The sequence below is a fragment of the Lycorma delicatula genome, chromosome 10 (assembly GCF_047948215.1).
Source record: "Lycorma delicatula isolate Av1 chromosome 10, ASM4794821v1, whole genome shotgun sequence".
Lineage (NCBI taxonomy): Eukaryota > Metazoa > Arthropoda > Insecta > Hemiptera > Fulgoridae > Lycorma > Lycorma delicatula.
The window spans coordinates 111383024-111626816 of NC_134464.1; the positions used below are offsets into that span (position 1 = coordinate 111383024).

The following is a 243793-nucleotide window of genomic DNA, read 5'->3' on the forward strand; positions in this document are numbered from 1 at the left end:
TTCTTTACACATTCTCGGTCGTCCCGTACTCTTCCTTTAGATAGACATACGGTTGTTCCAAGCTTATTATCCAGTCGATAAATATTATTGACATTCGGTGGATCACTGTACGCACGATAAACTGTTACTACGAATTCACATTTACAGAACGCTTTCTGTTCAGTTGTTGTCATCCTTACTAGTAACGCTGTCAAGCAGAATGACAGGGAATCAATCGACGGTCATATGCGTAACAATCTACACCTCATCCAAGAGTTATAACAAATTAAATCCCCGATATTATTTTTCGTACACTCTGTATTACTTAATGTTATTATCATACTCTAAGCATTTTCAAGAAATTCCAGTAAACTTAGTGTTAAAAATAATTCATTACAATAAAAAAAAATAATTAAAAAAATGTACAAAAACGTACAAGAATATAAATAATATTAATATTTTTTCTATTTTTTTACAAGTACAAGGAAGTATTGTAATCGTGAAAATTTTCGGTTTTCAAATTTTAACGAAAATATCCATTTTGACCATTCTAGAATCCATTTTGACTAGTTTCGACGTGACGTCTGTACGTATGTATCTCGCATAACTCAAAAAAACGATTAGCAGTATGATGTTGACATTTTAGATTTAGGACTTTTGTAACATCTAGTTGTGCACCTCGCCCTTTGATTGCAATCGACTGGGCCGAAAATGTCCAAAAAAGCCCAAAATCCAAAAAAATCTTCATTTTGGACTTTTTCTTTACAGTAATAAGTACTCGTTGAGAGTTTTTCAACGACATATTTTAACTGGTACTTATTTTCAAGTCAGTTTTATTATTTTTGAGTTTTTTTAAATTTAATCACTGAAATATCACTATAGGTAGATATATCAAACTGCAAATATTAAATGGTTCTACCGGTCCCCTAGGGCAGATATTTACTTCTAACAAACAAAAAAAAATAATAAGCTTGTTTTTGGAAAACATCTCAAATTGACCACTTTATTTTTTTATAAAATGTTATCAAATTATAATAATAATTAAAAACGTAACATGAGGAAACGTAAATATTAAACATCATTATTTAATGTGTGTGTGTGTGTGTGTGTGTGTGTGTGCGCGCGCGCGCGCGCGCGTTTGTGTGCAAAAGAAAAAAGAAAAATCTGTGGCGGTCTTTATTTATAAAACTACGATACAAAAATTGTAAAGGGTTGTCACATCTTAACTCAACTGGATGCTGAATTGATGTGTTTGCTAACACTAAACGGCTAGGTAGCATTAATAACAAATCTTCTACATCCAACCCTTTACTCACCTATCAGCTGTATTGTATTAAAGTAGTTGTTGTGAGAATAAGCTTTACACCTGCATTTTAAGGGAAAAAAGGCAGATATACTATTATTACTCGTATATAAGGATATTCACTTCTTTCAATTGGCTGCAGATGTGAAAGATTATTTGTTAAAAATTCTCATAATAAGAAAGGAGTCATTTAAACGTTGACATAAATTGAGTGTCAATGAACAAAAGTAAAAAAACCTTCAAAATATTTATAACCCTTTAAATATAGGTAAATATTCATTGATATTCCTCGGACCTACCACATACTTCATTATTTCTTAACTACCACATATTTTCTTACTAATGTATTGTTAATTTTTATAAAACGTCAAAAATACGGATTATAATTTTTGTGTAATGTAACTCAAAATCTTCTGGACTAATTTTCATAAATTAACAAATTATTCGAAAAAAATTCAATATAATTAATAATGGGAACATGTCGATTTGAACAAACAACTAAAATTGTGAACTATGAACCTTATTTAACCATATCCAAAATTCGAAAAACAATTTTTACAGACCGCCCAAAAAGGAATGTAAAGTATTAGGATGTATGTATGTTGCACCGTAGCAACGGCTGACCCGATTTAGATGTATGACCCCGTGTTGGAATTCTTACGTTACCGTGAGTGTGGTAGACTACACAAATATATTTAATTATGTTTAAATAAATTTAAAAAATTTAAAAAAAAAATTATACTAAGTATAAAATTGTCATTCGCACGCTCTTTAATTATTCTACTTTATCCAAAAAAAAAATTACTCTAACAAAAGGGTAATAATAAATAGTTTATATCCAACTTCTCAGCCCGCCCCTTCATATTTTATTTTTTATATTTTTTATGTGAAAATAAAGGGGAAAGTACGGAGATCATATCAAAAATGGGGTATCGAGTATTTTTGCAAGTCTTTACGTTTTAGGATCCAACTAGTTCATCTAGACCAAAAAACGTAAGTATCTGTGTCGCACTGATTTTGGTCTTACATCTTTGGATTGATCAAACCGATTTGCTTCAAATTTGACTCAAATATTTCTACACATGAGACATATAATTCTTTTCAAAAATGCTTAAGAGGGTGAGAGAATATCATAAAAATTTATAAATTTCCATTTTTTTCAGAGGCACTTTAGAAAAACTCTTATTAAAGTAAACTTGTATATGATGCACATAAACCGTCAAGTCATAATTAATTTTTTTTTTTATTAAATCAACCCCCACCTCTCAAAAATTGATATATATATTTTGTGTTTAATCTTTTTCTCTAGCTTATAACCTTTTTCTTTTTCCTGTTTTAGCCTCCGGTAACTACCGTTCAGATAATACTTCAGAGGATGATATGTATGATTGTAAATGAAGTGTAGTCTTGTACAGTCTCAGTTCGACCATTCCGGAGAAGTGCGGTTAATTGAAACCCAACTACCAAAGAACACCGGTATCCACGATCTAGTATTCAAATCCGTGTAAAAATAACTAACTTTTCTAAGACTTGAACGCTGGAACTCTAGACTTCCAAATCAGCTGATTTGGGAAGACGCGTTCACCACTAGACTAACCGGTGCGGTTTTTTGCTCTATCTCCCTTCGATTTTAAAAACTTTTTTGAAAGTTTACATTTCATATATAGAGGTATCAAGAAATGTCCACAGTTTTTTTTTTTAATTATAAATCCTGGACCTAAAATACAGAAAAGTGTTTTGAAAAATCTTATTTTCTTATTTTAGCCTTTATAGAAGGGAGAGTGTTAAATTTAAAGAAAAACTTTACCGGAACAAATTAGTTAAGTTTAACTTAAATGTGAATATTTTTAGAAAAATGATTCTTAAAATTTTTTCCCCAACTCTAAATAATATATTCCGGTTTTTTTCGCGTTAACCTTTTTAATTATTTTATTATTAAAAAATATTTTTTTTTATTTTCCTTCAATACATAAAGGGCTATTAAAATAAAAATAGCTTTGGCACTACATTATACTCTGGGCCCCCAAAATGAGATGCAATTTTTTTCAATACTTTCGTATAAGTTATATTTATTAAAAAAAATTAATTTTAGGAAAGGCTGAATTAAGATTATTTTATTATAAAAATAAAAGTTAGACCCTTAATATTTAAATTGCAATTTGCAATAAAGAAACTGCGGAAAATGTTTTATGTCTTGACTGGCGTAGCTGGAAAAGTCATGCACTTTTAAAAAATTTCCTCTTATTTTGGGTCTTGACCCCCCATAGGAGAAGACACCCGACTTAAGACGATCCCGGTCGCCACACCACCCCCTCCGTTCCTAGCTCTGATGGGCTTTACCCCTCTAAATTTGATAACACAACACATCATCACTTTGGCTTCTGTCAGGATGACACCGATGCAAATGCCTCCACAGACACTTCCATCAATTTATTTACACAAACTACTATCTCCTTTGTATGGCCTCTTCCAACCACGATTGCCTGCCGTAACTTACAATCCTCAACCATCAAATTAACCGAATCGCGGAAACGCGATCCCCGCGCCTTCCTCTGACATCGAAGGTTTCACAAAAAACTCTTCCTATATCTAACTTCAATTAGAGTAAGCACTCAGATCTTACTTGATTGAGTTTTTTAACATAAAAAATACTATCCTCATACAAGCAAAACAAGTGTTGATCACAATAACGAAATTTGTGTCCTAATTCAATTTACTGTAAGTCCTCTTGATTTGCTTAAAAATCAGAAAACAGATTCGCAGATTTAATAATCCCCTAATGAAAACACCCTTTCTCTTTCTGCTTTGGTTCGCTTTCGGGAGTTAGGTCAATGCCTGCACCCAACCACAAACGCAGCGCCATCACAAGGTTCTCCACACACATCCATTTCATCCTAACAACGAATATCTCAGTTAACCGGGGCTCGATGCCAAAACAACACCAACCTTGGCGTTTTAAGCAGCCTAGCCACCCGGGTTGCTATTTTATCTATAACAGCATCAGACCCTCTCAGCCATCCTGCACAGGCGTAAGAATCTAAGGAAGCCAGCAACTATGTTCCATTCCCTTTCGGTTTTCCAACTAACTTGCAGATCAAAACGAGAATTGATACTCGCAAGCTCTTTAGCTGCTTTGGTACGTCTCCTGCTTTGCACCTGGGGCAGACCTAAGACATTGCCCACATCATCAATGGGCCCTACACTCCGGACACAAGTCTGAATTAATCAAATAAAATCTGGTCAACCTATCTTGAAAAGCACCATCTTCAGGAAAGAAACTGTGTAATATTCCGATTGGGGGAAACCCACCGACTATCTGCACATTTCTCACATCAGGAAAAATACTATGTGTATAACGGCCATCGGGCGATTCAGTCCACCTGACCTACTATAAATGGAAATCCTGATCGTCTATTTTTTTATGCGCTCAGAGGTAAATTGGTCTATCTTCTTAGCAACGTACGTAATTCTGTTTATTTCTTCTTCATTTATTCCCAATATTTTCTCATTATAAATTCATAAGCTTTCTTTCTTTCTTCATTCCATTTTAAATTCGGATTTGATGTTTTCTCTTCAAACTGAAGGTTATTTATTCCTTTTATCATAAATCTATAATCACTCCTATTTTCTATATCTTCAATTTTGATATATTTCTTTCCCATATCTTCCTTAACTTCTTTAAACTATTTTTTTATCGTTTTCTGTTTTTAAAAATATTCTATTATCTTCTTCATTAAACTATAGGCCTTAAACCTTTTCTTCTTGAATGTTTTTGGTATTATTTCAATTTTCAATTTTTTTTATCTATAGTCAGTTAACTAATTTGATTTAATTTTTCATTTCTTTCTGTTCTGATAATCTTTTAACCTCAATAAATTTACCAAATCCTATATTTTCAATGTTATCTTTTTTACGTTACCAATCATAGTTCTTCTCTACAAGTTTTACTTTTTAGATATCCCTTCCGTTATAAATTTAAGTAAACCTACCCAGGTGTCTTAATACAATGTCTCCGACCTAGTCGATCGCTTTAATAGATTCTCTCCCCTATTTATTTTAAGTGCTTGATCAGTTTTTGTACTTCATTGCGAATCATGTATGAAATATTGTGATAAATAACAACATTCTTGAATAAATGCTTGAGTTATTATCTTTCATAAACATAGCTGAACACAATCTTACAACTATTAATAGTCACAGAGTGATTTACAGAACTATAAGGAAAAATATGTGCAATTAATTAAAATTATACAAGATAATGATTGCACCAGAATTTTATAATTATGAAACCATAGTTTTAAGAATTAAACCGATAGATATGATTCTTTTATAAAATACGAAAGCTGTAACAATTGTATAGCGTCAGAAAAAAATATATCCGGAGAATCGAATGATTCAGAAGAATTGAAATGTCTATTATGATCAGCGTAACCCTTACATAAATAAATAAATAATTTTAAAAAAATCATTTTAATTCAAATCGAAGTTCTTTATATGTTAACGTTTAACGCTAATTTATTATTATAATATCTGTTTCAATGAATGACATGGTAGAAGTCCTACGCAAGAACTACCGCATGAAAATAAACAAGAACAAAACGAAAGTAATGAAATGTAGTAGGAATAACAAAGATGGACCACTGAATGTAAAAATAGGAAAAGAAAAGATTATGTAGGTAGAATAATTGTGTTATTTGGGAAGTAGAATTACTAAAGATGGACAAAGCAGGAGCGATATAAAATGCCGACTAGCACGTGCGAAACGAGCCTTCAGTCAGAAATATAATTTTTTTACATCAAAAATTAATTTAAACGTCAGGAAAAGATTTTTGACAGTATATTTTTGGAGCGTAGCTTTATATGGAAATGAAACTTGGACGATCGGAGTATCTGAGAAGAAAAGATTAGAAGCTTTTGAAATCCGGTGCTATAGGAGAATGTTAAAAATCAAATGGGTGGATAAAGTGACAAATGAAGAAGTGTTGCAGCAAAGAGATGAAGAAAGAATCATTTGGAAAAATATAGTTAAAAGAACTTAGGTCACATATTAAGGTACCCTAGAATAGTCGCTTTAATATTGGAGGGATAGGTAGAAGGAAAAAATTGTATAGGCAGGCCACGTTTGGAATATGTAAAACAAATTCTTAGGGATGTAGGGTGTAGAGCGTATACCGAAATGAAACGACTAGTACTAGATAGTGAATCTTGGAGAGCTGTTTCAAACCAGTCAAATGACTGAAGACCAAAAAAAAAATCTGTTTCATGATCTTACCTGATTTCAGTTCATTATTACTCGTATATTATTCAAAAAAGTCTGATGTGGACACGCCTATTAAATTACATATACACATTTTATTTTAAATAAAAAGTACATAAAATTTTATTTCATTAATTACTTCTGATATTTTTTCAATTTTTTTTTTTTTTATTGTTATTATTGAATTATTATTTTAATTTGTTTTTACAATCAGAGGTTAATAAATCAATACATTTCATTTAAAAAAAAGGAGATGAAGTCAGATTCTCGCCGATGTGCCTTCCCCTTGTAAGATCCAAATATTTCATTAATTAAAATTTTATTTGGCTATAACTCTTTCTTTTGCCTGTTTAGCCTCCGGTAATTACCTTTCAGATAATACTTTAGAGGATGAATGAGGATGATATGTATGAGTGTAAATGAAGTTTAGTCTTGTACAGTCTCAGTTCGACCATTACTGAGACATGTGGTTAATTGAAACCCAACCACCAAAGAACACCGGTATCCACGATCTAGAATTCAAATCCGTGTAAAAATAACTGACTTTACTAGAACTTGAACGGTGGAACTCTCGGCTTCCAAATCAGCTGATTTGGGAAGACGCGTTCATCACTAGACCAACCCGGTGGGCTATAACTCTGGAACCAATGCAAATAAATACCATTTATGATGTATCATTGAAAAGCTCTCATTGAGGGCTTATTACTGCAGTTAAGAAAAAGTCTAAAATCCAATTTTTTTTTATTTTGAGTTCTTTTGGACACTTTTGGTTCAGTCGATTGCAATCAAAAGGGGAGGTGCACAATTAGATATTACAGCAGTTCTAAATCCAAAATTTCAACATCCTACGGCTAATCGTTTTTGAGTTATGCGATATACGTACATACGTACAGACGTCACGCCGAAACTAGTCAAAATGAATTCAGGAATGGTCAAAATGGATATTTCCGTTGAAATCTCAAAACCGAAGTTTTTCGCGGTCACAATACTTCCTTTACTTCATACAAGAAAGTAAAAATCAAAACAAACTTTATAAATGACTCAAAAGTGAATCTTTACTATAGTAAGAAGGAAGATAAAAGATCAGGTAAATACTGAAAAAAAGAATCTTTAAATTCGAGTGTGTGGAAAATCAAAGACAGCATTAACAAAAAACCATTAAGCCTTCGTCATGTTAATTATTTCTGTATGAATACCCAACAAATGAGAAAATGTTTGTATTTCGTTCTGTTTTTCGGCTTCAATTAACGGCACTGTCAAATTATTAGAAACTGGACAAGATTAATTGGTGAATTATAATTTGGTTCACTTCCTTTTCCTAGGATAATACAATTTCAAAATTATTTTTAAATCTTACTTTCCTTCAAAATTACAAATTATTTTTAAAAAAAGAACAAAACTGAAAAAAGAGAATATATTGAGATGTTAAAATTCCTAAATTATTTATTACTAAGGTTTTAGATAATAATACAACGTGTTATAAAAATTTGACGATAAATCGTCTACCCTACGTAATTTACAATAATATTAATCAGCAGTTGTCAATACTTATCTAATTGACATAACCACTCCCTGCAATATACACCTTGTAAATTGTTGCTAACTCGTACTCCTTTTTTTCGTTTCGCACAAGTATGCATGCTTACCTACGCGCGTGCTCGTACACACAAATTTTACGATTTACGTAAAAATATGAATTAAAAAAAAAGATTTTAATCAACTTCTAAAATCGGACTAAAATTAAAAAAAGAGTATATATATATATATATATATATAAACTTGCATTTTAACTAACAATGGTTCAACCGTATCCTCAAATCTTGCAACCATAAAATAAATTCATTTTCCGACGTCATACAATGGTGAAATTTTTCACAGCGACGAAAGTCAGGTGACAATATAATATTCCATAGTTAATTTCATATATATATATATGAATATGACTATATATAATACAAGGAGACTATATATAATTTACTGCTTTTTATTTAAACATCTGTTAAGTGAAAAACCAATAACGGTAAAAACTCTGATATTTGGCGTTATTACTGTTGAAATTTAAAAAATGGAATAACTAATTTTCTACTTCCTTGTACCAAGTAAAGAAGTATTGTGATCGTGAAAAATTTCGGTTTTCAGATTTTAACGGAAATGTCCATTTTTATCATCCCTGAATTCATTTTGACTAGTTTCGGCGTGACGTCTGTACGTATGTACGTATATCGCATAACTCAAAAACGATTAGCCGTAGGATGTTGAAATTATGGATTTAGTACTGTTGTAACACCTAGTTATGCACCTCTTCTTTTGATTGCAATCGACTGAACCAAAAGCGTCCAAAAAAGCCCAAAATCAAAAAAAATTAAATTTTGGACTCTTTCTTAACTGCAGTAATAAGCCCTCATTGAGAGCTTTTCAACGATGTATCATAAGTGGTACTTATTTTCATCAATTCCAGAGTTATACCCAAATAAAATTTTAATTAATCAAATTTTTGATTTTACAAGGAGAAGACATACATCACTTCGAATCCGACTACATTTCCTTCTTTTTTTTAACATTTTTTTTTTTTTTTACTGAAATATATTGATTTATTAATAATTATTAACCTCTGATTGTAAAAAGGTTTTATAATAAATAATAATTCTATAATAACAATTTTAAAAAAATATATGGGAAAAAATCAGACGTTATTAATGAAATAAAATTTTATGTACTTTTCATTTTAAAAAAAAATGTGTATATGTAATTTAATAGGCGTACAAGAGGGTCATGTAGTGTCCACATCAGTTTTTTTGTACATTTTACTGTCTTTTTTCAACTGTTTTTAATTAAAATATTGGTTGGCCTATAAGAAAAACCGCTCATGGGAAAAACCGACAGTGAATTGAATACACATTTAAATCATTAAAAAAATCTTATTTATCTACGAAGGGAATGAAAATTTTTGGCTAATTTTTTCTCAAAAATACTAAAGGGCTATCAAAAACGTTAATTTTTTTACATTTTAAATGCAACTTCGAAATGGATTTAAATTTATTTTTTATTTCTTTTAATTAAATATTTTTTTGTTATCACAGATCATTGGAATGGGATAGGTAAAATATTTTTACAGCGGTTTGGAGGCCTATTGATGTAGAAAATATAGTTCCAAAAAATTCCCATTAATTCTTTTTTTGAATCAAGAAGTGGCTTAAAATAAAGAAAAATACATAAAATAATTTTTGAGGGGAAGAATATTAAAAAAAAATGTTTTTTGGTAATTTGTAATCTTGATAAAAAAAACTTCAACTTTTGAAGAAATCTTTTTTTGCAAAAGTGCCCCAGTAAAGATTTGAAATTTTATTCTGGTCAAAACACTTCCACCCGTTTTTCCAATTTTTGCAAAAATTTAATTCGTTCTTTTCCCCGAAGGTACTACCCGTCTACCGAATTTGAAAATAAAATCGTAAACGGGGTCCAGAGTTATTGATATAAGACCAAATATAGGCACCGTACGTATGTACATTCAAACGTACAAACGTCATCTGACAAAAACAGACTTTTTGGACTTGGGAACAGCGTAGTAAAAATATTTTTCGCACATTGTTTACAATCTATTTAAATTTATTTTTTTTAATTTCTCATAAGGACACAAAACATTAAAAAACCTATTTTTTTAGACTTTTTTTTGCCGATTTATATACTTTCCCGTTATAGCTATTACTGGGAAAATAAAAAAATCCGTTTTTAACACATATACAGCAAACGAAAAATGTATATCTTTTTGATGAAATAATAAAAGAAATACAGATAAACAACGTAAAGAGATTATTCTTCGAAGTATTTAAATATAAAGTCAACAGATTTTTTTTTACATAAATGTTAAAATTATCATTAAATTTACTGTTTTATTTATTAAACACACTTTTTTTTCTAGAGCCAAACAAATGGAATTTGGCAGTATTTTTACTGCTAGGTGCTACTTCTGATCGTAGATTTCAGCAAATCGTAAAATAAAAAACGCTTACTCAATCCATTAAATTTCGATCTTTTTTTAGAGGTCTACATTAAATTTAAAATACAGTAGATAACCCGTACTTATTCATAGATTTCTAAAAAAATAAAATTTAAAGACGAATTTAAAATGTATCATTTTTTTTCTTTTTACAGCGAGTGTTTTAAGTTGATTTTATTTATATAAATATTCTTTAAAAAACTATACCCCATTTAATATGTAAAAAAATTATTTGTAAAATCATACTCGAAAATAGGTCAACAGAATATAGAATCTATATTACGGCAGGAAAATAAGATCATGTTATTAACACAAATTACATTTAGCCAAATTAGTGTATCCTCTAGCAAAATTAACGACTAAAAAATTATTTACCGACTAATGTGTCTGATTTTTAATACAGTGATTTGCGTAATAATCAAGCGCTCTGCATGAGCGCTTGAAAAGTTGCTGTCCACTGGAATTATGGAAGTTTAATGACGAAACTTTCTTAATTATTACTTTGTGTTTTTATTTCATTATTTTATAGAAACGGATATTATAAAAACTGGAATAGTTTATAAAAGGTATTGAAAATGACCTCCTCCAAAAACATTGCACACGTTTCAGTTAGTTTTCAAACACTTTGACCAGTTGATGTTCTGGAATGTCTCTTACATATACTGTTATTGCGGTTTTTAGTTCGTCAATCGTGCGTGGTTTGTTGCGATACATCGCTTGTTTCGCTGCCAACCGTAGAAGGTAATCTGAAGGAGTCAGATCGGGTGATCGTGCAGACCACAAACCCCTCGAAATGAATCGTTCACCAAAGACATTTCGTAAAAACGTCACTGACCTGTTAGCTGTGTACGTCGTGGTGCCATCTTGTTGGAACCGACCGTGATTGACTTCCACTTCTGTTAATTTACTAATGCAGTTTGTTAAAACAGCACAATAAAGAATCCTATTAACTGTACTTTAAAAAAATATTGGACTCACAATGCGCGTTCTACTCACACCGACCAAGACTCCAATTTTCGCTTCGTATAAAGATTGTTCGTGAAAATCACGAGGATTAGTTGTCGACCGCGGTCGTGTATTTTGTGAATTAATATACCCTCCCAGATGAAAGCACGCTTCATCTGTAAAAAACGTAATTTCGAGGATATCTACGGAATTTCGGTCGATAAAACGTTTAAACCGTTGACAATAACTTAGTCTTTTGTCCCGATCTGTAGGTTTCAGTTCTTAAACACACATTACCTTTTGTAGGGGAAAATTTTCAGTTGTTTTCTTACAGCTTTATGTGCGGTAGTAAGTCCGATATTTTGCTGCTCAGCATAACTTACGCATCGACCCTGATGGACCTTCAGCCACAGCATCCAAAATATCAAACAGCTTATGTTCGTTTAGTTTATGTGGTTTTCTACTTCGATCAGCGTCTTAAATAGAGCCTGTTGCCCGAAATTCTTCGATAAGTGTTCGAACTGCATTGCGATGAGGAACAGAAAGAGTATTTGGAAACTTTTCAGAAAACGTGGGTTTCGCTAAATCAGTATACTTGTCATTTCACGAAAGATTGTTCAACGAGAAAAATTCATTCCTCTATTGAAAGAGCCATTACCTTTCTCGCAACTATTAATTCCGATAAACGAAACGAAGCACGTTCATTCACAACTCAAAAAAAGACGTCTTGGTTTATTACTGAGCAACGCTCAACGAACCCACTAAGCAACAAACCTAACGCCGAAAGAACAGAATGCACCGCATAATTCTATAGCATACTCACAGCTACTGTACTGTACTATACGTAGGAAGGCGTTTTCTCCTTAAGATGCTATTCTACTGTTAAAATTTTCATGGACATATAAAGGAAAAGGTTTGAATCATTTTATAAAGATTTTATTGTTTTTTACGGAACTTACAAGATAAAATAGCAAATAGTAATTGAGATTTTACGCAATGAACAATCCGAGACCAATAATATTGAAGAATGCTTTCAATATGACAACTGTGAACTCTGTGTTATCAATTTTTAACGGAATAAGAAATTATGTACGTCTGGGTAGAAGATAAATTGAATGATAATGAAGATCGATAGTGCAGGTCGATCAAACATATCACACGATCCATTTTTTATAATAAAATTTAGCTAATGGAAAAACTTCATTTATTATAAATAATTTATATGGAACACCCAGTTTAATCTTCTGGTAATTATTTGTTTGATCCCTATGAAATTCGAAGATATAAGGTAACTAATACGGTTTTCTTAATTCAAGGGTTATAGGTAGCTACATTCCTTGTTTTTGCAACGAGTTTAAGTGAAGTTTGTTACATCCATGAATCGGGAGGTCAATATGCGTTGTTAATTAAAACCTAACAACGAATGTTGGTCGAGGATAGTATCCTAAAGCCGTTAGTGTTGAAAATAATTATTAGCCTACACACCAGTAAGATTAACTCTAAACATGTACTCCTTCAACAAGTATTTTAACGTTTAGTAACACTTTAATACAGAGTGATATAGAAATGTATACCCATTTTGGAATGAACCGAACACTGTTACTATTACTCCAACCTGGAATTTGTTTGTCGTCACATGTGTGTAAACTAATGCCATTAATTTCAATTACCATGCCTGAGTGGTCAATGGAACATCGCGTGTTCATGTACGATGCGCATGCGAGAGGCGACGATTCGCCTCCAGGTTCGGAGATGTTCGTTGGCCCCCTCGATCCCCCGACCTGAGTATATGCGACTTCTTCCTGTAGGGATTGCTTTGTCTGGCATTTCTCCCACCGCTACCCCATTCGGTCGCCCTAAAGCATAAAACCGAATGTCCGTGCCATAAACGGCTACTGAGCCTCAAAACAATATCCTAATTAGCTCCTAGAACCTACTTAACTGCGTGAGCGGAATAAGCGCGGTGCCTTACACCACTCGCTTGCGTGTCCCACCACTAACTTGTCATATATTACTAAAACGAGTAGGCTCACCAATCCTATGGGGATACTCAAAGAAGCGGGTGTACGTCAAGATACCCCGTACAGTACAGCAACTGAAGACAGAAGGTATGCGTAGGGAGGTACACCAGATCACGCAGGAGACACTGGAACGGGTATGGTCAGTTTCATTTCTCTACTTGAAACATGAATCAGGGAAGATAGTCAACACCTTCCAGAGGTAATTTTTGCCACCTTACATAAATGGTTCTCCACATGTTTCAACCGACATCATAAAGTTTGGTGAAAAATTACCTGTTTCGTGTTCATTCAAAAACGGGTGGGTATCCATCTCTGTGTCACTCTATACTTTTTCATAACAGAAAGGTTAACATAATTTATCAAAACTCGACTGTAATTTGAGGATTTTTCGTAAAAATTTGTAATTTTTCTTTTATAATAATTTTATTGTTCTTGTACATGGAATATTCAATTTTTACTTTCGCTACTATAGATATATATGCTGTTATAAAGAAAGTATTTGGATCGGTCAAAAAAAAATCTAAAAAATTGGTCTTTTTCAAGCTTTGTGCTTGAAGGAGACTTTACAATTAACAAAAAAAAAAATAGATTTAAATAAATTGTAAATAATTTGCGAAAAAACTTTTCCAAAGCTCCCAAGTCCAAAAAATTTGTTTTTTCAGTCGGACTTTTGTGCGTACGTACGTATGTATGTACGTTGGTCTGTATTTCGTATTATAATTCTGAATATCGTCGATCGATTTTCTTCAAACTGGCTAGACAGGAACTACCTTCTAAGGGATAAGATTTATTAATTTTTAGAAAAAATCGTAAAAAGAGGGTGTTGTTTTGATTCAAATAAAATTTTAAATGTTTACTTGGCCACTTAAAAGTTTTCTTATAAGAGTTGAAGTTTTTATCAAGATCACAAATTACCAAAAACGTTTAATTAATATTCACTCATTCCCCAAAAAAGGATTACATATTTTTTGTTTTATTTAGATAAAATAAAATAGTTTCCTTCCTTCAGAAAAATAGTTTTTCGCATCTGTATTTTCTACATCACTACAAAAATCTTTTTCCCAACCCATACCAATTTTTTGTAGTAAAGAAAAATATTTTTTTACTTAAATAAAATTAATTTATTTTAAATTTAAATCCATCTCGCAAGTTATCTATTGCATTTAAAATGTAAAGATCTTAAATTTTTGATAGCCCTCATTTTTTAGTATTTCTTGAAAAAAATAAATAACTAAAATTATCAACCACTTCCTAAAAAATTACAATTTTTATTTATTTAAAACTAGTCATATCTTTGTATTTTTAAAAGTTTTAAAAAGATCTTTTTAAAATTATTGTCAACGTATAGGGATTATTTTATTAGGAATTAATTTTATTTAAAATTGTACTAATACCAAAACTATTTAAAAATCGAATGAAGGTATTTATAAAACAAAAAAAAAAAAAAAATATCAAGACATTATCAATTGATGATATGCAAAAATTTTATACATCGTTGGATTCAGAATAATTAGATGCAAGAGTTGAAATAGAAAAAAGGATTTGAGACAAAAATTAATTCAAAAAAATGCACAAAAAACTGATAAATATGAATTTTTTTCAATGATTTTTTTTTTTAAATAACGATTTTTTAAGAGACCAAACTTTTTTTTAGAATAAATAACAAACGACTTTTCAAAAACAGCTCAAATGTTTTTTTTTTTTAAATTAAATGCAAAAATACCGAAACACAATAATATTAAAATTATTTGGATCTGGAATTATTTCACTCACGGAACGATGCCAAGCTAAATCCTCAGAAGAACAAATAACATAAAATGGGGAAATCGTTACGAACTTAAAAAGCGGAATTTTATCTCAGTTACTTGAAAAATGTAACACCTCATAACATCGGAAAACTCGAATTGCACATGAACGAAGAGAAAATAAATAATTTTGAAGAAATGACATCTGGGAAAATTCTTGGATGAATTATAGCAAGACTTGATACAAGTAGATAGATGTTAAGCAAAGGTCACAAAAAACAGAAATATCAACAAAAATCATTCTTTATTCATTTGTTGTAATTTTAGTTATCGTATATGTTTGGAAAAGAACAAGAACACAAACCAATCCGCTGTTCAACTGTCACTGAGTTCTTCACAAGCGTAGAAATATAATCATTTTTTGTTGTATTTTTTTTTTCTTGTATTTATCATAAAATTAAAAATAAATATTTTTACATAAAAATTTGAAATAAAAAAGCATTCATAATTGTGATTACTGTTTTTCTACAAAAAGGAATTATTTTTTCAAAAGATACAAATAAAACTTAAAACGATTTTGATTTGATAAAACTGAATTGCATATCCGTCTATGCCGATCAAGTTATCCAATTCATAGTCTGCTTTCTTTGTATTACATTTTACTAACGTACATACTACTTACATGAAAATCTGATGTTCATTTTTTTTTATACTTTCAGTAATAATTCTGCTTGTTACATAAAGCTGGATCGCCAAGTTAAAATATGTAAATTAAAATCTAAAAACAGAATATTGGTGGGGATAATTTTTAATCTTTTACTTATAAAGAAGGGAAGGAGGAATCCGATAATTGATTCAATGATTTAAAAAAAAATACAATTTTTTTCATCGTGCTTTGAATACATTTTACACGAGTACAAACTCGTGTTAATATTCTTCAAAAAAAAAAAAAGATGTATTATTTTTGACATCGGTAACATATAAAAACCAAATTATTAATTTAATTTATCAAATCGAAACATGTACTTTCAAAATATACGATTAGCAAAAAACAAAATTAAGTTTTCATTATGATACGATATGTCGATTTATTTTTTATTTTTAAATAAGCATATGTCATATTGTCTACTTTTAAAGCTTACGGTATTTTTATACTAGTTTTTTTTTTTTATTTGATGTGAATGCAAAATTTTGCTTATTTTACATGTATTTGTATACAAACGCAATTAATATACAGTTCAATGAAAGAGCTATGCTAAACAGTTATTTGAAACAAAACAGATACGGAAAATTTTTATTGGAAAACAAACAAAAAACACAAGTAAACCAAATATAAAAAATTTTACTAAAATTAAAACAAAATGATTTTTTACACTCTTAAGGAATCATCTACCATGAGCAGACTGAGGAAACAGTACTTAAATGAAACAAAGAAATGAAAAACTAATAAATATAACTAACAAAATAATATACTTATAAGAAAACTATAAAACAAATATTTCTAAGAATTTATAGAATAAAATTTACTTTTTTCGTAAAAATTGAGTTCAACATTAGAATTTTTTTTGCAAAAATTCTTCCAATTTTATCTTCCACTAGTATCTGGCATTCAAAACCACCCTTTCGGTCATAAAAATTTTACAGATATTAATATAAATTTGGAGGAAACCTTTCCCATCCTAAACTTATTAAAAAAATATAATACGCCAGAAATGAGAAAAAGCTTCTCGCGAACCTTATTAGGCTCAAAAAACTCAACTGCCATATTAATTAGAAAAAAAAAGAACTAAACGATTATTGAATACAGTCAAAAAAAAGAAAAACCTCTTAAACCGTCTCAAAAAATATCAAATCTAAAATAATAAAACCGAGATATGTTTATTCATACTGTCATCTTAAATATCCATACACATGTATTTTAAATCAGCAATTGCGACTCCCTCCGGAAAAGGGGGCGCATTGCTCCCTCCAAAAAAGAGCCCCGTTGTGGTGTATTCCTGCTAGCCTATGAAGCGCTAACACCGAAAGGACTTCAGCGGACGGTCTGAAGGGGAATTACATCGGGGGCACAGGTTTTAAAAGCCTAGCCTCCCGCGGTCGGACCCAGAAATGGGTTTGAGAACGCTGGTCCAAACGGATATGGAATGCTAATCATAAATCCGTCCGTAAAATATAACAAAACTTGAAACTTATAACCGACACTAAAAATAAATCTTTGAAACACGCCTGATTATAGAATCATACAGCAGCAAGGGACACTGTCCAGGCTCTGCGATTCGAAAGAAAAATTTGTGAAACTGCCGCCACTTTTGCATTCCATTCCATTTCATGTATTTTAAAGACGAGGATGAAATGATATGTGAAAACAACAACGATCCTTGCCAGGAATTGAACTTGAAATCAGCTGACATCGAAGCCAATCATTGAACACTACAACAGCCAATGGTGAAAATATACCTATGTTTATAAATTAATATATTTATAGTTACTATATTTAATTATATTTATAAACTTAATACTATACAATACTGGATAGAGGTTATCAGGAGCAAATTTGTTAAATGATTATTTTTTTGGGGATAGACAAATTAAGCCACATAATCTCAGTGAATCCCGGTCAGAAATGATATCTTCACGCACGCTACAAATCATTCATCTCATCTTCTGAAGCAATACCTAACGGTGGTCCCGGAGGTTAACAAAAAAAAATCTCGGTGATAAAAAAATTGTAATATATAAATATTAGAAGAGAATTGGTGTCCGGCTTTCCCTGAAAGCTTAGATCCAAGTTGGCCTTTTTATAAAACTATCGGATAGTAACTACAGGGAGATTACAAGATCAAATTACAAGAATTAAAAACCCCAAAAATCATATCCTTAACACGAATTTAGCGGATGAATAATCAAAATCCACACACAAAAAAAATCAGGAAGAAGAAATTAAAAAAAGGATAAGAAAAATATAGTGAGAAAAAGAAAAAGATGATCTAACCACAGGGTAATTATGAAGCGAGACAAACAGATCCAATCGTTCAAATCCTAAGAGTTCTACAGTTAAAATCCTAGTAAAGACGTTACTTTTATACGGATTTGAATAGTAGACGGTGGATACCGGTGTTCTTTGGTGGTTGGGTGTCAATTAACCACACTTCTCAGGAATGGTCTACCTGAGACTATACTTCATTTACATTCATTACACATCATCCTCTGAATACCTTACGGTGGTTTCAGAGGCTAACAGAAAAAGAAACAGATCAAACCGAAGAAATACTTTTTTCAAGGATGACAACTTTTTCAAGGAGGCTCTCTTTTTCCAAGGATGACAACAGCATTATAAATATAAAGAAGAATATGTGTCACCAATTCCTTAGGGAGTTGTATTGCCATATTGTAAAAGGAATAAATAAAAGATTAAGTAGTAAGTAAATACGGAGGGTCAGATTGGATTTCGCGCTTGGAGATTTTGGTTGGACAATATATTTTCACTGAAATAATTGAGAAATACAAAGAGAAAAATCAAGATCAGTGTTTTTCGATTTGAAGAAAACATTCAAAATAATTATTTTATTTATTTCCTAATGCGCAAGTTGTAATCTGTTAAACTAGTGAACAATTAGCACAACCCCCTTGTGACCCGATGAGATGAGGATGACATGTACAACGTTTAATTGAGGTACAGTCTTGTACAGACTCGACCGACCGTTCCTGATGTGTGTGGTGGTTAATTGAATACCAACCACCAAAGTACACCGGTATCCACCGTCTACTATTCAAATCCATACAAAACCCACTATTTTTTACTAAGATTTGTACCTCAGACCTTCGAAAAGGCAGCTGTTAAATAGATGATTTTGCGACAAGTTTTACCATTAGACCAGCCTGATAGGCTGTTCAATAAAATAACATTCAAAAATTGTTTGAGTTTGTTAGAAAATTACGGTATAAGTAAATTATATGTTAGGATTTAAAAAAGATTAAACTGAACCAAAATGTAATATGAAAAACAAAATTGTTTCAGTATCAGAATTTTTTCAGTAAACTAATTAATTATAAATCAATAATAAATTACGTACGTTATTAGGAGGCATGGGTAAAGTCAATGTGTTGTTTTTAAATGAATTGTTTTATTAAAATAATTTTTTTCTTTACAACACAAAGCCAATTTTATAAATGATAACATTTTCTTTAATGTTTGTCTTAAGGCCGTGCGCTTATTACTTGGAAAAAATTCATATCAACATAAGAATTAAACAAAACAAAGAAAATTATGAAAGAAATAAAGTAAAATTGATAAAGGTAATTTCCAAACCTTTATAATTCTTTCTTTTTTTTTTTAATTATTCTACTGAGTTACGTAGTTTGAAAATTCTATGAATTAAACCAGTATAAAAATATAATTTTAGATGTATATTAATAAGTACTGAGTAATATGATACATAAAAAAAATGGCTTTAAATTGATGTATAACAATATTTTTACTAAAATGATTTGTAATATTTTACTCAGGTGTTTTCTTTTTTATATAAACTATACGCAAATATTGTACTGTAAAGTACTATTACAGAAAAAGTTTTTTTTTTTTTTTTAAATTTATTAATTGAATAAATAAATCGATTAAATAAATAAATAATAATAATAAAATTAAAAACTGACCCGTATCTGAAATCATCCTCAACCGTGAACGGATTTATGAATTGCCAACCGTGATCATCCTGGTCAGTCTGTACTTGATCGTAGCTAGGATACAACCCAGTCATCTTCATAAATAAATTTTATTTGATTCTTTAAAAAAAATTACTTATTTATTTAATAAATAAATATTTTATTAAAATGGCGCGGTAACCGACGTGGCGAGACACACTTTATAACAAATATTACACAAACACCACACACCTGTTGTCTCTGTCACAAATGAGTGACAGTATATCTCTAAAATGGGAAAAGAACAGTGACAGCGCCTCTTGGATATTGTATCATATCACCTGTACCATGTATGGCATATAATGATTATGTTAACTTATCAACACATTGCCGGTAAAGATAACAATTTTATATATATATATATACTGTATGAAATGACTCGATGCTTGCTAGCTGGGTTTTTTTTTTTTTTTTTTTATTAACAGTAATCAGTTATCAGCATATATGTTAACATATTCGATAATTTAATCTTTATATACAGGTATTGGTTTTTTACCAGTCTATAAAACAGGCTTACTCCCTCGCGTCATCACTCCGCGCCCTATTATTTTACAATTTTTATCCTTTTCAATATATACAGTAGTGCAACTTACACACACGTGCGTATATATATACGTTTATATAAACGTATATCCTAACTGAAAAACCTGGCAGTCCTACACGTGTCAGAATTATAATCTATTACCAGGATAAAACGTTAGGTCAAATTCCTAAAAAGTATCTCCCATTATTTTTGTTCAGATCGGTTTTTCCAAAATATCCCTATTTAGTAGATTATTTAAAAAAATAATACATTTTAACCCTTCTATAAATATATACTTTCGAAATCTGTGCAAAGAAAAAACCTTACTTATTTAATTATGAAGCCGAATTACAAAAAAAAAAATCAAAATTAAAAAATGAGTTTTTTGATAACAGTTTTATTAATTTTTTCTAGACTTATTATAAAATAATTAGTTACATTATTTCTTTATTTAATCAGAAAGACCGACAAAAGGACTGCTAGTATGAAAAAATGTAGTTCAAAATAAACGCTGAGCGCCTGCGACTTAATAAAAATAAAAAAAGGATGCACGGATAAGTTTTTTTATCTTTGATCGTCCAATTTTTTTAAATTTTATCATGAAAATACTTTGAATGTTAAAATGACGTCAGGTTGATTATAATTAATCTATAACAATACAACGTTACACAATACCCATGAGGAACAACGAGTAATATTTTCCAATTATCTAATTTAAACCACGCAATTTTTCATTTAAACAATTTTCCCCATATTTAATCTGGAAGTAACTTACTAAAGGACCATCCAAATAATAAATTGTCAAAAAAAATTAACCAAACGAAAATATCCATAAGTTAAGTCTGGAACGGATCTTTAACAGGTATGTTGAAGGAGCACAATGTTGGCATTAATCTTCCGTGCGAGAAGTTGATAGTATGAGGCCGAGCCGATCGAACTGTTTTCTAACACTATCCCCGGCCAACATTCGTTGTTAGGTTCTAATTAACAACACATCTTGGTCTCTTGATAAACGGATGTAATAAACTACAGATATACTCCTTACATGAACAAAACACGTAGTTGCCATCTGGCTCCCAATCAAGAAAAATCCACTAAATATCAGGAAAACTTCCGTAATATCGTACGAATCAACCGATCAAGTTAAAATTAAAACATTTGCTATTTAACCGACTCAATACGATAACCATTATGAAAAGTTTCTTAAAAAATGTTTGTTTCAAATTTCAACAATGTACGTCATTATGTACTTTTCTTTTCTTTTTAATATGAAATACAGGAGTACAAAAATTTATATAATATCCAAACATATCAACCGTTTAAGGTAGCTGGGTAAAAATTAAATAATTTATTATTATTTTTAAGAAGTTAAAAAAGATCTTAAAAGGCAGAAAACTCTTTGGTAGAAATCAATGAAATCATACCATTTTGATTTTACTTCATTACCACCATCAAAATACGGTATAATAATTGCCATGTTTTGAATTAGACATAATTTTCATATTGTGGTATTCTCTATCATATTTTATAAAAAATGTTAACTTTCATTCCTTATAAAATATTTAATTTTAAAAAATTTTCATAGCCCAATATTTGCTTAGAATTTAAAAAAACCAAAATGATTACGCTTATTAAATCAAAAAAATTCGTGTCATTTCGGTTATTTTTTTTCTAATTAAACATAGATTTTAATGAAACAGAAAATTCGATGACTAACTGATAGTCCTATTAAAATTGTGTTGGTAACTGTCCGGATGTCATAACTACAAGGGTCATTCAATAATTAAAGCACAAATTGCTCTGAACCAAAACTGGTTTATAATCAATGTGATTTTTTTTTACTTTTTAGCATAATCTCCACAACAATAATTCACTTTTCCCATCTCTGAATCAGCTTATTCATGCCTGCTGCAAATTAATCTTTGTTCTGATACCGGAACCAATTAGCACATTTTTTTGAGGTCGTCATTGCCATCAACTTTTTACCACGTATCGCCTCCTTGAGTGGATCAAACAAGTAGAAATCCCACCAGGACTACAACGGAATTCCCGATGCAATTTTTTTATGGTTTTTCGAGTTATCTGAGCAATGTGAGGTCGGGATTTATCGTGAAGCAAAATGATACCTTTGTGCCGAGATCCAGGGTGTTTTTTCAGTATTGTTGGCTGAATTGAGGTGCGCTTATGGCATTGGCATCGGTGGTATCTTGGCTGAAGCAAGATATCATTGCCGAGGTACTGAAGATGACCTACAGTAAAGCCCATAAGGGCCACGGAAGGGGGACAGCGTGGCGACCGATACCGTCACATTAAGGATGTCTTCCCCTTTGGGGTCAGCACTGCTGGCGTCATTTTGTAGATAAATATGTCACAGTAATATGCCCTATTTACTGTTCGTAGATCTTCTAGAAAATCTACAAAAAAAACACGGTCCTTTTGCATCCCAAAACAAGTTCATCGTGATTTTTTTCTGCTGATTGTCGAGTTCGGAATTTTTTCTTGATAGATGAATCAATCGTATACTTCCACCGCATGTTCTGTCTTTTTGATTCCGGCCCCTAATGGTGCATCCATATCTCATCACAGGTTAGAATACTGTGCAAAAAAAGCATCATCTTTCTACCGACACCGTTGTTTCAGCTCTGTACATATGCAAAGTCTCGTCTCCTTATGGAGATTTGTCGACTCTCTTGAAACCCATCTTAAGTTTGTTTTACGGTACTTGAGTTTGTTGGTGATAATATTGAGCTGCACCAACACTTACTTGTAATTTTTTTTTGAGTAGTAACCTCAATACTAATACGTCAGTCTTTTTAGAAACTTCAAATGGGCATCCAGAACGGTGCTCATCAGTCACTGAATTCCAAACGTCTTTAAACTTTTCTCCCGCTTGTAAAACTTTCAGAGGTTTATATAACTTTGTCATTATTGTTTGGTCATATGAGAGTAAACGTTAATCTGTTTTTCATCTTTGAATGAAAAACGAATCACTGAACGCCATTCAGTTAATTCGCACACTTCTACAGGATTCGCCATCCTAAAATGAGGTTTTGAGTTTATGAACAAAACAATTTTACTCAAAAAGTTCATCAAAAGTCATCACAGGGTTTTCAGTTTACTGTTCTGAAAGTATTGTAATCCTCTTAACAACTGTTTTTCCTCCACACGTATTTGTATCTTTAATTAAATTGAATGGTCCTTATAGATGTAAAATCAAATGAATCCAGAAGAAATATCAAGATTAAAGTTTACATTGCTATTTTTTTTTGGATAGTTCTGAATATTTTCATTAAATAAAATATTATGTCCCAGTTCTGATCCACAAAAATGTTATTACTAAAGTTGTTCAGAATTTAAAATCAGCAGGCACACGCTAATTATTGATAGTATACAACTGTATTCAATGTAAGTCCACTACTCCATTAAATATGACAATGATTCCAATCTATAATGATTACAAGCACATAAAAAGTTTCAAACTTACACTTATACAAGAAATAAGATCAATGAAACTCTGCATTCAAGAAAAAAACTTGGGCAGAACATTTATAAAACTGAGAAAACTTCTACAGTATTTTTTTTAATATTAATGATCAGCCTTCTCAAATCATAACAATTTCCTCAAGCTAAAACACTATTATATGACAAAGCACTTCATACCACTTTCATCAAAATTAGCCCGCTTGCAAGACAGTAATTTATATACCATCCAAAATATAAATAAAAAATTCCCATGCAGAAGTTCAAAAATATTATTTTCCTTCATCATAGTTCTGCAAAATACACCACAATTCAAAGTCTAATTAGATACTTCTACTCGTTATTTCACTCCTGGGTTAGTTCCTGGAATGCTCACTTTGGAAGTCTGGGTAGTAATAGGTTGGCTTTTTAACTTTTGAGGAATAGATAAAATTTTCTATCATATGTATTTAAGTTGGCCGAAGCAAAATCACCGATCAGGTATCTGATATTTCTGTTCTACATAAACATACTGATGAAAAATTGCAGTAGAATTGGTGTATGCTACCTGACTATAGCTTTAAAGCTAATCTCAGAATAAGACTTGTCTGTATCGTAGTTCTCATTTGGCTGAAAGTGACAGGCCTTAAAAACTATTAATGAAAGGTTTATCTTAATATGTTAAATTACTATTGGTTTTCTCGATTGGATGAACTGAAAATGTACATCAAATTTACTTCCAACAAGATGATACATACACCTGCACACTTTAATGCATTCATTAGCAAGACTTTGAATGAAAAATTTGGAGAAAGATTGATAGGCCGAGAAACCTTTACACTCTGCCCCCCAAGAAATCCAAATTAACCCCTTGTGATTTTTTCTTATGGAGATAAAAACACTGTTTACTCATAAAAATTATGTGAACTGAATTACTTAATGAAAATTATTGAGGAAGTAATAACAACCATAATCCTCAAAATAACTAATATCAACAACAACCCTGTTTTGTTACATCATATATGGGCAGAAACTGGATACTGATTGGACATTTGCTGTGTCCTAAGGGTTTTTTTATTTAATCCTGTCTTAAACTTCATCATTATTTTATAATGACTCTTTATTTCCCAAAGTTTATTGTTAAATAAGAAATAATTTCTTAAAATTCCCCATATTATCCCACCTGATTACGAGTCAACAACCTTTCTTAGCTGCCAGCCCACCGTTGAAATAGAATATGAATCAAACCAATACCAACAAACTTTTTACAATATCTACTTCCTTAAAAACACGGAAATAAAAATATATTGAAAATAAATGACTAAAATCCATTAAATATTAAAACCTGTCATAATGTAATAATAATAAAAATAATAATAATATTATATTTACTAAAGGCGTGGGCAAAAATTTAGGGCAGTCTTCTGTATTTACTTCTGGCTCGCCAGGTAATTTTTTTTTAATATTTGATTAATTTTACAAACACACACCCACACACACACACACACACACACACACACACACACACACACACACATACAATCCATTCATATGTGAACACAAACTGATGATATTTTATTGTTTGTTTTTTATAGTGATAATATATCATTCTTTTACGTACAATCAAACCAGAACTGACACACCTCAGCTAACCTGCAATAATTTTTATTATATATACAGTATAATATTAGCTGCGTGTTAATATATATCATAGCTACATATGTATGTGTATTTGTTTATATTTATGTGTATGCGAGTGTGTCTGTGCATATATGTGTGTGTTGAACCTAAAATTGATATCAATGTACGTTTATACTACCTCTATTTAACTGTATTTGAACATACACACAAACTGTGTTTTTGTTTGAATGTGTTAATAATAATAGAGGCACAGATATATATATATATACAAAAGATTACATTATATATTGTTTTTTATGTTACATTGGAATAAAATCCACTAATCCATTTTATCAGGACTAAATTTTCTTTAAATAACAGTAATAGTAATTTGGTTAATATTATTTTTATAACAGTGGGTAAAGATTAAACGATTACAATCAACAATAATAATAACAAAATAAATGATTTGTCAATAAACAAAAGTAAATCATCTCCAAATAAAACAAATCATTTTTTATCATTAATTTTCTTATTTATTTACTACAATAATTATTTTATTACACATAATTAGTGTATCAGTAATGTACTTTTGAAATAATTCATTTACATTATTTCCTAAAAGTCTATTTCCTTAATTATGGTTGAATAAATAAAATCTGTTAGTAGAACAATCTGTTTATTTTTTTGTAAGTTAATTACCCAACAGAACCAGAAAATTAAATTGTTTTATCATTTTTTCCTCCTCTTCAACTAGTTTTAAAATCAAGTCTGGTTCATGAATAAGCATTTTACCATAGACAATTATTCCATTAATCAGAAAAATCATACTATAGTATTAGTGTACTTGGGAGAAAAAAAGTAAAAAATACAAAGATTCTTCATCATAGTTACATGGTTCCACATAGCAGGATATAAGAAGGCCAATAGTGTCTGACATGTGAATATAAAGGCAAAATGCGCGAAATACCTTCCACCCTAGAATATTCTTCATACTTGAATTGTCCTATTTCCTACATACAAATTAGTACAGTTATGCTGAAAATTAAGAATTACTAAAATTGAATCTTACTAATGCAATATAATAATGGATGACGTAATTAAAATATTTTATTAAATAATACATAAATCTTATAGATATTTAGTAATATAGTGAAAAATACAACTAACAATAAGATAAAAAGAAAGACTGAAGGCATTTGAAAAGAAGCGATTTGAAAAGAAGAGGAGGAGATTGAAAATTAAATCCGTAGACAAGTGAAAAAACAAAGAAGAAATTAGAGAGTTAATGAGAATAGAAGGTGGTTAATCAGAACAAATCGAAATAAGAAAGGTCATATAAACAGAGGTTAAGGTTTAATTAAAACAATATTAGAAGGAAGCTATTGATAACTGAAAACCTCCTATTTGGCGCGCTACCATGAAAACTTCACGTAGGGGTAGAGGAGAGTAGAGATAAATATGATGCAAGGGACCTGTCTCAGGGCAAGTAATTATACGATGAGTAAATTAAATTTTAAAAAATCTTAAATTTGTACTAAGCTTACAATCACTTATATTAACTTACATAAAAAAAATATTAAAATAAATTAAGAATAAACACATCTGCAAATTTAAAAATCTAAAACAAATAATCTATATCAATGGTTTAGATAAAGAACCCAATCAAAGAAGAACGAGAAAAATTGAACTGGCTTACTAACTGATAAAAGATATTTACAACAACAAAAAAATTTTCAATAAAAGCCAAAATGAGACTTGTAAAATTGTAATGAAACCAGAAGTAACACAAATTCAGAAGTAATAAAGATCTTTACAAATAAAAAAAAACTGAGAAAATAACAGATTCTATCAGAAAAAAATAAGATCTAAATTCTTTGGCCACTGTATGAGAATGAATGATAACAGCCTTAACAAATCAAATTTTCAATCACATTTACAACAACAAGAAAAAATAAGAAATTAATGAACCTCAATGATTCAAAAAGAAATGAGAGAAATAAAAAAAAAGAAATAATATAAGATAAATAACATTCAGAAAACTGGGCAAGATTTCAAGGATTTCCAAGAAAAGAAGAAAAATAACCGACTATGTCTAGTAGGAGAGGGAATGAAAAATCAAAACGAAAGAATGAAGAATTATTGAAAGATTCAGTACATACTGTTCTTAAAAGATTTTGAAAATAAGTAATTTATTCAATGACAATAAGCTTGCTCTAAATACAACCTCTCAATGGGGTGCACTTTAGTGTAGCCTCACAACCAGGTGCTTTAACAACCTATAAACACCAGTAATGAATGATCTTATTTTTATTTTTTTCAGTTAAAATAGTCCTTCATATACAAACACATTATATGTCATAACACTGCAAAACTGACCAAGATATGCACATTGACTACAGTATGGAATTCTTTAAACCTTTACAAAAGCTGTAGGCAAGTCGTTTTTGTTTATATTAACAAAGTTTAATAAATACATGTAACACAATAAAAAATGATCAATATTAAAAACACAGAAATAATAGAAAAATACACAGTTAACAGTATGACGTGTAAGATTTAACTTTATGTTAAACCCTGCAATGATGCATTATTTTTTATATTCATTGAACTTGAAAAAATTATTATATTTAAGAATCATCCTCCTCAAAAATTTTTAAATAAGTTTAAAAATATGTAATAATATTTTACAGTGAAAATGAGATTTTATTCGATAAAGAGAAAATAGATTGATTCATATTCAAAAATATTTTAATTACGGGATCTTTCAAGACCTAGGACTTTGATTATAGCACAATAGTCATATTTACTTATCCAAAGTTGATGAGCATATTCTTAACGTACAACTCGCAGCAGACTCAATAAGTATACTAAATATAGAAATATAGTGTAATATTAATTTTTCATTTTAATTTTAATTACTAAAATCACCTCCTTCCACAAAGGGTGAGTGGTAAAATCTCAGACCTTCATCCAAATGATTCCAGTTCTGAATACCAGTCAAACTTAGCAAACATCATTGTATAAGATATGTCTGACAGGTATTTTGAGATGGTAATTAACTATTTTAGTTCAAACAAAATATAAGAGCAGTTGTAATTATGACCACACAAATACTATAGTATAAGATAGTATTTCTTGAACTGAAGAAAAATGTCATATCAACAAGATATTCTCTAGTTACAAATATTTAACAATTTAAAAAAAAAATTCATTTATTTTATTTTAATATTTTTTACTTTAAACATGCTACACATGTATTTTAATGAGGAAATTTTTATTTTTGTTAAATTTTATATAATTAAAAATCAAATAACATTCAACTAATAATTCTAATGGAAAAATGATACATGAAAAGATTTCTAGTGGAATAAAATTTAAGATCAGATTATTAAAATGCTAATCTCAACACCAAACGGACAGCCTTTATTTATTTACGACAGAAAATTTTAAGGGAAGTGTACAGTATGACCAACAATCTTTATTATAAAATCAAGACAGAAGAGAAAAAAAATTTTTAGAGCAAAATGAAATTAACAGGTAAGCTATCAAAACTGCATAGATGTAACATGGAATCTAGACATAATTATTAATAATACTAATAAAAATAATAATAAATGTGTGGCACATTTTTTAATAGAGATAAGATAAAGTTACAGAATTGATCAATAATTTACTGTACCTTCATATTAATAACAAATAACTATTTTAACAGTACTGTTAATAAACAAATAAGCTGCCTGCGCTGCTATTAAATAAACAAGAAAAACATGATATTTTTGTCAATAAATTTTATATAATTAAAAATAAATAACAAACTAATATAGTCAACTAATAATTCTAATTAAAATAAGACTATATTTTATCAAATCCAGTTTTTCTTCTAACATCTCCAGTAGAAGTATGGCTAAATAAATTTAACTTTCAGTTAGATTCTTCTACCTTGAACAATTCAATACATGGGTTCCTTTACAAATCCTGTACTTTTTCTTTGATGGGTCTTTAGCTGGATGAAGAACAATTTTTATTGCAGCATAATTTAAATTGATTAATGAAAAATTTTTTGATCATTATTTTCCTGAGGGATTATGGGTGTAATAGATGCCTGATGTCAAGTGAATACCTTTGTTTATCCTCTATGTGGGGTAATCTTTTATCATGATTCTTCTGGATTATAGATTATTTTTACTTCTTGCTGAGCTTTTTCTTTATCCTTGGTCCTTCTATTCTTTTAATTCTGCCAGTTGCTCAATCCATCTAGATCCGTGCTCAAAATCTAACAACCTGTAAAGTAAGGTCACCTGCGCTTTAGTGTACTTAAAGTTGAATAACTTAATGAAGAATACAATAGGTAGCCACCTCAACTATCACTTTTGCTAGCAAGCTCGGCATGGAATGCCAGTTATTCTTGATAATGGCTGTGCTTTTACCAGAAGTGATTTCTGCTGTATGTCAAGTTACTCACAACCATTACAGTTACAACATTTAACAAAAACATATACAAAATGTTTAATTTTGATGACAAACTGATCCAGTTTTACACTACAGCAGATGTTTTTTACTTACCTCAAACAATATTGAACTACACTTGTAGTTTTCAAGAATAATAATGTTGCTATTATTGCTTTGTGATTCCAGTTAAAACTACTGTTAGGAGTTTTTCAAGTTGAGAAGAACTATATTTTAAACATACTTTAAAAATGTATATTAAATTTTAATCTCAACAACTTCAGTCACAGTACCGCAAAAACTAAAAAAATCTGCTTTCTAAACCTAACCCAGAAGGTTATACTTTAGTGCACAGTAACACCAAAAAAAAATTACTTTCTAAGCCTCAGAAGGTTATGCGTTTCACAGTTTCTGTTTTTTGTTCTCTACTACAGTGTAAACAGTTGACCATTTTCATAAAATAAACATCAGAATATCCCATTTATTTCTGAGAGTGGCATGAGATACATGAAAATCTGAAAGAACCTAAAAATGACAAGTCTTTTAAAAATTCATCAAATGATAATAAAGAACTTGATAAGGCCAAAAGTTGTATTGAATGGTCTCTTGTAATTTTCTCAAAAAGTATTATCCTAGATAATGTTCTTTATAAATTATGTTATAATAACTCTTAATGCATTATATTACTGACATAATTCTTTATTCTTAGATGTTAATAAGTAACAGTATGAAACGGAAACGAAAAAATATAATTAAGTTCTTGTAATTCAGAAAAATATTTTAGATATATATATATATATATATATATATATAGTGAGGTTACAATTGTTGAAATTAATGTTTAGGAACAGGTAAAAAGTTTAAAAAAAAAGCTAAAACCAATATTGAATAAAAACTGTTCAATGGCAGACCATCAAAAGTAGACACAAGGAATGCCACGGAAAATGGCAATTATATCACTGTCTAAGAAATACTGTGAAACTTTACTCAATACTTTGAAACAAATCATTTACAATCTTAGATATTGGAAAGTGTACATGATTGGCAACTGTTTTGCACTAACAAATAGCTAATTTGACACAGAAGAGAATTGATATGCATTTAGAACTGTTTTTCCAATATTCAAACTTCTCGTGGGAATACATTTTTTTTCAGGAACATTTCATGAACAGTGTTGAGAGGAATTATGACCCTAAAGAATCAATTCATTGAATAATGGCACATCATCAGTTCTAGGGAAAAAAAATTCAAAAGTAAGCTCATAAAAAATAGGTTAAATGTGAATATATTCTTGGATGATGAAAGATTTTTATATTTATATATTTATATTTATATTTTTAACAGTAACTTACATTACTGAAACTTCAAGAACCAATTCATAAGAAAATACTACAAAAAAATCTGAATTAAAACTCAGTTATACCAAAATTAATTATAATAAATTCCCATAGAACAAAATAATATCTCATACCAGCAAAAAACGTATGATTTGATAAAGCAGTGTATTAATCTTATATTAATTTAATTAAGTAATAAATTAATTAAAAGCAGTATGTAAATAGTGTAAATTCAATGATTAAAATGTTATCTTTTTACATAAGCTAGAACTGTTATAAAAAAAAAAGTATTATGATACAATAAAAACCTCATGTAATAAAATGAAATATTAATACACTAACAATAATAATAACAATGCAATACTGCAAATCCCTCTAATTTTAGATAATATCTTTCATAAATACGTACATCTATAAAAAGATTTGTTGTAATGATTCAAAGAAAAGAAATACATACAATAATACCAAACAGCTGTTAAGGATAAAAATAAAGAACAAAAAAGGGAGCTTTAAAAATTGATATTATCTTGTATAAAATATGTAACATTAAAAATAAACAAGAAAGGCAAAGTCAAATTAATACCACATCATGCTCAGAATTTTTTTTCACTATATTATTACTTATTTTATCATCTCAAAGAATTATAACTATTATTATAAATTATAATACCTCCACCATGAAAAAAAAAATTTAGTTCTGGTGTGTATGCATTAGCTGGCAGAAAGAATGCTGACGTTTTCTGCATTATTTAAGAAACCTTCAAAGTAGATGGGTGGAGTTATCTTTTAGAGATAACAGTTCATGTGTATGCTGCTATTTTTTTTTATATCATTTATTTCGAAATTTTTTTCTTAAATAAATTCATCTGTAATTATTAAAATACCACTAGTTTTTATATACACTTAGTTAAAAACTGATATTTTTTTTTTGGCAAGTAGTTCTCAAAGTAATCAACCTTTGGAAAACCACCCTTTGCTTTATTCCTTCATTTAGTCAACTTAAGTTATTGTAATAAAAACATATTATTGCAATGATTTAACATATTTTGAAGGAATCATGATTGTTTTGTATTCATTTTATCATGCTTTAATCATTTATTTTTCTATTTGTTGTATTCTAATAGTTTTTTAGAAATGTTTTGAAAATATTTTATTATTTCTAAAATAAAATATTAAACAAATTATTTATCATTTAAAATAAAGAATTTCAAAGTTGTGTTAAAATACAAAAAAAAAGCAGATAGTTATATGAAAAGTTATGAAAGCAAAATAAAACTAGAATTTGCTATCACAAAATAATAAATTAAATCATAATGGTAAGAACAGTTTTACAGTCAAATAATAAGATAATAACTGAATTATGAAAACAGATTATTCAGAAATATACTTTTTTAAACCATTTAACTAAATATAAACATTCAATATATATATATATTTTTTTTTTAAAGTCAACCTTTTCAGTACTCATATCCCACTGTACTAATGTACTTAGATGGATCAAGTTAGACAGTTACATACACACATATATCATCATCATCATCATTTCAGCTTTTATCGATCCACTCTCATACCTCTTTAGCATGTTTTCAACTAATATAATCTTGAGCGATCTTCTGCCAATTCAATCCATTTACAGGTCTTCCTATCCCATCTGTTATCTCCAAGGATACATCATTCCATATTTCTTTATGTTACCTGCAGCTTCGGTAATGACATGTATATATAATAGCAGACCCGTCGTGGCTTTTTCTGTACTATATGATTACTTGTGTTTCCCATTGTGGTCAGGGGATGTTTAGCCAGTCAGGGCTTCTTCTCTGACCTTCTCCTCTAGGCAGGGTGTTCTACCCCCTGGACCTCCTACTTTTATTAAACTCATGCTTGTGAGGATAACAATAATAAATAAAAATTAAAGCCTGTTCAATTTACAAAAAAAACTATTAATATATTGTAATTACTTCACAGCAACAGTCTGGTCAGTATAGCCTTAACTCTGAGTGATCTAAGAATGCAAATTTCAAAATAGTCGGCCACCACCTTAAAAATATTAGTTATACCGGTTACCCATACAAAATATGGGTAAAAATTTATTTTGTATTTTATTTGTTATCAAGAAATTAAAAAAATAGATGGCTCTAAATAAAAATAAAAATCCATTTTAATCTTTAGATTTGGAATTTCAAAAAATTCTTTCTTAGTATACACTTATACATAAGAAGAAAATGTGATCAAATTTTCATTAATTTACCTTCGGTGGTTTTTACCAAGCACTGATGAATCAGTAAGGACACGTTCTTTTATATTTATACACACACACACACAGAATTTTTTTTTTGAAAATTCAAATAACTCATTAATTATATTAATGAGTTATTAATGTCACTGTCTTATTAGCACAGTGACATTTGGTCACAGTGCTAATAATCTTTAATATTAAATGAAATTTAAACCACTAATATGTATACAAAGTGTGTTTATTTAATGTAAACAAAAACAAATTCTTTTTTGATGACATGAAAAATTTGTAAAAACAAAATTTACTGTTAAAAATAGCTGTTAAAAAATTACGAAAATAAACTGGAAATTACACAATTGTAAATAAAAATTACTTGGATAATAATTCTTTTATTAATAGGAGAAACACAATAAATTATTTCAAAAGTTATTATTTCAAAACTGGCAATAAAATAACAGTTTATCAACAATGCACAATACTACATTAGTGTTTAAATCATTCTGTAAGGTACATTAAGTATATTGGGTACTGTGCTGTCATTAGCGAAGATTTTCTGTAAATGTTAGTTTGTACATGATCAGTTTGCCATGGAAGTAATTATTTACAACAGAAGAATATGCTAATGTGGTATTCATTTTGGGTGTGTATAATGACAGTGCTACAGCTGTTGCAGAAGAATATGAGATACAATTTACGAGTCGCAGGATTCCAGATCCCAAAACAACTGGCATGACTTTTATCAATCTTTGGAAAACAGGTTCACTACCTACTTATTCATACCAACTACAAACGATCTGCATTGATAAAATTATTATCTATGCAGTTCAGCGTAGTCCAGGCGTCAGTACATGTGACGTCTTTCTAAGCAGATCAAAATTTTGCATTTGATGGTTTGGAAGACAGTTAAACGAAACAAGTTTTATCCTTATCAAAAACACCAAGTTCAACATCTACACCCAGGAGATGGTTTGCTTTGCTTGGAGTTCTGTAACTGGTGGAATACAAATCGACAACTTTACAAGTAAGTTTTGTTTACAGACAAAGCAATTTTCACTTGAGATGCCATCAAGAACTTACGCAATGAGCAGAAGTAAATTCTCATGAAACGATGGAAGGCAACATCGATTTAGCATCAAAGTATAGTGCGTCTGTCATACCAACCAACTGTTTGGACCTGTTCGTATTATCTAGCCGCTTAAATCCTGATGTGTACTTGCAATTTCTTCAAGAAGAATTGCCACAGCTGCTTGAACATGTTCCTTTAGCGCAGAGATGCAAAGTATATTACCAGCACAATGGTGCACCTCCCCACTTCTCTTGTGGACTCATTTCCATTTGCTTAATTAATCATTTTCCTGAGAAATGATTAATTATCTCAGACTTCTGTCTTGGAAGTCCTGGCCACCAAGATCATCTGATCTAACACCTTTAGATTTTTGTATCTGGGGGGATAGATGAAAAATAATGCATAGAAAACAATGATACATTCTCAAGATAAATTAAGTGTCCGCATTATGGATGCAGCTGAGCAACTTAAGGGCAGCCCTGTAAAACTAAAGAGAGCAACAAAAGTAGTACAGAACCATGCCAAGAAATGTACTGAAAATGGCGGGCTCATTTTTTTAAACATTTATTATAAACTGGTATGAATAATGCACTTTCATCAAAATGAAATTTTTCACTAGCCATACCTTGCAAATGAAGCATTTTATGACATAAGTTTATATGAACTTTTTCAATTATTTTCACATGTAGAACAGGTTATGAAAGTCCAGGGAAAACTTTGTAATACAAATGTATATAAAACTTTGAAAGTAGTATGCTGCATTTTATTTAGCAATATTGTGAATCTATTCACAATAAAATTTGTGGTGTTATTAGACCAACACCTGTTTTAAATCTCAAACATTTCTTTGGTATATATAAATTTTAATTAATCCCCAAGTAGTCCAAAGGAGTGATATCTGGTTATCTAGGTAGCCATGCAGTTGGACCCCCTTATCCGATCCAACAGGGAAAGTGTTCTTCAACATCTCGATGAAAATGTGATGGAGTGACATCTTGCTGGAAACTGAAGCCTGTAGGAATCTGAGGTACAGCAAAATTCTCAACCGTATCTAGATATGTGTGTCCTGTTACAGTTGGGGCCATTAAAATAAACAAACTGACGATGCCACTTTTGTGCAGTCCTAACCAGACATGACTTTTGGTGTGTCCCTTTCATTTTCAGTTACTCTAAGTGTCTCAAATTCAACAATTGCGTCTGTTAACTTTCCTGCACATACAAAAGGTTGCCTCACCAGTAAATAACAACAAATCAAGACAATTAGGATTGTGTTTGATGTAGTGCTTTACCTCTGCAGTAAACTGATATCATAGGCAGTTATCATTTGATTTAATGTGATGAAGGAGTTGTAATTTTGTAAGTTCACAAATGAAGTTGCTTATAAACCACTTCATGAACAGTGGAACAAGGAAATTTCAATTTATAACTAGCCCGCCTAATTGACTTTCCAGGACTGACAGTGAATGTATCATGTACATTATCCACAGTATCATCACTAACTGTAACTTATGGATGATTTTCAGTTTGTGAAACCAAGCTTCCAGTTTTTCTCAAACACGTATCCCAGTGACAAACTGAGTCGGATGTAGGAGGATTGATATTCCATTCAGTTTGTACACGCTGTTAAACACACATAGCTGATTGAAACTTTAACCAAAGAGTGAACCTTCTGTTATGGAGTCCACATCTCAACCAACTGTACTAACTACAACTGCATTGTGAGTCAGCTTGCCTGTGCATGTGTATTCCACTAACCTTGAGAGTATACAGAACAATTCTTAGAGATATTTCCTGTCGACTGAGCCTATGTTTAAGAGATTACGACAACTGGCTTTATAAATATAGGCCATTACTTTTAGACACCTTTATCCCTTTTTTCCTGTTTAGCCTCCGGGAATTACCATTAGTTATTACTTCAGAGGATGAATGAGGATGATATATATGAGTGTAAATGAAGTATAGTCTTGTACAGTCTCAGGTCGACCATTTCTGAGATGTGTGGTTAATTGAAACCTAACCAGCGAAGAACACCGGCATCCACAATCTAGTATTCAAATCCGTATAAAAGTAACTGCCTTTACTAGGACTTGAATGCTGGAACTCTCGACTTCAAAATTAGCTGATTTGCGAAGACACGTTCACCACTAGACCAACCTGGTAGGTAGACATTTTTATCCCAGAAAATAAATAAAATTAATAATAAATAATTGTAATTTAATTAACATTTAATTGTAATAAAATTTACATACATCAGGCTGGTTTTTGTTGTTTGTTTTTTTTTAACTAGACAAACTATATGCATTTGAAAAAATTGGACTATTTGAAATAGAAAATAAGCAAATTCGTTCAATTTTGGAATATCACTTATTTTGAAATCCAATGACAAATTTAGTTTCTAATATGGATATTTTACAGAATATGCCACACACAGTTTTCAATTAGTTAAAGAATTGAGTAGATGTAAAAAATTGAGGTTTCAATGGTTTTGCATGTTATGTTACTTTAATGCTCTTAAGCAACTACATAAAATACACTAATCTCATTTGGAAATGGCATGACCATTTTAATTTTAACACACTTTCAGCACGATTTCAAGGGAAAATTATCTACTAACACAGTTATTTACCAATTTTTGGAAATATTTTAAATTCCACAGATAACAAAAAGATTCCATTATAATCTTTTGTGAACATATAAACAAAGCATTTGACTTAGTTCCATGTTTTTTTACTGGTTAAAAGCTTAGTAGCTATGACATCAGAAGAGCTGCTTATAAATAAATGGTTATGTTATATTTTTTCAACCGTAAATAAGTACTTGAAATTTCATCTTTTGATAGGAATGCACATATAAAGTTTAGGTCCTCATTTTAAAATATAAAATGTTGAGTCCCCAAAGAACTATTCTCGGCCCCTTGTTTTTTTTTTTTTTTTGTTTATTAATGTCTACCTCAAACTTTTGGGCCATTAATTGCAATCCTTTTCACAGATGACAATAACTGTACTTATATCTAAGATAATCATAATAAATTATAATCAAGATAATCAAAAAAAGGAATTTTTTTTTGGATGAAAAACACTTTTGTATTATCATCGCCCAGGTTAAAATAATAACAAGTAGCTTCTTCAAGGATACTAAAATATTATCAAAATATGGTTAAAACTATGATGAAAACCAAGATAATAATAGAAATAAAATTGAAACAGTAAAAGAAAAACAACAATTAGTATAATACATGAAATGTGAATAACAAAATAATTTCAAAATTTTGATTGGTTAAATCTTATTAAGTATATTAATTCTTTTTAAAAGTAATAATACCCGTTCTAGTACATTCTTTTCATTTCTTAGGATGCACCATATGTCTCGGCAATTTAAATTTGCAACATAAGGCCGCAAAGCATATGCAGTTCACAAGGATATGGTACACAGCCAAGCGGCAGTCGCATCAGACACATAGCGGTGCACTCTCTGCGACATCAGGTGTCTGTGAGTAGCTTTTGTATGTCCTAATTGCAATCGACACAAGACCACTTCCTCTCAGCGAATTTTCCTGCATGAAGAGTCTCATAGTAACACCGTGTCTTTTATGTGTCAGAGATTATTATCCGCTGTAGCAGTCCAGACATCTTGCCACCTTCTTCAATTTAATGGAGTTTGACTACATACATCTTTATTAGAGTAAACCAACCACACTATAGTATAAATTACAGTAAGTATAATATACTGTACTACATTGGGGTTTGGCTGCATGCATTTTTAGCAGCGGAATTTGCATGTTCACTACTTAGGATTCCCACATGGCTAAGGATCCAGTAGAAATTCATCTATGTGTTGTGACGATTTAATTCAGTGATTGAAGGAACTGAAAATTCTATCAGCTCAAAAAACTATTCATTGGTTGGGATGTAACCATCTAACTTTAAATATAGATAAAACTATTGCATTGTGCTTCTAAGGTAAACAAAGCATTGCTGATCCCATCGACAAAATTCCCATTAATGGTAATGATAGTACTTCTGTTGCCCACAAAGTGAAATTTCTGGACATTTTAGATGACAAGTTTTCGCAAAATGATCAAATTGATTTTATTTATAACAAAATAAATCTGTTTGTTTTGCTCTGAAGCACCTTACTAAAATGCTAAGCTTGTCATCGTTATTAATTACTTATTATGCCTATGTGTATTCTCTTATAAAGTATAATGTCATCTCTTGGAGATCCTAAAAAAGTTATAACTAATTTTTAAAATATAAAAATGGGCTGTCAGATCATTACCTGGTGCCCACAAGTATGGATCATGTAAACCTGCATTCAGAAAATTAAATATGTTATCTATCCTCATCTTTATATTTATGAGCATGAAATCTTTGTTAAAAAGAATAGTTACTTATTCTTAAAAAATAGCTATCCACCTTCACCAAACCAAACAATGAAACCATTTTCATATAACTCAATACAATACTTCGGTTTACAAGAGAAGGCGTTAGTACAGAAATCTGAATCAATTCAGAAATCCGAATCAATATAGTTTTACGTAATAGTAAAAAGAATATGTGTCACAGCATATTCTGGTTGAAAACGATGAATATACTTATCCTGTCACAAACAGGCTCTTCAATACCAAAAGTGTTAATACTGATCTAATAAAACAGGCAGATAATGGGATGTAAGAACAGGGCAACTCCAGAGGAGACCACAAAGTAACTAGCTAGTTTTATAACCCAACCAATAAAGGATGACTGTTACTTTCCAAGGTTCACAAACATGTATATAAGAATCTTCTTATCAATGAAAATGCAGTTATTAAAGATTTAGGATAAAACTAGACAAAAAAAAAACGGTATAAATAAGTAAGCAGTAAATTACATCCTCCTCATTTCAGAAATAAAAGAATCATTAACACAACTTGATTACCACACCAATTTTTCAAGCATTTTAAAAACTGAGAATGAGATCCCACATAATATCCCTTTATAAATCTTTATGAGATCCCTTTTTAAATCTCATGTATAGTAAATAGAATTATTAACAAGATATCTCTCTAAACATTGTCTTAATTTAAAATGTTATATAAACTACTACTGGAAGACAAACCAGAACTTCCAAGCCCTTACTATATACTAACAATCAATGAAAAAAATACTTCTACTATTATAATAGCAAAAATGTTGATTGTGATCTTTATTCTTTCTATGTGATATCAGCAAGTGAGTAAGTATGAATATATTAATGGGTAATTGTATATAATATAAAAATAATCTACAAAGAATTATATTATCCATGTCAGCCGTAGGAGTACCTTCAACATTTTTTTATTCACTAAAAATAAACATTTCTTAACCCATTCCTAGTCCAGAAATTAAAGATAAAGATGTAAAACCTGGTAAAAAACCTCTAGCAAAACCCTTTTCTAAAGGTACATAACAGTCATACATGTCTACCAATTTCAATCTCCTAACAGGTTGTGAGTTGTTGGTTAGATGAATGTTTATTGACTGAATAGAGATATCTTTTTCACATTAAATTTCTCACAGACAGTTGATGCAGCACAATGCAAGTAGTCATAGTAGATTTTAAATATCTGACCTTTAAAATGAGGCATTAAAAAAAACCTGTATTTTGTATTATGCACCTGGTTAGGTTATGAGATAGATTTCTAATATGAGTATTAATTAATCTACTTATTAATTTAGTAATACATTAATATGACAGATTGAGATGATTGAAGACATGATGAAGAAAAAATATTCAAACTCCCAATAAATACAAATGCATTAACAAAATAAGTACAGTAATCTCATCCCATTTAACAAGACGATTTAGAAAATCACTAGAAACACCAAAATCAATAAATAAATGAGATTCTAAAAAATTTAGTTTTTTGACAAGCATTCTACACACTTTTATAGGACCACAGTAGTTTTTTTAAAAATGAACTTTTTCTTCTTATAGCTCTTGTTTTTTTTTACAAAATATAATTTAATGACATACATCATTAAAACTCGCCAGTAATCAATAGTAAATATTTTTTAAGACTTGTTTTCATTCTTTCACTTATAGTTTGGGCCTACAATGTAAATAAATAGATGATACTATAATTTTTATATTCTGTGGATAAATATTATCTAATGTATTATAAACATGTAAATATATGACAAATTCGAATCATTGATCCTCTTGAATAAAAAATATCAAGGAAACTCTTACCTCCAATCCTTAATTTTGCAAAAAATATGGCATGTTTTCAGTTGTACCTCATTACCTCAGTATCACTGAACTGTTTATAACAATTTGCCCTAATAATAAAAACATCTATTGGTCTACTCAAGTTATTATTCAAGTGCATAGAAGAATTTCACAAACAGAACAGATTTTTTTGGTAAAAAATTTATTTTAATTTCATGATCCCGTTGAAATTTGAAAAAAGTTTATTATTTGCATTATTAATCTGTTATTCAATTTGTTTGATGTATTAAAATTGATAGAGAGACCTCTGAAATTGTAATTTTAAAAATAATGAATAAAACATTAATTTAAAAATACCTTTCTTTTTTTATTAAACGGATACACTGATTTGAATATTATATTATAAATGGAGTTAAATTAATTTGTACGACAGGGAATCTGTGCAACTCATCTTGTAGGGTTTTCTATGTTCATGTGTTAGCCACATTTTAAATAGAAATTAATAAGTCCTGCACTTTAATGGAGTTAATAATTTTATAATTTTTAAGAACTATAAATATCAGGTTTTAATAGTTAAATTTGTGTATTTATTATTTGTTAATAAAAAGCGAAAAGAGTTACAAGCTAAAAAGAGTAATTGTATTGCATGTTACAAACAATGTTTCGCAAAATTTGCAAGAGAAGTATCTCAGTGACAATCCAAGAGGGCATACCAAGTGCTCAGTATGTTCAGTGTTCTACTGTCAAAACTGTTTTTGTCAAATTTTTTTTCTGTAAATATAAATTTTAAAACGTCAACATTTTTGTTATTTTACATATTTTATTTTATTTTATTTTATTTGAGAATAAAATTTTATTTTTAAAATAAAATTTATTTTATTTTATTTTTATTTTATATTTTGTTATCTGAGAATATTTTATATTTTTACATATCTTAATTTTATTTTATATTTTTGATGTTCAGTAAATAGTTTTTTAATTTTATATAAAAAAATTATATTTTGATACCACTTTTTCTGTAAATAATAATTATTACTCAATAAAGCCTTCTGTGTTTTTATGTAAGTATTTCATTTATTTGGAAATGACTGATCAGTTATATGTTTCATCTAGAAAGAATCGGAGCAAACATAAATAAAAATCAATCCCGTTGCAACCAACCAGCAAGAATATCATAACAATAGTTAAATTGTGACAAATTTGGTAAGTTTAATTAACCAAAAAGATACAAACATTTTTGCAACTTATATACTACTTTATATGATACATTATATTCCTATTGTATGAAATTAAAATAACAAAAATAACTGCCACTTGGAAGGCATGAGATCACATTTGGGATCTCACAAAGGGCCATTACTTTCTTAAGACAGTAAAAATAACTATGTAGAATATTGTTAATATTTGATGAAAAGTGGCATTATTTGATATAATGGCAGTTGATAACAATTAGATTTTTTATGCATGTTGCTATCATTAGATGAGACTCCCTATAAGATATCATGGCAGTCAAGTTGTTAAGAATAAAAATATGAGTAATATATTAAGCAATTAAGAAATATGAAGTTATTAATCAATTGAAACATGGCTGAAATGTAACTCACAGTCGCTCGTAACTCACAAACAAAATGAGATAATCAAGTGAAACAAACGGCATAAAACTATATTTTATTTGTTAGAAAAACTTACATATTTTTCCACATAGTTACCATTTAGAGCTACATATTTCTCCCATCCGTGAATCAGTTTATTTATTTTATCAATGAAGAATGCAATTGCTGTCTTTTCTTGAACCATGATCTCACTGCATCCTTCAGCTAATCACCCATCCATGGTAAAATGAATACCTTTTATATCCCTCTTTAATTGCACAAAGAAGTGAAAATCACAGAGCACCAAATCTGGTGAGTGAAGAATATGGAATATTCTCAATTTTCAACTTCATATGAGCCTTGACGATTGCACACGATGTGTTTGACCGAGCATGTTGCAGAACTATTGGCTCTGTGGATTGTGAAACACAACACACACATCTCCAAAGATGTTTTAGCAAGTGTTTTAAAAGCACTTCTCAGTAACAGAAACTGGTCGACCACTGTTAGGTTCACCCTCAATAAAAACTTTACCAGCTTTTTATCACCCTCACAAAATTTTATCACCCACTTATTTACAATACTTGATCAACAGTTTGATCACTATAAATGGCTTTGAGAAGACAATGAATATCACTACAGTTCACTTTTCTGCTCTATAAAAAAAAATTTCTGCAAGTTGTTTTAGACACATTGACATAGTAAATGTATTAGACTCCATAGCAATGGTGACCGAGAGAAAATTAAAGGGCATGGATCAATGAGTTTGGGAATGTTAGTAATAGGGGAATGAAACTTTTGATATGAGAGCGGATCAAAAGACATGGTGGTACTGACAGAGCAGAGGTGTTGGCGAATATACTGCGCATTTGGTGTGACAGGTGGAAGACTGGAGGAAAGGCAGCTGAAGCAAGGAGGGTAATTCCGAACCTAGAGACGTCGTGCAATAGGCAGTATGACGAGGCTACCTTTTATAATGCACAAGTACTGTCCGGACACAGTTACTTTGAGGCCTACTTTCATCGTTTTGGCCGTCGGGTATCACTGGTGTGCATGTATTATTATGCAGAGGACTCAGTTGAGCATATGGTTCACTGTCCAAAGTGGATCAGCTAACGAACCGGAGCAGGTATTATTGGACTAGCACTGGAAGACCTTGTCGCCCACATGTTGAGCTCTGTTGATAACTGGAGTGCGGTGGAGGCATTTGCCTGTGAGGTGCTTTGGTCAAAGGACACAGTGTTTTTAGAGTAGGGGAAGGATGGACAGCCCCAGTCACGAGGGCTGGCATGCCGAAATATGCCGGTTCCAATGAATGGCTGGGGACTCCTGGGGAGTTAGGGTGGGTGTAAATTAAAAGAAAAAGTCCCAGCTGCCAGGAAGGGGGAACCAGTTGGGACCAGTTCCCCCTCCCCAGTGATTAGAGACAGGTGCTAAGAGTATAGACTGAGTCCTGGTTTCTGGGAGGTGCCCAGAAACAACATAGTCAGGCCTGGTTAACCCCTCTCAAGGATTAGAGGCAGGCAATAAAAGAACCAACCGGCAGGCTGACCTGTCATGACGAACATAATGCCGATAGACAGGGAAGCCAATTAGAGTTTTAAGGACACTCCCTGGGCTGAGGTTTACTTAATTGTATGTCCAGCCCAGGGGAGTAGGAGAAAAAGAGAAAGAGAAAAAAAGGTGTTGTTGCATTTTGATAGTTAAATAAATACACATTGTTTTTACTAAACAGTTGTAAAAACCCAGAACAGGTGATGTCATTTACAATTTAACTTAAAAAATAAAAAATTCACTTACCTCTTCACAAAACATGTCCATGTAGAATAATTTTCAAAAATTAGATTTTTTTTTAATAAACGCAAAGATTATTGTAAATCACTTCTTAACACATATGTAATTCATGTACACAATGTCTGAAACATTAATTATAATAAGAATAAAAATTAAAAATAAATTTAGAAACAAACATTTTCAAAAATCGACAAAATCAAGTGTTTGTTTATGTATGTTATAAAGTAGGTAGATTATTATTAATAAATAAAATAATATAAATTAATCTTATGGTATTTAATTAAGTAAATATAAGTGAAGTGTACAATAATATAAAGTTTACATCTCATTATGTACAAAAGGTTTAATAATTATAAGCCCGTGCTACATCTAATCACATTTAAATATATTTTTAATTGTTCTTTTAATTTACACGTTTCATACTAATATTCAGTCTTAAAATAAATCTCTTAGTGTAATGTTTATATATGGTTACAAAATTTTATATAGGTAAATATGTGTATAAAAACACAATGACAAACGAATTAATATAGGTCTACATTTTTAAAAAAATCAAACATCTTTCATGATACTCATTCAGATACTGATTAATCATTCTTTAAATACTGAACATATTATATTTATTTTAATTCACAAATTATTCATTCAAATTAAATGTAATATTATTAAAATATGATGAACAATTAAAAAAAATATATCACAGTAAAAATGTATAGATTTTTATAACTGAAAGTCCTAGGTTCAATTCTTGTTAAGGGTCTGGATTTTCATGTCAAATTTGATCTTAAATATACTTTTTGAATTCTCAACTAAAAGCCACATGGCAAAATAGTTTTTTTATAGACTAAAATAAAGTACACCTACTTCATTCCTTTTTTGTAATATTTCAGCACTCTGTAATAAATATTCACTCTGTTAACTAAAAGGACTAAATATAACTGGAGTATCATTACTCTCAGGGAAAGTAATTCAAATTAATTCTCCTTGTACCTCAGATGTTTTATTTGCAATAAATTTCCATTTAAATTAAAAATGTTGTGTAAAGTAAGAAATTACTGTTCTCCTTTGTGGTGAACAATACATTATATAGTTTGTCTCAACCCAATATGGAAAATTAAAACTTCTTGGAATACAAATTATGGAAGAAATTAAACAATAGTGCATTAGAACACAACAGACTTAAAAGTTCCATTACATATATAACTGCACTATGTTTTTCAATCCTGAATTTATTCATTAAACATCTGGTAACGATATCATAAATTCACTAAAAATTATTAATTTCATCGATAATTCTGGGAGATAATATCACAGCCTAAGCAATTACTATGTAATTGCTTTTCTAGAATCCAATTTTCAATAAACATTTTTGATTGCAAAAGCTTAACTTTTGTATATTTTTATTTAACCAGTATTCTAAACCTTCAGCTATTTTAGAAAATCTGTACAACATGAATTACCACCTTTCATCAATTAAATACGGTCATTTTAATTTTATGAGGAAGATTTACCACTATACTTATTTTTAAATTAACCATGTTAAGTTAATCTACCTAAAACCCTATTCAAACGAATAGCTCAATAGTACATTCACACTATATACAGATACACAGTACACTCACAGATACAGTACAGTAACAGATAAATTATAATAGGTAAATATTAGTAACCTTGATATTCAACTAATTAATAAAAAAACAACCAAACACGTTCTTGAATAAACAAAATGTACAAACATCACAATGGTACACCACCAAATGAAGGATACAGTTTAAATCCAACATGCTTTACAACCACAAACTAATTTCAGTTGTAATAAAGTGACTAATTTATTATAAATATTTTTTTTTAAAAACCACCAATAATAACATAGCTAATGCCAGAATGAATCACCAGTACCAGTGATTTAAGATGGTTAAGGAGTGACTGAAAGCATTATTCAGCCTGATGTTAACTACTTTGACATAAAGGTATGAATACTAGGCCCAGTCAGTGTACAAGCTTGGGATGTCATGAGCAGACTGCATATTACTACTCGGCCTGAAAACATCAACTCCATGTATCAAATCAAACTATTACTTATTATCATATTGTATGTGGTAATAACTATCACATTTACATTTACTAATTATAAACAGTAAGTAATTAATTCTTTTATAATCTTTATTTGTATTAAATTAATTTTTAATAATAAACAAAAGCTTACTTGAATTTTCTACATACGTCTAATTCACACTTCTAGCAAGTTCACAATCCTCGCTAAACGAATCACTATCACTGTCACTTTCATTTTCACTTTTACTATCAGTCTACATGTATAACATTCTGTCATTTCAACTATCAATGGTTCCAGTTTTTCAAACTCTTTTTCAATATTTTTTTAGTTTTTCACAATAGGGTTTCCAATTATCTTCATTCATGAAATTAATTTTCTCCGTAGTTAATTTTTCAACATTTTTGAAAGAAAATGTTATAATTCGCCACGTGTCTTTTTACAGCTGACCATACCATCTCGATCGAATTCAAATCAGGATGGTACGGTGGGAGTCTAAGAACACGATGCCCATGTTTTTTTCAAAAAGTACATCCAAGTGATATTTTTGTACTTTACTTTTATGTAACTTTACTTATTCATATAACTGTGGTTTCAGCTTTTTTTAACTATATAGATTATGAGTTTTCTCCAGCCAATCAATCATATCTTTTCTTCTGGAGTTCGAATTTGGCACTTTGTCAATACCTGCATTGTGATAAGGAGCATTATCAATAACTACTACTGACATTGGTAGAAAATTTGGAATCAATTTTTCACGCGCCCATTTCATGAAATTGTTTGTATTCATGTTGTTTATGGTAGCTGCCACTTTTCGAACTGGCTTTCAGGTTTCGAACATCGTTTATACTTTTTCAGTGTGCTGAATGAACACGATTTGGATGTTGCCTGAAGAATCATGTCTTTTTTCTGAGTTTTTGATCCCGTGTTCTTGATGTCCCACAAGCAGCAGCAGTTCTTTCTTTGCATTTTTGAATGCCAATTCTATGTTTGTCATCAGTTAATTTACCTATTTTTAGAGTTTCTTTTTTCATAAAATCATAAACATTATTGATAATTTCATGTGCTTAACATTATTGATAAAATTATGTGCTTGATTTTTTTTTTATTAACTACGGATATAAATTCTACCATAACAAACTGCACTAACAACACAAGAACAAAAAAAATAATAATAATATATGAAAAAAAATTTGCAAAAAGCAATGAGTAATTATAAAATAATATAACCGCACAAAAACACTATCTGAATACCTTCACTGAACACGACATAAACTGGACTAAAGTCTATTTCTTTATACACACATTGTGTACTACGAATGATGGATCTAAATATAATTGAGACAAAAAAACATCATTTCTAAGTGCATGTATAAATTTTTATAGGCCTGTACACAATACCAATCAGAGGATTAGTCATTGGTTAAAGAATTATTACTGTTTACAAGATTGAATTATTAAGCAATTTTATACATGTAATCAAGAAAAGTAGAAAGAATAGAACACACAACATAAATATATTGTCTGGGCACCTGTATTGTTTGTAAAATGAATTAAAAATAATAACTACGTGCAAGAATAATGTTAATATTACAGGCTATTATGTGAAAACAATTATTGCATTTTTTAACCATTGCATCAGATCCATTCAAGGAAACTGGAAATACACATGGTTTTAGACCCCAATCAAATAAACCAGTAAAATAAGCAGATACTGCCCATTATAACACCATACTGCCCAGTAATTAAAAGGAAATGCACAAAATTGTACAAGAAGACAAAAATCAGACCAAACAAAGTAAATACTCGTAAATAAAGATGGAGGAAATAACAAGTACTTTAAAATTAACGAACAATTTACACGATTTCAAAACTGAATCAAATCAGTAAAGCTACTAGAAACAAAAATAAAATAAATTATACGTAAAGCCTGTACAAAATCTTCCTAGGCTAGGACTATAAAAATGGAACAGTGCAATTTCTTGTCTCTTGAGCAAAGTTGAAACTCGTCAAGAGAAGCCTTGTAAACAACATAATCAAACCTCATTCAGATCGGATTAGCAGTTCATGTTGTACATCAGTTTTATGAAGGTATTTTTGTGCCTTTAGTTAAATTTTTAAAAACGGAACAAACATAATTTGTTTTTTAATTCAGAAAAAATGCTACAAAAACAATTGAAATGATAAAACAAGTACATGGCAATGAAGCTATGTTTCATTCAAGTAGTTAGTTTGTTTCATGATGGATGTCATCAGAAGATGACAAGAGAGGAAGAAGCCTGCAAAAAGTTATAGCGATGAAAAAGTCAAATGGGCACAAATTACTAAATGCTGTATGCAGTGCATGAATTTCTTTTGTCTACTAAGATGTCCTGAAACATTTATGGACCAAATTTGCCGCATGTGACCACAGTTTCAAAAGATTAAGGATTGGTTCCTGCTTCACAATAATGCACCAACTTACATGCTATCATCATATGGCAATTTTTGACCAGACAACAGATGACTGCTAGACCGCCCTCATACTCATACTACCCCATACTCATCAGATATAACCCCTATCGGTTATTTTCTACTTCCTAAAATCAGATGCCCAAGGAGTAATAGTACGAACCAGTGGATGCCATAGAAGAAAGTATAAGAAGCACCCTAAAGGCAATTCCTAAAGAAGATTTCTCTAGGCCTTTTATGACCTTTATAATCGATCTAAACGTTGTATCACACTGATAGGGACTATGTACGAGCTTAAATACAGATACACTTTATTTTTACCATTTTTTTTAATTTTTATAGCCTCAGTCCTGAAATGTTTTGTACAGACTGTACATAGATATAATGAATATCACTACATATATATATATATATATATATATATATATATATATATATATATATATATATATATAATGAAAATATAAAATCTTTCACTGACCAATAAAATATTACTCAGACGAGGTTTTTTGAATAATTTTTTTTTTTTAATTATATTCATATTCTATTATCAAATCATGACTGTTTATTATATTTATATTAATATTTTCCTTTAATAAAATAATAATGTATTATATTTTATCTGTAAAAAGAATTTCATAAAATACTGTTACACTCAATCAATTAAAATAACTTCAAAGGTTTAAATAATCAGTTTGCAATATATTCCAGTCATACAAATCAAAAATTTATCTATTAACAATTTTTGCGTTATTATAATTACTGATTTGCATAAAGTTTCTAAACTCATATTCAAGGTATAAAACTTACAAATACAAAGAATGTTTTGAGCATTATTGACATGCAAGTGTAGGCAGCTGTTTGAATAACATACTGAATACACACAACATACATACATGTGTGTATTTTATATATATATATATATAAATGTATATGTACATTTATATATAATATAATATTTATTTATATTACCAGAACAGAAATAATCAACTGATTTGACCATGACATCAGGTTTTGTGATGGTACTAATGCGTTACCTGATGTAGTAATTTAAAAATTATGATGAATTGATGGATTCAATTATACACATGTATATGTATTTTATAATAACAATATTGTGTTATTATAATGGCAATTTTGTTTTAATAAAAAAGTTTTGCGATCTTATTCTCAACCTACTAATACAGCTTATACAGAGTGATCAACTTAAAAGAGGCCCTGTCACTCAGTAGTTTATATTAGATGTATATTTTTGTTAAATTGCAAATATTAGTGTGAGATGGGTAAAATAACGTTGGAAGATGTTGGAATGATTGGAGCTGGAATATTTAACATTCCCTTCAATAGTGCCAGTTTGCAATACTAGCAAAAGTTCAAGGAGAAATTTGAGAAAGAAGCACCAGTGAAAAGTATTATTCAGAAGTTAGTTAAAAGATTTCATCAAACAGGTTCAGTATTAGATCAGAAACATGCCCAACACAGGTCAGTTTTAAAAACCCATAAATGTCAGTTTTAAAGATGCTAAGAATGTTATATCGTACAGGACATTAAAGCAGCAGTTACAAAATCTCCTCATAAATATTTACAGAAACTATGCTAAAAAAATAATATTTCATAAACACTGTAGCGAGTAGAATCCTGAAATGTTATCCATATGAAATGCAGGTTTTAACCTACATTAAAAGGGTTCAAGAACTTCATTAGACAACATTGGCATTTTAGATCAATGTTTTTAACAGATGAAACTTGGTTTCACCTTGGTGGAGTTGTTAATATTCAGAACTAGTGAACGTAACCCACCAGGTTGGTTTAGTGGTGAGTGCATCTTCCCACCACTGATTTGGAAGTCAAGAGTTCCAGTGTTCAAGTCCTAGTAAAAGTAGTTACTTTTATACGGATTTGAATACTACATAATGGACACTGGTGTTCTTTGGTGGTTGGATTTCAATTAACCAAACATCTCAGGAATGGTCGAACTGAGACTGTACAAGACTACACTTCATTTACATTCATACATATCATCCTCATAAGTAATACCTTAACGGTAATTGCCAGAAGCTAAACCAGCAGTCATGCATAAGCATGACTGCTGGTTACAACAGGAAAGTCCCACTTGCCATACAGCTCTCTATTGTGGAAATGCTACATTTTTCAGTGGAAGGATCATTTCTAAAGGATTGTGGCCACCAAGATCCTCTGATCTGACTAATATAGACTTCTTTCTATGGAATTATCAAAAGAGATTCTTTATAGGAGTAAACCACAAACCCTTAAGTAATTAAGACAAATATTACCAATGCCATCCAGAAAACAGACAGGGTACATAAGAAGAGTAGCCAGGAACACGGTCAAACATGTTGACAAGTGCATAGAAGTGGATGGGCATCATTTTCAATTCCTATAAATTATTATGTAAGTATGTGCCAATAAACTATTATTTATCAAATAAATTGTATGTGTACAACATAGTACAGGTACTGCTCTATATTATCTATTGTTGTTCTAACAATTACATGGATTGCTGGTTTGATTATCATAATATAAAAAAAAAATTCTTTAAAATGCCATATAAAATAAAAGGCCCTATAATATGGGAACAAAGAATTCCTACCCAAATATTAACTTTTTAAGGAAGGTGAATAGGCAGGCACACTTGTTATTTGTCAAAAATTTTATTACTCCAGTACAGAGTTAAAAATATAGATCTAAACATGGATACTGGCTCACAAGAATGAAAATATTCTGCAAAGAAAGTAAAGGAAAACATTAAAAAGATTTATCAGCTGGTGAAAAAGAATGAAAAATGATAGATTTAAATAAATGGTGAATCAGATTAGTTTTAGCCTCCAACTGATAGTAATTTGTTAAAAGAGGTACACTGCCATGGGTAGAAAATGGCAGATCAAAACTCAGGGAGGATGAGCACTGGTAGATCTGATGGACACCAATAAAGAAAGTTTAAAAGAGAATGTTGAGAAGTAAATTCATTAAAAAAAAGGAGATGAGAAGTACAGGATATAGATGTTTGGAGAAGGAATATTGATGAAGCAAAGGTCACTGCATAGTCATTGAGAAAAAAAATATAAGCATATATATAATAATTTTCTGAAATTAATCTTTTTAAGATTCATATTATTTCTCTGTACTATTAAATTATATTTAAATTCTATTAAATAAACCACCTAATACAGAATACTGAGATAAGATATATCTTACCTTAACTTTTCATGACAGTACTTTTGCGAGATCCCACATCCTCAGACATTAGAATGAAAGATGAGAATTTAAATAATTAATAATAATTATTTACAGTAATAATCAATTAATTAGTAATTGAAATAATTCCATTACTGCAATAATAGAATTATTTAAATCATGAGTGAGGATGCGGGATCCGCGAAAGTCTTTCTTGAAAAATTAATGTAAGATACGTCTTATCTCAATATTAAGTACTAGGTGGTTTATTTAATAGAATTTATACATATATTTATATGTATATATGTAAATTAGCAAGTAAGTAAGTAAATAAAAATTTACTTACTTAAATATTGCACATTAGTGTATGTTGATGCATTTTACTGTAGTGTTTCAAGAGACAAGACTCTAAAAATAGATTTTAAAACAATCTACGCAGGAAAATTTTTTTTTAAATTTTAGTTAAGAATTTCCATCTAATTATTAGCTGAATCTAGGAATTATTTATTACCTGAAGGAGAATTGGATAAATCTGTTAATTTATTTAAAGAAAAGTATTTTACTAATATCTTCAATGATTTAATTAGTGGTATAAACAAGAGTATCCACAAACAAAACAGTATAGAAGCTAAAGAGGATTGCAACCACTCAAAAATGAAGTGAGCAATTCTCTATTCTATAATGTTACAATGTTGAGCTTTTAAGTGTCTGTGTGTGTGTGTGTGAAAGAGAACTAGTGTTTGTTTACAAATGGTTGGATTAACACTCAAATATAAGAGAGTATACTCTAACTACTGTTTACAACTACCAAACTGCACTCTATTATTAAAAAGTATTATAACAATTTATACAAATTACTGTAAGTACTACCATACACAACAACAGGACTTGTAAAGTACTTGTAGTCTCTTTATCTCAACATTAATTTATTTATTTTAGGAAAGGGTATCCTCAAAGGTTCAAAGACCTTGAGTGAAGTTCACTAAATGAAACATGAGTAAGATTATATATGAAAGTAAACAAAAAACCTGAAATAGGAATAAGATCGGGAAAATGCATCTTCATCAAGTACAGAAACCAACCCTATAATATGCATAATCAAATTTATTGTCTTTATCAATAAAAAACGATCAGATGAACTTATAATGTGATAAATAACATCTTTTTCATTTTGTTTTTGAAAAATTGTGAAGCCGTCATTCACAATTCATCAACATGTTTTTGTAAAATTTATTTTTTTTAATTATTTCTGGTATGTTTTAAATGATAGAAAAGTTAAGTCAGTATTTTAAAAATTTGTTAGAAAAGTTAATTTAAATGATAACAAAAAACTGATAGATATAAAAAAGTGAAATCTCATACATTGTTTAAGTCTTACAGTTCTTTGCAAATCTCTTAAGCATGAAATCCTTAACAAGAGAAAAGTTAATTACCTTCTCCAGTTTTAAAGGTAAATACTTTTTTCTTTATGTATAAATATTTAAAATAATATCTGTGCTAAAGCCTGCTCCTTTTAATTACTGAAGTATTTTTTTGATGAGGTGGTGCATTCTTTGCACTTACAGCATCATTCTCAGCTTTTGGTCAACTCTGCCTGGTATCTCTTAGTGAATTTCTCTTTTAAAATCCCAGTGTTATTAAATAATTCGAGGAGAATGGTTCATTTTTTATAATCTATTTATTTTTTTCCTACAAGTAAATTAAATGTTTTTGACAAGAAGCAGCTCATCTTAATAACAGCCTAGCAAAGTGTGAATTAAGAAACAGCCAAATTTAGGCATTTTTCATGGCCAATGCGTAGTACCTGGAGGAGTGGGACATAAGAAATGATTAATCTGGGTGTAAAGAAAACATGTAAGAGAGAATTACAATAGTTCAGTACACCTAAACTATTACTAAACTTTTTTGGCAGCATTCCAATCCTTAAAAGCATTACTCTTATCATCCAGATAAATTAGGTTTTGTATTTTTGCTAATTATTTTTTACACCTATTCCAACTGTTATTTTTTTCTCTGTCAATCCCTGGGTAATATAAGGTAACTTCACCACTTTTCAATTATATTCTTCCCTCCCATCTAACTTTGCTTACCCCTAACTATTATATCCATTTTATTTATTTTTATCTTTCTTTTCAAGTTTTCCAACTTACCTGATGACAATAATGTTCTCACATTTCAAGTACCTGTTTTCACTGCTTTATCTTTTCTATGACACTCCTTCTGCTGCTTCTTCCAGAGATCCAAATGGGAAGTCACTTTACTTCTGGAATATATAACAAAAGAAGACACCAATGTACCTGACTGGGAAAATGTAATACAGCAGTATTCCACTGCCTTGCTGTATACTAATGCCATTGACTTCCTATAGAAGTTTCTTCCACCTTTGGGGGATGATTTCTCACCCATAGGGCAACAGAGTGCCCCAAACCCTTACCACTCATCCACCAAAGAGCAGCAGAGTGGTAGACCTCCTCCATCCTGGGAACTGTTCAGTCCCTTCATTCATTAGCCGCTTTTATATAAAAACCAACTTTAATATATACAATCATTACCTTTCTCTACCATGAGGAGGTGAATTTCACAATTTTCCCTTCATAAAATAAATCTAAGACCTAATTGGCATTTCTTAGATTGTCTAGTACTTTAGACAGGTATATAATATTGTATGTTAAAATTAGATTTGGCCAATGTATTGCACATACACTGTATTACAGAATGATTTAAACTAGCTTGTTTACATTCAACTTTACAAATGATGTTTGAAACACAAATAACCAGATTAAATAATAATAAACAGTATTTCAGTTTTGTATTTTACCTAGGTCTTTACTAAAAAAAATTATTGCAAAGACTATCATAACAGACTCTTCGTGACTATAGATAATATAATTATACAATCTTAAGTCTCTTGGACCAGTTTTACATATAAAAATAGTCTACTTTATTTTTATACATATTATAAAAATAGATAAACATAATGTATAACAATGTAAATAATATTTAATGTAATGCAATTTAACAGATTATATTTCTTGTTTATATTATGTCCTTATTCACACAGAAGAATTCTTTAGCAACAAAAGATAGAGAATATGACAAGCTACACGAGTTTCACATATAATACAGTTGAAAACGGCTTATTTCATCAAATTTGCACTCACTAGAGTATAGTCCAATTAGAAGAAAAACCAGCAAAACCCCAACAACCAAAAAAAAACCTGAAATTGTCGCAAATTGTTCATTACCCTCCTAGTAAAAAGTGGTGAAAAATTCCACCAATTTGTATGATGATTTTAGGTGGCGGGAGGGGGTAGGAAATCAGGTAAAACGATTTTTTTTTTATAATTAAAAAATTTGCATTCTACTACAATGCAAACATCACTCTTTACAAAATTAAAAAACATCAAATTCCGAACAAAAATGATCCTACATATTTTTTTGCTAAAGTCAATGATTGCAAAGATATGGAGGGATAAATTTCTTTGAATTTCCTCTGGCAAGAGGTAGGGGAAAGACCATGAGGGGAGCAAAATTAAATAGTCATGGGGAGTTTGTGGGATCAGCCACCTGCCACCTTTTTTGTTCATTGTTGGCTGGATTACTGATCTCCACGCCTTCCTGTGCCAAGATTGATGAGACAATAGAAGCATTTGCTGGAGTCCAAGATTTTTCCTTAGAGCAGCACATCCAATTGCATGAGGCAATACAACAGCAGAATGCAAAAGACTTGCAGGCTTTGCTACCTGGCTTTAGGAACAAAACCCATTTTCAAAACCAGCAGATTCTCTTCCACAACCACGGGTGTTATGACTGGTGAAAATGTTAATTGTGATAAGGTGTTGAGACTGGTGCAATAACACTAAAGCAGATTGAAGACAAAAAGTTTAATGACATTCGTTTACAAAATATGCTGCTAAGTCTCACACTACTGCTACAAGAGTAGTTACAATCCACAATGATACTATTTGTGTAAACCCAAACCAGCTTTTACACTGAATGGTATATATAATAAAAATGAAAGTAACTGTTAGAAATATTCAAATGCAAGCTCTGTGCTTATCCTCTCTCACTTTTTGATGAATCTGAATTGATGAGGAAGGGGAGCAAGTCTTCAGTGATTAAAGTGTTGGTATCTAAAGTAAATGATCCACCTGCCATTATACAAAATCCAGCCAGAGTTGCATACATTAATGATGCACGACACTTCCTCAATTGTATTATGTGGCAAATCTTCACAATCTTTTCACTAATAAACAGGCTAAACTGTTTCTTAATATGATACAGTCTCCAGGCAAGTGGGGATGCAGACATAATAGTTTCTACAGCTATTACAATCACAGAAAAGAATTGACGCAGTTGTAATTGGTGATGACAGTGATTTATTGGTTCTGTTGATCGCCCATGCTCCACCCAACAACCTATTGAAGATGATACCAGAAAAAGGCGACCAATAATATTTCAGATATTCAATGTAGAATTGGGGAAATAAAAAACGTTTTCCTTTCACCGGTTTATGCTTTCAGCAGTTGTGATACTGTTTTGTTACAGAAAAGGAAAAATTACTCCTTTTAAAAAAGTACAAGAAGATAAGGATTTGCCATAAACTTCAGATATTCAACGACCCTAATGCAACAATAGAGACTGTAGTTGATGCTGGGAAACATTTTTTCTTTCCTTTATTTGGATACAAAGATTCTGATAGTTTACACCAACAGTTGCATTACAAAACAATCACAAAGCGACCAGTACACTCTCCATTCAAGCTGGCAGTACTTCTATTTCCATTGCAGCACAACAACATGTACTGAGTTTCTAAAGTGCAGCAAATGTATGATGTGAAGAAAGAACCACTACAATGTTGGATGTTTGTGCCTGGTCCCAACATCCAAGGTTGTTGCTCCTGATGACTTGCTTCACCTCATTACATGTGCTTGCTCTGAAGGATGCATAAGAAACTGTGAGTCTTGAAGAAGTATTTTGCAGTGCTCAACTGTGTGCATAAACTGTGCAGGATATGGCTGCAACAACAGAGCTCTCACTGAATAAGCTTGTGATCTCAAAGAAGAATTTCCCTTTGAAGAGGAAGAGGAACCTAATAATGAGTATATTGATGATCCTGATGAGTTAACTGTTTAAATGATGGTTAATCCTGTTAACTGAATATAGATGCTGTGGTTTAATTACAATAGTGGTTGTGGTTTAAATTGTAAGTTTTTTTTATTTTATTGAATGTAATTTCATTTTTTACTTACTTCTTGTATTGAAACAATTAGGTGGGATACTTAAATAAATATAGATAATCTCTTTAAAAAACAAGTACCTTCTTATAAAGTGTAAGTAGTACCTGCTGAAAAATAGATATAGATATGCATTACCACCTAAACTGAGCTGATTTGAAGGTGCTTTGAGTATTTTTAACAAAAAGTGGAAATTCAATGAAATTTACCTACTCCATATTTCCACAATTGTTGACTTTAATAAAAAAATGTAAAGAACCGGTTTTCTTTGAAATCTAGCTTCTTCAATCTTTTACTGAATAATGTTTACAATACAGTGCATACGAAACTTAGAAAAAACAATAAAAAAATGCATTTTCCCAGCTTTCCACCTCCTCCTTCCAAAAACCGATCTCACAGTTTGGAGGAACTTTTTACTATTTCTAACAAGTAGGGTTATGAACAATTTGTGACAGGTTTCAGTTTTTTATTTTACATTGGGGTTACAGCCTTAACTATATAATACTAAGTGCTAGTTTTTGTATAGTATTTATCAAAATATTTTTGAACTCATCTAAAATTGAACCATTCTATAAAATATGGTTTCTTTGGGAAACATGACTTCTGATGAAAACACAGTAAATGACATTAACATTTGTGAATGCATTACATTAACTGAGAATTTAAGTTACAACATAGAAGCAAATAAATATGTTAATACATGATGTAAGGTTATCTACAAAAAAAAAGTGGTTACGTTTCAGTTTTATATGCATCCCTTCATAATAAATCAATGAAAATAGTGATACATTTTCAGGATATGTTATGATTAATAGAGATCTACCAAAGAATAGATAGTGAAGAAACAATATGTCATAGCTGCATGGGAATTACTACATGTGAAAAAAGGAAATCCATTTTAAAGATGGCACAATATTGTACAAACAATTTTATACAGAGTATTACATTATCATTATTTGCATTACTATGAACAACATTTTACTGTTGGAAGGTTTTATGACCTGTTTATTAATACAATGATTTGTACAAATTTATAGAGATAATCTTTATACGTTACTGTCAAGAGACAGCAATCTAGGAAAAAGTTGGAGATTATTTTCAGTCATAAAAAAATATTGTTTGTTTATACCACTGCTTTCAGATACTGTTATATTTATTTTTTTGTCTGAGCTTTAGAGAAAACAATTATACAAACAAATAAGTTCATAAATTAAGAAACCATTAAATATAATATGATTAAACCACAGAAACAACTGGAAATTTATATATTTTCCAATACAATACATATAAATACCTTGGAATTATCTTTGTTCCTCTTCTTTCATTAACTACTTATCTGCAGGTAGGTTTGCTCTAAATAATTTCTGATGTAGAAAGACAATACACCATTCTCAGTTAAAATATGAGTAAACAAAGCGACTTGTAAATCTGTTAAAATATTATTTTAGTAGTTCTGCACAGGGTGGAAGTTTGGGATTTGTATAGGTTAGAATTGTTAAGTCGAATCTCAAAGGATTTTTATAAAGAAATTTTTTATCACCTAGGAATACTCTTCAATTACATCCCACATTTAAAACAAAAATTAATTCTTTTTTGTCCAGACTTTCCAGGCACATTTCAAATATATTATAAAATAGTTGAAATTGAAAGATGCAAGATTATGGAAGATATTAAGAAATGATATAAAAGCAGAGAGGGGATATAAAGATTTAGAAACAATTAACAGAGTTAATCATGCAAAGTCATAATTTCACTCTATATACAGTAGGTTTGAGATAGATTTAGGAACGAATGGGGTTAAATTTAGGTTTCATAAGTTTTATATTTAAGGCCAGAAGATTATGCTAGATCTAAATTACAAGTTACATGGCAAAGAGAATGTCTGTACCTGCTCTTTCTGCAATGACTAGGAAGAGGAAGGTATCATTCACTGGTATCATTCTTTTCTGGATTATTAATTCACCATATAAGCCAAAAGCTTGTGCATGGTAATATGAAATAGAAATTTTGTAGCGTATGAAAAGTGCCATGCCTCAACAGGATTCAAACCCAGGACCTCCAGATGAAAGGTTAAGACGCTACTACTCACAGTGATTGGTGGAGTGTATGGGGAAGTGTACATTACTGTTGGAGACCAGAGGAAGGTGCTTTGGGAAAGTTATCTTAAAGAGTATGAAATAGTAAATACTTTAAATGGAGTCATTAATTGGCTCCAATTAAAGTGTTAGTTTAGTGGGTTGTATAATGGGAGCAATGAGATACAGGGATTTGTTATTGGGGTATTTAATTATTAAAAATGAATAATGGGAGTGGCAATTGTTATTATTTAAAATTTGATTCTTTTATTATCTCATTATGTGTTATGTCTGTCTTGTTAACTTGAAAGATGACCAGGTGGTCATGAATAAATTTGGACATTAAAATAAAATTATGTTGTAATTAAATATTACTTTAGTTGTTAAAGTAAGTTTTTTGTTTCATGCTATTATTAGTACAGGATCATCGAAAAAGTTTGTAGCAATTTAAAAAAGTTGTATCTCAAAAACTACTAGGGATAATCAAATGAGTACTTTTTTTTTAAACTCAAAAGGTCTTTTTACATACCTCAGAATGTTTCAATATGAGCTCTATTTGTCGCTCTGCAAACATCCAACCAATAATAAATTTCTGTCCAGGTCCACTGGATCACTGCAGGTGTAACTGTGGTAATAATAGCAATGGTGATCCGTTGTCTTAAATGTTGTATAACTCTGACTTTTTCACTGTAGATAATGTTTTTAACACTTCCCCAAAGAAAAAAGTCTAAGGAAGTCAAATCTGAGCTTCTCAAGAGTCCAAAGCACAGGACTGGCCCTACCAATCTAACAATTAGGGAATCTTTCATAGAGTGCACGTCGAATGCTTTGGCTAAAGTATGGGAGCAAACTATCTAGTTGAAACATTATAGCAACATTACTTTCTTGTTCAACGTGATTTTTTAGGGTCTCTTAAACAACTTTGGTATATATGCTCAACTGTTTTGTCAGTCATTTTGGGCCATCCGGGGACCTTTCACTTTCACATTGCCAGATTCCTTAAACTGCTCGTACCACTGTCTAATGCTGTTTGCATAAGGGAGATCATAGCCATAAGCACGCCAAAAAGTCTGTTATAACTGATTTATACTTCTTCATTAAACACAAAATGCATTATGCATTTTTTTCAGCAGTTTCTGGTGAACTGTCACCACTGTGGCACACCACCACAGTGGCACAGAGGTGTTGTATGTTGTGCCGTTGTGCACATCGGCTCAAAGTCACAGCCAATCATCTAAAAAAAAAACTTGACATCCCGATTATTTTGCAGTTCCAATTAATACTTTACCTCAATTACATAGGGATAAGATTTTTTTTTTTATAGCTGCAACCTTTTTTGACGACTCTGTATATTGTATTCTTTTTTTTTGTAGAAAATACCACTTTTGATTAATATTATTATAAGGTACAACAATTTTATAAACGAAATGAAAATAATTAAGAGAAGTATGAAAACAACTTATTTTCAATTACTATATTTCTTCTACATAACTGTAGAAGAATTTAAACAAATATTGTTTAATTATTTCTTTAGCTGATATTTTTCTTATTTTTTGTTTTAATTAAAGCCAAAGAAAGACATACAGATTAAATACACATTTTTAGTTATTCTGTTAGGGGGTATCTTCTATCTGATGTGACATCAATTTAACATGTTATTGACTTCAAGAAATTAATACCTTAACATAAAATTAAATTCTGTTTTGTTATTTTCAATCAACCTCAAAGAAGATAGAGGTTTTCAATTCTATCGGTGTGTATTTCTTATACATATTTTCTAAGACATCCATTACCAGATGCACAGATTCTGAGATTTTTTTTTATTTTGTAGATGAAATTACAATTCCTTTGGTGGCACTAAGAAAATTCCTTCTAGATAACTAAAGCAGAATTTTTTTTTTCAAGTGTCAAGTGTTTTTCTAGTGCCTTTATTAGTATTGGATTTTTGATGTACAGTCTGATGTCATTCTAATGTTCAAACTGCTATCATGTTAAACTTTTAAAAATTTGGATGAAAATTTAACATAAAACAATAAAATCTATTCCTGCATTTCAGAGAGGAGCCATAGCTCACACTTGATGTAGTCTCTTAACATTATTTCTCTAAATTCCTTTTTATTATTTTTATGAAACTGAAGATTTCTTGTGTTTTTCATTCTTACAAATATCTTTCCTTTCATATGGGCAGGATCTTAATAGATCTGCCTACTCTAACTGTAAACAATAATAATAAACAAAAATAAAAATAATGAGAAATGCTAAAAAATATATTATAAATAATAAATAATAGTACTTTTCCATTTCTTTCAGTGAATTCTGAGTTTTAATTTTCCACTAACTTTAATAAAAAGAAAATAATTAAGAAAAGTGTATAAATATTAAGAAAAGTATATAATTAAGAGAAATACTAACCTTAATGACAAGTTGTAAGTAGTTTGTTATTAAAAATTCTAGTGCCAACTTCAAAAAGTCAAAATTTAAAGAATTACAAAAGTATTTTTTTTTTATTTTCAGGGCATTTTTTTAGCCAGGTTTTTTCTAAATGATATTTTCCTACACTAAAGACCTTATACAAATTAAAAAAAAGGACCATATATGGAAACAAAGCAATGCAAGAATAGAAATAAAAATCAAAAAAAAAAATTAATTTATCAAATGCATATGATAGTATACATTAATAAAAATAACTATCACAGAAATAATAATACAATAATTACACAAAAAGTAATTGTAAGACACATAATATTAAATATAAAAATAGAATTAAGAAAATTCTTTGTCGTTTATAAGAAGTAATTACATATAAAATATTACTTTATAAATGCAATACTGAAAAACAAATTGAAGAATTAAAAGCAATTCAACAAATACAAAGAAAAAAATTAAAACACTTAGGTCAAAATAGGCCAATTGTTGATAACATTGCTAAACTATTAATATAATCATACCTCTGTAACTTACTGTGTAAATATACTGTATGTTAAAAATTTGTTATATTAAATAGTAAAGTTTTCCACTAATCAAACTATTTCTATTTCTTTTCATAAATTTGTTAATGGGCAACTGAAAGATTTATAGGCAAGCTTTATATTCCTTTTAAAGCAAGTTGGATATATTTTTAAAGCATTTATTTTTCATTAAGCTGTTAAGTGATCATAATATCCACATTAAAATTAACTAAGCAATTAAAACATAATTTCTTTTAACTGGGAAATTTTGTTCAAGTTAACAATTATGGTAACATTCAAAAAAAAAAAAAAAGAAAAGATTACCACTTATTAATCAATGTTACAGCTGCCATATAATATGTAGGGAGTAGAGATGTTCTACCCAGCAGGCTAACATATTGTTAATTAAAATTATAGTTGTACAAGAATCAGGAAGACATTTTTAATATATTTCCAGGTACTAAAATATCAAATAAAACCATCATATTCTATTTAGTTAACAGACGATGGAAAATATGTCAGACCATGTTATTAGGCCATTTAAAATTCTATCGATGGATTTCTTTTTATGGATACAGAATTTATTCATTAATGAGCTCTCCTAATTAAAATTCTCTAAACAGGCAAAGAAAGAAAGAAGTCATCAATTAATTCGTTTAAACGAGTATTACAATTCATTAATGAATAATAATGTAAAACCAGCCTTACATTAATTTACTCATTACATTAAAAATATTATAATCCATGTTAAGTTTATTTTACAAACAAAGCACATCCTGACTTAATGAATATATATATATATATATATATATATATCAAGATAAGACAATAAAAGCAGTGGATGTTTAAAATAGAGAAAACAAAATAGAAAATGTTAATACTTAGAATTTGCATAATCACAGACTTCTATAAATCAGGAGTTTCATAAAGCCAGAATTAGGCATCTTAGAAAAGAAACAAACCTCTTATTTTCAATAATTAGTACTGCATAAATTTTTAAAATTGTATAACACTGTATCAAGGTTACAAATTAAACAATAATAGTATTTTAAATCATAGACAAAGTTAAAAAAATTTCTATAATTAATCAGAATCAATTATATTTACAGATTGGTTTTTTAAACACAGTTCAATCTTGCCTCTCTTAAATGTAGTTAACCAAAACTAGGTTATCCAAAGATATCAATAACACGTTAAGTGCAATGTACATTTGTAAAGTAAACTTAGAACAACTTTTTGAAGAAAAACACAGTTTTATAGTTTACCATCTACATTTTAAATAACTAGAATGTATGGCAAGCTAATAACAAATTAATACATTATCTTAATTTTAAAACACATAATTTTTAAATAAGGAAGTATTTAAAAATATTTCCATTTTCTGAATCAAAAAAAAAAATAATGTATCACCAACATCTTACCTTCACCTTTTAAAAATAAATATAATACTTATTTTTTTTAAATTCAAGTACTTCATAACCTGTTTTTTTTTCTATTTTTATCATGATTCAAATGCTAGAAATATGATGATTGTAATTTCTAAAGTTCTAAGGTGAATTTCATGTTGTAATCTTGTAATTTTCATATTGTAATTTCACGTTCTTAAGTTCAAATCCTAGTAAAGGCAATTGCTTTTATATGGATTTGAATGCTAGACTGTAGATAACGAAGTTCTTTGGTGGTTGGGTTTGATTAACCACACATCTCAGGAGTAGTTGGCCTGAGTCTGTTCAAGACTGCACATTTACTAGTACATTTATAATTACACACCAGACTATGCACAGATGCCTTGGCATCTCTGCAAAGTTTTGTTGACATCATGTCACTGTTTTTTTAATCTGTAACCTGGATATATAAATATTAAACTTTCTTATAAATGTACTAATTTTTAAATCCCAAAAATATGAACACTATAAAGCAATTAGGAAGAAATTTAACCTTAATAATAATAATAAAATGTTTACAGTAGGTAAGAATTGAACATCACAAGTTAAAATGATGTAAAAACCCTCATTTAACACCATAATACAAGTATAAACAAAAAAAAATGAAAAAATTATTTTTGAATAGAACAAAATAATTCATTATTAACGTACATTTTTAGAAAGAGTATTCATAAAAATGTGCATATGTTTTTTTTATGTATGTGCAAATAAGGACAAATTACATTCTGAACAATCTTTTTTTCTAACTTCACAATAAATTCAATTATTAAATAAAAAATAAAAAACCAATAATTTTTTTTTTTTTTTTTTTTTTTTTTTTTTTTTTTTTTTTTTATTGTGCAACAGAACAGTTACAAAACCTTTGTATGCCACACAATATCACATAAAGTCACAAAAGAACACCCACATATAAATTAAAAATATAATATTCAAAACACAATAATAATAATAATAATTATGCAGTCAAATACAAAAAATAATTAGAACTTTAAAAACGGTAGCTACGGAGTGTTAATAAAACACATAGATAAAACATCCAAAAACAAAAAGACAATACATTCCAAATAAAACAAGTTATAAGCAATAATCCTTAAAAAAAACAACAATAATTTTAAAATCATGAAAGTGAGCATCACACCAAGGACAATGATCCATCGCCACGTAACCCTCTCAAATTTTTAACGAAGGCTGCCCCATCTTCCCAAAAGCTTAGCTTATCCTGGAACTCCACTGCAACACTGGTACACCGCTCAATCGGAGACACGGTGGAACCAACCGGCGTCACAAACTGCCTAAAAGACCTCACTGACCTGGCCTGGTTCCGCAAGACAACATGATAACGCGTCGGAAGTCTGTTGTGCAGAGCTTTATAAAAGAAAACCAAGTCAAAGTACGTTCTTCTATCAGATAACCTGGAAAGGCCTAATTGCCTCAACATATCCTCTCTATTAGCACCAACAAAACAATCTCCAAACTTAAAACGCATCCAGTTCAAGAACCTATCCTGAACACCCTCAACCAGATCAGAGGCAAAACGTCGTGTACTATTCCACACCACGGTCGAGTACTCCAAGCGACTCCTCACCAAAGACTTGTACAGCAGGTTACAAGTGGAAATATTGCTAAACCGTCCACAAATCCAAAGGACAAGACCAAGGTCCCGGCGTGCTTTACTGACAATCCGAGCAACGTATTCGTGAAAATACAACTTCGCATCAAATAAAACCCCGAGGTCCTCAACCAATATCTCAGCGACAATAACGTGCGTACCAATCCTATAGCTGAAAACAGAGCTCGACGTCTTACGAGACAAAGTCAAATGTTTGGTCTTCCGAAAATTCAAGGGCATACAATTGCGGTCAGCCCACTCAACAACCTTGTTAATATTCAATTGTAGCAACAGGTGATCCATACTATTTCTGATCGGACAATATATTTTGACGTCATCCGCAAACATCTGAAAATTGCACGTCAAAAGTTGCCCGATATCATTTATAAAAATAATAAAAAGAAGGGGGCCCAAAACCGAGCCTTGCGGCACTCCAGACTTAGCCAAGAAGGATTCCTCAGACATCTGTCCACCAAAACGAACCGAAAAACGCCTGTCACGAAGATAAGAGGATAGCCAATCATTAAAACGATCGCTGAAGCCGAAGCCCTTGGTCTTTGCTAACAACAAATGATGGGGTATCTTGTCAAAAGCTTTGGTAAAATCAAAATATATCACATCTACTTGACCCCTATGCTCAATTGCTTTAACTGAATCCTGCAAAAAGGCGGCCAAATTAGAAGCTGGTGAACGACCTTTAATAAATCCATGCTGAAATGACGACAACATCGGGAGAACATGGTCATAAACATGTCTAAATAGAATCCTCTCGAAGACTTTGGAAAAAGTACCGATGATAGAAATAGGCCTGAAATTATCCAGGGAAGGGACACCAGGCTTAGGTATAGGAGTAACAACTGCGTGTTTCCATAGGGACGGAAAAGAAGAAGACGACAAGCTCCAATTAAACAGGGAAGCAAGGATAGGAGAAACAATCTCATTCAAACCCTTGACAACAAACGCAGGAATCCGATCCAAGCCGACCGCCGATCTAGCGTTAAGAATTCCTATAGCACCGGATACGTCAGAAGATGAAACCATCGGAATGTCAAGAATCCGCTGGTTGTTGATACAGGCGCCACCAGACGTAGTCTGCGTAGGAAAGTCCTGGTATACTGATTGAAAAAATTCACCAAAATGCTGACAACTCAACCGAGGATCAGAAATAGTCCGCCCATCGACAGTAGGGGCCGGAGTCCTTACATAGTTAGACTTCTGTCGAGAAATATACTTCCAAAAATTCCTCGGATTAGAACAAAGGTCAGATTCACACTTCCGAGCCCAAACCACTCTGGCATCCGCTATCGCATACTTAACATCTCTACGCAGCCGAGAAAACAAGAAATAATCATCCGACAGACCAGAAGATTTAAACCTGCGATGAGCAGCCTTCTTCCTCTTGAGAAGATTAACAATGTTCCTATTGAACCAAGGAGGAAATTTGGTTGACTTAGGACGAAATGCAGGAACATGTTTATCAATCGCTGCAGTAATTATCTTCTGTAAACCCAGAACCGATTCCTCCAAATCGACGGTCAAGAGAACATTACACCAATCAGCAAACCTCACATCGTCATACAACGCACGATAGTCACCACGATCGTAGCGAAAAACCAGGCCCGTTTCCGCCACATCAACGGTTGCGACTTCAAGGAACCCAATTTCAAACGGAGGATGGAACTTATCAGGGCAAACAAGAGCCTCAGCAGCTCTAGTGAAAATCCTGCAGTTAGTCAAAATTAAATCCAAACCATTATTACAGAAGGAAGGATCCGTTGATTCATGTGTAAAAACGTCCAAGTTCATCATGTCAACAAAATCAAAAACCGATCGTGCTTTACATTTAGCATAAAACCCAATATTTGCAGGAAGACTTCTAGTAGACCAGCACACTCCAGATACATTAAAATCGCCTACAATACAAATATCAAAATTTAAAATATCTACGTGCCTATACAGAAAATCAAAATATTGGTCGTACATAATAATAATAATAATAATATATAACATATGTAATACGCGTGATAACTAATAAACATAAAACTAAAAAAATCAGGCTATCATATAATGACAGTATGACAGCAAAAAAACTTTTAAATGCACATTATATTATTTTACAACAATAATAGAAACAGATTTACTGAACAAGTAAAACATTATAATCAATGCAGTTTTAGAATGACTGGTCTTTTTGATGTGATGTGTTTTGTTAATCATGTTTTTAAAAAGATTAAAAAATAGAATATTCTTCTTACATATGAATATCTCATTTAATAATTACTTATATTTGGTAGAAATACTAGTTACCTTCATTCAGCTATCCTCATACCGACCTATTATTCTGAGACACTGAGAACAAGGTGTTTTATATGCAAAAGAAATTGAGGATTACAATTTCATTAATATGTAGGTGTTAGTGAGACATTTTAAATAATTACTACAAATTTAAATAATGAATAAGCAACTGTTACAATAGAGAACAAATAATTGATGCATCAGAATAGATAAAAACCAAACAAAAATTGAATGCAAGTTCAAGTATTATAACCATTATAAAGTAAAACCGTTAGTTTCAGGCTACCTTATAATAAATACTGTTTATTCAAGTGATAACATTAATTAATACTTAATGAATATTACAATCATACTTTTTCCACAACAAAACTCAGCACTGTTTTCACTCAACTACATCAAAAAATTATTGCATACAAAAAAAATTAGATAAGTAAACACATCAATCATTGAACAGAACGTAAGATAAATCAAAAGAAAAGCTTAATTTATGAAGGAAAAACACTGAATGATAAACTGCTAATGCTGTTGTATTACATTAAGATTTCTGAAAAAAATTACTGATAAAAAATTTACCATAATCAAAATAAGTGGTATCCTGTGTCTCAAAATATTTCCATTTTCTTATGATTACAAGAAAACATGTAACTGTTAAATATAATAATAAAAATGTTCATCGTTAACCAAATGACTCAATGATACACTTCAATCGACAACCAGGATTATTTCTATTTAATTTATTACAAACATTTTGGACATCATCAACAACTTTTGGAGGTCCACTTAAAAATACACGAACCGTACCTCTGGAACAAAAATTAAGTAATTGACAACAAAAAATAAATTATAATAGATTAATCAACAGAGTAATCATTTTTCTAATAATTTAAAAAAGTCCAGAAACTTAAGATTAAAGGCCGAGTTTGTTTATTTATAACAAAATTATACAGTTCTCTCTCTCTCTCTCTCCCATTCTCCCTCTCTCTCTCTCGCTCTCTCTCTCTCTCTCTCTCTCTCTCTCTCTCTCTCTCTCTCTCTCTCTCTCTCTCTCTCTCTCTCTCTTTCTCTCTTTCTCTCTTTCTCTCTCTCACTCACTCACTCACTCTTTTAGGCCTAATGTAAATATATTTTTGATACTACATTTCTTTAATTTTCTAACACTTTCTAAACTTTACTTTTCAAGTTATTTAGTATGTAATATCCCCCTAAAAAAAATGTTGAAATCATTGTTACACAACTTTATACACACTTGTATTTACTTTCATTACAAATAATAATAATTTCTTTACTTCTCATAGAAAAATACACATACAAACCAAAGAAAAAACATACAAATACAAAACAAATAGTTAAATATAAAAGCTTTCCTTCTTCTTCTTTTCCTTTCTCCATCCTAGAAAAAAAATCTACATTATGTTGGACAAAATGTAGATAGCAATTCAAGCAGACATTTGCCTGCCATAATTTGATAACAAGTAAATTTTAAAGCAATAATTTAATAATAAATAAATTTTGAAGCATCTAATTAATTATACTATCAAGCTCATCATTTTGTCAACTGCTTTATCACTCCTATGAATGATGTAGGTGTCTTTTATTTTTCAACCCCACGATTTATTTTTTCCTATTATCATTCATACAGTATCAGCAAGTGGTAAATAATTATTTTCTTAATAAATTATTTTTATTAGATCTTTTTAACTGTATTCACAATTATTTTTCAATTAAATGACAATCACTAATAAAGGTAGTACACCCAAATCACATAGAGAAATTTTAAAATATATAAAATGGATTAAAAATATCTTATAATTTTAGTTACAGGAAAAAATAAACAAAAATAAAGAAGCAGAATATTCAACCATGATATCCCTCACCATGATAGATAGGGCAGGAATAAATGAAGTAAGAATTTGGTTTCATTCTCATACATGGATTTACCTCATATGGTAACTATCGTATGTATGTAATTACCATGTACGTGTTACTATCATGAAAGTCAGTATGAAAAAATTAAAAAAAAAGATAGGATGATGTTGAAGGTGTTTCATTTGAAATGGATCTAAAAACTTGTTATACAAGATGGAGCTGAGAAGTTTCCAGCCTACAAATAGATGCTACACAGATGGCACCAGCAGGTCTAATTTCTTACTGACATTCTGTAGTACTATCCTTCACTAGCTTGTGTACCAAATTTCAGGTTAGTGGCTCTGTTAATCTAGGTCTGACAGTCTGAAAAAGACTCCTTTGTTATTTTCATTAAAATGACAAAGAGAAATTGGAAAAATCCTTCTATTTGAAAGGATTAATGCCATCTTAGATCAAACAAGAAATGGATTCAACACAAAAACACTCTCTCCATCATATTCAGTGATAAAAGGGGTGGGTTTCTGAATTCAAAAAAAATAGCAAAAACAGTGATGATAACCAAACTCCAGATGCCCCTTGAGGTACAACTTTCGAAATGATAGAGAAAATCCATGTAATCGTGCTGGGGGACCACAGATTAGAAATGCATAAGATAACTGAGACTGTTAAAATGACAGATGGATGTATAGGTAATATTTTACATAATTATCTGGGCATGGAGAAATTCTACATGAGGTGGGTGCCGCGTTTGCTAACACTCGAGCAAAATTTACAACAGAAATCTACTTCAACTGAGAATTTGGCACTGTACAAGCAGAACCCCAATGAATTTCTGTGTCAAACCATAACTGTGGATAAAACTTGTATCCAAAACTACACTCCTGAAAGTAACAACAATCAAAACAATGGACAAGACCAGGTGAACCAACCCCAAAGGAAATAAAACAACTTTGTTGGTCAATAAGGTTATGGTGACTGTTTTTTTTTATGGACACAAAAAGAATTTTCTTTATTGATTACCTTCAAAAGAGTAAAACAACCTATGGTAAGTACTACGCAAACCTTTAATAACATCTGAGCGACCAAGTAAAAAAAAAAATGATCACATCTAGAAAAAAAAAATCTTGTTTCACTGCGAAAATGCACCAGCAAATTTGTCAATCGTTGCAATAACTAAAATCAATGAACTGAAGTTCTAACTGCTTTACCAACCACCTTATTCACCAGATTTAGCACGCAACAACTATCACCTAACCTATTTCCTAACCTCAAAAAATGGCTTGGTAGACAATGATTTGATTGGAAATCATTGATGATGGAAATGGATATTTTGAGGAGCTTGACAAATTGCTTTATAAAGTTGGTATAACTGCGTTACAACAGTGTCATGAAAAGTGTATTGGTCTTTGTAGAGATTATATTTAAAACAAAAGCAAAAAAATCCAAAATACTGTTTTCTTTGTCCTGCCAAAAAATTTTCAGCCCCCTTATGTGATACAAAAAGAGTAACCATTATAATAGCACTCCAGTGGAAATAAAACCAAACAACAATTCTCTTAAGTAGTTTTTAAGAGAAAACCTGTTGTTCAAAAGATTCAAGAATGTTGTCGTTTGAGGTATTTGTTTTTACTTACGATTTGTGATACCTTAGAATGAATTGGAGGTAGTGTTTATAACTTTTACTGGTTTAACTAACTATCCTAGAATTTTTTTAATATTATTCCTTCTTTTTAATAATAATAAAATGTGGGAAGCTATAAGCTTAATTGTAATTTTCAACACTGTCACTGAAGGAATAGTTTAACTTTGAGCTTCATGAAGAAACGTCATCAACATTATTGCTAAATTTTTATCTTTCCTTACAGTTAATATTCACTTCATACATTTCATTAATAATGTATCTAATGGTATAACTTATAACTAGCCTAAAGCGCACAGTCAATAGTCTTTATCAGTTAATCACATCCGTTAACATACACATATAATTTTTTATTAATGTTTTAAATAAGCAGTCATGTAATATACATTTGGCAGCACTACTTAAAATCTTTAATTGGTAGGCATAAAGATTCTTTATTCTACTCCTAAAATAAACCTATGATTACTATGATAACATATGAAATTTACCTTTCATAATATTGCTTCCATTCTAATAATAAATCTGACCAATCTGGACGTCTACCATAATATATTTGAACATTTTCCATACTGCGAATTTTAATGAAATATGACTCCTAGATTACAAACAGATTTATTAATTTCAAAACAAGCAATTATTTTATGAAAAATACCACCAACCAAACTTAAATATAAACATTTAAACAATTACTAAGCGAAAAATTGTAATGTAATGACATCATCAAAAGATTATATTAATAAAACTCGATTGTAATATCCTACCAATTTATTTAAACAAATAATATGCTTAAGATTTGTCGACAATATATAAAATACAGAGACATTTGTGAAATGTAATAACCAAGTGGAGTCAGGTGGCCTGACACAACACATAAATCACAAATGAAAATGACAAAGTATTCTTAAGAGTAACAGGCATTATCATTCCAAGTCTACTGAGGAAAATAAGAAATAAAATGATTTCCTACTACCACCTCTATAGAACCAAATACAACGTTGATCATCAGAAATCCTAATCTCGCCAAAATAGATATTACATTCAACCCCAAAGTGGTATTTTTACAGTGTACACTAAAGAAAACAGCAAAATAATATTTGTAAGTAAATACTTAAGTGTGAATATTGCAAGGAATCAATATAATACAGTACAATGTTCTGGGCAGGAATTTGGAGTATCAGTAATCCTTTGGATTACTAACAAGAAATAATGCAAGGTATAAAATATAAAAAAATAATCTAAAAGAAGAAAAATGACAAATGTAAATAAAAAGAATACAATTCACTAGATGGCCTAATAAAACCTGGAATTCTGAAATCCTCAAAGAAAAGAAGAGTATGGTAAATCAATAGAGTATGAAATCATCAGAGTATGAATCATCAGAGTATGTAAATAAAGAGCACTGGTAAATCAATAAAAATTATCTTTGGAATATAAAAAAAATGGCCTGATTACTTATATTCTACTACAAAAAATTGATTAGGATGAAACAGAAAAGAAAAAGAAGGGGTATGTTAAAAAAAGATTGGGGAAAGTTGATTATCCCATAGAGTTGATCTAGTTGTTAAACTCATCATCGCAAATCAAATGATTTTGAAGTAAAGAGCTGTAACGTTCAAATCCTAGTAAAGGCAGTTTACTAGATTGTGGTATTCACTAGATTGTGAATACCAGTGTTCTTTAGTAGTTGGGTTTCAATTAACCACACATCTCAGGAATGGTCGACCTGAGAGTACAAGACTACACTTCATTTACATTCATACATATCATCCTCATTCATCCTCTGAAATAATAACTTACAATGGTTCCGGAGGCTAATCAGAAAAAAAAAGAGAGGGAATAGCTGATTAGAAATACTTATGAAGGATTCACAAGCATGTAAGAAAAACAAAATCTTATATATTAAAAAAATTGTGCAGAAAACTTATTTCCACTTCATGTGGGTGTTCTGCTGGGCAGATCAGGCTTTTTTTTTCTTCACGGAATGACCCACAGATATTAAGTGTCATCGGATCCAAATTTGAGAATCCTCTGAGAATTCCTCGTTAATTACTTAACTGAGGAACTTTCCAAGGATATTACTCACAGGAAAATCACTTTGATGATTTGTTAATCAAACCATATGTGATGACATAAGGACATTCTGAAAAAAAAACATCAGCCTGTTTTGTCCATTAGAACATTTGGACAGGCTGAAAATAGGTTTTGAGCAAGCATTTTATCTGTGGTAGGAAAAGTAAGGTTTAGGGTAAGGTGTGTTGTAAATAGGATAGGATTTTAGCACATTTTTTAAAAATGTATAACATTTTTTTGTACTAATAACGCTGTGAAGCAGCAAGAAATCACTGGACCACTTAATCCTAAACAAAAAAAGAAAAAATTACATAAATACAATGAAATTTTTTAAATCATTAAATTTTAAATCATACCTGTAAAATCTCAGGGTCATAATTTTTTGTAACAAATAAAATTAAATTAAAACGTTGCAACTGTTTTTGAAATGATAACTGAAACAAACAAAACATTAAATGATAATTTAAATAAACTAACAACACCAAAATGATACTTCATTAAGTATAAACCATCAATAAAATACATTAAAACATAATAATATTAACTGCAAAACACTTTTTTAAAACATATGAAAATATAATCATAAAACAAAAACGTCTACTTAAATTATATTAAAATATTTTTATTTATTTTACATAAAGATTGCATTGTCTCACAGTATACTGTAACCCCAATTATTCACAATAAAAGCAATAACAATAACAATACTGTAAGAATCTGGATATGAAAGATCTTTTATATCCAGGTAGTTAATACATTTGAAATCTAAACTAAAGAAAACTAAAAGGGGTACGTAATGATAAAATTCTAATGACTGAAGTAGTATTTTAATTAATTAGTTCCTGTAGTTTACTAAAATTAAAAAAATGTTGCCTGGATGTTAAGTTCATCCTGTTGGTATAGGCATGATTTATTGTTGCTTTTATTGTCAAGTACATTACGCCGGTGAAAATCCCACTCCAACTCCATCAAGGTAACATGGGCATTCAAATCCAATTAATAGAAACTGTTCCTTTAACTACATCTGAACCCAGGTCCTCTACAATTCATAACAACTGATGCAAATCAAACAATAAAAAAAATGGGTTGAATTACAACCTCCTCATTTTTTGAAGTCAGATTTATTTTATATCATTTTCTAGGACTATTTTCAGTACTTTACAATTTTACTGAATGTTAAAATAACTGTAAAAAAATGTATTCTGTGTTTTTGTTGGGTGAGGTATCCAGCTGAAAATTAAATTGCTAAAATTTATTAAAATACCTCAGAAACTCAAGTTCAACTTTAGGACTGCAACAGTTTAAGTAGACAGGATTGAATGGTAAACAAAATAATGTATTAAAATATCTTTACAGTTATAATGTATTTTATTCATGTCATGAAATAAAGTTTAAAAGCAACTAAAATCAAATACTGTAAGCAACCAAATTAATTATAAATTACACTTAAATCTTAGGGAATAAAGGGAACAAACAGTCTAAAGATAAATTTTTTATTCTAATGGATACATAATAGATTATTTTACTGAAATTAATCATTTTAAGATTCTTATTATTCCTCTGTACAATTAAATTATATTTAAATTCTATTTAATAAACCACCAAGAACAGAATATTGAGATTTTCATAAAAGTTCTTTTGTGAGATCCCTCATCCCCAGTTATGATTGAAGTAATTCCGTTATTGCAATTATTTCAATCATGACTGAGAATGCAAGATACTGAGGAAGTACTTTCATGAAAAATTAAGTTTATGATATGCATCTCAATATTCTGTACTAGGTGGTTTATTTAATAGAATTTATAACATAATAAATAATATAGATCACATAGGAAAGGGTAGGAATACTACATTGATAAAAAAGAAACTGCTCCAGCATTTGCCTGGCTGGATCAGGGGAAACTATGATAAAACCTTCAGAGCAGGATCACAAAATGGTCAATGATTATAAAGTAAAAGATAGGTGAGAATACAGCCCATATTAATTTTTTAAATGCAAACTCATGAGATAATATTAAGGTAACATTAAATACATGAAGATATTAAATGAAAAACTAACTACAATATAATTCATAATTCTGAAAACGTTATTAAAAATTATTTGAGGACATATTTATACACATATTGAACATCGACGCAGAAAATTCAGTTTCTTTTTTTTTTTTTTTTTTAATTAATATTCTTAAATATATCAACAGAATAGTATCATTTCTGTTAAAATAAATCTTTTAATTTTATTTAAAATAAATTAGATTTTTTAAAATGGTTTGGTAATTTATTAAAAAGACAATGGAGCCATAAGATCTTTTTTCATAAAAATGTGTTTTTTTTTTGTCGTTATACATTCGGCAGCTATTTCTAATTATGATTTATTTTCTAAATGTTGTCATGTAATGGATAACACGCAGGTGCATGATTTGAAGTCTAGTCTTGGGTGGTAGGTAGTCTGTTGTCAGGTAGATCAACAGAGGTTTCTAGTAACTGAAGGTCAGTAGGATGGAAGAACCACAGATATATGGTATTCACATAAAGACTTATTGGAGTAGGAACCTTTTTTTTTAGAAAGAAGCTATTGATAAGTGTCAAGTGGAAAATGTGAATCACCAGCTTCTTATACCATTTTAAGCTTATTTGCAAGTACATTATATTATTTTTATATTCTTTCATATAAAAGAAAAATTACATTTTTCTAAAAATTTACCTTCAGATGAAGTTTGATTAACAACTTTTGTATCCATTTCAATTGGTCAATTGTTCGAATGACCCAAACTAAATGTATTTTAAAAGGTTGACACATTGTTTTAACATCTTCATTACTGAAACAATAGATCAATAAAAATTATAAAAATCGTATGTCCTATTATTATCAAAAATAATAATGTTAAAAATTCACTAAGTAATACATACTATAAAATTTTACAAACATTAAAAACAAATCAAACAAAGAAAAGTAGGCATCAGGAAGGGTATCTGATTGCAAAAGTTCTTATAAATCCCAGTTGCCTAACTCAAAAAAAAAATATGGGAGAATATAGACATAAAAAAGAAAAATGTAAGAATAAGAGAGATACTTTAGATTAAAATATCACTGTGATGAGTAACATATTGAGTGAGTATGATTTATAAAAAAAATAGATTCTATTACAAGCGCTAAATTCATACTTTTACCAATTCAACTTTAATCAACAGTTAAGTTAATTCTTATCCTCATTCTTAAAAGAGCTGTGCATCAAAATAGTATTATAGAATTTGAGATCCAACAAAATATAACAGTTAAAAATCAAAACTATGATATATTATTATGAAAGTAACATTATTTCATTTAATGTTAACGGAAGTCATGTGGTGACTTCCCTGTACGCCTATTAAATTATATATACGCAGTTTTTGCTGCATTTCATTTAAGCTTATTTTATCTGAACATGAGATAAGATCCTCCAATCCTTTAATAAAGTGGACAGTTACACAATTTCTGAAATATTAGTTTTTATTAACATCATATATTTATAAAATTTCAACAATCTTACATGAAATGAAGACCCTTTATTACTTGTATTACTAGATCAGTATTACTTGTACCTTTGAGAGTTAACAAAAGTTTCACATTTCTGGTGTGTCATATAAATAAAAGATAACAATAATTAAACTATTCCGTTTAGTAAACTTCTGCATAACTGGTTACAAATGTTAATTTCGACCTTACAGAGTAAAATATTAATTTTTTATTTTTGGATTATTTGGTGAAAAATCAAAAATGAAAAAGAAAAAATTATACAGGAAAAAGAAAGATAACATGAAGAAATATATCTAACAAAACAACAAGATAAATAAAATAAGAAGAGGAAGAAAATGTTAAGAACACGGGAAGAATAAAAAAATTAAGAGAAGATAATAAATATAGAGGAAGAAAATGTTAAAACCAAAGAAAGAATAAAAACATTAAGAGAAGATGATAAATATAAAGAGAGAGAAAATTTGAAAACTTTAGAACGTGTACACAAATTAAGATCAGAAGAATTATATCAAACCAAAGAGTGATTAAATGATTGGCAACAAAAAGCAAACGAAATGATGATCAACTCCGACTTAGGAGAACATTGTTTGACAATATCAGAATAGTAATGAACTAAAAGATAAGAATTATTTGCAATTTATTAAAACATTAGGCATATATGCCTCAGTGTATATGTTATTCTTGCGAGGGTCTATTTTTCAGTCACTCTGTAGTTAACTTTAATGTACATAAAATTAAACAGAAATAGAACTAGAATTCCAAAAATAATACAATTCTAAATTATATTTCATTAATAATTTCTGATTTTTTCAAAATTTTTTTTATTGTAATTGAATTACTATTTACTGTAAACATTTTTTTTTACAATCACAGGTTAATATGTGTTATTAATAAATATGTTATATATTTTATAATAATATAAATATGTTATTATAATAAATATTTTATTAATAAATCAATATATTTCAATTAAAAATAAAAATAAAAAAAATTAAAAAAGGAGGTGAAATCTGATTCCACCAATGTGCCTTCCCTTGTAAGATCCAAATATTTCATTAATTAAACTTTTATTATGCCTCCACTGGGATGTTGGGCCTTAGTTTCAACAATATATATGTAAACCCATGTTTCATCACCTGTTATAACACATTTCAGTAGTTCTGAATCATTGTTGACTTCATTTAGCAGCTCTTGAGCAACTTCCATTCGTCGCTGTTTTTTTTCAAAATTCAACAATTTTGGAACAAATTTTGCTGTTACATGTTTCATACCCAAAATATCCAAAAACATTTCATGGCATGAGCCAATCGATATCCCAACATCACCAGCAAATTCTCTGATTGTGATTCGGCGATCACTCATAATCATTTCTTTCACTTTTTCCACGTTTTCATCGATTATTGATGTGCTGGGGCGTCCGGGATGCTTGTTAACTTCAAAATCTTCACAACCTTATTGGAAACGCTTATACCACTCATAAATCCTTGCTTTACTCATAGCAGACTCACCAAAAGAAATATTTAACATTTTTAAAACATTGTTACAAATTATTCCGTTCTTATAGCAAAATTTAATACAAATTTTCTGATTCATTATTTATACAAATAAAAAATCACCAATCATACCAAAACACATGTTATCCCTTTGACAGCTGACAACAGACTAAACATCCAATAAGGCTAAAAATTTACAGATACTTTTCAGACATGTTTACCAATACAACGAAAAATCCCAAGAATCAGACTAATATAACCCATGAAATTTCAAAATTCTTGTTATTTTTTTAACACACCCCGTACGTACATACAGACATCATGCTAAAACTACTCAAAATGGTTTCAGGGATGATCAAAATGGATATTTCCATTGAAATCTGAAAACCCAAATTTTTCGCAATCACAATACTTCCTTTACTTCGTACAAGGAAGTAAAAATGAGAAGGAGTGAGTTAGTTGATCTTGATAATGGGACAAGGAGTAGAAAATTTCATGAATTGTTTTCTTAGAGAAGTTGCCAATATATTACTCCACAAAAAAGCTATAAACCAACACAATTAAGCTGAATGAGAAAGGAGGAGAAATGAATGAAAGAACACAATGTAAACATCTGAATTTGTTTTTTTTATATACATACGCATTCGTATTAAGGAATAAATTCAAAGAAAATATTAATCTAAAAGCTTATTTACATAAATTTCTAAAAAAGTCATCAACAGTAGGTACTGAAAAATTAGTATATAAAAAAATTATGAACAAATATTAATTGATAAATATATTATCAAATATATATATTGAATATATATTTCATGAACACTCAAAAGCAAGTTCATTTTACTAATTCATTTACTAATGTTCATTTTTTATTTTCTTGTTGACTGTTCTGAACAAAGTTTCAGCAGTTCTGGCTCTTAGACTAACATGATTATATTTAACAATCAAACAGCCATTTCCTTTTACACTTAAGTTTTTTTATAAATAATCTATGAGTACTCAGTTTTTCTAATTTAAGGGACTGGAAAATTTAAAGAACTTACATAAGTTATTAACTTACATAATATGATGCAATATAGCTGCAAATGGTGTAATACCAATACCAGCTGCAATACAAATAGCAATTGCACTGTTTACTATATTCTGCATAGGACTGAAAAATGGACCATCAATCAACAACCTAAAAAATATAAAAACAAAATTCAGTAATACAAAACAAGAAAACCTTTAAATTATATATATAAATCAATTATATATATATATCAATCATATATATATATATATATATATATATATATACAGAAGTCATTAAATAATTATAGAGCCAAATAAATGTAAAAAATTATTTATTCAATGACAATGAAACTTCTTTTTGAAACTACTTTTCAACATATTCCCAGTTACACTTAGGCATGTATCCCTTCTTTCTGTGAGCTTTCTAATTCCAGGAGTAAAGAATTCTTCCCCTTGATGTGACATAAATGTTTCTAAGAACAAACAAAACAAAAATTTGGAGGTATGGGATTGGGATTGTCAGTTTAGTGTGACAACACCTGCCAACCCAAATTTCTTTCTGTTTTTTGTGTAGTACGGGAACAGGTATTATCATGTAAACAACAACTTTTAAGAGAGATTCAAGACATTTCCTCCTTGTGGGTTTCAATTTATTTCTAACACGTCATAACTCTATTTACTGTTGATTGTATGTTGTTCTCCCAAATAATTGTAATATATAAGGATTTTGTAGTCCCAAAACACTGTTAACATCACTTTACTGGCTGACATGTAGATATTGAATTTTTTCTTGCAGGTAAATTCAGATGTTTTCATTACACACTCCATAGTTCAGAATCCAGATCAAAATGGTGAATCCAACTTTTATCTCAAGTTTTTATGTGATTTAAAACACCATTACCTTTCACTAAAAATCAATGTTTAAGTTAAAAATATGAACTTTGTTTTTTGTGTCTTTGTGATCTGTGTTAATTGTTCTGGAACCCACCTTGGACATATTTTACTGTAATTAAGCTTATTGCAGATAATGAAATGGATTGTGCCAATACTTACATTACAAATTTCAGTGATTTCCTAAATTTTTATGTGCCTGTCCTTCCAAATAAGATCATTAATGTGATTTTATAAAGTGTCATCTGAATCTTCCACTATGATGAAAATTGGTGACACTTGTTTTACTTGATTTAAACTGTTCAATCCACTTGTCCTATTTATATGATTCTTCCATAAATACTGCATTACTGTGTATTGAAATTAATTGACAATTAATTAATTTATTAATTTTATGATTAAATTCATCAAACAGTAAAACAAAAAAGTGTACCCTTTTGTAGAAGGAAAATCATGACTCGCATTCTAAATACTTGGAAATATGTTTCAAGATCTTTTCAGAATAGTAACCTAGGTCCTGCATCAGAGTGAGGTAGATAGGTCGCTGTAGTTAATAGCAGAACACATATCATGTATGGTCATTATGTTCTACAATAAGACGGGCTATCCACATAGTGCACAGTTAGATTTGGTGTATTTTAATTCTTGCACACCCACCTATTCAGCTGAACTCATATTTGTTAGCACACCTCGGTATAACTTGATTACAGATTTAATTTTGCATTTGAACTCACCAACCGTCTCAAAGACCATTGATAGAACTACATAAAATAATTTTAATATATAGATTTACTTAAATGTTATAAAAACTTAATTATGTATATATAACTGAAATTTTACTATGAAAGCTGCTATTTAATGGCAGTTCACAATAAAATTAATTAATTTTATCAGAAATGACATTTTGTGGGTAGCATATACAATCTACTAGAATCATGATATAAACAATGGTCACAACAGTAAATTATTTTGAGAAGAACTGTTGAGTAAATAAATAGTTCAACCAAAGTTTGGAGTGCTGGTAATGTTGGATACTATGCATTTGCAGGTTACACAAAAATTCAACTATATCATTGCATGAGGCAGACTAAATATCACTGTGAGAAACTCATATTTTCAATTTTTGAAAACGTATTAAATTTTATTTACAAATGTGTAAATTTAAATGTGTAATTTAAATGTGTAAATTTTAGTAATATAAGAAAGCAATAAAGGCTCAAAAAATGAAAAAAAAAAGATTAAATCTGCCTCAGATCAAATTTTTTGTTAACATAAACCATTCAACATATGCTCAAATAGTACATTTTATCTGTATTGTGTTTGTTCATTTAGTATGTTTTCTTATGATGTATTGCAATTGTGGTTCATTTTCAAAATTATTAATTGTTAAAAAAGTATCATATTAATATTAAATAATACAAAATTACAAAAAAAAATGTATAATAAATGTTAAATAAACGTTGTACACTTATTTTTATTAAATTAGGTTTCATATGCACAGTAGGTACAGTTTATATTAATTTTTTTCAATAATTTTCAACTTAAGATTTTCATAGTAGATATATATTAAAATAAAGAAATATGTAACAAAATAAAAGACCAACTAGAAAATGAATTAGGAGAATACCAAGGAGGTATTCCTAATAAAGTATTCCTATGAAGCTCATTGAGAGCTTTTCAACTATGTATCATAAGTGATACTTATTTTCATCAGTTCCAGAGTTATAGCCAAATGAAATTTTAATTAATGAAATATTTGGATCTTACAAGGGGAAGGAACATCGGTTCGAATCCAACTTCACATTTTTTTTAATTTAAATATATTTATTTATTAATAATTATTAACCTGTGATTGTAAAAAACGTTTTACAGTAATAATTCAACAACAGCAATAAAAAAAAATATGAAAAAAAGAAACAGAAGTTATTAATAAAATAAAATTTTATGTTCTTTTCATTTTAATTCAAAAATTTTTACAAAGGTTAATAATTATTAATAAATCAATATATCTAAATTAGAAAAAAAAGAAAAGAAGTTAAAAAATATATATGTAAATGAACTCAGATTCAAACCAATGTGTCCATGGTTACGGATCCGACATATTCTCATTCACACCACATAACTACTTGAGTGACGTGAAACAAAATTAATATATAAACTAACATAAAATGCTGATATGGTCACCACAAACAAATGTGGTGTCCATCACAACGCAATTGTGTAACTGTCCACTTTATTAAATAACAGGAGGATCGTATCTCACTTTCAAATGAAATAAGTTTAAATGAGGTGCAGCAAAAATGTGTATATTAATTTAATAGGTGTACAAGGAAGTCGTGTGGTATCCACATCACATATTTTGTAAAGAAAATTGTTTGAACTATTATATATATATTTTCTATATAACTATTGATCTATATATATATATTTTCCGGTTTTTATTATCATACATTAGATAAATAATTTTACTTCCCTAACAATATTTTTATACTCTTTAATTATCGTTTTTAACTGAAAACTAAATAATTTGGGTTATCTGGGATTTTAATACCCCAAAATTAATTTTAATTAAAATGGTTATATAATAATTAGAAAAATTGAATACCTTAACGGTTTCCCCAAATGATCTTGAACATCAGTCACTCGTAATGATGAATTACAAATTGATCCTGCAACATGAATACAGAGTGGAATTAATAATAAAACTGTTTAAATTACAACGGACAAATAAAATATATATTGTTACATAAAATTCTGAAAAAAGCAAACAAAAATTTTTGAAATGAATTCTTAATTTTGAAATTCATTTCAATAATTTTACCATCTTAAATTACTAACTTATCAGTAACCAAGTTACTAATAGGTGGTTTGAAGGATCAGTGAACTGACTTTTTTTTTATATATTGAGTAGCACTTCTAGTTAGTGAATAATATAATATTATGAATAAAATAATTAATGAGAACCCTTATAATTTTTGCTTCATTTATTTTTGTTATTTTTTGCACTGGACTAATAATTTTTATGAAACTGAAGTCTGATAAGTTTTTTGCAGCGTATAAATTCTTCCTAGTTTTGGTTCATTTTTATTTTAGCAAAGAATATGCACCTAATTAAATTAAGAGTAAAGGAGAGCTACATATGAAACGTGTTTTTAATTTATAATTAAAATCACTCAAATACAAATTCGATTTATATTTATATTTATATTCAGTGTGGAGCATAAGATTTTAGGTTATCCAAAATCACTATATCATTTAGTTCAGGTTGAGTGAACAACCAAGGTATCTGATTATCTTATTCATAATGCAAATATTATTATGACCCTATGTTTCAGTAATCGATTCAGAACTACCAGATCAATATTCTAATGTATCTGGAAATAAAAAGAATTGGAATTCTTTTTTAGTGAAGAACAGGTAGCAGATCTAATGCAATAGTTTGGTTATAAAATTAACTTGTGTTCTTGGAGTAATCTATTATACTAAAAAAACAAAAAAGCTGACAACATACTTGTCAGACTTTCCCATCCCGTGGCTTTCTTCTGATGCACGACTTACACACACAACTTAATTTTAAATATTTATCATTTTACTTATATATAATATTTTTTGGTTTATATAATTCAATGATTCTAACTAAAGTGCACACACATACCATATTTCATTCATGCGGGTGTGGTGGTACTAGCAGCCAATTTAAATACTTTTTTATACTTTAAATATTATTAATTTATTTAATTCTACCGCTTACCTGTGACTTCACAACATAGCAGACGACTACAACAGCTGTACATCAGTGCTACACAAACACTCCTTTGTGTTGAGAGGGGGTACTATTGATGCAGAATACCCACTTAGCTACTAGTTTACTTAGATCCACTTTTTTTGGAGTGAAGGTACAATTTTGCAAATATTATTTTTTAATTGTTAATAAATGAGCCTACGAAAAATAAGACCTTAATTAGGCGAAATCTCAAGATACTGAGGGTGATGACCTTGTTCTAGAGCCTCACCCTCTTAACCTTATAAGTTAAAAATTGTATGGCAACAATTCCTCCCCATATACAAAAGTAATCTGACCACGTTTGGTCAAAATCGGTCCAGTAGTTCTGGAGATATAAGGCATGCAATACCAAACACAAACATGCGCACGCACGTACATGCAAACATCCAGAAAATTTCCAACCAACATCAAGATCCGGTGAAAACCGCATAAGCCCAAATTGGACCAACTACAATAGTTTTCCTTCTAAAGCTACGAGGGTTGTCTGAAAAGTTTTGAGTCTCAACATGAAAATGGTAGCACTCTTCAACAAAAGTTAGGGAATGTATTCGCGCATTCGTTGAGAGGTACTCACTAAAATTTCAGTCATTTTGGACGCTCAGTTGTTGTTTGATAATCGTTTGAAAGTCATTGAGTGTTTTTGTGAAAATGGAAAAAATTGAATATCATGCCGTGATTAAATACTTGCATTTGAAAAGCAATATGCCTACGCAAATTAAAACTGTCTTGGACACTGTTTATGAGGACTCTGTCCCATCATTTGCCACCATGAAAAGATGGGCAGTAATTTAAGCATGGTTGTACTAGCTTGGTTGATGATGAGCGTTCAGGACGGCCAAAAACTACAACCACCACCAACATCATCGAAAAAGTTCACCAAATGGTACTGGACGACCAACGAATTAAGGTTAGAGAGGCAGCAGAGGCTGTAGGCATATCGAAAGAACGTGTTTGTCATACATTAACTGAAAAATGGATATACGTAAGCTATCTGTGCGTTGGGTGCCGCGTTTCCTCACTTTGGATCAAAAATGCATTTGAATGAACATTTCTAAAGTCCTGCTCGAGCAGTTTAAGCAAAACAAGTCATATTTTTTGCGTCAATTCATAACTGTAGATGAAACATGGATCCACTACTACACTCCTGAGATGAAACAATAGTCAAAACAGCGAACTACAAAGGGTGAATCTGCTCCAAAAAAGCCAAAGACGATTCCATCAGCCAGGAAGGTGATGGCAATTGATTTTTGGGATAGTAACAGAATTCTGTTTATCGATTATCTTCAAAAAGGTAAAACAATAACGGGAGAGTATTACACATCATTACTTGACAAGCCGAAGGCAGAAATGGCAAAAAAAGATCACATTTGAAGAAGAAAAAAGTATTTGTAGCTTATGTATTTTGTACTCTAACATGGTATTTTTAACATTAGCACAATTTGTTTTAATGGGAATTTAAATTTTTTTAAATATCTGCTTTTTATATAGCCTGACTTACTAAGTGCATTCTTTTATATTTCAACAAACACTATTGCTGGATTAAAAAAAAATTCAATTTTTTATTATTCAAAATGCATCACAATTATTAAATTTTGTAATGTAATATCTGGATAATGAGATCTTAATGATCTTAATGGATAATGAGAGTTAACATATCTCTATAGGCATAAACAAAGGAGATTACTTGAGAAGTACCCAACATCTTTAAACTAACAGAATCATGTATGAAAGTAAATGAAACAATTGAAAAAATATTTCACATGCAATTGTAAATAATATTATAAGAAAAATGAGAATTATTTTAAAGAAATCAGTAGACATACATCAGTAGTATGGAAAAATAAGCAGTGGAATTCTTTGACCAGGAATAAAAATAATTTTAATGTAACAAATAAACTACAAAAATAATCAATTTTTGTCAACCTAAAAAAATGTTCTATCAGAAAAGAGTAATTAAAATGATTTTGAAAACAACTAGGAGTATTGACAATAAAATATTTAATAAGCTGTTTTAGTAAACAGAGATTACCTTTATTAACTAGAATAACAGAAAAATGTAAATTATCAGCTCATCTGATATCCAGGGTCAATGAAACAAATCTCAACTGGAAAAATATGCCATAACATGCATCTGGCACTTAATTAGAATTTACCTTCACCTAAAGGAATTCAGTGAAAGAGGGTGTTTTCGTGCAGTCAAGTATTTTTTTCTGTTACGATTTATCACTCATCATAAAATGAAATTTAAAAACAGAGATTACGTGGATAAAATTATAGATAAAATAAATGCCACAACCTTGTTAGGAATAGAACCCAAGACCAGCTTGTCTGTCTGCAAAATTAACCAATGCTAAGGATTCAATTTATGACTACAGCCCAGGAACCAGTTAGATCGTTGCAGCAGTAATCTGATGTATACAAAATTTAATAATTTTTCAAAATGTGAGGGTATTTCATTCAGTACAGATTTTCATAACTTAAGTTAATAAATTTATGAAAATTATATTTGAGACTTATATGTTTTCTCTTCAATTCAGCCAATAATTATTATTTTAAATAACATATATAAAAAAATACTCATAAAAAAACTGGAATAAAAATACTCAATAATCTATTAAAAATAAATAATACTTACTGGTCCAATCTCCTCTAATTTTTATTAGAAGGTTAATAATGCAATGTCCTTTAGTATCTTTACTGATCTAAAATGCAAAATCATAAATAGAATTAGAACAACTCTGAAAAAGTTACTCTATATATTAATATATTCTTTCACTAAATAATACTTCATACAACAAAAATCTACATAATATACTCTTAAAACACAATATATAGCAATGAATACTCCACATAACTGAAGAGGGAAAAAATAAACAAGAGTAAACAGTTCTTAACCATCCCGTATGGATGCACCCACCGGCTAGTTCCCAGTTAAAACATTATATCATCCCACTGTATGCATTCAGCTGTCATCTAAACATTGTAAAAAATCTACTTTACCTGTAAACTTATTCCGAAAAATCTGTAAAATTTCAGTTATTTTAATTTTTATTCTTGCCAGTACTGTTAAAATAGTACTATTAAAATAAAGTTTATAAAATGTTAATTTTAATATATATTTTCACCTTTGTAAAATATCAGAGAATTCCACATTAATAATTTTTTTACCATTTCAAACAAAAAAATGTTTATAGAAATAGAAATAGTTGTGTGTGTGTGTGTGTGTGTGTTTGTGTGTATGTGTACACACATGCACACACAATTACAGCAGAAACAATGACCAATTTTAAATTGTGCATTATTGTAGGTCACGGCTTACTAGAGTTGGTGTAGTGCAGTTTAAAGCATTTTCTGTCCACCACATTACAGTGTATTGAGCACTGATCAAATGAACACCAACAGGACAAGGAACAGGGTGGGGGGCGACCAGAATGTCACTAGGCGGGTGTCTTCCTCTATGGGGTTGGGATGATCAAATGAACATCACTCTTTTCAATTGAGATCTTTTTCAAGTGAACTGATAGTGTCATAAGAAATCAGCATTTATTTCAGCAACATTTCAAAATCAGCCGGAATGGATAAATTCCATTGTGCAAGGTAAATCAACAAATTCAGACAAGGTAAATCAGATAGTTCAGAATAAAGCATCTGCTTCATACAAGAATCCACCTGGTTAGCCATGTACAGTTCACACCCTAGACAACATTAAAACAGTAACAGCTACTTTTGAGCTAAGTCCAATGCTATCAGTTTTTTTGGATGTCACATCTGGATATTAAGTTCTATCCGTACAAGATGCAAGTGGCACAAGAATTATTGCCCAGAGATCTAGAGGCACATCAAAATTGTACACAGCTTCTGGAGATGATAAATGCTCAACCCAATTTTCTCAACAACTTGATGATGTCTAAAGTGACCCATTTTTATTTACCTGGCCATTCCCCCAAATTATTATATGTGATTATTTCTGTGGGGTTTCCTGAAGTCCAAAGTGTATGCTAATAGGCCAGCAAATATTCAGGAATTGAAAGAAAACATTCATACCAAAATTGAGGCCATAACAAGAAGTACTCTGAATAAGGTAATGGCAAGTGTGCATGCTTGTGCCAAAGATTGCATTACCAACAATGGTCACCTGAGGCATATAATTTACAAAAAGAGATGTGTGAAGGAATGGTGAAGTATTCTTTCAAACAGTTTATATAATTAATAGGTAATACCAGTACTTCATGCTTAAATATAATATTTAAAATGGGTCACTGTTTCTGTCACATCAATACATATATATACAAAACTCAGTTTACAAAGATAAATTTTACTTACATTTACAACAGTAAATGGATGCCATTCCAAAGGAGCTAATCTTGGACACTGCACTAATACATACTACAAAAAAAAAGAAAAAAACTCCAATAATAAATAATATATCATAAATATAAAACAAAGATCAATTTTAAAGTTTTTTTAACGTTTTTGTCCTAGTAAATATTTATTTACTTCTGCTAGGACAAAAAAAATGAATCACAATATAGACATAAAAAGGTTATGCTGTATAACCTTTTAGTAATGTAATATTATTATTTAAAAATAAAAAACGTTTCATCTGATAAAATAAAGAAGACTAAAGTAAAACCTTAATTAGAAAAGATTCTTCTTACTCAAGTGTCATCCTCCTTCTGAAGGCTTACAATCATTCATCAGATCACTAAACTCAAAGGCATCTGATCTAAATAATAACTGAGATTACATTTGAACAAATCCACCCATTTAATCTTTACAAGTATAATAATTACTTACGGCAACTGGTAATTCTCATCTTCCTTCTGCAACAAAATTGCTGATGATTCACTGGCTGAAAATTCAAAAAGGGTGAATGATCGAAATGAATGAAGGAAATAAAAATTCTTGGAAGGGCAAGACTGTAAGTAAAGACACAATTTAAAAGGAAGTTAGTGTATTTAGATGTCCAATGCTGTTTTAAGTGCTGCAGGTTTGGTCACAGGACTAAGTTCTAGAACATCCTACAGTTTGCACTCATTGTGATGATGAAGGACACATGCGTGAGGAGTGTCCAAAAAAGTCGGAAGGTCCGACTTGTGTTAATTGCAAATGTTTTCAGAAGGATCATAAGCACTCTGTGAACAGTAAAGACTGTAGGTGTTATCAGAGAGGTCTCAATATGTACTATAATTCTATTTCATTAAATAATTATATTTGGTCAGTTAAATGCACAGGGTCCTTACATTGCTCAGGCTGAGTTTGGAGAGATTACAAAGATGTTGGATGTTGTTTGGTTGCAGCATCCATATATTGTGTCTGGTAATCTACCAGGTTTTTCTTGTTGGAAGAGGTTCTATTGCAGTTCTGGAAGTAAGTCCGGTGTTTTGTACAGAAGGGAACTTGATTGTGTCTTTATTCGACAGCTCTTGAATAATCATCATGTCATTGTCTGTGTGGATATTCAGAACTTGCATCTGTATATTGCTAGTTCATATTGCCAGTATAGAGATCCTGCTGATCATCTTGAGGCCTGGGATAAAATCCTACGATTCTCTGGCACTGGTCCAATCCTTATAGGTGCGGATGTAAATGCTAAGTCATTCTTGTGGCATAACAGTTTCACCGATATTGGTGGCTTTTTAGCCCAGCATGATCTACAGGCAATGCACTTGGTGGGTTGCCCATCTACATAGATATGGTAGATGGGCGTTGATTGTTCGATGGAACCAACATTGATGTTACCATTCGTAGATTTATCCCTGCCAATGTTTGTAATTGGAAGGTAGCTGATGATTGCTCAAGTGATCATCGATTGATTGTCTACGAGATTGCTGGTGACTTGAGTGAACAGTACCAATGTAACGTTCCGGTTCAGCATGCTCGTTTCCTGCACAGGTATGCGAACTGGAAGAAATTAGTTGATTTACTATCAACCAGGCTCTGAGTTTTGGATTGGAGTATGGATGTCTTGGATTTGAAAGATTTGGCAGTTGGTTTGTTGGTGGCTTTTCTTTATATCGCCGAGTGTTCAATTCCCCAAAGTTCCGGTCAAGAGAGGATTGCATCATGGTGGAATAGGGAGCTATCTGACATGAAGAGGGTTGTTTGTCATTTGCAGAGAGCTTCTCAAAATGAGGGTACAACGGGCAGTCCTTGTTGCTGAATACAGAAATCTGAGTTCTCATTATTTTCATAACAACCAGACTGCAAAAAGGGACTCCTGGTGTTCCTTTATTCATGACCAGGGGAACACGGAACCCTGGAGCGTAGAATATAGTGTCTTGGGACACAAACAACAAAAGGACGTTCTGTCTACTCTCTCAACCAGGTTTGGTGTAATTTCAGATACTTCTGAGATTTTACAAAAATTACTAGATGATTTGCTGCCTGATGATAGTGAAGCTATGGTGGCCTTATGCTATTTATCAACTCCAAAAAGGAGAATGTACTGTAAATGTATTGCAAGTTATGCAAAGCCACTGTATACAGTACGTTCAGGTTCAAATGTACCTCGGGGTGTTTCTTGATGAGAAACTGCAAATTAAGAAGCACCTTCAATAAGTCATGGAAATGGCCTGCAATGCCTTCTTCGGTATTCGATGCATGTTCAATCCTGATTGGGATCTTAACTTTAAGACCTTGAGCATCCTGTATAAAGGCGAGCATCCTGCAAGGCTATTATGCTATATGTGGTGCCTGTTTGGGTGGTTTGGCTAAAGTATAAAAGTAATTGAGACATATTATTAAGGGCTCAACACCTTATACTGTTAACAGAAATGGGTAGTTACCGTAAATATGGGTAGTTACGTATTTCACAGGAGGCAGTCTCGATGATTGCAGACATGAAACTGATAGACTTGATTGCGTCTAAGAAGTAGCAGCAGTATATTGCTAAGAAGTCTGGTGAATTGACTTCGGATAAAGTTCAAGAAATTGAACAACATGGCAATACCTTGAGGCAGGCCAGATGGGATAAGACAGATGGTGGACGTTATAAGCATGATCTCTCTACAAATTTTGTTGGTTTGCAGGACACCTCTTAGGTGCACCCTCATAAATATAAGACACAATTTCTTTCCAGCCATGGTGCTTTTAGGGACAGACTGCAGAAATTTGGCCTTGTAGATTCTCGGATCGGCATTGGATCTCTGTGTAAACTGGAGAAGCCAGGCCAAATGGGCAATAATGGAGAGTTTTATAATGTACTTAGCAAAGGAAAGGATTGCTGAAGGGCTCTAGCGCTCTGCTTAGATTTTTCTTGTATTCTGTTTTTGTTGATGTTTTGTTTTATTAATTATGTTTTTGTCCATTGTTTTGTTTCAATGTTACTGTGTTGTTATAGTTCAGTGTAATATTTTTATGTTTCGTGTTGTGTGTTGAACTCACTTTTACCTTCTGCAGGTAGGTAGTTCAGTTCCTTTGTTTAGTTAGGTCCTTTCAGTCTTATTTAAGACTCAGTAAGATGTGTTTTGTTTTGAGTTCATTAAATAGCAGTACATCGATGGGAATCTCACTAGTGACATTTGCATCCTGGACAAAGCAGACTGGAATATGTCAAAAGCTGAGGTTTTGAAGATGACCTCCGGTAAAGCCTATAAGGGCTAGGTATGGAGGAGATGGCAGAAGGTGTCTTCCCCTACGGGGGGTCAGGATGATATGGCCAATATAACTTTAGATGGACCAATATCACAGCCAGCATTATAGCCAGATATTAACAGTAATGGTTTATGAAAAAAGTATATAGTACTATAAGAGTGCTTATATTACTATATACAAGAGTCATTCAGAAAGTTCTTGATCTGACACGGAGATGGCACAAGTACGACCAAATGACTTATTATTATCTTTGTCAAGTAAGATCCTTTAAATGTTGTGCTACAAAGTTTCAGACACATGAGTTTAATTGCTTATTTGTGGCAATCGAGTAAAGCAAACAATGGATAAAACTGAAATTTTAGTTGTAATAAAGTACTTCATTTTAAACGGGTTAATTCCAGCAAATATACAAAAAATTAGATTCCACTTGAAAGAATTCTTCTCCTTTCATATTGTTAGAAAAAGAGTAAACTGCTGAATTTAAAAGTGGTTGTACATACACTAAAGATGATGAGTGCTCAGGACACTCAAAAATCACTACAATCAACAAAATTGTCAGAAAACTCCACAATATCACATAAAATGATTGCTGACTTAAGATGTATACAAGCTTGTTGACATTACAAACATCTTGATGTTTTGGGTATGAAATATCCTTCAGCTCAGTGGGTGCCATGTTTGTTAACAACCCACAAAAAAAAAAACGCATTTGATTTGAACGCTTCTTAAGGGTGTTCAGACTTATTCAAAAACAATTTTGCTAAGTTTTTTAATATTTTATTACTGCAGATGAAATGAATTCACCTTTACAAGCCAAGTCCAAACAGTGGGTGGGATGCCAAAAGCAAAAATTATTCTATCTAGAAAAAAAAGTCATGGCTGCGGTTGTTTGGGATTCTCGTGGTGTGGTGTTTACGGACTACCTGGAAAAAGGCAGGATCATCACTGTAGAAGAATATTACCCTTCACCACTGGACCAGTTGAAGGGTGCTGCTGTTCAGGCTAAACATCCACAACTGGTCAAAAAGAAAGTGCTCTTTCACCATCATATGTGTCTCTGATATGATATGCCGTGATACAATGCACACATTTCTTGGGTTATTGCAAAACTTCAAACCTACATTCCAAAGTGTTTCCACATGCACCATATGCATGCCAGATTTGGATCCCAGTGATTACTTCCTCTTTCCATACCTGAACAGATCCCTCACTGGATGACGATTCACTTCAAATGATGAGATCAAAGTTGACATAACCACTTATTTATCACAGTTGAAAAATCGCATTATTCTAAGCTTGTTAAATAGTTAGAAGTCATTGGTCTAAATGTAATGAATTACATGGTGATAATTAAACATTTTTTTAAATTTCTGAAAAATAGTGTTTTAGCTTTAAAACTGAGAACTTTTTTAACAGCCCCAGTATACCTAGTTCTCACATTTTTGCTGAAGTTGGTTCTGTTTTGTGTGTATTATACATGTTTTTGTATCTATGGGTATTTGGATGTTTATCTAGTTTTCCCAGTGCAATATTTAAAGTAGTCACTAAAATATTTGACGGCAGCTAAATTTTTAACATTCTAAGGAAGGAAATTTTTAAAAATCACTTTTTGAAAAGATGTTTCGGAATAATAATTCCATGTACTTAGAAAGCGAGTCACTTTTCATTATTATTTTATTAATAACTTTAATAATTCTAAAATACTGTATAATTGAATATTTTCACATTAATTATAAATAAAATATAACATAAATTAAATATATTATTCTACTAACATCCATGGTGAAATGGTAAATGCCTTATGTCCAAAAGGATCCGAGTTCAAATCCTAGTCACAATGGACGCTTTTCACATGCTATAAAATTCTTTTCACATAAAAAAGCAGGTAGGTAGCTGTAATTCGCCATAATCTTGCAAGTTTATAGATGTTAGAGGAAAGTAAATCAATAAATAGCACTAAAAAATCTGATGTGGACATCACATAATTTCCTTGTAGGCCTATTAAATTACATATACACGTTTTTTTTTGTTTTTTTTTTTTTTTTAATGAAAAGTACATAAAATTTTATTTCAGTAATAACTTCTGATATTTCTTCATTTTTTTTTATTGTTATTATTCAATTATTATTTATTGTGAAGATTTTTTTACAATCAGAGGTTAATAATTATTAATAAATCAATATATTTAAATTTTTTAAAAAATTAGATGTAGTCTAATTCAAACCGATGTGTGCCTTCCCCTTTTAAGATCCAAATATGTCATTAAGATTTTATTTGACTATAATTTTGGAACCAATGAAAATAAGTACTACTTATGACATATTGTTGAAAAGCTCTCAATGAGGGCTTATTACTGCAGTTAGAAAACCCCCAAATTTTTTGGGGTTTTGGGCTTTTTTGGCGCTTTTGATTCAGTCGATTGCAACCAAAAGAGGAGGTGCACAACTAGATGTTAAAACAGTCCTAAATCCAAAATGTTAACATCCTAAGGCTAATCGTTTTTCAGTTATGTGAGATACATACGTATGTACATACAGCTGTTATACCAAAATTAATCAAAATAGATTCAGGGATGGTCAAAATGAATATTTCTGTTGAAATCTGAAAACCGAAATTTTTCATTATCACAATACTTCCTAAAAGTAAGTAGTAAAAAACATACTATTTATTTAGAAAAACATAACTAACTTTAAATACCTGGCTTGGTATGTTGATATTTAAACATGATGAAGAAGATGATATTCTACTAATAGGAGAAATAGACACCATTTCAATATTTGCAACATCTCCTGGTAACATTTTAGCAGACTTAATAATAAAAGTGTTATCGCAATTACGACTACGAATGCGTAATGCTAAATCAATTAGATATATTATTAATGTACCAGCTACCCACATCCAAGACTGTAAAAAAAAAATACATAAGTGCACACACATATTTTCATAATATTCTACTTATTTATTTTTTACTTCATCATTATAATTTATTAATGATTTTTTAATGTGGGTATTAAAGTTTATTAAACACCTATTTTAATAAAAGAAATATATACATATTTTCAACTAGATTTAAGAGATACAATACTGTTGTTTAAGCACATATGATGCAATAAGTTTGCCAACACCTACCACCTAAGTAAGTTTACCGCTCTACTGTTTCAACTTTTGGCAGCAAAGTTGTATATTTTTTTGTTCCAGAACACTGCAAGACTCATTTCTCATTCGTCATGCTTGTTAGAACAACCAATATTTGCCTTAGTATAACATATTGTTCTTTTGAAGGTAATTTTTTTTAACACTTCTTAGATCTGGTATACAAGGGCAGCTCAGAAAGTAACCTCTGTTTGACTGTAAATAAAAAACCTGCATACATAAAAACATTTTATTACATACAACTTAAAACCACAGCTTTTACCTATTTTTCAATATAGTCACCATTTAAATTCAAGAATTTGTCATAACGTTTCACTAATTTACAAATACTTTGTTTATAAAATTCAGCTGCCTGGGTACCTATCCAAACTTTCATGGCATTTTGAAGTTTGTCATTGTCATCAAAGTGCTGCAACGTAAGCCATTTCTTCATGTGAATGAATAGATGAAAATCACTTGACGCCAAGTCCAGTCTGTAAAGAGATGATCAAAAATGTCCCATTGGAACTGATTCAGAAGTTCTTGAGTTCTTCAAACATTGTGAGGAGGAGCATTGGCATTCAAAAAAGCAATACCAGATGACAACATATCGCAACATTTGTTCTGAATAGCTCGCCTAAGTTTCACTGTTGACTGCTGAAGTAATCGTCATACTATGTTCCATAAAATCAAACTCCCAAAAAAACTGTAGCCATAACCTTCTTCAGACAAAGTTTAGCAAGCTTTCTTTGGCTTGCATGGAGAACTGGTGTTTCGTTTCGGCATTCGCGTAAACCATTCAAGTTTCATCCCGTCACAATTCTCTTCAAAAAACTTTCTCCTTCCACATCATAGTGTGAAAGGAAGTCTAAGGTAGAGCCCATTTGTTTGCTTCAATGGATCTCTGTGAGCATTTTTCGAACCCACCGAGTACCAAACAGGTAGCCTAATTTATTGGCGACAATCTCATACAAAACCATACAAAAAATTTGCGAGAATTGTTAAAAAAATCTGAGAGATGATGAATCTTCAATTTTCATGTACTTTTTTGCCAATTTTACTGACAAGATCATCACTCACAACAAAAGGCTTATCATTCTTCTCTTCTTCAAAGATATTTGTCTTTCCATTTTTTAAAAATCAGAACCATTGTCGCATTACGTCACTCATAACGTATGGGCTATATATAATATACAACTGATGATGGATGTCTGCTGCTAAAACATTTTGTGCCCAAAGAAATCTTATGACAGCACGCACCTCACATTTCATGGGATTTTAACAATTTCATATCAAGCTTACTACAATAAGAGAGGAATTTCCTATGGCCTTCTTTACTGGGCTGAATATATTCAGTACATCAGCATGCCAAATCAACCAAAATGCAAATAATATCAAGTAAATATTCACTTTTTTCCTACAGAAACTGGCTGTATATTAAACTTAACTATTCTCAGAGAAAATAACTCTAGTTCTTCTTGTACTTCAAGTGCTTTGTGTCAGAATTATAAGAAATACTATGATAGCATAAAATAGAAAATTCATACAACCCCTTACATATAATCTTGTGTATCATCATTATATAAAAATGGTAATCTCTTTGCATAAGGAGAGTAAGTATCTCTCTTTTGTCATGGAAGCTGGTTAATTAATGGTCACTAATCAGAACGTAGTAGATGATTTTATTACTTCAACAGTGTTCTTTTCTCTTCAGGTGCTCTTCAACAGAGATTAGATAAAAGAGATATATTTTATCTCATTAATATTAATTAATCAGATAAAAAGAACACTCTTAGCAGGTAATGAATGCTTTCACAGGTAAAAAGGAAATATGACAGAATTTTGAAAATAAATAAGATAAGAACAGAAATAATGAATGAAATGTGACAGAAAGAAAGATAATTATTAAGGTATGGGAACATAAAGTACCAGAAGTTACAGAAATCTGTTATTCTGTAATTTAGAGTAAAATTATAAAGGATGGGCAAAACAGAAGAGAACTCAAAAGCAAATTGGCACAAGCAAGGGGAACAAACTTTTATGTAAAAAGACATATCAAATGTATATCTAAGAATTTAAAAGATATCTATAAAATTATTTATATGGAGTGTAGCAACTTATGCTAACAAAACAAGGACAACAAAAAAAAAGCTAAAAGAAAAAGATTAGAGAACGTTAAAATGCAGTATTAAAAAAGGATGTTGTAAAAAAAAAAACCAGTTGGTAGGTGACATATTACAACATCCAGTTTTAGAAAATTTGACAGATATAGAGGGATGTAAGGAAAAAACAACTGTAGAGGAACATGGAGTTTAAAAAAAGTTAACTAAAATCACAGAATGTAATAGTAATTGCATTGAATTTAAAAGATTAGCAAAGAACAAAAAGGAATTGGGAGCATCATCAAGCAAGTCAAGACTAACTTAAAAAAAAAAAAGATAGAAAGGAGCTGGTCTATACCTTACACTTCTTCAATGATATCTCTAAGTGCTGCCTAGGCTTTATATAAAAGTTTATAGTACTGGTACTGAACTGGTATTAAACCAGCATTTGGATGATACAAAAATAAACACATATAAAAACAAGTAAGTAGATAATAGTCAGAAAACTAAACAAAGGAACACTCAAGCCAATTTCTAATGTTGATGTTTTTAAACTATTACTAAAAATAACATGACAATTTTCAAAACAAAAAAAAACAATTTTCTATTAATAATAAAGATAAAATAAATCAATGTAAGTGAAAAAGTTTAAATTAATGGTGTTCGTATTTTATTACTCAATAATCCTTTTATACTTCAGACTGCTATTGTTACAGACTATCTATCAATATAATGATACACTTTTAAAACATATTTATTCCTCAATAGTAATTTATTTATTTTAACTACATTCCTTAGAAATTCTTAGAACTGCCAAAGGATAAAACATATTCAAGGTCATACTTCATTACTTTGAATATCGATTTTCTAATTAATTTGTAGTAAACCTTCTTTGAGTGCCAATATTATTACTTCTCTCGTGAATTTCATAGTAAGTACATTATAAAATTACTTCAATTTTTGTTAAAAAATACAAAATATATTTTATTTCATAACAAATTTAAAAAATTATTATTGTCCTTTACAACAAAAATTATAATAATGTTTATAATGTTATATAATAAAACATACCAATAAATATTAATAATAATTGTACAAAAACAAAAATAAATTACAACTTTCCATAAAAATGAATTGAATAACCCAAGAATTATAATCTATTCATTTCAATAAAATTCATTAAGTTCCATCAGACACTAATTGAATTGAACAACAAAAAATCTCAAACGGTTGGAAAATAAAAATTTACTGATTGGATTTTAATGTAGCACTACACAGCCAAGATAGCTCAATCTATAGTTAGAATTTCAGTTACTGAGTATTGTATAAACTTCCGTTATGATATTTTCCTCCTACATAGTTTAATATAATGACAATAGCTCACAAGCCAAGACACATCTCTAGTAAGGAAGTTTTTCTATACCCTGGAACCAGATATGTCTGTCAATCAGCAATTTGTGTAAATGATCACAAATATACTGTTACCCATTTTACAATTCCTTGTTTACACAAAAGTGCTCCTAGCACACATTTTTTTTTTGCTACACAAAAATTAATTTAAACATTAATTTTAAACATTTCCCACATCCCCGAAATTTAAAGTACCCAAGTTAGTTACAACCCAAATTAGATCAATTAAAAGAGTCCTTTCAACATTACAACTACTGAACACAATAAAATTAGTAAACAAGACAAAAAACAAAGCAAAGACATATCTTACCTGCGTTTTCATATTATCAAATAATGGATTACTTTGACAAATATTATCACTCAAAATATCATCATTATCACCATCATCATAATTATTTATATAATCATCATTATTATTTTCAATAAAATTGATTTTATTGTTCATATTTTCTTTTAAATTCATTTTAGTAACGTTTAGAATCTTCAATATTGACTGAGTATGATTTAATTTTATTTTACAGCCTGGTATATGATCATTTATGTTTACTTGTTTTTTTAAAACGCCTCTGAAAATAAAGTTATAAAATTTAATATTTATTTTTAACTGCTTATTGTTTAATCTCTAAATTATAAATATGAAGAGTAATTAAAATAAAATTTACTATAACAAAATAATATTCAAAAATGAATATTCATTCACATATAAAACACATTAATAGTTATGAAACTCATAATTATTATTATTATTATCTATTAATTATAATTTGTAATAAAAAACAAGTATGTTAATAATTTATCCATTAATAATTGTGTTCCAACAAAGATTCTATGGGAAGCTCTTCAAACTGTCAGTACTATAGATTGATTGTGTACAAAAATGAAATGTGTAATGTACATAAGGTTAACAGAAACGTATGTATTTCATAAGTAAAAAACTTATTGAGATGTATCAATATCAATCCAGATAAACTGTTTACAGAAGCCTAAAAAACTGTATAAATTCTGTTATTTGAATTTAATTTTGGTCATATAAAGAACTCCAAGATGGAAATACAGAGAAGAATTAAACGAGGTAGAAAAGTCATTGGAATGTTAAATCCTGTTTGTAGAATACAAACATCATTAATAGAACAAAGACTACTTTATAAGACCATCTAGGAAAATGCTAGTGTATAACTCACAAACATACAAGTGTTGGTAAACAAAAAATCATGGCATAAACTAATTAAAATTTTTGGAGGTTTTAAGGAAATTAAAAACAAAAAAGATAAGGAATGTAGAAATATGAAGACTTACGAATGTACAACATAATTATTAACTTTGGAGCATACTCAACTAAAAATTATTTAGTCATGTAAAGAGGGCAAATAATAAAAATTACCAAAGACTGTCATAGAGTGCAAGGTACAGAGTAAAGAAAAAACATAGCTGATAACATCATGGTGCAACAACATTAGACTAATATGAATAAACATGGGATAAAGCCAAAAAAATGTTCATGATAGAGATAAATGGTGAAATTTATTACCAATCAAAGTGAAAATTAGTAGATATTGTTAGTCCAATTTATTATTTATTATTTTTTTTTTTTTTGACAATAAGTATATTCAGTTGAAGACAGCCTCAGCAGCAATGAGAAAATTCTCTAATAATATTAATTAGATATCAGAAAATTAATTAATTTTGTAATATGATAAATAAATTAGTTAACAATAATCTAAGGACAGGAAGTACTTAGTTACAATCCATATTTCCTCTCTAACTACTACTTTTGTAATGCTACATACTGTGTCAAAAGTATGGAAACCCTTCAACAACTTTAAAATCGTTCCAGATAGAATACTGTAACTTTCAGAATAAGATTTTGGTCAATTACTTTACCTTTTGATGAGAAATAGAATTTCAAACCTTTCTTGGAGGGTGGTAAAACTCAAATATTTTAAATGGTAACACTCTTTGTTTGATGCATAAATTTAAAGGTTTAAGACAAGAAAATGGTATAAATAAAAAGTTGGTACCCAAAATGGTGGAGGGATAAAGTTTGGATTTTGAAAAAATTGCATTGATAATTTAAGAAACTGTTATTGCAAATAAATAAATTTGTAAAGATTTGATTAAATGGATATTATAAAAAAATATATATATTATTTATTAAGCATAACATTTGCTTATTTACTTTCATTTCCTTCTTAATAGATGTTCGAAATGTCCTCTTTCTGTTGTCTGACAGTGTGCCAGTCGGTTGTAAAACGATGATACTGCATTATTCAATGATTTCCTAGTGATATTTTGTGCTGATTCTCAAATTTTATTTTGTTTATCATCAATATCTTGGGGCTTATTATGATAAACAATACTTTTTAAGTGGCCCCATACAAAGTAATCTGTTTGTGACAAGTTGGATGATCTCACTGGCAATTCTATTTGACCCTTTTGGCCAATCCAAAGGAAAAATTCATTTAAAATTAAATGAACCTAAAGACTGAAATGAGGCAAGACACCATCTTCTTGAAACCAGTTGTTTTGGAAGTTGGGACCAACAACATTTTAAATGTTTGGAACAATATGGTAGAAAAGCAAAGCCTCATATTTCATTACATTTAAATTTTTATCAATAAATATAGGCCCTGTCAATCAACCACCAACAATACCTGCCCATACATTTACTTTGACTGGGTACTGTCGGTGTGCCTCATACCAGTGTGAATTAATATCAATCCAGTTTTGACAATTATGAGGATTTGCATTGCCATTTTAAAAAAATGTGACCTCATCACTAAAAACTACATTGTTTAATTAGTATTTACACAAATACTGATCATCATAATTTCACAGAACTCAAATCTTCAACTGTAGTCATCTCACTGATGACAAACTTCCCTGAAGAGGTCATCAGAATACTGGTATCATGATACGACAAATGCCTGAATCGTTTTGGCAATTATGTAAAAAAATAAATACTTTCAACTTTTAGTAATAAAATCTTTAATAAAATAAAATTTTAATTTATGTGTATAATTTTAAAACACATAAATTAAATGCAAAATTATTAAAACCAATGATTATGATTAGAGACTGGATTATATACAACATAAAAAGCTTGAAATATGAATGCAAATATGCATGAAAAATGCTTAAAATGTGCATGAAAAGTGTCAAAATATGCAACTTTAAATAATAAAAAAGATAATAATTTCTAGTTCCTTTATTTCAAAATCAGCATACTATTAGTAAGTAAGTATAACATCAATAAATTCGATAAATAACAATTGTTTTAACATTTTGTTACTTTTTTAATCGTAAACCATCAGGAACAGTTTCAAATGTTCAGTAATAAGATTTTGTCTTCGATCACTCAAAATATTTTTATAAGTGGAAAAGGATTGTCCACATCCACTTATCCACTTAGGTAACCGGGCAGTATTTGAATTTGGGTGCTATATTAGCACTTACTGTTTCTGGCAAAAGTTCATCCGTAACATTAATAAAACTATAGATTTGACACATAGGTTCAAAGCCTGGGTTATTGTTCAAAATTGTTTCAAATCTTTCTTAAAGTTTACATGGAAATATCTCTGGTAATGCAAAGTTCATTTGGCGGATTTTATTCATTAATTGAATAGATTCAATCAACACCAAACCTTGAGATTCAAGCTTTTTAATACTTGCAGGTACGTGGGGAAAAATAAATGCTAATCACAGCTATGTTTTTTTTATACTAGAATCATTAAATGCTTCCTTGGGCTGACAAACTGCCATAGCCTCTACACTATCAAAGTCGTTTACAACACCTATGATGGCCTCAAGATGATCATTGTAAAACAGTACAGCTTCAATCCACATTCCCTCAAGTTACCATTGGTTCAGGATATAAGATACCTTCGGCAGTTTTTCTTTATAGACCTTATTACGAGCAGGCGCCTTAAGAGAGATTCTATTTGTTGATGAAATCAATTTATTTACGTTCCCAAACGTGGACCGCATTTCTTCAGCGAGTCGATGTACTCCATGAGCAAAGCACATCACATGAATCAAGCTGGGATAAAATACTTGAAGGGCTTTGGCCGCCTTGATCATATAGGGAGCAGCATCTGAGAGAAATGTAAACATTCTATCATCTACAGAAGATTCAGGAAATATTTTTTTAATACCTTCATTCACAAATCTGGCGATCATAGAATGATTTCTTTTCAAGGTATTTGCCAGCTACCAAGGAAGAAGAAAGCTCTAGTTTTAATGCAGCGACAATTAAATTTGCAATATAACGGCCACAACTGTTGGTAGTTTCATCAGCTGAAATCCAACTAATGCTATCCTCAAGTTCATTGTGTATTTCTTCCAGAACATGTAGGTAAACTGTCGGTATGTAATTTTTATGCAATGTTAATTCATCTGGTATATTTTGATTCAAGCAATATTTCTGCAGAAAATCTTTGAAGGTAGGATTTGTAAGTTTGTGAAGAGGAATATTACTTGTAAGCAATGATTCACATAAATTCATGCTCAAATTGTTTTTTTTGTTTACCTTTGGAAGTGAGATCACTGCTACTTGCCGCTGTTTTAAGTTATTGTCATGGGCCTACCTTTTGCAATCCTGCAATGTGAAGACATGTCTTGACTTGCTGGTCTTTTTGAAACTTTTTTGTGCACAAAATATTTTTTTCGTAAACTCAACAATACACAACATTTTCGTTGCACATAAATGTTCCAGGATAGTCAGCTATCCATAAAGAGACACTTTTTTTCAGGAGACATGGTACTTTAAACATGGTACATTAAACTTTGCACAAATAAATGAAAAACTAAACTGATACAATGAGGGCATCAACAATAATACACGTAATTTAATTGCCTAGTGAGAGGAGTACTGCAGTAGGCGTCCACGATGCAGAACAGTATCATCCATCTTTGTCCCGCAGAAGTCTGTGTTTTACTTAGCCTCATAATAATATTATCCTACCAAAATAATAGATGCGCAGCGGGTAAGTGTGCTTGCTGCAAGAACTGTGCGGCTAATAGGTTTAGCCGGCTACAACATAGGATTTCACCTATTAACTAGGTATTCTACCAAAAAATATAGTAAATATAGCGAAAATATGCATCATCATTGCATTTTAAGGAAAATATTCAATAACCAGTGAGATTGGGCTTAATATGCAAATATGCAACTGCACATAATCCGGTCTCTAATTATGATTTACAAGTCAAAATACATACAGGGAATTTTGAGTTATTTAACTCCCCTTCAAGGAAAAATATGCAATGAAAAAATAAGTCATAAATTATTATTTTTCAAATCTGCAAAATTGTCTGATTAAACTATTTACAATAGCTTTTGACGTAGCCTTTTGATTCATGTCACATAAGCTTTTGATTCACAATAGTGTTGACCAAGAAATTCACAATGGCCTGTTTAAAAAAGCCTTTAGCTATTTAAAAAAGATCATACTGATGACTAAAAACTATAATAATAAATCAAGATATGAATAACAGAATACATAGAAAATAATTGTTAATTTCTACAATAAAATATATGCTTTCAACAACACTTACTTTAATGGATGAATAAAAAACAGCACTAAAAATATGATGAATAAAAAATGTGATCCCCAAAACAGATCAAAATCAAATTGTCTAACATAGCTGGTAGATAGCAGCACCATTAATGTCAATAAAAACAACATCAGTACACCAGTAACTCCAACAACTGTACTAAAAACACCATCAATTTTTTTTTAAAAACATAAAATATTAATGTAAAAAACAAATATTACATTAAAACATAAAAAACTATGTAACTTAAGATAAATTTTGTACTGCTGTTATTCATTTCCTACACAAAACTTCTGCCAAAAAACTTCCCAAAAAAGGAGAAGCAAAATGGACAAAAGAAAGAAAAGAGAAATACCCAAAAAGAATAAAAAAAAATGTGGGAGAACATTAATAGTAAAAAAGAAGGTTAAACGAAAGTTTGTCTTTTAGCTGGCCAAAATAATAAAAATGTAAAAGAAACAGAAACACAAAATAGTCAGTTTTCCAATTAACTGGATTTCATGCCTCTGAAAGAAAATTTCTCTGATTTTCAGAGAAAATCTAGTTCTGATTAAAGTCCATCTAATTAATGGCAATAAAAGGAACAAGGCCCTTCTCAAATGTCTCATTCAATTCTATCCAAATTAATTAAAAGAAATTAGGATTCTGACATCCCCATAATTAATAAAATACAAGCACAATGCAATCTTGGCTATTAATGAAATTATTTTACTTTAGCTTCTCAACATTTATCATTATAAGTTTTAAAGTAAAAACAAAAAGAATAAAAATATGAATTCACATAAATGCATATTAATCAATAAAAGTAACTGCATAAAAAATAACAAAGTTATAAAACAATAACTTAACAAACAATTGTTATAACAAACAATAAAACTGAAAATTAATACATGAGTGTACAAAAAGTAATCATATCTAATATTCTGTAAAAAAATATATCATAAAATATCACATACATGAAATATATTAAAAGAAAGTAATAGGAATGAATAATGAATGGCATATACAAAGATTATGCATGACTGCTAAATTATTTTAAATTTATATGAAACTGCACATATATAAGGATATAAATGAATGAATCATGTAAATAATATTCTGATATTCTAAGTGATAAAGTATATTTAAGAGAAACTTTGTAACATGAGCAGATAAACTTCAAATAAGACAACTATTTCAAATTATAATTTTAATAATTATAAAGAAAGATGAACTTTACAAGGCAATGACATTCTATTTTCAGTTGTTATTGATTTAAAAATGGCATTTATCATAAATACATAATATATTAAACCTAATTCTAAGCAACTTTAACATTAAATATACATTTGTATTTTATGTTCAAATTATTTTTTACAAATTTAATATATATATATATATATATATATATATATATATATATATATATATATATATTCATAAAATAACAACATAACCACCAAAACACAGAAGGAAAAAACTAATAACAATAGTGAGTGATTTTGGTGGGAACCTGCATCATCAGTCAGCACATAATTCTATAATTACATCAAACAAATAACAAAAAATAAATACATAAATAAAAACTTAAAATTTAGAAAACGTTAACACACTAACGACCACAAAATTTTTAATAACAAAACAACTTCATTGCCATTACTGGAATGATGTAAATTTAAAACATCACACATCTATGTTAGTAATCATTGTTGCCAACTGCCATATTTTCACGTTTCACATCCCCCAGACACCAAAACCACAGTCAGCTTAAAATTTTAAATATATATGCATATACATTTTTCACTTTCTTGTGGACATGCCGTAATTTTGTGTCAATCACTTTCAAATTGTGCCTTAAAAATAACTCATCACAAAATCTTGGTCGAGTTCATTAAAGGTCAAAATCGAAACATGGGGATGGAAATGGGGGGGTTTTTTTCAAAAAAAAAAACAAAATATTGCTATAACTTTCTTATTAAGTAAAATATCAAATTCGTTTAAGTTCCTACTATTTTTTTTTTTTTTTTTTTTTTTTTTTGATAAGGGCATAAAACTTATGTAAGTAAAGTTTTTTGATATCACCAACCATTGGCCCAGGGGGTGGAAAAAATGGGGTTTTGAAAACAAAAGAATCATACCTCCCTTAATAGGCGGAGTATCGAATCAGTTTAAAGTGTTTGTTAATCCTCTAAACATTACCTATAACTTTCATCTGAAACAATTTTTGATATGACCAACCCTTATGGCAAGGGATGACCAAAACAAAAAAAAAGAAATATTGCTATAACTTTCTTATTAAGTAAAATATCAAATTCGTTTAAAGTTCCTACTATTCTTTGGATAAGGGCCTAAAAATTATATATGTAAATTTTTTTATATATCACCAACCATTAGGCCTAGCGGGGGGAAAAACTGAGGTTTTAAAGACAACAAAAAATCATATCTTCCTTAATAGGCACAGTATCAAATTGGTTTAAAGTGGTTGTTAATCCTACAAACATTACCTAAAAATTTTGTCTGGAACAATTTTTGATAACATACCCTTACGGCAAGGGATGACCAAAATGTTGCTGGAACTGTAAGAAAATGAGATTTGTCGTATGCTAAACATGTAAAACCTTTTTCACATGCAAACATTGTTGTATTGAGTACATTTGAAGTTTTTCTTAACTTTAAGGTGGAGATTATTTTATCCCCTACTTAGCACTGATGAAATTTACCTCCGCCTTCTGGCATGTCAAAAGGGATTTTTTTCAAATATATTCATTATTTACAGTTATTGCAAATTATCAAAATTTCTAAATTATTTTTATAATCAGTAATACTATGCCAAGTTGTCTTCGAAAGTATGACCTCTTATGCTGCATCCGTTTGGGCGCATAGGTTGGAAAAAAATCGAGGACGTATTCAAAATTTAAGGAATGCCCAGCACAGAGCCTTAATCGTATGCACTGGAGTGTTTAAAACAACCTCCTACGAGGCTACCACCATACTGGGAAAGGCTCTCCCAATCAATTTAGTGGTGAAAGTTCAGGCAGTCATGTGGAAAGAGTTAGGAAGGTTGAGGTATTTGGGACACGGTTTCAAGCCGGGCCAGTACTGGAGTGGAATAGTGATCACAATGCACCAGTTCTAAATTTTGAACAGTTGCCCATCTCCCAACTGCAGAGGAAGCTTTACAGCCTCGCGATGGAAGCACAACAGCAAGAATGGCATACCATGACTAAGGGTAGGTCCTATATACATTTATACAGGACTTGGGGGGCTGGTATGCCTCTACTTCATTTTTAAGGGCAATGGGAGCCCAAGTGCTCTCCAACCACATGAATATGAACCAATATTTGTTTCAGTTCCTCCTGGCAGCTGATGAGCTGTGCATCTGCAGCAAGGTCCAGTTGAACAAACACATGATATTCGACTGTCCAGCTCTTGGGGGGGCCAGAACTCAGGCCACCCTGGAACTTAGAGGTCAAGGGGAAAATTAGCTACTCATAAGGGGCGAGTCACTGCAAGACTGTGTGGAAGTTCCTTGATGTTATTGCTTTGTTCAACCGCAATCAGTAGTTTAAGGATATAAGACTCCTACTGCTTGCTGTAGGAAGCTACCTCGAGAAATGGCTGGCCATCAGTCAAATATAGCTCCAAGCGTTATAATATGGTGAACAGGTACTTGCTGGCATTCAGCAACCTAGGCAAGGCAGCAAATTGCTGCCCTTGACATAATAAATTTTTTATTTATTGACATCATATATTTTAGTACGTAAACGGGGTATGCCTACCATTTTAGTAATATATTACCAGTGAGCGGTGGCACATGCAAGCGAGTGGTGAAGGGCACCACGCTTATTCAGCTCACGCAGTTAGGTAAGCTCTAGGAGCTAATTAGGATAATGGTCGCTAAACCGTTTTTAGGCACAGTAGCCGTTTGTGGTGTGGACATCAGTCATATGCTTTAGGGCAACCGAATGGGGTGGTGGTGGGAGAAATGCCACACAAGTCAATACTATGCTTACATGCAACAAACGGTTGGCCACCTCTCTTTCTGTTTCTCTAAACATTGTAATGTTCCATAAACCTTTTTTTTAAAAGCTCTGTTAGTTTTACCAATATCAATTCTATTACATTTAATTTTATACATTTCTCTTAAGTCCTCTTCATCATCTTTATTCCTTAAATATTTTATAATAAGGTTATTTTCTTTATATGCTTTCCTACATTTATTTTTATCATATACATTAGCAGTTTTTTTTATTATTTTATTTTTATAATTTTGTGTTTTAAGAAACAACTATTACTAACCTTTCTGTTATTTTCTTGTTGTAATTTTGTAAAATTATCTTGGTACTTTATACTCTGTCTTTTATAGACTTTTTCTATAATCTTATCATCAAAACCATAAAATACTGCTATTTGTTTTATTTCATCTATTTCTTTTTTGAATTTATTTTCATTGTTTTTTGTATAATATACAGCTCTAAAAATCAGATTTTTATACAAATTAATTTTTTGTGACCACGGGTGATTAGAATTTACAAATACTGTAATGCTGTTTGTTGTGGGTTTTTTATATACTGATGTTTCTATAATAATTTTTATATTTATTTCAATATCTAAAAAATGTATTTTTCTGTTACTTTCATTTCGCAAATAAATTTTTAATTTCCATTGCAATTGTTAAATTCATTTAAAATGATCAAATGTTCATTATTTATAACTGTATTAGATATGACCAAAATATCATCTACATATCTTATCCAGAATAGTACTTAGTGTGTACCCAATATAACATGAACTAAAATACTTTCAAAATTTAATTAGTACAATTTTTTTTACTTTAAATTTAATATATTTTTTTTATTTAATTGCTTTATTTTAATTAAAATAAATTAATTTAAAAATTAATATAATTAATTTAATAAATTTTTTTTTTTAATTTTTTACTTTTATTTAATTTTTTTGTTGTTGAAAATTCAATTAATTTATTACTAACTACTGTTTAGTATAACTGTGCTAATAAAATTTAATATTAAATGAAATATAAACTACCAAAACATAGTAAATAAATACGTTGAACTTACCATATTAATTACAAAAGTTTTTGTGGGATCCCTCACCTTTAACTGTTATTAAATTCTGTAATTACTTAAAACATATTTGAAAATTTTCATATTTGTCCCTAATAAATTTCAAAATTTTCAAAAAAGAAAAGAAAAAGGTATGGGATGCTGCGAAAATTCTTGAAATTATTATGGTAACTCTATTATCTATTCACTGGGTTTTGGTGGCTTATATTTCATTTAATATACATTTGTAACAAATATAATTTTTCTTTATACTAACATAATCTAAAAATTAAATCAGAGATAAGGCACATAAAAACAATCATTAATAGAAAAAATATACACACTGAACAAATAATCTGTATACATATTATACAAAGCAAATAACTAATCTTAAAACTAAACAATGATTTATACAAATAAATTAAGATTAGGAAAAAAAACCACAAAAGTCATGTATGTAATAAAATAATACCAATTATAAGCATATAAATAAAATAAAACATAATTTATTTTTAATGGAAATAATATAAAAGTTTAACTATACCTGATGTTAATATAAGTAATGCTGGGCTCTGAAAAAAAAACAATTATATTAAAAACAAAACCAAATTTTTGTTGAAAATAATACTGCAGTTCAAAACAACTCCATAAACAAACAATTACAAAAGTAAAAGAAGGAAATAAAAAACATTGTAAAATTTTCCTTAATAGTTGACAGCGACACATTTCAAATATTTATATTAATAATCAACAACTGTATTATACATGAGTCCATAACATCACAGTTTTTACAATGAGAAAATGAATTTAATATTTATTTGCAGCCTGCATTCCCTGAAATTTACCAGTGCTGGTTATTGACCAGCCTGCCACACTCAATTTCATAAATCACATTCTATTCATATGTTTATTAGTGTTAACATGTGCTTTCTGTCAAACAATTAATTTATTCTACAAACACCTTGTTTTGAAGATTGGGAAAATTTTAACAAAATTATAATGACTCGCAATTGATATTTGCTCAGCTTTATAATACCAGACACAATCAGGTTCATACATAAGAGAATTAAACTCCAAGAAAAATTTATAAGGTTTTCAGCACTTGTTTGATCAAATACAGAGGGTAGTCAAAATTAAAGGTTACAGCTCAAAAACAAATCCTATGTTAATATTAATATTAATGAAGCCTAATTCTTTCAGATAACTATAAATCAAAATAATGTCTTCCAATTCTTAAATTGCTGCTTTGTAAATGTCATTTATTTTTTTTATGACAACATAGTAAATGTTTTCTTCTACTTAAAGGTTAAAATATGTTTATAATAATAGCAAAAAAACAGGCACCCTACTGCATATAATTTCTGAAAACAGTGAAGCTTTTATATATATACCTAAGTTGATAATGATCATTAACATGTGTGCAATGCTTCAAAAATTATATAAATTGCTATCTAGAATTAGACTAGAAATTTGACTAGAAAACATAACAGAATTCTCCAGTTTTATAAAACACTATTATTTGCTATTAGAGTTTCAATGAAAAATTTACAAATGTTTTTATTCAAAAATTTATTTCTTCGGCAATGATAAATAAATACATTATCATAGATAAATTGTTTAAACTTCTCTGCATTTAAATCAAAATTTCATAAAAAAAGGAAAATAAATTACAAACTTAATAATAAACTGATTATGAATAGTAGGAAATACATACATACATTGTGTATGATTGAGCATAACTGTAAAGATCAGACATAAATTAATTAAATAAACTTACCTCTCCTTTATAAGTAGCCCAGTTAATTAATGTGTAATGTTTATTATAATAATTTGAATAGTTCATGGCGTTTATTACATGTCCACCACTATGAACAACTGAAAAAAAGACATTAATTTTTCTCATTAGTCGTGCAACTGGTCATATGCACTGTTATTTTCATTTATTTTCTACACAAATACTTTAACCCCAACACTTCTCTTAAATATCAATTTTATAAGTTCTAATTTTGGTCTTCCTTTATAGTTTTTACACCCCATTGGGACAGCTTATCAAGAGCAATCCAGAATAATTAATCGATTAGTTATAATATAAAAATAAAAATCAACCTTACCAACAATTTATATATCTATAGCACTTTTGGCCATTTGACCACCCTCAGGAGAAAATGTTTTTTGTAATTTAAAATATAAAAATTAAAACATAAATTAAAGATATAAAATATTAAAAGCATAACAACTGGTTGTCATTGTATAAAAATAATTATTTTAGTTCAGTAAGAGTGTTTCAGTGGTTACGAATAATAATTGTAGGAGGGAGATAATCAAGTAAGGCAACTTGATTAATTATTTCTTTAAATAAAATTCTATCTTAATTTGATTTGTTCATTGATTAATCTATGGTTATTATAATATATATGAAATTGTTCAAGAATGCCGGTTTTATAAAAATCATTAGAGAAATCTAATATTTTAATAAAATTATGAGGGTTGTAACTATGTTTATTTTGTAAAATGTCTTTAGCATAATTGGATTTATCTAAGCAGCCTTTCTTTATAGTATTATTACGTTCTTTAGTTCTAATAGAAAAAGAGCAGTTGGTGATACCAGTATATTCTGGTTGGCAGTCTTCACACTTAAAAGTATACACTCCTTGTCTATCTAAGAATAGTGAAAGAAACAAGCACAGAGATTGATGATTTCAAAGAAAAGGTACCTATAAAGGTTTAGCCACATCCTTAGAAACAAAGAAAAGAAAATGAGACGATTTCAAGATAGTGAAAGCTGGAATGAGATAGAGAACAAATCTGAAGTGCAACAGCTGATAGGTACAAGAGTATGGCAGTAAATATGCGAGAGATGGCCTATAAAGCCCAAAAAACATAGTTAATTCACAAAAAAAAATTGTGTTTTTCTTATGGTGTGCTCACACAACTGCCTTTAAATATTTTACATTCTCTTAAATCTTAGAATATTTTTTTAAGATTATGCTTGTCTACCAGACTTTCTTTTTAATAACTTTTAATATGGAAAGATGTTCACATTATGTAGTACTTTATTTTTAATATTGATAAAGTAAGTCCAAATAGACTGTATTCATATATTTTTATAACTGCATTATATAAAAGGAAAATTTAAAGAAAAAACTTTAAAACAAATACAAAACTTTAACAACAAACAAAAGTATATAACCAATGACAGAGACATATCTACAAAGAATAGAATATATGAAAAATAAATATTGCTAGGGTCCAAGTATAAAATAAAGAACTAAATAGAGCAAAGAATGATTTCCAAAAAGTTATAAATGCAAATAATATGTTAACAATTCCATGTTTTTAGCCTAGTCCGAAACACAGAATAAGATATTTTATTAAGACAAGGAAAAATTTTATTGTTGAAATATTAAATACATCAAAATACTCAACAGTTTAAATTAAGAATAAAATAATAAAAAAAAGTATATGATACTTACATGAAGCTATTACAATAGTAATAGCAATAATTATATGAATTGATTTTAAACGTGTAAACCAACACGTCAAAAAAAATCTTGAAAATTTTCCTAAAATTCTGTGAAAAGCTGAATTTAATGTTCTGCATACAGGAAGCAATACTAATGCACAACTTAAATTTATAATCGCTGCTGAACTACGAGTTACACTCAGGCCATGCTAAAATAATTAATGACAAAGAAAAAAATTAAAACTTATAATTAATAGTTTATAACTAATGATGTACTAAAGTCTACTATGTGTAGGAACATAGATATAATAAAACATTATAGAGATAAACCAGATTTGGATACAGTAACAGAAAATAATTTTAATTATAGCTACCAAATAAATTTGGAATAAGTCTCAAGTGTAAATTTTTAATCTTATATATTGTTTTAATAAAAAAAATCTTGTTTGACAGAAACACTTAAAAACCCAGATGAAATTCCGCACAGTATGAAAAAGTATAGAATGTTACATTAAACATTTTATGGATTGTTACTTACTCTTAATAGTATTTACAAGGGATTATTGTTATATTTGCATTAAAAAATTTTTTTCAAGATTATTATGAGAAATTTAATCAGTAAACAATTTTAATTTTATCATCACACAGCTCTTTCCTTTTTTTATATTGCTTTATTTGACAATTTACAATACTTATAAAATTCCAGTATATTTTTCAGCTGTTTTCGCAGAAATTGCATTTTACATAAGTCTCCACTTGCTCCATTAATTAATTCTAATCAATCTATGATGTGGTATCTAAAGTGAGGGAATATTTAACATTACTTATTATTGACAAAAGCTATGAACTGACTAAATAATTATATTATACTTCTCAGTATTACAGGATGTAGAGCCTGTAATAAGGTATGAAGAAATCCATGTTATCATCTAACCTACAATATAAAAGGAAGTGGCCATGCTCTCTAGATAAATTATTTTTTCTCATTTTGTAATGAATATATATGCTAATTTTTGTACTGAAGAATATAATTTTTGCTCAAAAATGATTTCATGCCTAAAATTAACTTAACAGTAAATTACTCTAATGAACTACATATTAATCTTCTATCAAAAGAGTGTTCAATCACAGGCACTACTTCTAAATTCATATTCCTGAACACAATTACAAATATACTGCTTAATTCCAACCGCCAGAATCCATTTTTTAGCAGTAAATAAAACACTATATTATAATTAGAAATTGAGAATGTGAAGAAGAGAAAATTCTCCAGCACACCAATAATTTTATAATATATTTATTTTTTAATTCATTTGGCAAAATCCAAACAAGACTAGGATCTTTTTATGGTTTTCCTTCATACTATAAATTGGCTGACAATGAAAAAAATAAACCTAAATATATTTGTCACATGTATTTTGTACATTCCACATATATTACAAGTAAAATAAAATAGTTTTGTTAAGAAAAAAATTGAATTATGCACCATTATCCTATAAACGAAGAAAACTGAAATTTCATAAGACTGGCCTTTCTTTCTTCTCTTTTCTGTTTAACCTCCGGTAATTACCTTTCAGATAATACTTCAGAGGATGAATGAGGATGATATGTATGAGTGTAGTCTTGTAAAGTCTCAGTTCGACCATTCCTAAGATGTGTGGTTAATTGAAACCCAACCACCAAAGAACACAGATATCCATGATCTAGTAGTATTCAAATCCGTGTTAAAATAACTGACTTTACTAGGACTTGAACGCTGGAACTCGACTTCCAAATCAGCTGATTTGGGAAGACGCGTTCACCACTAGACCAGACCGGCGGGTCATAAGACTGGCCTGGACCAGTCCAGATTAACCAAGTCAGTTTGAATTAACCAAAACCTTCTCTAACATCCACAACACAACATTGAAAGAAAATAATCAGTAAAATAAAAATGAAAAGGGCAGAGTAGGCTTCTTCTAGTATAAAAAATTAAAGAATATCCAATATTAAAAATTAAAATTTATTAAATATTACCAAACAACTTATAAATATAAAATTTCATTACTTTTTTATTTCTGATTAATAATAACATCAGTTTATACAATATTAGTAATTTTGTAATAAACTTACCCCAAGTATTCTTCTTAAGTAATAATATCCTGGTTGGGTCATATAATGGTAATAATTTGTTACAAACACAAACAAATTTAAAATAATCCATCCTAGCTGCAAATAAAATAAATTAAAAAAAGATAATTTTATTCAATATTGACAACTTAAAAAAAAGAAAAACTATCTGTAATTTCACCACGTCATCAGAATGCTAGTATTTAATTAAAAACTTAATTAAATAAAATTATAAAATTGACATAAAAATCCCAATTCAATTACCTTTAAATTTTATTCAAATAAATAATCCAACAAATTAGAAGACCTTCCCCTCCTTCATAGGTCTAGAGATATTAACCAATAACTGTATTACCAAAATGAGCAGAAAATTATAATAGAACACTATTTAGATTCTAAGCACAATCAGATTCATGTTTGCACATTTTATAATTAAAACAAAAATTAAAAAAATAGTATAATAATAAAAATACATAATATGACTAATTTGGCTTGAGAAAAAATGGCAACATTCTCTGAAACTAAAGAAAAGAAAGAAATTTATCCAGAAATTCTTACTTTCTGGATTTTTTCTCAAATTTTAGATTTGTTGACATCTTGACTTAAAATATGTTGGAAATAATAAATGGGATGGATCAATGCCAAGTATGATTGGGTCATTATTAGAGTTGGCCAGTTAGATGAATATTTAAAGATGCTGCTTTGGTGCAAGATAAATATTTAAAAACATATAATGGCATATACTTTTTACAATTTGAATTTCCATACTGCCACTATAAGAAAAGATTAATGGTATTAGGTTAACATTATTGTCTCAGATTGGTCATAAGGATATCTAAATATAACTGAGAAACACACTATTGGCAAATATATTGTCTCAAAAATGAATTTTTGGTTTGAATAGTTATTTTTTATTAAACAAAACGGTTAGATACATGATGCTCGTGTTGTTTTTTAACAAACTTATAAATGTTAAAAATGACCACCATTACCATCAATACACCTATGATAATAGTTTAATACACACCAACATGCTAACTTTATTATGGCTAAAGATCTTGTGTTGACTGCATTTTCAGTTTACTGTATCAGCTGCTGCAGTGTCCTCAGTTAAACAGACTTTAAGACACCCAAATACAGAAGTCCATTTGTGTTGTCATGAGATCAAGCTGAAAGTCCAAAGCACTTCCTCTTCACCCTATCCATCGCTCACGAAAGTGTCAAAAAATTCCATCTTGTCACAATGATAGTGGGGTGGAGCCCCATTTTGTTGAAATTAGTATACTTCTTCAACAAAAAACAAAAACATTATGTAGAGCAGGAATAATATTGTTTAGTAGCATTTGTAACTGATGCCAGTGACAGTCCCCTCAAAGAAAAATAACCCACAATCCCTCTACAAAAAAAACCACACCATACTTTGTAAATTAACAGATTTCTGTTCAATTATGTATTTATTTGTGTTTCTCCAATCTGTTATACCTATTTAAATACCTATTTAAGCCTAAAAGTAGCTTCAACCAATCAAAGAATTAAATCTTCAAACCTTTCATTTTTTCACACTTGTCTCACACTTGTACCATTCACAAAGTTGAACTAGATCATCTTCATTTTAATGCATGTTTTGAGAAGTATGGTCACCACTTTTTGGCATTTCTCCCGCCACCACCCCATTTGGTCGCCCTAAAGCATAAGACCGAATGTATGTGCCACAAACGGCTACAGAATCTCAAAACGGTTTAGCAACCAGTGTCCTAAATAGCTCCTAGAGCTAACATAAAAACGTGAGTGAAAAAAGCATGGTACCATACACTACTCGCTTGCGTGTCCCATTGCCCACTTGTCATATATCACTAAAATGGGTAAGCGCACCCCGTCAACTACTAAAACATATAAGACTATCAATAATTAAATTTATCTCATCAAAAACAGCAATTTGCTGCCACGCCTAGGCCATTGAATGCCTGCAAGTATCTGTCCACCATTAAAACTCTTGGGAGCCTTAATCTGGCTGGTAGCCAGCCATATCTCTAGGTTAGCTTCCTACAGCAATGCGGTAGGAGTCTTTTCCCTTAGAAAAACTACTGATGTCGATTGAACGAAACAACCGTATCAAGGAACTCCCACACAGTCTGAAAATGCGGCTCTAGCCACATTGACTTGCCACTTGTGAGTGGCCAATTTTCCCCTTGACCTCTAAGTTTCCGGGAGGACTGAGTTCTGCCCCTGAGAGCTGGGCAATCGAACATCATGTTTTGATTCAACTGGACCTCCCCGCAGAAGCACAGCTAATCAACTGCCAGGTGGAACCAAAACAATTATTGGTTTAAATTTACAGGTTGGAGAGCACTCAGGCTCCCATTGCCCTTAAAAACGAAAGAGAGGCATACCATCCCTCCAAATCCTGTATAAATCTATACATCGAGCTTCCATTGCTGCCATGCTTCCATCGCAAGGCTGTAAAGCCTCTTTCGCAGGCAGGAGATGGGCAACTGTTAAAAATTTAGAACCAGTGCATTGAGATCACCGTTCCGCTCCAGTACAGGCCCATCTCAAAACCGCATCCCAAATACCTCGGCCTCCCTGCCTCTTCGCTATTTCCACATGGCCGCCAGAATTTTTACCACTCAATCGATTGGGAGAGCCTTTCCCAGTACAGTGGTAGCCTCGTAGAAGGTTGCTATAAAGTATCAGTGCATATAATTAAGGATCTGCGCTGGGCACTCCTTAGATTTTGAATAAGCACTCAATTTCTTTCCAACCTATGCGCCCAAACAAACGCCACATAAGAGGTCATACTTTCAAAGACACCTCGGTACACCATGTGCAAATGACGGCCTGACAGCCCATAATCCTTCTGAGCAATCCTAATAAGTGGAAATGGTCTCCACTTATTATCTCATAAGATTTTTTTTTAATATGTCTCATGAAAAAAAAAAGATTTCTTTGGGGACTGTGTAAAGGTTTGCATTACTAAAGCGGCAATTTCATTATCAGCATATATTTTTCTTCACCCAGACCATCCATTGTTTACATTATCAACTGTTCCATTAGCTTCAAACTTCCCACTAATTCCTGCAATTGCTACTCTCACTGGTTGTGATGTTCCAAATTCCACTGCCCAACATCGCTGGACCTGTATCAGTTTTCTAATAAAACTTCAAAATCCATTTACATTGGAAAGAAACAACTGAATTTCAGCCATGTTCATTAAAGAATAAGTAACATACAATCTAGCAATGAGTAGCAACAATGAAAAGAAGATAATTTGAACTAAGTACTAATATGATTTTGTCATTTCTATCCCCTGTTTGTCTTCTATCTATAACCATTCAAAACGTGTTTGCATTTATTTGAGACATTCTGTGTATAAAATAATGTAAAATACCTTAATTTTAAGGAAATGGTAATGTTTAGTAGTAATGACATGTTTTAAAACATATTTAATTTACAATACATATCTAACCTTACTGCAAAATGTAAACAGAATATAAGTTATAAAATCAAAATTTAAAAGTAGTAATTCTTTGCAGTGCACACAACAGCTGAATTCAAAAATAACTGTTTCATGGGTATAATATATTCACATCTTTATTTTACAAATGATTTGCTATATTAGGGTACTTAAATTATACGTAACAGTTTATACAAGTCACAAACAAAGATAACAGTAAACAAATAACAGCAAAGAATAGATAGGGCATATAAGTTTTAAACTCGATATAGATTTTGAAGATGTATCAGGCTACCGGAAAAGACAAAACAAAGAAGTGAAAAAAAAGCAATTTGAATCAACCATTGAATGACCACACCCTCCCTACAACAAAAACAATACTTCTGAGTATGTAAAACTGAAAAGTGATAAGATTTTAATTAAATTAAATGACTTCTATTGATTTCTAAATGAATATAACACGCAATAAAATTCTGTTAATCTAATGAAATCAATTAATCTTTAATTACTGTAATGTTAGCAAAATATTTTACTTTATTTTGATAAGGGTGTCATAAGAATGTCAAGCACCGATACTCATTTAATAAAAGCCATCAATTAGTCACTTAAGATTTTAATTATCGCAAAATATATCATCTTAATACCGTAATCAAATAATAACAAGAATACGAAATAACTAAGGTACTTAAATTAAAACTTTTATTTCATTAATATACACCAAAAACTTAAAACTGGGTAAGCAGCTTATCAAAACTTGCTTAGTGATATTTAACAAGTTCATCTAACAATGGTTAACGATAATATCAAAGGCTATTAACATAATAAATTTAAACTTACCAGTAAATTATTTCTATTTAAATAATAACAGCAGCAGTTACTGAACATGCGCCTAGCCTCCATGGAATAATAACGAGTGTAATAGCATAGTCGATAATCAACACTTGTAAACTATCGAAATGTCATCTCGATGATGCAATATTATTCTCAGAACTACGAATAGTGAGCATCTGGTGCAGAAAAAATCGTGATTGTTCGCCCCTCCACGTTTACTTATATATTATATAGGCAGAAAGTGTGTGGTGGGGGTAAATAACTACAGAATGATACTATGTTGCACTTCAACTTGTCAGGACGGTTGGCTAAATATACGTATTTTATTCAAATCAGCTATTGGATTTCTAAAACCAGTTGCTTGCTACCAGATACCAGTAATACTTTCCACTGTATCAGAGACAATAGATTAAAAATTTTAATAGGCTACACTCATAACAATAATTAATGTATTAAATCTGTTTGACTTTAATACAGCGTTTACAAAATAATAGCTTATGTAATAATAACGCAATTTAGTAAATATTTGAAGATTAATTAGAATAATTACTATTATGGAAAAAATTATTTTACATCTCATTAAGTGTTATGAAACTTTTTTCAGACTTATTTTCTCATTTCCTTTATAAAGAAAGTAGGATATTATAATTATAAAAAATGGCAAATGTTTTTAATGTTTCTTTAACTTCCTTGATACTGTGTCAACCACTTTTGTAAGAGTTTGTAGTGTATATAATAAAGTTTTGTATTATAACTTAAGTTGTGGCATATGACATTCAAAAAGTTTATTATTTAATACGCAATATGAATCCACATGAAATGATTATTCAACCAAGTGCAGAGAATTTAAGTTTTGAATTAATTTACAGTACTGCACAACAAATAAACTTGTAATGACATTAATATGAAGAAATGGTAACTCTGATTAATAAAAAAATGAGACTATGATGTAGTCTGCACCAATTACTTTTCAACTTGTATATAGAAGAAGCAATAGATAACATGAAGAAAAAACTTGAGAGAAAAATAACTAAACAAGGAGAAAAAATAAACATGTTAAGATTTGATGATGACACATAAATCCTTTAATAGAGACTAAAAAATATGTTAAAAGAAATTCTGAATGACATGGATTTACTGCTAAGAGAAAAATTCAGGTTAGAAAGTACATAAAACTAATAAAAAAAATATATAGTGAATTATAACAGAAAGGGGCATAATGAGGAATTAATTACACAACAAAACAAGTGAATATTAAAATAGTTTTTCTTATGTCAATGATGCATGTGAAATACTTAGATTGCAAATGACAATAGTTAAAATAATTTTCTCTCTGAGTACAAAACATTAGCAGAAAGTTTGCTCCTCATCATTTGTTGTGTCTAGTGGTACTAGTCATTGTATTGTACTAGTCTGTTGTGTTCGCACTTTATATTCAAATGCGCCATGTTATTACTAATCAGATGGTGTCATCTGGTTAGATAACACAACAAACCCCGTTTGCCCATCCTGCCGTAGCCAGTCGACAGTTTGGTTGACAAAGACAGGGGCAAACTTTCACCTCACTTAGTGTAATGGTTTTTATAACACAAATAATCCTTGTGGTGAACAGAGTGAAATGTACTTTTAGGTCTGATTATCTCTTACATTTTAGAGGACTTGACTTACTAATATACAACGGTATGCTCAGCTCAGTAAAGAATGCAATAGGAAACCACTTCATTCCTCACGTTCCATAGTAATCCTGGCATAGATATTTTTTATTCTTGGAACAGCTGCTGTGCCTTTTTCATGACTGACATATTTCTCATGTCATTCACAAGTTATGGCATTCAAAATTCAACTAGATAAAATAATATAGCAAAGATAAGAATTTACTGTAGAATCAATAATTAATTAAAAACTTACATTTATGACAACAAAACTGAAATAGGTGGGGAGAAGTTAATATAATATGGATTTTTAAAAATAGTAATTAAGACATTAAATAAATAAACTTTATAAAATTACAATTTTATATGTAGGCTTATAAAAAATGCTAAAAAGTAAAAGATACGTATTCAATTCTTCTTTAAATCGTTTTCTTTTTTTACATCTACAACAAAATAAAAATAATGTACTAACCCTTAATTTAGGCCAACTTCAAAAATATTTATGAAGAATTGATAAATTGTTACTTTTAATTTTTAACTCAGTTTTGTTAAGTTAATTTTATTTACACTTTTAAGTGTCTAAGCTTTATTTTAATTAAAAATACAGGTACCCTACAAAGGATGCTGCCTGTAAAAGTAATACTTTCAAAGAAACAGAGTTATAACCTATAATTTGATAAATATGAGAAAAAGTTTGCAAATAAACAAAAAATAATTAGACTACTATTAAGAGTGAGTTAAGACTGGAATTCAGGAATATTCTACCCTTAATTTTACAACCAATTTTCTTAAATTTTCATGAAAATACTTTTAATATCAGAATAGCATCTACCTTACAACGATCTCAACAAAAAAATAATTATGCCCAGATTTTGAAAAATTAAACATAAATAATGTAATTATGTATTTAAAAAATCCACTCAAATTATCTGGAAAAAATTACAGCTCATCAGAAGTATATCCACTAAAATATAGATAACCAAGTTTCAAAATTATTATATTTCATCCCAATGTACAGAAGGATGTACACCAAGCACACCTTTTTCACTTGTGCTAGCTGGGTGGCAGATCAAGGAACAATAGAGGCAGATCTCAGAGCACTGAGCCCCCACAATATGGTTGCAGTGATCCTCTGGGAGAGTGTGGTCTGATTCATTGGGGGCATCCTCAAGGACAAGAAGGGTGATGCAGATCATCCAGAACCAGATGGAAACTAGGTGGCGGCCTTCTCAGGCTAGAATAGGAGGAGGACTTGGCCGGAAGTAATGTGTAAAGCAGATCTGGATCAAGTTCTGAAAGAAAGGGGGATGGTTTTAGCCAGTAGTCTGCTAACAGCAGGAACTGCTGTTAGCATTCTGGGCATAAATTGCATTTCCATCTTCCTCCCCAAAACAAAAAAAATATTATTATTTTTGTATTCTAGAATTTTGAGTTTTCTTTTTGCATTTCATTTAATAATTTTCTTTTAATTGTTTTTTTTACATTATTAATAAATATATTTTTATACATCAAATGAACATAAACCTTATTTGTATGAAATTAACAACAAAATGGCTATACATTTTTACCAAAATCCTTAACACTCCAAAATAACAAAAAATGTATGTTAATTTAAAAGAATCATCATTATAATGCATAGGAAATATTATAAAGTTTCGTTTTTATTTTTATTTATTATAGATATTTATATAATTAACCTTGACAATAAGTCAATTAATTTTCAGGTGATTACTTTAACTTCATTACAATAGGCAAAGAAAAATATTACAATAAAGTATTGAAATTATTTTGACTGCAGTAAGAAAGGGATAACAAATAGGGTTTGTGTTGTGGAACAGAAGAAGACAACTGACGCCATCTCTGAATGGTACCAATAGCAACAGTATAGCATTAGTTTAATAGTGTTGTGACAACCTGCACGAATGCACATAATAAAATAAGAGCTTTTAGCTAAACAGTTTTAGGTGTGTAGGTCATTTGTACAGTCATTGATTATCATAGTACTTAAAATGAAAATATAATTCTGTTGTTTTATTTTTCATGACATTATATTAATTAATATTTCAGTATTAAAAAAAGTAATTTATCTTAAAATTTAAATTATTATCTGTGATTTTTTTTAATATATTTATATAAATAAGCTGAATAGTAATCTATTTAACTGTATTTTTTTTTAATAATTTTGTGAACGTGAAAATTAAACTCCAGCATAAAGTTATGAAATACATACTTAATTAGAAATTAATAGAAGTGAGTGTGAGTGAAATGTCATTTTTATATAATGCATAAATTTTTAAGGATTAAATTATAAAAAAACAAATTAAAGTAATCACAACTTAATGGTAAGTTTAATTTATGGTAGATATATATTAATTATAACATAAATATTTTCATTAATTTATAATATAACACAGAAAAATTTGTTAAGAGCGTCATTTTAATTTTATTTATAATGTTAATATTAATTGCTTGATTGAACATCATTCAAACATTACTTTCTACACATTTCTTAAAATCTCAATAAATACTTTTACATTGGAAGGGATGTAATGAATTCCTAGTTTGCTTTTTTTAAAATCTTCAAATTTTTTATTTCATTAGATTTTGTTTTTTATTTTTATCAACTGTACAGTTTTCCCATCATTTTTGTTTTAAAAAACAAGTTATTTGTTTTAAAAATAGTACATAAACAGTAATTATTAATCATAATTATTAAAAAAAAAAGTTGACAACAAAATAACTCAATAACTTTTATATAAAGATTAGATATAAACACTTAAAACTTCCATAATTTTAAGAGGAAAATAAAACAAAAATGAAATTTCATTTTCATCATTATGAAAAATTTAGTGCTAATACATAAAATTTACCAAAATTAATATGGCTTTTTGCATTGGATTCTTTTCGTGTTCAGCTTATTATAGAATTAAAAGAAAATTGAAGTAATCTAAAAATATAAGAAATGAAACAAAGGCAATCTTTTAAGTATTCAAAATTAATTATAGTTCCTTCATTATCTATTTATAAAGCACCAAAACAAAGAACATAATTTTTTATACATTCAAAAATAGGACTACATCTTAACACTTGAAATTATTAATTAAATAGCTATACAAAACCCACCATACAGGAGTATAAAATAAACAGCAAAATAAAATATTTTCAATTACATGTGTTTTTTTTTTTAGAACTAAAAAGATCACTAACAAAACTATCAGTTGACACCACTATGACAAAAATAACAGTGACATGAGATGGTCTTGTAAGCGAGTAACAAAATGACCTTGAAAGTCAATATAATGTAAGTGTAAAAAGCATTATTTTAAACAAAATTTAGTTTGGTATATCGTAAAATATCCACAACATGACAAAATGATATTTGCATTTTTATAAAATTATAAAATAAATCATAAATAAAATAATTTAAACATAAATAAAATACAGATTACAATTTCTGAAGAGAAATTTGTTATATCTCAGTTTACATTTCACAGCAGCATATCTGAAAACAACAAAACGCTAAACTTTATAGACATCATCACACCCAAAATAGACCTATTTAAAATACATATTGAATCCATCTTAACTAATACACTCATCCAAACACAATTAGACTTCTCTTGTTAGCTAACAATTATGTTAAAAAAATCACAAACATGAAAGATATATATTAGCTGGTCTACATTACATAAAATGTAGAACAAAAGATCTAGTGATGGAAAACACATGATACTAACCTAATCAAAAAAAAGAAGACATTAATACAAAGTTGACAACACTGTCAGAAAACAAAGCTGCACTTAAGATTATTGTATTACTTTCAAAATCACTACTTTCAAAAACACTAATCCACAGACCACAATAATACAGTATGTTCCTACGACACAGCAACCCAGAAATATACTGAATACACTGCAACAAGTGCATTAAATATTGTGTTGTGCAAATCAGGCATATATTTACCCAAACATATAAAAAATACAAACAATAACTATACACATAAGAATAAACTATTGAAAATTACTTCACAGATGTGATTTGAAGTCACAAATGAAAAATATTAAACATAACATACAACATGTAAGATAAGTCAAGAAATCATCACACTAAAATAATGTAAAATTTATAGATACCACATTTGATAAAACACCATACTAAATGAATAAACACAATACAGTTATAATGTATTATTTAACCACGCATTAAAGAGATCTGCAAATGACGTTTTTGAGATCAACAAAATCTATTGTGTTATCCATGATAACATTGATTCATAATTGTAAAAAGATCTTCAAAGCATACTTCCAGATATTGAGAAAATGAGTCTAGGCCTTTTATAAATTATAAAAATTATTAATTGCGTCTTTATTCATATAAAAAAACACATATAGCTGACTTATTTATAATTTTTACAAAATTCTGAGAGACTAATTCCTCTTATTTCTTTAAACTACCTAACATTCCTCAAATATTTCTTTATTTTTTATTTTTTGTTCTTTTTTAACATCGCAGTATATTTTTATGTATACAATAAAAATTGAAAACCTGGTGACTTGCAAAACAATTTTATGCTTAATTTGATTTAAATTATTTATGGTGAACTTACACATTTATAATTAAATAACAGAAGAAAAGTAATGTTTTTAAAACTTCAAAATAATGTTATTTACAATTCCAACTGAATGGATATTTATGCACATTTTAATTACTCATTAGATAAACCCCCATTTACCATTTTTATAATTTCTAATGTATTCCAAAAATCTAGTTTTAAAAGACCTATTAGTTTTACTATATATATTTATAATAAGATTAAGAAGTTACACAATAAACTCTTCAAAACCATAAATGCATAAAACCTTTTTTATTTGTTTTGAATGTATTAAATAAAAAACTATAAATATAAATGTTTTATTGACGGTTAAATGGATAAAATTAATTACTTAGTTATTAAATTTACTATACTGTAAACATACAATCATATCATTTGATATTCGATGATATCGATCTCTTGTGTAATTTACTTTTATTTTAATTATATTGTGTGCAATTAATTACTCCATTAACCATGTGTGTAAATGTACTAATTTTGTGTAATCACAGATAATTTGAATTTCTATGTATTGTAGTTTTATTGGTTGTGGGTTTCCTATAAATCCGTTATAAGTTAATTATTTTTGTTAACTTTGACACTAATATCTAGGAATTTATTTTTTTATTTATGTCAATTTCAAAAGTAAATTTCAAACTATTATAATTTTTTAAAAATAGATTTTTAGAACACATTAGAAATTATAATAATGGTAAATTGGATTTAATGTTGCTGACCATCTCATTAACAACAAATATTATGTATCTAATATTCGGACAAATTTGGAAATAGTGGAATTCAAGAAATTTAATTTAAATAATAACAGTAAAAGTTTGGACATTTTGGAAAGATTTTATATTTATAAATACAAAAGAATTTCCAACTTTATCACCTTTCAGACAGTATATGAAGATTACACTTACAAAAGCAGCAATAGATGACAGCACATTTTTAGATAAAAATAAGGGCCTTATGGGTTTTACAACCACCACTTGGAATACATGCAGCATTTCAATTAATTTACAGGTTGTTTTTTTAATAGCTTGTTTTTTTACCATAATCACTTTTTTTTATTTACTACCTATTTTTAAGTATTATTTTTTATTTATTAACAATTTATTTTTTAGTTATTTCATTATTTTATATATATATTTATTGTATAACCCATGAGACCCAAAAATAGATATAATCATAATGTATATAAATAATTTAATTCAAATTCATTCAGTAATGTAACACTGGCTGTCCAGGTTACATAGGGTAAATTTTCTATTTATTTTAATTGTGATGTCATAATTATATATGTAGTTAATTTATTTAATTGAATTCATATGTTTTTGAATATATGATTGTAATTTAATATTTTAATCTAGTAATTTTAATTTACTTTTTTAGAGTAATTTTATATAAATATATTTTATATACAACTAATGATGCGGGATCCCATGAAAGTGATTTTCAAATAAAAAATAAGGTAAGTATAATTTCATTTACTTTGTAATACTGTACTTTGGTTGTTCAAGTTGGTTTTTTATTATAAAAATACACTATATTTGTACAGAAGAATATGGGTCTTTTTAAGTACTGACTTGAGAAAAAAATATATATAAATACAAATTTTCAGTTCATTTTAATGTTTTGAATAATTATATGTTTTTATTTTGATCTCAATTCTTTGCTAAATGTAATTTTTTATTTAAATTCGTATAAATTGCATTGTACTGTATTTAAACTGTTTGCTCATCCTAGCGGCAATTAGTAGAACTAAAATTAAAACCTAACACCAATGAAATGCTTTAGCAAATCAATGGTATGATTGTGTGTTGACAATATAGTAAATTTAATAACTAAGTAACTAATTTTATCCATTTAACTGCCAATAAAACATTTATAATTTTTTTTTTCTCTAATACATTAAAAACAAATAAAAACCTTTTATGTATTTACTGATTTTCAAGTGTTTATTGTGTAACTTCTCGAATGATAGATATTTCTTTTTTTTGTAGGGACCGTACACGTTACCAACGTAATCATACTTACCTGGCGTGGGGGTTACCGTGATCATGAAGGCGGTTCCTCCAGGGTGAGACCTTTCCATTGCACTTCGGATTGGTTGACCCCTGCGAATATCCCAAATGTGGATATCTCGGGCGCGTAATTTTTGGGAGTCGGGACTGCGTTCGCGCTGTCCCGTATAATTAAAGATATAAGTTAGTTTCAAATGCTCTCTTAGGCTTACAAGTACTCGACTAACAAACTATCTGAACCCACGATTCTGCAGTAGGCTACGCGAGCACGAATCCTGGATTCAAATAGTTAATAAAATCGGTTTTGAATTTGATCATCGCATTCTCAGTTCTTAAAATAGCGTTTTAACATTTCAGTTATCCCCTGAGTTTATAAACAAGTTTTCCGCAAATTCTTATATCAGGTTTTGCCGTTTATGGTGCAATCCACCAATTGGGAAATTAAGTTTTAAATGACGAATCTTATGTAAAACGCAAGATGCAACAAAAAAAAATCATTCTTGAGTAACTTAATTTTTTAAACAGCGCTTAAATGAATAAACGGACATCGCGTACCCGTGAAAATTTTGAAGAATTTTCCCAGATCATGATATAAGGTAAAAGAAAAAGTAGTATTGATCGACACTTGGTTCTTGAGTTAGCACACCAAACCACGGGGATCGATGATGTAAAAAAATATTTTGTTGTTCAAATATACAATAACGAAGAAAAACGTATTTTTTGTGGGAAATCATAAAATATTAAAACATTGATTTTTGCTCAGTTACAGACTTTGTATAAAAACTTCTTTGTATGGTAATAAATTATTATTTTTATAAGTGGATTATATACTATAAAAAATTCGCCTAATATTATTTACACAAAAACCTATAATATAAATTAATTTATTATATTATGATGTAATTTTCTATAGATTATATACAAACTGGTGTGTAATATTTATGAGAAAAAGGGGAAGTAGTTACGTCAGACTTCAAAAAAAGTGTTATAGTCATGATAGATACCAAAGAAAGCGGGGACAGATAAATGTGAAGAATACAGAACTATTAGTTTAATTAGTATCGGCATCAAAAATCTTAACTAGAATTCTATACAGGAGAATTGAGAGGAGAGTGGAAGAAGTGTTAGGAGAAGACCAATTTGGTTTCAGGAAAAGTATAGGGACAAGGGAAGCAATTTTAGGCCTCAGATTAATGGTAGAAGGAAGATTAAAGAAAAACAAACCAAACCTACTTGGCATTTATAGACCTAGAAAAGGCATTTGATGATAACGTAGACTGGAATAAAATGTTCAGCATTTTAAAAAAGTTAGGGTTCAAATACAGAGATAGAAGAACAATTGCTAACATGTACAGCAACCAAACAGCAACAGTCATAATTGAAGAACATAAGAAAGAAGCCGTAATAAGAAAGGGAATCCGACAAGGATGTTCCCTATCCCCGTTACTTTTTAATCTTTACATGGATCTAGCAGTTAATGATGTTAAAGAACAATTTAGATTCGGAGTAACAGTTACAAGGTGAAAAGATAAAGATGCTACGATTTGCTGATGATATAGTAATTCTAGCCGAGAGTAAAAAGGATTTAGAAGAAACAATGAACGGCATGGATGAAGTCCTACCCAAAAACTATCACATGAAAATAAACAAGAACAAAACAAAAGTAATGAAATGTAGTAGAAATAACAAAGATTGACCGCTGAATGTGAAAATAGGAGGAGAAAAGATTATGGAGGTAGAAGAATTTTGTTATTTGGGAAGTAGATTACTAAAGATGGATGAAGCAAGAGCGATATAAAATGCCGGATAGTACAGGCGAAACGAGCCTTCAGTCAGAAATATAATTTGCTTACATCAAAAATTAATTTAAAACTAAGGAAAAGAATTTTGAAAGTATATGTTTGGAGCATCGCTTTATATGGAAGTGAAACTTGGACGATCGGAGTATCTGAAAGGAAACATTAGAAGCTTTCGAAATGCGGTGCTATAGGAGAATGTTAAAAATCAGATGGGTGGATAAAGTGACTAATGAAGAGGTGTTGCGGCAAATAGATGAAGAAAGAAGCATTTGGAAAAATATAGTCAAAAGAAGAGACAGACTTATAGGCCACATATTAAGGCATCCTGGAATAGTCGCTATAATATTGGAAGGACAGGTAGAAGGAAAAAATTGTGTAGGCAGGCCATGTTTGGAATATGTAAAACAAATTGTTAGGGATGTGGGATGTAGGGGGTATACCGAAATTAAGCGACTAGCACTAGATAGGGAATCTTGGAGAGCTGCATCAAACCAGTCAAATGACTGAAGACAAAAAAAAGGAAATTTTATATCATACAGTGTCGTGTGATTAAAAAAGGTTGAAAGGAATCCAGATATTTATTCTAGACAATTCTGTTCATTTTCTATTTATTTTTTAAGATTGTCATTAGTATTATTAGAAAATTATTGTACCTTTCTTATTAGAAAAGAACAAAAAAAAAAATTAAAGGTATAATCTTTCTAAAAAGAGGTTTAGTTTCATTTCAACAAGTTTTCTGACTCACAGCTTTCTCTAACATTATTTTAATAAGAAATTATCAGTTTTTAACCTGTATTTTTATATAACTGCATAGAAGCTATTAGTGTAAATAGTATTACAGAGTGGAGTCACTTTACCTTATTATGTGGAGGTGTAAAGTTCAGCTAAAAATGTATGAAGTAGTCTTTTTTGTGTCTACAAGAAAAAAAAATAGATGTAGAACAAAACATTTTAGAGCAGATTCAGTTATTATTTTTAATTAAATTAAAAATTTTTATAATCCAAATAGAAAAATGTTTTTGAGGGAGTTTCTAATTAGAAGATAGTAGAGTAATCTCAGTTGAAATGGTGGAAAGAAAACTTTAGATTTATCAGAACTTCAAATATAAACCAAAATTAAGGTTAACTGTATATCAACATCTACAGTGAATAAGTTACAAAAAAAATATTCTAAGGGTTAAATATTACACATCCATTTGTATATAAACAAATACATATTCTGAAGAAAATAAAAAATAATAACAAAACTAAATAAAAAAAATCATCCAATTGAGTTTTTGAATGAGTAGTTAGGTTGTCATGTCTATAATGAGGAATACAAGTTAGTAATAAAAAACAAGTTAGTAATAGGAATACTCAGTATAGTTAATAAATCTATGACAAAATACTCAATTCATGGCTAGTTTTCTTTTGACTTACTAATATACAGAGTGATTTAACAGGAACGGGAAATAATTTGGGAACTAGTTCTAGACCTTGAAATATGGAAGAAAGTTCATACAAACGTAAGTCTAAAAATGCTTTTTTATCAAGTTATAGCAAGTGAAAAATTTCAGTTCATCTGTTGAAAAGAGGTCATAGAAATTTTTAGGATTTTATGTAAGGAATTAACTTGATGGTTTTTTTAATGTTTTTTGGGCTGAAAAATCAAATAAAATAGGTCCCAGAACTATATGTCCTGTAATTTTCATGATATCCAACGCAAAACATAAAAATTCAGTGACAAAAAAATTATTTTTTTAAGTTTGAAGTACAATAACTTTGTTAAATGACTAATAGATGCATAAATTTTATTATCAAAAATTCTAGGGGATTTAAATCTGAGAAAACTGATGTAATAAGTCTATGAAAAACAAAAAATCAACTTTTATTGTTACAGAAATTAGGCCTTTTATACTAGAAAATTTCAAAGGAAGAAATTATCTGGAATTTTTAAATAATGAATGTCTCACAGTGCTTCATGATTTTTCATTGGCAAAACGAATTGAAATGTACTATTTCTTACCTTTCTGGTAAATGTCTTATTTCTTAATCATTTCTAATTATTTAAATTATCATTGAAAAGTACTATTAACCTGATGGAACACCAACACTTTTCACAAATGAAGTAAGACAATTCTTAGATGAGATATACTGGCAAATGTATTGGACATAGTGTGCTGATAAATTGGGCACCTAGATCAATGGGCCTTACTTCGTTGGATTACCGTTTATGGGGGTAGATGAAATGTGAGGTATACAAGTAAAAAGAAGACAGATATGATGAACTGATCACTTGCATTCTCAGTGCTGCTGCCTTCATCAAGGAATGTGAAGATATCATTAAATTAGTGATAGAAAATGTAAAGAAACAAGTTGAAAAGTGCATTGATATCATTGGTGGAAAATATAATTTTCTGTACAATAAATTTAGATCTTTGAAAAATTAAAATATTTTTAATTTACTTTAAAAAAAACTTACTGTGGTTTACACTGTATTAATTTATAATAAAAGCTTGAAAATTCCACCTTTAGCATCAAAGAATGTATATAAATGACATGTACGAGTAGAATGTATATAAATATATATGTACGAGGGTGGGCTGAAAAGTTTCTGGCCTGACAAAGAAAAAATTTTTTTATTTTATTTTTTGTTTTTATTTTTCACTATAATCTCTACACAGACTAATATACTTTTTATAATGGTGCTCTAATGCCTTTATACCAACTTTATAAAGCAATTCATCAAGCTCCTCAAAATAGCCAATTACAGCATCAGTGACTTTGTAATATAAAAATTGTAGTTCACCAAGTTGTTTTTTGAGGTTAGGAGATAGGTGATCATTCCCGAGTGCTAAATTTGGCGAATAAGACAGTTGGCAACTGGAACTTCAGTTTGTTGATTTTAGCCATTGCGACAATTGACGAATGTGCTAGTACATTGTCATGGCAAAACAAGATTTTTTTTTCACTAGATGTGGTCATTTTCTTTTTACTTCATCACTCAAATGTTGGAATAAGTTTGAAGGAATAAGGTAGTGAAGGGAAGTGCTGTAGAATGCCAGTAAGAATTTAGATTTGCTGGCGCCATCTATGTGTCAGGCCGGAAACTTTTCAGCTCACCCTCATATTTACTCTCAAACTGAAGTTTTCTTCAAATGTAATAAATTCATTATCAGACTGTAATATTTCATTGTCAGAGAAAGTAAAGGCTTACACAAAATTACAATTGATGAAGAAAAAAAGACGTGGAAAATATACAACAGTTTGACAGTTTGAATTAATTATTATTAGTATATTGTAAATAACAACTGTAGCAAACTGAAAAAGGAAAGAATACTAATACTTATTATTTTAAAATAATAAATGTCATTTTAAAAATTTTAATTTACTATTTTTTTTTTTATATTTTTATTATTTTCTTACTTTTGTCAGTAATTTTACAGGTTGTTAATATTCATCTTTACATTGTGCACATGAATGGAGAAGGGAATGAACAATTAGTGAAACAATAACTTTTTAGGAAGATGGATAAATAGAGTGAAAATAAGATTTTTTATTATTAGAAGAATTTTGTTCATATTTATTACTTTCCGTATTGATGAATTTATGGCACAATGGGAAATACAGAGAGCAATGTCACCAGTGGTGTCAAGAAACAAGCTGGTACATCGACCATTCAGATGTACAAATTTGTCGACCTCAAAGGTAAAAATTGTTATTTACACTTATCTCTTCTTCATAACATTTTTCTACATTTAGTTAAAAAATTAAAAAAGGGGAGGGGTAATTTTCACAATTTTTAATTTTTGACTTTTTGTGTAATGATTACAGAAAATTCAGCTATAGTGCAATGAAAGAAAAAAAGACGTGGAAAATATACAACAGTTTGACAGTTTGAATTAATTATTATCAGTATATTGTAAATAACAACTGTATGTATTAAGTTAGTTACAATTCCAAAGTTTTAAGTCTATTGGATTTAGAATGAGAAATATCCACTATTATTACTAAATAGTTTCTGGCTTATATCTTGGAAACCCTTGACCAAAAAAGTTTTAAAATATTTGGATATAGTCAAATATGTATATTTATATAAATAAATTATGTATCAGGTTCAGCCAGTACACATCTTTTTCATGATTTAAATATATATAAATAAATATATATTTAGAAAAATAAAAATATGTGTAAATATTTAATGAAAAAATATATAAATTTTTTTCATTAAATATTTGATCTTTTTCTCAATTGTACTCTAAATATCTAAGTGATTAATATTTAAAAACGCTATGTCATATTTAAAATAAAAATCTGTCAAGAGCAAAGCTGAGAAAGTTATGCCTTTGCTGGCTTTTTTTTGACAAACCTGGAAAATCTTATGATAATGGACAATTCTGAATGTAATACTCCAAATAAAATATAATGAAATTATAATAATTATTACTTGCTTATACAAATCACTAACTTTGGTTAGTTACATGCTGTATAAATGGCAGTCAGTTACATGCTGCTTTGTGCAAAATCTTTTTTAAAACAATGAAATATTCATCTATACCATTTGTTCTCAATGTGGGTGATAACACCCCTTTGTGGGTGCTGGAGGCCTTCAGGGAGGATGGTAAAAGGTCCAAAGAAACTTGGGGACATTCAGGCGGTCTAGGAAGGCAATGACTAATTAAAAAGAGGCCAAAATTATGTTTTCCTGGTATTTCAAACTAAATTAAATACCTATACACCAGTACAAAAAATTAAAGGGTCACCTATATTTTATGATAAAAAATTATTGTATTCAACCTACTTTAATTTGCAAGAGACGTAGAGACAAATAAAAAAAAATTAAAGCTTGAATACTCCACGATATTTGAAAGTTTTTCTTCGTGTTTGACCAAGTGCATGGGGGAAACAAAATGTTTTCAGTAAACTCATTAAAATCGTTTAAAAGGTTAATTTTTTTTTTTGTATGTCTACGATTTTTCTGAACTGAAATAATCCACTTTAAAGAGAAAAGGCTACTTTTGTCATTAATGCTGTATATCTCCCGATATAAACAGTGTATTGATACAAATAAATATGGAGATTAGAGGGTTTTTTAAATGTTGTGTTTAAGAGTGCATCTTAAAAACAGCATTACAATTATTATTTTAACAGATAGAAAGTTTAAAAATTTTGAGGGGGTTCTGGGAAATTGTTGATTCTCAATGTGGGTGTTAGGCGAAAAAGTTTGAGAATCAATGATCTATACCAAAATGAGGAAGTTGCTTATTGGCTAATAATAAGTATTACAGTTTAATTGTAATTTATATTTGTAAATAATGCATGTAATTAAAAAAAATAATAAATATAATTTTCTTTCTATAAGGTGGAGGTCTTTTGGTTGAATTGATGAAACGAGCAGCACAGAATAAGCAATATGCTGAATTAGATCATGCAATTAAGACTAAAGTTGAACCATTTTTATATAATAAAGGACAGGGTCGGTTAATAAATATTGCAAAACTTGTGCTTCTGAGAAATAAAGATAGGCCCAGGACTAGAATGGTAAACACTGAATATATAGGCATTCTAAAAATATATATTTAGCTATTGTGCATGTAATAATAAGCAGTGCTTTTCACATTGCTTTTTATTTTTTTAATAAATTTTCAAGCAATGTTTATGGCAAATGTTTAAGCAGACTGTTAAATTTGAAAGTTTTACACTGCTCAGTGATAGAAATCCAGCATTTGGATTTCTATCTTGTTTCATTTCCACTAATGTGGAAATGTGTGATACCATGAATGTTTGCCAACTAAGGAAACAATAATTTCCTTGACTAAATAACTAATTCTGTATGAATTAGTTATTTTGTCAGGGAAATATTAGTTATTCTGGAAATATTTTGCAACTGCCTCAGATAAAATATTATTACAAAACTAAACTGTGAAATGTAAAATTAAATAAAATCACTTCATTGAGTGGTTTTTTGTTACATAACTGTTATTGAAATATTATTTTACATATAATAATAGAAAAAATTAGTGAATTATATGAAAGTAAAAATTTTTTGACAAGATTGTGTATGTTAAGTCAATTAAACATGCTCATTTCTTTTCTATAATTATTTCATGCAATATCATTATTTAGACTTAACTCTATTTATTTGTGCTGTGATATTTCTAAATACTGCCCGAAATTATATTGTTTTTTTTTTTTTTAATAATAAACTGAATTTTTTATTTTATAAACTTTTTAACTTATCTCTAAAAGATAGTCTTTCTTGGTAAACTTCATCAATTACGGTAGTATACATTTTTTTATTTTTTTTGTCTTCAGTCATTTGACTGGTTTGATGTAGCTCTCCAAGATTCCCTATCTAGTGCTAGTCATTTCATTTCAGTATACATTATTATACATTACTACAGATAAATTTTTTTTTAAATTTCAGTTACGAATTATTGGTTGAATATTTATAATTTTTCAATGAGATAAATGTTTTTAATAGTTATTATCACTGATTCGTGGTTTTTTTTTTCAGCTACCACCACTGAAAAATATGGAGAATCCAGATGATTTTGATGTTATAGCAGCTGATATACCTGGAATACCTGAACCTAAACCTGATGATGGTATTTGAATTATTTTTTTGTTTTAAAAATTTTCTTATTATAATAATCAATAATCAGTGTAATCAATGACAAAATAAGACATATGTATGACACAGTTTTATTTTTATTAATTGTTTGAATAATTCAAATAATTATAGTTTAGTAATGTATTTAATAATTTAAAAAAAACCATAAATAAAATTGTGAGTCCTGAGAAAGACAATAAAGTATATCTCTCATGCAACACTAGGAACATCAAAGGGAGTATCCTGTAATTAAAGGATGCATAGTAAGGTAAAATCCACTAGCCAAATCCAAATTTAATAAAATGCATCAAACTTAAAAAATATTGAATACTGTTAGCATTTATTAGTGAAGAAGTTAATACAAATTAAAATTAGGTCGGTTTTAACTATTGATATTTACTTATATTCTCTTAATTGCAGATCCAAGTACATATCGTGACGTATGTTGGGATTTAAATGAAAGAGGAGCTGTTGGAGAAACAATACTTCATCTTTGCCTATTAAATGCCACATCTGTACATGCTGATCTTGCAAAAAGATTATTAAAATTTTATCCAAAACTTATTAATGATATTTACATGTGTGATGAATATTATGGTAAGAAAATTGTTCTGTTATCTCTAACATATTTATACTGTAAATTAAGTAAAATTACAAATAGTAGTTACTTTCTAAAAAAAAAATCCTAAATTCAAAGTATTTTTTTATTGTAATTGTAAAAGTAAAAGTTGTTTTGTTTGGATTTCTTTATTTTTAGATGTACAAGTATATATTTAATTATTCAACATATATTTAACATTTAGTCTAGGGTTATGTTACTGACAATAGTCTAAAATTTCTATCTGATATTGCAGGTACATATTTGATGTTAATAATTATGAAGTAATAAGTGGTTTTTATATTTGATATTTTCATACTACTAGTTACAGTCTTTAAAACTTTTCTCCTGTGCTAATTTTTTTTTAACATGTTTGATCTATTGGCAATCTGTGACTAGTGAATCCTTTCCTCTTCTTCTGTCAACTATTCTCAAACATTTCTTGTTTTAGAAATGTTTAAGAATAGACTATTTTTTGATTGTGAATAGGTAAACAAGTTATGAATGCTTTTGTTGCAAGAATATAGTACTCAGAAGAGTCCAGTTCTAATTATAGTTCTTTTTTTACAGTTTTCTCTACTCTTTTATATTTTAAGTGGATATTTTTCACTCGGTTAAATGTTTTTCTTCATTATTCTTTTAATTAGTTAGGGGTTAAAACTAATTGTTTATTTAATTTGTATACTGGATACATTATTTCCTTCATGTTTGAATTTTTTAAATCTCAAAAATGAAATATAAGTGTGGTAAAAATTGAAACAATAAAACTTAAAATTTTATTTCATCTGTTTAACATTATAACTTAAGTTAGGCTTTTAAAATAAAATGACATATGACTCTAAATGAGGATACTTTGAAGAATGAAAACCAATTAAAAGTCAGTTCCGCGAGGAGAGTCTGCGATTTGAGTTCTGCGAATCAGTTCACAAGACGTCAGTCAGCAAGAGCATTCTGCAGGAGGACAGTGAAAGAGTGAATTTTGAGTGCAGGCTTGATGCAACTAAATTTTTTTTAGGTGACACATGAGTAACTCCAGTACATGAAAACAAGAAATGGGTCGGTGAGTTACTGTAAGTGAAGGAGATAATGTACTAAATTTCATTCATAAATTGTTAGAGTAGTTTTATTTGTGAACAGCAAAGGTATTTGCAGAGAGTGAAAGAACTTTATACTTGTCTTATCTACTAAACTATTTTTTTTAATACAAGACTAATGGTTAAGACTAGTAATCGTGCAATGTCTTTTGTCAATGGGACTGAATTCTGGTTTTCATTATTTGTCTACCTGTGAATAAATCCTGATGATTCTTTAAATTCTATTTTATATGTAATCTCTGTTTATTATTATTATTATTAACTATACTACTACTACTACTACTACTACTACCTACTACTACTACTACTACTACTACTACTACTACTACTACTACTACCACTACTACTACCACCACTACTACTACTACTACTACTACTACCACTACTACTACTACTGATTATTTTTGAGGTTGTGATTAATATACTTTTTTTATTGATTTTTTTAAATTTTATTTATGTTTCTAAATCAATGAATTGTAATCATATAAACATTTTCATTTGTCAATCTCTCAATATCCTGATCGAACCGCAAACATGCGACAATATATGTATAATAAGGCATGTGTATAAAATTTGTGGCTTGAAAATATCCTAAACTAAAGAATTAATCTCATTGAAATTTATATATGTGATATTAGTGTATCTAAAGATGTGCATGTGATAATTTGATGAAGATTGGTTGAGTCGTTCCTAAGTTATGCTCAATTTAAGGTCAACAACAGACAACATAACTTCAATTTCAGGTATTTTTTTGGTCACATTATGGGATTGGGAAGTGAGAATGAATTTTAATTATGTTCTGAGATATGAAGATTATGAAAATACCATTTATGTATAAAAGTTTCTGGCTTGAAAATCTCAAAAATAACATTCATGTATAAAACTTTGTGATTTGAAAATCTCCAAAACTACTGAATTAATTTCACTGGAATTTAGATATGGAGTAGTAGTGTATCTGAAGTTATGCATGTGAGAATTTGATGAAGATCAAATGAGTTGTTCTTGAGTTATGCTCAATTGTTCCAAAATATTTGAATATTTTGTGGCTCTTACTGCATTTCTGACTGCAAAATGGTTGGAACATCAGAAATGAAAAGTCGATCTTGAATCTAAAATAAACTGCTTAGATCAATTTTGAAGGTGAAAGATCATCTTCAAAATTGTATCTTTCTTAAAATAAAGAAGAAAAAACATTCTTTCAGCAATTCTTGGTGAGTTATGTGTGATTAAGTGAATGAATTGCTTATGAATTTGGAAAACTTTCTTTGTATTACTGAATGATCCCCAGAGGGAAATATCATAGTGCAATAGGGATGCAATGAACAAATGACATGTCATAATTAAAAATTTAATATTTAAAATTTATTTAATCTAAAAAGAACAAAAAAGATTTTTTAAGTTGTTTTGTAAGTTTAAAAAAAATGTCAGAATGAAATAGTAATATAATTTTATAAATAAAAAGATTCTCAAAAAACATTATATACAGAATGATTCAAAGAAACGGGAAATTTTGAAAGTTGTGTTGGTAGTCGTGGGCGATTGGTACCTCTTGATAAGTGGCGCCAGCCTCTCTAACCTAACCTGCCATTTAGTTGTCATGGATCCTTGGAGTGGTGTGCAACGTGCATTTGCTATCAAAGCGTTTTAAAAAAACAATGACAGTGTGGAGGGAGCGCGTAGAGAATTTCGCTGTCATTTTAATCTGGGATGGCACGACCTTGTTCCATCAGCACATGCAATTAAAACATGGATATCTAATTTTGAGGAAACTGGTTCGGCAATGAAAAAGAAACCTCCAGGCCGTGAGCGAATCGTCCGTACACCACATAATGTTCAAGCTTTACAAGATGCTGTCACACGAAGTCCACATCGGTCAATCCGTCGTCTCTCAGCATCTTTACGATTGCATAGTTCAAGTGTTCGAAGAATGTTAGTGAAGGACTTGCAATGCCATCCATACAAGTTGTAGATCATCCAGGAACTGAAACCGAACGATGCAGTTGTGCGACCACAATTCTGTAATGTAATGCTTCAGAAGATAAATGATAACAAAGAGTTTGTTCACGAACTGTGGATGTCAGACGAAGCGCATTACCGCATCAGTAAATTTGTTAACAAGCAAAATTTCACATACTGGGCACAAGAAAATCCTACGCAGCTACACCAGCGTCCGTTGCACAGCCAGAAAGTGACCGTGTGGTGTGCTATGCATCTTACGGTGTTATAGGCCCTTATTTTTTTGAGGATGACAACGGTCTTGCGATTACAGTGACGTCAGCTCGTTACGTAGCCGTGCTTGAAACCTTTGTTGTGGAACAACAAAAGAGATTTCCACCAATTCTTAGCACAGCCTGGTTTCAACAAGACGGAGCAATGTCACATACTGCACGAATATCGATGGCAGCTGTACGCCGATTGTTTGGACAACGTGTCATTTCACGAAACGGTGACATTAGATGGCCTCCCAGATCGCCTGATCTCTCAGCTTGCGATTACTTTTTGTGGGGTCACCTTAAAAGCAAAGTGTTCCACAGTAGACCTGCTACAACGGAAGAACTGAAGGCAAAGATCCGAGAAGCAATTGCGGAAATTCCAGTTGAGATGTTACGTCAAACCACGAACAATTTAACGAAGAGACTTCGTGACTGTTTACGTAGAAGAGGAGGTCACCTGGAAGATGTCATCTTTAAAAAATAAACTAAAATGTATGTATCCTAAAATGGCAACATTTGTACAATTACATGAAATAAAATTCATTTTCTAAAAAAAATTGTTCATTAACGTTATTTAATTTTTTAAATTTCCCGTTTCTTTGAATCACCTGTATTATCATTTTTACATGTTGACAAAATGCAATGAATAATACTATTACATCAAGTTTTTCCAAAAAGCTCTGTGATACCTAAGCTGAAGGAATATGTGTTTATATGTTGATTCAACTATACATATTCATATATATGTATAAGATTTAAAAATATTGCAATGGACAACCAGAAATTAAAAAAGTGGCCAATCTTCAGTACAGAATGATCAACATGTCTCAAAGGAGAATTAAAATGAAGCTGATATTTTTACTGCACAAAATTGTTCTTTTTAGATGCTGATTGCTCCAAAAGAGCAGATCTATGGAAATTATGTCACTGGAAACTATAACATAAAACCCAGTTCATTATACATATTAAGTCTAGATTATTTTAATTAAACATGTGATTTCCCAGGTTTGCAAATTCTTTCCTCTAAATTCAGTTCACTGTGATTTCTGGTTATTGTCAAAGCTGAAAGTAGTCTTGAAGTGTTGCAATCTGATAACTGAGATGACCATTTAAAAAAAGTGTAAGCATAGCTGAAAAATAAGATTTCCAGAAATGCTTTAATCTTTGAGAAAATGTTAGGCTAAGTAAGTTTGATCATAAGGATTACTTTTTAGGAGATAGAACTAGAATAAAATATGAAAGATATTTTTGTTTAAATGTCCTGAATTTGGATATTTTTCCACCATCTTCATTTTTATATAACTGAAATCATGTTATTTTTTTTCATAAATTATAATCTCATATTTAAAAAAAAAACAATGTTGTAGTTTTCTGGTTTAAATAAAAATACTGTATATTTTAGGCGAAAGTGTACTACATATAGCAATAGTAAATGAAGATCCTTCAATGGTTAAATTTTTATTAGATAGTGGTGCTGATTACCATGAACGTTGTTTTGGAGCTTTTATGTGTCCTGAAGATCAGAAAGCTTCACGTTCTGATTCATTTGATCATGAATGGGTTAATGTGTTTCCAATTACAAATTATGAAGGGTACGTATTACAATATTAATTTTTATTTTAAACTTAGCATTAATTATTAATTTAAATGCAGATTTTAATTCTTAGTCACTTTTTTCTGATTTTTTTACATCAAAATATTATTTAATAATAAAAAGTCTGTACTAGGACATGCATGACATTTATAATTAGAATTTTAAATAAAAATAAATTTACAAATATAGCAGTTTGATTATACATACTAAGATACAGCCAATTTTTTCTGTTTAAATGATTTTTTCTAATGAAATTAATGAAAATTATTCAATATGCATTGTTTTAATAAATTTCCAACATTAAGAAGCAGGTTAATTCATTCTATGATGGAGAACCACACATGGAACTACCATCGTGCTGTTTGTGTACAGAAGGGCCTTTTACGATTCTATAAATATCACAATTTTAAACTGAAAATTATTTGTTTATATTGTTAAACAATTACAGCAAATGCATATTAATTAGAGAAGTACAAAAATTTTGTTTATGAGGTTGTACCATTAATAGGACAAGAGACTTTCAAAATCAACTTACACCAATGAATTTTGTTAAATTTTACCAGAAAATCAGTTGTTTTGTTACTTACTTGTCATTCCAAAAATTTAAACTAATTTCAGACAGCTGATTGTTTTTTTTTAATAGATTTTTGTAATGTTTTGTTTAATAATCACTTTTCCCCATTGAAACTATCAAATTTTACTTAAAAATCAGATTTCTCAAGAACAATTTTTTTCATTTAAAAATGTTTTAAATTTTGACTTATATTCAAGATGGAAGACAAAATTTCAAACATAATTTAATAATTTTTATTCATTTTTGTTATGTTCTTGTCTATGGTGATTGGCATTGATAATAATTCCAAATTTTAATGTTTGTAATAAACCAAATTGTATAATAAAAAACATTTTTTTTAAATTTTACTTCAATTCAAAATATTTTCAGTTATCTTTGTGACCACATTCTTAATATATATCTACCTAATTAAAAAAAACCACCAGCAGTAACATAGATTTTTGTCAGTGTTAAAAACAGAACTGGGGATGATTGCAAAGTGAACAGAAAACATTTGGTTGTAAGTTTTGTTACACAGTTTAGTTCAGTTTGTATTTTTTTTTACAAAAATTAAAAATTTATATTAGTTTTTATTCATTTTGATGAATTTATGCCAAATTTAGAATATTAATATTATACCTCCCAAAAATATTTAGTGTTTTCACACTTTCAGGATTCAGTATATTTTTTATAATTATTCAAGAAAAGCAAATTTGTAAAAAAAAGAAATAGAAACAAATGATAATTTTAAACTTAAAATCATTTGCATTATTTATACTTCATTCATTTCAGCTTCACATTTGTCAAAATCATTTCCATTTCAATCATCACATTATCAGATGATGAGATTTAAAATTCATTATCACACTTCATCTTGCAGTTTAAAATATATAAAAATATACTAATATATAAGAATACAGTATATGAATGTTGCTAAGAATAAACTGTATAAGTTAATAGAAATTACAGTTAAACATTATTATATAAATTGATTACTATTAAACAGATATTTTCTAGATATAATTTATTTTTTTAATGATTACAACTAGAGGCTGACAGTGAATTACAGTTTCCTTACCTTTTTTTCCTTACCTCTGAATTAAGGTTTCCTCACCTTACAAGATGAATTTCATATCACATGAAAAGTATACCTGACTGGAATTCAAACCCAGAATCTCCAGGATGAAAGGCAGATATTCTACCACTCTGCTACAGAGGTCAACATAGTGGCAACCTCTTATAATTATAAGAAACCATGCAAACACAACATAATGTCTAAAATTAGATCTCTGTCATTTCATCAATGCCAGCACTTGATATGTACCACATTGTTCTAATTATAGAAAGCACTTAGAGGGTTAAACACAGTTTCAGTTAATTACATCCTCTTTTTGTCATGATATTTCCTGAGTTTACCCTTTTATTGTAGAACTGTTAGATTTTTATGAATAAAGCTTATCTTACTGATGAACTTAAGTAATTTCATACTTTTTTCAATTTTTGAGTGGCAGGTATTACTTTTACATCCCAAAATGCTTAACTGTAATGATGTAACTGATGATGTTAACTGTAATGGGGGTGATGTTTTTGTTTTTACCACAAACAATTATAGATAATAAATTTTCTTTAGGATTAAGGCAGCTTTATTTTTAAAGTAGTTATAATATTTGTAACCACTAAACAATTATTTAAAAGAATAAAATTATTTTTCCCAATAACCTTAAAAACAAAGCAAAAAAAACATTAACATTGATTGACAGACTTCTAAATCTTACTGACCTTATTAGAAATCACAGAAGAATTATTTTCACACAATACTACTGAATCAACCCAGTTACACTTACAAATAAACATGCATTCAAAGATCAAGTAAAAAAATGATGCTTCTAAATAAAAGGATCAAACTATGTTTTACATGTAAATTAGTTGTGTGTGTTCTAAAATTATTGTGATATACTGATATGTCACTAATACTGAATTTTTAAACAGGTATGTATATTGGGGTGAATACCCTTTAACATTTGCTGCATGTCTTGGTCAAGAAGAATGCTATAGATTAATGTTAGCTAGGGGTGCCAACCCAGACAATCAAGATACTAATGGCAATACTGTTTTACATATGTTGGTCATTTACGAAAAATTAGTGAGTACAAACTCAAATACTTTGTAGTAATTATGAGATAGATGTAATCATTGAATGGTTATATTTAGTACTATGTAGTAACAATGCTTAATAAAAGTCACACATATGAGTACACTGTAGTCCTGAAATTAATACATTTTTTTTTTTATATAAGGTTCACATAATTTATTTGTTTGGTCATGTTAGTATAAAAAGATTGATTTCTTTTACACCTGTTAAATTACATATACACATTTTTTGCTGCACTTCATTTAAACTTACCTCAATTGAAAGTGAGATACTATCCTCCAATTCTTAACTACACAATTACATTGTGATGAACACCACATTGCATCACATTTTTTTGTGTATCTGTATCAGCATTTTATATTAGTTTAAATGTTAATTTTGTTTCATGTCACTCAAGTAGTTATACAGTTATGTGTCGGATCTGTAACCAAGCACACATCGGTTTAAATCAGACTTCACAAGCATATATTTTTTTGATTTTAACTTTTTTTTTTTTTAAATATATTGATTTATTAATAATTATTAACCTCTAAAAATTTATGAATTAAAATGAAATGTACGTAAAAGTTTATTTCATTAATAACTTCTGAATGTTTTTCATTTTTTTTTCAATCGAAGGTTAATAAATCAATATATTTAAATTTAAAAAAGTGAAAAAAAGTAAATGAAGTCAGATTTGAACTGATGTGCCTTCCTCTTGTAAGACCCAAATATTTCATTAATTAAAATTTTATTTGGCTATAACTCTGAAACCATTGAAAATAAGTACCACTTTTGATATATCGTTGAAAAGCTTTCAACAAGAGCTTATTACTGCAGTTAAAAAAAAGTCCAAAATCCAAATGTTTCAAAACTGAAACACTGTGTATACACATTTTTGGCCCAGTCGATTGCAATCAAAAAAGGAGGTGCACAACTAGAACTTATAACAGTCCTAAATACAAAATTTCAACATTCTGCAACTAATAATTTTTGAGTTATGCGAGATACATATGTACAGATGTCATGACGAAACTAGTTAAAATGGATATTTCCATTGAAATCTGAAAACCAAAATTTTTCATGATTGTAATATTTCTTTTACTTCGTACAAGAAAGTAAAAATTAATAAAATTATTTTAATTTTTAAAATAAAGTTTAAAATAACATTTATGATAATTTTTTTTTAATTTAAAAAAATGGATAATAATTATGTCAGACCTTGTAAACAGTTAGAACTATGTAGCAGTTTTTCATTACCATTTTATACCTTAAAAAAATGTCACATTATTTTTTGAACAATCATAATGCTTGTTATTTTTTAAACATTCATGTCTATTACACATAATTAACTCTTTCTTAGAGTGTTTTAATTGTTACATTTTACCATAAATGGGTTGTATTACTAGTATCTCATCTATTACTATTATGTGACTGTTAATAAATAGATAACAAACTGCATCCAGCAGCTGAATATATTATTTTATTTAGTTATTAATATTTTATTAATTACTGATTTTTGTTTATTGTCCCTGCTGAACACTTTTGTAGAGATCTTTGCATCTTCAGATAGTATTATTTATCAAAAATCATTAAAAAACAGATGTAAAATGTTAAATTATAGAGATATGTGTTTACTATCTCCATAATTGAAATTTAAAAAAATTATTGACCGATTGTAATCTTTATTTCAGTGGTTGAGATAGCAAGAAACCTATATTTATATTTTAAGATTTAGTTATTAATTTTTTATTTATTATATCAAAAGAACTTGTTCTGAAGAAGTGAAAGAGTACATGAAGAAGAAAAAATACTTTCTGCTAAATTACTTGATGGAGCAAAAGAGAAAAAAACCAGTAAGTGATAAAATTGTTCTTTTTAATAAATGAGTATGGATATGTATTGACATCAGATTGATGTCACAATACAAATGCTCTTTTATTGAGCATATGTGCATTTATGACCAATAATAATAATAATAATAATAATAAGCTAATTTAATTTATCAATGCTACTGTCAATAATATGCAATACCTTAGTAACAGTATTGAACTGTTTTGGGTCAACAGAAAGAGACAATTGGCATTTTTCCTTTATTCCATGCACTTTAATTTCTAGAATCCTACTCTCTGAAAAGTTTTATTCCTTATAATTTGTTTTATTTTTTCTTTAATAAATTTTTTAACTTATTGTTGTATTTTTTTTTTTTAAATAAATAACTATATGTGTTTTTTTATATTTTCATGTTCTATCTGTTCACAGTCAACATTTGATATGGCCTATGAATTAGGTGCAGATGTATCTATAAGAAACATACAAAATTTAACTCCATTAACTCTAGCTGCTAAACTTGCTAGAATTGAAATGTTCTTTCATATATTAAACATTGAACGTGAAATTTATTGGCAAATTGGTAAGCAGTCTTATTTCTTATGCTTAGAATAATAATAAATTTAGTTGATATACATATTGTCGTAGATAATGTACAATATTGATGATGTACATCACCAAAGGTGATATACAATATGTATCACCATAATATTGTACATTTAGGTAATGTCTAATACTGTGAATAATATCATTTAATGACAAATTTATTATAAGAGCAGTATAATGATAGATATCTTTTATAATTTTTAAAATATAACTGAACTCTTTTTATTCATTACATTTGCATCCTAAAAGTACTACTTATTGATGGGATCAAAATATTAATTCACACAATGGTTGCACAGTGACAACCAGTTTAATGAAGCTGTTACAAAACTGTCACTGTGTTGTGCAAGCCATTGCTAGCTGCCTTATAACTGCTAACTCTAATAAAAAATGTTTATCAATGGGAATTTTATCAAAACAGAACATGCAGAATGCATGGCATTTAGCCCACTTGCTTGTGTATGCACATGTTGAAGTGAGCTTAAACACAGTACAACAATGACATTGCTCAAGCATGTTGGAGTGGGTTTTTATACAGTATTACACTTGCACAAGGCGCTTTAAGGCTGTAAGACTGCTCATAAATAGCTATCCTAAAATCAAGGTGGAAATTATAAAACTACAACATTAACATTTTCTCAAAGTAGTTTTATCTTATCACTTCGGTTCCAACTTTCAGGTGTTTTAAAATAAGAGGTTTCCATAAGAGACATGAAACTATAACAGGGTAATGGTTTATTTTTTTGTATGATTTTGTCCATTTTTTTTAGTTACTCTTGCAGTCATCTTCAGTGCCTGGTATTGCTATTCCTTCCCTGATATCGTTTTTATTATTTTTTATTGCTGAGTTTTTTTTTTGAGTTAGACAGACATGCATTTAGAATGATATAAAAAAATATGTTGAACTTTAATCATATGATTATATATTTTATAATGTTCAAGTATGTTAAAATTTATTTTTAACATTGAACTCCATACATTGTTTTTGTGTGTTTTACTGATATAGAATATGTGCAGTTCTAAAGAAAATAATTTTTTTTTAAATATCAATTATGGACTAAAAAATTATACTTTTTCTTTTGAAACCAGTTCCAAAATAAAAGCAATTACCAATATTTACTCACAAAATTTTTTTGATTATCAGAAACACATAAAAAAATTAGAATATATCATTTCATTTGATGAAGAGTAAAGCATCACATGTAAAAACATATAGGTCGAATTATTGACAATCTCTAGTTTTCTACTAGTCAATTTATAAGAGCAGTATTTATTGAATGTAATAAAGAAATATTTCTCTTATAATTTAAAATTAGTCCATTTGAATTTTTTTGCTATTATTTTTAAAATATACAAAAAAAATAAATTAATTAACACAAAACATTAATATTTTTAGAAATAAAAAACTGATTGTTTCCTGTTTTTCTTTTTTTCAGGAAGTATAACATGTGCAGCTTATCCTCTTGGTTTAATTGATACAATTGACATTGAAACAGGCAATATAAGTAAAGACTCCGTTCTTAATCTTGTTGTATTTGGGGTAAGTATTCTAATAAAATTACTGTGGTAGATTTTTGTCAACTTTCATATTAATGAAAGTAATTCTTTAATCAAAACTGTGTTTTTAATATTAATGAGAATATTCTCTATATGTTTATTTATTAATTTATTTTAACAGAAGTTTACATGATTCCTTCTGTTTATCCTTCTGGAAAATATGAATTGTGTTGTATTAAAATTTAATGTTAGAATAAATATTTTCACAGGACAAAGATGAGCATTTAGAACTGATGGATGGGGTATTAGTTGATTTACTTCATGCAAAATGGAACGCTTTTGTAAAATTCAGGTATTGTACTAGTATTTTACACAAAAAGTTTGATTTATTATTTGCAGTAAGTACAGTTTTTAATAGTATTACTGAGTGTTACCACACAAAGCTTAAATATCATATAAGAAGCATATTTAACAAGATATTATGCATAAGATAGGTGTGTTCCTTTATTTTGTTATTACAATGATTCGTAACAGCTTAATTATTACTGAACGGTTTGTTCTGTTATCATAGGCTGATCCTTACTGAGAAATGACGTTAATTATTTGAAACGTAAATTAAAAGCTAGATTGAAAGTTATTATTATATAAAGTCTTGAGTTTTATATATTGCTGGACATTTTTATAAAAAACCTAACAGCAAAATACTTTTTAAAAAATATTTGATAAATGCTTTGTTTCCTTGTACTTACATTATATTTCAGTTGAGACATGTGAAACTTCTAAAATAGTATATGTATAATGTATTTATGTATACTATAATAGTTGTAACATATAGTAAAACAGATGTAATTTTTTCTTCCTTGTATGAAGTAAAGGAAGTATTGTAATCGCGAAAAATTTCGGTTTTCAGATTTCAATGGAAATATCCATTTTGATCATCCCTGAATCCATTTTGACTAGAACTATTTAACAGTAAGATTTTTATGCATATTTATAAAGTATTTACATAAACAAAGAATATTTTTTTAAATAAATTACAAATACTTTAAATCCAATCAGTTACGGGTATTATTCTTTTCCTACTGAATGGAGACAATGTGTATAATAGATTGTTTCCCACAGAAAGGCTGTTTCACATTTTCCATTCTTATTGTTGTGATATATGAAAAGCATCTGAGGTACAAAGGCATACTATTAGACTGCTTCCTTTGATATTAATGATATTCATAATCCCTTTTTTTACTTTGCATGCTATGCAGCTGTATATTATATGCATCCTGGAATGGAATGTTGTTACTCTTTATACTACTTTTTTAAGAATGTATTTGTTCTTTGACAGGTTGGTATATCCATTAGAGTACTGGCTACACATTAATGGTAACGGCAATGAAAAGACAACTGATATTCTAACTGTTTGTTCTTTGGCTAATAAATGCTTTGGTTACTTCATACAATATTTTAGTGGAATTATATCTTTAACATTTATAAATCTTAATAATCTGTCAATTTTTCACTTAATAATTTAATTATGTTTCTTGTTTCAGATTCTATCGTCAATTTCTGATGTTCTTTTTATACTTTTTAGTATCATTAATTTGTTTTACATTACGTCCTGGACCAACTGAAAAAAATTTACTCGAATTACATAATACAACTGTTACAGCTACAGCAACTGCAACTAGTGCAAGCAGTACAATAATTACGACACAAAATCAGTCCACAAATGAAATTACAACAATACCAACAATAATCACAGTTGCAAGTTCAACATCACCAGTATTAATACAATCAGATAAATATGTTGATATTTTTTATAATAATAAAAGTACTAATGAAACAAATTCTTTACAATATTTGGATGATATTAATAATCCATATAAACAATTAAATAACATAGAATCAACTACAGTAATTGTTCATAATAAGAGTGAAGAAAATTTTAATAACGATAAGTCATCTAAGTTAAAGAATATTACAGAAATAAATAAAAACATAACAGATTCATTAGAATTATCTGTTATTCAAGAAAGAGTACAAAATATAAATGATAAAATTAAACACAATGAAGCTGTAAAAAGAAGTAGTATAGTGTACAATCTTATTTATAATAAAACAAAATATATTAATAGTAATAACTCTACATTCAATTTAAGAAATGGAAGTAATATAAGACCTGGAAAAGATTTTTTAATAACTAATTATAATTTTAATGAAACATTCAGAATAAATTATCGTCCAAGTAATAATTTTACAAATTTTTTAAAAAATTCTAATAATTCATTGAGAATAAAACGATCTGCAAGTCAACTATTGTCTTCTGAAACTGATGAAAACAGTAAAAATATATTTCATTATAACCATAATCGAAACACTAATCATAATCTTACAACTACAACAACCATGACATCATTTAATTATATTAAAAGTGTTGTACTTAGTCCTTTACCAACTATTAAAAGCGAAGTAAGTTTCTTATTTTTTATTTGTTTATTTATTTATTCTTATCAATGGAAATTACAAAAAATATTATTTTATACATCTCATTGGTCTTAGGCAAGTAGTAAACTATTCCAGTCTATCCTGAATGGTTCCATTATTCACCCCTTTTTCTTAACCTTAATTGTCTTCCCATTATTTGTGGGTCCAGCTCTAACTAGGTTTTCCATACTAAGTATACCAGGACCTGAAAGGTATATGGTAAGGGGACGAGTCTGTAGATCAGCTCAAGGCATAAGCCTAATAGCTTCTAGCATAATGCCCACACAACAAGCCTAATATATAAAATGCCTATTACGTTAAGCCAGTGGAGAAGAATAAGACAGGTCTTTTGATCTTTCCTACTGATTATAACCAATAACCAACAATCGATAATAACCAATATACAATATGTATTACAAATACACAAGGAGAAAATGTGAGCTTTATGCAAATTTTATGTGCAGCTTCATAAATACTCATCCATTAAAAATTCTGAGAATTTTTATATCTGAGACGGTTATATTAAATGTAATTTTAATAAACTAATTTATAACCCGTATTTTTATGTCTCAACATAAAACATACTCATCTAAATAATGTGTTTTATAAGTCCAGAAATTATATTTAAGAAGCAAAAAAATTATAAAACAAAGATACTAAATATATTTCTAAATCAAATTTTATCTGAGAAGATTACAATTTCTAAAATATAAATGATTTAAGGATTAACATAGCTAACATTTTGAAATTTAAAATTTTCATATAGATTTGAACTGCAGAAAATGAAATTTAAGCTTATATACTAAATTTTATTAAAATACCTCAATCCATTTTTAGATTTTAATTTCTATTTTTTTAAAACTGGTTGGAACAATGGTAATTAATCTAAAATATACACTGCATGGAAGAAGGTCTCCACATGGTAGAGATCCTTATGATCAAAGAACAAGTTGAAAATAAATATTCCTGAACAACTTTGGTTGCATTTATCAAAAGAGAAAATAACTTTGAATTCAAAACAAATCTATTTCAGAAAGTGTCAGCAAAACTTTCACTATTATTCTGACTTACCTACTGGAACTGAATGAAACTTGCATATGTTTCTCACAGAAAGAGATACATTAATTAGTAGTTTTAAACTATTTTTTGCTGTTTTCTTATACCTGTGACTCATCTACAGCACCTTTAGTATATATAGACTTGTTACTAAGCAAGTTAGAGTGCTAGACTTGTACACACTTGCTTTTAGTTACACAGACTTGCTTTATCTTATAGTACTACATATAAAACAAAGTATTCATTATACAGTCAGTCCCTGAAGTGGAGCGTGAAGTTATTGTTTACAGGACTGAATATCAGTTGTGTTTCAGAGGACTCTGTGTGCATTGATATGCAATTATTCATACCACAAAATCGATAAAACACTTTACTTTAGTAAGCCCAATGGAGGCTTATTATTCCCATTACTTACATGTGTATTACACATAAGAACATACACTATCTGACACACACTGATCTACACTGTAAGTTTATGAAAACTTACTGCTGTCAATCTCTAGTAAATTGTTAATTCCCAATCTGCAAGTTTCGTTTTTAAAAACCTTATTACTTTTCCATTTTACCTCTTAATTCTTTTTTTAACATTACATAAATCAGAGCCCAATTGTGATTTAATTTTTTTGAAAATTGTATAATTGATTAAATTCTAATTTTATTTTTAATTGTCAAATAAAACAATATATTCTTTCTACATTTGAAAAATATTATGTTAGCTAATTTGTTTCAGGTACATTCATTTATCAAAGAAGGATGGTGGGATGATATTGCTGGTGACTGCATATTATTACAAATACATGATTATAAGGATGCAATGCGACTTTTAGCAGAAGTTGTATTATTAATTGGTGCATTTCTTTATCTTTTAGCTGCATTAAGAGAAGCACGATTCCTTGGACTGAATATGATGATTCAAAATCTTGTAATATTTTTTTATATTTTCACATAATTATTTTATAATATTTATATAAATGCTTTCATTTATATTTTGAAACTTTATGTTAATTTTATGTTAGATAAATATGAGGCCAGTACATGTTGCAACCAGTTTAATTGTAGATTTTTTAGCAAAATTCAAAAACCATTTCTCACATTTTGAACAATTTTAATTTTGTTTATATTTAATAATTTATTACCACAAAATGAATTTAGTCATATATTATAAATATTACATAAACTTTGTAGTTGCATTAAAAAAATTTAAATATGTATACCCAAATGTGGCCACTAGAGCACTTTCAGCTATTTCTGCACATAAATGTGGTGAACTCCATCATATTTATAGGCAGTTTTTGTTTACAGTTAGTTTTAAAACTTTAAGAAACTGTCTACTATGATGAACAGCTTGTTACTGTTTTTTGAATGAAAAAAATGTTAAGATAACAGAGATCTGTAAGCAACTTAGTGAAAATGAAGGGAGAAAATGAGTAAGACAGTTTAATGGACAGTTTCATTGTATGCCTCATTGTATGATGAGGCACATACAATGATAATCTAGAGTAGCTTGTAAATAAAAAAAATTCATGAGAACAGATGGTTTACGATTTTGTCACTTTCTTACAACTTTCCCAAATTTCAAGAATTGTTCTGGATGAAACTGTGACACATCATTTAAAATATCAGTCAGAATTTATCCTCATTCTGGTAGCCTAACATGCTCTCTGAGGAGCACAAAACAAGTGACCTGACGATGCTCTGACTTTTCTCATGCAATTCAGAGATGATGGTGGTAGTAAACTTACTGATACAGATTATTTTCTTATTTTAAAAATGCATTTCTTGAATATCTACATAATTGTTAGTATAATTTAACTACAAATAGCATTTTATGAACTTTAATTTTTTTTTTAATAAGATTGTTTTAAACATAATTTTAATGTAACACATAAAATAAACAAATTTCAATTCATTTACAAAAGTAAAACAAATTTTTAAAAAACTTATTACTCATCAAATTTAGAAAGTGTAAAAATACTGATGCTCAATCGTTCCAGCTGGATTCTGAAGTAGTGTTGGCATAATACAACTGAGATGATAGTGTACAGCAACATTTTAAAACTTATCTCTGAAAGGTTTTTAAAATGTCATAGGTAGCAAGAAGCCAGTTGCCAGTCCTGATTGTCAATTAAGCTTTCTACACATTGACAAGCAATGCTTAACCTCATTAAATTCTATTTAGTTTTAAAATAGCAACAAAGAAAACAATTTTTATCAATCCTACTAAATTTCCCTACAATTTTGCCACGAAAAAGAGTATTGGAAAAAGAATAAAGCATTAACTTAGTTGAAATCATTGTCAGTAGAGGAAAAAATAAGTAAGAGTAATTATACCCATTTCATTTCCCAACAATACAGTTAACATGAGACCTTTCATGTTTCATTTTAACCTGCTGCTTAAAACAGCAGCAGTTTAAAGTGCATTTTCAAACCTTTACGGATGGTGATACCCATCTTTATATTCCTCAACTGAATTTTTCAGAATAAAAATTAGTGAATGGGTTAACCAAAATAAAGAAATAAATTTGTTCATCATATATTATATATTAACAACAAATCTTTTATAATGCAGTTATTTTCCTGTTTTATTTTTTAAATATTTATAAGGAATATAAACAGTTTTGTGAATAATATAGTAATCTACCACACGTTTACAATGTTAAGTTGGGTCATCCATTCTTTTCAACGACCTAATAACACATGTTTCTTTTTAACAAAAGACTGTTCCCATAATTAACTGCAATATAATTGTTATTAATTATTTATAATATCAACAAATCTGTAGACAAAAGTTGTTGTTATTATTAACTAGAACCTAAAAACAAAATAGTTTGAGGCGGCAAAACAAATAGCATTAAATTGATCTTGCCTAATCTCAAACTGCTACAACCTTTTACATGGGAAGTCAAATGATGAACCTCTGCGCTACCCTGACACCCATATTTATTTATAGTTTACTTAAATAGTTTCTCTAAGCATTAATACCTTTACTTTTCTCTTCTGCATGACCTTACAAACATCTAAATTAATATTTTAAAAAAAAGTGCAATAAACCAATAATAATTACAATACCAGAAAACTTTTTATTCAGTTTGCAGCAGTAGGTAAAACAATACTCATTAATCATTTTTCATATAAAAGCCTTTTCTTTTTCATTAATTACTATTTAACTAAAGACAATAATATTAAAAATTAAAAATAATCTATAATTATTTTCCGATAATTTTGTTTTTTTTTAGATGACTGCACCATCAAGAGTAATGTTTTTATTTTCATGTTGTCTAATGATGGGCATGCCATTTCTCAGATTTTCTTGTTACCATCAAACTGAAGATATTGTTTCTGTTATTATTATGTTAACTACTGCACCATATTTCTTGTTTTTTTGCAGGTACTGTTTTATTACTTTTTCTCAATTTGTAATAATATGTTATAGTCTTAACACTACTGATCGCAACAGGATGCACTTACCCATAAAAATCCAGCTGCACCAAGATCTAAAGCTACGTTTTCCTTTTTCTGTTGTATTAACATATAATTTATATCTTTATGTTTCTTTACATATTTATCTTTATTGAAAGTTTTTACATCTTATAACTTATTCATAACCATAACCTTTTGTCTCTTAGCTAATAATAATTTTATTAATCTAGTTATCTATTTCTTTTTATTTTTTGTAATCTTAATCTTTTCAGGCCATGCAATATCATAATAGTATGTTTGACTATTTAAAAATCTTTAATAATTTGAATATATTTTTGATAAGCTTTTAAAATGAAAACCAGTTCCCTTTAAGGAGCAAGTTAAATAAATTAAAATCAAACTAACCAAAATCAAAAATGTTTTTTATATACTAAAAAATGTACTCATGACCCCGGGAGAAATCTTTTGAGTAATAATTATATTGCACACTCCTGGCAGTCAACATAAACGAATAAAAACACTTTGTTTAAATCATAACAAGTATTTTTTTTAAAACAAAAATGAGACAAGGATCATTATTTGAAACTATAAATACTAAATATAGGAGACTAGTAAGTAAATTAAAAATTCTAACTTTCCATGGGTTTATATTTAAGTATGTGTGACATTGCTTAAATAGCAGCTGAAGATTGGAGGTGTGCAGTAAGATAAAATCCCATCCAATGAATCTATTTTTGTTGATCACTTAAGTTAAGAACACTGGGTACAATTCACTACATTCTGTTGGCATTTTTTAATCAATAATAATCATAGCAGTCAATATTACTTTAAATATAAAAAGAAGCTTCTTTTTTTCCATCAATCCTAAGTCATCCTAGTACTTTTAGAAATCCTAAAATTAGATTAAACTAAGGTTAAACTTAGGTAACTTAGGTTACCTAAGTTAGGTAATCCTTTAGGATGTTGCATCATCCTAAACTGGTTCTCCCGTCGTGTTTTTGGTTGGACTACACTTGTTCCTATATAGGTATAGTCTTTGAACTAATTGGGAAATCTTCCCACATCCATACGCTCAAAATGATCTCTCCACTTTAGCTGATATCCTTGAACTTTCATTCAGTAATTGCATATGTAAATCTTCCTGGATATCAACAGTATGTTGTTTGTCCAAACAACTGTACTCTGCCACTGACCTCAAAAACCTCATTTCTGCACTCTGGAGCCTCTGCCTATGTACACTAGTCAGCGTCCACATTTTGCTCCTGAAAAGACAAGCTGGAACCAATAATACCTTATAAAACTTCAAAGTGTATCTCTCCTCATTGTATTCCTCAGAGCCCGTCTGATAGTGCCATTCATTCTATTGAAATTCTCAATCTTTTGGTGCACATCAACCTCCTCATTGTATGAAATATTGCAACCCTAAAACCTAAAACCCAAGACCTGCTTCAGATTCAGTTCTCCAGTACTATCTTAGATTTAACAGGGTCTGCTCCTTTGAAGACCATTATTATGGTTTCCTCTACAGAAATGTTTAAATTATATTTACACCCACTCTCATATAAATAATAAACTGCCCTTCGCATTTTGTCCTCACCCGATATAACAACCTGATCACCTGCAAACAGTACAGTGAAAATCCCTCCTATCTCCACACTATCATTGCCATAATGATCTAGTCTATTTATCCATTCTTGGAGAATCTCATCTATATGTAAGTTAAAGGGTATAGGAGAGAGACCCTGTTAAAGGCTTCTATTCATAATCACCGCCCTACTCTTGTTATTGGCCATACATATCTTAGAATCCTTAAATATTGATCCTATACATTCAACCAGATGCCAAGGCAAACCTTGTTTTCCATGATGTCGAATAATTTCTTCCTGCTCACAATGTCAAAAGTCTTAACAAAATCAATACACACAACATAGGTTTCTTTATTATATTACTTCCTCATCTCAATTCTTGCTTCAAAATGAAAACGTATCTGAGCACGATCATACAGGCCAAAAACCAAACTGCTTCTTAAACAAAATGTCAACCTTGCAAAATGGCTCAGTCTTGCAGTTAAAATTTTTGAATAGATCTTACATGCCACATTCAGGAGACATACATGGTCTGTAGATAAAATAATGAGACTGGTTCAAAAAAACTTCTTATTTACAATCCAATTATACACAGACTCACCTTTGAAGCAGTTCCCTTGGGAAGCCATGCAATGCTTCAAACAGTTTTCCCACTCTTCATAGCCGTGTTGGAACTCAGAATCCAGAACATTCTTCAGATGGTCGGTTACATTTTTTTTTAAAATGTTTTCTACTGTTCCAAATGGTGTCTTTTGAGGCATTTTTTTAAAGTCAGGAACAGGAAAACGTCACAGGGAATCAAGTCAGATGAATAAGGTGGTTGAGAAACTGCAGGAATATTTTTCTTTGCCAAAACTCATTAATTGAGAGTGCAGTTTGTTAAAGTGCATTGTCATGATGCACCATCCATTTGTCTTCGATGGCTAGTCTCACATGGGCAACTCTTTTCCACAGTTTTTCATGAATTACTCAGTAAACATATTGATTTACAGTCTGTCCCGTAGGCAAAAACTCCTTATGGACAGTGCCATTACTATGGAAAAAACTAATTAGCATGGTTTTGAGTTGCTGATTTTTACTTTTTTTGGGACATGGTGAGTTTGAAGTATATCACAGCTTGTTCTAGCACTTTGTTTCTGGGTCATACTCAAATATCCAAGATCCATCAGCTGTAATAACATTTTTTTTAAAATCAGGATCGGTTTCAATTCATCCAAGAAGATTGTGGCACACTTCTACTCTGTTGTTTTTCTGTTCAACAGTGAGGTTTTTTGGGACCAATTTTCCACAAACTTTTTTCATGTCCAATTCATTTATCAAAATGTTATGGTCTGTGGTATGGTTCAAATTCAACTGTTTTGCAATCATTCTGACAGTTAATCACTGGTCTTACTGTATATCAAGTTTGATTCACTCAACATTGTCATCATTTTTTGACATTAACGGTCTTCCAGAGCGTGGATCATCTGCAACTGATTCCTGGCCATCTGTAGATGCTTTAAACCACTTAAAAACTTGGAGTAACAGTGTTAACTCCATATGCCCTTTTCAATTTTGAAAAAAATTCTAACAGCAAAATTTAGTAGCATTCTCACTGAGTTTAACACGAAACTTGATTGCACAACGTTGCTCATAAGTAGTATATCTCATTTTTGTAACGTACAACAAAAACTCGTTTCTCAAAAAGTTGTTTACATCTCACATGGCAACACTAAACTAAAAATAATAATACCTAATATAAATCAGCTGTTCATATAACCATATGTTTACTAATAACTTTACAGTGTTGCCACTTTGGCTAACTACAAAAAATTAGTCTCATTACTTTATTTACAGATCTCGTATGCCTCTGTAATGTCCACAATTTGATCTATCCTCTCTTTTAAATATTGGGCAAATCGCTGCATCCTGCCATTCCATTGGCAGATCATGTCTTCTTCAGCACAAATTTAATAATCTAAGGAACCTGTTCCCAGGCCCACTGATGCACATCTACACAGCTCCAGCTTCAAGCCATCACATCCAGGTGCTTTCCTGTTTTTCATTTTAAGGCCTCCTCCAACAACCTTTGCTACAAAATTAATAGTCATCTATTCCTAAAAAAATCATCATCCATATCTATCAAACCAAACAGATCTACTTTCATATAACACTGTGCAACATTTGGCCCATGAGAATTTATTGTTTTACTATGTTAATTAATTCATTTAAAACTTACTAGTGTATTTCAAATTAATTAAAAGATTTAATTTTATAAAACCTACCTTACTCTATTGACAAGTTTTTAAATAATAGAATTAAGAAAAACTTAATTTTCTATATTCTTGTATAATGGATAAATAATTTTAATACCTGAAAAAATTATTTCATTTTGTACTTATTTTATTTGCTTGTAAAGACATATTGCTTTATTATTACTTCATACATTTATAAATTCATATTTATATTTGATATGTATGGCATGTAAATGAAATGTAATTATGTACAGACTACGGCCGACCATTCCTGAGTCATTTATAATTCATGTCATGCATATCATCCTTATCTTATTTGGCCATGGGGGATTGCTCATTGTTCACTAGTTGAATAGATTGCAACATACACATTAGAAAAATAAAAAATATTTATATTTATTGAATATTTACAATTCCACTTCTATATTTTTTTTAAATAATTTACTGCGAATGCTGGTCTTGTGACTCTGCCAGAGCATAAAAGATCTTAATCATATTAAGACCTTAATCTGAATCGAGGTCTTAATATGGTTTGATGCTTTTAGACAAATCCTACTGAAATTCCTTTTTTATCTATGAAGCAACAGATTTACCTTTTCACAATATAACTAATGTAATCCTAATTTGTAAAAATCCAAATGTAGTATTTATGTTATTAAAATAACCTGGAATAATTGTATGATAATTTAATGCGAAAATTTTTAATAATTACAAGTTGCCTTAGTAAGAACTTCAAAAACATTTTAAGTAAGAGTTAACTGATTCAAAATGTTAATTTGAAGCACAAATATTGTTTTTAAATAGGTTCCTTCTTAATTCAGTAGAAGGGAAATAGGTTAACGGAATTTAATTTCAAAGTAAAGCATAATCTGAGTGTTTTTTAATGTATTCCTCTTTTCACATATTTAAAAAAATGTAGGTTTTTTAACTATATTACTACACAATTCATTCATTTTTTTTTTTTATTTCATGTAAGAGGATTCAAGACAGTTGGACCATTCGTGGTGATGATATACAGAATGGTTATGGGAGATCTGTTAAGATTTGTTTCTATTTATGTTGTATTTGTCATGGGATTTTCACAAGGTAAGTTACTTTATTTTCATTTTTACACGGTTTATTTATTTAAAAATAATCACTAATTTTTCATTTTTCAGAAAACAAAAACGTTTTTAATAAAATTATAGTTTTCAGTCGAATAAATTTATTTGATTGTACTATCTAGAACTAATGTTATTTGTTAATAATTGCAGTCATTATTTTTTTCAGCATATTATATAATATTTTTATCATATGATAATCCAACTACTCCTGATGGTGTTGATGACTCGGCTTCTAATCCATTACCAAATCCAGTTGAAGCTGTTATGGCTATGTTTTTCATGTCTCTGACTAATTTTGGTGATTATTATGGAGCTTTTGAAAAAACTGATCATGAAATTGAGGCAAAGGTACTAATTTTTTTTTATGTACACATGAGTATTTATATAAGTAATAGATAATAAGGAAGATGTCAATGGAATGACTTTGTCTTTATTTGGAAATGATTCAATTAAAATTTTCACATCAGGCCACATTGGGAATGTTGAAAAATTGTCTGGTTCTTATACATATCTCTTAATTGTTATTAACAACTTGTTTACATAAGCTTCTCCTTACTAATTTTTGTTTTTAAAAATTAATAATTTTGAATAGTCAATTATATTATGTCTAAAAATTCCAAAAAGCTATCTTTAATCAAACCTGAAACCAGATGAGAAATTTAATAGAGCAATTTTTTAACAAAAAAAAGTTGTAATACTACACAAATTTAAAAGTATTTTTTCTACATATGAAGGGTACAGGAGAAAAAAAGGAAAAAGTCCATTTTTTCTGGATTTTGTTTAATTGCACACTGAGTATCTTAAAGATGACTTCAATATCCTGTTCATTTATTAAAGTAAAAAATGAGCTCAGTTGCAAGTACACATACGTATTGTAAAACCTCGTACAGACAAAGAACATTAGTCCGCTGAACATGAAAAGAGATTGCTAACTCTATATGTCCTTCTCTGAGATTAGAATATAATTTTACGAGAATAATAGTTAGTCATAATACAAATAGTATTTAGTCAGCTCACGTAACAACCTACATAGCTATGTACATAGTTCATATTTGATCTGTTGTATGTGAATAAGTGCTATTTTTGCTATCATTCAGTTTCATTTTTGCTTAATTTTTAGTAACTTTTTTATTTTCTATTATTATTAATAAAGTAGTGGTGAAAGTGAAGAAAACTATAGAAATACTCAATTTTATGAAACATAAAAGTAACTGCTATTAGTAAAAGAATTAAATTATCGACAATGATTGCTGACGCAAACGAATAAATGTTTTGGGTCTCTTCCAATTGAAGGTAAGAACAGATTCTTAAACTTTTTAATAAGATAAATAGTAATGATGCTCAGAATTCTTATTTATGTGGGTTAGTAAGTACTGTTATTGTCTTGCAAAGATGTAGTCAGCAATATGTCAATGATTAAAATTTTTGAGTAACAAATTTTCATTCTAAGCACAACTAAAATTTAATGTCGACAAAAAGTTAAAGAGAATGAAGTATGCAGAAAACCATTTATTTCTATTCATGCAATAAGCTGAAAAAAATTGAATTCTTGCAAAAATCGATTAAATTTACTGGTAAATCTCCTAAATAAAAGAGGTAAACACAATAACAGCGCAACACTCACTAACTGAAAATACCGTTACTACTTTAAGAAATCCTTTTACACCATTTAAAGGCTGAATTACTCATTATATTATATTATATATGAGTATATTTATTGAATATTATTTTTTCAACACTTCTCTAATTTGTAGCTTCAGTTTTCATATGTATTACTAAAAATGCATTATTTTGATTTAATAATACTTTTCAATGGTATTAAAATTTTTTCATTTCATAACTAATATATTGTTTCATTATTGTATGTAATCTGTCAAAGGAAAAACAGTGTTAGTCCTCAATATAACCCCATTTTTGCATGTAAATTTTGTATAAAGGTAAAACGAATATTTTTATATTTTTCTGTGATCAATTAAAATTTATTTCTATTGAGATTGACATTTTTAAAAAGCATTAATTATTAACAGGTTTCTGTAAAATAAATTTAACAGTTATAAATTTTATATGAAGAAAAGCTCTTTTGTAAAATTGACAAAATGTGATTAAACCCACTTTTCCTCTGTACCATACATATATTAATGTCTAAATTATTTTTAATTTTATATATATTCTATAAACATTTTTTTTTTGAGAGAGAGAGAGAGAGAGAGAGAGAGAGAGAGAGAGAAACTATAAATTACACATTCAAAACTTGCCCTAATCCTATATGTAAAAAGTTATTGAATCAATAAGAATAAAAATCAAATCCATTTCATACATTTTACTTCGTAAAATATAATGTCAGTTAGCAAAAACTGTAAGAAATTTTAGGGAACAAAAGGTAAATTGTAGGGCACATTATCTCTTCCGCAAGGATGTTTGTTATTTTTTTTTAAATTGCATTGCTCAATAGTGTTAAACTGTGTTGAACAACACACTTTAATACAATATGAACTTAAGCAAACAAATTAATAACCATTTATTACAATATTATATTATTCTAATAGCAAAGATTAAATAATCTTGTAAACCATTGCTAAAATGTATTTTTAACATATTATCTATCATCAAATCCTTATTTTGTCAGGAGTTATATATCTAGGTAGATAATTACTTCATTAATCAATAAAGTTTTTCTGATGACAGTTTTATATCTTGTGTGAATTTATATCCATTTGAGAAAAAGCAAAAAAGGTTTTAGAAATATGTAACATTAACTATCTAATAGCTAATTTTTTCTTACTGCATTCACCTAAATTAAATGGTTTTTTTTGGAGCCAATGTGGATTATATAGGTATCAACTATATTTCAAGTAACACCTACTTCAGTCAGGAATGGTTATTTTTAAAAATTTAGAAAACTTTTAAAATTCATTTCTATAACTGATTAAGAAAATATGTGTGTTAAGAAAAGGTAAAAATTGTTTATAATGGTAATTGTAAATATTATTGTTCTTTTAAAATAAGTGTTGCACATTAACAGAGTATTATAATGATTATACATGTAATAAATAAACTATATAGTGTTTATTGTGGTCTGTTGCTCATAAGACAAACTATATGGTTAAATCACTTTTAGAATTTTTAAGTGAATTTTGTACAGGTGAAAATTCAACATAAATTAAAAATGATTTAAAACAGGTGTTTCTCTTCAGATTTTTTAAGCAACATAAAATGCTAAATCAGAAAAGTGATTTAGTAATAAGATAAAACCAACCTTAACTGTTTACAATAATATGAAACAAGTTGTTAAGCTTCAAGCTGATTGCCAAAGATGAAATTTAACTAATATAGGAATGACAAAAATTTTCCACAGTAATTTAAAATAAAAGAAATATCAAATTTTTTTTTTCTTTCTTACAGGTATTTTTTGTAATATACATGGCCATAGTTGCAATATTGTTAGTTAATATGTTGATTGCTATGATGGGTAACACTTACCAGAAAATTGCAGAAACACGTAATGAATGGCAAAGACAGGTATATTATTTATGCAATTATTTCTTGAATTCATTCTATCCATATTATTTATCTACAACTATTCTTAAATTGTTCAATAATTCTAATCCTAAGTTTTTTCTTTTATTGATTTGTTGTTAATAACATGTATATTATTTCTTAAACTCAGCAAAAAAAATATGATTTTAATAATTTATTAATTGTAAACCCTCATCGACATAATATAAATGTTTTTTTTTGCCAGAAAGTTATTAATGAAACTTTATTTTTATGAAAAATGTTTCCTGACAACCATAAGGGTTGTAAATTTAATTCCACTGCACCACATTAACAAAGAATGCTACATTAGAGTTAACTGTTATTTAGTTTTTATAAAGAATAATAAAAACCCCAAGGTATAAAAAATCTATCCAAATATAAAAAATAAGAAAGAACATATTTAAAATAATTAAGGTATATTATGTAGTATATACACATAAAAATAAATTGCAATGTTTTTTATCCACGATGGTTGGTGATGATAATTATGTTAATCTATTGATTTCTAACAACAAACTGAACCGTATTTATTAAATGTTACTTTTTAAAGAATGATAACATTAAATTTTCAATCACTTTTGCAGCTATTTTCACATAAATAAATATTCACTTTGCAGCTATTTTTGACTGGTGCAATTGTTTTTCACTTTGATGTCCACTGATGTTATTGCTAATATTTTCTTTGATTTCCAAAGACATATATTTAGAATACAGTCAAAAATAGGAAGTTAGATTTTAGAATATTCAAAAGCATTAAAATGTCCTATCTTATATTTGGAAACTATGAAATTTGGTATTTAACATTTGTAGATTTGATATTACAATCATCTGTGAATTGATTGGCAAATGTTGGTTCTATTTAGTTATGGAGTGCTTTCAAGTATTCATTGATATTGAATAATTATGAACAAAAAACAATTTAATCAAAGAGACACAAATATATAAACTGAACTGCTCTGACTATACAACGTTCAACCATGGACAAACAGGATAGAGCTTCAGACAAAGATGCAAGCAATCTGTCATGGAAGAAGTTATACAGTGTCGCCCAAGTAAAATCTAAGAATTAAATTTATAACATAATTGTATATTTATATACTTAACATAAAATGAATATAGCTTCTGCATTTTTTATAACAGTCACCTAATTTTACACAGTATATAATTAATTCATTTCACATGTTCATTAAATTTACTCAGATATAGTTTATTTAAGATAAAATATAAAATAGAATAATCTGTACAAATTACTTCCTGCATAAATATTTCAAAATATAAAAAAAATATTTGGCATTAAGTTAAATCATTTTTTAACAGATCACGAAGAAATTTATTAATAAAAAAAATATTGTCATTAATATACTTCAAATTAGTTAGTGTAGACTGTAATTCTGTAACTCATACAGTTGTAAAATTTCTTGTAATAAAAAATGCAGACATTCCCGTCTTCAGGAGTTGCAGCATCATGCTAGCAAATTGTCTCCTGAGGTACACGACAAACTAAAAGAAAACCAAATCCACAAACAAAAATCTTTATAGAAAATTTCTGAGTATGCCACACTGATATATATCATTATGGTTTAGTATTTTTTTTCCAAGTGAAAAAGTAGTGATTGATGTGTGAGAACAGGCTCCACAAAGAAAATTATAGAAAAAACTTATAGCTTTGTATTATGGAAACTTGTAAACTCCAAGACTGTATTGGTACAATTTATTGTAATTGTTTTTAAGAAAAAGTTTAAATGAAATTGCAGCAAATGAAGCAAAACCAGTGATGTACATTCCAAAACAATAACTGCATTTTATAGTACTATTTATACATTTGTAGATGAATGATTGCATTTACTTAATATAGTAAATATGGTGTTATAAAAATATATTTAAATTATAATAATAAATAATAGTCTTATATTGTTAGACAGGATCTTAATGATACAACTTCATTAACAAAAAGGAAATTTGGTTTGCTGTGGGAAGGGGTATCAGTGAGGTAGGGTGGTGAGACCAATCTCAGAAAGAAAAATGAATATAGTTCTCACCTCAATAATGATAAAAATTACTCTTACTGCTTTTAGTTTTTTATATTTTATGAGCACTTTCTTAGTGATCACTACTTTATCAGATATTAAGATAGTATTAAAAATAGTATTGAAGATATTATGTTATGCTCTAGTATCAAAAGAAGTTCAGGGGATGGACTGAAGGGGAATCATGCTGGGAGAACAAAGCTCATACTAGTCTCCCATGGTCAGCCCCAATTAAACAATTTCTTCCCGGTCTAAAGAATTAGAACGCAGCAAATAATTCCATCCATAAATAAAACAAAATAAATATAACCGCCATTAAATAAATAATTCCCCGCACGATAAAAGAAAGATACAACAGTATGGATACAACAAGGTGGGTTCTCCTTTAAGCAGCATTTTATCAGAAATATTTTTGTAAAATATAAAGGATGTTATTGTACAAAACATTAAACATATTCATAACATAAAATTATAGATCAATTATGTAGATGATATTTTGGTCACTTTCAAAAACAAATAAATTTAGAACATAAAATAATACTTCATAAACTTGATTATTTTCAATTTAAATCATACATTTGAAATTGAACAAAATAACATTATAAATTACCTTAAAATAAATATACAAAGAGAAAATAATAAATTAAAGTTAGGAATTTTTATAAAACCTATAGAAACTATTAACAATATTTGCATACATCCATTCTGTCAAAAAAATTGCTTATATAACACCATGATTTATATAAATGATAATACAATATTAAAAAACAAATTAAATTTAATTAAATATACAGCTATTAATAATGGTTATAATATAATATAATAATAATTAATGAATCTATATCTTCTTCTGCTTGTTTAATTGTATATCCTTCAAATCTAAATGCTTTTGACAACTCTTTTATTACTTACTTCATTCTTATTTTTATCATTTGACAAAAATTTCTCTTGTAAAAATGTTATTTTTGTGTGAGGTTCAACATTAAAAACAGGAAAACTTGAAATTTTTTGTCTTAAGTGCTCAGCTGTTTTGTTAAAGATGCAGTTGAATTTTCATTATCAGCCTCACTGTCCGGATAACCATCAAATACTATACAGCTTACTGTCTGCATAATGATTGCGTACATAAGACAAATATTTTCTGGTGATCACTTCAATGGTACAATTTTTTTGCCAAACAACTTTGTGTAACAGAAATCCACCATCAATAACATGTATTACATTTTCAGTAGTTGGTAAAGCTTCATGCTAGTAAACTGATGAAACAGTTGTGATTTAATGTTTTTTCTGAAGCAGATTTATGTAAAAGGTGAGAGTAGTAACGGAACTGCATGCCCACTCGCCTCTCTTGTTTAGATCCTTTGGTACACTAAATTGTTCAACTTACATCAATACTGTACAAAAATAAAGTTTCAGGTCAAATAATGAAACATAGTTTCTTTTGTATTTTTTTCTGTACAATTGAATGGTGTAATCAGTTATGATTTTTTTTTTAATTTAAACAAATTATCAACAATTACTGAAAAATTCATTGTTACAAGTGTTTTTTGATTTTTTTTTGCATTTTTAAGCATGTTTTTGGATTTTTTTATTTTACCAAAAGGTGTATGTCAAAATAAAAAAAAGAGCACCAGTAGAACTCTGTACAATTATTTTTCTAAGTAGAATGTTTTTTTTTTAAAAACTGTTTTGGACTAGAATAAAATTAATATGAAACTTCTTGATTTCTTATCTAAAAAGATTTGTGGTTATTTAAGACTCAGAAAGGCATGCTTTTACCCAGCTTCGCCAAATTAAATTATTTTTGCGGAAATGAAAAATAAAATACGAAAACAAAGAAAAACCTACTTTTTGCATTTTTCTCGGAAATTTTGAGGTATGTTAAAAAGTTACCTCTACAAAAGTAGTAGATTTTTGCATGATTTACAACTTTTGTAATGTTTGATTTTTTGACGTCAACTTTCGCTAGAAATCGCAATAATATCCCCCCTTTTGAACCCTCCACCACCACCTCTCGCACATTTATTTTTTTTATTTATTATAAGCACCTTTACGATTTCCACTTATAAAAGACGAAGTAACAATTTTTTCTCTAAGTGTAATTTGGACTATAGCTAGTATTAATACTAGATAATAAACCTGTTTCCCGAAGATTGGAAAAAGTCGCGCTAATTGTTTTGGGATCTGGAATCCTGCGATTCGGAAAAAATACTTCATATCCTACTGCAGTAGCTGTACCATTAACAATACACACACCCAAAATTAATACCATATCAGCAAACACCTCTGTTATAACTAAGTATGGAATTATTTAATTGGCAAACCGATCACTTTCAAATTAAAAGTCACAGAAAATCTTCGTTAAGATAGCACAGTACACAACATCCGATATACTTACTATACATTACAGAACGACTTACTACCACAGTATTGCGCATTGTTGATCTGCTGTTATTTTATTGCCAATTTTGAAATAATCTTTCAAATAATTAATTGTATTTCAGTCATTAACAAAAAAAAATATTATCTGAGTAATTTTCATTTATTTATTTTACATTTTGTGTAATTTCTATTTTTTTTAACAGTTTTTTTTTTTACAAATCTTTTGAATCACCAAAAAATAATTCGGTATTCGTTTACATTAAATGAGTACTTTTCTGACAAAAGTAATAATGTACTTTTTCAAAATAAATTTAGAATTTTTCTAACTTTTTTTGTTTTATTCAACTTATCTTACAACCATTTTGTTCAGAATTAAATTCTCTATAAGCTGAGGGTTAAAGTTTTGTTTATTATCAATTTAATGTTGTTATTGAACGACAAAAAGCTGGGGTTTTTACCTCAATTTATTGGTTTTATCGGCTCTGGGACCGATTTTTTAGGTCATAAACCATGAAGAATCACTAATTTTGTGCTTTTATTAACGTCCTAAGAATTTCAGTACGACCTCATTTCCTGGGGTAGCTGAAACCCGAGCGAAACTTTTACTAACCGTAACTCGCAAACGAAGCATTTTAGGACATATATCTATATGAACTTTTTCACTACTTTCATGAGTAGAATAGGTTATGAAAGTCCCGGGAGAAATTCGTGATAGAACTGTATATACAGGTTATGTTAGATATAATTATCGGGGCATATGAAATACAACGCTCATAAACAATACTGAAAAAACAACTTATACACAACTCAACATTAACATCTGTAAAAATTTATTTACCGACTATCATTTTTTTGGTTATGTTTTGTAAAAAATCTATTCACAGCAACAGATACCCTTCATTCTTAAAAAACCAACTACAACGAAACAGGTACTCAAAGATGCATCATAAATAATAAACATATAAATCATTAAAAAACAAAATTATTTTACATTCTAAAACAAATTTTACACAAAACCTTGCTATGTCCTTGCCTATTAGCTTCACCCTAGCAAACATTTTTCTACTACTCTACATTATTAGTGAGTGACAGAGAGAATATCAGTTTTGCTATTTGTAGAAAAAATAAATAAAACAAACTATTGTTTCACTTCAGGACCCTCCTTTTTTTCTGCTCAACAGTAATACTGCATAGCAAACACATTTAATCAATGAAGAGAGTTGACAGCTCATTTTAATGAATTTTAAGTTAATGAAAATGGACAAAAGCAAATAAACTGTTTGCCATTTGCCCAGTAAATTACCTGTTCTACCAAATAAACTGTTGTTTTATCAAAACTAAATACACTCTAAGCTAATTGCTATGATCGAACAAATTCAAAGACCAAATCAATCTTATTCAAGAAAATAATATTATATTAAAGTGCAGAATAAAAGGGTCATAAAACTCAAATCTTGTGATAAAATGATTTCTGGTGTTCATTGGTGTCAACCAAAACATTCTGCAGCAAATATTTAATATTAAATATATTTAATATTAATATTTTTCATTTCAATATTAATAAAAATATTAAATGAAACTGTTGTTTTTAAATGCAAAAACAAGCAGTTTGTTAATCTAATGGAAAAATGAGTCAACTTGATTTTACCCAGCAGTATGTACAAACAGTTTTTTTTCAACACAGTTCATTTTCATTTGGCAGAAACAACAGAAAAGCCCACCCATAATGCTTAAAGACCACACAGAAGTAGACTGCAAAATAGATAGTGCACTCACTCACATAGAACAGTTGTAACAGGGCACTCACTAATACACTCCTACACAGAATAAAAATTAAAAAACTAAATAAATAGTTTCAGAGAGAATAGTTACCAAATTTAAAAAATCGTGAAATAATATGGTCTTCAGAAAATAATTGCAAAACAAATCAATATTTGCAGTATACTATCACAAAAAAAAACAACACCCTAGGAAAATATAAACTGACTACTCTAATCATAAAATTTTCCACATTGTCAAACCAGGATATAGTTTCAAAGAAATAACCAGTATTTAAAGCTCACTATAGCAACTTTGTCAACATTTGGAAACCATCTAATAGCCACAAATCCAAAAACATTAACAACCACCTTGAAGTTATACTTAAACAAAAAAGGATGATATCTTAATGCACTTGAACATTATGCAGTATACAAACCTACTACAATATGACAACTCATTCATTCTTCAACCACATTCTAAATACATGTCTAACTCAAAAATCCATCACCACCAATAATATCAATGATTTCAGAGAGAGAACTGCAACAACGGTAACAAAAGGTTACCACAAGAACCACTTAAAACATTATGAAGTATTTAAACAATCATTTATTCAATTTAAGATTTTTTTATTTAAAACAATTATAGATTTATGTAATCTACATATTATGTCCTCCTCTATGAATCATGAGACCTTGCCGTTGGTGAGGGGGCTTGAGTGCTCAGGGATACAGAGCAGCTGGACCGAAGGTGCAACCATATCGGAGAGGTATCTGTTGAGAGCCAGACTAAGGAATGATTCCTGAAAGAGGGCAGCAGCTCTTTCAGTAGTTGTTAGGGGGCGTAAGTCACAATGACTTAAACGGCCATATCAACATCACTCAGTCCTCTGAGCACTGCGCAGTTGAAAGCAATGGAAAACTACAGCTGTTTTTTTTTTTTCCAAGAAAATGTGGCTCTGCATTTTCAAAAGCAATAATGGAGGCGCCTTCCTTGGTAAAATATTCCGGAGGTAAAATAGTCCCCCGTTCGGATCTCCGGGTGGGGACTACTAAGGAAGGGGTCACCAGAAAAGTAAAAAATAACATTCTACGAGTCGGAGCGTGGAATGTTAGAAGCTTAAAAAAGGTTGGTAGGCTAGAGAATTTAAAAAGGGAAATGGATAGGGTAAACGTGGATACAGTAGGAATTAGTGAGGTTCGGTGGGAAGAGGAAGGCGACTTTTGGTCGGGTGACTTTAGAGTAATTAACTCAGCGTCAAATAATGGGCAGGCAGGAGGAGTAGGTTTCGTGATGAACAAGAAAATAGGGAGGAGAGTGGAGTATTTCAAGACGCATAGCGATAGAGTCATTGTAATAAGGATAAATTCAAAACCTAAACCGACAACGATTGTTAACGTCTATATGCCTACAAGCGCCCATGATGATGATGAGGTAGAATGTGTATACGAAGAGATTGATGAAGCAATTAAACACGTAAAAGGAGATGAAAATTTAATAATAGTTGGAGATTGGAATGCAAGCATTGGAAAAGGCAAGGAAGGAAATATAGTGGGTGAATACGGGCTGGGCAAAAGGAATGAAAGAGGGGACCGACTTATAGAATTTTGCACGAAGTATAATTTAGTAATTGCCAACACCCAATTTAAAAATCATAATAGAAGGATATACACTTGGAAAAAGCCAGGCGATACTGCAAGGTATCAGATAGATTATATCATGGTTAAGCAAAGATTTAGAAATCAACTCGTGGACTGCAAAACTTACCCTGGAGCAGACATTGATAGCGACCATAATTTGGTGATAATGAAATGTAGATTGGGGTTTAAAAACCTGAAGAAAAGGTGTCAGATGAATCGGTGGAATTTAGAGAAGCTTGAGGAAGAGGAGGTAAAGAAGATTTTTGAGGAGGACATCGCAAGAGGTCTGAGTAAAAAAGATAAGATAGAAAATGTAGAAGAAGAATGGGAGAATGTTAAAAAGGAAATTCTTAAATCAGCAGAAGCAAACTTAGGCGGAATAAAGAGAACTGGTAGAAAACCTTGGGTTTCAGACGATATATTGCAGCTGATGGATGAACGTAGAAAATATAAGAATGCTAGTGATGAAGAAAGTAAAAGGAACTATCGGCAATTAAGAAATGCTATAAACAGGAAGTGCAAACTGGCGAAAGAAGAGTGGATTAAAGAAAAGTGTTCAGAAGTGGAAAGAGAAATGAACATTGGTAAAATAGACGGAGCATACAGGAAAGTTAAGGAAAATTTTGGGGTACATAAATTAAAATCTAATAATGTGTTAAACAAAGATGGTACACCTATATATAATACGAAAGGTAAAGTCGATAGATGGGTGGAATATATTGAAGAGTTATACGGAGGAAATGAATTAGAAAATGGTTTTATAGAGGAAGAAGAGGAAGTTGAGGAGGATGAAATGGGAGAAACAATACTGAGATCTGAATTTAAGAGAGCATTAAAAGATTTAAATGGCAGAAAGGCTCCTGGAATAGATGGAATACCTGTAGAATTACTGCGCAGTGCAGGGGAGGAGGCGATTGATAGATTATACAAACTGGTGTGTAATATTTATGAAAAAGGGGAATTTCCGTCAGACTTCAAAAAAAGTGTTATGGTAATGATACCAAAGAAATCAGGGGCAGATAAATGTGAAGAATACAGAACAATTAGTTTAACTAGTCATGCATCAAAAATCTTAACTAGAATTCTATACAGAAGAATTGAGAGGAGAGTGGAGGAAGTGTTAGGAGAAGACCAATTTGGTTTCAGGAAAAGTATAGGGACAAGGGAAGCAATTTTAGGCCTCAGATTAATAGTAGAAGGAAGATTAAAGAAAAACAAACCAACATACTTGGCGTTTATAGACCTAGAAAAGGCATTCGATAACGTAGACTGGAATAAAATGTTCAGCATTATAAAAAAATTAGGGTTCAAATACAGAGATAGAAGAACAATTGCTAACATGTACAGGAACCAAACAGCAACAGTAGCAATTGAAGAACATAAGAAAGAAGCCATAATAAGAAAGGGAGTCCGACAAGGATGTTCTCTATCTCCGTTACTTTTTAATCTTTACATGGAACTAGCAGTTAATGATGTTAAAGAACAATTTAGATTCGGAGTAACAGTACAAGGTGAAAAGATAAAGATGCTACGATTTGCTGATGATATAGTAATTCTAGCCGAGAATAAAAAGGATTTAGAAGAAACAATGAACGGCATAGATGAAGTCCTACGCAAGAACTATCGCATGAAAATAAACAAGAACAAAACAAAAGTAATGAAATGTAGTAGAAATAACAAAGATGGACCACTGAATGTGAAAATAGGAGGAGAAAAGATTATGGAGGTAGAAGAATTTTGTTATTTGGGAAGTAGAATTACTAAAGATGGACGAAGCAGGAGCGATATAAAATGCCGAATAGCACAAGCTAAACGAGCCTTCAGTAAGAAATATAAGTTGTTTACATCAAAAATTAATTTAAATGTTAGGAAAAGATTTTTGAAAGTGTATGTTTGGAGTGTCGCTTTATATGGAAGTGAAACTTGGACAATTGGAGTATCTGAGAAGAAAAGGTTAGAAGCTTTCGAAATGTGGTGCTATAGGAGAATGTTAAAAATCAGATGGGTGGATAAAGTGACAAATGAGGAGGTATTGCGGCAAATAGATGAAGAAAGAAGCATTTGGAAAAATATAGTTAAAAGAAGAGACAGACTTATAGGCCACATACTAAGGCATCCTGGAATAGTCCCTTTAATTTTGGAAGGACAGGTAGAAGGGAAAAATTGTGTAGGCAGGCCACGTTTGGAATATGTAAAACAAATTGTTAGGGATGTAGGATGTAGAGGGTATACTGAAATGAAACGACTAGCACTAGATAGGGAATCTTGGAGAGCTGCATCAAACCAGTCAAGTGACTGAAGACAAAAAAAAAAAACATATTATGTATGCTAGAAGTCAAGGTAATTAAAATAAAGGTAAGATTTAGATCATTAACTTCAGGGTTCAAACTTTCATTGTAACCATTATGTGTAGATTAAGTTTATAATAAAATTGTCAGCCTTCTTCCCGAAATATCCTTTCTCTTTCCATTATCATGCCAAAATTAAAAAAAAATTGCATTAGTCTACTAAATTCATTATTTATAATATTTTATGATTTTTATTTATATATTTTTTGTATTTTTCAAGGTGAAAACTAATTAAACCTAAAAATTTTGATAGTTATAATTTATCATAATACATTGATCACTTTTTGTTTTTTGGAGATTTTCATACCACTTTAAACAAAAAGCATTTTCAATCGAATATGAACAAGAAGCACGAACAATTTGAGTATACAAATTTGTATATGTAAATTTATATATGAACGAGTCAGAAGTTTATTAAACATAGACCTTTGTAGGTTTGACTGATATAATGTCTTACAAGGAAAATTTGTTGTGGATAAATATATAGTAAGGAAGCATAAAAAATATCAACATGCTATTAGAATACCCTTTTTAGTAGTTTAACAAATACATGTTACACTCTAAAGATTTATTCTAGGTTAGATTATACAGACAATTAATAAAGACAACATGTTGTTTTCACTCTATAATTATAGTATACATATGAATGAAGAAACAATGAGGGGCTGTTGCTAGGTGCATGTAAAGCTGCAACATGTGAACTGGATTTCCATACAATTATCTTCTGGTTACTTTTCATATCAACCATTAATTCACACAACACCTGCTTTTATACTTACTATTCATTACAGTTTTTCTTCATTCATGTAAACATATTTAATGAAAAGATTTTATTCTATATTAAAAAGAAGAAAAAAAAGTTAATTCAATTTTCATTTATTTGTTTCAGTGGGCCCGCATAGTCCTTGTTGTAGAAAGAGGTGTTAGTCCATCTGAAAGACTTAAAAAGTTGATGTCATACTCTCAACCAATGTCAGATGGTAGACGTGCACTGGTTCTCAGGCTTAACCAAACTGTACGTTTTTATTCCTATCAAATGTGTAATTCTGAGGAAAAGATTATTTTTTCATTTTCATTGTTTTAAATGTCTTTTTTTGTATAAAAAAATGTTCAATTCATTCAAGAAAGGTACAAGTTACTACAACCTTATTGAACTTACTACAACCTTGCAGTCCAGGTTTATTATTAATTTAAAATATAATAAAATGACAATTTTCAGATTGTAAAAAGTATTAAAAAAATTACATTTAGTGATGATCTGCTTGATTTCTTTAATATCAATATGAATAACATCTACAAGATGTAGATATTGGTCATTTTGCATTGAATCTATCAAATTCACTATCAAAACAAAGTTAAATAAATAAGATTAAAATATATCACTTAAGTGGCATTATCTCATAAAAATTTAATACAAAAACTTTAGCCAACATAAAAAATAATCTAGCTCCAATAATAACACTGTAAACTTGTTTTCAAGGACACCAGACATCACTGATATATTGAAAATATAGATCCACTATACCCCACATGTTGAATGTACTCCAAGGTTAATATTAACATAGTATATAAAAAAAATCCACCTCTTCACTCTTCAAAATGTGATTAAAACAATGCTGAAATTCATGCAATAATGCTGATTACAATAGTTTAGTCTATGGAAAAAAATATATTTATAAAAAATGATGAGGGGCTTTATATAGCAAAATATTTGGGCACCTTTGCTGATCTAAATTGCCTTCAAGTGGCTTAGATTAATATTCTTCCTACAGTAATCTTAAGCAATATAGAGGAATAGTTATTAATCACAAATTTTTAATAAACAATTTTGCTAATTAAATTCTAAAATTTAACTGTAAGATCTTTATACATTCATTCAGGTGTTGATAAGTGGGATTTCAAATCATTAATCGTTGTTTTAATATAACTAATAAATACTATTTATATTACAATATAATAATAATTATAGAAATTATTTGGACCCTTGAATTTAAATGAATTTTTATTTTACCTTAATACCATTTAAGATGAGACATTGATTTAGTTTGCTGATTGAGCTGATGTGATCAGCTATGTCTGAGTCAAACCTTAAGTTAAACTCTACGTTTACCAATATGTAATATTTGAATAGGTATATTACTTCAAATTATCATCAAAGGAAGTTTGATTTGGGTCTATAAATAAATATCTTATTAAAATAAGTTAACTGTATATATAATAGAAATCACATCAGGAATGGTTAAGTTTGCTGTTCCATTAATAAAAAAAGCAATTGCCACAGCATTTACTGGCCGAATTAAAGGGAAGTATGATAAAACTTTGGTCAGAACAGTATCATGAAATACCCAAATTATTACAAAATATAAATGTATTTGATTAAAATTAATCATATTGATTAATTAAAATATGGAATAATCCATATTGATTATTTAAAATAAAAAGATATGAAATAATATTAAAGCAAATACAAATACGTGAAGATATTAAATAAGTACAAAATAAACCACAATTCAGATTAATCAAAATTATTTGAACAGACATTTAAATAAATAGTAAATACAGATAAAGAAAAGTTTTATATTTTGAATTCAATGAGAGTAATGTTTCTATACTTCATTTTAAATAAAATTGTGGAAAGATCTTTTAAATGATTCAGTACTTCATTAAAAACAGGATAAAAAGTGTAACAGGCCCTTTCTTATGTTGATTACATGACTAGAAGTTAATTGGCTTGATAGAGGTGGATATTGTTATTTTTCAAGAATAAGTGAACATTTTTTATTAACATACTATTTTGTGCATGAAGGTTGTCACTTAATAAAAAAATTTTAAATCACGATATAACTATAAAAATTTATACCAACTGGATGATATCAGTATTGCTAGATTTAGAATAATGACTTGAATTTTTCAAAGCAACAGTTTTTCAAATTATCTATTTTTGTTTTTCCTTGTTTAAAAACCTTATAAGAGCAAAACTATAACACGGATCCTTTCCATTTTGATAAGTTTTTATCTCTCATAATTTCTTAGAGATTTATCATAAAAAATACTCTACTGCAATTTAAATCCCAGGATTTGCTTTGGATATCGAATATGAATAGAAAACCTATTCCAATATTCAATAACTGCTAAGTTAATACAAAAAGTTTTAGTAATTTTGTTTAAATTGACAAATTTTTAGAGGATCAATAAAGTGAAATTGGGTTTTTGCTTGGCTTCCCATGAAGAAACCCTCCCCTAAATTAGATGAGCATTTATACAGAATATCACCAATATGAATTGTTAAAATGCATTTATGAATACCAACTTTTCACCATTGTTTGACATCTACACGTATTTTATGTATACAGTAAAAGTATATAAATTCATGGTAAAAGTAATTATCTGAAAATATTGTTTAGATACATGTATACGAAAAATAAACAATCTCCTCTAGATTTTTAATATATGCTTTCTTTTATCTTTTCATTCTTTTGTTACAGGAAGAAGATAAAGAAGAAATGAAGGAAATCCTTGAAATGAAGAGAGTACATGATAAACTTGTTTTAAAACGTAAACGTGGTAAAAAGTTATTAGGCTCTTGTACACCAAGTCCCAAACGACATGTTGACCTTTCTAGCCCTAATCCTAGTGTACCAGTCAAATAGGATTTAATTTCATAAAATATGTAGTCCATTTACTTTTTTGTTGTTAATATTCAACTAAAAACAAAAGAAGTTTTTAATCACAAGACATGAAGATGAACTTTTTAAGAAACAGATGTCATAAATTGACATTGACTATTGCCATAAATCCAACCCAGTAGCAGGATTGGACACTATTATGAATAGCTAGCGCAGCAATTGGCCAGCTAGTGATTTACTAACAAATTCATATTCAATGGAGTTCAAATTATTAATTTAATAAATAATTACTACTGATAACAAAATAAAGGATTTTTTTAACAGTTCCTTTTGCTAACTTACTAAATCACACTAATAATAACAATAATCACACCAGAGAATTATAATGAGAGATTATAAAAAAAACCAGTGAATTAAATGGATAGTTTTATAACTTTGCCCAATTTCTATAATTATTATATGAAATTCTTTCATAGTTGCTGTTGCCTGCATTTCAAGAAAAATTTATAGAATAATTTTAGATAAAAAGTAAAATGATTTATCTACATTAATAAAGAAACCTGAAATTACATGTCACACAATCAATAACCTAGGCTTAAACATGGAATGGATATTCAAGAACCCAATTAAATAACTGCCAATATTTGTTCAAATAAATTGTTATACTTCACAGGAACACAAATGTAACAGTTCTGCATTCAAGAAGCAGTTATATTTCCACATTCATTCAAAAATGCGTTTTAAATTTACAAAATTCCCATTGATGATGGTCAAACTGTATTAAGTTTTATTTTTGCTAAAATGGATATTCACTATAAGCTTTTCAAGAATTAAGAAATAATAATGTGGCTGGAAGAATGCAAGCCCTTATTTTCATATGACTAAACTTCAAATTTTCTATGTAAAGAGAACATATTCATCCATTTCTGGTTTTATTGAGTTCAGCTATTAGTATACAATTATCAAGCATTACCATATTATGGCATGCATATCATTTTTCCAAACTGTAATCATAAATAGCCACATCAAACATCTTTAACATTACAAAATCTGAATGTAACTGAATACAAAAGTACATTTATCTGTAGTTATATATAATTGAATGAAATATCATTCAAATAAATAAGATTTCATCAATGAAAAGACAGCATGAAAAAAAAAAAACAAATGTTGCAAATTTGTTTTTATTTTTTTTGTAGAGAATGGGTAAATGAAAGGTGACTATTACTACAGATGAGCAGTGAAACCACTCTGCAGTTTTATCCAGTTAAGGATGTAAATCCTTGCCAAACTTAATTTTTAAGCTCTTTATGAAAGAAGGGATTTGCCTTTATATTACTGGAACTTTTATGAGAAGTTTATAATTCAACTCTGTAAATTTGGTTATTTCTATTAAATTATTACTTAATTAGGTAAAATTACTCTGGTATTAGCTAAAACCAAGTTAATTTCCTTCTCTAGAAAGGTGAAATAAAGTTAAGAGTGAATGGAATAATGACGTAAAGCAAAATTAATTTAAGCGACTCAAGTAATTAAACAAATGTAGTTTTTAAAACTTTTTTATGGTGTTATATATAAAATTTTAGTATTACAAATAAATGAATGCATTTCCTCTTCAGACTTTATACTAGTTTCCTAGTTATAAAGTTAGGTAAAGGTTTATAAACTGCTGCTACCTTTGTTACTCATTAAATCATTTAGGTGAAGAGTAATTTACTGTGGACGTCTGAAAACAAAAGAGACAAAAAAATATTGTGAAGTATTTCAAATCATATTTTAAGAAATATCTGTTGTTCAAGTATTTTTTACAATTTTTTTAACGGTTGGTTTCAATATGGCAGACCTTTTTTTTAAAATTCCTCTTTTAACTTAGGAAAGAAACATTGCTTTATGTATTTTTAATAACACTATTATGGATTATGGTGCATATTTAGCATCACAATTTCAATTAACAACAGAATAGATAAAGGGTAGTAAAGGATAGAAAATTTTCTTATTAGTCTCAGCCATTTGCAAGCAAAGAACACAATCATTACATAGTGTCCCATAGTAAAACAGATTTATATAAAAATAAGATCTGTACTGCATTCCACGATTACATAAAGTAATTACACTTTTTAACAGATCATTAGCAGTTTTAATAAAAATTCTTCTTTCCTTCACAATCCCATTTCCATCTCATTGTTGCTAAAATAATGAACTATACATGTACTCCTAATATTGTCAAAATAAATAAATCAATGAGAACTACTTTCCTGCTTTGTTATGAGAGCCAGAACGGTAATTTTTAATAGCTAACAATATTGAAAATAATTATAAATACATTCTTAAAAATACTTTTTTAAATAACTTCCTTACAATGTAAAGTAATAGGAAAACAGAAAAAAAAATAGCAGGGTACTTTTAGGTATAATTGTTCTCATAATTCCTACAGAATTTCTTTAAATAAATTACCTCTCATAAAATTAAGAATAGGGTTTAATAGTGTATTAAATTCAATTTTTCCATCAAGTAGTTTGTAAAATACAACTGTTCAAATAAACAATTTTCCTTTCATGACAAATATTCACTCTGAAATTATATAAAAGCAGTAATAATAAAATTTGTCATATTAATTGAATATCTACAGTTAAAACCACAGCAGACCATTTTGCACTCTCTTCAAGTTTACTCTAATGAACTTATGAACACTAGATGCTAGGTCATAATGGTACTGTTAAATAATTGAAGTTCTTCAGCAAGAGAAAACATATTCCTCCACTCCATGCAATTATTTTACTCCCCCCCACAACCAAATTATATTTACAAATAAGTAGTTATACATCCAGTCAACTGCGAAAGTTTATTTAAGTAGAAATAATCAATCAGAACTGCAAGCAGAATATGTTGATGCATTCATGTGTATTATATCATATTTTCAATTGGCAGCATAAACCTTAAATTTTGGGACCTGTCCAATGATGATGTTATGTATGAAATTATTTTGTTTGCCTGCATTTATTCATTTGTAATTTTTGACAAACAAATGAGTGACCCGGACACTTCTTTACTAAGAAGTAGAATTCATCAAGACATTGTTAATTTTAAAACGGGATATCACGTTGTGAATAGATGGAGAACTCTTTCCTAGAAGAATTACAGACGAAAGAGAGTGAATACATGATAAATGTGATGGAAAGGAGAGAGAAGAGATTGAAATGGTCTTTGACACAGTTGTTATCTGTATTCTGTTATCTTTATTTAATTCAAGAAGTACTTTTGCTGATCAATCTTCCAAGAAAGTTCAACAACAAAAGGATTTTTGAAGTTAAAGCATTGCAATAACTGTGAGCTAATCTTAAAATATTTTTCAATAAGCTTTGTTATTTAATTTTCAAAGAAAATATGATTTAATGCCAAAGTTAATTTTGAAATGGTATGTACTTAAGTTTAAATATTAAATATATCACTTACAGGATTTACTTTGTGATTTCATTTCTTATGAGGAATATACCAGTCACAAGTCAGCCCTTTTTATTTTGTTAACAAAAATTCTTCTACAATCATTAAAAAAAATAATTTCATGAACTCACAGATATGTAAACAAAGGATGGGACAATCAATATCAAAAGTAGTTTTGGGTTTTATTCAAAAGAGTTTATTAGCAGCAACAGAACTTCAAAAACTACCACAAAATCACTCGTACTTGCAGTACATTTAGGAGCTAATCCTAACTGTGTATGGAAAAGAAATTTAGCAACAGATTTAACAATTGCCCCACAATGTTTTTTATATTAAAATACAATAAATTTTAAAACTTCTAATTTAAAGAGCAGGTTTTGATTTTATACTTAAAAAAGTCAAATAATCTTTGGTTTGTAGTTATATGAATCTGAAGACATTCATTATATGAAGTAATACAATCAAAACACACACACACACACACACACACACACACACACACACACAGTACAATTAGGATTATTGCAATATCATCATTTTTTAAAAATAAACGTAGAATACATTTAGGAACATGTAGGCAATCATGATTGTAAAAATTTATCTAGTTATCATATACTAGTTGTAGATAATAAATAATCCTAAAACAATGCTACATGATGTCATAAAGCAGACTTCATAAAGATGACAGGAAATAGTGTTAAGTATACACAGAATGGATAAGTGTGTTTACTAATGTTTTGCATTCGCTACTTTAAAACAAAATGTTGAAATGAGGGTAACCTACACTTCTACTAAAGTAACTGCAGAAAATTACCTGATGATATAGTACCTTGATCTGCACAACAGGATTAATTAGCCCAATCAGGATGGTTAAATGTGGTAAATAAACATCTATTTACAAGTACTACGGTTAATTGATTATAATATGAGTAAACCCGAGCTTTATCCTTAATATGAAGAACTTTGATACAATTTTCAGCAATGGACAAAAAGTCCAATCTGATAAATTTTAAAGGGAAACAGCTACTTCAATCTAAAATAGTCAAAACCAGATGCTACAAATGAATGCTGACCTCTATAGCAAAGCAACAGTATTTGTTTTTCATTGAAGAAGATTCTGGGTTCAAATCCTGGTCAGGTTTGGCATTTTTCACATGCTACAAAAATCCTTTTCATAAAAAAGAGAAGGATGGCAGTAATTGGTAAATGGTTTTTTGAGAATGTGAATAAATATTTTTGTAAAACAATATGAATGACGCCAGGCAAATGAGAAAAGGATTAGGTTTTATATGATACTGGCTATGCTGTATTTTGACCTGTAAAAGTAAGATATTGCTGTCACTTACAAGCAGCTGAAGTAAGGTATCTAGATTCAGTGAAAAGTTATACATGAAAGAGACATGATATAGAATGAGAAAATGAAGGATGAATTAAGAATCTGGAAAAATTAGTTGAAACATCTATTGAAAAGCCAAGAAATAGTTTGGGAATAGAATTAGTTTGGAAGACCTAAAATAACTGAGAAAGTACTGTATGTATGAAGCGACTAATTAGTTCATTCCATGTAGGATGAATAGTTAATAGCACAAAATTTGTACAAAAATATTAAAATTACAAAAAAATAAAGTAACAGATACTAATTTTATTTCATTAATCTACAATCTTCATAAGATCATGTTATTAATACTAGATCTTTTCTTTTAGAATTGTTTTAAATTCTTAGCTCTGATTTTGTACATGAGTGAGGTTTTTACAGTTAATAGAAAATAATAACACTAAAGTTTATAATTCAGAAAGTTTAAATTCATAAATTTTTAGTTCATAGCAAAAATAAAATTTTAGTACAAATTGGTTTTATTATAAATCTACTACCAAAAAACAAGAGGCAATTTTAAGCCGCTATTATAAGCATGAGTTTCATCTTTTTTATCCTTTTGGTTCAAGCTGATTCATCAAATTCTTCAAAAAAAATTCTAATTAATAAAAAGAAATAATCTACTGAATACTGCAAAATACTGATCCCAAAATCAGTAAATTACAATATTAGTAAAGGGTGTACAAGAAAAGAATATCAAGGTTTTAAAGCTATTTAATACCTGTTAACTTAAGACATATAGTAATGAGTAAAAAATTAAATGAAAGAGTAACTCTTACAATTTTTCCCTACAATTGTTTTGTTCAATCTGAGCACCTTTTGTCAAGTGACACAAACATCTAATAGAATTCATCCCATACTTTAACCAGCATGTGTAGATTAATGAAAGCAACAGCTGCTTCAATCCTATCTCAAATTGGGTAGATCAGTACAAAGCGGAGGCACACACATGATTATAAAATCCCCAAGTGAATAATCACAAGGGCTCAAATTGGATGACCTTGGGAGGGAAATGAGCTCTGTCATCGAGTCCATGCTGATCAACCCAACGATCAGAGAAAACATCATTCAACCCATTCAGTATAGAGTTATGCTGCTAAGGAGGCTCACCATCTTGTTGCCAAATAAAATCATCTGGTTAATCTTGCAGTTGAGGAAAAAGCCATGTACACAGCATATCAAAACAAGCAACTCCTGTTACACTTGCTTCAGAAAGAAAGAACAGTTTGAAAAACTTATCTTCAGGATATTACACAGAAAATATTTAATCTTGGTGGCCCCTTTTGTATTGTAAGAGTTCATGGGGATTTTCTGTTCCCCCACAAACAGTATGTGTTAACTTCTCCACTAAGGCTGACTCATAACCAAACAATAAAACCAGGAAGTCTTCAAGTTGCAACATTTTGATCACAAAGACGGCATGCTTCATAAAGCCTATAACAGCTCTTAATGGTGTGGATGCATGTGTAAGAATTTCCTTAAAAAGTTCCATACTGTCATCACTAACTCACAGCTGGTCTTCCTAACAGATTTTTTAGGGCTAAGCAGGAAAGATTCCACGATACATTCAGCATTTTCATCCGACACCATTGGTCATCCTTACACAGACATCTGGTCTCAAAAAGACTATGTCTTTGACCAATAGTAATGTTACTCACAGGATCACAATTAACCTTTCTATGGAACACACGTCAAAACTGTGACTACCAATATACGTTTAGCAAACTACAAAATAGAGAAGGTCATCTTTGTTAGTTTTGCTGTCAAGTAGAAGATAGTGAATCCATTTTCAGCCACGTACACAACTAAAACTGTCCTTTTTCCTCTTTGATTATACCCTTCAATTAACAACCACGTCATCTAAGAAATTCTATACAAAATTAAAACTCGGATATTTTTTTTTGTACACCTGGTAGCATTAATCTGAAAAACCAGATGTCATACTACAATATTTAGAACATAAAGTTGGTCTATAATTAAACTCAACAGAGAACAGGACCAAACTGAAGAAAACGTAAAGGGAAAGAGAAGAGAAAGATTTTTCATCGGTTAAAAATTTGTATGGAATAAATAATTAATTTAGTAAAATAAATTATTTTTTTGTTCATATCTTCCTTTATACTAATTAGTCGAAAAGCATAAACAAAACTCAGCTCAACCTATAGAATCAATAAGAGCTCTTACCTTATTTTATTACTTTTCTTTTTTACATATCAAGAGCACTTTTGAAGAAACTCATCATCAGTTGATAAAATTAAAAATAATTACACATTAAAACACTGAAAAGATTATTCAGTAATATAAACATGTTCAGTAACATAAATACAAATTTTTTAATCTTTTCAATGTTTTAATGTGTAATTATTTTTAATTTTATCAACTGATAAGGAATTTCCTCGAAAGCGCTCTTGATATGTAAAAAAGAGAAATAATAAAGTAAGATAAGGGCTCTTATTGAATCTGTCTTTGGTGGGTTGAGCTGAGTTTTGTTTATGCTTTTGAAATAAATAATATATATTTTATCAATACACAAAAGAATTACAAGATCTTGTGACAATTTCATCTGATGTACAGAAAAGTCAAGGATTTTCTAAAACTGCAGATTATATAGCACACTACAAACAGACATACTATAGTAATTTAGGTGTTATTTATTCATCAATCAGTACATTGAGAAAAAATAATGTTTTATTTATTCTTAAAGAACCCATGAAATACTAAAACCATTAAACCAATTGTTAATCGTAATGAACTATGTATGTAATAGAGAACATACTGGATATCTTGTCCCAAAAATATCAGTCTTATAGTTGATGGCTGCCCACGAAAAAATAAGTTTTTAAAATTTGAATACATTTTTGTTTTAATTTCTTTTAATCTACACTGGGATTTTTTATTCCCTTCATAAAAATTCTATTTGATATATACCACAAATTCTCTATTATAAGAGTACATGATATACCATAATTCAGCAATGACATTATTAATTCATTTGTTCATTAGTGCCTCAGATATTTATACGATGCTCTCCATGAGCAATCTTAGAAAGGGGGAGGGAAAAAAAGAAAAGAAAAAAGATATTTATACAATCAAAATATAAATACAATCCACTTTTTGCTTTTCTAATCAACTTACTATACATACTTTTTTAATGTGATATTTATTTAACAAAAATGTCATTGAAAAAACTTCTGAAAATGAAATTTTCACATTTCTAAGAAAAAAAAACATTAACTGTATGTGTACAGATGTATTAAATCATTATTAATCAAAATGCTTACTAACATTAAATACATATATTTTTAATCATATAAATACTGGACTAGCACGATTAAATGTAGCAGTTTTTATTAATCCCTGGTTTTATTTTTTTGACTCAGAATAAAAACAAAAAACAATACAATTTAAAAAACCATTAATCTATAGTCAGCAAAGTATGATTACAGTAATTTTTTTTTTAATCTGAATTAAATTGAATCGTTTTTCAGAAAATGACTTTTTATAATAGGAACAACCTTTTTTTGCTCACTATAATCACGATCTGTTCTAGGTCTCTTGCAATTTTCTGAGCTAATAAAATATTACTTCAGTAATTTATAATTTACTACTTTATTCTTCTGACCACTTTATAATATTACTAAATATTTCTCAGACCAAAAATTGGGCAAATTTTTTTTTTATGTAGTACTTTTTCTTAAAAGATGTTGCTTCTGATATAAATCTTTTAGTAAACTACTGTTCTTTTATATTTTAAAATGGAACTGTATATTGCAAACATAATAATAGACAAAAATAACAATATGATACATAATAATCTCTCCAATAACAGGCATATCCCCCAAATATTTAATTTTTTTTTTGTAACATATTAATGGATGATTTGTAGCATATGAAAAAATGCTAGCCTGGCCAAGATTCAAAATCTGAACCTTAGAAAATTAAGAAAGTACTCCTCCACAATCACAATGGATGTGGAAATGAATAAATAAATAACACAGTTACTTCTTAAAAGTCCCCACACAAAAAAAAACATAATGTCTACCAACAAAACACCTGAGTAACAAACACTGAGGGTGTAGAAGTTGCATGAAACGGCTGGTGCTTGAACAACAAACATTAATGATGGTTACTAGCACTGACCCCTAAAATTTTTATTTTCAATAAACTTATTGGCTTAAAACTAATATTTATAAACAACTTCCAAATAATATTTCAAAAAATGAGACAAAGATCAAGACCATAATCACGCATCAAAAACAAGCAAAGGATATAAAAAACCACATGAATATAACAACTCATGTTAGCTTATATACAGACAAATACATTTTAACAGCTTACATTAAGTTTAAATAAATAATAAGAAATAATTACATTAATGAGACTGTGGTAAGTTTTTTTAAAAAAAAAGAGTGTGACAAAAAAGTAAATATGAGATATGTATTGAAAATACAAAAATTATTCATACATTGAAATCAAACATACATTAATATACAATTACATATTGAAAAAAAAAATCAAATGCTAATGTAAATGTTTATTACATTACATTTACTAATACTTATTACATTTAATATAAGTACTAAATATATGAAACACTAACACTATAAATAAAAATAAATAATAGTATTAAAAATACATATCAACAATAATTCTACTTTTACCAAACAATAATAAGGTGGTCCAATTTTAAAAATAACAGAACAAAAATTATCACAACAAATATACAGATCAATATTTTCTATCAAACAACAATCAAAACGTTAATGAAATCAACAGTAAATGTTAAGAAAGTTAATAAAATCAACAGTAAATGTTAAGAAAGTTACAATAAGAAAAATAAGAATGTTAAAAAATTTAATGTTATTCCTTATTAATAAACGAATAAAATGGAGGACATAACCATTCAGTTTCAAAATATACTCATAAATTTCATAAAACTGGTAACAATTATAAAACACAACAGCTTTTTTTTAATTATACATAAAATAATTAATACTTCTGAACCTGTTTACATGTAATAGAAAGTGTCACACTCCACACAAAGCATTACTAGATCAATTTATATGACTTTAATTAACTGTATGCTTCTCCTGCAGCTTTTATTAAAAAAGGAGACAAATAGAAACAATCACACAAAAGTCTGATAACAGTGTGTACAAACAGTTATATGAATGGCTGACTTTTTGGGCAAAGCAAATTAAAATTAATATTAGAATAAATCTGCTATGTACTGCATACTTGTTGCACATGTTACAATGTAAATAAGCTGTAATTTTTTAATTTATAAAAATTACAATTAGATTAGTAAAAAATTTTATACACCATTAATGTAAGTCTGATATTAGTAAAATTATAAAAAATTATTTTTTTTTATATAAAGCTGACTTTTTTCTTAGATAGTATAAATAATATTTAGTATCACAAATAATGTTATTTTTTTTTTAGAAAAAAGGTGATATATTAAATTTAAGAAATAAATAATTACTGAAAATAATGCATGAACAATGAAATAATTATGTTACTGTAGAAATTAAAAAAAAAAAAAACATATGATCTTCACAAGAATATATATTTAAATAATGAAAAGAACACCAGTCGAAAAGCCACATTACACACAAAAAAAAATATTACAAGGAAAACACACAAATGCATATTAACAAGTTGGAAATAGAAAGAAATGGACACGTGATTTGATTTGATTAACAAATATTATCTGCTCTCATCCGCTTCTATTATAAACTACACGAAAATTATATACTTTATAACTCCCACAGTTATCAGTTTTGATTGTACCATAGTTTTAAAATAATTTTGATCAATATAAAATTCTAAATATTAAAATAATTTGACTTCACAACACTTCTACTGTAGTAAATTTTGTGACTATCTATGTATGCAAGATGCATCACAGTTTGGATCTCTCTACCTTTTTAATCTACCTACAATTCATGCTGTTTTAGTGCTGGTTATGAAATCTTATCAGGAATATAAATATTGTATATAAGATAACTCATTGTACTTAACTAAGCTGATAAGGAACCTATGTTAGAACTATTTGGAAAAGTTTGCATACAAAAGAAAATTAATAAAAACACCTAACCTAAGGCTTAATTTTTTCTGCCCAAAAACAATACTGTACAGTTGAAAATGTTTTAATAAGAAACCATTTACCACGAAGTACCTACATAGTAACTGTGTAAACAAAATTATTTTTAGCATTTTTTAATCTCACATAAATTCAAACAATTAATTTATTTACGAATTTACTAGCAAATAGAAGAACATAAGAAAAATATTTACATATGGAAATAAGTAAAATAAATCAACCTATTTTCAGATTTTTCAAAATAGAAAATTATATCAGGCACATGTTCTTGTATTTGTTCTGATCGAACGGTCTCTGTTCATTCGGTTTCCACTTGTTTGTACAGTAAAACTTGTCATAACAGCCATAATTGAATCATCATATAAACAGACCAGTTGAAAATGTACAAACACTCATTATCACTACATTCCAAAAATACTTAAAACACCATCACTGTGACAAATAAAATGTAAAAAAAAACAATGTTTTTTTTAAGTATTGCAGAGAATTTATCAATTTTGCACAATTTCTGTTGACTGAAAACCAATTTGGATAATGAAAACACATATAAGGGTCAAACAAAAAATAGTATCCGTTAATACAGTGTTACTGAACAGTAACTCTTTGTTATATTTCAACTGACTTGCATTGTTTTGTTTTTGTGCAATAAAATTAATATAAAATTGAAAATAAACTGGTATTACAATGAGATTAAGTAATTAGATTCCTTAATATAAAAATGTACTATCATATGATTAAGTTAGTTTATGATACTGTTACAGAAAAATCAACAGTATAAAGATGCTGCAGAAAATTTAATACAGGAAATTATAATCAATAAATTGGGCATTCAGTCCTACACCACTGGCAAAACAAAATTCTTTTAACATGTCAGGTAGGTTTCCATTCACCCATTTTATGACTTTATTTAAACCTACTAATTTCCACATTTTCAAAAGACTGAAGAATTTTTTAATAAAGATATGCTTTGCAAGTGCTGACTCACTAATTTTTTTAACGATTGACACCTAACAAATATGGCAGGGACCACTAAATCAATGTTTTAAACAAACCCTGTAAGCTATAGTTGTGAGCATTGTATTCCCTTTCAGTTTCATTATCTCTTATTTTGATATGAAATCTTCAATTCCTTTTCAACATCAAATAATTAAATTTTTCTTCATTTTTCTGGAAACGTTTATCAAGCTAACTCTGCTTTATTTCTTTATCTGCATCTTGTTACGCTGTAAACCAGTAAGCTGGTCTGTTTAGTATTACTGTATTTTTTATATATATATATATTTTTTTAAAGTTTTAATCTGGCAATTCTGAGACAGACACGCATAATTTCAAGCAACTGTAAAACAAAATCTTGTACCTTTTGTTGTCATAATTTTTTTTTATGTATGTGGCTTTAATACTTTAAAGAAGCTTTAAAGTATTAAAGCATCTTTATTTGCTTCTATAGCTGACAGTGCCACACAGTATGCACACATACGTGCTGAAGTAGGGAGTTGCTGTGTACTTGTCTTTGGTTTTGTAATTCCAGTACAGAGCCAAGTGGTAAGTTATTTAACTTAACTCTCATATTGTACGGGCCTCATTATTGCCGTATTGTACTTTATGACTTGTGTGTTACGGCACATAATGTGCCAGATGTAATGAATATTTATTTTTCTTTATAATTAAAAATATTTTTTAAAACCATTTTGTAGTTTATAAATATCTCAGAAAATATGTGAGCTAACTGTAGTTAGCATCTATTAATTTGGATGATGTTTACAAGCAAGCGTATAAACATTTTCCTTTTTTAATTTGGTTGACGTTTACAAGCGAGCATATAAACAAACATTTCATGTGAGGTGATTTAGACACAATTATCTACAAATAAATTTTATGTTCGTCTAGTGTTTATCTTATTAAAATATACATTTGAATGGATGTTTTTTAAAACAAAAATATTTCATTTAGGAATAAGTTGACAAATCAAAACAGTAACTAATGGATTAGATGATATAATACAATTAATTTAATTTATAAATAAAAACCAGCATTTATAAGATTATATTGAACAACTTGTGATAAAAATACATGAGATTAAAAAATAATGTGATTTGCGGTACGGCACAAACCTATACCGAATGAAAAGCCAGGGTGAAACAGTTTAGAATATAGAGTAAATCCGTATAAAAACTACACGCACAGTACAAAACCTCAGGACAGGCCAATATGCACCGTAACGCATAGTGGGTAATTACTATATGACATAGTTGCCCGTACAAGATGGTTAAGTTCCCTATTTTATCAGCCACGGCAAATGTGTTAAGTAAAACTATTAATATATTATATATAATATATTAATATATGTTTGTTTTTTATTATTGTTTAAAATATTTATCTTTTAACATTTCAATAAAAAGCTGGAAAGATTTTTTCTCTCAAATATACTGGAATTTGGTCAGCTGTTTATTCTTTAGTTATTTTTTTTAGTATACTGTGTCTAACTTATAATCAGATATTTTTTTAAATTTAAATTTTATAATGCACCAAAGCAAAGGAGTCAACTGTTGTCAATATTTATTGCACACATTTATATCTTTGTGAACAATTCACACATTAGTTCATGATTTGCCTATTAGCTTGGATCATGAATACAATGAGAAATGTAACAAAGGAAAAACACCAAATCTGATCATTTTAAAAAGTTTTTTATAATATACCTTGTATATACAAAAATATTTCTGATAAAACAATATTCCAGTTCATTCATTATTCTTATCAAACTGTTATAATAAAAAACATGAAAATACTGTACTAAAAGTAAAGTACTCAAAGCAATAAAGGAAACCTTTAGCACCAAGCATCTATCAGAAAGGTGATTGATAACAGTATTAGATCATCTACCTATTTTACAATAGTTTAAAAACTTTCAGATCATTGAGTTATAATAAAAATGAATACTATTAAAAATTATAATACTGAAATAATTACACAGCTTTGGTAACTACTATGAAATATAGAGATTCTCTAATAGCATCAAATAAGAAATACAGGCTCACTTTTTTTTTTTTTTTGCCTTTTGAAGTACATGCTGTTTCATCTGCGGCAGTCATACAGCAGCAGTTAACAATGACAATTATACTTATATATTCTCTTAAATTATGTTAAGGTATCATCATTGTTATTAAAAAATGTATAAATAGATCAGTAAAAGACATGATTTAACATTTTTTTAACAACTCGCTTTTTAATTTAAAAACAAAAAATGATTCACTTCCTAATCATTATGAAAGATAATTTTTTTTTAAATTTACAATATCTAATACTTATTAAAAAAAACTGAAGAACCAATTACCTAAAAAAAAATATATATATTATAATAAATAATTACAAAGATAACAAATTTTTTAAAAAATCAATTTATAATATTTGTCCAGATTTTTTTAAATACAATTTCTTTTAGTATAACAATTTTTGAATAAAAATTCATATTCAATTAATATTGGTATATAATTATATCAAGTCAAACACAAATTCGAAGAAGTCTTTAAAAAATTACAATTTAAAAAGTATGCTGTTTAATTTTTTCCCATAAAATTATTTTAATAACATGTTAATCTATAAAAGAAATTAGCCTTTATAAAATAAAAAAACTTATGGAGCTATTTGAAAAAATGTCAATTTAACAGATTTTTTAATGAAACTGAAATATCAATATTTTACAATCGGTCACCTTAGACATCAGTAATTGTAAGATAAGCAGGCACTGAAAAGGTTAAAAGAACACTTTTTAACACTGAATAATTTTATATCTCAAATGAGGTACGCATAAATTTAACAAATAAAATGGAATCATATTTATTTACTTAAGATAAAAGTTTCACTCATCTTTTACACAGAAAATGAATTTTATGCACTTACAAATTATCTGAGCACTGACACAGTTTCAAGATAAACTTTAGAATAAAAAACTAAATTTGCCAACCAGCCGAAAAAAATGTTCTAATGACTGGTTAATAGGTAAAAAAAAGCTTATTAATAACAATTAACTATGTACAAATGTATTATATACAAAAAAATATATATTTACAAAAACTAATTTATAATTTCCCAAAATTTAAAAAATTGTTCTCTTACATTCACTGACCAGCTTTAATAATAATTCTTGATTAGCGACTTGATGCGAAAGGTAACAAAATTTTAATTATATTTAATAATACTTATATTAATTATTTTAAAATTACTTCACCTGTCTATAAAAATTAATTTTTATCAAAAGCATTAAAAAATCATTTTTAATCTCACTTAAAATAATATAGATTAAATAAAAATTCATAATCAAGTCTACAAAAGTATGCTCAGAATTATATTCCACTCCTAAAGGGCAGAAAAAAGTAACTAAGATGAGCTAAGAAAGGAGACAACCATAAAAAAACATACATTACCAGTTGCTTCAATGGAGCAATGGTTGTAGTTACTAAAAAATATCTCCATAAAATTAATTAAGTTTTACATATTATATCAAATAATAAGTTTACAAAACATAATGTGAAACAAGAAATGGAAAAATAACTCAATTTAATGATTACAGAAATAGTATGAAACATAAATAATGTTATATGAATAAGATATGTAAGTTATACGAAAAAAGATATTTGTATACACTGAACATTTTATAAAAAATAGTTCAGTAGTCACGCCTAACAAAAAGAAATACAAACAAACTTTTATATATAAAATGCACATTTAGGCCTCAAAAAAAAAATTGTTTCTTATAAAAGGGGGAAGCCCCATAAATTTTTGCAGAAATATCACACTTTATTGGGGATTATTGCAATAATTACTACTAAAAGTTAATATAAGTTATTATATTTGCTGTAAAAAAGGTGATTTATCTTTGGGAAATTTTTAATACAGACACCAAAAAATTATGGATTACACCTGTAAAATGTATGCAGTACCGAGGGAATAAGATATGTTATCATTAATCCATGACAAATTTAGAACTATAATTTAATTACAAGGCCTCTAGACAGGAAGACAGTATATATTTTTAATAATAAAGACAGAGCATCAAAATGTGAAGAACCGTGAAAGACAACAAATAAATTTTTTTTCAGAATTAAATCTTAATATAAAAGATGCAGATGGGAAAAAATATTTTCATTTAAATTATCAGTTTTTCTTAACAATTTCTGGGAAATTAAAATTAGCAATATTATAAAATATTAAATAAAAATACAATTTACATTATTCTTCTACACTTTCAACAAAACTACCACTTACTACTCTGGCTCATAGAAAAAAATAAATTCCCCAATTTATAAAAACCACACATTATTTTTAAAACTTAAAAAAATCACACATTTTGAGGCAGTAGGAATTAACCCCTGGTTTAAAACAAGAATATCCATGAATATATCAAGGTATGGAGTAATTAGATCAAATTAAAACAACAATAATTTATATAATCATCAATAGTGCACAAAATGAAGGGATTTTAACAGTTTTTAAACGGCATTTAAAAAATCATTGATGTTTCAATTTAATCCAAAAAACCCTTAATCAATAACATCATTAAAGGCACATATGTAAATAAAATAATTATAAACAAAAAAAATAAACATTATAAATAAATAGAATTATAAATTTAATCTACCTCGACCTCTGCTGATGATAGGACCACGTAAAAATTCATGTTGTTGATTTTGATGATTCACATAAAAATGTTGTTGATTCGGTAATACTGACGATTGTGTTGGAAAATTCACTGTAGGTGGATTTTCTACATTTCCCGGGATAAACCTGCTATCATTAGTAAACAACACCAACCCAGATCTTTGTTGTGTATTAGTATTATTTTCAGGCAATGAATTTATCATTACTACACCACTATTAATATCATTTTTTAAAACAGAGGATGATGATGATAGTTGTTGTATACAGATATTACTTTGTAAACGTGTTGTAATATCATTAATATCTTCACTACTATTATTATTATTGTACGAATTTCCTGCTAATATTTGTGGTGGCAAAATCTGATTTGTCATATGTGTATCGTCAGATACAATATGCAACAGATTATTTTCTGTAATGCTCGACACATTATTATTAATCCCACCATTACTGTCTTGTAATAATTGATGATTTATATTGTGATTAATAGTGTTACCACGATGATACTGATCACTATTCATTTGTACTACCTGTTTTGTAACGTTATTATCAATAACAGTAATGTCAGTCTCATTATTACTATTAGGAACGAGACAGTTGTTTTCAATATGAATATTATTAGTAGAACCCTCTGAGTTCTGATGAGTTTGAATCGGATGTTGGTAATGAGGATTTATTATGTTATTACTACCGTTGTAATTATAATTAAAAGAAACTCTCATATGTTCTTCATTATTTCGGTTTGTCATTATAGGACACTGTTGTTGATTATTATCGGTAGGAATTCTTGCACTATGTTGTTGGACATATTGAACAACAGGTATCGAAGCAGTATGTGGTTGCGGGGATGTTGAAGAAATCGCTAACTGTGAAACCGCAGACTGCGACACATGAGGATGATGTGCCATTTGTAACCGAGTCAACGGTATGTGTTGAACGTGATGGAACGATTGTAGTTGTGGAAGAGGTATTTGTGATGACTGCATCGCCTGAGGAATCGGTAACATTTGTTGATGCAACGGTAACATATGCGGCTGTGATATAAGTAACGGGTATGCCGGTTGAATCTGTGTCTGCTGAACTGTAGACTGGTAACCGGAATTCGTATCTTTTTTGTCATTAAAAACAAGCTCTTTTAATTCCAGATTCTCCATTGTTGTTTGCATAGCAAGATCTTTAACCGGACCTTCAATTCTATTCTGTAAAAATGCATTAACAGGTAGATTTTGATGATGATGTTGTTGATTATCATTAATGGAAGAAACAAGTTGTGAAACCATCGGTTGGTGCTGATGGATCACAAAATGGCCGCATGATGATTGCACATTTGATGAATACAGTAATTTTTGATCCGGTGAAACAGAACCAGCAGATGATTTCTGTGTTTGAAAACCAGCAGCTGAATTTGTAAAACCAGGTGGTGCTTGAACATTACTGCTATCACTGATTAAAGTTGTCTGATTAGTTAATTTTTCTGACATTATTTTACTAACAATATTATTAACTATTTCATTTTCATTTGATTTTAAAATTTTATAAACTACATCTCTAAAAGAATCGATGTTTGAATTCTGATTGTAAACATTACCACCCAACACATCTGGAACATGAGTGCTAGCACAATTAAAATTTGTTTCAGATTCTAGCAAATTAGAAGGTACAGAATCATTCTGTAAAGAATTTACGTTGATACTATAAATGTTGTGATCATTATTTAGATGAGTATTCCCATTCAACTCAGAATAAAAGTTGGTTTCGGCTTTAGAATTTTCAAACCGGGAACAACTAACATTTTCAAATGATCGATTCTGAATGGCATTTACATTAGGATCACCAACATGCTGATCAGGTACACTATTAGAAGATTTTCTAATTTCAGACCAAGAATTTTCTAGTGGAACATTTCCAAACGATTGCTTTTGTATCATATTTACATTATTATAATCAGCAGGATGAGAAACATTAGTGATTAATACAGGATACCAGACAGAACTAATTGCATTACTATTAGATGCTGAAGAAATTGTAGTGGAAGGAGATGTAACATGTGAAGACAATGGCAAAACAGTTTGATCATGACTGATATTAAGAAGTACCTCTTCTTTACTGTCATTTGATAATATTTCACTATCATTAAGAAAACTAATAGTGTTATCAGATAGCTTCTCAATATTTGAACTACAATCTTTAAAGCCATCTTTTCTTACATCACATATAAAGTTACCAGAATTTTCATCATATACTTTATTTATCTCTCCAGACTTTTCATCATATACTTTATTTATCTTACCAGAAATTTTGCATTCTGTGTCTGTTCCATTTTTCAGTTTTTCAATTGTAACTGACTTACAACTTAATGGTGTATTGTTTGAACAAGAAACATTATATTTTATTTTTAAATAATCTAAATCATTACACTTTTCTTTGCCAGAATGTTTCAGAGAATTTTCTAATTCCAGTTTACTGCTACCAGTATTAGAAATTTGTTTTAAATCTGTTGTTTTGAAATCTTTAACACTTGATTCTGGCTCACATAAGATCTTTTCTGATGAACCTGATATAGGAACATGATTTGAATTTGGCAGGGACTGGTTATTTGAAGTCACTCGAGAATTAGACAAAGGAACATTATTTTCTTCATTCACATTAACATTATCTGGTTTTTCATCTATTTTACAATTTTTGATTTCATCTACTCCATTAGATCGAGATTTATTTTTAAAGATATATTTGTAATTTTCTTCTTTATAATCATTACACCCTTTTCTATTGTTATCAAACCATCTGTTGCGATTTACAAAACCATTTGTCCTTCCATTATAAGCACCATTTTTATTATTGGCAAAATTACCATTTCTTCTATGGAAGTTACCTTTATCTACAAACTGTCTACCCTCAGTTACTTTAGTCATTCTTTTTGGTTGAACAATATTATCGCTAACTGTTCTATGAATTCTAGGCACTCTTTTATTAAAAGTTTGTGCATCGGTACCACCATTATTATCAGAATACTTATCCCTGCTATCTGAAGTTAAATTATCTGTTTTAAGGTTTAAATTATTGCAGTCCTGGTTATCAGTAACACTTCCATCTTTACTACTTAATTCTTCACTATCCATAATTATTTCATCTTCACACATATTAGCTACTAACCTAAAAAAATAAATGAACAAAGTATTACTTTATTAATAATACTGATAACCAAAACAAAAGTGTTAACATAAGTTAAAACAAGTATATCACAAGGGGTGATATAAATTATCACAAAGCGTGATAAGTTATCACAACAAAACTTTACAAGGGGTAACACAAAATTCTTTTTCCAGTATTAGATGAACTGTTAACTGTCATGAGTTGACTGGAAATTAGTTTTATGTATATACAAGGTGCGACAATAAAGTAATGAGACTGATTTTTCTTTGCAAGATGTGGCAACCCTGCAGCTTCCTTAGGCACACCATCTTTGACCTTGGTCTATAAGATACTTTTAGTCCAAGCGGCACATTGATGCAACTGCTCAGTCGTGAGTTGTGCTGTAATAAGTGAACACGTGTTTGTGTCCCTCGTCACAGCTTTTTGGACATCTTGTGTTGTTTGAAAATGGTGTCCCTTGATCGCCCTTTTGACTCTTGGAAATAGAAAAAAGTCGCACGGAGCGATATCTGGTGAATAAGGTGGCTGTGGCAGTACTTAAATTTGTTTTGAGGTTAAAAATTGCTGTACTGACAGAGCAGTATGGGATGGCGCATTATCGTGATGCAGAATCCAATTATCAGCAATGTTGGCACGGACACGAAGAACTCGTTTACGAAGTCTTTCTAAAATTTCTTTGTAGAAATATTGGTTAACTGTTTGTCCAGGAGGCACCCGCTCTTTATGAACAATTTCCTTGGAATCGAAGAAGCACACAAGCATGCATTTCACTTTTGACTTTGACATGCGAGCTTTTTTTGGTCTGGGTGATCCCTTTGAGCACCATTGTGAACTTTGGCGTTTTGTCTCTGGATCGTATTGAAAAAACCAACCTTCATCACCACAGCTCAACAAATCTGGATTGATTTCCGTTTGCTCTAACAGATCGGCTGCCACATTTTTCCGTGTTTATCGCTGTTGTGTGAGATTTTTGGGGACCATTTTTGAACAAATCTTTCTCATACCAAGATCTTCAGTTAATATTAGACGAACCACCGTTTCTCGATCGATGTTGAGTTCTTTTGCAATCATTTTCACGGATAATCTTCGATCAGATCGTACGATTTCACGCACCCTAGTCAAATTGACATCTGTCCGTGAGGTTGATGGTCGTCCACTGCGGTCTTCATCTTCAACATTCGTTCTGCCTTCACTAAAAATTTTATACTGCCGAAAAACTTGAGCTCTTGACATAACCTCCTTTCCAAAAGTCTTCTGAAGTTTACCATAAGTTGTCGTCGCATTTTCATCCAATTTAACGCAAAAAGAAATGGCATACCGTTACGCAATATTTTACGGTTTCATTTCTGTGACGAGAGACACAAACACGTGTTCACTTATTACAGCACAACTCACGACTGAGCAATTGCATCAATGTGCTGCTTGGACTAAAAGTATCTTATAGACCAAGGTCAAAGATGGTGTGCCTACGCAAGCTGCAGGGTTGCCACATCTTGCAAAGAAAAATCAGTCTCATTACTTTATTGTCGCACCTCGTATGTGTAGACACATAAATTCAGATCCAGTTTTAAATGCAGTAAGTGTTTACTAAATAGAAAATAATACACAAATAAGAGAAATATACGGTGATACAGTGAAATTATGAATGAATCAAATGCAAGAAAACGACGCATAATGTTTAGTAAAGCAAGATCAATGTCAAAACAATGATCACTTTGAACAATAATCCTTGCGATTGAAGAATTAAACAAAAAACCACTGAAACTTGCAAGGATAAATAATTCAACATAGATTTATTTCAATTGTCTCAAATTTCATAGTCACTTCTCTAAATATTCATCAGTATTTGAATTGTACTGTGAATACTCAAGAATACAAAAAAATTTGTTCCAGATCGTTTCAACTAAATCTGAAAAAAAGAAAAAGTGATATTTCTTGAAGAATACAGGTAATCAATGAAAGTAACGGTAAGCATTTTCTATATCTGAAATGGCCACACGCTCAATTTTTTGCAAAGCAGAATAATAAATTTGCAGGCTTTGTGTACTACATATGATGAATTCATCACGCAACACAATACAAGCAGTATCGCTTGTTTTCAAGTAGTCTATGTTTTTTGTTTTACAATGAAACTAGTATGTACATTTGCTGTAACAAATCAAGCAGTACTTCAAATATTTGTGTATGAAGAATTTCAGAACACATCAGGCATCAGACACCTTAAACTGACCCTCCCTCAGTAATTGCATTTTTTCTTAACTAAAAGAATTTTTAGAAGCAATCATTTCAGAAGAGATAGTGATGCCATAAAAATGTGTTCCTGAATTTCTATAAAGACAGAATAGAAAACTTAGTAAGACAATATGATGAATGTGTTGAAAAATAAACAAGTTCTACTCTGCATACCAAATAAACATTTTTTTGTAATACTTGTTTTAAATTTATTACAAGTGTATACGAGGTCTGTTCAGAAAATAATCTAACATTTTTAATTACATGCCAACAAATATATTTAGTGATGTGCAGTTGGCAACATTGTGTTCCACATAATCTCCTCTATAACCACATGTTCTTGGACTATTGATATCTCGTTTAGTTTTTATGTTATTGTTATTTCAGTGCAACAAGTTTAAGTGTGTTAATAGTGATTTTTGTAATGTACAATTTTTTGATGATTGAACTTCTGACTCAATGTCATAGCCATAAATTCAGCTTTCGTCTCCCGTTACAATCCTTTGCAAGAATGTTTCATCGTCATTGGTTTGTTCAAGAAGCTCCCAACAAATGTCTCCTCAATGTTCTTTCTGCTGTTCAGTCAACAAACAAAATGCAGTCAAAATGTCAAACATGACCCATTGAGACGCTAACCTCTTCTGCAAGTTCTCTGATAGTCAATCGGCGATTTGCACACACCTGGTCGTTGATTTTCTGAACAGAGTGTCATAGTTGAAGTTGAAGGTCTTCCTGATCGAGGATCATCTTCAATTAACCGATGACCACTTTTAAGTCGTGAAAACAATTTGTAACATTGCGTTTAACCCAGAGCATCATCTCTGTAAGACTTGTTTCCAAAGTTGAAACATTTCTATGAAAGTTTCCACCCCTGTTTCAAGCAAAATTTCACATTGTATCGTTGCTCCCAAAAATCCCACATTTCAAAAATCGCTACTAACACTTAAACATATTGTTTTCAAATAACAATAACATAAAAACTACAACAGATATCTATAATCCAAGAACATGTGGTTACAAAAGAGGTTATGAACACAATGCTGCCAACCGCATGTAACTAAATATCTACAAAATGTTCAATTATTTTCTGAGCAGACCTTGTACTATTTACTTTATGACAATCATATTTATTGTAATGATTTTTTTTCTCTCATTTACAAGAAATTACAAACTTCTGGGTCAATTTACAAGATTACCTCCAAAGTGACATTTCAATTAATGTTATGTTTAATGAACTGTATATTTTTAGCCACCGGAATAACATAAATACACCTTCTCACAATAACATAAATATACCATCTGGTTTACGAGGGAAATCCAGTAGTATGTACTACACTCGTCAAACTATGAATATAAACTTGAAAGAATATATTTAAAATAAAGATTTTTTCAAGATCTGAATATCGAAATAAATTATTAAAAGAAAAATTATTTTTATGTATATAATTCTCTACAATCATATATCAGAACAAAAATGAATCCAAGTAATATCACATAGAACTGGTTTTTTTTAATCAAAAGACTATGAAATTTATACCTTACTATAATGTGCACTGGTATAAAACTAAAAAATCACCTGTACCTTAGTAGGATAACTCCATTTTTACATCTTTATCAAATGAGTCAACTTAAATAATCTTCAATAACCCAAACAAGTTCTAGTTCCAACTACTCTCACCTAATGGGGAGTGGTACATCAATGAAATTTAATGGGCAAATTTGATATAAAATATTAATGTTACAAAAACACCAAAGTTGTAAAAAAACAACAAAAAACTGTAAGTTAAGATACAACACAACATACAAACTAGTCTATTGCAATTCATTCATTTAAGCATTGAGAAAAAAATAACTGGATAAAAATCTTACATCGCTTTTCTCCCTTCTTCTTCTTCTTTAGCAGTCCTGAGGCTCTCTTTTAATGCTTTTTTTAAAAGTTCTTCTTCTTGAGCTTCAACATTATTACTATTTTTATTGTTACCTTCAATAAGTTTCAAATTGGCATTTACTTGTTTCTCACTATTACCACTTTTTACATTATTTTCTCTAATTCCAGAAGCAACTGATTCTAAACTTACAGCCTTCTTCGTAAATAATTCACTTCCTTTTTTACCTTTCCAAGCATTAACTGCAACAAACAAAATGAACACAAATAAAAATTAAAATAAAATTAAAATGTTTGTTGTTGCTTAAAATTTGAAAACAGCCTAGACATAATAGTGTCAACTCAAATCAGTGGTCTCTCCAATACGGACTGTCTGACCACTTATAAAAAACCATTCTTTTTATATAATTATGTTAGATGTTCCAAATTTATTTGTATTTTTTGTGTATGTTCAGCAGCCACATTTTGTTTAAGACTGCAGTTTTTTTTTAACGGTTCACAAAATGTATTATCTTTTATTAGTACTATTGTCATGGAGTTTATTTTTAATTTGTTTAGAAAGTAAAAGGCAGTATAATAGCTTGTACTGAAATATGGATTCACTTTAGCCAAAATTGAAAAGTCAAGAGTGTGGAATGTAAACAATGGGTTCACTCACCAGGAAAAAATGTAAAACCTACATGTAAGCTGGTGAAGTAATAATTATAACAGTGTTTGGGAACTGTAAAGGCCAATTTAGGGCAACTAATTAGAAGAATGACATACAATCAGCAATGAGTACAACTGTACTCAATAAGGAGGAAATGTCCTAGTTCTCCCAAAAGGTCTAATTCTTCTGCATGATAACTCCCATCTTCATATCACACAAAGGATATAAAAACTATTCAAAAGAGGGTTAGGAGATGTTTCCACATTTAACTTACAGTCCCAATCTCACACCATCAGATCTCTTTTTGGTTTGGTTCAAGAATGTGGTACGAGAATTTAGCTCAGTTACCAAAGTGAACAATTCTTTACTATTTTAATATAAACGCTCACAGAATGATGGGACAAGTGCCTAACAAGATATTATGCAAAAAATTAGAGTTAATTTCATTTCATTGAATAATTTTTCTAATCATTATTTCTTTAATTATTAAATAACCATATAACATAGAATTTTTTTTGTCTATATGATTTTTTTCATATAAAGATAGTTTTGAATAAAAATTGTAATAATTATGTGAAAAAAAATAAGGAAACTGAAATTTAAGGAGCGTTGGCTAAATTTAAAAGTAAGTGAAAAAAATACAACAATTAATTTCTTAAATGCTTCACATAGATGAGTTAGAAATAAAAAAAGCAATTTAGAAATCTTTTAGTATTTAAAAGTATAATTATAATATACAGATACATAATAAAACTTGTAAATATTGGTTTTAATGATTTCCCTCTTGTAACATTTTTTGTTTATCTTTACAAAAATCTTTAAAAACAAAATTAAAATTTCATACTTGTGATAACTTTTCTTTTTTTTTACCTCTGGGACCACCATTAGGTATTGCTTCAGAGTATGAGATGAATGATTAGTAGCATGTGAAAATGCCATGCCTGACCGGAATTCTAACCCAGGACCTCCAGATGATAGACCAAGACGCTACCACTCGCACCACAGAGGCTGGCGTGATATTATAACTTGCTTAAAAAAATGTTAACACCACAGCACAAAACTGTAAATCACCTATTAATTCTTGATGACCTTGTATTTTTTTTGTGAAACCATAGTTTATGCTGTATGAATTTATAAAAAAAATTGTTATTACTGTTATTAATTTCTTAGGCTATTTTATTTTTTTCTATTTCTCATATTCATAAATCCCTCTGAGTGAAGTAGTTCTGTTTCACTTGGTGTTATACAGAACGTGCAGAATAAATTGATCTACTTATAAATACAACCATTTTCGATCTGGATCTAACTGGTTTTACTTTTTTTTCAAAATTTTAGAATGAAAAATAAAGGAGATACAAAGGAGTAAACAGACATAAGTCTACTGGTAATGTGTAGTCACATCGCAAAGATGGGAACTACACCAATGAGAACAGATGGTTTGATTCTGCTCTCACACCTTTAAAAATAAAAATAAAAATTACTTCACAAATAAAATAAGCGGATTCTAGAGAAGAATTTTTTTACAGTATCACATAATCATGTTTATTATTACATGATACACTTAAGTAATACATAAATGTTGAAAAAAAATCAAGGATTTTGAAAATATAAATTTTTTTAAAAAGCTTAAATAAATACATACAGAATCCAGCATTATAACCATTACGTGCATAACATTGATTTTGTTGCGTATGAGAGACTCTACAGTCTGAAGATGATCCAACATCATTCAATGGTAACTGAACCCACTTTTTCTTAGATTTCTTTTTATGTACACTATCACTGCTGCAAGTCTGTTGTATTCCACTTAAAACACCTCCAGATCTGTATAAGACAAGTTAAAAAAAAGCATACAAAAAACTAATTTTATATATTTTAATTTAAATTATATTATTCATCAACTCTAATTATTATTAACTTTAAATGTCTTTTCTACAATTTTTCTACACATGAGCGAACGAAAAAATGTGAAGCAACATTAAAATCATTAACAGCTTACTTTCAAATTACATGGAATTAGTTTTCCAAAGCACCTTCTACAAGTAATTAGCTACTCTAATGAAATTACTATAGCATTTTTGTTAAATAACACAATCTATTAAATTTGACAAAAATAACACAAAATACTATCAGGAATATCATCAATTCATAAGGAATATTTTTAATTTAAAACACAAGTTTTAACTTTCAGCATATTAACAGAGAAAAAAAAATGCAGAGTTAAAAGCTAACTTGGATACCAAGGTAAATTTTTTTTTGTAAATTTTACTATTAAAAATTTTTAATCAGCGTTTTAAAACTTTTTAATTTTTTGTAAAAATTAACCTCAGAACCAAAATTCCAACTATAATTCTTATACTACTATTATCAAAATTAGTAACGTTATGCTCTTACTATTATCAAAAGAAAAAAGGACTAATTTAAATTTTACAAAATTCAACATGATTCAACTGCTATTTGTCAACCAGAAAATAATAATTACTGTTATTTTTATTATTAGCAACTACAAGCTAATGCTAAATTACAGCCATTAATAAAAGATGAATTTTATAGTACGTGAAAAATGTCAAGCTGATGACGAATTCAAAAAACCCAGAATCTTCCAATAATAACCAGCTGATTACTACTTAAGGCATTTAAGTACTACTTACATATCACTGCTGTTATTATTCTTAAGTGAAGGTTTATTCTGCTGCCAATCATTCAGCGACTGCAACTTTTCTCGTTCCTCATCATCGTCTATTACAATTGCTGCAACCCCGTCAACAGCTAACTCTGTATTAGTAGCTGAATCTTTGTTAGAAAACCTTAAACAAGATTAATTCATAAAACCACTACATATAAATAATATTACCTCAACAAATTCACAAGGCATGTACACCATGAATTTACAACCACTAGTCAGGTTAAAATTAAATTAAACTTTAAATGAAAAATGTTCATTCTTTAGTAACAAAATAACCGATTGTCTTTTTTTTCCTTTTTTGGGGTTTTTTGTGGGCAAAAAACGCTTTGGTGTTATCATCGCCCGAAATAACATTTTATAAAACAAAAATAAATAAATAAAAAGGACTAGAACTACCTTAAAAACTAAAAAATTTAACCAAGACTTACTACTAATATCACAGCTAAAATAAAAACATAAAATTTAACAAAAATAAAAAGAATATAATAAGGTCCAAGAGGAGTGTAAAGGCCCCGACTCAGATAATGGGAAAACTAAGAAATTAACTAAGCCTAGGTAAAAACCTAAGAGCTTAAACAGCTGAAATTTACAACTATTAACACAAAGAAAATATAGAAGCTTCTAAAATACTAATACTTCTAAGAAATAGAAACACCTGGTCCAAAATTTCTTTATCATGGCCCAGGACGAATGTTCCTGGGCAATTTAAATTTACGACACAATGCCGCATAAAAAACGCAGTTCGCAAGGATGTGGCACACAGTCAAGTGGTAGTTGTTATCGGATGCAAGTTGGTGCATTTACTTTTGACGTCCGCGTATGACTCTGTTATGGCCCAACCACAGTCAACAAAGGACTGAACTGTGACATGACCCACTATGAGTTTTGTAACTCTTTGACATTTTTTCTTTAATTACACAAGTATTTTATTAGAAAACAAATAAAAAGAAATTATAAGTTTTAAAAGGCAAACAATTAAGCATCCATATTTGCCCAGTGGAGCTTGAAACTCCTTTATCCAATGAATCCTGCCAAAACTGTTTCTGTGAATGATTCTGATTAACTAAGATCATAGTGAGATAAAGAATAGAACATCTAATTTCTGTTTGCCCAAGTTCATGCATCTGATGAGAAATTGGAGAATATCAGATAGAACATAAGATTTTTCAATTTGAAATTTTTTGTCATTAATTTTTTTTAACCAATGGTTTTTATACCAATTTTTTTACATTAACACCATACACATTAAGTATGAAAACCAAATAACCTATTTTCATGCACATATGTCAAGCCTTCCATTGTAGAATTCCATTTTGCCGTAGTAGATTAAATTTTTTTTAAATCAACCAAAAAAGTTTAAACTCTTTCAGAAGATTTTCATAATCATGAAAGTCCAGAAATATCACTCAGGCTAATCATAATGAAATTGATTAATTCACTAATGCCTGTGTTCTCTAATGCTAATTTTACAATTTGGTTAAACTTTACACTGTTCATGAAGATACTTTTATAGAATAAATTCAGAAAAATTTACATTCCAAATGATCTAAATTTCTGCAAATAAGTTTCCTGAACATCAGTTCTTCATGATTCATCTTTGGATATCATGAGAAATTTTAGTTTCACTATTTAGAAAACATTCAAAATTGAGAAAATTACACACACTTACAATTAAATCACAGATATTTCTTATATGACACATTATAACAAATGTGTCCAATTAAAAGTATAAATAATATGGAACTAATGATGTGTATATGTTTTTTGCAAGTAGCCAACATGATGGCTATGATGACTCGAATATGATCACAACTTACTGCGTTAAATGACAGATTAAAATAAAATTCTTACATCAGAAAGAATTCTTGATTCACAAGCAGAATAGGCTAATATAGCAAACAAAAAATTTACATCGCCTAACGTTAAAAAATAAATTCACTTGAGTCCACTAATGGCTTTGTTTCTATACTTTCTTTTTCTGTTTAGTCTGTGGAACCACCATAATGCACAACTTCAGAGGCTGAATAAGGATGATATGTATGAATGTAGATCTACACTCAGGTTGACATCAGTCTCATGACATCAGACATCAGTCTGATTTCTTATACACTCAGGTTGACCATTTCTGAGACATGTGGTTAATTGAAATCCAACCACCAAAGAACACCGGCATCCATGATCTAGTATTCAAATCAATATAAAAGTAACAGCCTTTAACAGGATTTCAACCTTAGAACTCTCGACTTCAAAATCAGCTGATTTGCAATGAGTTAATCACTAGACCAATCCAGTGGGTTATTTGTTTCTGTACTAAAACTTTAGTATAAGTTTTTTCCAAATACTCAGTTGGTTTTTACATTCTGTTTTTGTTATTATTTATGTAATGAAATACAACAGCAAAATAAAATATGTTAACAAATCAATCTGCAGTTATATCATTTGGAAAATGGAAGTTAAAAAACAGTACCACATTAGAAATGTAATCACAGAATAATTATTTTATAATTTACTAATGTTAAATCATGAAACCACACCTACAACAGACTTTCAAATTTCACTTTAATATAGCTAAAATACATTAAATATAGTTTACAATGACCTCCAAGGGACCAACAATTTTAGGCCATTATAACAAATAATCGCATAATTGATATTAGGAAGCTTAGTGGTACTACTTTAATATGCCATCTACACAGGTACTGTTAATGCAGTAATAACATATTAACCACAGGAAAATTTATCTCATTGTCTAGTACAGGAGATTACTTAACGGTATGATGTAGACTTTTTGGTTCTACAGAACCGAATAGGTTTGCAGCCGTAAGAGACGGATGGTATACTGACAGATCTGGTGACATTTTCATACGAGCTATAAGTGGCAGGTTGTGTTGGAAACTGCTCAAGACAAAGTGTGGTATAATGGCTGTCCAGCTGCCGCAGGTCATACTTACTAGAGCATATATTAGTTCTAATTGTGGTCTTGATCAATATGCAGAATTCATGAGTTGTCTACAAGAGATTGTTGCTTGAGCAACCAAAAGGGTAATTATACTTGGGGACTTCAATTGTAAAACTGTTAAAGCTGGCTGTTCGTACACAAATAGGCTTGAGGAGGTCCTTACTGAAATGTTGCATCAGATGGGGCTACGCTGTGTTAATAATGGTTCACATTTGAGGCCCCCTGGCCTCAAATGTGGGTGAACCATTATGTCCATAATGTGGGAGATCCAAAACATCCGTTTTGGATCTCACTACTATTGATGGTTGTTGAGATCAACATTTGTGTGTCTTGAGAATTCTGGCTGACGAGATCGCTAGTGATCATCAGGCGTTGCTTCTTGAGCTGAAGGATATGTCGTTCAGACTGAGGAACGGCAAGCCACCCTTGTGTTTGCTGGACCGTCAGATGGATGTCGTTGTCAAGGCCATATCTGATAGAATCAGGAACGAGTTATACCCGTCACCAGAGACTCTACAATAAGTAATTAAACACAGATATCCAAGATAACATTCAGGCATGAAGGATACAAGGCTGTACACTGGTGGACCTCTACAATCATGCAAATGTGTTGCGATTTGCAGGCAAGTAGGAGACAAATGCAACAATTGTGTCAGAGTGATGGTGAGTCTTGAGGATGCCACTCAACAGTACCAGGATCGCAGGGGTGCCCCTTTAACTTTGAAATTAAACAAATCAAGAAAATGAGATGGTGGGAATTGTGTGAGGACCTAGAAGATGATCCCTGGGGTAGGGCCTACCAAATCATCATGAAGAGATTTGGTAGGCGCCTGCCAGTGCTTGGCAAGGACGGACAAGGAGAGAGATTGAAAAGGTCTTCCCATGTGCTGAACAAGTAGTGGATGGACCTGTGTTTTTTGAGAGGAGGAGGTTCACAGTTGATGAGGTCATTCTGTCCATCAGCAGACTAGGGAAACAAAGGAGTCCGGTATCGAATGGAATCCCGGCTAAGGTGTTCAAGGGTAATTTGTACACATTTGGGTAGGTACACAGAGTGCTTACCACTCATCACAAAGCAAAGAGATTTCACATTTGCACCGAACTTAAAAATCGTTTCAATAACAAAGGTGATGTAATTTTGGACAGATTTTAACCCATGACGAAACTTAGATACATAATTTTAAGCCAGATACCAAGCGTCAAAGCATGCAGAGGAAACACCCTGAATTGCTTCTACACAAGAAATTCAAAACGCAATCATCGGCTGGTAAGGTCATGTTAACCATCTTTTGGTGTGCCCGTGGTCCGATTTTCTGCGATTATTTGGAGGAACAACACACTATCAACAGCTTATTTTACTCGGCCATGATTAAAAACAAAGTCAAGCCCATGTTGAAAAGGAAATGTCCAGGAAGGCAGAGGAAAGGCAATGCTTGACCTCGTATGGCACAACCTACACTGGCAACTACTGGCAAAGTGGGTTGGGAGCTCCTACCTCATCCTCCTTATAGCCCTGACCTTGCCCCTTCGGATTTTTATCTGTTTGGTTCGATGAAAGAAGCTTTGAATGGCATCAAGTTCAACAACAACAAAGAGGTAAAGAAAAAAGTACAAAACTGGCTTCAAGATCAAGGTAAAGAATTTTTTGCTGTGGGGATAAGAAGACTTGTAAAAAGATGGGACAAGCGCAAAAAAGTTGGTGGGGATTACATGGAAAAGCAGACAAAACAATTGTATTTTATTAACCATTTTTGCTGTACAGCTATTTCTCTGTTTAATTATTGAATGACCCTCGCGCAATCGCACGCGTGTGTGTATATATTTTATTAACAAGTAATAATATAATTATGATTTCCCCATTTTCAGCAACAGTTTCAATTATAAATTTAAATTAAGGTAGTTACATTATTATAGAAATCAGTTCTGATGCATGTATGCCAGCTCTTAGAAAAGATGCTTAACTCCTTTGCATTATTCAGAAAATCCAGCAATCATGTTTAGCCATCTTTTAGCAATTGAAATCTATTTATTAACCAATATATATTTTTCTACTTAAAATACAGAAATTGATTTTTTTTTAGAAAACCTTCTCTGATAATTAAAATGTCATCTATTTATAAATTAGCTTAGTAACTCCTCATTTTTAAGTCTGTAGTTTTTTTTTTACGCCAGACCATTTGTTTCGCACTACGCAATGAAATAGGCATAATGGGCTGTGATTGGCTTGCACCCACCTGCACGCTTGTTCATTTCCATAGATGCCATAATGGGCCGGAATCCATTGTATCACTAGCCCATCTACGGTTTTACTGAGGGTGACCATGATTTTTCAGCACACAAGGATTCCATAAGTAGACAGGGGTTGACTAGAGGCAATCGCAAGCTGTTTTCAAGCAGTGAGCATTAGAAAAACTCTTACATACATCACTTAAGACTGCCTGATTTATAAAACATTAAGAAATTCTAACAAAAATTTTAGGAATGGAATGGCTTTTTTTAAGAAATGTTTATTTCTATTTATTATCTCCATGATATGTTATTGATTTATTATTTTATAACTGATAAATTATCAATAAAAAAAAAAACCACTACTATTTTGGCTAAATAATTACATAATAATTTTAATAACAGCAATTCCATTAATATGGTTTGTGAACTCATCTATAAATCAGAATGATGCAATAACATTTTCAACCATTACTAAGTAGATTCTTTTCTTCTACTTCAAGCTTTACATTTCTTCATTACTTTCAATATTTGAACTGTTCATTTTTATTATCAATTTCATTCTCTGATAAAACCATGAAGCTGATTAATAAAACTAATCCAGAATTTTACTGTTTTCTTCAACTAGTCTCTTTCATTTTCAATGAAAACAGGAAAGGGCTGATAAACTTAAGGAAAAACTCTACTTATAAAGACTCATCTGGATTATAAGTGTAGATAACAATTTCAGTTTATAAATTTTGTGTTTAAACAAATTGGTTTATTACTGTTCATTTGTATTCCTAAACGACTCAAATTTAATATAAACTATGACAATCAGTACTCTTCTGCATCTACTTTTCTTCCACTAAAGCTCAACTTAGCACACTAAAATCAGCAGTTTGTTAACTTCCCTCCTATAGTACCTATGTAATGATTGTAATTACACTCAAAATAATAAATTTCTACAATATTACCAATGATGTAAATACTTTATCAGTACAAAGTTATGTTACCCATCTGTCGGTACCATTTTAAAAATGCTCATTCAAGTAAAAATAATTTTAATTAATATTTCTGAGACAATTTTACTAAGAAATTAAAGCAACACACCAAGAGGAGCTTCTTTTAAAAATAAGCCACATTATATATATTATACACACACACCCATATAAATATTTTTTCTAATAATAATAAACTATAATCAGGTACTTACATATTTCCTTTCTTGGGGAAAAAATTGCAAAATAGATGTTTTAAGTCTTAAGTTTTTATATCTTCTCAACTCTTACATTAATTTCCATTAATAAATGCAAAACCTACAACATAAGAAATATAGCTGAATAACCAAGTTAGGGTATACATAAAAAAAATCTTGAAATTACTGCAATAAATTTAAAAACTAAAGTTGGTACCTAACAAGTAAGTTAGTACTTGTTAATTGTGATTTCTATTGTCAAAGTAATATCAAAATTATCATTGTTGATAATAATCAACCATAATTTTTTTCATACTAAAAACCATGCTCACTCAGTCACTCAATTAAAGCATTAATCACATAGCTTTACAGAAATATTCATGATCTCTTATGGAATACCATAAGAACTTGAAATTACGAAATTTCATAACTTGAAATTACGAAAATGAAATTGCACCCCCACACCTCTCTGTGCACAACCTATCTGGGATATACTCTCACACTGGATATCACATCAAACATCCATTAGATCTAATATTATAAAAGTGGCAAGGCCATATAAAATACTAAATACCACAAAAAAAAAACTAGCACACATATGTATATAAACTCATACTGTTTATAGTTAACAAATATTTACTACCTCATTTCTACACAAATAAATACAAATTAGAAGAGAAACATCAATAACAAAGCAGTAAGTAGATCATGCTAACACACATAAACAAATACTAGAAAACAGTCAAAAGATTTAAAAAGTCTGAAACAATGTAACTTTCAGAACAAAATCAAAACCTTGATATTCTAAAAATGTACAAAAAAGCACTACAACTTGACACAAACAAAAATTAAATATAAACACAAAAACATGATATGTTGAATGACAAAACAATTAAAATTTAACATGTTTTTCAATCACTTTCTAAATATATTTTTTAAACTCAATAAAACCACCACCAGTAACAACAGCTGACAGCAAAATGAGAAACAGCAGCACCAATCATTAAAGGGTACTTAAAAAATAATAAAAGCTTTAATGTTTTTTTTAATTATTTAATATTAGATTAAATTATTTGATATGGTTTGTCATTAAAGAAATTAATAGTTTTGCATATACAGAATTATTTTTAACATACATCACCAATTGATAAATATATTACTCCTTAGAGCATTATCAACATTTTTTGTTTACCTAGCTAAGGTTAATTCTAAACAGAAAATTAATAAACATTAAAATCCAATGTGCCGAACACTACAGAATGAAACACACAATTACATGATTAATGTAAGCTTTTTTGTCAATTTCAGCTAGTCGATGTATAATAGTGACAGGTTTTGTCAAAATATACAATTTTTTTTCAATTTTAATATTACTACGTTTGTAAAACAATTCGACATGGTAACCACCGGTTTAAACGTATTATTCCATGAAAATGAATTAGAAAAAATCCGATTAAATACCACACACCACACAGTTAGGCACCTCAAGCTTTTGCAATCTAACGACTTTACACAAAAATTACGTTCATTATATCATAATACGGGGTTAAACCGAATAAAATTAACAAAGAGAAATCTTTAATTTCATTGACATGTAATTCTATTCATCGTCATAAAAATATATTTACAATCAAAAACAGTACCAATAATATTTTTAACAAAATAAATGTTATACCTTCCAGGAATTGGAATATTGCTCTACCACATAAGTAATAAAACAGTACTAAAATGAATAGAAATGCGTAATTTTCAAGACTTGTTAAAGAGTTGAATTTGAAATGACAGTCAGTAAAAACAATCCAAACTTAAACTACAGAGTAACAAATCCAATTCGATAATCAAGCTAAAGCAATAGTCTAATATTCATAATACAAACTAAAATAGTTACCGTGCGTGTACTCCTAATATCACTACTAGCAATACAATGGCGACAACCGTGTTATAACCTGTACAATTAGATACAACACCTTTTCAAAACACTGATTACAAACAAAAACAATGAAATATCAAACAGGCCGTGGTTATTTTAGCCGGTAGCTGACAACTTAACTGATAATTACATAACTTAATGAACTAGTAATGTACACGATAAAAACTTTACTCTTTTTTATTAGTAAAATGGAGAAATAACTCATGATAATGACACATATTTAAATGTGGGATCAAAATCAATTGTTATAAGTTGACCATCATTTCTAATCTTATAATTACAGCTGTTTGGAATAGTCGTTGCCCAAAAATTTAATCAATAGTTATTAATTTTATGAGTACAATGTAAAATAGAAGACAATAATTAAAAATGTTACTTTCCAAACAAGGACACAATGGAGATGACTCATTTTTTATATTATGCACATTATAAAACCCTAAATACTCGTATAATAAATATAAATTGGTTACAAAAATATACTTTCATCAAAAAATAACTTCAGTCAGTCATATTACAGATATTAAAAAAAATTTAAATATCCAGGATTTTGTAGTCTACGTTGTTAGAGTGCAGCAGTAGATTTCACATAAACTAGTTATATTTCTCTCTTTTTACAATTTTCTCTTGTTGACAATTTATTTTTTATTTTAATAAAAAAATTTTAATTAATCTAGACAAAATGTAGACAAATTTAATTTATTTAATACCCTGATTAAAAAGACATGCATGAAAGTTTTAAGTTGCACATGCCTTTCCGGTTTACGTATGGTGTGTATTGATACCACGTTTTTGAGTGTTGGGTTACTACTTTCCTTGTTGTAAAAGGTAATTTTATAATTTAATTTGAATTTATTAGAGAAAACTATATAAATTTAATATATTTTATCTTCGTATTATTGTTGTTTGGTTTGTAGATTTACATTTGTAACACTTGCTACATAAAAGTGTTTGACAAAATTTTTACTTCATATTTTATTAATCCCATTTTGTTTTCTTAATTGTAGTTGCTAATAAAATATATTAGCTTGATTTTAATTTATGTAATATTTCACACTTTAAATTATTTACATTTATTGTACTATGTAAACTGCTAGATAGCTAGGTTAGGTTCCTAACCTACGATTCAATTTAATTCCAGATTACGTTTTCTATTATAGTAAGTGCCCGCTATAACGGAGGGAGGCCATCGTCCGTTTTATCGAATTTCAGTACGCCTGTAATTAATGTAAATCTCCAGACCTACACACAGTACATATATTACAAAACTCCAAACCCAGATTATACAAGCAAAGACTAAAATTCGTAAACACAAGAGAAAGACTAATTTTATTGTATTACGCACGCAACTCCACACTACATGACACAATGATTGTTCCAAAATACTGATTACTATAAATGGAAAAAAGTTAGATACATAAATGTTTGATTTGGCCTACTGTCATAATTCGACTGCAAGTCTTGTACTTGTGATGAATCGATGTATGAAATCATTGTATCAACCTCATCAAGAACACTAGAAAAGCTGGGTTTTTAATCAATTCCTCTTCATTTGCAGTCTGCAAAAGGATTTCATCAATTATTTCTTCATAATTCTTTACCCAGGATTGGTACGCCATCTTCCAAATATTTCTCAGTAATTCTTTTTCTCCCAAACACTATCAGAAGTTCACAAACTTCACAGAATTTTTTTTCAACATTGTCATTATTTAAGCCAATGTTTTTGCAAGCATATCTGAGGGTCAACTTTTTCAATGACTGCCATGCATAATTTAAATCAAATCTTGCAGACTTTATAGAATATTTTTTTATAGCTTTTTCTCCATGTTTATCTTCAATTAAATCATCTATTTATTCAAGTACTTCATTCAAATACCTCACCTTGTATAACCTTTTGCATGCCACAGTCACCCTGATCCATCGACTGTATTAAAATTTATGTTGGGTGGTAAAAACAAGCTTTTAATTTTGCCATCATAACTAACTAATTTTTTTGGTACAGAATGTGCCAGAACATTATCTAAAATTAAACAAACCTTTACTTTATCAGCAGGTAATTTGAGGACATCTTGATGCTGTCTCATGGCAGGAATGAATTTGTTTAAAAAAACCATCCTATAAAAATTGCTTATTAAACCAAGCTTTTTTTTTATGATTAGTAATGCTTAGGAATATTTTGTATGATATCTTTTAAAGCACACAGATGCTTTACCAACATCAGTCGATGTGTGCCATCTGTATTTGCACAAAATAAGACGGAAAATCAACTCTTGTTTTTTTTATTTTTATGCCCAGATAGAGTCTTTTCATATTGTAGTGTCTGGGTATTTTGCGGAAGAGACCTCCAAAATACACTGCTTCCAATAGCATTATATACTTGGGATAGCTGCAATGATTAGTCTTTGACGAGTTGGCCCAACTTTGCCTTAAATGGTTCTACTTCAACAGGGACACTAGCAGATCACCATGAGTTACATGGCTCGTTAGACCATGACGATTTTTAAATCTGCTTAGTCAACCATCATTGACATCAGATGTTTCAAATCCTAAATGATTGGCAAATTTTTTTGTTGCAGTTTGAATTTCCATGTTATGTATACTAACACCTCAACTGCATTGCTACATAAACCATTTTAATCAGAATCTAGAAGATTCTGATTAATGGCTGCTCTCGTATGTTTTCATTAAATTTGCAATCAGTCTTAAAAAACTATAATTAATTGAAAATTTAACAAATTTGTCTTTCGATTTTCTAATGTCTGATAATGTTTGTTTTTCACACCATATTTTCACATACAATATTGTCATATTGTATCGAACTTTAACTTACTAATTCAAGTTTCTGGTTTACAGACAAATCAGCACATTTTCTTTTACCAGTGTTATTGCTCGTAGGCATTTTAAAAACATATAACCAAAGCTTAAATTACTAACAAACAAAAACTGTTCACACGGCACAATTTTATATACATATCCTGGTAAATATACCTATAAAACTACAACGTATGTACAGATTTAACTAAACAAGAACAGTTAACACATGAACAAATCCCTTTTCAATCACAACATGCACTGTATTATAACAAAAATACCATACGTGTCATCTGGTGCACACTGTTGCCATAATTCTGGCATGACGTAGGAAAGTTGGCCTCATTCTGTTACCTTGAAAGTGTATTGTACTGAGGTCCATTCTAGCAGGCATTTACTGCAATCTTTTACATTGTTAGAAAGGGACAGTTTATAAATTTTATTGTACAGTTTTGGTTATTTTAAATGTGTAAGTGTTGTATATGTGTTCCATGTTGTTATTTATATTTTTACATACTCTCATTTATATTCAGTTTCCTACTTAGCATGCCTAATTTTTATCATTTTCAAAAAAAAATTACGCACATTTGTTAATGATAGCCCCAAGTGTAGGATTATTGGTTATTTTTACTTGAAATGCTATCAGATTTGCTGTTCTGTTATTGGACTGTCTTTTCCAAATTACATTAAAGCAGTTTTCATCCTGTCGAAATGGGTTCCATTTTGTACTGTTTTATGGGGATATAGAGTTGTTAAACTTAGGCATTTTAATAGTGGAATGTGTAATTATAAACTGCAATAGTTGAAAGATAAAATTAAATAAATAATCCGTCAGTAGTAGAACAGAAAAAATAACAAAGGGTTTTTTATGATGTAAAACAGACTTTTTATTGCCCATTTTCTGAATAAAAGTCAAAAATTACTCTTGAAGTGTTGAATCATTGAGTAAATAAGTAAGGAGCCATTTTCATTTTGATTTAAATGTGTAGGCTTCATTTTTCAATGCACACAATTAAAATTGCTTTACTACTGCACTTCTCAATTGTATTTAAAGTGTGTTTAAAGCTTTTAACCAATAGATATATCCACCAAAGGGAAAACATTGTTAACAATATTATCCTTTTCAGTCAGCTTATATCAAGATAATAAAAATGGTGTGAAATAGAGAATTATAAAGTTTTTGGTTGTCATGTGTTAAATTTTTTCTAACTTTTTCTCTTAAAAATTAGTCACAACTTAAGATAAAATAATACGTATTACTGCATTCCAGACGATATTAATTTACACTTAGACATAGATCTAATTTCTCTGTATTCCATACGTTTTTTCATAAGCGTGTCAAATTTTTTTGTTTGCTTGTTTTTAAATAAAAATTTTAAAGGACGTTTTGATTATTTTTAAGTTTCACTTTCTAATTAGTCTAATGGTTTGATTTTTAATTTAAAAAAAGTTTTATATACAGCCAACTTCTGGTTAACCATGACTATAACCAGGAAGAGGTACTGTGGAAAAAATTAATTTGTGGATAATCCAAAATCATAGCAAAATTGTGGTTTATCTAAAAATAATATTTAATAAAGTAATGTGTAAAAATGGCATAATACTACTACAGTACAGTAATTACATCCACTATTACATTACGATATAACAGTAAATAATAAAATAAAATATAGTGCGCTATTATGAACCTGGTAAAACTAAAAAAATAGAAGTAAATATATTAACATATAAAAATATCAAAATAGTACTAATAATATCATGTCATATAAATAATAAATAATGTCATATAATAATGTCAAAATATATTAACATATTAAAAAAATGTTCACTATCATTAATAATGCTTACTAAATAGATTGTATATACAGTAGTGTATGTACTTCTTAAGACATTAATAAACAATTATTACAGAGTATCAACAAAAAAAAAAAAAAAATAGTTTTACTCTTTTAGTAATTTTTGTTTAAAAAATGATTGTTGTTTTAGTGACTGGAAACACTTTCATTTATTTGAACTTCATCGTTTATGTAGCATAATGTAGTAAACTATAATACAGCATTATCATATTCAAAACAAGCACGTACAAGTAACAAATGATTGAAGGAGTAAAACCTATCACAAAATGATGAAAAAACTTAAAAATTTTAGCTTCTTTAAAAGTTTTCAAAACTTCTTTTCTCCAAGAGGCATCGTGCTTAAACTGCTTGCAAATAATCAGGAGTTTACTATATATATGTTTTTTAATCCTAGATAAAAAGTGTTGTACTGAAGCTTTTACCAGTGATATTCCCACCATTGTTTATAGTTTTCATAAATATTGGTTATACTTACGTGAAAGAAAGAGAGATTGATTGGTATTGGCAGAAGCAAAGTTTTTAATTAATTAGAAATTTAGTATGACAGTAGGAGAATGCATTTGAATGAGAATGAGCATATTTGTTGAATGCAGTGAATCACCACTTTGGGATAGACGTGACCTACTTTCAGCATCTTACTTTGCTCGTCTTAAAGGGCAACCAACTCACCCGGCTTTTAGTTCTTGCGAATCCTAATTTACAAAGAAATGAAGACTATTCACGTTTCACTGCACCTATGGGTGTATATATCCGGCAGTTACTACAGCTTTTAAACGTAGACATACCTCCTATTTTTCTGACATGTCCCTGTTCATATCCTCTGTGGTGAATCAACCTTATAAATTTTATTCTTGATCTTACCGTATATAGGAAACAATCAATACCACCTATCATCTTTCAGCAAAATTTTCACCATGTTCTCTCCAAAATAAACCCAGAAGCAATAGTATACACAGATGGATTGAAACAGAATGATACCTACCATTGGATGCGTATTTATTCTTAATAGCAGAATCTATGTGTTTGGACGTCTACCTTATATTACAAGTATATTAACTGCAGAACTGTACGCCATCAATAAGGCTTTGAAAATCATTAACCCAAAATACCATCTTATCTTTATTTGTAGCGACTCATTTTGTGGACTCCAAGCTTTGGAAGATTTTTACTATAGACACATCTGTTGGTCACTGAACTGTATAACGCAATCGTGAGTTGAACCATTGTAACACTAGTGAGTTTCTGCTGGATCCCTAGCCATGTAGGAGTTGTGGGTAATGAACACCCAGATTCCACCGCTAAAGATGCATGTAGTCAACCTTCTTTCACCAATCGTGTTACTACATGCGATTTTAGTAATTGTGCTTCGAGCAAAGTGGCAAGGAGACTGGTCTGTCACAGTAGATAATAAACTGATACATTAAAAACACTGTATTGCCACATGGGACTCTTCTTTCAGAAAACTCCATTGAGAGGAAGTAGTCCTATGTCGATTGTGGTTAGACCATACTAGATACACACGGATATCTAATGTCAAAAGTAAATGCACTAACATGCAAACGATGCAACTGCTGCTTGACTGTGCGCCACATCCTTGAGGATTGCATTTGTTATGTGGCCTTTTGGCATAAATTTAAATAGCCCAGAAACATTTGTTAAATCCCAGGCTATAATAAAGAAGTTTTGGACTGGTTGTTTTTATTTCTTAGAACTACAGTATTAGTATTTTACACGGTTTCTAATAGTGTTTTTATTTTCTTCTGTTATCCGAGAAGGAATTTGTTTTAGTTTTATTTATCTTTAAGTTGTTTTACCTGTGATAATAGTTATATTTAACCGTTTTAGTGATATTAGTTTTAAGTTTTTTAATGATTTTTTTTTTTTCTTACTAGTTTTTAAGTTTTAGTTTTTAACATAGGTTTAGTTTAGTTTATGTTAATTTTTGTCTTCTCGTTATCATAGTTGGAGCCCTTTACACTCCTCTGGACTTTATTAAATTCTTTTTATTTTTTTTTAAATTTGACGTTTTTAATTTTATGCTTATTGTAATTTTTAGTTTTATGGCTGTGATATTCGTTGTAATTTTTTGTTTAATTTTTTAAATTTTAAGGTAGTTCTAAGCCTTTTGAACCTTTTTTTTCTTCTATAAAATTTTATTTTGGGTGATGATACGCCAAAGTTTTTTCTCGCAAAAAAAATTTGGTAATATTGTATTAGAGTTTCTTTGTATTGGACTTTGGATAACACAGAACTTGGATTATGGCAGTAGAAATTATAACAACTTAAGTTTGTAACAATAAATTAACTTTTAATACATCTAATAGAATATTAGAGGCTTGATTATATTCTTTGTTAATGAATTTTAGTTTGTCCTGCCACTAAAATTGTTTTTTTTAATTTCTGTCAAATATAACAGTATTTTGTTAAAGTAATTACTAGAGAATTCTAGAATTACATTAATACTATATCCTTTTTTTTCAGATGCCATCTGTTACATTAAAGGATGTTGATCAGCATAAATTTGTTAAAGCATTTTCTGCTTTTTTAAAGAAGTAAGTTTTATTTAATTTTTATTTTAAATTATTAAGAAAGTTTGGTTTGTTAAGTAAAATTAGAATTTTTCATGTGAAAATGTCATGGTTTAAGACTTTCATGAAATCTCTATTAAAATTATTTCCTTATCGAATGGGTCCTCTTACATAAGCAGATATGATCATTTTAGATGACTGTGTTTCATTACTTAGGTGAATTGAATTGCTCACTTTTTAATTTTTCCTTCAGGGCAAACCTTTTTAATCCTTTTTTTTAGAACCGTTAAAGAAAAGGATGTACTAATGGAAAATGCTCCAAATACAAATAAATTTAAGCACTTGCTTTTAATGGAAAAAATAAATAAGCGGGCTAATGAAATTATTAAATTATTAAATTTTATCACCAAAATATTATTTTAATTTAATTATTTTCTCTGTTACTTAACCTATAAGAAATAATTAGTTAAGACATCACTAATAATTTATTTGAAAAATTTAGATGGGACAACTGTTAAGTCAATTTAATTTCAGGAGGGTTTAAATCTGTTTTGGGGATATTATGACCTGAATCTGTATTCCTTAATCGTGTGTATTTCTCAAGTTATTTTCAATGTCACTCAAATACAAAAAGTAAACATAGCAAATAATGACGGCATTCATATTGCATTAAAACAAACACCTGGGAAATGTTAATAAAAAAAAATGGATATCATTTTGAGAATTGGTTAAAGTTGGTTATGAAAGTTATTTTTAAAAAAAACTTTATATAGAGTAAAGCAAATCAATTTACATGTATTTTACTCTAAAATAGGTCAATTCTGCACACTGTAATGTTAATTTATCAAGGACATTCAAAAATCATAACTACTGCTCAAGGTAATAACACTTTTTCTTGTTCTTAAATCATATTATAAGATGAATGTATAAAAATTCATGACTGTACAGTTCATTACCAGAAATGAATACTTATTTTATCCTTATGCATAAATATATTTTTATCCACATTTTATTAAAGCATCATGATTACAGTATAGTAAAATCTCAATCTTCCATGTCACTCTTTACGTAGTCAGTGTTATCCACCAAGAGCTAAATAAAGAATAAACCTTGTACATGCAGTTACCTTACTACTAACTTCTATTATTGTTAATATTCAAACTGCTGTATATGGGAACATTACTCTTCCTGCATTATTCACACTTTATCTCTGCAGGTAAGTATCTCATTTCACAATATGAAATCAAGGGTGTCTTAAGTAACCAAAGCAAAGGCATCCTTTTTTTGACTGCATTTTAATTTAATTCAAATTTATAATATCATGTAATGAGCAATAAAAAAATAAAATTCCTTTTAACTCATAAATAATAATCTTTTCTCATTCTGTTTAACTAAATTCCTTCTAAATATTTTTTAATTACTATAGATTTGTACTTAAATACAAAACTATTAAATATAAACTGTTAAATAAATATATATACTCTGTACTAAATATATTAAACTGTACTTAATTGTTTTTTGTAGATCGGCTAAACTGAAGGTTCCAGAGTGGGTGGACATTGTTAAAAATGGCAAATTCAAGGAATTGGCTCCATATGATCAGGATTGGTATTACACTCGTTGTGCTGCCATTGTACGACATATTTACTTCCGTTCACCTGTTGGTGTTGGCGCAATCACAAAAATGTTTGGAGGTAGTTTATAGTTCAGTTTATTTGTATATTGCCTCAGAAGTTGTTATTTATTATAAACTTGTTCTGAAATTTCTCAAAATATACCCCTTCCATTTAAGCTGCTGTGTCTCTTTAAAAAACATTAAATCTAACATCTTATTTCAGTTATTACATATGGTAAATCTTATTTTAAGTTTTACAAAACCTGGCCCTGATCGTGCCATAATTTATATTATTTTTAAGCCCATAAAATACTTTTGTGAAGAACCAGCCCTTCATGCGATATATTTTTATTGATATTTAATTTAGTAAAAGTTAATTTTATCAGTGAACTAATCTATATATTTTTGTATAGTTTTTAGAATCGTCGAGATTCGATTTTAAAATGAAATCCCTGATTGCATCAATATTTTTTTTTAAGTTTGCATTTTGATTCTGTAGAAGCAATTTATTGCACATATTAACTTCAATTTTAACTAAAAATAGAAATTTGTCATAAGCTATTATTATACTAACCATACAACAGTGATAAAAGTAGCTTACATCAGATCGATATCTATAATTTGAATTTAGAAACCAAAGTTAAAGTTTTACTAAGATGTGATTCAGTAAAAAATTAAAACATACCATCTGTTTTAAATAGTTTCAAGATTTATTGCTGAATTGTAGAAAATAATATGTCATTTGGCAATATATTTTTGCATCTCCTGTGTTCTGTGCAATGTTACATTCAGATACCTTGAACTATAATAAATGTATTATTTGGGCAGTATAAAAATAAATTCTAAACTTTGTATAGCCTTAAATAGTGTTTCAATTTAGCATGTTAAATATGAATCCAGTAATACACATCAGCAATATAAAAAGAAAAGAAAACAAAAAATTTTAACACACAGTGAAGTTATTTTACAAAATTTCTTCACTTACAATGAATAATAATGTAATCTGGCTGAATTTTGTGATGGGAAAGCGTAGCTGTAAACACATTACTAAGTAAATAAGGTTGAGCAGTAACATTTCTTAACTACATATTGAGAAACTGAAATAAAATTACTTTTTGTTCTTTGTTACTTTTACTAAATGAACTGTTAAGCTGTTTCTTAATAGAATTGTGAACATTAATTTTGTCACTTTTGAGAATGTAAAATATCTGAGATACAAGAGGGACAGTAATGATTACTTTCTTTGATTTATAGTGAGGTTGCCAGAGAAAGATTAAGGTATTTTGAATTAAAGGTTGAGTCAGAAAGATTCATTATTTTGCAGTCTCTTGAGTCATCACTACTTAATGCTTGCCTTAATAATAATTATTCTGATTTTTAGGCAGAAAAAGGAATGGTGTTTGCCCAGCACATTTCTGCCGTAGTGCTGGTGGTGTAGCCCGTAAAGCACTACAAAGCTTAGAACAGATGAAGCTCATTGAAAAAGCACCAGATGGTGGCCGTAAATTGACAATACAAGGACAAAGAGATCTTGACAGGATCGCAGCACAAGTAAGACAGAAGAAGAAAGCAAAGATTTTGGCTCTTGCACAACAGGCTGGTATCACCATACAAGCCCCAGCGGCACCTCCTGCTGAAGAAACTGCCTTGGAATAGAAGATATTTTAAATTATTCTAATTTAAAATTTCATTTTAATTATAAAATTGTACATTATTAATAAAGTGTGATTTTCATAATTACTTTACTGGATTTTATTTCACTTTTTGCCATGGACTAAATAAATTCCCATTAAATTCCCGTGAGGAGCATAAAATTCATATGTGAATTATACTGAATTTTATTTCACCCTTGGTGGTCAGCATCAATATAATTTACTATTTTAATTTCTTAATTTCAATCCATTTCCCATTCTGGGTTCATGTTTACAAGAAATTCCCATTCTTCCCATGAGGAGCATAAAATTAATAATTCCCATTAAATTCCCAATAAATTCCCGTGAGGAGCATAAAATTAATATGTGAATTATACTGAATTTTATTTCACCCTTGGTGGTCACCATCAATATAATTTACTATTTTAATTTCAATCCATTTCCCATTCTGGGTTCATGTTTACAAGAAATTCCCATTCTTCCCATGAGGAGCATAAAATTAATGTGAATTATACTGATTTTTATTTCACCCTTGGGTGGTCAGCATCAATATAATTTACTATTTTAATTTCAATCCATTTCCCATTCTGGGTTCATGTTTACAAAAGGTGCAGAAATTACTTCTCTGGACCCCTGGAGGGTGCAGAAATTACTTCTCTGGACCCCTGGAGCCAATTCAGGGCATCTCATGGAGCTACAGTTCTGGTGTTAAATTTGAATTGTTTTTGTAATTCAACTGGATTTATTATATTAGCCCCACCCGTTTTTGAATTTTGATGTGGATCTCGGGAGAGATCCACCACACAATATAACACATTGGAAACACTAAGTCTAAAAGTGTAAACATAAACATTGTCTAAGTGTAGACAATCAGCAATTTGTCTACAAGCGCCAACACATAAAAAACTGAAATTACACACTTAAGTGTAATGACTAAGCTTATGTGAATGGATGTGTTAAGACACAATTCACGTTTGCCTAAAGTTAATGTTTGGTGTGGTGTGATGAAAATCGTGTAATAGTGCCTTTTTTCTTTGCTGAAAAAAAAATTGTGTAGATATGATTCCAACAAGATGGGTCCTTGTCGGCCTATCCATCTGATGAAAATCGTGTAATAGGGCCTTTCTTCTTTGCTGAAAAAACAATGGAGTTGTGTAGATATGATTCCAACAAGATGGGTCCTTGTCAGCCTATCCATTTCCAAAGCACCAAGGACCCATACTTCAGCGATTTTTTTTCTTGGGGTACATAAAAAAGCGTTGTTTATACACAAAAAATTCACGACCTAAACCACTTGCAACAAGGGCACACATTTTATTATGTAAAAAAATTTTTTAGACTACAAATTGTAATTCTAACAAACTAAGTAATTCTGTAAGCCATGTTCAAACCGCACCATTCTTTTATGATAACCTGTATATAATTCTTGAACAACCATATTCATCAATTGCAAGCGACACATGAGATGATTCCTTAGAATTTTTTACATAGTCATGTATTTACATAGTAGGTGTTAAGAAGGTTATGCTGTTAGACCAATACATCCAAAGTGCACTGTTGTTGGTGCACCTCTATTGCAATCAACTAGTAAGTATTGACAGATGTTTTATAATCATACAAAAGTACACACATTTTTATTATGTAAATGAAATTTATACTGTTAACATTTAGGTAATATACATTCATAAATAATTAAGTATTTTACATTCATATTTTAACAATAAATTTCAGTATTAATATTATACAATATTTTTTTTATATTAATGAAATTTATACTGTTAACATTTATAAAATAAAAAATTCTAATATACAGGTATACATTCTATATATAATAATTACATTAAATATAATTATATATTACATATTTAACAATAAATTTCAGTCTAAATTTTTCAATTTTAATTTTTTTTTTACTTTTTAATTTATTGATCAAGGAAACATGTTCGAATAACTACATTCATCACAGAATATGGGTCCATATTGGCTGCTGGTCTTCTGTCTTCCAGATACCCTTTCTTTTCTTCAGCTACATTTCTCGGAATTCTTACACTCACTCCCCGATTTGCTACACCTATAAAATTTAAAATATATAAACTTCATTTCAGAATATGTAAATTCAGAATTATGATTTTGTAGATTTATATTACATGTAGGTGTTGGTTAATTTGAAGTTTCTATGACAGAGTTAGTGATTAGTGAACAATGTATAATAGACTATACATTAGGATAGACTACACAAACATCAAGGAGAAAAGAATTTGCACCAATAAGAGGCAAGAAGATTACAGGATGGGAACATCAATGGTTTTTAGCTTTAGTAATTTCTTTCATATTTTGATTTGATCAAAGATATTTAATAAAATCTAATAAATCTTGTTAATTTTAAAAATTGATCGAGCACATATATTCTATATGCACAAACTCACAGCAATGAAAGCTTGCTTTCACACATTTAAGTATGTTTGAGGTGATTGGAATCAAATTAAGGTCTATTGATCAAAACAAAAATCCACCCCAGGCAGTCTAAAAACTATAAACTATTACAAAATCTGCTGATTTTTGAAGTAGAGAGTTCTAAAACTTGTATTCTTAAAGTAGTTTGTTTCTCTTATATGAATTATTAATGCTAGACTGAATACTCATGTTCTTTGACTAGAAAAGGTCTCGCAGGACCTGGTGTTCCAGACATGTTTACCAGTATATTTACACTTTCACTAAGTCAGGTCTGGTAGGCCAGTAGCAGTAATTTGAATTTGTCTATACACAGCCAGACTCAGCATATCAGAATTAAGGTTTGAAAAATGTTTCACTCAACTTTTCTTTAGATTGTGTACTACAATAATATTTAAAAAATGTAGAAGTAGCAATGTTGGAGTATGTGTATAAAACATTAAAGTTACAAATGGGAGTGGGGGTTGCTTTCTCAGAGTGTAGTGATATTCATTTTATAGCCAGTTTCTGAGGTGATTACACTTCACAAAATATAACTGCATGCTAAAATGCAACAGTATTTATATCTGTGGAAAGTACAAGGAAATTGCTTCATTCCTCACTTTTCCTAATAAATTTGGTATAAAATACAATTGTCCAAAACAGAACTCTTGTTTTGAAAGACAAACTGTCTTTCCAATGAAGTGATTCCTAATGCATCAATTCATGTTCTTGGAAGTTACCATAATTGTTTACTATGGGGATCAGAAAATTCATTCTACATTATCAAATTTTTGGGCCATTTTTTCCTAAGCAGACTGTTACAGGCATAGTGTACTTTGGTTATGTTTGAGAACTGTTTTTCCATAGATTGAAAATATGGATAGGCAGAGAAGCTCCCATTCGCTTAGTCACAGTGACACTGATTTCTTGGGGCTATGGAAAAGACAAACCAATAAATTCTGTCCCATCACCTGCGCTTAAGAATTATAGCTGTTATGGAAGAGATTCTACAGGGCTGTAAAACTGCCCATATTGAATTAGAAGTAAAAAAAAAAATATTTTATGTAATAATGCTCATGCTATAGAGTTTTTTTAAATATTTAGATTCCATAAGAGCATGCACATACTAATTATTTAAAAGGCACTTCAAAATAAAGACAAATGTACAAGAAATATTTTTAATGTTAATTGGAAATCTTTTCATTTAACTCCAGTATTATATTAATATTTGTTTTTTAGTTTGATAATTATGTATTTTGTGATGCCAAGTTCAAAAATAACCTTTTTCAAATTTGTGTGAAAATGTGAGGGCATGGGGTCATTGACACCTTAAATGAATATTGCCACAAAATAAACCTAATCAACATTATAGTGAATTTTTAAATTTATTTTTATTTAATATTTATGAAGTACATTTTGCCTTTTGGAAAGCATTCCCTCTTTACCCACCCTTAATAAAATATGTAAATTGTTTAAACTTTTATTCCATATGAATTCTTTGGACAGCTAATCTGCTTCGCGCTTTTCCTTCTATGTTCTTTATTGTGTTTCTGTGTAACATCCAGCAATAGTTTGCTATCATCATAGTAGTCAATTTTCCTTGATACCTCCTTTAAATGTCCTGATGAAAACCTCACCCATCTCTTCGCTAACGGCACCCAGGATTTTCAGGAAAATAGTCCTCATGTGAATTTAGGAAGTGAATCTTCAAAAGCTCATGGAGAATTTTTGTACTTTTGCAGAATGTTCTCAATGATTGATTTGAAATTTAGATCCTTATTGCCCCAGAAACTTGGTATAGTACTATGTCTAAAGGCCTTTGCATTTGTTTCTAAAAAATTACTTTGAGAAGTTTTCTAATGTCAGGACCAGTAAAGATACCCTCTTTTACTTGGTGATTGATAAGACGAAATAGGTCATGGATTTATTTTAGACATTTACCTTCTTTTGCTAAGACTCAAGCCTAATTTGATATCCAGAGGTGGAAGGAGAACTTTATTCAGAAGTATGAGAGTCAGAGCAAATTTTTGGTTCCAGGTTCTAATGAAGCTCTTTTTTGGTTAATCTTTCCTTATCCAATGATTTTATTTGTCTCTGCTATCCCATTTACACAAAAAGCAAAGTGTGTATCCTCTCCTTGCCTATGAGCATCGATATTTTGATATCATTTCAACATAATCCAGTTATATTTTTTATATTTGATTTTACCAAGAATGAATTCCAAATTTATCCTAACCCTGGAACTGCTAAGCATCACAATCACAATGCATTTCCAAGGGTCTCAACTGCTAAAGTCACGATCATGATGCATTCAATCAGTGTTTACTAATTTTCTTGCAGAGTCTTTAATTTTGAGATATTTCAATGGTCTGTTCTACCCCCCAGAAAAAATCCATTATTTCTGGTGCCCAGGTTGTAGCTGTGGTGTTCATCCACAGTGCTTCCATAAGTTGGGACACTTGGTGGCCCAAAGGCAGACAAAAAGAAAAAAATCTTCCAGAAGATACAGAGTATGAATCCAGTCAGGGTTTCCTAGAGCACCAAAATATATTATGAATAACTTGATTTCTCTTCTAGTAGTGTAAGGTAGCAAAGTGTTCATTTTCGTGATCAACACAATAGAAGTTTGGTTTATGTGGACCGAAACTTGTGAAAGTGAAAATGTTTTGTTATTTGTGATAAAATTTTTTTATAATTGCTTGTAAAACTCCTAAAAATGATTAGCAGCTGAAGGTTAATATAGTCAGCAGTTTTAGGGTTAAATGGCAGAATGTCTGACAGGTATTGATGGATACATATTCTCATTGTGCAGTACAACTGAGGATTCTTTTGAACAGTCTTCAACCAGTACTTTCAGATGGATGTAAAATAGATTCAAAGTCCACATACATAGTGGGCGCACAAAATTAGCCTGACATTTTGTTAGTAATTGTTTAGTTTAATAATATAAATATTAGTTTTTTGTCTTTCCAAGTGTGCTGTTTGTGTATTGTTCCAAGATGGCTGACAAATGAAAGACTTTATAAGAAATTTAATAGTGGTGGTTCAGTAAGAGTAAGCGCGAACAGTCTGCCAATGTTGGGATTGGCAGATGAGACAGCACGACTTGGATTTTTAGGTTATCTGTGCAGTGAATTGTAGAAACTGATTGTATCTGTAAAAAATAAGTTTTATTTAAATTAACGGTTGACAACAAACATAAAAGTATGGCTGAACGAGCTGTCTACAAAGACATTGTGGAACAATGTTTGGTTTTCAGATTAAGACATTTTCTCTTAGACCTACATGTGCTTCATGTAAATGCATACACTCCAAGAATTCAGTACGGGCCACTATCTTAAGTCATGGGGTAATAGAGCCATTCTTTTAACACAAATGTCATTTCAGATATTCTAATCATTTTGCACATGAACAGAACTAACTCCTGAACAGTCCTGATTTGAGTATTTTCTTTGGGGATTTCTAAAGGAAAAGATTTTCCCTAAGCATATTTGTACTGCGAGAGCTTATTATTGAGGCGTGCAGCAAGATAACAGAGGTTATGTGAAGAGTTATTAACATAGGAGTTAAGTTAAGTTGCTAGATGTGATAGTCATGTTGAACATGTAATAAGCAGAATAATTTCCAGTAAACACATTTTACTTTTCTGTATTGTGATTCAAACATTTTTTTACAAAATCAAGTGTTTGATAATTTCGTGTGCCACCCTGTACTCAGTGCAGAAGACGACCTGAAAAATATGGAACAGAATCCTTTTCTCTGTACCTGAACCAGAAAAATGAGGTGCCAGCTGCTAGCAGGTTCTCTAAGCCTTGAACCAAGCAATTCTGAATTTTCTTTGGTTAGATATAAGTCTCTCAAACCAAATGGTTTTCAAACTGAATAAAGCTCTGGTGGAGAACTATCTCTGGATTCCCAGTGCTCAATGTTATCTTCTTTAATCACTCATGGAAACATCTATGTCAGGTAAATTTTCTGGTGGAATTGGCACAGGTATGCCTGAACAATGAATAGGGCATAAAACAGATGGCATATTTGGATAGACTATTCTTTTTTTATTCTTCAACCGTGAACACCAGTCTAACAAAGTAACAATCATTGGTGTGATTTCGTGGCTCTTGCCACACCATTGGAACTACAAATCTGAACACTTCTTGTTCACACTTTGACCACTGTCAAAGTCCTTCAGTCAGCGCGTGTAGCAAACTATGTATTTTCTTTCCGAAAAACATGAGGTACACTTGTCAAATAAAAGTTGTAATATAATAAGAAATGTGCAGAATTTTTGCAGCCTCTTCAAGCCATTTTAAAGATTGAAAGCTGCTTATGGCCTCACCAACAAATTATGCTCACAGAAGATGGAAATAACTTGATTTACACATGCTGAAGGTTGGAACAGCACCAATAGTAGTTGCATGGTGCATTGAGTGGCACAGATGCCAGACAAACATGTTCAAGTCTTGTCACACAACCCCACCTCATCTTCAATCCAAACCCCCACCACCACCCTCCTCTTCAGGCCACTCAACTGTTTACCTATAAGAATTCATAGCATCAAGTCAAAAAAGTGTATTATATTTATTATAAAAATTAATATTTCATATATATTTACGTTTTTGAAATTTGTGATTTGCAAAAAATCCTGATGTGATGGGGAAAAAATGAAGGTTATTTTCATATTCAGCACTAAAAAATACATGGGAATCAATTATCAAAAGTTTAAACATTTCACAACCCAATTCTTGTAGGCTTGTGTATAATCAGCAAAAATGCAATTTTGACAGATTATTTTTACTTGAAGCCATGAACAGAGATAGCAAGACTTTATATTAATTCTGCATGATATTTTCACCATAATGTAAATCAAAAAAATAACATTTTGCAATGGTTATCCAGACACACAATAGGGCATTATTATATGAGTACACAACTTGTGCCCTGGAAGAGAATAGCCATTCCCAGAGGTTACAGGATGTATTGGTGGAATACAGAAATTGCCAGCCTGAGGCAGCAATGTGCTGTAAGGGCCCTACAGAGAAGGGGTGGTCTTATACTAGAGAATGGATCTTCTGATAAGGCAAGTGGATGGAATTTTGTGATCAAATTAATGAGGATCCTTGAGCTCCTGAAGAAACTTTGTAGAGAGGATAGGAAATCCAGCAAGTTACAGGCCAGGCCACTATGCTTGCTAAGTTCTTTGAGACACTAATCCTGCAAAGGCAGATGGTAGACTCTCTGAACATCAGTATGCCTTTTTAGGCAGGAAGCTCCATCATTGATGGAGTGCAGATAGTAAGGTCAATAGTAGATTCAGTTCTTGGCTCCAGTTGCACCAGGAAGGTGCCACTGATATTAGTGGCAATATTAAACAGCAATGGACTATGTAGTTTCTCCCCCCCCCCCCTATAAAGAAATACAGGAATACCTGTCCCAAAGGAAAATCCTGGCATTAGAAGCAGATAAGACTCATTGCTTGAAGGCAAGGGACTGAAACCTTCAGCTGAGTATACAGAAGTCCTCGTCCCTGCTGGGAGAAGGAAACCCTTGCAAAAAGAATTCTGTATGTCACACTTCTTTAAAAATGTGGCAGGTGGACAGGCCAGAGGCATCAGTGTAGTGCAATAGTAGGAATGTAAAACTTCAAAAATTTAATGGAGAAGCTCCTGCTTAGTGAGACCACATCACAAGCAATATCCACCATGAGCAGAAAAATTCTGCGCACCAAGTTGTAAAAGTTGCAAGTGCTAATTCCCTTATATAACTTAGCTTGAAATTTCCACAAATGTGGATTCCATACAAGACAATGAAAGGTGTGTTAGTATGGTTCAATAGTAAATACACTAATTTTTTAAAAAGGTAGGCTAAATATTTAAATTTTATGACATCACAAAAAGTAGATAATCTCCCTATTTTGAACAATCAATGTCAATCATTACATTCAATTCATCTATCAAAAACATTTCTTTATAACTCCCATTTGAATATCATTTCACTTGTCAAAATCACACAAACAGTCTGCTTGCTGTGTTTGAACACAGCTACTGCACAAATAATGTGAAAAATTAACAAACCTGATGAAAATTCTTTGATGTTAGCAGTCTCATGTTTACCAGTCAATCTTCTTTTGTTGTCCTCTCCCCCTTTTGGATCATATGCTGCAATATGCCGTAAGTGTTTGTCCTTTAATTTTTCGATTAGTTTATCCATTACTCTGTAATACAAAAGTTAAAATATTAATTACATTAATTTGTATAAATTGTGCTATGGTAGTCCTAATTTTTGAAATTTACTTTGTACTAAATATCATTGTAGAATTAATTTATTCTAACATTGTGACTGCTTGTTATCCTAGTGATTACCTGAATATCCTTATGACTAACATAAGTTACACTAAGCATAGAATTTTGTTTCATCTACTTCCTTACATGAGATTCAATCATATTAGAAACACCACCATTCTCCCAGTGGTGTTTCTAATATGTGTATAATCAAATATATTTTAATTAGATTAATAAGCAGTCACATTTGTAAGGTGTAATAAACACCAGGTACAAACACTCATAGGTGCAGTATAATGTGGATAGTCTTCATACCTTTGTAGATAAGGACTGCATTAAAAGTAGGGTGATTCAGTTGCCCTTTAAGACTGGCAAATTAAGATAGAAGTTTGTCTCAACACAAAGCGATTGTGTTTACTGCACTCAGCTAGTAATGCTAGTGACAGGGCTTGATCTAAATTCACCTGTAGCAGCAAGACAAAGAAAATCATGATATACGGCATCTAACAACCATGTTTACAGGTACACAACCATAATCTAAAAAAAGTAACGAACTAAAGAATAAAAATGCTATAAAAGAATAAACCTAAAAAATTTATCAGGGGAAATAGAAATTATCTCTCCATTGAGAAAAATTTGTGGAATCAAAGGGTCCTGCAGGTGAGAGAAGACTACATTTTCTTTTTTCAAGTGAGAAGGTGAAGCCAGTAACCTAAGACCAAGCTGTAAGACAAAAAATAGTGTTCTGTAGTCTCTGCTATGGCCGTTGAATGGGATGCAATATATATAGCAGAATCAACAAATGAACATGCAACATAAAATGTGACTGCACACATTTAGTAATACTCTTTGCTATAGCAAACAAGGTGGCACTTTATACACTCTAAGGTAACACTACCTGATAAAGAACCTCTTGGAATGAAGAATCTCTTCCCTAATGCGGCGTTTTGACATTTTTGTTCAGCATTTAACTCTCTGACCAAATCACCAACATCTAACAATAATACTTCCATCTGTAACTTATACCTCTGAAATTCATTAGTGTATGATGAGGTGAGATCGGGCAGAAAAAATCTGCCAAGATAGTTGCCACTGCAGAAGATTAAGTGCGTGAATGAGTTTGAGAATAGATTTGTTTTTGCGATTCGCAAATTGTACAAAGCTTCTGGTAGATTTGGCAGTCATCATTCCAACAAGAAACTGAGGGTTTCCAGATTTTTTTACAATATATTAGCATTCCCAAATTCCAGGAACGTAAAAGTAGTAAGTTGATCAAGGGTGTTTGCAAAATGTCACTAATGGGAAGGCTTTATGGTAACTGTTGCAATCTTGCCTTTTCAACAATCCACTTCCATGGCCTTCACCTCAGTTGAAACTAATAATCGGCATGTGGTCACTACCTTAAAATTCATCAACAGACCAATTAAGAAACACTGAGCATAAGGAGAGGATGTTTGACAAAGTACCAGATAAGGACATGAATGTGTATGATTCATCAGTCAGACAGAGATCTAAGTCTAATTTATTTGAGGGGAGCAGAAAGATGAACCCCATGATATAAATATGGTGGGCATTAAAAATTTCCTAAACCATGGCGATGGAATCTGTGTGAGGAGATTTGATAAGTCCAAGAGCATTGAAGTCTATGAGATACAAACTGCAGATATGTAATTTGAAAAGATTTTGAGAATTGCCCAACTTTAAAAGTCGGGCACTCTGGAGCGAGCTGAACGTGTTCCCCACAATTAGAACATTTGTCTTCCTGGCAGTTTGTGTCGCGACATTGTAAATATCTTCATGGGTTAGGGATATAAGTAGTATAGTTAGGTTATAAATAGTTTATTTTCTCTGGCAGTTATTTCCATTACACCCATCTCCAGAAGGCAAAAAGTTACTCTCGAACTGATACGGTTTCAATCAGAATCATTCAGTTAATTTTCTGATGTTCCTCGGGGAACCACCTGAACCCAATAACTTTTTTTATTTATTTTTAAAAGTTAGAAGAAGCACAAGATACGATGTACTATGCTAAGTTGTGCAAAAAATTCTGCAATCTGATTTGATAAAGGAGGTTTAGGAGTACATGACTAAATAAATTCCAACATATTTATGGCCTATAATCAGTTTTTCCACTGTTGAAAACTAAACTTTTTAAAAAGAACCTAAAGATATATTTGAAAAAGCAAATTTAAATAGTTATATAATAATGAAAGGCATCTTATTAAAGAAAAATTGACCAATTTGGAATAGGAACAGTGGCATCCTGCAAGCAGACAAGTGGCTACTTTCAGTAGCAAGCAAAAACTAAGAAGCTATATCAGTAAATTAACAGTTTGCGTATTCTATTTGCAGGCCTCATCAAAATTTTATTATAAGAAAAATTTAGGACAAGGAATAGAAGCCTAATAGACAATGCAATGTATTCTTTATTTTATGTTAGAAAATCATGGTGTTCTATTTGGCAAAAGGTTAAGTATTTTTATTTGAATGCACTTCTGTCCTCAAAATACCTCTTAAGTAATGTATGATTACAATCATACATTAATCATTTTCTGCTGTATTTTAAATATGTATTTTATACATATTTTAATTTATATGTATAATAAATTGTCTTTATACTTACTGTATTCCATTTTCTTTTCTCATTTCTTCAGTTGAAAAATTAAAGTGAGCACCTGCTCCATTCCAATCACCTTCCATTGGTTTGGGATCAAAACTAACAGTTATACCATATTCCTCACCAATTCTATGAAGTACATAGCGCGATATCCATATCTCATCTGCACATTCTATGCCTTCACTTGGACCTATTTGATATTCCCACTGAAATTGAAATAATCTTTATTACTACTTTGTGAAGATTTAAAAAATTAAAACTGATATTTCCAGATTTTTTTGGTTGTAGTTAGTTGTGGGGTTAACAAATTTTTTATTTTCATTTCATTGGTGGTGATGCTGTAATAGAAGAAAGAAATTTCAAGATTGTTGATACTGTCAGTTTAAACCTGTCTGGAGATTTCAATTCATAATTTTCTCCTTTAGATGTATTTCAGTCAGTTTTAAATTTAGATTACATAATCTGGACTTGTTGCTGACAACAGGACGTGTCTCCCAAAAGTCACACAACTGTTGTTAATACAAGAAAATGTTTGAATCATACTTTAATAAGATAAAAACAGTACAGATTACATAATTTAATTACATTCTCTGTGATTATTTCTTTCTCCATTCAATCTGCTATTATAAAAGCAGTTTTGAAGATTAGTCTATAAAAAAAACATAAAATAGCAGTTGGTTGCAAGTTTGTGTGTGTGAGGGTACAGTAACTAGAACAGGTTGTAAAAGATTATTAAAGATTATCTGGGCTTTGGTCCACGTTCTCAAAATATATAAGTCAATATACTTTATCAAAAGTTCAATTTATACTATAAACTGATTATAACAGACTTTTCTTGACATTGCATATTTGCTCTCAAAGTCCAATCATTAAATAATTTTAATTAACTTTTGGTTCTTGCTAAATTGTTTATAGTTCATTACCTGAGATGGCATAACTTCAGCATTTGTTCCAAATATATTTAGATCCATAAATAAACAAGCCATATAATGTGACTCAACAATTTCACGTGCAAAACTACAATTTGCACCAACTGAACAATAATACGGACCCTGTAATTAAAAAAAAAAAATTATAATTTTGCTTTAGGCAAAAAATTTTTATATTTAATGAAGTACAGAATGTATCATGAAGTTCTCCCAGGACTTTCATAGCCTATTCTACTCTTGAAAATAATGGAAAAGTTCATGTAAACATATGTACTTACAATGGTTTGTTTGCGAGTTACAGATAGTGAACAACTTCATTGATTTCAGCCACCCCAATCTAAAAATCTAAATAAATCTAAAAAAATTAATAAAATATGTCCCAGAACCATATCTACAGTAGTTTGAAAAATCTGAGGAAAACCAATAATGTGGAGTAAAAAACCCTGTTTTTTATTTTTGACATTCAATAACATTAAATGGGTAATTATAAACAAGACTTTTAAACAAAACTTCTAGAATATTTAATTCTGAACAAAATGTAACAAGATAAGTTGAATAAAACAAAAGTAAGAAAAAATTGTACACTAGACAAGTGTATTAATGTTGAATGTGTCAGACATTGAATAAAATGTGTTAAATATTAAGTAAATAATACACATACCAGAGTATAATAATTTTAAAATGAGCCCGCTATTCTCAACACATGTCTTCTTTTTGTTTTATATAAAATGTTTCAAACGTCAATTGAAAAAAATCAAAGATCAGGCGATCTTGGTGGCCACAGACTGGGACCTCCATAACAGATTCATTTCTCAGGTAAATGATTGGACAAACATTGTGCAGGAAGTATTCTCAGCGTTCAAGGAACATCTTCGAACAGCTTCAGCAATTCTTGAGAGTGCAAGTAGACCTCAGCATTTAAGCAGATTTTCTTCCATTGTTTCATGAGGATTTACTTCTACCCATGTACACTCATTGCTTTTAAGTTTTTGGCACCATAAGTGAAATTTGCCTGTCTAAACTTAACTTTCTTGTAGAGTTTATTTGTATTCCACCAGTTACAGAACTCAAAGCGAAGCAGACCATCTTCTGGGTATAGATCTTGAATTGTTTATTTAAGTATATATAACTTGTTTTTATTGTCCTCCAAAAGTATCGAATGCAAAACTCCAATCTGCAGGACCATTACCAACACCTATACTGCACTGAACTGTATCGATAATTTCATCCATAACATGTCGTGTTGGACAGATTGTTCATAGCTGGTACAAATACTAACTAGGTAGTTAACTTACTTCATGTATATATAATCTAACCAAACAACCTACGCTCGCTTCACTCACTAGTCAAGGTTGGCGAGCGAAGGTTAAGTTTCATTAGTTTATAATTTATTTTTTCCTTTCAGTGGCAACATCTAATAACTAACTACAGATCGCCTTTCTTCTGCAGGGATGTTCTTGAAAAGTACTTTTCTGATTTAGTAATGTACAATTGCTAAATTATCTTACACCCTTTTTTTCAGAATTAAATTTTAAGCAAGTTTTGTTTAAAGTTTGTGTTATTACCCAGTTAATAAAGTTATTGTACATCAAACAAGGTTTTTCACCCCAATCTATAGGTTTACACCTCATTTCTCAAAAACTACTACAGATACAGTTCTGGGACCTATTTTAAAGTTCAAAAACCAGAAATCATTAATTCTGCCCTTTTTTAACATTTCCCCAGAATAGCTGAAATTCCAAGCAAAATCTTTTACTAGCCATAACTCTCAAATGAAGCATTTAAGAGAATTTGAGATTCATGAAACAATACAGAAACATCAGCTATTTTGTGATCCGTAAGATTTAAAAATACATTTAATTTTAATAACACACCTGCTAATAAAGGTATTCATTTATAAAAGATTCGCTTCTAAAACTTACACTGTGTGAAAGTAAAGCAACCCTCTTCCACACCAGCACTTTTTTCAGTGCTGATTTAAAGAGAAAGAACATTTCTATTGAACCACAAATAGTTGTAGGTAATAATTGCAGATAATAAAACATTAGATTCAGCAGATACAACAGATGGTAAAATAAAGCAACAATATTCAAGGGCAAAATTAAAAAAATTCATCTTAAATTATAAAGTAAGATTTGACTAACATGTAAATACTTGAGCAGTTTTTTTTTTTTTTAAATTTAATGCTTGAACAAAAGAAAGATTAAAATTAAAAGGGCAATTTCAAAAAGTTATAACAATTCTTAAAAATATACTCACTACTCCCCCTAAAAAGGGGAAGAGTAACATTTTTAAATTTTATTGTTAATATTCAAACTGCTTAATATATTAAAATTTGGAAATAAAGAATAATTTAAAGACAATTCAAAATGATTATATTTTTAATTTAAATAAAAATGTAAAAAATACCATTATAAAGTATAACATCTATCCCAGATGGAACAGGGTAGAAAAAATAAATTTTTTTAATTGCATAAATTGGTCGCTTCTTTAAAGATATTAATTAAATTTACATGAAACTGTGCTTTATTACTTTACACTAAGATAAGGCTATTTAGCTTGAATGTTTCAATATCTACTTTATTGTTAACACTCAAGCTAAATATAGTCATTTGTACTCAATTTTCAACAACACCCTTTTTCTAGTAAATTGTTTCTTAAAATTTTAATTTTACTGCTTTTAACAAAGCAATATTGCCTACCATTTCTTTCCAAAATGAACAAAATAATATCATAAGTAATAATTTTTCCACTCATCTTTGAAACTACAATAGTTTGGGTATCAATATTTTTTTCCTTATTTAAAACCTTTTTTAAAGGACAATTTTTTTTTTCTTAGTTCATATGTGAGGGATTTATTACTCAATAAAAATTTAATAAATCTTTTTAATGAATTTACAGCTTATACAGGTGATTCCAAGTTGCATTTTAATCTCTCAGGAGACGATTCTATTCTATTCAAAAATTAACACAGGTCAGAAAACAAAAAAAATACCAAGCTTAGAAATATTTAGCCCTACTTTCTGCTCCCTCTGAATTTAACCCGTACTCTGAATTCTTTGGACACAAATAGAGGAGTAAATTTGATGCTTCCTTATGGTTTTTGATCTAAGAAATTGAGGAGTGGCCCTAGACTGTTTCACAAAAACAGGATAAAAGTGTCAGGAAATACACTTTTTTAAAGTGTATTAACTGTTATATTAACCATAAATTGTTTAAATGCTAGTACCTTAGGTCAAGTAGATAAAACTGGATTAACCCACCAGGTTGGTCTAGTGGTGAATGCATCTTCCCAAATCAGATGTGATTTGGAAGTTGAGAGATCCAGCGTTCAAGTCCTAGTAAAGGCAGTTAATTTTATATGGATTTGAATACTAGATCATGGATACCAGTGTGTGTTTTGGAGGTTTTCAATCAACCGTGGTTGATTTGAAACTGTACAGAGATTGGTAATAATCTCATATTTCTTACCACCAAGGTTCAATGGAGAGCAGTACTTTAATTTTTTGCAAACAAATCTGATTGAACTCTTTGAAGTTATTTGCAGATAGTGTAGATTGCACACCTGCTAATTACTGTCATGATGTGATGAATCTTTGGACCAGTAAATTGGCCACCTCGATCTCCCAATTTCACGCCAGCAGACTTTTTGCTTTGAGGTTGAATGAAGTCATTAAGACTATTCCGCTTGTATCAGCACACCAGAAGAATTGAGCCATTTTATAATAGAAGCTGGAGTTATGGTTTAATTTCACACAGGGAGTAGGAGAGAATCAGGGCTAAATGTTTCGGTAGCTGAAATAATGAACTCATTTTCAGTTCTTTTTTTATTTTTGGTTATACAATCCGAGAGAATGCCATGCAATTTGGAATCATTCTGTATGTCCAAGGTGATTTACGTAGTGTTACAGATGCTTACATGGTCCGGTAACACTGTAGTGAGTTACAGATTACATAAGATTTCATCCTGACTCCTGGGAAATTTTAGTTATCAAATTTAGGGCATAAACTATGGTTTCTTATGGTAATTGACCTGATAATATGGTTTCAGAAGAATACTTATGTTTTTATTTTGCTACTTTACATCAGTTCGCTGAAATTTAAATAAATCCTCTACAAGTCATTTTATAAAGTTTTTTATTACAAATGTAAAGAACTAGACAATTTTTCTGTTGTGTGATATTTTGAGAACTACTGGACATAGTTCTCCATAAGAAACCCATCAAAACACTTTACCGCCTCTTAATTTGGTTCCTAGAATTCCAGTATAATTTTATTTCACTCTTCAGGAATCAGTAATAAGGGCAAAATCTTTAACTAAACATAACTCAGTGTTTCCATATTTGAACTTTTTTCATTATTTTTCACTAGAAGAATGAGCTCAAAAATACCAGAAAAAATATATGAATCAACTTGTATGCACTGACAAAACATAAGCTAATATTCCACCTACTTGCAAGTAATAATTTAATGAACGTATGTTAGTGGCTGTTTATAAAACTATAAAAAAGAATACAGTTTTCTTAGAAAGACAAAACCACAAAAAAATTGTTAGTAGCAGAGAGTTTTAATTGAAAATAAACCCACAGACCCAAAAACAGACTTAAATATTGGTTTACTCTAGTTACTTAACTAAGTTAGCTAAACATATGCAACTATTAAAACATTTTTCGTCAATTATACAAGTGAAGAGAAATTTATCTGACATTTGGACTTATCAGTAAATAAAATTTATTTATATGTAAAAGTTTTTAATATAATATGCCATTGCCATTCAGAATTATTTTTGTTAGAGGAAAGAACAAATTTAATTGGATTGCTACTCTTTTCAGCAACTTACTTGAGGTAATGCTATTCTGGTTGCTAATTTAACTTCCAGTACCCTGCTGTATGTAATTCACTTAGTGAACAATGATGTATACACCCTCTCCTGCCTGCAGTCATCCAAGGAAAAGCAGTAGAGGCTAATTAATAGAAACATTATGCCAGTTACCACATAATTTATAAATATATTACCTGAGGTCTTGGTTGAGAAGTTGGTATCCAACCATATGGACGATTATCAGGTCCAAGAAATGTATATTCTTGTTCAATACCAAACCATGGTTTCATATCACATATCTGGTCTACAGCATCTACACAACACATTCTTTTGTTTGTTTCTGAAAACAAAAGAATTGTCTGAGTTTTTGATCTCATTTCTGCCTGGTAAATAATTCTTATCAATTAAACCAAATTAAAAAACTTATGTCAGTGCTTTCACTTTTTATTTGTGCCTGCAACCAGTGTCAGTGGTTCCAGCACTGCTGTAGTAGTATACTCAATTTATGTCATTGTTGGTAGCCGAATTGCTTTAAGTATTGTTTAGGATGTGGTCAAAATTAAAAAAAAATTTTTATTGCTGTCTAATCTGGTCGAGCATTGATTAAGTTAACAGGGTGAGGACAGCATTTACACTATACACTACATCTACTGTACTAGTTAAAAACATTGTTACATACTATACTACTATACAGTAACTAACATGTTTCACAAATGCACCATTACTCCCTGAAGGTAATTTATACTCATATCATGCATACTATTACTCACTATCCAAATTAGGTCTTAAAAAATAATGAATCATTAAAATTCTGATTAATGAATATGATGTCTCAATATGCCTTGAGAAAAAGGCAAATTTACTTTGTGAAAGTAAATTTGTTTAAGGAAACAACCCTCAACATTCAATCTTCAGTAAATGTGGCTTTCATTCAAGTGGCAGCTCGTAGCTAAAATTAGTGGAGGGTGCTGCTCCAGAAACCTTTTTCTGGAGTAAACACACGTGAAGTAAAAAAAACTACCTTCCACCAGCACGCCAGGGTCAGTATTGCAGGAAATGACAGTGCTCTCTCCCTCACAGCCTCATTTGCAGCTTCCTATGTGCACATGCACACAACAGCCAAACACCATGCTGCTAGAACTGAAGCGCACAGTTCCATACAAAGATTTTTGTATTTCTCATAAACTGGGGCTGGCTACTGACAAAGCTTAAGGATTATATTTGTACAAGTATGAAGAAATAATTAAGAAAAAAAGGACTCATTAGATGTTAATATCAAGGGAAATAGGTATTGCAGTTCCACAGTACCTATATGCGAGCCACCACTGTTTCATTCCGATATTTTATCCTTACTTCACATTCAAACTTCCAAAGATGCACTGTCAAGACATGTTTTACCATATGTACTAAATAGTTGTTATATTTCAATCTATAATCATAGCTAGATTTGTTACATAAGTCTCCAAACAGGAAAAAATTTCTGGTCAAGATTCCAGACTTTGTTCTCCCACCAGATATAACCGATGCCATAGTCTGATGGCACAAACCTACAACCACCTTAATCTTTAATTTTACTCAATTACTTTGATTTTACCTGTTGGGTCTCCATTTGGTCTATAAGTGTCACATAGAACTAAATAACCACCTTGCATAAATGGGTCTTTATATAACGCAACTGGTCTCATTATAGTATCTGAATCTTTACCTGCAGCCTGATATGTTGAACTTCCATCATAACTCCATGATGGTAATTCTGAAAAAATGCACAAACTTATTTAAAATTAAGATAATTCTGAAAAAATGCACACTTATTTAAAATTAACATTGCTGATAGTTATAAAATGTGGTGTCTGGGGGAAGAGTAGAGTTTCCTGAATTGCTAATGGAATTTTTTATACTGAAGAATTACCCTGACTTTTTTCTCCGATGGAGAAGAACATGTTAAAATTATTCAATGAACAGTGCCACTAACAAAAAAAAAGCAGCTTAAGCAGGAAGATTTATATGAAAATAAGTATTTTTTGGATTATTCTTGAGATAATAAATATTCCAATCGTCTTGTATTTTATAAGGCAGTTATAAAAAACTCAAACAAGTTTTAAAGCCTTGAATATTTGGAAACCCACTTGGCTGAGAGTTATGTCTAGAACCTTGCAGGATAATTATTTAAAGATTTAAATATAGCCTATAACTGAACATTTGCTAAGAAGGTAGCAGAAACTGACACCTTAGTAAATTTTCAGTTATCCAGGAACATAGAATGAATGGGTTACACTTTCTGAAATTTCATCACTATTAGGACTGCTTAGTAGTAAATCACCTATTTGGCCACTTTTATTTCAGTTACACCCATGAAATAATTTTAAAAAATTATGAAAATTTTTACTTTGAATGCAAAAAAGATGAAAACATGAGCTAAATTTGCTTCTTTGAAGCTCAAATTTTTATTTACACTGAAAAAGCAGTTTTCTTGTACTCAATTTGTAATAACTACATCCCAACCCCATAGGGGAAGACACCCCCCGCCTAGTGACATTCTGGTCGTCACACCCCCCTCCCACCTTTCAGATCTGCACTACAGTCAAAACTCAACAAATCAAACACTTGAGAATGGCAATAAAACAAAATAGTATATAAAAACATTATGTAAATACACATTTCCAGCCAGATCCAGACAAGTCAGTCCACAAAATGCAGCCACTGTTGTATCCATCCAACATTGCCTTCAAACAATATTTTGCACATCTAACTTAATTGGACGTTCTTCGTTGTTATGATCCTAATTTTGAAATGTCATCCTCTCTTCCAGACTCTTACATCCTTACATTTCTCTTCTGTACATTCATGTACTGTTTTTAAAAAAAAATGTTTGAATGTTAAGACACCCAAAAGAAACATTTAACAAATATCTTCAAAGATAGAATAAAGGTTATTTTTTTAAATTCTTTACAGAGAAGAAACTTGTACATGGTAAATAAACAGCAAATTTACATGTTATACCCCATTACTACTTAGAGTACAAAAAACCAGTTTAACTTTTTTTCAATTCTGCAAAGAATTGCATTCCCTCTTTTGTTATTTTTCTTTTATTTTCTAATAAATGATGTTTTAACACAAGAAATAAAAAATTATATCATTTGCAAATGACATTTTACTTCTAGTAAATTAAATCATTAAAAACATGATTTAAACATTCTACAGTTAATTATTTTAGCTTAAGTTTAAAAAAAGAAGTAGATGAACCAATAATTTTTATGCTAAAATGAGTTTATAATAGTCTACAATAAAAATTAACATTCATTTTATAGTAATCAATAAGGCTATGTTTTTTTCTAATTAAAAACATCTATACTATGTAACATTAGAATCTAGCATATTATTCCTATACAACTTTACAAAGATGGCCAGAGCAAGTGTCATGCTTCCCCCCAAACTAAATTTCAACTTCATTAAATTGTTGAACATTTAAAAAAAATTACTTCCACTACAGGAGAATGCATCTTCTTTAGATTTTAAGTCGTTTTAACAAGGTCAATTTTCCATAATATCTTCAGGAAATAGTATCAATTCCTATTTTTACCAAAAGAAATAGGCACAACTTCCAATCCTGAAATGGTTCAATTATGTACTGATCTGAATAAAAAATACTTATTCTTATATGCTAGATACATAAACTACATACCTTCAACACACTTTGGTTTGAAATCTAGCGTCCTAGTTTTACTTCTCAAGAATTCTCCTGTCCCATCAATCCAAACATAAGTAGCTGGAAATTTAGTTTTTGGTCTTTTTAACTGTCTAAACCGTTCAATAATAGTTTTACTAATAGGATGATTTGGAGAATATTGTAAAAATGGTGAGCAATAATGTTGCACCTAGAATTAAACAATTTTACAAAGCTTGTAAATAACTAAGTTTTAAAAGTAACTTTAAAAAAAAATCTTAAAACAAAAATAAAAGGGTATTATAATTTTAAAAGACGAAGGAGGTTAAGAGATAATGTCATCACAATAATGTTATCCAAAATACCTTCTAATACCCAAAATTTAACTATATCCTCAGAATGAGAAAAGTCAATGCAACAATTTACACGACTCTTGTAAGACATTCAAAATTAGTATAGCAAGTATTAAAAATGTCTTCAATATATATCGAAGCAATAGTATTGTAATATAACAATCAAATAACTTTGTATTAGTATTGTATTATTAAATTTTTAAACAGGACATACAGAACAAAGCTATTCAAAACAAACTTTTTACTTTTGAATCCACTTTCACAAACCACCTCATTGAAAAAGGCAAACATGAACACAAATAATG

General features: G+C 29.6%; 4 protein-coding genes and 1 non-coding gene across 6 annotated transcripts; 3 read left to right on the forward strand and 2 right to left on the reverse strand.

The window, feature by feature from the left end:
- Positions 1-122457: 122457 nt before the first annotated feature.
- On the forward strand, positions 122458-176674 carry nan (transient receptor potential cation channel subfamily V member nanchung). Its single transcript, XM_075376876.1, has 20 exons — positions 122458-122475; positions 126120-126198; positions 131965-132237; positions 133892-134070; positions 135047-135137; positions 135563-135739; positions 140450-140639; positions 143184-143337; positions 145588-145738; positions 147198-147301; positions 147528-147610; positions 148803-149013; positions 150059-150080; positions 151545-151714; positions 154029-154180; positions 159009-159118; positions 159302-159483; positions 162538-162654; positions 173720-173845; positions 176316-176674. Exons 3-20 carry the CDS (start codon positions 132147-132149, stop codon positions 176478-176480), a joined length of 2475 nt encoding a protein of 824 aa, XP_075232991.1. The 5' UTR covers positions 122458-122475; positions 126120-126198; positions 131965-132146; the 3' UTR covers positions 176481-176674.
- On the forward strand, positions 126757-126918 carry LOC142331849 (U1 spliceosomal RNA). The gene has a single exon (XR_012758109.1). It is a non-coding gene; the product is annotated as a U1 spliceosomal RNA (small nuclear RNA).
- Positions 176675-178017: 1343 nt separating the features above from the next.
- Positions 178018-211968, reverse strand: LOC142331158 (uncharacterized). 2 transcript variants are annotated; one of them, XM_075376868.1, is made up of 7 exons: positions 211892-211968; positions 210022-210124; positions 203607-203762; positions 202598-202779; positions 200291-200549; positions 193017-196189; positions 178018-178182 (listed from the first exon to the last, which is right to left on the reverse strand). In XM_075376868.1, coding segments are annotated over exons 2-7 (3801 nt in total). In that variant the 5' UTR covers positions 210024-210124; positions 211892-211968; the 3' UTR covers positions 178018-178153. The 2 variants fall into 2 exon arrangements, with proteins under 2 accessions (XP_075232983.1, XP_075232982.1); XM_075376867.1 differs by lacking the exon at positions 178018-178182 and adding an exon at positions 185713-191123.
- Positions 211969-212601: 633 nt separating this feature from the next.
- On the forward strand, positions 212602-222480 carry LOC142331227 (small ribosomal subunit protein eS19-like). Its single transcript, XM_075376978.1, has 4 exons — positions 212602-212758; positions 219079-219149; positions 220650-220819; positions 222122-222480. The coding sequence occupies exons 2-4, from the start codon at positions 219079-219081 to the stop codon at positions 222394-222396; spliced, it is 516 nt and encodes a 171-aa protein (XP_075233093.1). The 5' UTR covers positions 212602-212758; the 3' UTR covers positions 222397-222480.
- Positions 222481-224179: 1699 nt separating this feature from the next.
- LOC142331016 (glutamine synthetase 2 cytoplasmic-like) lies at positions 224180-243256 on the reverse strand. The gene is made up of 7 exons (XM_075376584.1): positions 243154-243256; positions 241066-241224; positions 239666-239811; positions 234644-234772; positions 233727-233926; positions 230897-231036; positions 224180-224463 (listed from the first exon to the last, which is right to left on the reverse strand). Exons 2-7 carry the CDS (start codon positions 241154-241156, stop codon positions 224315-224317), a joined length of 855 nt encoding a protein of 284 aa, XP_075232699.1. The 5' UTR covers positions 241157-241224; positions 243154-243256; the 3' UTR covers positions 224180-224314.
- Positions 243257-243793: the final 537 nt, after the last annotated feature.

Bases quoted from the DNA above. Each gene is read 5' to 3' on its own strand.
- nan (XM_075376876.1), top strand. From the start codon at position 132,147: ATGGGAAATACAGAGAGCAATGTCACCAGTGGTGTCAAGAAACAAGCT. The intron at 154,181-159,008 runs GTACTGTTTTAT...ATTTCATGTAAG, and splicing joins TATTTCTTGTTTTTTTGCAG to AGGATTCAAGACAGTTGGAC. The intron at 159,119-159,301 runs GTAAGTTACTTT...TATTTTTTTCAG, and splicing joins TGTCATGGGATTTTCACAAG to CATATTATATAATATTTTTA.
- LOC142331158 (XM_075376867.1), bottom strand. The intron at 202,780-203,606 runs GTAAGTAGTACT...TGTCTTATACAG, and splicing joins AATAATAACAGCAGTGATAT to ATCTGGAGGTGTTTTAAGTG. The intron at 196,190-200,290 runs GTAAGATTTTTA...TTATTTTTTTAG, and splicing joins GAAGAAGGGAGAAAAGCGAT to GTTAGTAGCTAATATGTGTG.
- LOC142331227 (XM_075376978.1), top strand. From the start codon at position 219,079: ATGCCATCTGTTACATTAAAGGATGTTGATCAGCATAAATTTGTTAAA. The intron at 219,150-220,649 runs GTAAGTTTTATT...TGTTTTTTGTAG, and splicing joins TTTTCTGCTTTTTTAAAGAA to ATCGGCTAAACTGAAGGTTC. The intron at 220,820-222,121 runs GTAGTTTATAGT...TCTGATTTTTAG, and splicing joins AATCACAAAAATGTTTGGAG to GCAGAAAAAGGAATGGTGTT.
- LOC142331016 (XM_075376584.1), bottom strand. From the start codon at position 241,156: ATGAGACCAGTTGCGTTATATAAAGACCCATTTATGCAAGGTGGTTAT. The intron at 239,812-241,065 runs GTAAAATCAAAG...TTTTGTTTTCAG, and splicing joins ACCAAATGGAGACCCAACAG to AAACAAACAAAAGAATGTGT. The intron at 231,037-233,726 runs GTAAGTATAAAG...TTTGTATTACAG, and splicing joins AGAAAAGAAAATGGAATACA to AGTAATGGATAAACTAATCG.